This window comes from Neodiprion fabricii, chromosome 5 (genome assembly GCF_021155785.1).
Source record: "Neodiprion fabricii isolate iyNeoFabr1 chromosome 5, iyNeoFabr1.1, whole genome shotgun sequence".
Taxonomy (NCBI): domain Eukaryota; kingdom Metazoa; phylum Arthropoda; class Insecta; order Hymenoptera; family Diprionidae; genus Neodiprion; species Neodiprion fabricii.
In genome coordinates, this window is record NC_060243.1 from 17,376,867 (window position 1) to 17,649,856 (window position 272,990).

The following is a 272,990-nucleotide window of genomic DNA, read 5'->3' on the forward strand; positions in this document are numbered from 1 at the left end:
GTTCATGTTTACAATAAATTATTTCAATTCGTTTTTCGCGCAAGCTGAAATTCAGTAGCTGTCGGTGCGCTAATAAAATTTCTCGACTTCCAGGATAAGCGCTCCGTGGTTCCTGGTTCATGTTTACAATAAATTATTTCAATTCGTTTTTCGCGCAAGCTGAAATTCAGTAGCTGTCGGTGCGCTAATAAAATTTCTCGACTTCCAGGATAACCGCTCCGTGGTTCCTGGTTCATGTTTACAATAAATTATTTCAATTCGTTTTTCGCGCAAGCTGAAATTCAGTAGCTGTCGGTGCGCTAATAAAATTTCTCGACTTCCAGGATAACCGCTCCGTGATTCCTGGTTCATGTTTACAATAAATTATTTCAATTCGTTTTTCGCGCAACCTCAAATTCGGTAGCTGTCAGTCCGCTAATAAAATTTCTCGACTTCCAGGATAACCGCTCCGTGATTCCTGGTTCATGTTAACAATAAATTATTTCAATTCGTTTTTCGCGCAACCTCAAATTCGGTAGCTGTCAGTCCGCTAATAAAATTTCTCGACTTCCAAGATAAGCGCTCCGTGGTTCCTGGTTCATGTTTACAATAAATTATTTCAATTCGTTTTTCGCGCAAGCTGAAATTCAGTAGCTGTCAGTCCGCTAATAAAATTTCTCGACTTCCAGGATAACCGCTCCGTGATTCCTGGTTCATGTTAACAATAAATTATTTCAATTCGTTTTTCGCGCAACCTCAAATTCGGTAGCTGTCAGTCCGCTAATAAAATTTCTCGACTTCCAGGATAAGCGCTCCGTGGTTCCTGGTTCATGTTTACAATAAATTATTTCAATTCGTTTTTCGCGCAAGCTGAAATTCAGTAGCTGTCGGTGCGCTAATAAAATTTCTCGACTTCCAGGATAACCGCTCCGTGATTCCTGGTTCATGTTTACAATAAATTATTTCAATTCGTTTTTCGCGCACGCCCAAATTCAGTAGCTGTCGGTACGCTAATAAAATTTCTATAACTTTATAATCTTCTCATAATCTTTTTGGTAAAGTATGTCGATAAAAAAATTATATTAAACCTTACACATTATCTTTAATTTGTTCTCATGCTGAAAATGTTTATTAGTATTCGAGGTATAACTCGAGGTGGTTGGCGGTGGTCGTTGGGGGTGGTTAGGGGTGGTTGCGGGTAATCAAGGTTATTCCGGAGGAGGGAGACGAGGATTTGTGCTCGGTGAGTTTAACGTTTTTATAATATTCGATGGCAATTGTAATTATATTTCATCTAATCTTTTTCAAACTCGTCATCTTTACAATAAATTATTTCAATTCATTCTTTGCGCAAGCACAAATTCAGTAGCTATAAATGCGGTAGTTAAATTTATTCTACTATCAATTAATTAATTAATTATATTAATTTTTACACAATATTTTTGATGTGTTCTTATACTGAAAATCTTTATTATTATGGCAGGTATACCCGTGGTGGATATCGGTGGTTGTTGTAGGTGATTGGCGGTGGTTGAAGGTGTTCGGAGTTGGACGAGGAGGAGGATGAGGAGGACGAGGATTTGTGCTCGGTGAGTAAAACACTTTTATAATACATCATGGCAATTGTCATTATATTTTATCTGAAATTTTCCAAACTTCTCATGTTTACATTGAATTATTTTAATTTATTTTTCGCGCAAGCACACATTCAGTAGCTATGAATAAGCTTATACAATTTATTCTATTATTAATTAATTAATTGATATTCTTATAATATTTAACGGCAATTGTAATTATATTTCATCTGAAATATTACAAACTTTTCACGTTTACAATAAATTATTCTAATACATTTCTCGTGCAAGCACATATTCAGTAGCTATGATTAATCTTATACAATTTATTATATTATTAATTAATTGATTAATTATATTAATCCTTATACAATATTTTTGATGTGTTCTCATACTGAAAATATTCATTACTATTCCAGGTATAACCCGAGGTGGTTGGCGGTGGTTGGAGGTGGTCGGAGGTGGACGAGGAGGAGGACGAGGTGGACCAGGAGAAGGACGAGGAGGAGGCGGGGTGGGTCGTGGGAGAGGACCTCTCCTCTCCTCAGAGGAGGGGTGGGGGAGGGGCAGGGAAGTGGGAGAGGCGGGCGGGGAGGGGGAAGGGACGGGAAGGAAAGGGAAGGGGAGGGGCTGGGGAGGGTGGCGGGGCGGGGGGAGGAAGGGCGGGAAGGAGGTAGGGGGGGAGGGAGGGTGGGAGGGCGGGAGGGCTGGAGGGAGGGAGGGAGGGCGCGGGGGGGGGGTGTACTGCTCTATTGACTCTAACGGGCTCGCATCGATATCCGTTCTCCACTCTCTCCCTCCCTCCCGCCCTCCCTCCCCCCCGCCCCGCCACCCTCCCCCCCCCCCTTCCCTTCCCTTCCCTTCCCTTCCCTTCCCTTCCCTTCCCTTCCCGTCCCTTCCCCCTCCCCGCCCACCTCTCCCACTTCCCTGCCCCTCCCCCTCCCCTCCTCTGAGGAGAGGAGAGGTCCTCTCCTACGACCCACCCCGCCTCCTCCTCGTCCACCTCGTCCTCCTCCTCGTCCAGCTCGTCCTCCTCCTCGTCCACCTCCGACCACCTCGGGTGATACCTGAAATAGTAATGAATATTTTTAGTATAGGAACACATCAAAAATATTGTGTAAGGATTAATGTAATTAATCAATTAATTAATCAATTAATTAATAATATAATAAATTGTACAAGATTATTCATAGCTACTGAATATGTGCTTGCACGAAAAATGAATTGAAATAATTTATTGTAAACGTGACAAGTTTGTAATATTTCAGATGAAATATAATTACAATTGCCATCAAATATTATGAAAGTGTTTTACTCACCCAGCACAAATCCTCGCCCTCCTCGTCCTCCTCCTCGTCCACCACCGACCACCTTCAACCACCTTAGGTTATACCTTGAATAGTAATAAATATTTTCAGTATAAGAACACATCGAAAATTTTGTGTAAGGATTAATATAATTGAGTTATTGATTAAATAATTATTTAATAATATAATAAATTGTATAAGATTATTCATAGCTACTAAATATGTGCTTGCACGAAAAATGAATTGAAATAATTTATTGTAAACGTGACAAGTTTGTAATATTCCAGATGAAATATAATTACAATTGCCATTAAATATTATAGGAATATTGAACAATTAATTAATAATATAATAAATTGTATAAGCTTATTCATAGCTACTGAATGTGTGCTTGCGCGAAAAATGAATTGAAATAATTCAATGTAAACATAAGAAGTTTCAAAAATTTCAGATAAAATATAATTACAATTGCCATGAAATATTATAAAAGTGTTTTACTCACCGAGCACAAATCCTCGTTCCCCTCCTCCTCAATCACCGAGATTACCCGCAACCACCCCTAACTACCTCCAACGAAAACTGCCAACCACCTCGAGTTATACCTCGAATACTAATAAATATTTTCAGCGTGAGAACAAATCAAAAATAATGTGTAAGGTTTGATATAATTTTTTTATCGACATATTTTACCAAAAAGATTATGAGAAGATTGTAAAGTTAAAGAAATTTTATTAGCGCACCGACAGCTACTGAATTTCAGCTTGCGCGAAAAACGAATTGAAATAATTTATTGTAAACATGAACCAGGAACCACGGAGCGCTTATCCTGGAAGTCGAGAAATTTTATTAGCGGACTGACAGCTACCGAATTTGAGGTTGCGCGAAAAACGAATTGAAATAATTTATTGTAAACATGAACAAGGAACCACGGAGCGGTTATCCTGGAAGTCGAGAAATTTTATTAGCGCACCGACAGCTACTGAATTTCAGCTTGCGCGAAAAACGAATTGAAATAATTTATTGTAAACATGAACCAGGAACCACGGAGCGCTTATCCTGGAAGTCGAGAAATTTTATTAGCGGACTGACAGCTACCGAATTTGAGGTTGCGCGAAAAACGAATTGAAATAATTTATTGTAAACATGAACCAGGAACCACGGAGCGCTTATCCTGGAAGTCGAGAAATTTTATTAGCGGACTGACAGCTACTGAATTTCAGCTTGCGCGAAAAACGAATTGAAATAATTTATTGTAAACATGAACCAGGAACCACGGAGCGCTTATCTTGGAAGTCGAGAAATTTTATTAGCGGACTGACAGCTACCGAATTTGAGGTTGCGCGAAAAACGAATTGAAATAATTTATTGTAAACATGAACCAGGAATCACGGAGCGGTTATCCTGGAAGTCGAGAAATTTTATTAGCGGACTGACAGCTACCGAATTTGAGGTTGCGCGAAAAACGAATTGAAATAATTTATTGTAAACATGAACCAGGAACCACGGAGCGCTTATCCTGGAAGTCGAGAAATTTTATTAGCGGACTGACAGCTACCGAATTTGAGGTTGCGCGAAAAACGAATTGAAATAATTTATTGTAAACATGAACCAGGAATCACGGAGCGGTTATCCTGGAAGTCGAGAAATTTTATTAGCGCACCGACAGCTACTGAATTTCAGCTTGCGCGAAAAACGAATTGAAATAATTTATTGTAAACATGAACCAGGAACCACGGAGCGGTTATCCTGGAAGTCGAGAAATTTTATTAGCGCACCGACAGCTACTGAATTTCAGCTTGCGCGAAAAACGAATTGAAATAATTTATTGTAAACATGAACCAGGAACCACGGAGCGCTTATCCTGGAAGTCGAGAAATTTTATTAGCGCACCGACAGCTACTGAATTTCAGCTTGCGCGAAAAACGAATTGAAATAATTTATTGTAAACATGAACCAGGAACCACGGAGCGGTTATCCTGGAAGTCGAGAAATTTTATTAGCGCACCGACAGCTACTGAATTTCAGCTTGCGCGAAAAACGAATTGAAATAATTTATTGTAAACATGAACCAGGAACCACGGAGCGCTTATCCTGGAAGTCGAGAAATTTTATTAGCGGACTGACAGCTACCGAATTTGAGGTTGCGCGAAAAACGAATTGAAATAATTTATTGTAAACATGAACCAGGAACCACGGAGCGCTTATCCTGGAAGTCGAGAAATTTTATTAGCGGACTGACAGCTACCGAATTTGAGGTTGCGCGAAAAACGAATTGAAATAATTTATTGTGAACATGAACCAGGAACCACGGAGCGCTTATCCTGGAAGTCGAGAAATTTTATTAGCGGACTGACAGCTACTGAATTTCAGCTTGCGCGAAAAACGAATTGAAATAATTTATTGTAAACATGAACCAGGAACCACGGAGCGCTTATCCTGGAAGTCGAGAAATTTTATTAGCGGACTGACAGCTACCGAATTTGAGGTTGCGCGAAAAACGAATTGAAATAATTTATTGTTAACATGAACCAGGAATCACGGAGCGGTTATCCTGGAAGTCGAGAAATTTTATTAGCGGACTGACAGCTACTGAATTTCAGCTTGCGCGAAAAACGAATTGAAATAATTTATTGTAAACATGAACCAGGAACCACGGAGCGCTTATCTTGGAAGTCGAGAAATTTTATTAGCGGACTGACAGCTACCGAATTTGAGGTTGCGCGAAAAACGAATTGAAATAATTTATTGTAAACATGAACCAGGAACCACGGAGCGGTTATCCTGGAAGTCGAGAAATTTTATTAGCGCACCGACAGCTACTGAATTTCAGCTTGCGCGAAAAACGAATTGAAATAATTTATTGTAAACATGAACCAGGAACCACGGAGCGCTTATCCTGGAAGTCGAGAAATTTTATTAGCGCACCGACAGCTACTGAATTTCAGCTTGCGCGAAAAACGAATTGAAATAATTTATTGTAAACATGAACCAGGAACCACGGAGCGCTTATCCTGGAAGTCGAGAAATTTTATTAGCGCACCGACAGCTACTGAATTTCAGCTTGCGCGAAAAACGAATTGAAATAATTTATTGTAAACATGAACCAGGAACCACGGAGCGGTTATCCTGGAAGTCGAGAAATTTTATTAGCGCACCGACAGCTACTGAATTTCAGCTTGCGCGAAAAACGAATTGAAATAATTTATTGTAAACATGAACCAGGAACCACGGAGCGCTTATCCTGGAAGTCGAGAAATTTTATTAGCGGACTGACAGCTACCGAATTTGAGGTTGCGCGAAAAACGAATTGAAATAATTTATTGTAAACATGAACCAGGAACCACGGAGCGCTTATCCTGGAAGTCGAGAAATTTTATTAGCGGACTGACAGCTACCGAATTTGAGGTTGCGCGAAAAACGAATTGAAATAATTTATTGTGAACATGAACCAGGAACCACGGAGCGCTTATCCTGGAAGTCGAGAAATTTTATTAGCGGACTGACAGCTACTGAATTTCAGCTTGCGCGAAAAACGAATTGAAATAATTTATTGTAAACATGAACCAGGAACCACGGAGCGCTTATCCTGGAAGTCGAGTTTCACCGCGTAGCGGACCCGAAGCGCGGGATCCGGGAGGTTGAGAACCCGGTACTCGAAATACGTAGCGGACCCGAAGCGCGGGATCCGGGAGGTTGAGAACCCGGTACTCGAAGTTTGCGGAGCGCGACTCTCCAACGTCCGCTCTACTGCGCGGTTGTTACCAGACTGAGGAACTCGGCTAGCCGATTTTAGATTGATGACGTCACTTTCCGAACATCCGAAAATTCAAACTTTGGTTTCGAACTGTAATACTAGGTATGATGATGTATGATGTATGATGTATGATGTATGATGTACGATGTATGATGTATGATGTATGATGATATGATATGATGTATAATGATTCTAGTGTTCACATTTCATACAAGAAATACACACTTTATCTGTCCTGCCGATTCCAGACTTAAGCGGCCAGGCCCTTCGATGGTCAGCCGTTGACTGAAGATATATCCTTTACTTAACGGGTCAGCCGATAACGCTGCCGTTCTGCGACACTTGGATGATGAAAAATTTTGCTCGTATCTTTCAAATGTGTGTTAAAATACACTCGAAGTGTTAAGAAGCTTCGTTCTTTCTTTTCCTATCACCTTTTTAGGTCTTTAAATCACTACGCAGCGTTAAATACTATCTCATATACGAAGCATCCATTTCATCTCGTTCAAAATTAGCGCATCCGTGATGTATTACAGTTACTCTGAATTTTTTTCCATCCGAATACTTTTCGAAAAACAATTTTGCTTCTCTACCCAACGTAGATACTTCACTCTCGACTAGCTAGAACAGCGTTTTGGTTATATGCCTACGAAAATTCAAGATCGAGAGAGCAAATGAAAAGTTGTTGAAATAATTATGAATACTAATGTTATGGAATACATCGAGCGCGCGTCGAATAGAATCCCATTTCGAAGTGAATAATTCTTCTCTTTTCATATAATAGCTAATCTAGTAATATAGGTAAATAGGATGGTTGGAGGTGTTCGGAAATAGTAGGAGGTGGTAGGAGGTGGTTGGCGGCGATAGGATATGGTACGTGGTGGCAGGAGGTGGTAGGAGGTGGATGGAGATAATCGGAGGTGTTGGAGGTAGTAGGAGGTGATCGGAGGTGGTCGAGGAGGACGAGAACGTTGAGGATGCCGAGGAGGTTGAGGATGAGGCGAAGAATGATGAGGAGATGGAGGGGGACGAGGTGGACAAGTCGGATGAAGGTGGTCGGAGGTGGTCGGTGGTGGTTGACGGTGATTGGAGGTGCTCGGAGGTAGTTGGGCCTACTTGCCCACCGAAAACTGATCACAAAAATGTACCCAGGGGTATCAGTTTTTATGTTCTTCAGTCAACGCGCAATATCTTGCTGCCAGATTCTTGACCAATAGGAATGCCAATAAAATAAATAATACGCATGCACCGTGCACCAGTTAGCGCTCCTCGGCTTTATCGGAATTCCCACTGGTCAAAAACTCGGCAGCTAAGTACTGCGGCAGTGTTTTGCTGCCTGTGAAAATCTGCCCGGAGGTGTCTTTAAGGTTTCACAATTAATTATAATAATATTTACAAATACTCTTGAATTAGTACGGAGTACAATATAGGCATGTCAAAATTCTGTAGGAAGATCTCGTGACTTTTACGTAAATCTGTTTCACAATGAGTAATGTACAGTTAGATCTGAATAGTTAGACATTATTTAGCATTATCTTATGATTCATTCACAAGATTATTGTATTGAAGGTGGGTGGTGGTAACAACCATAAGTATATACTTATAATATCTGTAAAAAGATCGTAGCGGGATGGTCGAAAGTAACAATGCTCTTGGATTTTTATTCTTATGGTTTATTTTCGTAATCGGCTGTGAGTGAGTTTCTAAAGTTCACCGTAAAAATTAGCGCCACTGTAAAACTAGTCCAGTAGTCTTACTTTTCAGAGGTGTGTTGATTCACTATGTTAATTTAGTTTTTTTTTTGTTACAATTTACAAGATGGCTACCGACCATCTGTAGATCACATAAAATTAATCGTAAATACTATACAAATTGATAGGTGCGAAGTAATAGTTGTATTAAAGGAAAATTAAAAACAAATTCAGTTATGGGTGTACCGGCATTCTTTCGTTGGCTCACTCGAAAATATCCGTCAGTTATAGTGGAATGCATCGAGCAAAAGGTGAATAAAAAACCACGTATTTGGATTCGTTTTATGGCTTATACTTTCGAATTCGAAAGGACTACATGAAATATTCTTCAAGCATTATATGGATCGCTACTTCATCCAACTTTACCGTATTTTAAATTATTTCAGGCAACCACAACAAACGGGGTCCGTGTACCCGTCAATTCCGCCGATCCTAACCCCAACGGGGTAGAATTTGACAATTTATATCTTGATATGAATGGTATTATTCATCCATGCACGCATCCTGAGGATAAGTGAGTATCCTTTTTATACTACTGATTCGTTTTTGACCCCGCATGATGCCTATAAGAATTAATACTTTGCTGAAAACTTGATGTATTATGAGAGTAAAGTGTGCGACGTCAGTATAACGATGCATTTTCACATATTACCTTATACAGTTTGACGGAAGTGTTTTGTATAATTTACCCATAAGGACAATTTTTCTTATAACTCACAGTGATAGCCTTGTAAGATTTTAATAATCAATTGACTTTTTATCAGGCCAGCTCCAAAAAATGAAGACGAAATGATGGATGCTATTTTTGAATGCATAGATAGATTATTTGCTATTGTACGACCAAGGAAATTACTATACATGGCGATTGACGGTGTTGTAAGTTCAGCGTTAGATATTCATTTCTCAATATTTTTACTTCAGATCTGAACTGATATAACAGTTGATGGTAATTGCTCAATATTTTTCAAAGCGCGATCAAAGCTTACATTCAACATCTTAATGTTCAAATTTCTATTCTGTACCTTTGCATTTACAGGCACCGAGAGCAAAAATGAATCAGCAGAGGTCCAGGCGATTCCGAGCGTCTAAAGAAACAACTGAAAAAATTACTGAAATAAGTAGGATACGCTCAGAACTAGCTCTTAAGGGTGCATTTTTACCTCCCGAGAAACCCAAGGGGGACCACTTTGACAGTAATTGTATTACGCCTGTGAGTAACAAACTAACTGTAATAAAATATACGATGTTAAGCTTGATTGTTCGAACAGTTCTTCAACACAGATTGCAAAATATTCCAAAACTGTACATGAAAAATTGTTTAGGGTACACCTTTCATGGCGAGATTATCTGCTTGTCTACATTACTACATTCACGAACGATTAAACAATGATCCTGGATGGCGTGGCATCAAGGTTATTCTTAGTGACGCAAATGTTCCTGGAGAAGGAGAACATAAAATTATGGACTACATCCGGAAGCAACGGAGTAAGTGCATTTTGAAGTAATTTTTATTGCCAGATATGAAATTGGTGTCTAACGAAACAATTAAACAAGAATAATTGTTTTTGAACTTCAGAATTAGCATATTGTTCCAAATATAAGCTGAGCCAAAATCATTCTCATCTTATAAGTGATCCCATTTTATGTGCGGGTAATTCAGAAAAACACCCTGAAATATTTCTCACAATTGCAGGTCCGCTTATACTCGGAACAATATGGTAACTTCGAAGAAGTTAAGTTTACAATATATGCAATGATCATTTTTGAGATTCACGATGATCATATATCCCCAATAAATTGAACTAATTTCTCTCAGTTATTTTATAAACGTGAGTACAGTTCTTTGGACTGGTTCATTACTTGGCGGGTTTAATGACCACCTTTGTGTTTGCAGAATTAAATTGGATTTGAAAACGTCAATTTGTGTCTAATGAAATAAAATATTAATTATGGCTGTGTCATTATTCAATTAATCAATGGTTACAATTAATCGGAAAAGCGATATCATTTATCGATTAATCAACTTTTTCGATAAATCATTTTCTGAATGTACCGATTAATCGAGGCTAGCAATTAACTTTCTATCTATTATATGCTTATTATACCTTTCAATTAAACAATTTCCCAGGCCAACCAGATCACGATCCAAATACGCAGCACGTTTTGTGCGGAGCAGACGCGGACTTGATAATGTTGGGATTGGCGACACATGAACCGAACTTCACGATTATCAGAGAAGAGTTTAAACCGAATAAGCCAAGACCATGCGATATTTGTGGCCAATTGGGTCATGAAATGAAAGATTGCACAGGCTCGGAGCCAGTCGCGAAGGAGGAAGAGAATATGTTTGGATCCGAGTGCCAATTTATATTCGTCAGATTAAACGTACTTCGAGAGTATTTGGAACGAGAGTTACAAATGCCTAATTTGCCTTTTAAGTACGATTTTGAACGTGCGATTGACGATTGGGTCTTCATGTGCTTCTTTGTAGGAAATGATTTTCTGCCGCATCTTCCGTCGCTTGAAATCAGAGAAGGTGCCATAGATAGATTAGTCAATTTATACAAGAAGACTGTGTACAAAACAGGGGTGAGTTTAACAAATCATTTGACGTGCAAGTCGTTGGATACGTTGTGCATTATTCAATCAATGATTGATTGAAACTATATAACTGGCTGAAAACCTATCGAAATATTTGGAATTTGTTTTAGGGCTTTCTGACCGACAGCGGTGATGTGAATCTTGACAGAGTTCAAATGATAATGTCTGATCTTGGAAACGTTGAAGATGAGATTTTTAAAAAACGACAACAAAATGAATTGTCTTTCAAACAACGAGAGAAAAACAAGAAAAAAAGGCTGGAGGCTATCAGCAATTACAAACCCAATTGGGTTCCTGCTGGACAATTTGCTCCAACTGTAAGTTTGGATGAAAATTTTGCAAACTAGGCGAAATAAATGCACCAGTTTAAAATTTTTAATTCGGATGTCGGCATTTACCCATTGAATTGGTTGCGCAATTTCGTTGAACGATTATCAGGATTGAAGCGGTAATTTTTCTGGAAAACATTCAGCTCGCACTTTCAACTGAAGACATTTCTTTTCTATAAAGGATTATATTCACCTGAAAATCGGCCACGATTTTCAGATACATCTTTTTTTCTTTCCTAGTCAAATTTACATAAGTATTCCGTTAGAGTTTCATATTTTTTTCACAAGCAAGTCGTCTCTCTCTTCTTTAATTTGTTGATTCAAAGTCTTTATTAAAAATGCCTACATAAAAGAAGCATCGAACTTTTGAATAATACAAAAATCACCCGAGTTACCAATTTTTTAACCACATTTAAACATGTAACTTTTTTTCTGTTCATATTTAATTCATTTAATTTCAGCCCTTGGGTCAAGCGACGCAGCCCGTACAAAACGCTCGCCATGAAGCATTCCAAATGCGAATGCAGGGTAGAAATTACAACACGAGCGCTACAGAGAGAGCGTTGAAAGGAACGAACGCCACCAATGCTTTAGAGAGTATGCTTCTGCCAGAGGTGAGCCTATTCTTTTCCCGAATCAATTTAAACCATGTTAAAAGTTATTTCTCATGTCTCAGAAATGTAACTGAACCAGAGTTCTTCATGTGTGATTAATATGAACAAACGTAGGGATCGGGCAACAGAGGTCAGAAGCGAAAGACCGACAATGTAACAACGGAGGAAGCTGACGACGATCAAGCTCACGACGAAGTAAGACTATGGGAAGATGGATTCAAAGATCGATACTATGAGTCCAAATTCGACGTTTCCAAAGATAATCTGGCTTTCAGGTAAAATTATTTATTGTTGGACTTCACGATCAGTATTAGTGATAGTTTTTGTGTTTTTGATCAAAAACTTTATGCAGATACTATTTCATTAGCTATATTCAACAATTTCAAATGTAAAGTAAACTTTGATACATGTTTTTTTTTTTTCTTAGGAATAATGTCGCACTCCAATACGTACGCGGCCTTTGTTGGGTACTTCGCTATTATTACCAAGGTTGTGCATCTTGGAAATGGTATTTTCCTTACCATTACGCTCCATTTGCCAGTGACTTCATCAACATAGGTGGACTGTCGACAGAATTTGAAAAGGACACAGTTCCAGTGAGTATTTTTTAAAAAATTCAACGATTTGTGAAAGTAGCGAGTCAAAATGGTTTTCCTTAACTTTTCGTCAAATGTTAGTCACCGTTTTATTTTGTATAACAAGAAATAAGCTCTGCTTAAATTTCAAACCTGCTTTTAACATCCTGAATGGAACGTGTCACGTACAATTTCGTAGACAATTCTTGCTTATAACTTTATGACGCATCTAGACAGAATCTTGTGAAACCTTAGGGATATCGAATTGGCTGAAGTTACACATTCTTGATTTTAATCACTCAAATCATGAAAAACTTGCTGCTTACAAAATGAGTTACAACTTTATGAATACACACTCAATATTGTATTTTATTTGTATGTAATTTATTTGAATGAATCAATTTGTTTAATTTTCACAAACATTAACGAAAACAAGTCTTAGTGGATAAAAATAGATTTCTATACGTACTGTACAACACATATTGGCTTTCTCTAGATTGTTATCACACCATTTTTATCGGTCCTGTTGTACGCCATTCATAGTTGGGTGGAAGTATTAAAAGATCAAGGTTACTTCTTTATCTGTGTACTAAAAGGTCTGAAAGCGTCAAATATTTTTCCGTACGTTTTACGTTTTATACTTGAATTGTTTTATCAGTACAATCAAGAAACATATACTAAGATGTTTTGTTTTAAAACACTATTTTTTTTCTTGATTTCTGATAAAAAAAATTTATGTACAGAATAAAATTTTCTACACTCATAACTTGCGAACCCTAAAAAAACTTTAAACTAACATTCGAGCGCTTTATCATTTCCCAACGAATAATAAACGTACTTAAATATTCTAGACAAAATTGTATATCAAAAATTTTTTATTCACCTCTCACAGTTTCGACCACTGGAACAATTGATGGGAGTTTTTCCTGCTGCGAGTAGCTCCCATGTTCCTCCCCCATGGGCAAAATTGATGAGCGATCCGGTGAGTTTAGAATAAATTTGGCAGAATCGTTCTCCATCATGTGAAAAAGAGTTCAGTTCTGAATAAATTGAAAATCTATAACGTTATATAATATGAGTGAGCGCACAATGAAGGTTGAATTTTTGTTTACAGAAATCTCCAATCATAGATTTTTATCCTGAAGATTTTAAAATCGACTTGAATGGAAAGAAATTTGCCTGGCAAGGAGTTGCTCTATTGCCATTTGTCGACGAAAAGAGATTGTTCAAAGCTCTTGAGCCTTACTATTCGTGTCTTAGCGAAGCAGAAAGTGAGCCACGCCGATATGCCAAATTATTTAAATTATTACACTATTTGTAATTGTTGATAATTGACTCCCCGTAATTTGTTTTTTCTTTAGAAAAACGTAACGTCAGAGGTGACGATCGATTGTATGTCAGCCTCGACAATAAGAGCTACGATTTTATAACTGGACTGTATAAAAATAAAGTAGACTCTGATGTGGAAACTAACATATGCGTCGATGGCATGCGCGGAACAGTTTTACTGGCAGAGGATTGCATTGGAGATGGTGCTACGTTAAATTCCCCGATCGGAGGATTACCAGTACGAGACAATCGAGTTTACTGGTGAGAGAATTCGAGATAAAAGTTTATCACTATCAAACAGGTTTATTTTTGACAGATTTATACACAATCAGCTATCTTCAGTTAACAGTTGAAAGTCTCAATTTCTTTTCTTTTTCTTTTTTTTTTTATCTTACAATTATAGACCAAATTACTTTTCTGTAATCAGCGTAAAGTCTATGTTGTGGTTGCAATTGAAAGTTCAAGCAAAGTATGTATACCTTTTTTGTCTCTCTACACGTAAAGATAAAAAGAATACCGTTCGTAACTCAGGCACAAGAAAACATTTTAATTTGTTGACCCGTATCATATTTGGATTGAGTTATTTTTATACTTAATGTTTATAAATTTTCAGCGTGAGATTTCGAGATCCGAAGTATCAGAAGGATTTCATATTCCCAGCAAAGAAACTCAAAGGTGCCAAAGAGCCTCCTAAAGTTTTGAAACCTCAGGACTTTGAACAGATGAATCGAGCAAGTGGTGGTGGTGGTGGAAATCAGTGGCGTCCACAAATTGGATTCACACCTTCAACGCAGAGGGCTACTCTTGGAGACGCAGGTCATCGAATGCTAGGGTCAGTAGCTTGTCTTTCAGTTTTGTTTTATCAAAAAAAATTCTTATTCTTTTTTGTCTAGAAAAATCAGGGAAATTTCAGAGAATCTGTGAACAGTTCCTGGAATTTCCTGATTTCTTCTACCACTGAGGAAATTATTCTAGTCAATATGTAATACGTGCGTAGAAAACGAATAAGCAACTAATGTATGTACATAAATGAAAATTTTGCCAAGAACGCAGTACTAAAACCAATTTACACTATTCGACACAAATTACTGAATAGAACCGATGGCTGGGTATGATTTTCTCTCACGCAAATATATATATTGTGATGTATCTTCTTTAAATAAGAATAACGAATGTTCATTGGAATGTTGAGTAATTCAGATTGAGAAAAATTGAATGAAATTCGAGACAGGTTGACTATTTCAATTTACAATAAAGATATTGCGTTACATAATTCATTGAGTTTGGATTAACAAAAATTGAGTTTGTTCAGTAAGTTTTGTTAGGAAAATGGAAAATTTTGGGGGAATTTTTATATGTCACTGATAGTAGATAACCAGACAAAGAAGAGTGCTGTGTCACAATTCTGTCCATATTATCTATGATACCTATTATGACAAGGTATTCATTCAATCAACGAAATCAAATTGTAAGTCAAAGGAATGTAAAAAACTTGAATTTCCTTTCAAAAGACAAGAAGCCGATGAAGATGAATAAAGGTACTCAGGTAGAAGTCATAGAAATCTCGCGAAATCAATGTTAGTGGATTGAAATCATTGATTTGATTTCCAAGTGAATTGCCCCTCGGATTGTGACAAACTCCGAAAATCTTTAAACATCAAGGAAAAATGTTACAATTCTCAGATACAGATGAAATATCATATGACATTTGCGAATTTCAATTTTGTAGGTAAACGACACGTGAGGAATATAATTATTTCCATAACTTCTGTATGCAAAAAAGGCATGTGTTGTATTTTTCATGTGCGAGATTTCCGCGTACAATTTTGCCTATGCATTACTTACATCTCTTAAATTTATGTACCTTTTATAGTTTTGTGCGCCAGTATGACGTAAACCATTGATACTACCTTAATAACTTTCCCGAGTAAAAATCTTTTTGTCTTTCATGCAGGCATCACAGAAGCAACAATGGTCCTGGACAATACGCTTATGTTCCCCCTCCGCAGGTTGGATACCATCAAAATCGTGGTGAGTTTGATACAGATTAATTTATTTCTAAACTCAGCAGGGTGGCCGCTTTTCTGAAAATTTGAAAAATCGGGTAATGTCAAAGAATTTTGTGTATCAGTCAGGGAATTGTACCACATACTTGTAGATGTACTAGCTGTTCATAATTTTTAATACTCGTTGAATGTTTTTTATATTTTTATTTCACGTTTCGCTCTTGTTGAAATATCAATGTTTAATTTATAAAGACGACAATGATAATATTAATAACAATGTGAATGTGTATGCCAAAGATCTAAACTTCATATTTAGTCAGAATGAAGTTCCTAACGTTGATGTAACAATGCATTTTATGTTTAGGAAAAATCGTTATTTCGCAATTTTGGAACTGTCTAAGATTCAGCAAAGCGTATAAACAAAGCGGTTTATTGATCAAATTTTTACAGATTCAAATCAGTCATTCTAAGCTGCACAGTAGTAATTTTTTTGTTAATCCATCGTTAGACTAACGTTGCTAACCTCAATCTCATCATATTTACCAGTACACATTATCTTCTGTTTTTTGTCAATGAACTATTCGACCCCAACGTTTTTAAAAGTAGAGATAGAGAGCGTTGCGAAACCCGATATTTCAGAGTGCAAGAAGTCAGGGAAAAATCGTGATTCCGGTTTGCAGGGAAAGAATAAAATGTTAGGGAATTTTTTTAATTAAATTTAGTGGCCATCCTGTAATTATTCCTCGTCTTCTTATAATTTCCTAGCAACTAGTAAGAAAGTAATATTTCTATCGATGTGTGTAACAAAACATATAAGTTGTCAAATGCTGCCATACAAAGTTCCGTCCGTTATATAGAACAATTATTATCTCCTTCCAACCGCCAGAATTGGATTTCTTACGTGTTAATTGAATGGCGAATACAAAATCTTTAAATAAAATGAATATTATGTTAACAACTATGATTTTATAAAGTGGGAGATCGAAGAAAAATAAAGTTTTAATTTGAGGCAGTCTAGTATACATGTCAGTATGCATATGTATAACACACGGCACGGTTTGATTAGTCGTTAACGAGCCGTCGTCAGGTTTGATTGTTGTGAGTGGCTAAAGTCAAAAGGCTGGACGCACGATTGAACTTATTGATTAACTTGCAGCAGTAACTTAAAAATGAATGGTCGGGGACTTGCTAAATAAACGCGTGGCGTAGGCGCACGTATATTTGCACATGTGCGTATATGTATACACTTATACGTGCGCGTGTATACACATGATAAAATTGTGGGGTGGTTTTAATGGGGTTCCACCGACGCCCGATAACCGTTCTCCCCTAGACTTTCCTCTCTGCAGTCAGTCGTTCGTCGTCACTCCCATAAGGATTACAAAACTTGAATTAAAACGCACGCGTGCCCTTCTGACTTACGATACGCGTCGCGTTATATACCGGTTAGATTATATGCATATTTGCAGGGGAGTCGGCATTGTATTCAGGGCTGAGAAAAACTGAAGAAAAAAAAAATTCCATAGTATGATAATATACCTATACCTATACCTCGCGAAGTTACCATGTAAATAACGGATGGAGGTAGAAATGTGAATGAAAAGTTTGGCAAATAGAAGGGTAACTATATTTTTATATAATTTCCAAATCGATAAACAAAAATTCGTGTTTTCTATTGAATTTTGAAATATAGAAAGTCTTAGTATATAATCGTCACAATTTTGACGATTCTACAGATATTTGTGGTTTCTACACTTTATTTTTCTGCATTTAAATTTTTTGCGTATTTTAATATTGCGTAAATTACATTTGAATCTTTTTGTGTCATGATCATTTAGGGTTTAGAAAGTACGCTCTGGTCAGCTAGGACTAATAAATTATCATACCAATTAATAATTGAATAATTTATAAAATATAACCTCAAAGCCCATCTCGCAGCGAAATAGATATATTAAAAATTTGCACGTTACTTATTCAGCTCTGGCGCATCAGATCGCACTTTCCGACCATAGCATGATCATTTTACAAAAAAATGCAAATCGATTCGAAGTTTTGAGATAAGGTTATATCGATTTTGGTAAATACCGTCGGACCGGTCATGTGACCTCGTGTGTACATGAGGTCAAGATTTCTCATTGGGATCCAAAGTAGCGGCTAGCGCAATATGGCGTCGCAACTGGGTTAACATTTCATCAGTTTACTTAAAATATACGAACCTAAAGAGACAGCAAACTTCCTGTAAGTGATTCGATTTCTGTTCAGGTACACTGCGTTAATATTGCATGTAATATACAATGAAGAACGACTTTTTTTTTAACGAAATACGACCCGGTTAACGTAGTACATTTTTCGCCCACCAGATGGGATCCTTCGATATTTCGGATCCGAATACGGGCCCGTTGTACGAAGTGGTTTACCCGTTGTTGTCACCGGCACGAGTCTAATTGTCAGCCGAGGAGAAATCCGCTCGGGTCTGCAGACGGCAAAGCCGTGGCAACTTGATCCTTGCTGTGCTTTGCACGGTGCAGGAGGTACAGGGGAGTTTGCGAAATGAGTTCGAATGACGGATTGTCACGTACCGCGTGACTCGGGACGTCGACGTTCCGTCACGTCGAGCGGTCGGGCGGGCCGTGCGCTCCCAATTATAAAACAAGCACGCCGCATTCTGTAATTATCCAATTAGCGGATGTACATCGTGCCCTCGGTGTGGAAAGGGACGCGCCGCCGCCCTTCGCCAAAAGAATAGAAAAAGGGGCGCCCTCTGCCCACCCACACAAACATAACCCTCGACAAGGCCTTCGAGGACACCGAGTACAAACGAGCGTTTGTCCTCTCGCAGCAGGTTGTCTGCACCGTCTATGACAAATCGAGGTTAAGTCGTTTCGACGAGGTTTTGGCGACGAATTAATTGACGTGCTGAGAAAAAAATTCACTTGTTTTAGTCACTAGAAGATTCAATCTAGGGAAATTGGTATCTTTACACTTGTGGTTCAAATATTGTTGGAATTATGCAAGAAAATTTTGTATCAGTAACCATTTAGTGTGACTAAAGTTGCCAACAACTTACATTATCGAGTTATGCGATATTAAATATGTTTGTTATGTACATGTTATATAATTTAACTAACTTTAAATCAATTCATTCTTGCACAAACATCAAAATAATTGAGGACTTTAAATAGAACATATTAGAAGAAAACATAATCAAAAAGAATAGTAACTCGTATCAGATTTCCTGGTTTATATAGCTGCAACGCTAACTTTCATTTTGTACCCTGAACTATATTTTTGGGTCAAAAGTGAAAATCGTTAGAGACTCTATATCTAACTATATCTACTCTATATCATCATAGCTAATTATTATATAACGAACACGTTAAATTTGATTAATCCTAAACGTGCGATCATATCGTATATATATAAAATGAGCGACGCGGGTTACATAAACTGATTGCTGTCTTACGAACTAACGCGAAAGGTAAAAAAGTACGTGAACAAAAAAAAAAAAAAAAATCTTAAAAAATTCCATCCGATATCTCGCACGAAATATCTGCATAACACGATGTCTCTAATTTCGGATTATCCATAACTAAATTTCTGACGTTCTCTCTTTTTCTCTCTCTCTCTCTCTCTCTCTCTCTTACCTTGCATCCAAGAATTGGTAAACATACTCATACGTACAGAAACATACAACATTATACACATATGATGTATACGCATATCTGCTCGACGTACCATGTACCAGAGGCATTGCGAGTCAACTTGTATATAGGTACATAGGAGACACGTACATGCTACATTCATCCGTCCAACGATTGCGGAAAGGCCAGGGTGGTCGGCGGGCTCGAAGAGGGAGGAGGAGAACCGGGAGAACGGTAGCGCGCCTCCTCGAGTGTTTGCAGTCCACTCGAAGTTCATCCCGGGCGAACGCACCAGTCAGCAGGGCTTAATTTGTCTAACGAGGCCCCGCTACGGGGGCCCCGGGCCCCCGGGACACCGGGCCCGCCTTGACGCGGGGCCCACCTGTCATTTCGGAGGATAGACAACGCCGGATGAAAATAGAAATGTGCGCCTCCGAGCTCCTCCTCCACCTCCAACTTCGCCGCCACCCACGCCCGGCTCTTTTGCTTATACATATTTACTTGCCCTTCTACTTCTCATCCTCAGCCTCGTCTTCCAGCCACGACGCCGTATTGCGTTTGGGGAACGGATATTCGTTTCGTATATCCGCGAGTCGCACGCCCCAAAGTATGTTCTCTTTGTCAACTTCAGTAGTCGTGTATATATATATATGTATATATATATACATATTACAAGATCTTGATAGGCTGAGTGGTATCGAAAATTTCATACTGATTTTCTGCAAGAATATTTCAATCGGTACATTTGATATATCGAGATACCGTTATTTTGGTGAAAACCGCAATTTCAGCAAAAAGTAAGCTGAATAATCGGCAAACATTTTAATTCTCATACCTTATGAGTATAGTAATACTAATATATGTGTATCTGGAACACTACCGAACCATTATCTTGTCGCATATCAGCTATCAATCAAATCCACGTAAACAAAAACTCCATTAATTTTACGATCGGAAATATTGACGTCTTCGATTTTTCGGTATTTCGGTACAATGTAGTATATTTTGGTATCGGTGCTGCGAGTTTATACCCGTAGCATTATATTTTGCAAAGAAATTGCTAAAAAGTTTTCGGTTTACCGAAATACTGAACGCTTCTACTATATACAATCTTTGAGAATCTATGGGAGGTATGAGTCAAAAATGTGTCCAATAAGAAACATAACAAAACGAGAGTTAAACAGGGCAACTGAAGTTGATCAAGTTGAGCCCGATTCAAGAAAATCTCAGCATGATCCAGAAAATAATATTTCATAATTGAATTTCAATTGTAAACACTTTGTTATTAACAACGTCAGAGAAATCACATGGTGCCACTATTTTTTTATAGAAAAATTCTTACAGTTCGTCTGATTACAGTACAGATCCATAGAGATTGTCTGAGACAGATTCTTACTTGAGTTCATCAGTTGGCAAGAACAAAATCCCATATATAAAATCATAATAATTTACAGATGTTAAACTTGTGATTCAACAAGAAATACGTTATTATTAATGACAGTTAGAATTTGACGATCTGCGGAGATTTCGTTTAAAATAAAGTCAAGTGTTTTTCATTAGAATCAGACAAACAATAAGAATTTTTTTGGTGAAAAAATCTATAATAATGAGATTTCCATGATGTACTCAAATTAATGAAGTTTATATGGTTGAATTTCACAATCAGTGTTTTTAAGACGTAAGAAAAAATATCTGGTTCAGCTGCAATACCGTGCCATAATTTCTAATCGAGTGAAAATCTAGCTGCAAGTACTTCAGTGTTTTCGTCAATTTTCCGAACGTTTCTCAGACAACTCACAAGTACAATTATAAGCCCTAATCATTTCCCCAAGTTTGAAGAGATTCGTTACTTAGGAAAAGAAAGAATTGTAAAATACGATTCGGCGTATTCGCCCCTTCATTATTTTCACTTTTTACCGTAATTGGAAAATCATATTATTACAGAGTATATTTTACCTGGAAAAAACTTGAGCTCTCGAGAAAATTTTGTTTTCCTTAGGAAAATCTTAGGGAATTTCTTTTTTTTTCATGTAAAAACCTGGAAATCATAGTACTGGTGTTTTTGTACAGCTAATCGGGTTTCATTCATCCCTCCGAAACTTGTACTATAGAGACTAAATATTGATGGCAACTTGAATTTTCGATCAAAGTTGATCGATTGAAATTTCAGGTATACATTCTTCAACACTACTTGACGTCAATACAGGATTAAACGATTTATATGCCTCGAAACGGGTGGCATGTTCAACACTCGAACTAATTAAGCCCAGTCAATCCCTTGATGCCTTTAGGACTTAAAAAAATTTATATCTATGCCAAATTTCGTACAATTTAAGTGTGACAACTTCACACTCTGAAGTGTAGGTTATATAGTATTGAAAATATAATTAACAAGTGAACCGTCAGATTTGGATACGGTAGAAACTCTGCATGGAAGGTTTTTATTACTATCATCAAAACGGGATAAAAAATCAACGTTCCTAGATCATTACTGTGGTGAAGGATAAATGTAAGATTAAGCAGGAGTACTGTTTTATTGAAATTCATTAACAATTGTACCGAGGTAATTTCTGCCGATATTTTTATACGATCTCTTCTGTATTCCTATTCTTTTACTCCGACGGAACAATCCGTACATCTTCAATATCGCTAGGCTTGGACATTATTATATAAAATGTTAGTATATGTAAACAGGGCTGCTTTTACTCTGATCTAGTATTCAAACTTCAGCTTTTTGAGCGCTTTATCACGCAAAATTAATTTTTACATTCGACAGTCTTTTTTTAGTCATTTAATTTATTTTTCAACTGTCTCGATTTCGCTGACACCTTACTTGATTGTCACTTTCAAGGAAGATTCAAATCAGTCGAGGTGTTCCGCACCATGTTTTCATTCCCGTGATATGTTGTAGTGCATCAAAAAACATTAGACACGCATTTTTTAAGTACTAATTGGTCCATTCGAGGGGTGAAAACTACCCCTAAAGTTCATCCCAAAAACGAAGGCTGCAATCCTTGAGGTTAAGACTGCAACGGGCATGTAATCGTCTGTTGAGAGTGAATAATGTCCGATTAATTTCATGAAGAAATTTTACCTCATCGACAAGATATTGTTAGAAATCGATTTTTGGCGTAAAACTGAGTGTGGTTTTGACCCCTTAAATAACCGAGTTGGTATGTAAAGAAAATATGCGTCCAAGTTTTTTGATGCACTGCAATATCCTGTCACAGAATGAAGAAAATCGGTGACGTACACCTCGGTTACACAGATTGGCCAACTTTGTCCGGTTTTGCCTGTCTCAAAATACCAGTACACAAATATTTCGAGGTTGTGTTAACTTGCACGTGGACCAGACACAATTCCGGCTTTCTCGAATTCTCTACGAGATATAGCCTCGAGACGCCTGGAGAATTTCGGCAGCTGGCGTCCGCACTGGCCGCAACTCGGTTGGTCAACCTGCAACAAGCGGACGAAAAACTTGACGCGAATTAGCTGAATCTATCCAATGGACGTACGCGATTTCGCGCATGCGCATTCGGATTTTCAGTTTCGCGAGATTGTCACGGTGTAAATTCCGTGCATGAGTGTGTGAGAAGAGAAAAGCAAATCAAAGCAATAAGCGGCGGGAAACGAAGAGAAGAGAAGTTGACGGTGCGCTTCGTGTTTATGGGATGGGGATGACGGGCGTCACCAGCAGTACCGCGGCTAATTTCCTCGTCATTGAGCCGCATTGTGCTTCAAATCGGTCTCCCATCCTCCCGTCCACCCCTACGGAGCGACTCCCTTGCCCTACGCGCCTCGTATAATTGTGGACCTATTCACTGGTCTGTTACTATCCTCCACTCGTAGCTTAGGTGCTTGTATGCTGTGCGTATGTGGGCGCGTGTATTCGCATTTACATGCAAGCAAATCGCGCAAGGGCAACTTGCAGGGGTTTGTATTTATCGCCGTCGTTGCGATGCGGTTGTTTCGCTTCGGACGAAGCGCATGCTTCCGTGCTGCTATTAAATCGACACGCTATTTTAAACGGGTAAGCCAGATTCACGGTTCGGCACCTTTAGAAATCGGATATTCGATACCTCAGTTTCATGTTACTGCATCACAAAGAGAAATTTCTAGTTGTGGTTACTATAAAGTCCTTGGCTGTTTTAATTTTTTATCGTTAATTTTTTAACTGTAAACAGAGAATCTATTTAAGGTATGTTAATTGGTTTCTTTGATAATGGTCACTTGTACTGTATGTACCTTTATTGTAACTAGGGGTGTATGGGCATCCGAAATCTCGGGTTTAGGTCGAGTTTGCATCGGATCGGGTTTTTTGGCAATCGCGAAATATTCGGTTAGTCCAAAATCTTCGAGGAGCCGAAATTTACGGCTATTTGACTCGAAAGTAATCCATTTTACCCGACCCCACCCACAGAATTTCAGTACCCGCACACCCCTGGCCGATAATAAAATTATTTCACGTTGATGTGGTAATGAACTAGATATGAAAGAATTCGACGGTACATTTCTTGGTGAGGCTCTAGTCTGATTTTTTCAGAACAGAACCGCCAGAACTCATAATGCCAGACCGCTACGAAATTGTCCTTTAGATTATCCGGGATTTCGGATATGACATAAGTCTGAAATTTTTGGAAATCTCTGTTCACTTCAGAAATCACGCAATTTCTGGAAAAGCGAAAATAACCGTGACCAAAATTATTAAAAACCCCTCATTTTTCGGCAAACCCGAAATTTTCGAGGAACTCGGGATTTTTGGGTAACCCGAGATTTTCTGGTAACTTGAGATTTTTGGGTGCCCGAAACTAACCCATTTACCCGAACCGACCCCACCCGAAGAATTTTAGTACCCGCACAACCCTACTCGTAACTATTGCGATAATTTGATTTGGGTGAAACCATGAATTGATGTTGAGGTGTTGTTTAACTGAAAAAAAATGTAGTACACTGAACTATCAGATTCAATGCTATAATATCCAGAAAATGTACTATTGACAATTATAATTGTACTGAATACTTACTTGTTTCTCATTTTCCTGTAATTTCAACAATATGCAAACCGCGATTATCCTAAAGATATGAATTTCATGTAGAATTTTTTGATAACTGTAAAAAACGAAATTTTTGTCGATGTATTTGTAGTACATTATGTAACAAGAGAATAAATTCGACTTTTACTCCTGTGTTACATACAGGACTTTATTTCCGACTCAACTCTGGTCGCAATATTTATTTGAAATTTGGAACCATTAAATTGGGCTCATATTTCCAGCAAATTCGTTTTAGAGGAAAAAGTTAACTTTTAGGAATAAACAGTATTAATTTATATGTAAATGAAAACAGTTATAGACTGTATAGCAACCACAACTGTAAACGCTTCTCATTGATGACCGATCGAAAATCCAGTTGCTTCTTATATTTTATCTTTCTGGTTGTTTCGAAAACGGTGATGCGTCCTCATGCTTCTCGGTCGTTTTATATATCGAATACGTATCATCTTTGGCTCTGGGCGCAGATCAAGAGTTCATACGATGACGGGAATGCAGGGTTATTTTTCCGTGTGATGTCGCTGTTCGAGATGAGAATCAGAAGAGGGTGCAGAACTAGAGGTACAGGAAGGTGCTGCGAGACGAGTGGACAAGAGAAAGGAAGAAATGAGGAAAGACGAGGACGGTCCCCTCCTCACCTCTCGTTTCCAAGTGTGGGATTGCCCGTATTCTCGAGAACTCTTCGGAGAGCGCCCAGTAGGTAGACTGTATCACTAATTATGACGTGCCTCATTAGCGTCACCTCGGCGAGCTGCCGCGTTTCCATCCCTTTGCCACCTTCTTTTTTCTAAATTCTCTTCACATCCCCCCTCTGCAGAAGCTCCTCGTCGCGCTTTGTGCTTCATGATGTTTCGAGTGCGAGTCAAGCTTTGAGCTCACGGTATCCTGCACACGTCGTAAAAACATGGAACTCTGGATTTCCGACGTTGCAGCGGTTTTTGATCGGGTGTAATGGAAGACATTTTGAAAACGGTTTCGTTATCTTTTGGGGATTATTTACAGAGAGCATCGATTAGTACGCTTTAATGTTGAATGGAAAGTAAAGCCTGAATCAGATGCTAGGAAAAGAGGAAAAAACTGTTCACAAAATTCTCAACATCGTTATTTATTCTATTATTTACACCTATGATGGTGTACACAAATGAAACAACATATCCACTATCTGATGATAGAAATGGAATTCAGCAAATTTGCATAACACAAACTAAGATACATATCATGAATTTGAGCAAAGGTTCTGTAATTAGACCGTTCAAAATGATTAACCTTTCTCGTTTTTGATCCGATTCCAATGTTTTCAGATTCATCATCCATTATATTACCACCCACAGCAAAGGGCTTAAGTCTCGATCCAATTACTTTTACGGAGATATCGGGAATATATTATTATTTTTGAATAAGTCGAGGACAATGGTCGCAAGCCTCTTGTAATATGGCTGCGTAAGAAGCATTTACCTCGGAGGTTCACAATGAACCGTTTCGAAAACCGAATTCAAGTTCAGGTTTTATCGTCAATTGTGCGTTAGTATAATTGGGGTTCGGGGAGGGCTGTGAATAGAAGCCTAGAATGTAAGCGTCGAATTTTTTTATTTATTTATTTTTTTTTTTCTCGACGAAACTACGTCATCCATGTAATATAATTATAACGATACGGCTAACAAATACAATTTTTATACAACCGCATAAATTTCTCACTCCAATTTTGTTTATGCAATACCAATCTGAACAAATTATTTCTTCAAGACATCAGTTTTTGTAAAGGTAAAGGAATTTTACAAATTTTGAAATGATTTCATGACTCACGAGAGAGAAAAGAAAGTGTAAAATATAACGATTTGCTTACTCGGTCGGTATTTTGATATCCTCTTATAATTTGACACATTTCTTGCGTGCTTTTATGCATTTATTTTTTAATCATAATAATTGTAAACTTCTCGCACAAAATTAGCGGACTATTCAATTTAAGGTACCTGACCAAAACGTGTAATTTCAAAATTCCGTAACTTTTCGAAATTGCATGCGAAGAACTGATCGAAAAATTATTTTCAAGCTCGGAGCATCAGCTTTTAAGTTATTTTTCTCTCAGCTTTGGTGTACATAATTTAAAAACTATTACATATTTAATAAAAGTATTTTCAACATTTTTTAGGCCGAAGGTCAAGAGAAAAAAAACACGGCAAATTTATAGATAAGGATGTCGAGGAATACAGTTCACGTATGGTTTGAATTGGCGAATCAGATTGCTAAAAATTTTGTAAACGGTATTTTCTGGCGGGCCTCGTTTGATTTTGTGAACAGCACACCTACAATAACTGGAAAAACTCGGTTTACCTGGCTCCCTGTGTATTTATAACGTGCAGTCAGAATGTACCGCACCCATTTACTTGTGGATGGGGTTGGTCATCCTCCGAAACCCTTAGTGGAAGCGGGGAGTGGACTCGAAGGGTGACCAGAGAAGGTGGGCAGGGTTGATTATCAATTCCTCGCCTGACTGGTCCTCGGCCCCCTCAGAATCACTCAATTTTCGACTAAGAAACTCTATTATCGCGGTTTACTGATTCGTTTACTACGCTTCCCCGCGAGGGAACGATACGGGGTTCTCTAACGACTAATCGACCACCCGTGCTGAGCAATCATCCAACACTACCGAATAAACGGAAAATAGAATCACTCGTCGTTTATCCGTTTGGAGTGCCATTGGCGTCTACGTAGTTTACAAGTCATAAAATGGAGCTTCGTCGTTTAGTCGTCAGATGTATAACGGACCTGTGTCAGAGCGCCTAGACATGTTTGATAATAAGTGTAAAGGTACTTTTATTTAGAAAAGCAAAAGTCGGAAGGCAAATATGTTACTGAAACTAACTGAAAAAGTCAGGATGAATTGAAATTTTAACGATGATTAGCAGTCAGAGCTGTTTCAAGAAGACAACCTTTTAGTCTTTAATCGAAAACTCGGAAGACCGCATTGATAGATGTATAAAAATATCGTGGTTAAATCGCGATTCTCCAATTCACAAATCACAACTCCATAAATGTTTTTGTGAACCTTCGTTCATCCTATGCGAATTGGACTAAGTGGATTACTATTTTGATCTCTCGTTCTGAGAATATTAGTGGAATAAAAAATAGAACATCTTAAATTATCTTTCTATCTGATGATGAGGTAAACCTTGGTTTTTCGTATTTGCATGGTTACCATGCACTTGTAAAAGCAAGTATTCCCTTTGACGAGTATGTACTGAGATAAAAGTATGGTTTATCCATATGTGTGTACAATGTAGATTGTAAGGACCCAAAATATGATAGTTTTAACCATTTTTATGGTCTGCATCATGACATTTTTAACGGCTTATTTCGACTTTGAATGAAGGCTGAGGACTATTTTCACGATACTTTAATTTCAGTGTAGTTTGCACGTAAAACTGGAAACTTATCGTTTGTAAGTTTTCTTAAATTTTCTGGAAGTATAAGCTTCTGCAGACGTTGCTTTACGGTTGCCATTTCATGATTGCATAATTTTCGTAACGCGTGGAAGAAACAGACGTCTTTGTACCTAATCGGATTTGATCGGTTAATTTCGTGTCATCGTCCGACTGGCTCAGGTAAATAAAAAGTCCGTAGGGTGATCCGCAGGTCCCCAAGGGATGCACAGGTTGCCCGCTTAATACCTTCCATCACAACAGAACACCCTTACAGCTTTTTCAGTCCATGGATGGTGAGTAAGGGTTTTTGTTCCTTGGCTAGGATATGCGCTCCATTACCTGCGAGGGAATTGTATGAGGTATTTTACCAGTTGCTGACGTACCGACTGCCGACCGATGGACAGGCGGACGGACGGACAAAAGGGCGGGGCGTCCATTCATCCAGAGACGAGTGTCAAGTCTCTTTTGCCCCCTCGGGGCGGTTTTGTTTGCCTATGGATCACTTCCCGATAATTACAGACTCCTAGATTTCGTTTCTTACGAGTATGAAACAGCTCTACTCACCCAAAATATAGGTTACTGCAAATATAGTTGGCTAACCTTATATCGTAGATTGAGAACGGTTAATGGGAAACTGGACAGTATCTGTAAGTATCTGTAAGGAAATGAAAAGATTTGGCGACAAAGATCGGTAAAAAATCCGATTGTGTTTTTGACGTTACTGTAGGAACCACTCTATGATCTTCAAACTCCTCTGTCGACGACCTATTCATTATACGATAAAGAGCCACTTGTCAGAGGTAAATTGTATCTCTTTCCTGAAATTACAGACCGGCTTCTTTCAAAGTGGAGTATTTTTGTCATAGACACATCCTTTGTGGAAATAATTCATTCTGGTACGAGTTGGTTCGATGGTTTAGGGGCTGTAAGGAAATCAAGTCACAAAAGTTAAATTCTTCCAGCATCTGCTTGCGAAATTTTCATGTCAAAACAATCGTCTGTCTATTAGTTTCACACGCAAAGTTTAAAATACTCAAAGACTCCATAGGTTAATGATTTTCTATAGTATTATACGTTTAATATGTGATTCGTATTATTCAGGGGTTAGAAACGTCGATTGTGCAAATTTCAGGAATTTAGGAAAATCCGCTTCTTTCATTAAACTAGGTGTATGTAATCTCTTAACTATGTATTCGGATTAACCTCAAAGTCATAATTTATTGTCATGCACCACACCCTTTTGTTCAGTTCAAGTTTATGTTCATTCTGTTCAGTGACTGACCCAGATGACTCGTGTGCTACAAGTGTCCAACAGTTTCATAGCCTGGTTACAATAAATGTTTCATTAATTCGGTACAGTAATTCGTTAAGACTTGAGATCATAAAAAAAGGAACGATTATAGTGCAGGAGTGAGGAATAGTCGTACTATTTAAAGTTGTGCTAATAATAGCATGATAATACGCATGTCACTGGGTAGAAATTTCGTTGTTGAGCACGCGTAATGAAAGTGGATATTTGGCAGAAACAATTCCAGAAGTGGTGGAAGGAATAGGCGTTTTTAAACATGAAACAGAAGGAACAGCTCCAACAGATTTTATACAGCCCAGTTCGTGTGTGCACAAGTGAGCTCAGCCCTTTTAAAAATAACTTCATATTTCCCAGGATTTTTTATTCCAATTAATCTTGAAGGCGCGCTAAGCGGTCTACTGCTGCCGAGGTAAGAGGCTCGAGTATAAAGGGGGCAGTCGAATGAGATTAATTCAAAAATGACGTGGAGTTCTTTAGACTCGGGTGCGTATACGCCGGCGTAAACGCGGAGGGCCGAGAGCTGCTTCCCTTCTTTGCACCCCAGAAGCGGTCCACTAGTCTTCATGGCACAAATACTCTTCGTTGAGCACCAATGCAATGCCTCAGAGATTGGCCTCAATTTTCTCTTACCCTAGGTTACCGGGTATTCAAATTAACGTTTTTTTACCTGAATTTCCTAAATTTTGGAAACCCACACCGGAAGTGCTCGGAACATACATTGATTGGTTCACTGTCAGAAAAATATGCTATGGACTTCTACAGACTATAATTTGGCGCTTATAAAACACTATATGATGTGTATCCAACGCTACTTAATGTCAATCTAACACTATCCTAATGTCAATTTAATACTATCTGATGTTGAATTTTTCGAATTGATCAGAAAAATTGTTCTCCAGTAGTTGACACCGATCAATTTTGGACGAATTTATTGCTACTACTTTTACTTTGGTTTTGGTACTAGTGGGAAATACACACCGAGAGAAATTTTTAGCTCTGGTTAGTCCTTAACTATTTCGATTTTTTACCACAATCGAAAAATATAGTTCTAGGTACAAAATGAAAATCAGTTTTGTAATTGTTACCCGAAAGTCTGGTATCTGTTACTATTCTTTCTCATTATGATCACTGTTACTATATTTTCTTGCAACTGTTGCGAAAATTTAATGCTTGTGCAACAATAAATTGACGTTGAAGCCTTATTCAACTAAAAACGTAGAGTAAACCAAACAAACTGATTTTGCGTTGCAATTACCAAAAACGGATCGACAATAGCGTAAAATGGTTACGCTTACCTCGTTTTTCGTAATTCTAATAATATTCAAACAGTTTTTTGAACGGTACCTGTTTCACTGAATTTGTCTAGTTACTATAACAAATGAAAATCTTTCTCAGTGCACATATTTATACGGAATAATTTTCAGGGATTTTTATTCGGGAGGATAAAACAAGGTTAAATGCAATAATGATGACGACAGCGGTAAAGGTACATTGGGAAGAACCCTGCCGAGTATTTTCATTCCTTTTACTTGGTCTTCCAGGCCCGTTTGTCGACCCGTCGTGTCTTTTTTACACTGGATGTATGAACGCTCGAGTGCTCTGCACCCACAACGATTCTATACCTGAGCCTATAGTAATATCAAAACCACATCAAGAACAAATCTAACATATTGAAAAATAAGAATGAAAAAAAAAAAAAAAAACACATAAAAGGCAGACACTGCTTCGGGTCTACCGCTCGGCGGTGGTTGAATTCTCTTGTGGTTCTTCCGCCTCATTTCCGCGAGAAGAAGTGAACACGATTGTGGCCAACTTTTCACCGTGCTTTTATGATCCTTTGGTTGATTCGTTAAATCGAATTTTACAAAAGGACGTTACGCCGTGATCCGTCAAATTTTTTTCCTCTCCTTTTCAACTCTCCTCGTAAAACTGCTGGCGTATAATAACCACTGAACTCGAAAATTTATATATATGACTGAAAAATTCAACCATATCCACACAAAAATACCGAAACGAAGCATTTACGTTGTAAGCGGCACAATAATCACATTGAAGAAATTTTAATAATCTATCCTTTGCCAAATTGCTGTCAATATCTTTGGTATTGGATGATTGTTCTCTCTTCCAACCTCGTAGTAGTGTATCGAGTCTGCTAACAAGCCCTTTTTCTCAGGCGTGGCATCGGAGACCTTTTTCACACCGAGCCGAAGACAAGTATTGACAGTATGTATTGTCAGCGGGAACTGCTTCAGCTTTATATATTGACACACACGGTCTGATTCCTGCGGAAATGGATCGCGTTACCTCTTAGACGCGGGTATAGCTCGCCCTGTTTGACCAGACCGTCAGCCAAACGTCTCAGGTTTCATCGCTGCCGGGTTTGTGGCTGCAGGCTGATGCGCCAACATGACAGGTTAACTCTCTCTGTCAAAACAAACCTTCCGTTACACGCGGACCCCGTAGTTCTGAGTTCCCTTCAGTCACCCTGACTGACATTTGAGAGGAGCGGTTACACGTCGAGAGTGGAAATGTAACGCCAATTATTGGAGTCAAACCCGACCACATAGAGCTGAGAGAGTCTGGGCGAATTAGCATCAGGTGCGGAAGAGATGATGTTGGGGCCGGTAGCCTCGGGTGAATACTCATTCGGCAAGTTTGAAGGGTTTTAGAGGCTCCGTCGTCCGAGCACCTGGGCTTAAAGATGCCTGAAAGAGGTTTGGAGGACGCGTGGAGAACGAGTGCGCAAAGCCAGTGGCGGAGGGCGCTAACTACTCAAGAACTGGGAAAACTCTTGATTCCGCAATCCGTACAAAAGTCTCGCGGCAAACACCCGATATCCTTGTAGCATTTCAAGGAGATGATACTACCGGTGGTGGTGGTGGAGCTCGATGCTCGAGCCAGGGGAAGTGGAGAGCATATTTACAGCGAGATGAGTAGACGACGAAGGCGGTGGTTGGAGCCCGAAGCCTGCAAGCCTGGAAGCTACGGGGACCAGAAACAAGGGGCTACGGAGGGCCAGGAAGGTAGGGGGTCGTCGAAGCCTCCTCGACGGCTCTAGGATACTCCTTATCGAGATCCTCGTAGCCCTTGGTTCACAAGGACCATCCGCATCCTCTTCTCCCGCGTACTTTGCCTTCTCTCTCTCTCTCCCTCCCTCTCTCTCTCTCTCTCTCCCTCTCCCTCCCTCTCTCTCTCTCTCTCTCTCCCTCTCTCTCTCTCTCTATTTGCTCCTTCTCTACTTCGATGTTCAAGGGGCTGCGCGCGTGCGCGCGCATATGCCTACCTTCGCCTCCCCCCCACGAGACGCCCATATCCTGCGGTATTTTCAACCGTCGAGGAGGAAGTTCCTACCGTGGGTGTACCTACTACCTACCTGTCTGTATACCCACACCTACGTCGAGGGAAGTTTCATTCTCTTGTACTTACAAATAGGATATTATAATTGAATGTTTGTCGTTTACGACTCACGAGAACTTGGTAAAAGAGTATAAACGGTTTAGAAAATGTCCAGCGATGTTATTCCAGGTACTACGTTGTTAAAGAACAGAAGCATGTACTTAATTTTTTTGTTACAACTACGTAACTCGCTTTCATTTCGTACCCCGAACAATGTGTCTCAGTTACGATCAAAAATGGAAACATGATAATCTAGAAACGAAGATTTTTCTTGGTGTATTTACGTAGGTATTTAGTACCAATGTCACTTAATTATTCACTTTGTAAATCTTCATAAGCAAATAGAATTTTCTAATAATCATTATCGTTAATGAAGTTAACGTACCAGTATTGGTTACCACATAGCCACATTCATTGTCTCTAACTGAAGTTTACGGCTACGAATGGCATGAAGGTACTTTGACCTCCGTATACGCAAACTGTATTTTTTACGTACCAAAAATTTCTGTCATGTTCAGCGCAGCTATTCTGTTATAGTGGTGTGCTTGTTGGATCCATCTTCATCTAGCAATGCACCTGATAACAAGGCGATCCAATTAACGAGAAGTTGGGGAGTTATAACGTCCTGCGTACATCCCTACTCACTTTTCGACGGTAAAGCGAAAACTTCCAACTAGTGTGAACGTCGCACATGAAATTGCGAAATGCTGTCTTGAAGCATCTTAAAATCTTTAGTGGAAGTGGATGGTGGAAGCAAAATTGAATGACTGCAGTAGTGACCTTTGCCTCAGTAACTATCGACTCTGTTATACTTGTTATCAGATCTGAGTTCTGGAAATCGGATTCTGGTTATCAACTTCTACGGTTGTTAGGTACTTTTATAAGCTGTTCAAATTATGATAATTGTTGTTTCTAACTCGTATTTATGCGTTCCAATTATGTTCCCAGTACTCGAGTGCGAGCGTATAATATGTGTGGAATAATTCGAGCAAATAGAGAAAGAAAGAGATAAAAAGGGAAAAGAAAACTCCTGTCTGAAGAATTTATATTCGAGAGCGACTGCATGCGTGTGGAGTGTTATCCTCGTGAAGGTTCAGGGTGGCAGCCTCGCAGACCTTGCGGTAGAGAGGTGAGTCCGTGGTCCATAGGCACGGCTGCTGAGGGTCCTTGCTTTGGCTCTACGACGGAGTTCGGCTGAATGCCCCTCTATAGCCGAGTACGTGCTTCTAAGTGCATCCTGATTTTCAGAACCTCTTTGATTACATGCACTCAACCGACAGTATTCAGTTAAATACGCGTCATATCCTCTTATTGCTTTCGTATTCCGTTTCTTCTCGTAAATTTCACCCCTCTGTAAGGTTTGTAAGAAAATTTTATCACCTTATCGAAAATCTATCGGTTCATTCTTTATTCTCGGTCCAACACCTTTTTTTTTTTTTTTGTGAACATCAGTCACCCGATTTCTCCACTTTGCCGTTGTTTGACTGAAAAATTTTATCGATGGAACATTAGGCATAAACGTCTGGGCAAGATGAACAGTTTTGTTGTTTTGGAGAATGTTTGTTCAAAGTTGAAGATTATCATTATCGAAGTATTTGGATGTACGATACTCACTCAGTCTTCGTTGTGTCTTCACCAAGAACTCTCCGTATGGGTGATTGTCACTTTCGAAAATTTATTCGAAGAAAAATTTTTTCCTCAAAGCTCTTCGTGGTCCTGTAAACAAGAAAAGCTACACTGCATTTCCACTGATCTTTGATCATGCATTTCAAGTTATAATGAACTACCCCAAGTAGTTCAAAAATTGAAAGATGTATGGCTATAAGTGCAAAACAGTTCGTTATCCGTAGGGTCCGTAGGTCGTGAGGACCGTCGAATGACTAACAGCTTTTTGGCACAGTGTCCGATGCGATTTTATCGGTGTAACGTTAAGCGCTGCACCTCTTATCGCAGGTGTATAAGGAGGTGTGTTGATTTATTTGAAAAGTGAGTACTGGATGGGAATGTGGCTTGGGCATAAAAGGGGAAGTGAGGCGGGGTGAAATGGTGGAGGTAGGGAGCAGGGAAGAGAGCCCTCCACCGGAGAGTCCTACACCACCGACCAAGCGCCAGCCTAGTTTCAGAATTCACCGACGTTAAAACCAACGAAGCGAGTTTTACCCGTGATTCGCATGATGGCTTGATTGCTTGCTTTATTTCGTCCATATTTCTATACTCTCACCTAGTATTTTGCTTCGTTACTTTGGAGTAGTTATTTTCATTTCTGTTTTCGCATATTGACGCAAGATGTTTCATCTATTACCATTTTTCATCGATTCTCTTGAAGATCCATTTCCGCTTTGACAAGACTGAGAGGTGATAAAAAAACATGCCAATATCATCAACAGTTCCACTTTCAACGACGGAGTCAACTTGTTCTGATTTTTTGTTTAACCAGTTATCAATTCGAAGCTGTAAACTTCGATTATAAAAATTTTTTCGAGCACCAAAATCGTATTAGTTCCGAATTTCGATGGATCAGCGTTCAATTTGTTCGTGAACTTGAAACGTGGTATAAAAAAATCATTATAGGATGTGAGTCATAAATCTAACCACGCTGTTTTACAAAACATATTAACACTATTTGAAATTTATTTTAGGCGATATGTGTGCCAGTTCCCAGTTGCGAACAAAATGGGCAGCGATCTCTCAAAAATCGGATCCGAAATACTATGATTATGGTATTAAAAAAACTGAGCAATAATATTATTTTTTCGAAAGAAGTTTTTAATTTTATTTCACGTAGAGAAGAAATTCTCTTAATGTAATTTAAATTCAATTAACTGAAGATCAACTTTCTAAGCCTCGATTTCGTCACTTTCTTATTAAAAAAAAGATATTCTTAAATTTGAATTTATTTGATTAAACGTAACGTGGCCCACTTTCAACTGAATTTTATTTTAGTGAAAGACAAGTTGACTTGTAGATAAATATGAAATTGAGAACTACTTACAATTAGTCGGATTGAGAAAATTCCAGTCCATCTAATGAAATTATATCATTACGAGCTATCGATGAAATATTAACAGTTGGTTTGACCTTGTAACATACGTTAAACTCGCAAAGTATATTCATTTGGCTTTCATAAACGTTGATTGCTTCGTTCAATTTCTCTCCATTTGACTAAATTTACGATTTTTTTTCCTTCAATATTTTTTTGGTAACCCGAATAATCAATGTATTCATGTGGATGAAAGAAACTTTTCTTGATTCAACTACATAATTCGTTATTTCGTATAATCACTCGAAAATATTTCATGAAATCAAATAAATCGAAATTAATTACCGCTTCTTCAAATTTACCAAATTTTGTTCCTCAGTTTTATTTTAGTAATTTTTACCGTGGACTGTACCGTCTAAACATTCTTAATATCCGGCGGCTGCTCTCTCTGGCATATTGCAAGAACCGGGTTTTCATCCGATGAAGATGCTCCAGTCTATACATATAAGGTTTGATGTGAAATCGGTGAACCAGGGAGACGGAAGCTGGCAGCGTGGTGCGGTTCATGGATTGCAAACTCGTCGCGAAAGGCGGTGGCGTTGATTGGATCACCACAAGAATCGATACTTTCACGGCAGAATGAGCCGGTACCGTAGCCAACCCCGGAGTCCCGGCTCCTCTCCGCTTCCCCGTGACGGCCTCCTGGAGCATCGTCGAGTAGGTCCTCGAGAAAGCTCGTCCCCCATACCCTGCAGGGTCCTTGCGGAGCTACCCGCCCGCTCACTCGCCGGATCCTGTCCAGCAGGTCTCCATGCCAACGCGCGCTCGATAAATTGGTTCTCTATATCCAGGCACAAGGACGACGACTCCTGCAGGACGAATTCGCCTTCAAGAGTTAACGGGCGGGACGTTGTTATTCGACACCTGAGATAACGGAAACACCTTTGTCCTCAATTAGCATGGAAGTCGTATCACAGCGGCTACGATGTTCCCAGTATCCTCTCAGCAATCCTTCTTCGCCTTCTGCGCAGTCCTTAGGGATGAATTGACTGAATAGTCCGAGTCAAATGTCAGGAGAACAGAAAGAGAAAAAAAAAAACAGTTGGGAAAATCTCCAGCGGTGACGATGGTTGACATATATGAAACAAGAAGCCGTACTCTGTGATAACAATTGATTCGAGCAAATTCGAATTACACGAGATGAGATATCGACAATTTGAAAAATGGCTTTATAATTGCCTTAAGTCTTCAAAATTATTAACCTCGACGTTTTTAAATCCTGATATAATGTCTTGGGGTTGATGGGGTTATTGTTCAACATAAAGATCTTCAGAGATCGTGTAAGAAAATTTTTTCAAACTGTGATCTCAAAACTTGGATAAAAGTAGATTTTTCTAAATACGGTAAAATAGGTGATCGTCATAAATTACATTTGCGCGTTATGACTATACTGTAATGTGATACTTCTTGAATGTTTATCAGACACTTTTTGGAAATCTAATCAGCGATCAAAACGTACCAAAAAGTATAGAAATCGGATTCAAAACACCAGATTTCAAGCATTTAGCCCCCACGCTCAGGGAAAATTCAGTATTTGCAAAGAAATGTTATGGTTTAACGACCTTTTGACTGAAATGAATCACAGCTCGGAACTAACTTACAATAATTATTTGTTTTTCATTGAGAATTTAATAACACCGAGATGTAGAGAAAAATTTTGTCGGATAATCAGTCATCAATCATTATATCTGTTTAAAAAAACTTATTTTCCGGAAATAGATTTTGTAGTAATCTTGCCCCAAACTTTCGTTTCCAAAATGACAACATGCGACATCTCATATTTCGTTATATCTTCAAACCTTGATATGAAATTCTTGAAACCCAGCGTGGAAGATTGTAATCAGTCAAATTAACTAAATTATCCTAGAGAAAATTTCCACCGAAGGTTGTTCACTTCAATGTTTTTTTTTTCACTTAATCTTGTTTTGTTTATAACCATCCGGTGAAATCCCACCCACTTTTATGGCGCCTGGAAATCGTAAACACGCTATAATCTTCCCTTGAAGTCAATTTATGCCGCACACCAGCAATCTCCCTTAATAATCATCTACAATACCATTTCTGCAAATGTTGATACGGCGAGGTTTCGTCGTTTTCAAGTATAATTCAATTGGATGAGCGGAGCTCTCAAGTGCAACTTCCCAGAATTGTGGGCTATCGTCATCACAAGCATATAAGAGAGTTGCGCGAAACCTTCTTTCTCCATTTCTTTCGTAAAAGGTGAAGAACGGAAATCACGATTTTCATACCATTTAAACCACACATTCAGTTATTGTGAGTTACTTCACGACTTTTGAAGTCTATCGATTTTCCGTAATAGCGCGTGTCGATCTTAAATGCATTAATGACGATGTTGAAATGATTTTAAACCAACACTTCTTTAAGATATCTGAAATCGTCTCAACTTACCTCAGGTCATGTGAAATTGAGAAGAGTGATTCCTAGTAAAGTTGTTTGCCGTAACGTAAAGATGCATGTCGTCTTGTAGGTACCTGTACAACAGAAAGCTTTGTGAAATGAACTTTACTTCGAATCATTGTGTTCTGCATAATTATGACACAAGAATTTGAAAATACTCGTTATATTCACCGCAATTTTGACTGCAAAGCGAAAAGTTGTCGGTTTTCAGCTCGGGTTAGAAAAAAAATGGAAAATGAAACCCGCGGTATTGACATAAAAAGGTGGCCTTCCTACTTTGAGTACATTTATTAACCCGCGTTGGGTGCACCCGCGAACTCCCGGCAGGAGGGTCAAGTGGATGCCGCCCTGGCGAGGCCTCCACTCAAACATTCCCCGCCCCATAAGCACCACGAGGGTGGCTGGAGAAGCCCGTCAGCTCAACAGAGCACATAGTCATTAGATGCAGTGGGAATTAGTTACACTAGTACGTGTGTTGAGGGAAGCGTGCAGCGTTGGGCCTCTGCAGCTACAGTCGTCAATATTGTGATTTAATTGCAGCCCTCTGGGTACCTGTTCATATAACATTCTCGCGGGTATCATCTGGATCATTGATTTTCACCAAAAGAGCGAAAAACGTATCCCTACAACACCAATTTAATTGGGTGATACAAGAGACGAAACTAGTCTTTTCAAAGCTTTCATTGGACAAAGCAAAAAGCTATTCGTTCAAGGAAATGATGGATTAGCGATGCCAGTTGAAATCCAAATCGTGGATTAATGGAAGTCAAATGAGTCGGATATTCATTGAAGTGCTGGGGATTTGTTAGAGGTACCTGAAATCGTTTGAAATCACAACGTATCATTTTGAACATATCTTTGTATTTATATTTCTACCGCTAAGCCAAGGAAAAGCTGTTTCACTGTCTCTTCGTCTCAGCGTAACGTATCAAATTATGAGAATTGAGAACAATAGCGTCTCCGAGAATTTGCAGGGTCTGATGGGTGCAAGATACTGTCTGATTCGTCTAAATAATCTCGCGTGTTTGTTTGAAAGGATATTAAATCTGAGACGTTTTGAAAGAAAGCAACGTTGGCCAAAGCCACGAAAAGGTTTTCCTCTCGAGCAAATCATTGCGAGGGAGTGCTGTAAACATGCAATCTCCACAAGCCGAGAGAGAGTGGCGGAAGAGCCTCCATTACCGACGGCTGAGAATCTCGAGACCGCCCAGACTTGTGTTTTGTGATGCAAAGATGAAAATGAATGCCGAGATGAAGACGAACTTGAAAGAAGAGGAAAGCAAGTGAAAAAGAGAGAGCGACAAGGAAGCTCCAGAGGAGAGGAAGATACCTGCAGACTCTTGTCCGCAGATTTTAAATGCCTTTATATACAGCTGAGCACTTTATCCATCTTCACAACGCTTTTTTTCCACAATTGCTTTGATCAAATACTTCACTTTGCTAAGTGCAGCTGGTATCCACCCGATCCGCTCCCTTCCCAAATCATTTCATGCTTTGTCACCCAGAAGTATTTTAATCTGAGACGTCAATGACAAGTGTTACGGATGTACATCCATTGTCAGCCTCTCTAAACAGATCGTAAACTTATCCAATGCTGCCTTCACGGTTTCATCCATGCGTTGGCACTTGATATCGACAAAGTCAGAATATCACAGACATCATCAAGGATCCACTCGAACGTTGGTCCTGAATGATTTTGTGAAGATGAAAAATGTTTATCTTCAACCTGTAGGTGTTCGCACAAGAGGAATCAAGGACTCCATGATATTCGACACGTACAATTGTTGCAAATAAGCCAATTTACGTGAAGATCACTTCATACACGAGATGCGACTTCCACTGAAATCTACTATAATTTCGGCGGCAAATTATCGAATGCTGCTTTTACGATTTCATCCACGCACCGGTACTTGATGCTGTCAGAATCGGAATATCACAGGTTCTGCGTCTTTAGTCTACCATGATACATTACAATTAACCATAATAGATGAAAATTGTTCTTGAACGACTGACTGAAGATGGAACCATCAATCGTACGTCATGGGAATCCATGAATTCAGCCAATTCGAATGGAGCACTGAAAGACAGCTTGTTAGATGAAATTCTACCGGTACTAAAAAGTAATTGCTGCACTATAGGAAACGTTGAAGGGTATAATGTGGCGAGCCGAGGCGCGAGTGATGGCTGGTTGATATTGACTGATGAACGGAATCTGGCAGGGTGAAGGGGGGCGAGGGGATGACGAGAGAGGGCGAATGGGAAGCGGACGACCCACATCGGCACTTGAGTGTTCGTATTGCTGACGTGGCGAGCGAATCCAATACCACCATCCAGAGGTTGGCGAGTACTTGGGACCCGACAATACAATGCCGTCCTCTCTTGGCTTGGGGATTCACAGCGGCTAGCTGCGAGCCAAGTCCGACGCCTCTTGCTCTAAATGTTCTTTCGGTGAAGCACTGTTTTGCGTTCACGCACCGAAGTCACCACAAAGCTCTGAAAATCACTCGGCGACGTCGCCGCAGCATCACGAACCAAACAAAATAGAATTATCACCTCTGAATAACAGTTGTGGATCTTCAGCTTTATTCCACTCTATCGACTAACCATGAGTCTCCTCCCCATCGGGGTCCCTGAGGCTTATTAGAGCTCAACGAGTCGCGCTTGATCTAATCCAACCCAATGCTGGACTGCCGAAGTGTTCGCTCGAGAGACACTGGATCACGTTTATCACGATATCAGATCTGATACAGATGATTGGGCTATTTAACTAAAGGGGCATTTCACGTGAAGCGGATAGCGAAAAAAGTGCGAGGTTCTGAGTTTCGGTCATATTTGATCTAATTGTACTTCTAGAAGGTCTGAATGTGAATACTAATTTTTTTATTTCATTTTTTACGAAATTTACCTGTCAAGGTATGGGCTTCTAAAGAATTAACGTAATTAAAATAGGAATTTTTTGGAAGCAGTTTTTCGAATTGAACAAACTTACAATAAAGTATTAAACATATGAGTGTATTATCTCCATACTTTAAGATATTTTCGAGATTTTCTCAAAAAAGAAACAAAATTGTTCAAGTTATGATAATTCTAGTTTGGAATGTTTACTGCCGGTTTTTTACAAGAAAAAACAATCAAAATTTTGAAACTGATTTCATAATTGAAAAGCACAGTAAATTTTCCACCATTTTATTGTAAATTTGTTCAATTCGAGAAACTGTTTCCAAAAAATCCTTATATATTTCAATTACGTCGATTCTTTAGAAGCCCATAACTTGACAAGTAAACCTCATTAAAAAAAAACAAATAGGTCTATTCATACTTTCTAGAAATAAGATTAGTCCAAATATGGACGAATTTCAGAACCTCGAATTTTTTTCCTTGTCTGCTTCACGTGACATGCCCCTAAATAGTCATTTTTAAAACATGCTGAAACTGTTACGACGATACGATCGAACGTCTTTGTTTCTATCTACTTTTACAGTTGCAGATTCGTTTAAAGTCGCAGAGTAATGATGCTCCGGCAGTTTTATTGTGCATGAAAAATATATTGATCGTTAAAAAAAATTCTCCTCGGCGTAAATCTAGTGAAAATGAAGGGCAGACCGAGGAGTAGCTAATAACGAGTGAGCGAGCAGGCTTGATGCAGGTATTATGGATAGGGGGCGTTCATATAGTTGCGATTTCGGTGGCAGGAGTTGGTTGTCAGAGGTAACTATTATCCTAAACGCAACAATAACGAAGGATGATCCGGCATGTAAACGGTTAGGATCCTGGGCAGCCCCTTTCAGGGCAACGAGGGCGCGGATTATTCCCCGCTGGGAGGGCGGGAACCCCTGGATATCGGGCGAGAGGTTATTGTTTCCTCGGCGAGCGTTGTGCGTCGTTCGTGTCAGATATGCTCCGTCGCATACTAACCGGCTCTGTCCATCCTTGGTCCACGCTGAAAGTCGATCTGCATCGATTTATGCAGGATTTGCGCGAATCCTTCTGTTGGTCAACCTGCAACCATTATATAGTGCAGTACCTACACTGAGAGAAATTTTTGGTTCCGGTTACCGCTCAGTCCTTAGCTATTTTCATTTTTTACCACAATCGAAAAATATAGTTCTAGGTAGAAAATGAAAATTAGTTTTATAGCTGTTACCGGAAAGTCTGGTATCCGTTACCATTCTTTCTCATTACGATCACTGTTACTGTTAGTGACGGACCTCACAGCCGGGTACTACAAGTACCCAAATTACCTTTTGTACTAGCTGTAGGTCTCACAGTCACCCTTCTCGATAGACTTAAAACAGTAATAATGGGTTCGGGGTCGATTTAACGATTAATAATATGGCCACCAGATATAAAACTGTGCTTCAGGGTTCATTGGACAAGCTTTACATTCATTCAATCAGTAATTATTCAACGCTTGTGTCAACTTGGGTAACTTTCTAACGGTTATCCGTTCAACACGGATCTCGTCGCGAGCAGAACCGGAGTAGGCCTTAGGATGACGTGTACAGCTACCATCTCACCCGAAACCATCCGGTCACTACCTGTACTATTTTAACCGGGGGCTGCAAGCCGTTCCCGGTTACCCGACACGGAAACCACCCCAGGGTAGTTTAGATACCCCGACAAGGCTAGCCCACGCGGCTACACCAATTTTGTGTGATTTGTTATTTATTTTCAAGTATTCGTGATCCGCGGACTGTAATAACGACGTTGGTTTCCCAACGTGTCAACCACCCCGGGTCCAAACCTCAACCATGAGGCCCCGGGAAGGCCAGCGCGAGAGTCCCCAACCGGCTCTACCCGGTTCTGCTCTCGCATCTAATTACTCGGTCACAAGTACATTAGAAACACGATCCAACGTCATTTAATAATCAAATCGATCATTATGAGCCTCGATTCGTCGAGTTGATAGCCCCATGTTCACACTGTTCACCGTATCACTCTCGCACACGTAACGAGCTACTGTCAACAAGACTCACGTGTTTTCTCTTCCGGGTTTCGACTAATACTGATCCGGTTTTGGATTCTTCTTCGTATTATCCTCTCGCTTGCTCTCGCGGCGATTTTGAGAACTTTAGACTGTATTGTCTTGTTGACCACTCGCCGTAGTGTGCGTGAGATTAGCGCCGATAGCCGATTACGAAATTATAGGTCACAGAGCACTTGTTACGGCTTTTGTTTTTCTGTCTATGTATTGATATGCGTCGCCAACAGTTACTATATTTTCTTGTAACCGTTGCGAAAATTTAATGATTGTGCAACAATAAATTGATGTTAAAGCCTTATTTAACTAAAAAAGTACAGTAAACCGAAGAAACTGACTTTGCGTTGCAATTACCGCAATTACCAAAAAAGGATCGACAATAGCGCAAAATGGTTACACGTACCTCGTTTTTCGTAATTCCAACAATATTCAAACAGTTTATTTTAACGATACCTGTTTTACTGAATTTTTCTAGTTACTGCAACAAATGAAATTTTTCTCAGTGTACCATGTCCTGTGAAAGGTCAAATGCAAACCGCAAATGGTTATCTCTGTTCTTTTGTTTTGTAAAATTAATTATATAAAATAAAGTCTGCGAAGCGTCTTCGTATTAAAGGCAGAATCTTAAATTAACAAAACGCTTTGACGTTACTCCAAGATAATACACGCACGCACACACATACACACACACACAATTCAGTGGTCAAGAAATCTAGATAATTACACAGTATCGTACAAAGGTTTAGAATCACTTTTTTAATTTTCGTTTGGGACAAAAAACTCAATATTCTAAGCCAAAAAGAGGCGTAAATGAATGACTGGTATGCCATTTGAAATTCGACAGAACCAGCTTCATTATGCTTTTTTTTTAAATTTTCCGTGATTCTTTGCAATCACTGGGTAATGTTAAACGGTTATATGTTTTCTTTTTTTCAATAATTTCTTATTTTTGTGGAGTTTCATGCAGTTGTTTTGAAAAACAGAAAAAAATCTACATTTATCCACTGAAAACAAATTTGAACGAGATGTGTTTGGTACCCTTTTCTGGAAGTTCTCTCAAGTTTCCGAAAAATACGTACGTGTAATAAGTTCCACGCTTAAATAACAATTTTACAAACATTTGAAGAGGAGGCAACAAAATCCTCGAATCTACTGATCCCCAGCAACCATTCTATATTTTGAATACAACAAACAAAATTCATTCACAGCCTAGGAACGACTAACTCAAGCTTCAAAATTCTTAGGACTATTTGCTCGATTGTCGTTTAGATTAAGTGAATAATTATGATGGGATCGTTTTGTGCATCCCATGTAGGTACGTAAAATATATTCGATACGTCAATGGACCTTTAAAGAGAAAAAAGGGGCGGGGGAACGTTATTATTCGACTCCTGTGAAATCTGTTATTAGCTAGTATGTTGGCGTATATTAATATGACGTTTCGTGTGTTGGGCACACACGGAGCCACGCGCCGCCACGTTTCTACTCAACTAAACATTGTGCTGGTCGAACAAAGCGCCCAGTTAGCTGATGTCTGAGGACCTGCGCACGCTGTTTGTACGTAGTTAATAACCGAACGCGAAGCGTGTATATTCCCATATTGACCCACGTCTTCAGGAATATTTTTAAAAAACTTATTCATACAGTGATTTGAAAAATGGTCTTATTCGGCACAAACCGTTACCCGATAATCGCAATAGTTTAGGGCTACGCGATTGATTGTAATAGCATGTCGATTGTTAATGATTACCACTTATTTCAATTGATGTGCGTTAGAAGAATGGCAACCATTTTTTTTTTCATGGTAAAAAAAAAAAAAAAAAACAATCTCCACCGTCAATAAAGTGCAAAAATTATAAGAATTTTGAAAATCGTTGGGTTAATTTTTTTTTCTCTTATTTTCAATGACATCGTTAAAATATTTCGATCCACCGTTTTGGATCAGGGATTTTTGATTTTGACGTTACGTTATCAGATTTGAATTCAGCGCCTTCCAAAAACCCGTGGAACCTGCAGAGATTTGCGAAACTGTAATCAGGCAATTACAAATTACAATTAGACTTTGTAATTTTGTAGACGATTACAAATCTGATTTGTGTTTTGTAATTGAGGCGATATGGCGTACAAATGCCATTTGTAATTCGTCATTACGACTGCACAATATGATAGAAATTTGATTTGCAATTCAAGATATAATCGATTACAAATTGTAATTAGGCGGTGCCCAAAACTGCGTTTGCAATATTGATTTCTACAAAAATGCCAGTAGCATAAACTTTTTTTTGTGAAAAATGTGCATTTGGATAAATGTCCATTTACACACGGTTCGTGAGAATTTCCCCCACGCTAAAATGCAATATGTAACCGTGGAAAAGTTTCCCGTTGCAATTATCTGCTATTATTTTGCGTTGCATTCGCCAAATCGTTCGTTCTCGCAGCGGCTTTTTAATTTGAGGGGGAGAATTGTCGGAAACACACTTACGGCAGGAGTGAAAGGAGAAAAATAAGTAAAATTGCTTCTTTGTTTCAGGGTACCAGAGTGGGTACCATTCTGGTTCATCCAACAGTGGCAGCTCCGGCGGTTATGGCAGCGTAACTTCTGGCTCAGCTCGAGGCGGAAACGGCGGCGGTGGTCGTGGCAACTATAATCAGAATCCACAAGCCGGAGTTTGGGCCAGTGGCTACGTGGCTCACCAGTCGAACTATCATCAACGTAACCAACACCACAACCAACACTCTCATCAGCAACACAATCGGCCTCATCCTTATCAGAATAAATCACACAACAGTTACTCGAATCCTCAATGGGTAAGATTAATATGTTTTACTTATCGCACACAATAGAATCAGAATCACAATATCGAATATTCAACCCTTTATCGTCCTTTAGTACCTTGTTTGACGTGTTTTCTCGATATGTTCATCGATTTCGATATGGAAATTCTCGAAAATTTCGCGAGATTTTGATGGGCATCGCGATGAGATTTTTGGGACCAGCACTCTTTTCGGAAAATTAAAAAGCTCAATTTTTAAAAACTGATATTTTTCACGCATTGTGACTCGAGGAAAGTTTTTGCTCTTGACTTTTTCCCCTCTTTAACTGAATAGAATGTCAGACTTGAAGGGTTAAAGATGCGTAAACCTGATTCATGGAATTCATAAAGAATAAAACCTACGTACAGGTAGAATAAAGCAACCTCACGGAAGAAACACTCAACTTGGGTGTAAATTCACATAGCAAACTCAAAGATTATGCTAAGTTTCCATAAGAAAAAAATTGAGGGTGCAAATTTACACCAAAAGGTTTTTTCTGTAAGAGCATTATATAGAATCGTTAAAATTTCTACAATTATGCTCTGACAATTCTATATGTTAATTTTTAACATTTTATATAGCTTTTCTCGTTTCAACTTTTGAATATTCCAAATTTCCGCACTTTACATTTTATGAATTGGGTGTTCGTAGTTTCTAAAATTCGATACTGTAACCCTCATATTATATGGCAATTCTACTTTTTGACCTCACCTTTTTCATCACCTCTGCACGTCTATTCATCACCCTTTTTGTTACGTACCGGTGATCTGAAATTTTCTCCATAGCTATATATCTGTCTGTTACACGTATTTATCATAGATTTACACATTTTCCATTTTTTAGAGTTTGGATCCATTCGTACAATAAAGGGACTTATTTATTTACCCTTTCAATATCAGGAAACTTAACACTCAAGTGCGCATGCGCCAAGTTTTTCGTCTGCTTAGACAGGCTGACCAACTCTGTCTGATTTTTCCCCGGCGCAAACTGTAACTGCGTCATTCCACGTCAAACCGCACACTTTTAATGCCTAATTTCAGAACAGTTCGTGATTAGGTTGTCTTTTGCCTCGAGAAAACTCCTCTAATTTTGCCCGAAGTTGCACTGGGTCGAAAATGTAAAAGAAAAGGCAAAACAGTCAGACACGATGGTCTCTAAACGCTGATATCTCCTGATATATTATCAAACTACGATAATATTTTAAAACCTTACCGTTTCATGAGTGATCGGTTTGATGTGGAATAACTCGAATACGCGCAAGCGTTTTTAGGTTATGTTGAGTTGGATGCAGACTCGTCACATTTCGGCTGTGTAAAATTCTCAACCCTAAATAATCTCGATACATAAGCAAATTTTTATACTTAGCATCCGGCCGAAACTGAGTTGGTCAACCTGACAAGCGAATGAATCTAGCGATGGAATCGGTGATTTGGCGCATGCGCATTTGGGTGTTCGGTTTGCTGTAACTTTTTCGGCGTAGCATAAAGGTTGCCAGTTATCGAGCTTCAATTGTATTAATGAGAAACGAATGTTTTTTTTCTTTTTGCGTTTTTCTACAGAATCATTCGCAAAATCGTCGAGGAGGAGGAGGAGGAGGAGGAGGTGGAGGAGGAAGTGGTGGTGGTGGTGGTGGGTGGAGAGGCCGCTAAAAGTGGCTGAAACTTCAGGTCTCGCAATCCACTGATCCATAATTTAGGTTTTAATCAACCTGGATTGTATAATCGCGTTGTGAGAACTCACAACCGCAAATGATTATTATTTTACATTTATAAAATCGAAAGAGAAAATCGATATTTTGTACGCGATCAATTAGTCGAGGGCAATTTATTTTGAATCATATATATATAAAAAAAAAAAAAAAAAAGAAAATGATAATAATGGAAAGAAAAATACCTTATATTAATACAGTGCATTGTTTCATATCTGTATATAACATATATGTATAGACATATAAACATTATTATACTTATATGTGCACTATTATCTGCATATTATTTCATACGAATTATATCTAATTACTCTTACTCTGTAAAGTCATTAGACGACAACACCAAATGGTTGTAGAACACAAAGTAAACGAAAGTCAATAACACAAATCATGTTTGAAGTATGTTTTTATTGTGTGAATTGAATTTTTTAACCATTCGTACGATACGAGCTTCAACCTGTGATAAAAAAAAACGTCACCAACACAATTGACATTCGTTAAAGGTAGGTGGACATATTTCATAGAAATATATTCAGAACTTTTTACAGAATTTCTTTGAAGGAAGATAGCGGTTTACCGTCGGCATTTCGCAAGGAAATGAAAATATGCACGGACTTGGAATTTTGGAATGATTTTTAATCCGAGTTTAACTTTTTCAGCATACGAATCAATAGACGAGTTTAATCAAGATTAATTTCAACTCTGGCTATAATTTGAATAGGTCGAATGGCAAGTCTGCAACAAAAATACAAATTGTTGATCTAATTTTCCTGACCTGGTTTAAACCGAAAGCTACGAATATATTGTAAATTTAACGTCAATGCGTTGAATAAAACGTGGAAGATTTTTTGACGGTGGTCTTGAAAAACATTTTTTTTAGGAAAATAACCGAAGTTTTGACATCGATGAGTCGAATGTATTATTAATTCTTTTTGAAAATTGCATATCACTGCTACGTTGTTGGCATTCTTAAAATTCACCCTTAAGTCAGTGATTTTCGATCATCTGCTGAGAAAGAATTTCAATTGTTATAGTTAATAGAAAATTCTGGTATAATCGGTATCGTTGCAATATCGGTTTAAATATTGTTGGAATAACAAGAAAATCGATTACACGTAACTATTTAGTGTGAATATTGTGGTTGTCGATACTATATTTTCTATTTTTTTGCAAGATTAAATCAGAATAAAAAATTCATAATAACAACTAAACGTCAAATCACTGTTGCAACAACATCAATTTATCGCAATAGATACAAGAAAATATAGTACGAGTAATGAAAAAGTATAATAACGTACATACATTTTCTAGTTACAGATACAAAACCAATTTCCGTTTTGTACCTAGAACTACACTGAGAGAAATTTTTAGTTCCGGTTACCGCTCAGTCCTTAACTGTTTTCATTTTTTACCACAACCGAAAAATATAATTCTAGGTACAAAATGAAAATTAGTTTTCTAACTGTTACCGGAAAGTCTAGTATCCGTTACTATTCTTTCTCATTACGATCGCTGTTGCTATATTTTCTTGTAACTGTTGCAAAAATTTAAGGCTTTTGCAACAATAAATTGAGGTTAAAGCCTTGTTTAACTAAAAAAGTAGAGTAAACCTAACAAAGTGATTTTGCGTTTCAATTACCAAAAAAGGATCGACAATAGCGCAAAATGGTTACGCGTACCTCGTTTTTCGTAATTCCAACAATATTCAGACAGTTTTTTTTTAACGATACCTATTTTACTGAATTTTTCTAGTTACTATAACAAATGAAATTTTTCTCAGTGTACGTTTTCCGGTTATGTTAAAAGGTGCAAATAGTGATGGACTCCACGGCAACCGTGACTAGAAATTTGTCTTGGTGCCCAGATAATTGGTGGCGGTAGCCAAGCTGTACCGTAACTCAAAATTGATGATGGACGACGAACGTACGAAAGGTGAGTAAGAGATGGGCAACCACGGCGCCAGCTGGTAGCGGACGAAAGGACGAATGGGCGAACCAGCGAACGCGCGAGTACCACTCGAGAAAACAATAGCGAACAGCGTGCCTCTCTCCATCGTCACCCTGGTTCCTGGATCCCATAATCCTCATCCTCTTACGAAGCACAAGCCCTCTGTACGAAACAACTCACCTCGCCTCTTTTCATTCCGTCGTTTTATTCCGTAGGCAAGCCGTCGCGGCTTCCCCGCGTTTCACGTCGGGTCAATTCCGGGTGAAACGCATCGTTCGTTCTCTCGCGAAGACAACTTTCCCGTCTTTTTATTCGGATTTGCCTTACTCTGCCGGCATCGTCCCTTAGGTATATACGTGCATGGATTTTATCTGATTGTGAGCTTTTCTCCTTGATACCGCTGAGAATCGCTCATGTACCCGATAGTCGAATTGACACGTCGATGTACCGAACTTTTTTGAGAAATCAAGTTTTTATACCAATAGTGACAATGAGTCACGATAAAAATATTAAAAATTTATGTAGGTCAGTTCGATATTCAGTCTCAAGTCCAATTTCACGAACAGTTACAATCGCCGTGATTATTTCGAATCCCAGCAATCCGAATGACGAAAACTTCGAATGGTTTGAATTTCAAATGTGGTGAAAACTCTGAAGTATCGTCGTAACTTTGAATTGGCCAAATTTATAATAATTCTAATTATAGCAATGGGTAATTTCGTATTGAAATCGGAGCATCTTGAGCCTGAGAATCTTCGATAACCTCAAAAAATTTGAATCCCTCTCAATTGCGACCAACCGAAGTTTTGACTGTCTGGGAGTTCGAACTATTTGGAATTTCAAACTCTGAACTGATAAAATTCTTTACAACAATGAGTCCGAATTGCGATTATTAGAAATTCGAGTCACCAAGATTAATTTTATACTCATGCATCGTTCATTTATTATCAGAACAAAAATATCAACGATAAAACAGAGGTTTTCGATCAAGCTTGGTCTTGGCAACAAATGAGGAGGCTTTAAATCTTTAGTTGTCACAATCATGGACCTACTAAAAATGTGGCGACGGAGAGTAGACTTAATTTAATCCGAAGAAAATTCTCATTTCCATCGAATAAAGTTGGTTTAATTTTTGAATTAATCGCGTGAATCGTCGTTGGCCAGAATAAGTGTCACCAAACCCAATATTCAAACCAAAGTTACATTGAACGGAGTTTAAGACGCGGCGTAGAACGCATCCGATATATTGTTGAGAATTACAGAGACCCGCATGTAGTTCAATCCTTTTGAAACTATTTGAGCTGATACTTCCGATCGCCCGCATCTGGTATCCACGACAGCGTCGCCCGTGTCTTAGCGCTCTGGTTACCCGATCGTTGCTAAAACTTAAAACCTCCGATATATGCAGGAAGAGCATCTGGTCGTACCGATACAGGTGTTTAGGACACATTGGTTCACCTGCGAGTGAACCCAAATTTGAAGATAACCGAAAGTAGACGCATGTACCGATATAATGACCATGCTAAAAGTGTCATGGCCGACTGACAAGCGAATGATACTTGTTATTAGTGCAGTTGAAAAAAATTATCGGATAAGGAAGTCACTGTAGTCAAAAGACTTTTTTTGACAGATAAATAAATGGATTTCGTAAATAATTATAGTATACATGCTTTTCGAAACACTTGAAAAAAATTGTGATTATATATACAGCTTTTGTTCTGCTTCGAAAACGTGACTGATTTTCGATAGAAAAGTTCTTGCACAACCAGAGACATTGATTTTGAGCCAGAAGTGATAATTGGCACAGGTCGTTTCGTAAATTTCTATTCAATTTAAACGACTTGTCAAGTTTCACTGGCATTTTAGAAACAATTTCACTTGGTGTTCCTATACATACACATATGTTATCGTTCTAGACTTTACTTGAGTTTTAATCGTGCGTAGCGATCCTTGATGTACGAAATCTTTTAAAAAATTGCCCAGTTTTCAAGAAAAGGTTATCAAACTTTACGACCAAGTGGTAAGTTACTCTAGCTTTCTTGAAAATATTTAATTACTAGCCACAAAATAAACTTGTAATAAACATCCTATGAAAATCTCACGATGAGCGGACAATGATTTATCAAGGTGTGTCCGCCTAGTGAGAAAAACTCAGTTGAAAGGATAACACGTTATTTTTACAATTTAACAATAGATTATGCATGTATAGAAAGCAGACCATGAACCAACTTAGAAATCGTCTCTTCCCGGTTTACTTCTTTCCATTTCGTGGAAATTTTTTTTGGCATCCAGTCATAAAGGTACCAGGCTCATTTTTATTAGAATTTTCTTGTATGTCACATAACAATGAATATTTCAAAAAAAGGTTGCTGCAAGTTGAAAATATCCGCGCCAGAAACTTGCAAAAGATTTCTTGATTGTTGTTGTTCTTAAAAAGATTCTCGTAACCTTTCTATAAAATATTTTATTGAAAGTTTCTTAGAAAGATTTCGTGTTATGTGGGAAAGAATAGTAACGGATACCAGACTTTCCGGTAACAGCTATAAAACTAATTTTCATTTTCTACCTAGAATTATATTTTTCGATTGTGTTAAAAATGAAAATAGTTAAGGACTGAGCGGTAACCGAAACTAAGAATTTCTCGCAGTGTACCAACCAAATATGTCGCAAGAAATATGATACTTGATTCAACGAAATACCGGTAAGAACAAAAATTTGTGTATCATCAAGTGAAACTCGACAATTAACTTGAATCACGAAATAACATCTCTCGGCGTATTTGATCGCCATGCATGTGTTTGGTATAAGATTGTAAAAATTTTCCGTTGTGCGGTATACAATAGATATATGCACGTCCGTAGGCCGCACGCGGTATAATACATAAGGTCCATATGGGGTACATGGAGGGACCAGCGAAGTACCAAGCTAGGAACGCGGGCGAATAATGCGTCTGTGTTATCTCGGCTGGCTCCCTTTGACGAATAAAGCGATATCCGCGCGGGAAATCTCCCCCCGTCGGTTGCGGTGTCCTGGCACTCCGCTTCTGCCTCCTCCTCGGGACAATGGAGCTCCTACGTGCCGTTGAGTGCACCACGTATACGCCGCACACTTGGCGACTGGTTAATACATTTGCTGCCGCTGCTTATATCCGCGCCGTTCCGCTTCTCCACGTACCTATACGTGTAGTTCAGAGTCTACCGGTATGGGTATATTCTCGATTACGTCGCCAAGGGCTTGTATTTATTCACGTCCCATTTAATTCCGGCAAGGCAAACTAATTTGCAACGCCTACAGAGACTACCAAGCCCGGAGTATGTTCCTTTCGATCTGTAACTATGCGCAGTCGTCGAGCGTTAATTATTACAGCCACGTATATTATATATTATATATTATCCTAGGGTCTTGTTCTGAAAGTTTAACACTTGATCGTGTCACGGCGAAACGGCGGCATGAAAGGTAAAGCTCAATGTTTTTGGGTAAGGCAGTATATATGTCTCCGGCCGAGGTAACATAACCTCCATATTGATTATTGGCTGTTCCAATACCAAAAATTCGAGGGTCATTATTTTTAGAATTGTTTTATTGAAATAGTCTGCCAAACGTGAATAACCTTTTTTCGTGATATCTACAAGATATTCCATAGTTACCACGTGGAGCTTTTCACCCGACGGGTGCTTTATCGCAAAGCCTGTTGGAGCGTTATTCTCACATTTTATCATTTGGATCACGGTAAAACAGTGATACAACTCAATGTTTTTCGTTTGGGTAATACTTTTGCCCAGATTTTTCATGCGACATAACCTCAGTTATCGACGAGCCGAAGGAGCAATAATAGTGAAACGTGTGACAAACAGATTCGTCGGTCTATTCTGTAATGGCCTGATAAAAATCGTTCTTATATGATAATATGATTACTAAAATCTGACGTACTATAACATTCATTTATAGGGTGAAAAGTTCCAAGTGGTAACTGTGCAATATTGTATAGAGATCGGCTCCAAAAGTTTGTTCATGTTTACGCAAGTACTTTCATACTTTACCATCGGGTTATTTTGTCTTTGAAACAAAAACTAAAAGTTAATATCAAGGTTATGTTGCCTCAGCCAAAAAGAAGCTGTATAGGCAAGTAAAGATCCATCCCAAAAACATTGAGCCCTCTCACTTATACCGTCGTTTTATTGTATATAACACGTACAGGGGCGAATTTTGTTCGCCACAGTAGTCTTATAGATATTATTTGAAATGATACATATTGAAATATTAAAAGAAGTACTGTTTATTAATGCATTCAATTATCCTGGAAAATTTATTTCAAAATTATTTGATTGCTGCAAATCTTGCAACACTTCCAATTTCGAATTCCTAAGAAAAAATGTGACGAACAAAAATACGTTACCGCATATACGTAGGTTGACATTTCGTGATTCAATGTGATAAGATTAATGTGAAACACTTTGTCTGCGACTTAAGCGAATGTCTTACGAATCCAGAGGGTATAGTTTTCACGTCAGGAAACATGGTGAGCTTTAGATTGAAGCAATAGATAGAAACTAGTGTAAAATTTTGAATCTAACCGTGCACTTTCATCGTATCTTTCATACATTATTTCTTACTATCAAATTTTTAATAACATTCTTCTATGAATGAATAATTAGAAGTCTGTTTTTACCATTGATACGTTGTAATCGATAAAAAAAAAACCTATCGAAGAAAAGTGTGCAAGCGACGACGTTCGAAAAGTTTTTAAATACAAGCATTATCGAAATTATTAATATTATTATTATTATTATTTCATTCGCTGGAAATCGAATGTTTGGATTTTTTTCGCTGAGTGAAATGAAGCTTGAAGGAAGCGGAAGTCAAGGAAGAGAGGTGAGTAGTGAAAGGGCGTGAGAGAGAACGACACTTCAAATCCGTTGAGCCGCTAGAAGCAAAGAGAGTTTTTACGAGGCTCTTCAGAACTCTCAAAGGGAGTCCAGGTGTGGTTGCTGTAGGAACCATCAGAAAGAGGCACGTCTAGCCCGAAAATTTTGCGAAGCCAGCACCCTGCGAAGAAACAAATGATCCTCTCTTGTGAAAAGGGATCATATGTGTAATATGCCCGACATTATATACACGCGATTACAGAACGCAATGTACGACGAGGCACGAACGGTTTTCTCGTCATTCTTAACCTAGGATTTGTTTCAAGCGAAGAATATCAGAGTGAGAATGTCTTATGGTTTTTATTTTTTTACCTAAGGTGACAATTCAATGCAACTCATCAACAGCCCTTTAGTTTCTCTTTACAACCGCAAACTACAAAGAATCACGTTATACTTTTGCTAAATTCGAGTGTTGATGACGGACTTGATCCTTCGTCGTCAAACCATGAAACTTTCTTTTAAGTATGATTGGGCCTGAATCTATATTAGTAGAAGGGGAAAAAACCGTTTAAAAAATCTATAGCCGTGGAATTTGTTTCAATGTTGGTGAGTACAAATGAAACAACATTTCTACTATGTAAAAGAAACTGATTTGAATAAATTTGAATAACATAGGCTATGACGTTGACAAGTTTAGGAGGAGTTCTGTAACTAGAAGGTTCAAAATAATTAAGCCCTGGTTTCTTTAAAGCGATTCTGATGATTTAGGGCAAATTCTTATTACCATAGAGATCTCCAGAGAACGTATAAAAATGCTCTACCAACAATTACCTCCATGGTTTATAAAATGACATTGTATAAATACGGCAGAACAGATGTTCGTTAACAATTACATTTGCACGTTAAAGCTATTTCTTGAATGTTTTCCAGACAACTTACGGAGATCTGATCGGCGCGGCGGGCAGAATGAGCCCAAAAACATTAGAGTTTAAGTATTTTGAACATCTTTATTATGATTTTATATTTTATAATGCCTGCTCTCAAATTATTGATATACTACCTTGTGTCATTTACATTTGCTTAGAATCAGTCCAATTACGTAGTACCGATGTTATTTTATTCGCGTTCACCATAAGTGCTACGCATAACATAGCTGGAGTTTTTTGAGAAACAGTTTTCATTCTTTTCTCAACGACCCATCAATCCTCAAAAGCAGACAAAAAAATTTCCTGAAAAAGTATAGCGAGGTTAAGTGGTCAATATTTACCAAAGAGACTCGTGACTTGCTAACTTAAGTAACTGTAAAGTCGCATTCAAATCAATGCACAGACTTACCAAAAAAAAAAAAACTCTCAAATTGAACCGAGTGACGGATAACTGATTATATTTATGTTGAAGAAAAAAAAATCACTAATTTTTGTGAAAACTCCCCAAGATTTGAATTGAAAATTTGTTCGTCACAAACTACCGCCATTGCGAAAAATACGTCGACTCGTGTCCTTTGACGATTTCACGCGGTTCGCCGGCTTTGATTAACATCCTCAAGCCTCCTGTAGCTATGAGCTAGGGAGCTGAAAAATTCTTACTCAACGAGAGCCGACTGCTTGTGGGAGATGCTTTTTTACTCGCGGTGAGCTTTAGAAGCCCGACATGACGCAGCACCATTATACCTACCTCCTGGTTACCTTCCATTGTTTCCCCCGCATTTATTCTGAGCTCGTGCTCAAGTGCTGTAGTACCTATAAGGTATTTCAGTCCTGGAGGGACAGCCTGCACCCTTCAACATTTGATCTACCTTAACCCTCGCGAATATAACAATGTCATAGTTGAATTTTTCATCGCGCACTTTTTTTTAACAACGGCTAACTTTTCCGAGATCCTGAATAATACGGATGATCAAAAATAGAATTCATGTTTTCATTTTAATGAGACTCGAATAGTTTTGAATTCTTATACTGTTCTACGGGTATTAATTTCGTCATTGCGTCGTGCAAATGGTGAAAAAAATTGTGAGACGTTAATGCGAATTTCTCCAAACGTCAAGTCTTGTATCAATAGTGACAAAAGCGATGAGCGTTTGACTAGTCAGACTTTCTAATTAGTCAAAGTGATTTTTATTACGTTGGTCGTTATTCGAGGATGAAGATCGTCAGGCCCGACAAAAATTCGGATCTAAATCAAAGGAGCCATTTCAGGGATGAAAACCTTTTACGAGGGGTGATTTTCACACGGTATACGATATAAACGTCTTTACCTTTCACGCGGAAATATGCAAACACTGACACGTTTTCATCCGGTTTATATCTTTCCCTCGAAGTGCAAACATGCGATGGAGTCGAGCCTTTCATGGCTTTTTATGCGCAGTTGAGACGTGTAAAGTTACGCAGGAAACTACCCTCGTGGACCGATAGGAATACTCGATTTATAATCTCAATACAAAGTGGTCAGCACAAGAGCTGAGAAAATTCATTGGAAAATCCAACACCAGAAATTTCGCTCGCGATTCACAAGTTATCGGCGTTTTCGCATTTTACGTCATTTAGATTTCGTTGATTACACTTGTTGTAGTAATAAAAAATCTCTAGATATATACCTCAAAATATTTCTGTGACAAATAATTTCTTCACTGATGCTACAATTTTTTGCTATCTATTCATGCAAGCTCTCAACGCTCTCCGAGCTCTGAAAAAAGCAAAATTTTTCGAATTTTTCAGTAGAAATTCGGCCGGTTTTGGAAAATTGTTGAATTAATTCTATCAAGCACGATATCGACGTGGTTTTGAGTCCAGAACTAATGAGCCGATTTTGATTTTTTTTCTGGATAGCTACAACGTCTATCCAGACTTTAGGCTATATTTCGTTAAAACCGGATCAATAGTTTTGAAAGTACAACCGAATTTTCATTTCACCGTTCCGTTTGATCCAACCAGTCTATTTTCTGAATGTCCACGCAAGAACGCACGGACAGAGAGACTTGATCGTATTTACCGTGCATGCAAAGCTGGTGTTCTTCAGACTTGGAATGCTCATCTAGACAGACACGGAACCCGTTAACAACAAACGCAGAAAGTTGAACAAATAGAGAGGAATGTCACAGGTATATTTGGATTCATCGTATGTTGACTACTGATTTTCATTACATAGTCGTTTTACTTGCAGTGAAGAATAGAGACGGATATTCGTAAAGGTGAAAATGAAATGGTCAGAAAAATTATACAGTGAGATGTTGGTAAGTTAGATTGTGATCAAGATAAAACAAATCACACGAAAAATGTAGTAATTAGTTATTATATATTAACAAGATGATATTAGTGAAGATCCATTATCGATTCTAAGTATTCTGTTATCCACATCTGTTCATCAAGATTCCTCCACCGAATAAACAATTTTCACATGACTGGAAAGCTGTGATTTTACAATGTAATAAAAGAATGTTGCTTGGTCACGGTCGAAACGAAAAGAATTCGCGGATAAACAGTTCAGATTAAATTTTTCATAGAATTTGGACGTTCTTGTGGTGATCTCATTTCTCTATATAGACCTAAAAAGTCTCATGCGGTATGATAATACTATTCCTTTTGGTATGTTGACAGAAACTCGAAGCTGGAATGTCAATGTTTGCAGATGTTTTGCTTTTCGGATGTAAATATTTATTTGAAAAAGGGATTTAGCACGGTAAATTTGCACTTTGCTTAAAAAAACGTCTTGTCTTAGAGCATAAGTTTTCAAGTACGTCAACATTTCGGTGATTTTAAGCTTTTTTATTAAATATTGTGACTGCAGCACATTTCAGTGTAAGTAATGCGTATATGTTTTTTTATTCAAGTATTTTCCAAAATTTCCCATATTTATTATTGTTTCAGTTTGATAACACAATGAGAATGCGGCGGAGTATTATATTGTGCAACGAGTGTGCAAAAGTGACGATTCTGAGTGAGTGCGGATATCATACGAACTCAGATTCGTCATTACCCGCAAGTTGTACGCGATATTTCTCACAATAAAAATGTAAAATTAGAGCGATTTTTTCCGTCTGCTGAAAATGAATAAAAGGCGCTGTTTCTCAATGAATGAGCGCTAGTTGGGAAATTGTGAACCACTGCTCCCCCAGAGGCGAAATATTTTTCGAAATAATTTTTGTGGGCAGAAACAGTTTTTACCCACGAGTAGAGAAATGTTTCGCTATTTCCTAACCAACACTCATTCGTCGAGAAATAGCGTTATTTATTCATTTTCAGCACGGTCAAAATCGTTTTTTTTTTTTTTACATCAGAATTGTGAAAAAAATGATATGTTTGTCGTCGCGGTATAGCAGACATTTTGCAGTATAATACTTACGTAATATTTTCCTGTTCTAATAACATTGAAGTAATGTTTTGGCAAGTCAGTTAACGAATTTAGATTCTATGCAATAGTTTGTTGTTATTCTAGTAGAGTACGATGTGAGAGTTTACTGATTCAGTCAGGTTTGTTGAATGTCTTTCTTAGTTTAAAACGATACAGTCAAATATCAGGAATGAAGTAAAAGTTTGACATGGTATTAACAGGATATGTTACTCACACAATTTTTTTACACTACCTTCAGATAAAAATCCTCAACTTGGGCGTCAAATCGTACCCCCGACTCATAGATAATGCTAAATTCCCATAAGAATAAATTGACGGTACGGATTTACACCGAAGTTGAGGGTTTTTTCCGTGAGGGCACACCATCAAAATCAAAATACCAAATTTATTATTCCAATTTCCAAAATAATATCAGTTTAATATTCTAATTGGTGTGCATCGCAATTGTAGGTAATACAGTAGTCATAATATACCAGGTTCGTAGGCACAGGTAAAACCGGGAAAACTTGGGAAATTTCTTACACCAGGAAAAAGTCAGGAAATTTCGAAAATAAGACGGGAATCTTGAGCCTGTCGAAGAAATGATCTCGTTCTTATACAAACTACAATCGATGTTGATAAAAAAAAAAGCATTGCACTCAAAATATTGTTTCTTCGCAACACTTCACATATTTGGTGTATGTTACTTATTGTTAGTACCAAACCTTCTTTTGTTTCTTTTTTACGGAAAATCGCGGGATGTTGTTTGTAAATTGATAGTCAGACAGCAAGATATTTACTAGGTTATATTAGTATTAATGTGTAAAGAATCGTCATTAATCAGCGGCATATTTCGTGGAAGGTTATTGGAAAAAATCCTATTTTCAGGCTGGAATGCCTGGAAAAGCCGGGAAATTTCAGATTCCAAAAAAAGCATACGATCCTTGAATAACTTCGAAAAATGTAAATCTGTTTCATCGTATTTTTTTCTGTAACCGATGTATTCCAAAGTAGCTCCGTTTGAATAACCAAAGCATTTTCCCAAACCGTTGAGTTCAGAAACCCGAAACTAAGATGAATCGTTATATCACATTATCATTATCAAATGTATTATTATTCAGTTAAATGTATAAAATGATCAAAGTTCAAAAAAATTTACCTGCTCTGCTAGTAAGATCATGAAAAAAGCAACTGTTTGCCAGTTCTTACTCATAATGTATTACAACAAGCGCCATTCTACTACTTCTAAGTTGTTGAACGTTGAAAGGAAATTCTGTTTTACTTCCCTGATCAAGAGTATTACTTAATATTTCAACGTTTTTTCTCTCCTGATTATAAATGATAACAAGCATCCATATCTAAACTGTATTGTTTAGAATTCCAATATTTTCTGTTTCTGCATTTTTGCAAAGATCTTAGCGAATATGATTTAATAAATAATTGAGATACGGCTATCTCGAGTAATAAGATAAATAATAACTATCAAGTTTTATCAAAAAAAAAAACCTCCGTCTTAAACGGAGATTTCGGTAAAATTCAATAGTTTCGCATCTATGAACGAATATTTCCGAAATATAGACTATAATTTATCTCGAAACCTGAAATTAGAATTTGATCCAAATTTAAGCTAAAAAATTGTGAAGCGATTTGAAACAAGAACATCCTTGAAAAATTTCTTCAAAACGTTCCAATTGCTCATAATAAGCTTGAATCGTAGAAGGCTAAAACTTTTTGTCGACGCAACTATTACCATGAACTAAAGATTGTCTTGTAATAATTTTCAAACCGTAGTTGTTCCAAGTCATTCGGTTCATCAGTTGAACCGCTCAAGTGTACTATTTTTCCCTCGCCTCAAATCTCGCATTTGACGAAAAGTTAAACCGAGTCTCCCCTTGAGGTACGCATCGCTCCGAGTGCCTCGCAAAATCGTTTCTTAATCGGATGTATGGGTCAGGCATCAAGTCACGTTAAGCTCAGTGACGTTGAGGAGCCGCCGCGTCATGCGAGCGATCAAAGAACCGAAGTGGCCAAGACTCGGCAGTGGAAAGTTGACGAGTAGCGACCCCCCGTGCTGGGTTCCCGCGCGGGGCACCCGGGCGTCGCTAATGTATCGGCACCTCGACCTCCGTGCGACTAAAACCCCCCTGCGAAGTGACTCCTTGACTCCTTGGACTGAGAGTCTCCCCGAAACCCCGTAGCGCGGCTCCCGGAGGCGAGAGTAGCCAGTCTCGCGGAAATATCGATACGTTCGCCCGGAAGCCCGTGGTTCGTAGGGTGCCTGAGCCACCGCTGGTGGGCCTCTCGCTGCTCGGCCGATTCGCCGTGTGTGGGAACGGTAGTTACGCGTTCGACCACCGCGGCGCTGCGTGTCGCTCCGGCCGCCGCGGGCTTCGGTTCGCCACTCGAGGGAGCGTTCACCGCGATTCGCTCGCTCGCTGTCTCGCTTGCTCGGGAGCCGAGGAACGAGCGAACAAAGCCTGTTGCACTCGGCGTTAAACAATGTCCCATCGTTAACGCGTCACTAGGCCGATAAGTGGCAACGATACAATGCCTCGCGCGATCTTGTGGGACGCGCAAGCCCAGTTTTCGAGAGGACCAACCGTTATTACTTGTCTAGGTACGTTGCCCTGTCCGGTAACGGGGCAAACGCGGTGATGGCGGGAACCGCACGTTGAATCGAATTGTGCCCTTGCGGCTTATGCAATGCCAACGGCTAACGACATCGAGGACCCTGGATTTATATGCTTTTTTATTGAACCGAGACGACCGCCGATTCCTCCAGTGCACTGAGAAAAATTTCGCTTGTTACGGTTGTTTGAAAATTCTAGCGAAATTGGTTTATCGTTACGATAACGATGTAAATGTATTATATATATATGTATATATATACTGTTGGAATTGCAGAAAAACAAAATTTTTAAAAGTATATACTATTCGAATGTGATATTATATAATTGTCAATAATCAACTTTTTGCTCATCACGACATGGAGAATCTTTTTGTTAAGTTAACTAAATTCTATCAGTTCAACGAAGCCTTGATATCGGTAGAGACCTTAACACCAAGTAAATCGTACCACTCTACATATATATGAAATGATAGAGCAATCGATGTATTTTCTGAAGAGTGGTGAGATTCCGTTGGATACGATACAGCCTACTTCCTCCTAGTATAACCAATTATTCATTTACATAAAATGGCTTTGTGCAGTTTATAACATAAAATGAAAAAAATAATTTATGCGAATGATCGGGAATATGCAATTTAAGAAACATCAGCCTGTATGTGACTTTCGAGCTAATTCGTGCTAATTGAATGATCCTATATTCTAATACGGTCTCTTCAATTTCATATTTGCTCACACCGTGGAAGTCAGGTTATAAAAGTGGCTTTTCCCGTCTTCACTATTCGGTAGTAGTTTCGAAAAGAATGAGGAACTCAACAATGCTTGCATCTAGTGCAACGGATTGTATTCGAGGCTGGATTCGTTGCATGACAATTGTCAGAAGCGGGCACACGGAGGCTGCACAACAGCATAACGGACGAGTGCGATTTTTTGCCATGTAGTTTTGGCATGCAATCATATCTATTACCTTGTACGACTTGTGTATAATTATATTTGTTAAGTTACAATTTGAATAATTGTCATCTTGATTTATATGTTTCAACATGTTTTACGTGATCCAAACTATAGGGTGGCCCGTTTTAACCTTATATCGCTGGACGAGTCAGCTGCTAACTTTGCAATATTTTGGGAAAGCTATTTTCTGGGCTTTCGTGTGTTGAAATTTTTAGAAAATTGAAACATCCGGTTGATAATATGGTAATTACAGAATACTACCGGAAAACAAATTGATTTATTATCATTACAGTTGAAGTTACGAGTAATCACTCAGTAATTGTAGCCAGTTAAATATAATACTTTTTTCATTACGCGTCATTTAGTCATTTATACCTAAAGTAATTTTTTTCATCGTGTATAGTTATACAGCTGTAATCGGGACCAAAAGTAGATACGTGACTAGATCAATATGGCGCCGCAACTGAATTAACAGCTGATCGGTTTAGATAAAATATATCATACGAAGACTAAGAAAACTTCTTTAAAGTGATAAAATTTCTGTTTATAGATACGTTGAATTAACACCGTGTGAAATATACGCCGAGAAACGACTGTTACAATCAAATACGACCCGGTTAGCGTAGTATATTTTCCTGCCGCCAGATGGCGTCCTTCGATAATTTCGATCTGGATTTCGCAGGCAACGCGATCGGCGCAAAAAATATCCGGCAAGGTTATTTCGGCGGAGCTGATTGTGACAGAATCCAGCGCGCTCGCATTATCATCTCGCGAAAATCCAACTCTCGAGGCCTTCGATCGTTGCGTGGGCGGGGCGTCGCGACGCCGCGCCCTCGCCGAAAAACGGGGCGTGGTAGAAGCTCGTTCCCCACCCGAATCGACGCCGACGGACGACGCGTGGAGTCGGAACGATGGTGTGGGGACAACAGCGAGAATCGGTCTTCCCGCCGGCGGCAGAGCCGCCGTTTTAACCACGTCTCGACACCCCTGCTGGAAATTTCCTCGTACCTACGACTCGACAATTCCAATACGAACGATTTTTTCACACCGGTGAACGCGACGCGTATTCCTAACCTATTCGCGAGTTCCGTCGCGTTCAAGTGTTTCATCGCCGCTGTTAATCTGTACACACTTTTTGAATAATTCACAGTGATTCCGTGCGAAAATTTTTACTTTGCTTTATATGCATGTACACGTATTGCGTATTATACAAACGATATGTCAACCGTGCCTAGACACGCAGCAAGTTGGGTAATGCGAATCATTAAATACTGTTTGTATCGCACGATCGCACGAGACATTTAAGAGTATTCCCGAGATTCGATCGCATTCTTTTGTGAAATATCGATAATTCGATTTGAATTTGTTGTGATATGATTGATCAGGTGTTAAGAAGTGAGCTGCGCTCAGCTGTATGGAGCGAAAAATTATCATATGTATTGATAAAAGAATAATTTGCAAAATATAATCTCTAAATAAATGGATCGAAAATTTGGACGATGTTTGTTCACCCCTCGCTGAACAATGCGCAATTCCTGACGTTGGCACGATAATTTTACAAAAAATTGCAAATAATTCCAAGTTTGGAGAAAAAAATTATACCGATTCTCGTAAACATTCTTAAATTAGTCACGTCGACCCGTGCTTCTCAAAACGTCTCGACCTCAATCGACAAACGTATAATATACCAACTAAAGAAATATGTCGCGGGGGTCTAAAATATTTGTTACTCACAATACCCATTTGCAACATTGTGAACCGAGCTAAAATTTAAATTTGTTTTACTATATTTGATTTGGTTACATTTAGCCTAAAAATAGTTATTACAACTAGGAAATATATTTGAAGACCATCTGATGGCTGTAATAAATTGTGCACGGTAGACTGAACTTTATATTTTTTCAGTGTACAACTTGATAAGAAAGTTTCACACGAGAAAAAAAAATCGTATTTTTCATGATAATTGCATTACGTGGTGGAGTATTTTAAAATAATGCCATCGTATTTTTAAATTTTCGTTATATATAAACAATAATTGTAAAAGTTAAATGTATGTATATTGCGATTAAATTTCCCTATTTTATAAGGAAATCATACAATTTTCCAAATTATTATTTTTCCTTCATTTATCTACTAAAATACGAAGTATGAAAAAAAAAGAAACAGAAATCCATGAAACTTTGCCCTATTGCCTGCAGCACACGTTATTTATACTTGCTATCAGAATGGGGGACGAGTGTATTTTGTTATAAGTGCAAATAATCATCCTTAAGAAAACGTTACAGTTAGCGAAAATTGTAATTATAAGTATAACCTAACTCCGATTAACAAAAATGTGTCCACCCCCAACGCAACGGTAATATTTTTATGTAATACTTACATAATGCGGTAATTTTTTTTAACTTTTATTGTAAAAAAAAGAAACACTCTTACAGTTTGAAAACATGTTTTCCGAATTCGGTAAAACAGTAGCTACTTTGGACAATATTTACAATCTACTCAAGTGCAACTCCAATAAAATACTTATCTAGAGCGAAATGATTTTGCTGATAAACAATCAGCTTAATTGGTGAAATAATTCATTAACAAATATACGTTTTCTCTTCAGAGTTAACGATTGGTGGTAAATTTTACAAAGGATTTATTCCATTTTTCCACCATTTCGCTCTACAAACAGCAAATGTAATTTTGCGAAGGCTAATTGACCCCAGCAAACATTCGTACTTGAGTACACGTTTACCGTTAACTTTATCAGTATCTTATCTACAGTCGCACAAATAATTTGACAAACGTGCAAAGCGTCATTTTGAGAAGAAAAAGATTCGTTAATTTGGAACGACGTTTTATTGTTCACAAATCATTTTGAATAAGTTTTCTAACTTGTATGCTATATCAAAGTTTTCAATTTTAGATTATACCGGTCGGCATCGGATAGTGAAAAAACGGCTAATTATTTAGGAATAAATTGTTTTCAAAATGTGAAATGAATTCTCATAGAATTTGGTATTTTGGTTAATTTCTTTTGACCGTTAAAATCCTCGTACAGTTTTTATGATCTTTAATAATCGGCAGCATTCGGAATAACGTAACAAGTGACGGAAACAGATTTGCTTTTTTTTTTTTCTCGCAGCAGTCAATTCAACACTTCCATAATTTGTTCACCGTATAAATCCGAGTGCAAAACAATATCGGCGCGAAGTTATAAAAATTGATATATTTAACGATAGCAACATATTTATATATGATTAAAAAATTCGAGTTTCGTTGAATTTGTATAGTAAAGTAAACAGTAATCTTGCGCATAAGATAAGCCATTGTATGATAATAATAATCAAATAGAAAGAACCGACCAGATTTTTAACAATTTTAAATCGGTTTGAAATGAATCATTGATATCACTAATCTTGTTTTTCATAATTCCAGTGTATTCCATAATTGTTGGTAGTATTTAAACAAGCGATCTAATCCGTAGTCCACGGATACAATAATTTTACTAACAACGCTCACCTAACGACTACACCTCGTGACAAAATTAATAAAAAGCCTCGAATTTGGCCAAACAAACATTTGGCATAAAACATTGCAAAATGCTTTGCGGACGCGATGAATAATAAAGGGTACGCAGAGAGATTACAGAGGCCAACTTGAACCGAACCGAAATATTTTCCCGCATTGCCACGTCGCGTCACTTAATTGATCCTGCAGATCGCACACAATATTGCCGCGAAAGGTATCCTGTTATGTAATTAATTGCTGTAGGGTGAGAGAACCGGAAAGCGAACGGCGCACTGCGAAGGCTCGCAGGTATCGAGTAGCAATATCGGGAATGGAGAAGCACGCCGTTCGACTATCATGTGCGGAATGCTTTGAGGATTACTGAAACGTTCCCGCGGCACAGCCGAGGGTGCAGCTATCGTCGAGTGCTCGGAACAACGGCGTGCCGGGAAATTACATTTACGTATATACGTTGTGCACTCACACAACCGCGGATACCCAGGCGGCGAGTTTATTTTGTTACAATATTGAAAATTGCCTCGGATTCGTTTTATTTATGGAATTATGCGTATAGATGCGTCGCATTTCGTCCGAATTATATCACTGATTGTGAGAGAAGTTTTTAGTTCCGGTCCTTAACTATGTTGCATTTTTTACCACAATCGGGAAATATAGTTCTAGGTGGAAAATGAAAATCAGTTTTCTAGCTGTTACTGTAACAAATGAAATTTTTTTCACTGTATACAGTGCAGGAATGTGTTGTTCAGCGATTTGGAAATTTCAACCTGCATCGATGGTTTTGTTTTTTTTTTTTTTTTTTTTTGTTAGTCTAGTTGTCGATTAATCAATCAAATTTTTTATTCGTTAGTTATATTTGGTTTATCGGATATTTTGAGGATTCTTAATCAAAGAAAGAACTATTTTTATTACGCACCTATACGAGCTGCAGTATGGTTATGTAATACAAGTGAAGATCGTTTAGAAGAGTTCCAGGATTTTGAAACTGGTATACTGTTTTTTTTTTTTTTATATTTGCAGTACTATACAGTCGTCTTGGAGTGTTCTCAAATTTCTCGCGTTCTCGAGTTTTCTTTTATCGATTTGCAATTAAAAATTGTCACTTTTATACATTCGTTTCGCAACGCTAACAGAATTACGATTCAAAAAATCATTTGCGCATGAGTGATTGATTTTTTGTCGTTGTTGATAATGATTTGGTGATCGGTAGACATGTCGATTATTTTTTCCGATTACTTTTATACCTTATACTTGAATAAAATTATTAATCATACAGTTATAAACCAAAATTATTCCGATAACTTGTGACATTCCAAGTTCCTGCAGATTCGACGTTTCTCAATTGCTTCAAACTTTGTAGATTGTACAACAAATGGAACGGACCAAATAAAAAAGACAATCTTCTTAAATTATATAGTTATATATATTAATATTATACAATCCTGTATTGGAATGTTAATTTTTATACTAATTACACGTACCTAGTATTAAGAAATCAATTATTACATAATCTGCACAATATTTACAATATTAAAAAAAAGTCTGTCAGGCTGTCTTGTAATCGTGTAACAATTCGACTGTGACACAATAATCGCAGAGACTGTGTTTGAATAATCGATTTTCAATCTCTTGGGAAATTATAGCCTCACACGTATGTTGGCCACACATCGCGTGTCAGTAATTGAATTAGAACGTTAAAGTTGCCTGACGGTTGTTATAAACGGCAGCAGACGCAACATTCTTTCTCAGTTTACACAGTATATTTACAAGTACCAAGGGATTATTCACTGACGAATCAAGTGACGAACGACGTCGAACGGTTTCGAACTGATTTCAAAACGATTTAAAAATGATTCCAAGCTGTCTCAAACTAATTTTCAAAAGTTTCTAACTGATACGACAGCGGTTTCAAGCTGTGTTAAACTAGTTTAAGGACTTTCAAACGATTTTTAAATGGATTCAAATAGTTTTTGAGCAGTTTCAAATGATTTCGAACTAATTTCAGTCAGTCTGTTACGGTTTCAACGTCGTTTCAAGCGATATTCTCAAAGGTTTAAAACTGTTTGCAAATAATGTTTAAATAAATTTAAACGGATTCCAGCGATTGTGATCAAAACTGGTTTGTGATTTCAACGAGTAAATAGCCCTTTGATAAGCACCGTTTGATACGTAGCGAGAAAAATCCTCGACCATTGGGGAAATGGCCTGGAAATTTAAAAGACGAACTTATTTTTTAATTTTTTGTTTGCATGAACGAGCTTTAAAAGCTGCAGTATGAAATGGGATGCGATTGAACTGATGTAGAAACAGCCAAATCGCATCTGTAAAAAAATTTTCTTCGGAGAATCTCATAACATAACAGTTCAATTTGAATAAGAACAACAGCAACAAAAAAAAAAAAAAAAGGTTCCGGCTCTTCGATAAGGTAAAATGTAATGAATTTTCTCTTCTCTCCGTCACAAGTTTTTATAGTACATTTACATTATATATGTTCCAGGCGAATGCAGTTATTGCAGAATATATGAAGCGTTCCACGCTCTTTCATAATCCAACGTTATACTAATGCCTTCGATATTTATCTTTCTGATTTTTTTACCCCATACAGCTTATATGCTTGTACGTAAAAAATTGTCTCACACAGAGGGAAATATCTGTAGTTACGGTTCTTATATACACTTAATACTTTGATTTTTGACCTAATCGAAAAATATAACCCTGGCTAAGAAATAAAAATTCATTTTGTCGCCGAAATTATAAAATGTAGTACATGCCGCTATTCTTTTGGATTATAGTTACTCTTGGTATATTTTCATGTAATTATTGCAATAATTTGACATTGGTGTTGCGAGTAATTGACGGTAAAGGCATCGTTCGATTGAGAAAATGTAGTTCATTAAACAATCTGATTCGATGTAGCAACAACCAGAAAATGTACAGTGTCGGCAATTACAACAACACTAAATATTTATATTACCAAATTTTCATGCAAATTTCAACAAATATTTCAATTGTTCGGTATCGTCGCGATACCAATTTGATGAAAAATATTGTAGCAGGTAACCGAAAGCGAATGAAATACTCCTCCGTGCACGCAATGATATAAATGCAGTGAATTCGTCGGCGATCGTATTGATGGGCGTAATAGGGTTTGGATAATGCATAACCCCCATGAATGGTAAATGCAAACTTGGCTCCTCGAACGCAAACAAGACAACCCTTGCAATATATTACACAGGCATCGAAGAAGGGCTTCGCTCCACCCTTGCTGCTCAGCGTTTGCTTGGCTACGACGTATAGGAAAAGGACATTAGCATCCCCATGATGGGCCGGTGACTCGATCCTTACGCTCTGGAACGCGCCTTCTTAGAACTCTCAACGATCTCTCGCGCCTCAAAACAACCCCCTACACGACGTCGAGAAGCGGCGAGAATCAGTTCATGAATCTTCAATGAATGGAGGCGCCTTTATACACTCGGCCATGAATTTACAATCGCGAAAATTGACGGTTCAAATTTTGTTTTGTAATGTTTGTGCACGCAAAAGTACTCGTAACAGCCTCCTGGTTACAAAGGACGACGACAACTGTTTGACTAACTATTTCAATTATTTGGTTCGAGTCAATTTTTATTTTTAATTTTTTTTTGTATATTCATTTCCGTATCTCATGGCTCTGTGAAATCGGCAATTCTGTAATTGAATAGCTAGCATCAACTTTAATCCATTGATACATTCAGATTTTGTAAACGGAACGAATACGTTCCGATTAAAATTATAAGTAGGTTAGCTACCAAAAATCATTATTAGCAAACATTTATCAATAGTTCCGTATTTTTTATTGAAAGCAAGACGTAAAATGAAAACGCAAAATTGATCCTAATAAATCATTTATAATGGTCACAGACTGAAAATTCATTCTGACTTGTACGATCTGTGAGGAATGTATCGAACGCAATCGATTCAAAGTTCAACATAGCAAATGCTCGATATTTATGGAAATATCATCGACTAAAATAGTTCATTTTCGTAATAAATTTCGTGCGATGAGTTTTTCTCCGGTAACTGGAGTATTGTTCATTTTTCTTAAATACCCGAGAAGATGATCGCAAATTGTGGAAAGCATCCCCTGCAAGCTTCGAAGTGTTAGAGATTTGAAGGGATTGAGTAAAGTTAACGTGTGTCATCAAATTGAAATACTTCAAATAATTTCCCAAAATTCAGAAGACTTTGGCAAAACTTACAACGAACTTTCATGATTTTATGGTACTTATTTTCCGATGTATTCAAGATCTTTCACATCAAAAATTGATTAGGTTTACACACACACACACACACACATATATATATATATATATGTTACACATGCTTTAAAGCTGCAGGGTCAAAGTCTCGAATCTAGTTTCTTTCTGGACAAATCATTGAAGCACTGATAGCACGTGAATATTTGCTAAGAAAACTTCCTACGGCATAAAATTAACATACCCGCTTTATGGGATTTATTGTATAGAAAATAATTACAATACCATAATTTGTACAAAATTCTGGACAATTGAAAGAACTTTTAAGCGATCCCTTAGGACCTGATATAACATATATAACACTTGCAACAGCAACTTACTTGAACGGAGTTTTTGAAAAGAAGCCAAACAATGGTAGGTACACCGCATCAGTCGATACGTTACAAAGATGAACCGGATCAGTATTTTTAAAACTAGTAAGTCTCCTTACGAGTTGCGTCAGCTATTGTTTCTTTAGCAAAGTTTTTCACGTCAAACAAACTTCTGTTAAGAAAACAAATCGATTTCGGACCGTGTTAATTCACCGCAAGTGCTTTACGGCTCCCGTCAAAAAGAAATTGAAACTAAATAGACGCCTTCAGTTGCAAAACCGAAACCGATCTATCGCAGTGGCCTCGTAAAAATACCGTCGCACACTAGCGGAGGGTGAGTGTCGAGCTTGCGGGAGAAAAAGCCAGGGATTGTCGGGAGTTCCCGGGGCAGGACTGACACCTCGTTGAGAGCAAAGCTGGAATTTCGGAGCGGGGCGCTCGATGCGGTTGGCGGGTTGGGCGAGTGACATACGAGCCGGTCTGTTGGTGACAGGTCAGCCAGCTCTACCGGTCACTCTTATACACCCCTGCATCGTCCCGGGCCTATCGCTGTCGCAGCCTCTATTATCATATTTATTAACTGCCGCCGCACCGTAACGCGGTGCTTATACATATCCATCGTCCGTATAACTGCTAACACCTAGAACGTCCACCCACCGACACCAAGGGAGCACGTGCCTGATCTGGAAATATCAGCAAACCGTAACGCCGACGGGCGTGATGTTCAGTAGCGTACCAAGTTTTGCCGCGAGATAAATTCTTACGCCGAAATCGATTTCACCTCGACTGTTTTACGGCGCGTTTGTGTCGTTGCGGTTCGCTAAGAAAATCAATTTCTTAACGCACTAGTGCGGGAATTTGATGTTTTCCGCACTCGTTCGGGTGCGCAAAATCGAATTTTCCGCACTCGGTTAGGAAAAATGGCATGCGCATCGTACTTGCGGAAACCGTCCAACGCAGAGGGACGCACAATAATTCAGTCATGGACAGTTGTTCTTCTTAAGAAAAGATAATTGCGGGTGTTACTAGCGATTGAATTTCACTGATTTCGTAATGTACAGATGTACCTATTAGCATTGGGTGACGTCATATCGTTGCGGTTTAAAAACCTGCTGTATTTTCTTCAATTTTTGTTCGATCGGAAAAATTAAAAAGTATGACTTATAGTTACTTATGGTCTTTTTCCGCTTAATACGAACATAAAATGCTTTTCGTTCAAAGACCCAGTCTCGTCGTGTACTCGTTTGATCGCTCGGAGAAGGATTTATACTTGCGGTTATTATAATATTCGTGTCCGTGACTATTTTCATAACCACAACCATTTTACCATAACCTAAGAGAAATATAGTTTTGGATATAAAATGAAAACTGGTTTTGTAACAGTGTAAAACAGAAGATCTAATATTTGTTACTATTCTTTTTTGCTATAGTCATACATACTATACTTTCTCGCAACTATTGCGATAGTTTGATGTTAAGAACTTATGTAATTGAAAACACGTAACCAATTAAATAATAAACAAACTCATTGCTACGACAGCAAAACAATTTCCTATACTGGCAACTGTAATAATCCCATGAAATAGTTGTACTAATCTTACTACATTTTTTTTTTTTTTTTTGCAGTTTTAAAGCTACTTAAATCGTTGTAATTCTAACCATACCTACACTGAGAGAACCGATTTCGGGAACCCTACTATTCAAATATAGTAGATTCGACTATTCGCATAGTTGATTTAATCATTGAAGCTACTTACGTTCACCATTTTGCGTACAGGAAATATTGCGTGCTTTGCACCCATAAAGTGACGGTTACTATCGATATAGTTGACCAGACTTAGAGTTCAGATAGTTGTCACGAAATGTCACTAGTCGTCAGCTTTTTGGTCAGAACATGACAGTTATTTTCACTAGAGATCCTTCTCGCGGTGCGTATTATTGTAAAATTGTCCGGTGGTTCACCGAATCGAGAGTAGAATTTTTCTTGGTCACGAAAGCTGTTCTGTACTTACGCTACTGTATAAACGCGGGCGTGAATATGTGTGCTTAAATATATACGCGTGCAGATGTGTTCCCATGTAGAAACGTGGCAATGACAGCAGCACGTGGCCATCCCCGATTTGTTGTTTGATACGATTACGCCGTATCCTTAAGGCTGCACGAGTCTGCACGATGCATTTGCACGTCACCGCATTCTCACGCGATTATTTCATTATAGATTTCAACGCCTGTGCAGAAAATTTTATCGCTGTACTGAGAAAATCTTTACTTTTCGTAGTTACGAGAAAATTCCGTAGTAAAATGGTGTCGTTAGAATAACAGTTTAAATATAACAAGAAATTGTGTTACAAGTAAATATTCTGGGTGATTGTAGTTGCCGATATTTAGACATTTTCTCATTATCGCAACTTTGATCTGTTTGACAGACTGCATTTTTCACTCGAATGACAGTTTTACATCAATTCATTATTCCACCAATGTCGACTTATTGCCGATAGGAATAAAAAAATATAGTACGAGTGAATAGAATAGAAAACAGAATAGTAATCGCAGACTAGGTTTTTTGATTACAGCTATAAAACTCATTTTCGTTTTGTACTGGGAATCGTACTTTTTCGGTTCTGATAAAAAATGAAAATAATAGTCAAGTACTGTGTAGTAACCACAACTATAAATTTTTCTTACTGTATACCAATATCGATAAATAGAACAATCATTATCACTTAATCAATGAAACAAGCAGGAGAAATTCACTTGCCTGAAAAATTCAATCATAGAACTTCCCGCGATTCCAGAGTTACTTGAGAGTATGTAAATCTTTGATTTTACTGAAAATCTAACCCGGTCTAATTGGAAATATAAAATAAAATAAAGTTACCAGTAGATAAAATTACATACCAATAAAATATTCATACATGCATTACACCATACAACGGTTACGCGATAATGGAAATTATAATTATAGATACCAGTACATTGAAAGTTTTTGTGAGATTTCGCAAAGAGGTTGCACAAATTTCACCGTATATAAGGTAACAATTAATTTTCAACACCGCCGGTTGAGTAATCAAAAATGTGGGTACGCAAAATACTATGGAAACAGTTATTGTTGGTACGAAGAAAAAATTACTCACGTTTTTCCCCTCCGCGATGATTTCACCCCGTGAGCTTTCCTTCTAGGAACCCCATATTATACATCAAAATAGGAACATACGTATTAGAAAGGGATTAATCTCTTATTGTATGTGTACCAATAGAAGATTAGTTGCCCCCTTCCCTCAACAAGTTACCCTCCGAACGAAGGTTTAATTTCGTCGGCATTTTCATAACAACGAATTATTCCGATATATCCCGCAATCAATACTGCAATGCAGTTATACAAGCTCAGCAATTAGGAACATCGGTTAATAAATACCTTAGGATGTGTGGGACGTACAGTCAGGACGAAAATGCGTCGAAACAACAACGTGACGTGAAGAAAATCGACAATTTGAGAAAAGCTTTGATAATCGGAAAGTTTCAAATTCCTAAACTTTGGTGTTTTTGCGTTTATTCTGCTCATTGGCCAGATCCCAAAATAACTATCGGAAAAATATTCAAAGAATCTAACATAACAGTACGGTTATAATGCTGAAGTATAATTCTTGTTAAGCATCTGCTGTACCGTATTTACGAAAATCTATCTTTATGCACTCTAGAGATGACTGATGTGTAAAAAAAAATGTCAGACAATCTCTGGAGATCTCTACGGTTAGCAAAATGGATAAAAAAAAATGTGAACGATCTCAAAATAAACCATTTTCTTTAATTGCCGATATCTCAGCTTGTGTGATTAGAATTTTCTCAGAATTATTATTTCTGTCAGATCGTAGCATTGTTGTTTCATTTCTGTTCACCGTCATTGACGCAAGCAACATTGCTAAAAGTCTTTCAAACGGATTTTCCTCATTTCCTAACCTAATCTTTGATTCAGACGTCGATTCATCTTGAACATACAAGTAATAAGGGTTTTCCAATTAAAATTAACTAGTCCAAAAAAAAAATACCTATTACAGGAACTTTCTTAGTTAAATGTAACCAGACCAACTTGTTCAGTGAAACTTTTCAAACCTTTGTTTCAACACTTTCTTGAGCTGACTGTACGTCGAAGGATCCTTAATCCTATAACGACTACCCTCGCCTATCTCGCACGGTATAACACAGGTACATCGGGCCTACACAAAGGTCGAGCACATACAACACCGTATGAAGAAGCTGGCAATAAACAGGTGCCTGTAAAATCCGCACGCTGCAGGCGAATATATGTACGTAGAAACGGGAACGGGAACGTTCGCCGGGTATCCTGTGCCGAGTATTAAGCTCGCAGTGAAGATCGGCTTACCTTAATATTTGTTGGCATCGGGGTCTGCAGCCGAGTTGAGGGGAGATAGAGTCGTACGGCTCGCCAGTTTCGCTGCATTGAGCAGCGTGAGGCAGGGGTTGCCATGACAGTAAAACTTATTGGCTGAAGCAATGATCAAAATACGAGACATGTAATGAAACGTTCTTACACAGTTTTATTGGCATCGAGAGATACATCGGGCTGAGTGAGAGGCCCGAGTCCGTCCGTTCTGCACTACCTTTGAAGTCCCTGTGCGGGCTCAGGTGGTGAAATGTTCCACGGCTCTTTTAGCCCGCCACAATCACTTCGGAGGTATTTGGAGATAGAAATTTGAAGCGCGGATCGAACGTGTCGAGAGGAAACGGCGAAACTTACAATTAGCAGGCTGAGTTGCCGACTGCGCATGCGCGAAAAGATCGAACTGTACTGGTCGGTGAGATCGGGACGCGGTGATGTTTTTGTCTGCAGGGCAGGGGTGCCAACTCACTCAAAACGGGGCATGACACGCCAAACTCTCCCGTGTCGAATTGCGATTTGATATTAACAGTGATCAGTTTATGCATGAACAATTAGAACACTCTATAACCCGACAAAATTGGCCTCCCGTACATGCGTATAACCTCCGTAATTTGAGTTTCACAACCGAAGCTCAAATTGGCCAGCCTGCATGAAAATACGACATGAATCTGGTAAGTTCCACGGTTTCCTTTCGGTAGATTTACGGCGTTTCGAATGGCTTTTAGGTATTATTTTATTAATATCTCTTTATTATTTACAAAAAACTTTATAATAATATCTCTAGGTATTTTTTTCACCGTCACACACGTATATGCTACTATTACTATATTTATCATTATATTAACATTAATAATATCAATTCTCTAACGTTATGTATAATATATAATATATATATATAATATATAACATCGTTTCAATTATTACAAATTTCTTGGTACAAGGAGAGACCGATGCTTTCTATTTCTTAAATTTACTCGTTATTTACATTAGTACACGTGGTCCGTGTGACTTGATACCCCTGCAGGCGTTGCTGTATATGCAGTGCGGAATACGCAATACATGTATAATCATATATAAGGCTGGAGCAGACCCCTGACATTTTCACAAGAAAACAACTATTCATCAACAATCTTAATGCCTCTTCACAATTTTGGCACAATTGCCTGCGGTGTCTATTTCTCGACGACCTTCAAGGTGCAAAACTTGATGACAAAATAAAATGATTCTCGAGTTAAATTATGCGTGCTCTTTCGATAAACACCTCGTACTTATATTGCAAAATCAGTTAATTCTGCAACCGGTTCCTGAACATTGTATTCGTCACCAGATTTTTCGATTTTATTACTAGTGGAAAACAATTTTTGAACATTGGATTCACGCAAGAATAATTGAAACTTGAAAATCAACTGCGCATGCGCGAGTTTTATCGGCTGTTCCTGCAGGCTGGCCATCCCGAGTCTCGTTGTCAAACTGTTTCTGTCGGCGATGTAGGCAGTTGATACGAATTTTCGAGGTTAGAATCTTAAATAATTGAGGTGGTGACTCGGAAAGGTTTGGGAAGCATTTTTTATTGGGCCGGAGAGTTGATTCTTCAAAGAACGGTCGGAATTTAATGCTTATGCTCTTTCAAAATTCAAACGTACACATTAGACTGGGCCACAAAAATTGACTATTTTTTTTTTTTTGAAAAATATGTTGAGAATATCATTCAGTATGGCAAAAAAAAATTTCATAAAATTTTAAGCCCTTAATATTAACTTTAAGAGGTCTATCATCGCTATTTTTGATTTTTAGTAATAATTTGATGTTTTACGTCAGAACTGTCGAAATATTGAAGTGAAAAAATTTATGTTCACTTATCCCTTTATAAAATTAAATTCCCTACAAAAAAGGTCTGATTATAGATTTTTGTCAGACAAGCCGTTTCCGAGTAATTAAGCTTAATAAATTGAAATAATTTCTCGATTTGACTTTTTTAATTTGGAATTTTGTGACTAACGAATCAATGAATGTATAAAAAAGATCATGACAGATTCTTAAAGGAAATTTAATGTTCTACAAAAAAGATCTCTTAATATTTTTGCCTCAATTTAATTTTTCAAAAGTTATTCTCAATTAAAATTGAAGAAAAAAATTGAAATTTTTTTGGCCCAGTCTAGCACATATTTTGCGTACGTTGGCCAGCCTGCATAGCAGACAAGAATATCGCTGCGGGAAGATTTCGCCGACCAAATGACATTAAACTATTTGACGCATGCGCGATTGATTTTCAAATTTCAAGAAATTGTCCCGGTATATTTGTTCTTATGTTGTAACTTTCTCTCTGAAGAAAAAATGAATAGCAAAATGTGGAAATGAATACTGTAAGTTATTATATTACATATACTGAAAAACATGCTGATGACTGTCAGGACTCTGCGAGCTCTCTCATATTTTCGAAACGAAATAGTTAGTAACTATATATATAATGATAATTAAAGACATTATGTACATAATATCCAAGATAATCTTATATATTACTAAACACTATGTTATATGTGCACATAATATTATTTTAAATATATTTGTGTGCATCATACAAAACGAATTGACGTAGAAAAGAGTTTGTTTGTTTTCTCAAACAAATTTTTTTATTTACTTCAATCTACAGTGATCTAGATCCAGGATTTATAATCTTAGTTAAGATGCAATGCGACGTAACTTCTACAGCTGGTGAAAATTAATATCTACATTATGCTTTACGCTTTTCTCATTCCCTTTCAGGGAATTAATCATTGAATTTGTAAAGGATAAATTCTCTTGATTAGGAAAAAAACATGATCTAGTATACAAATTTGCAGGTTAGAACTTATGAGAAATCGTTTGACGGACATAAAAGTACCTCAAAATTCGGATTGTGTTTCGAAATTTCGGCAACATTTATAGCCGTATCTATAATACATTTTATTCCCGAATGAACCATAAAGTTAACTTTTTTGACCTCAAAAGCGGGACGAAAGTGGCATATTTTTCCTTAAAACGGATTTGCGGGAAATACGATCTCATATTTCAAATCAGCGTGAAATATGAGCCCAATTTAAAATTCCAAATTTTCGAACAAATATTGCGGACAGAGTTGAGTCGGAAATAAATTTCTATTCATAACACAGGAATAAAAGTCGACTTTATTCCCTGGTTACATAATATACTATTTTTCCAATGAAGAAGAAAAGATCGGCTGGATTTGACTTTATACACTCGAGAGTCTCCCCCTTGCATAATTTTTGTAATCTATATTCATGTAGTTTATGAATGTACTGGTCGTTGAAAACAATTGCGTAGGAGAAGTAAAAATGATCGATGACCATGCACAAAAATCTGACCAATTGAAAGTAACTTGCCGTATTATAATCGTATTGAAACGTTCAATTTCACCTACGGAATTATGCTGTGCCCAAAGCAAGTGCAGTAAAGTAATTGTAAAATCACTGCTTATCCCGATTTGTGTTCTGTTTCTACATATAATATTCAATTGGCCAGTTTTGCATGTGCATCATCGTGAAAACCTATTCGATGTTTGTTACTCATTTATTAATTAGGTACCTGAATCTAGCTACAAATCGACGACCTATTATTTATTTTAGTGGAATATTTGAAACTTTTTATCGAAACCTACGAGAACCTCGGGTTCCTGCGAGGCTGTACGATGCTATATTATATAAACTTGTACATATTCTAATTTCCCGTAATAATTATGTTCAGATTCAAATATGTATAGAATTATAAATGAAACAAAACGATCTTGTCTTCGCGTCGAAAAATCTTGTTGAACAAAATCTTGCGTCTTATACTATTGTTTATAATATATAATATGTACAAAGTCTTGGAGACTAATTACTTTGTTAAATTCAACTTACGTCGTTATATGTAATTAAATCGTCTAACGCGACTGTGTGGTCGATTATTATTTTCACGCTAAATATATAAGTCGATTCTGCACAACATTTCCGTAATAAACGTAACGTGTATGTTAATCATTGGTGTGACATGTTATTTTTTTCGGTACATAAAAAACTTCAACGAAATAAACCGCTTCTGCATTCTCTGCAAATATCCGAATCCGATGATAAAATCAGAATTGTTACTGGAAAAATCGTTCAAAATCAACGACACTACAGCTCTTGGAGTGCTATTTTCGACAGTCTGAATAGAACGCTACTCACTTCGTGTTCACTATATATATTTATGTTTATAAACCAGCCAATGTTTCTGCACGTTTTACGTTTCACGATATTTCCCCATTCTTCCTAATTAAGGTCCCCTTATAACTAAGCACACTTTAAAGCCTGGTTCGATTTTCGTCACTCTCGCGAGGATTAGGAATTTACGGGTACGATCGTCTGAGTTACACTTAAGAGTAATTCAATTTCACAACTGAAAATTGAGAGGCAACCGGTTTGTTTCGGACATTAATGCTGACTATTTAAGAAAAAAATTCTCCATTTATTCTCATCAATCAAAAATCATTTTTCAATAAATCCCACCACACGAACGTATTAGAAATTTGGGTATTGACTAGAGGTGAAATCGTTAGACTTCGCGGCCACTGAGTGTTCACGAGATTTAATCAGTGATCGCAGTACCAAAATAATACACCTAAAACTGGCGCGATTTCACTTTGTTTCTCCGCTTTTAGAAAAATTTGGTCAGTTTCTTCAAGACACTTGTGCTACGAAATAATGATTAAAACGTAATTTATGGGCTCGAAAGTTGATGAAATTTTTGTCAGCTAAAAAAAATGACAAATATTCTTACAATCGTCAAGGTAATCGTCGATAAGATTCGTTTTCAATTCTGGTTTTTACCTCACTGTCCGAAAATAAATTAAGGCTGTGTCAAATTCGTTTTCGTTCGTGGTGTGTGGTTTTGGACAGATTGTAATTGCATTATATTTTATCGAGGAAATATGATTTCAGAGAAAAATAAACGTTGAGAGTTGGTTTTAAAACAAGCGGTACTCTGTTTGACTTGGCTTATTAAGATAACCGTTATAAAGTTACCAAAATTGGTTACATATTTCCGAGGAATGAGAGCGGAGACCAGGAGTGGATTTCCTAACAAATTTACGATTGCGATCAGAGTAACGGCGTATCATCAACTATATAAATAATGGAAAGCACACCTCGCCACACGGTGATTTTATTTTACACTACAGATGGAAATTAACTTGAAGGAAAAAAAAGTAACTCGATTTTTTAAATTTCACACTTTATACCGAAAGGTCGTATATCGAAGCGTCCAACTTTATCACACAGTTAAAGACGCCAAACTAATTCCCCCTGCGCAAAACTGTAATGAAATATATTCCATTAGTCCGAAACTCACCAAACATTGACCCCGCACTTGTCAGACGCACACTGTAATCCAGCATCGACGTATAAATTCGTACCTATAATACCCCGAGGGGCCGTTCACTTAGGAAAGTCATACATTTTACAGTTGGAACTAAAAGTCAGAAGAAACGAATTCAAATCACTTAAATGTTGTTTGAAATGACGAGGAATCATTCGAGATGACTGAAATCATTCGAAATCACTGGGAATCACTTGAAATCACAAGACGATAAGGTCGCGATGAAATCACGCAGTAAGCGTTGGAAATCATGATACACAATTGTTGCAAGTCATGCGGTAAACGCTAAACGGTTTTAATTGACTCTTAACACTGATGTTAATTGTTTCTACTGATTTCCATTGACATTTTATGATTTGCCAGCTTTCTGGCCTTTTTCTAACGACTCTGTTTCTGTGTAGCAGGAAAATCACTGGAAACCGCTTACAGCACTAGGAAATCAATGAAAATCAGAGTTGACATTGGGAATCAATTGAAATCGATTGGTGTACCGAAAACAAACGAAAATCAGACCACGAGATAGAAGTCTCTAGAAATCACTTGAAATCAATGTCAACAGTGAACCGGAATAATTAATTTGATATCTGCAAGTGAATGGCTCCTCGGTATACTCATGCCGCGAGGAAACGGTAAAACTTATCGTGCCGAGTGACCGACTGCGCATGCGGACAATGATTGAACTCTACTAGACAGCGAGAATCGTACCGCAGCGATATTTACTTTTGCAAAGCAGGGTAGCCAACTTACTTGAAACGAGGCACGAGATGTGAAACTCTCCGGCGTCAAGTGGCGAATTGAAATTACGTTGTTACCACGACTTTTAGCAATAATAATCAGTGATCAGTGATCAATCAGTGACCTAGTCTATCTAAAAAAAAAAAAACGAAAGAAATTGGCATCACCTACATACGTCATCTTCACAATCCACATTTGACGCCTGAAGCTTGAGTTGGCCAGCCTGCGCGAAAAGACGACGACGCTCGCGCATGCGCGGTCGGACACTGAATTTGGTAAGTTTCACCCTTTTCTCCCGGCGTTACGCGACGCGAGATAAGCAGCTGCCGCAGGAGGCGAGCAAACTTTATTAAGGACTGTCGTCGGGAATGGCGTACCAAGTGGCTGGATCCGCGGCGAGGGCCCAAGGGCCAGCGACCTGGGGACTTGCGTAGGACGCAGCTCCCGCCGCGGATGGTGCGCACTACCAGGCTCTCCCCTGCAGCGGCAGGTAGGCACCGCACTGCGGCTGCTGTTGCTGCTGCATGCTCTGCTGGGCGTTCGTCCTCGTGTACGAACAGTGCTGCAGGCTCTGGCTCGAGGACATCACGTGACTCACGCCGACCACCGAGTGGTGCGAGACGACCGCGGCGTGGTGCGAGCCGTGGGGGCTCGACGCGGCCGTCATGTGGGGCGCAGGGCTCGCCAGAGCGGCGCTGGGACCGCCGCGGCTTCCCTCGTTCCCGCCCCCGCTTCCGCAGGGCTTTCCGTCCTTGACCAGAACCGGGACGGCCACCCTTCGAGGGGAACTCGCGCTCTGGAACGATAAAGACAAGTTCATTTTGATTAGTTACACCGAGGGAAATTTTTAGTTCCGGTTACCGCTCAGTCCTTAACTATTTTCATTTTTTACCACAATCGAAAAGTATAGCTTTGTTTTGTAGCTGTTTTTTTTTCTCAGTGTTGGTTCTGTCCACAGAACGGAGGCTTCGGAGAGGAAATGGTGAGAGATAGCAGGCTGAATGATTCGTCTTTTCGTGCAGGCTGACCAACCCAAAGTTTAGTTGTCAAACTCGGCTTATGGAGGTTATGTGGCAGATTCAAGTTTTTTTGGAGGTTAAACGGATCTTAAATGATTGATGTTAGTAAGTCAAGAAGGCTTCTACACCTTTTACTGTTGACTGATTGATTACCGACTGATAACTGCCACGAGTCATCGTTACAACATAACCTTAATTCGCTGCCTGATGCCGAAGTTTGACAGCTCATGCCTCGCTTCGAGTAAGTTGGCTACCCTGTCTTGCGGATGAAAATATTGTTGAGGCATAATTCTGTGGACCAACAGAGTTAGATTATTTTGCGCATGTACAATCTGTTGCTCACCCTGCTAACTTTCACCATTTTCTCTCAGTATAATGGACTGTGTAAACAATGGGCGAAATAGAAAACACCGATTCTGATATCTATCGGTGACGTGCGTAAGTTTATTATATGCGTGTTGTTATAAGCCTGCATGATGAATCGACTACTCTGAAAAGAATTAATTGAAAGCGTACGTTAATTGATTAATTAAAAGGACCCATCAAATGATTAGTCGGAAAAACGATTAATCGAAAAACATTTCTTTTGCCATGTTTACCAAAGTCAGCAAATCTTTCCGCGATGTGTTTTACATGCGTAAACACTTAGGGTATGATTACAGCTGTCATTACTTATATATAGGTATAAATTTTTTCAACGAAACAAGACCTCAACAGCACTTTATTGACGCGCCAACATAAAATTATCGCAACAGGCACAAAAAATGTAGGCACAATAATATACACGTAACTATACATATAGTTGGTCTGAAAAAAATCAAATTTATAAAGAAATAACTTCAACATTACATTTCGATACATTGATTGTATTCTGTTGTTATATGAATGGCGTAATTGGCTAGTTAATTATTGGTTTGCAAATTGAGTAAAAACTATCTTGTTCTCCAAGACACCGGAAATGATAGATGCGTGAAATGACTTCGACTTTTTAGGTACATACAATAGTTACGAGATAAGTCACGTGGTTCTAGAAGCCTTTTGAAGTCCACCACCTAACCGAGCCAATTTCTAAGAATATACCGTTGCCCATGATTCCAAAAACAGTAAAAAACTAAGTACCCGTCTCACAATAAAGCTTGGTACACAACCGGTTCAAATTAACCACGTGTAAGATCAAAAAGCTTGGATGCATGTATTCAGCGACGCGTTGGGCCGAGTTAAGCAATGATTAGAATAAAATGTCAAGTGTTAAGAGGGGTATCAAATTTTTCTCTGCACACGAAGAAGGGAGGCTTCAGGTTAGGTATGTATGTACATACAACGAACCTATATTATATATTTCTTGGTATAAAGATCACGGCCGTTGCCAACAAACCGTGCGCTGGTTGGGATTCATGGCAGAGCAGCGTCCCCGCAGCGAAGGAGTTTAATATGGATAAGCAACAAGGGTAAACAAGGCTTTTTTAGAAAATGCATTTCTCGGTCCAACTGGTGCTGGTATGTGTGTCCAGCAAACACGGCATCGCGACGTGACCACCTTCTCTGTCCACAGTTCCGCAAGCACGTCGACTCGCATGTGTGCATGCATATATATCTACATATTATATATATATATATATATATATATTACATATATATATAATATTTCTGTACGCAACCAGTCCGCGGCGAGCAAACTCCAAGCCGTGTTATCCGAGGCGAAGGAGCTGAGCCAAGGAGAGAAGAGAGCGAGAGAAGCGCTGATGCCCGGCTACCGTCGCGACGCCATCGTCCATTCACCGATCTCCGTTCATCGGTATGCCTTACAGAAGCTTCGGCTACCTGGCCAACCACTCAGCTGTATCAACATTCGGTACATGACATTCCTTTTCTATCTTTCTCAACATGCCTTGATTATTCCATACACTCTCGGCTTCGGACCCGCAGAAAGTAGGCTTACAATCGTCGCCGAAATTTTCTGCATACTAGTCTCGTTTAACCGAATCTTCTTTTACTCTTCACGTTTTTTTGGGGAAAACACTCGCGTCGGCCAGTCAATATCACCAATCTTACGATGCAGCTCTCGTCAATGTCGGTGCGTGACGTACGATACTCTTGGCTTCATCAATACACGTCGTAAGCATGATGCTTTTCGACTTTTGGGACAAAACAACCTTGCTGGCCAGTCAAATTCATGAATCATACGCTCCGGCTGTCGCCAATTTTTTGCGAAAACTGGCCGTATGTGTAGTCTTGCATATGTATACACCCTTTATTTTACCTACGTGATGGTTTGCGATATTATTTCGCTATAATCGGTGAAATTAAGATACTACATCATCATGGTGAATAGGAAAGTACTTTTAAGACCTCAGGATCTTTTATTGTGTTGGAACTCTTAGGGGTATTTTTTTGGTAAATGAACCTTCTTCGACTAAAAATTAATTTATCATACAATAAAACAGGTATAATCGAGAATTCGTAGTTACTTTGCTAATACTTTGAAATAATACATTCGTTGTACAATAATCGAATGCGCAAAATTCTATCGTTGAACCTTCCTCAGAGGTCAATGAAAACTGATAGTTACGGCAAAAGTATAGGACAAGTTTTCTGTTTCTCGGTATTTCACTCTTTAAACTGCAAATGCATGCCTAATGAATTGAAACATAAGTAAAAAGAGGCCCATTAGATATAAGCAAACATCAAATGATCTATATTTGAGACCAAGGAACTGACCCTAGAAAATTGAGTTGAGTCCTGACAAATATCCTTGTGAGTGATATTTCATATTGTGGAACAAACAGAAAAGTACAATAAAATGAATATCTTTTTATTGTAGTAACGTTCAAATATTGTTAGAATGAGAAAAAATTCCGTTGCAAGTAACTTATATTTAGCGTCACTGCATAGTCGATGCTTATACGTTATTTGGTGATTCCTACGCATTATAATCAGTCGAGTAAATCAGACATTCTGGAGATAAGTATTTGTAAAAATATGATCAGAGGGTCTTTGGAGATCTTGATGATGAGCAAAGTAAGCACGAAAACATTAGAATGGGATCGAAAATACCAGAGTAAAATCATTTCGAACTTTTTGATCCTACTACTTTCATCAAATTCTTGATATCTTGGTTAGCGTCACTCGAATTTCTTCAAATTCATTTCTCTTATATAGTCACAGTAAGGATGTTGTCTGATCAGCGTTCACTGTATCTTCGGTGCAAATATCGTTGTTGGATATTTTCGAAACCGGATTTTCTCTGTTCCCAATTTTTTATCGAGGCTTTACAGCCGATTCATAACGCTTTGAAATTCGGCTCGTATACTCCGCCTTTCCTCTTTTCGGCGAATAATCCGTACCGGAAACACATAACGGTGAAATGATCATGACGGCGTACGCGCGCGCACGGAATTATTACCGTGCAGCATATATCGCGTACTTATTGTATAATACTTGTAGTAAGTGGCAGCTGAGTGACGTGTATGCCAAGATAGACTTTCGTATTAAGTGGAGCAAATGCAATGCACTTCAGAACCGCGTTGCGCGATGATTGCAAGCCTACACGATGCAGGCAGCAAAAACGCTCGACGACATTCATGGAGCAATGCATTCACAATCAGCTCCAAGTCACGCGCGCTGCGTTATATTACAGCATCACACCACTACTTTGAACTAATTTCCGGCGAAAAAGAGGGACTAAGAAAGAAGAAAAAGAATAAAACAAACACCCAACGAACTTCACCCGATGATCCAGATAATTCGGCCCTGTAGTTTGATCAGTATAAACGAGCTCGAGAGCTACGAGTAATAAAAATTCAACAACGAAAGAAAAAAAGTGAAATAAAAATGAAATGCTGTAACGTAATTGTCTGACAATTTGTATTACACGCACGTAATGTGAATTATAGGTATAGGTAGGATATACGGAACCACGTCTCACTCGTCAATTAGGGCATATTAATTTCTTAAACCTTTTCTCGTAACGTGAATAATACTTAAGACTGTGGAGGGAGAAACATTTTTGTTACACACAAATTGAGCTAATTAATTCATTAAAGGGTCGTTTTATCCGAAGTGCAGGGGCTGCAGTTATATAGGCGTAACTGTTCGCAAGCTTACGTGATATATTATGCATATATGATACACGAAATAAAAGAGATTGTGAAGATATTAAAAAATTCTTTGCCGATTGACACGACGATTATACGCAGAGGCAGAAAAATTATCGGCTTCTTAAGTACTTTTGAATTGAATATTTATTGAAAATAAATACTAATTCGACGGCGATGTAAAGCATAATCAACGTTACTTTGAACAAAAATTGCGGATTTGATGCAGGCGAGAAATGTAGCTAAAATGATTTATTTCACAGGTAAAATAAATAATTCATAAAAAATTCCGAGTGATTGGTTTCATAGAAGTTGGACGTTCAGAATTTTAAATTGATCGTTTGATATTGATAAACACAAGAAATAATGCTATAACTGATAAAATCCAAAGTAAGGGTCAATTTCAATCAGGAGTTGAAAATCATAAATTGTAAAAATTCTGCACTGAATTATAACTCTGATTAGTTATGATTTCAATTTTAAAATGCTACGTCTTTATTCTACATTTGAGGGTGGGTATGATTATAATTTTCTGCTACATAACAATAACAAGTGTCAGGAGTTCATTTTTTTTCATATCTCTCTCAAGAGTTATTTGAAAAAAATCCTAATCGGTGTAAATGATCAATCGAAACCACTTGTCGTTTACCGCAAGATATTGAACAGCGATTTTCTAAATTTCCAACACTCGCCGCGCAATTTCAGCTCGATCGATTCTTCGCGTTTAAAGAAACATTCAAGTCGTTTGAGTTCCATTCATTTACAATTGGATTTTCAATCGTTAAATTCATGACTTTGGTGAGTAAACGCGGCATCGCGATATATTTAAGAAATTTAAAGAACCAAAAATCAACACTTTTATGAATTTTACTACAATTATCTTCTAGTCGTACGTTAATTGTGAAAAACTTTTTACTTAACATATCATCGCATCGTTCTACATTCAATTTTACAACATTGCAGCGATATTGATTTCACTTTAAAAAATGGCAATATGGGAATTGGCTGCTGAGAGAAAGGATTGCTCCAGTCTATAATTTGTAGAAAATAGTCTTCTAAATAAAATCTAGTATATTTTCAACCATTTCCAAGCAATTTCAAACAAAGCAACCAAGTCTGAGTTTCTCTTCACAATTCCATTTATGCACATTAATTCAATCTCGTAATAAAATTAATAAAAAGTATCGAACTTAGGCTCATCAACCTACTCAATGGTACCTAATCCGTCACGTGTGACGGTGAAGCCGGCAAATATAACACCGGTCTGTACTTTGGCGGGACCAGGTGCTGTGAATGACTGTACACTCCTAGCAAGATGGCGACTTGCCCTCTCCAGCTTCGTTTCTCCTGCAACAGCAGCAGCAGCAGCAGCCACCGAGGGGCGAAGCGGGCATCAGGGGAGAGAACGAGGAACGAACGTTCGTTCGTTCGTTCGTTCGTTTGCTCGCTACGCGCGCGGCACTTGAGATTTTTTACCGCCTGCACGAGGGGGAAATAAAATAAAGCGGTAAAGAGTAAAAAGTAAAAAGAAGAAAAAGAAAATGAAAGAAATAAAAGTAAAAATGTGAAAGAGAAAAAAAATAAATAAGAAACGAGGAGAATTCAAAAAAAAATAAATAAATAAATAAAAAAAAAACAACGAAAATACAATGAAAGAAAAACACACGCACACACACGTCCACGAGAGGAGGAATTGAAATAGAGAAAATCCGTGCACAGCCCACAAGTATAATATTCGGCTTTGCTGATACCGTTTATGAACATTCATAATATAGATTGTAGATAATCTCTTGAAAGTTGAAAATTAACTGCGCATGCGCCAAATAATTCAATCTCATTGGTCGGCGAAATATTCCCGCAGCGATATTCTTGTCCGCGATGCAGGCCGGCCAACGTACTCAAAATGTGTACGTTTGAATTTTCAAAGAGCATAAGCATTGAATTCCGGCCGTTCATTGAAGAATCAACTTTCCGACCCAATAACAAATGCTTCCCAAACCTTTCCGAGTCTCTACCTCAATTATTTGAGATTCTAACCTCAAAAATTCGTATCAACTACATCGCCACCAGAAACAGTTTGACAACGAGACTCGGGATGGTCAGCCTGCAGGAACAGCCGATAAAACTCGCTCATGCGCAGTTGATTTTCAAGTTTCAAGAGATCGTGTCGATATATCTAAGTCGCACATACGAATGTGGTGTAAAAACGTGTGAATCAGAGTTTGAACCATATTATTTATGACCATTTTGGTGTTTGTTTCAATTTGACGCTAAAAAAAAATGGCTAATTTTGTTGAGAAATCTTTTTTTTTTAGTCAAGAATTGTAGGTACAATACAGTGACTTAACCACAACTATAAATTTCTCTGGCAAGTAAAGTACCTCAGGGATTTTGTTCATTCTATGATATGTTGCAGTAAGGTCAAAAAATATTAGGCACGTATGTTTGTTGCCGTGCCAGTTTGGGCATTCGAGATGCGAAAACTACCCCTGATGTTTATCCCTAAACATCGATTTTTCGCAATTTTTCGATAACGGCGTAAAATTTGTCCAAGAAACCAATCGGACCATAAATTTACAACCAGTCGATAATATGCGCAGTGTTTTTACCCTCAGGAGTTGTATCCCTTATTATGTTCCGGGGGCAAATTTTAAACTTGGTTCTTACCCCTGAAATGGCCGAATTGGTGCGCTTAGAAATACGTGCCTAATGTTTTTTGACGTATTGTAACAAATCGCAGAATGAAGAAAATCGGCGAGGATCGCTCAGGAGGATCGGCAGAAAAGCTTCCTTCCCATAGTGAAAAGCACACGTTAACGGTTATCTCGACGATCCGTGAGCCCGAAACCCAAACCCTGAGATCCCTCGGGTACACATCATTGTAACAAAATAATTGTCCCATAAGTGGCGGACAATTTCCTCGATGTATATAACAACGATTTTGCAAGCTCTGCGCGGATGGATGTCGAGATTAAGGATAAGATCTAAACTCTCCGTGCAACAATGGAAGCACCCATAACAAACGGTGTTTGCGAACGACTAGCTCTCTCCTCGCGGTGGCGGTGGCAGTATAAACACCATGCATTCAATAATATCAACCCACCCGAAACGATCATCTACATCTCCATCGAGCCTTTCCATTCCCGCACGCTCCGGCGGGTGCACCAGTTCATAATTCCCTCGTTAGCCGACGGAGGAAGGAAGAAATTTCCCCCCCCACGATTCGAGAACGCACCCTCGCCTCGCTGCTTCCCCCAGTCGATTTCTCCTACGGAGTCCTCGCAACCCCAAATTAAAGCCCCGCCATAGCATCAATTCACTTTTTGGCCCCGATACCAACCCCCGAGTTACGATTTCTACCGCTTGTTTACCCTTCATCGTTTACCTTGATTTTTTTTAACACCGAACAATGAGAAAATTTCATTTCTTACAGTGAGTAGAAAAATTCGGTAAAACAGGTATCGTTGAAAAACACTGTTTGAATATTGTTGGTATTACGAAGAACGAGGTACGCGTAACCATTTTGAAAATGAAAATAGCTAACGACCGAGCGGAAACAATTGTAGTTGCGGCTTTTTTCATTATCATCTTGAACAGAATATCTGTAATAATCAACAACTTACGTTTGTACGAGATTTTCAACTATTTCCAAACACTAGTCGGCAACACACGGTTGCAGTTTATTTTATATTTTATTCTTTCATTTCTACAATGTCTCTACAATTTGTTTACAATCCATCTAACATACGTGCAACTAGTTCAAAAGAAAACCTGTCATTTAAACGATGCCAACGCAAAATGTCCGTATTACCGTACACATATGGCCATGGCGTAAACGCGTGTTTAGGACTAATGTCGAATGCATTTGCGAGAAGAGCGATTATACGTGACCCTGCATAGGAAGATCGTAATATTATCGACGGTATCTGTACAGACGCGTCTTTTACACAACTACCGATCCAAGCACTCATACGGGCTGCCAGAAACTTTTCAATTTCATCCAGATGTACGTATGTATTTGTCGATGCATACGCGAAGCGGTAGATCAAGATACGGCACGCTCTGAATTCTAATATCTCGCTTCACCCTCGTCCGCTCCGCTTTTTACGCCGCGTCTTCTTCTCCTCGTACAACATTTTCGAAATCCATTTCGCGTAACTGTACCTACGGTGCGGATGACGATCGTCACAGGCTGATGTGAAATACATCAAATTTTGTGACAGCGAATACGTGAATGTGAATTTCACGGAATGTACGCTGAGAGAAATTTTACTTTGATATATTACCGTCACTAGGAAATTACAGAAAAAGTTTTCCGCGTTTCCTGAAGAGTACGAGTAATGAAATATTCTGCAAATCGGTTGAGCAGTTTTCAAGATCATCGGTAATAAACACAGAAACGTTCGTTCTTCGTAATAACATTAAAGACTTTTTTCCGTTTTCTGAACAGTTGTTCAATAAAGTATACCCTGTTATTATTTGGGAGAAATACTTTTTCTAATGGTGAAAGAATCCTCGGAATCGGTTGGGCAGTTTTTGAGATCATCGATAATGAATTAATAAAGAAACGTTCGTTCTTTACAACAATACAACAGATTTTCTTGCGTTCTCTGAGCAATTAATTCTGTAAAAAATAGCTCAGAATCACCTAGAAGAAATAACATCTCCAACGGAGAAATAATCAACCAAATCGGTTGGACAGTTTTTGAGATCATCGATGACAAACAGACAAACGTTCACTTTTTATAATAACAGCATTTGAGAAGTTTGAATGCAGGGAAGAAACCTGTTTTTATTCTGTATCCAGAAGCATACTTTTCAGTTATGGAGAAAAATGATAATAGTCAAGAACTGTATCTTAACCAATACTGTAAATTTTTCTCGGACGTTTCTATCGATTCTTCTTACCTGATTTTGCGCATTCTGCTCTGCCATGGCTTTTTCTTTGGCCTGTCGTTTACATTTGTACCGGTGATTCTGAAACCAGATTTTGACCTGAAACACAAAAACGGTACTGTAATACATTTCAACAAAGTAAAATTTACTATAAACTTCAATTTGCGTATACTTCGGTTCATATATTCCTCTTTGCAAGTTTAATTTTTTTCTTTTTTTTTTTTTACAAAAATTGTACTGAACTTCACTTTCGATTAATTAAAAATGTTTCGTAACAGTTTGAAAAACGAGTTTTGGATCAAAGGATTTTATTTCTTCGACGCTTTGTTAAACATTTTTTAATACTTTTACAGATAGGTTGAAAATTAAGTTCAATGCGATTTCGGAAATAGAATTACAATTGATTGTAAGACGTAACAGAGAAAATGTGAGGGATGTCATTGAAATTTTGAAAGAAGATGTAACTCCGTATTGAAAAGTGAAGCCTCAAAAATGATTTTTCTCTAAAATTTTCAATGTATGGCTTCAAATGTTAAATTTTTTCGGTTCTACAGTGCTTGTATTATATCTGACAATGGTATTTGGCTACATAGTTAAAAAGCAACCAGGAATGAAGAGATATTAAACCTATAATACAACACTATTCTTAATGTTCCTGTGAATAAATTTTTTTTTTTTTTTGTTTTGCATACAAATTACTGACAACCTTAATTCTGATTAACTTAATACATACAACCGCATATTTATGATGAAATTCTTGAAGCTGCATTGAAGAAACAGACTTTAACCGATGTTTTCATCCCTCAGCAATTTTCAAACGTAGGAAGTCATTAATTTTGCAGTTGAAACGTATCGTGCATGGATCGAACCTGTGCTGCCAAAAGTTTTCTGAAGGCTGCTAAAATTTCGTCAAGTCGAGACGGTGTTTTCATAGGCGCGGTAATATTCAATTTTAATGATTGACAATTTTTGTAACGACTTAAGAGGGTCCAATCCCGTAATCCTTGCTAAAGGGTCCCTGCACCGGGCTTCACGACTATTCTTTATATTTTTCCAAGTGGCACTCTATAACGCCCAGGTTACAGGGCTGCACGCCTAAATAAAACCCTGAATAGTGGAGGCGTCGCTATTTCATCGTTTTATTTGGTCAGTTTGCTCAGTGTGCTCTTAATTTCAGCGAAAGTTGAGGCGATACGAGATTGCACGCATACACCGTTGGAACAAGAATAAAATGGAGTTCCAGTAATTAATTTCACGCAGTGTTGAAACAAGGGTTCAAAAGGTGTTACCGAACCTAATCTAGGTACATTTATAAACTGAAAAAATCCCCCGCCGGTACAGAAAAATATGTTTGAGCAATGAATTTAAACGGTAAATACGTATCTCATTAGGTATATTGACAATATTGCAGAAATCATATTTTCATAATAACGTTACAATCACCATTTTTTTTTCCTAACGACAAATTCATATTGCTTCGTCAATTGTGATGGAGAACAGCTCATTTTATTCGAAAATGAATTCCCCCCAAATTGTATAGCTAAAACAGATTTTGGATAGCAATAATGTATTTTTTACTGAATCACAAGTTAATTATTTATAAATTATAACGATTGTAAGTATCGAATTTTTTTTTTTTTTTTAGTGAAAAAGTAGTAGAATATCGTTATTTCCCGGACGGTGTTAATAAACAGATGCTTGAAGTTAAAATTTATTGTTTCATCATTCCATTCTAGATCACGGAGGACTTTTTTGCTAAGTTTAACACGTAGGTACTTGAAATTTTAATCGATGAAGCTTGATCGAAAACTCCAATGATAATGTCTTAGTTAGTAGCTGAAGCTTAGTAAATTATTCAAAGTCATGAAATGATGAAATTTAAACTATATATTCCTCTGCTTTAACATTCGTTCAGTTTCAGAACTTAAAATAATCATCAATATTGGTCGATGCGTAATTTAATTTGATTACTGGCATCCGTTCCACTTTTTAAACCTTTCCTGACGCCGATTATGGTTTAGTTCTTGAATTGAAATTGTGAAACTATCGACAAACTAATACCTCAGCTTATTGGTTGTTTTTTTTTCTATTTTAAGCACAAATTAGCGTACTTTATAAACCGATAATTTTTCACATTTTTATTCGTGGAAATTGTCACCTACCGATCTGACTTTTTTCGCTCAAATTTCACTACACGCACATAATTTCCCGCCATGATTTAACGTGCCGATAGTCAATTTGACGTCTATATTGTCTAACGCCATCTTGAATATCATACTTTTTGCATTGTGGAACCCGCCAATATCTTTTATATTTACCTGCGATCATCTCTATAGACGCGAACCGTTTATGGGATCAGGCTTTTCGGACAATTGAATACCGATGGTTGGATGCGTCGGGAGTTTCCGACTCGATTGGATCAGCATCTGCCTCTGACAGCCGCGTGTCGTAATCCCGGAATATATGAACTACAATAGACTACAGAGTGTCGAGTGCGCCGAGGGATATTGCGTCAAGGTTCAGGTATATGTGTATACAACTATGTCACACATACACGTATACCTGCGCACCGTTTATACGTATAAACCCGCGAGGAAGTTTTTTTTAGTACCTCATTGGTCCCTAAATGTGATGGGATAGACACCAGAAGCGTGCTCATCTTCTTTTATGTTATACCTTATACTCTGCGCGGCAGAGAAAAGTGAAGGGCAAGATTCCGGGGTGTCAATGATGAGGTGTAAAGATATCGTTAGGTGGAGCTAGTCGCAACTTTCGTGAAATTGTGGATGCCAGAAGTACCTATATGTAAAAAAATACAAATTTATTGCGTTCACCGAACACTGCAGAAAAAGAAAAAAATACATCGATGATTTAAATACATTTTGTTTCACTCGATAGTTATAAAAATTATTTTCTGATCACTTTCTTGTCCAATCTATTATTGGTATTTCTATATTTCACGAAAACAAAACATATTTCTTTCGCAATATTTGATAGCGATATTTGACAAATCCTACGCAAACTTTTTCCTTCTGTAACGATAAATCTGAACTTTCACAAGAATCATTTCTAACCGAACGATACACATTGTATTGGTAAATAAATATCCAATAGGTTTATACATAATGAGATAAAACAACGAAACTTAGAAAATTGATCGCCTGACTGCGGATGCGCGAACTTCGCTCGCTGTATTTTCATGCAGGCTGGCCAACTCAAGCTTTACCTGTCAAACATGACTTACGGAGGTTATGTAGGCGATGTGAATTTCTTTAGGTTAACCAGATTGCAAATAGTTGATGTGGTGGTTCGGAAAGGCTTGGCAAAGTTTTATTGCCAACTGACCGATGAATGATGACTGCTAATTATGAGTGGTCGTAAAAATATTATTCGAATTCGCCACTAGACGCGGGAGATTTTGACATCTAAGTTGGCTTCTCTGACTTGTAGGCGAAAAAACTGCGATAAAACTTGACCCCAGTTTTGAAGTAACTTAAGAAGAATTGTCTAAATGCGATTTGAGCGCTACTTACGGGAAAGAGTTAAATTTTCGCTATAAAATGTGAAAAAAGAAGAGCGGCGATCCTAACCTATAAACCTCCGTGCCATAAACATGCTCCGTAAATTCGTAAAGTACGCATTTGAAATGAGTGAAAACCGCAAGAGAAATTTGAATGAAATTTGAAATGAGAGGCTTACACCGCAAGAGGCGCTTAAATCGCACTTGGACCAACTTTTGTGCCGAACGCTGCTTCAATGTTGTCCTCGTCCTACTACTCCGTGGATCTCACCAACCAGTGAAGTTTAGTTGTTTTCCGCAAGCGCAATCGGTCACTCACGACTGACAAGTATCACAGTTTCCTTTCCGCATAAGACTGCATTCTTTGACCCTCACGAATGGAATTTATTGTTCCCTCAACATGTTACACACTGAGAGAAATTTTTAGTTCCGGTTACCGCTCAGTCCTTAACTATTTTCATTTTTTACTACGATCGAAAATTATAGTTCTAGGTAGAAAATGAAAATTAGTTTTCTAGCTGTTACCGGAAAGTCTGGTATCCGTTACTATTCTTTCTCGTTACGATCGCTGCTACTATATTTTCTTGCAACTGTTGCAAAAATTTAATGCTTGTGCAACGATAAATTGACGTTAAAGCCGTATTTAACTAAAAAAGTAGAGTAAATCGAACAAACTGATTTTGCGTTGCAATTACCAAAAAAGGATCGAAAATAGCGCAAAATGGTTACGCGTACCTAGTTTCTCGTAATTCCAACAATATTCAAACAGTTCTTTTAACGATACCTGTTTTACCGAATTTTACTAGTTACTGTAACAAATGAAATTTTTCTCAGTGCACCATTGTTCTGGACGAACTTGCCAGTACCCATCTTCGTCAATGGGTAACCCATATGTTTATCTGCGGTGTGCTGTACTACAATTACAACGCACAACTTGAACACAATAACGGAGAACGCATCAGTTTATAAAATGGTCAAGTGGCCACACATAAGCCGCCCAATTCCCACACACAGCACACCACAGTTCTCATCCTGCAACTAGTCGCTCGTTGCGTTGGGCTCAACTCAGAATCCCTGATGCAGAATGCCGACGATCCACTTCAGCCCGAAATTCAACTACGCATCAATCGTTCGCGTGTTGGGCATGCACGTTTGACGATGTGCAGAGGGTACAAGGCACGTAGCAACAGCTCGGGGCGCAGTTTATCGGTCCGTAAGACAAGTGAGCGGCTCTGAGCGTGTAATTCGCAGAATATTAACCCCGGGGTGAGATAACTTCCGCCTGGCGAGAACCACAATGGAAGCCCTAGACCCTCCCTTCAGCGATACGCAGCCGAGAACTTTCGCCCATATGTTGGTCGGAGTTTATTTAGCTACTTTGTAATCAACCTGGACCAAGAAAATAAATTGTCAACGTCATGTCTTGTCGGAGTCCAAAGTGTCCTTAGACCACAAACATTTCAAGTCCAAGAGTCTTACACTTTCAGTCAGTTTTACATTTATTTAGCCTTCATAACAAGTTCGATTGTATGTGAAAGTTTCTGACCATTCTGTAAGCCCAATGTAGTGTTCTGTGTAAATATCATTCCAATTCCGTAATGTATATAATTTGTGTCTTCATTTCATGAATTGAAAAATTCAATGTAATTAACATATTAGAATTGAAGAATATTTGTTTGTTCGATTTTACGTGGAAGTTTCTGGTTCCTCATTATGAAGATTAAATAAATGAGAAAATGACTGAAACAATTATTGAATCTACTGGGAAAGAATGATTCGTATAATTCATATACCCAAAATTCTAGTGCCGTATCATGCAATGAAAAATTTGAACGCGATCGAGATGTCACGTTATTTTAGGAAAATTTGAGATGTCTCCTTTTTTGGGACAATCTGAGACGTCACGTTCTTCTAGCACAATTTGAGATATCACGTTTTTCCATACCGTCGTCGACTTGTTCGTCCCAAAAAAATGGATTATCGATAGTCTATACACACTGTTCCAGAGCATCGGAAAGGCAGCATTGGTTATGGGGGGGGATGCGAAGGGCGAAAACTGCGAGAGCGTTAAATCAACATTGAAAACCATGAACATTTCAGACTCTCTCTTTCTCCACAGCATCAGCATCCCGTGTGTATGTATAGAAGAATTGAAAAGACTGGACAAGGCTCGGCACAATATTTGGGAGCAGAGCTGGGGTGAATACGCGTAGTCAAAGTGGGAGTCTGGGTCTGCAGGAGAGAAGATGACGAGGAGAGAAACGCCCGCCTGACTGCTTGCCGCGTGTTATTTCAAGCCAGGGACCATTCGTCCGTTCGTCCGTTTGTCCATCACTGCAGGAGCAGAGGAGCACCAACAGCAGCAGCAGCAGCAGCAGCAGCAGCCCAGCAATGCGGTGTGTAAATACGCGCCCGTTTCTGATCTCGATGAAAGCTCTGCAAGGAGAGTCGAACTACGCGGCTCGAGCTGCGGTGACAGCCGATCCGGAGACTCGGGGAATTTCATCCTCTACTAGTGCAGCCTGCTGCAGGTAGCTGACGCTGCACCGTCTCCGGGAGCCCAACTGTTTACCCTGGAGCATTGAGCCCGTGGAACCCGGAGGATGAGGGACGAGTCGGACTCCCGCGTTTACTCAACCGTAAGTCGAGGATTAGGTACTTCTGATAGGCGGAACGCTGGTAATTGACTTGCCATGACTCCTTTCGTTTCAGGTCGTTCTTCGCCGAAGTCAAGTGTCAAAGAACTGTCTCAGCTTCGAATGTGCGTAACTTGAACTGAGCAACTTTATATGACCATGTTCAGATTTTTATCTACAGGTCGATAAAGCTTTATGAGACCCCAGTCTATATCATTCGTTTACCAACGCCAATTTATCACAACAGTCATAATCGAATGATCAAGGAGCCATGAGCGTACCTAATATCATAATTATCGTATTGCCAACTCGCGTGAATAGATAAGTCATTAGTTTGGAGTTGTTCCTTTTTTTGGATGCTGTTATACAGCCATTCTAACCTCTATCTGTAGCTCTTAGATCTACGTAATATACCTACTCGGCGATGTAACGGTTTCTGGCCACTTTGTGTCATCGACGAATACAGTCGCGGTTTGTTCAGTTCAGGTAACTTAACCGAATTGATAATTATAAATGAGTGTTGCGCACAAGTTAGTTAAGTTATTTTCATTACCCTCAAATTGCAAAGATCATGAACGTCTTATAAATTATTACATGCAGGTATTTTCGAGGAATTGTAACACTCTTAATGAAATTTTTCATCCCGGTCCTTACATAATTTTATTATAGACTGAGAGAAATTTTTAGTTCCGGTTACCGCTCAGTCCTTAACTATTTTCATTTTTTACCACAATCGAAAAGTATAGCTTTGTTTTGTAGCTGTTACCTGACAGTCTAGTATCTGTTGCTATTCTTTCTCACTACAATCGCTGTTACCATATTTTCTTGTAACTGTTGCGAAAATTTAATACTTGTGGAAGAATAAATTGACGTTAAAGCCTTGTTTAACTAAAAAAGTAGAGTAAATCGAAAAAACTGATTTTGCCTTGCAATTACCAAAAACGAATCGACAATAGCGCAAAATGGTTAGGCGTACCTCGTTTTTCGTAATTCCAACAATATTCAAACAGTTTTAGTTTAAACGACATCTGTTTTACCAAATTTTTCTAGTTACCTACTGTAACAAATGAAATTTTTCTCAGTGTACCGTGAAACCTCCCCGTTAGTACAAAACTAAAAGTCGTCAAAATGACATCTTTACGTCCGAAAGATGAGGTCACAAGTCATCATTCAGCGATCGTTCCGGGGACGTCAAGTTCCGTGCTGTCTGTGCCTCTTCTATTATACCGCAGTCTTGAAAGGTGTTTGCGTGACTTGCGGTTTTCGATTGAACTTGGTATTCGAATGGTGATTATTATACGTCTCTCTATCAAAACGCAATGAATCTCTCGGATACCTATCTGTACCGCAGGGGTGAGGGATACTCCAGGCTCTAGTTCTGTGTCCGACAAGGGGTTCGTGCAAGGCGGTAGGGTGGAAGGGCGAGCAATTGATTGAGTTAGGCGGGAGCAATTGGTAGGGTGAATTTGGAACCGCTGATTGTCAGAAATTATAGAGTCTATCTATCTGTCTGATCGAGGCAATCCAGGCATTCGAAGTTAATCGTTTACCCTACGTTATAGCTGGCTCGAAATAACTTACTGTGTCGCAGGTTAAAATCTCGACTGCAACTATACAAACGCCTTATCTAATGCCAAAGAATCGATTGCCTTTAGATCATGAAAAAGTTGAATCGCGAACACCGTTCAACTTTTTTATATGCATGCAAAAAAAAAAATTTTAGAAGCCGTCAATCTCTACATTTCATTCAAGACAATTTCTGGTCAAAAAAATTGTGGAATCAATACTCAACAAGTGCAATTGCGGGGTTAATTGAGGTGAGTTAGATCAAAACAGTGTCGCGTCAGTATAGAGAATACAAAATAAATAGATAAATAAATAAAAAAAACATTAACGCTTCTGCACTAAAAGAGCTGAAATATTAATTGATATTACTACTGAGGAAAAAAGTACACTCAATTTTGATGATTCGTAGATTAATTTATTCGTAATTATTGAAATCATCTTAGACAAATCGCCTTAGCAATTTTTCTTAATGATTCTATGCAGCTACTGTACCAACTACATGGAATTATAGAATTATAAATTAAATCCAGACGCCCTTCAGTTGATTTTCAGGATGTAACCGAATTTTCATGTATAAATATTGTACATATGTATGTATAATATGAACGTCTGCGGCGTTACTCGGTGTTAGATCGCAGAATAATTACGTTGCGGTTGAAATATCAAATTATGATTAGGGGCTGTTAATTGGCGCGTGTTGACCCTGCTAAGTGGTACGCCAGAGGGGAAACCCCCAATGCCAAAGCCCCTCGTGTTATTTTAGCAGAACGTCACAGAGCCGATGATGACTTGCCGATTATGTGTGTGTGTGTGTGTGTGGCCACAAGCCGCGACTTGTATTATAAAGCCATGGCCGAAAGCGATACGCGCGCTCATTGCCTGATAACAATATCATCGAATGTTGATTTTCTCATCCTGTGCATTATTCGAGTTCGAAAAACGTTGACCTGCAGGTGTTCATGATAAAATCAAATACAGTCACGGTTTCTCTAATTTCATACCCCACGGAAACTTGGTAAAGAATGAGAAAATGATAAATAAATAAACCACTGTAACAAAAAGTTACACGGATCTCCAAACCAGCTTGAATTCTGAATTTATATTCTATGTAACGAACTTTTACGAAAAAATATTCAAGATCGAAACTCATACGCAAAAAATACAAATTTCGGAAAGATAGCTCTTGAAGCAGTGTAGTCTGATTGAAAAAATCTATATACGCTGAAAATTCAGCTACTCCTCCAAGACCATATTACACAGTAAGCTGTGAATGTTATACAAGGGAGGATTATCAAAGCCATCGTTTTTTTGGTGACGAAATAAATTTTTTCGTCATTCTTGACGCGATGAAGGATGTGTTTTTGAATGATTTCAGACAGCGGTCATATCCATTTCTTGCATAATCTTGTGATCATGTAAATTTTATTCTCTTTTGACAGAGTGATACTCATAAAAATTCTGTTTTTCTTCTTCATCAATAGATGAAGCGGAGAGAAACTTTCCAGTTGTCACTGATTGTAAGATCATTCAGAACTGGTTTCGTTTTTCTCAAGATTTATAAGTATCGGGAATGTCATAGTTTCTATTTGTAAGTACTTTTCGATCTTTTCTGCGTCAGGTTTAATACTGAAAGAATATAAAAATAGGGTCCAAGCAACTATACATACTATTGTTAAAGTTGACATTACTGAATTTTCTGGTCACTGCAACATTAAATCTATTTGATTATTAGTAGACTAATGTTTTTTAATCAAACAAGGCCTTGACATTACCTTAATCTTCCCCAACGTGAAATTATAGCAATAGTTAGTAGAAAAATATAGTACGAGTGACTATAATAAAAAAAACTACATTTTCTGTTTACAGTTCCAAAACTTACTTTCCCTATGTAAGGAACCATATTTTTTGGTTACGGTTAAAAAGTGTAAACAACCAAGGACTCTATTGTAGCAACAACAGCTAGAAACTTCTCTCGATGTGAGAAGTTTATTATCAAGTTCAGCACTTTACGGGAATACAAGTGATGAGAATATATACAGATGATTTGAGCATTCCTTGCAAATTTTTGGATATAACGTAAGAAGCTGTCGCTTTTATCGCGACTACTCAGGGCCGATACGGTGTGTTATTTTTGAGGGGCCATCCTTTGACTGTCAGGACCGATGGTCGTAATTATATGGACCCGCAGTTAGCCAAGACGTGCTGTTAGCGGTGTCCACAACCGGTCCCACTCACCTATTAGTTGGACGTAACTTTACTCGCCCCACTAATTCTTATACAGTGGACACCCTATGACAAACAATCCGGGCTGTAACTGGCCTGTGTTTGGCACTTTTATTGCTAGTGTACATAATATATTTACTCACAGTATGCAGTCAGTCACTCCGTTTTTCGGGTTTAAAATCCGATTGTATAATTTACCAAAATCTCGGTGATATCTTTATGCTTTTTTAATCAAAAACTCGATACATCGACATGTGCCATGCGAATAAATCTTTATTTCACTCAATGAGGCTTACTGAGGAAAATGTCATTTGTTATGGTAGCTAGAAAAATTCGGTAAAACAGGTATCGTTGAAAAAACTGTTTGAATATTGTTGGGATTACGAAAAACGAGGCACACGTAACCATTTTGCGCTATTGTCGATCCTTTTTTTGGTAATTGCAACGCAAAATCAGTTCGTTCGATTTACTCTACTTCTTTGGTTAAACGAGGCTTTAACGTCAATTTATTATTGCACAAGCATTAAATTTTCGCAACAGTAGCAAGAAAATATAGTAACAGCGATCGTAATGAGAAAGAATAGTAACGGATACTAGACTTTCCGGTAACAGCTAGAAAACTAATTTTCATTTTCTACTTAGAACTATATTTTTCGAATGTGGTGAAAAATGGAAACAGTTAAGGACTGAGCGGTAAATGGAACTAAAAATTTCTCTCAGTGTTCGACGCATTTATGAAGCACCGTTTTCACTCAGGTGCAAGTAAAATCAAGATACCCAAACGGTATCACCGTTGATACTGTTAATACTTTTGCTCGTTACGATTATTATCTAATCTTCTGTATTCTGTGCCAATTGATTGCGAAGTGACGGAATTGGCACTTGTACAACTGCCCATGCTGCTTATGAAGCCGTGCCATATTGTCAAATCTTTTAATCAACTGATCTTGTCTAAGATCTTTAATCATTACGTTTTTTAATGCACTAAAAAATTGTGAGCACTTTGAAGATTTACCCATCACCATTTTCAGTTTGACAATTTGATTCATCAATAATGAAAGCCAACGAAATCTAAAGATGATAAATTTGCCATGAATTAAGCCATGTTTGCTGATAGCTTGAACTGAACCTTCGTTTATTTCTCACACAGTTTAGCCGCTTTTGAATAAAGAATTTTCATTTTCTCAGGAATGTCTTAACCGATTCCGAAGAAATTTTCACGCGAGATGCCAAATTAGAAGGCTAAACTTTTAATACCACATATGCCTGTGAATATTCCAGACGTATGAATTTTTCGATGAGAGTCTGAAGGATTTTTATGGCTACAGAGGGTAATTTTCGCACCGAGCGACTCGCGCTGTTCAGAATGTTGCATATCTGCATACGCATAATAAGGTACGACACGACACGTAGATTGAAGAACGCGTGCGCAGTTTCGCCGGCATGTGGCCAGCGATAATTACATCCTCCAGAGGCTGGGGGCGTGTATATGCAGATTACAGGTGGCTGATGCACCGTTGAATTTCTCCTCTTCAGGGCTCTGCACACTTTTCAGAACCCAAGGGTGCATACATTGCTCAAGATGCAAAGAGGTTCCGGTATATGCATATTCGTCCGCTTCCCTTTTCACGCACGCTCATTGCATTTCCCCGTGCGGATCTAACCGCTGCCCGCTGCTTTTTTCCACTCCTGTATGCGACGAGCCTCGCCGGAAAGATTTTTCACACGGCAGACTTGGACCTTTTTTCAGTATTTTTGCAGCTTCGGATGAGAAATTGTAATTGTCAAGCCATGACGAAAAAACTATAATATGTATGTATTATCGTTTGGATCACTGTGTACATAAATTACGTAAAATAACGTAAAGTGCTTGGCTCGATTTGATGATTTCATGCAAGAACAGAGACTTTTGTACACCTAGCTGGTTGGTTTTTTCATTTTTGCAGCAAGACCGATAACTAAACTTTCCGATGAATTTCTGGTGTGAAAATTTTCCTCGAAATGCCCGAAAGCTAAGTGTCGATAATTCTTAGAGAACATTTTCCTCGAAATTGATGAACACGTTAAAAAAAAATTATCGGATAAATAAATAATCCTGCAGGTTGGTACTAAAGGACTTAAAGAAGACAAGATTTTCTTTCAGTCCTGAAATTTTTAACAAAAATATGCCCGTTTTCTCTGCAATGTATATGCACGTCTGTATAATGTACACATTGGACGATGAATCTGAGACGGCTTATTTTTTACACTAGACAGTTATGTTGGCAACACAGATCAACCTACAGCGCCACAGTCGGCCGAGCGCGAAACACACTCAATCTCAACAAACATAACATAATCCATGACCGTGGAATCTAACCTTAAAATACCGCGGCGATGGTGACTTGTTGGATTGACACGTATTCTAAGGTTAGATTCGACGTTCACGGGTTATGTTACGTTTGTTGAGATTGAGTTTGTTTCACGCACAGCCGACCGTGGCGCTGTAGGTTTCTCTGTGTTGCCAACCTAACTGCCTAGTGTAAGAAATTAGCCGTCTCAGATTCATTGTCACCAAGTATACATCAAAGTAATAATTTTTAATTCAATTTGGAGTTGATTAACTTGTTTTCATACGAACGAAAGCTTTTTGCGCAAGCCAATTATTGTGATTATTAGCGGAACTGGAGATGAAGACACCGCGATTCTGGAATTCAGTGGCGTTCCTCCACGACCAGCAGGAGTTGAACTCTCGAGACCGCGCCGCGTCGCATTTCATTTCTGGAAGTTGTATGCATCGTCCCTATATGGCGTACGAAATATGCGAAAGCAACGTGCCAAAATAACTTTGTGTACTCAGCCAGTCCCAGCACGCTGACGCGCTTACCCAAGCTCCTCCCTTCCTGCGCAAACATACCTTGGCTCACCCCGGCCTTTCTCTCTCTCTCTCTCTCTCTCTTTCACACAGTCTCTTTATACCATTCATTTCAAGTTTAGACGCGTGAACAAAGATTGAAGCTTTAATACTGTTTACCAATCACGACGCTTTGCCCGTTTCAATATACCGAATATCTTTTTCTTTTCGTGTTATGCAGTGTGTATTTTTCCTCATCCACCGCCGATGCATATTCATCGTTTATGCGTATAACATTATACGCGACGCACTTTAAAGGTCGAAACGAAACTATACACGTCAAGAGAAATTTCTTGTTATGTGCATTGATTGTTTTAATTTTTTTTTAACCGTAAACGAAAAATGTACGCACAATATTTAGTTTTAGATACGAAATGAAACGAAATGAGTTTTGTAACTGAAGTGAACAGAAAATCTGGTCTGTGAAACTGTTTTTCATTTTATTAATTATTATTATTTATACTATATTTTCTTTTATAACTAATCGATTTTTTGCAATAATAAATTGATGTTAGGGCCTTGTTCATTTGAGCAAAGTTAGTTAACTAAACAAACAGATTTAACGTTGTTATATCCAAAAAATGTAATTTTCATGTAATTCCAATACCATTCGAACCGATATCGTTTAGTTTAAAATTCGACGAAACAGATTTTCGCCTTTTTTAAATCTCTATGTTAGGACCGTTTATTTTCTAATCTTTCTACGTTCTTACCTCCACCCCCTTACGTACACGTATAACCTAACAGAAAAGTCCAGAGCGGCAGCTGGCTGCATGGCCTGGAGCAACAGTAACAGAAACAATAACACCAAGAACAATACCAACAAGGACAACAACATCAATGGCGATAACTGCAATGCCGAAGTGAACAGAACAGGTATTCACAATGGGTCGAGCTGCTGCACACTCAAAGTGACAATATGCGAACATAATGAAATGAAGGGTCGCATCTGCAGTGTCCCTTTTACGAATCGCGCGTGCGCTTTACTCTACGCGTTGTCAGATGCATCTATGTACGTAGTACGTACCTATTTTCAGATAATCTGTAAAATATGTAGATTATACGTACACATTGTGCATCACTTTTAAACTAGTATTGGAATTTATTGATTAACGAGGGATGTTCTTGTCCTTTTAACCTATGGATTGGGTGACATATTTTTTTAAACATACATTGAGGTTAGGTTCGAGATTGCCGAAAGTTGCGATTACCTGCAAATTAATGATACTTGCAAATATCACAGTTTATACAATACCTCAGAAATTGATCAAATGACAATGATTCGAAGTGGAAAGCAGGTTGTACGTACTTGAAGTTTTTTCAAGTCAACCAGAGTCTGTGATGAACGTTTAAAAAAAAATTTTAATTGTTGTGATGGTTGATTATTTTTACTACGCAGTTACAGCTTGAAAGATTTTTGATATGAGAAATATTCGGTTCTTCGAAATTATTCAACTTTTAAAAATCTTAATTCACATAGGCAAACAGCTTTGAGAATCTCTTTATTTCATCGTAAATCCCTGTTTGAAAAAACGGGATATCCAAATTCAGGTTGCAAAGGTAAAAACCGTTTTGTGTACAACAAGTTTCAAAAAATTCCGGAAAGTTAACGGACGAATGAGTTTTACTAGATTCACACGGAATACTTGATATCTATGACATACGATCGTTGCATCATGCATACCGAGAAAAAATGATGAAACTTATCAAACCGCGTGACCAACTACGGATGCTCAAAATAATTGAACGCTATTGGTCGGCAAGATCGTATCGCGGCAAAATTTTCGTCTGCTAGGCAGGACAGCCAACTTAATTGAAACAAGGCACGAGATGTCAAATTTTCCCGCGTCAAGTAAAGAATAAAGTTACGTTGTTACGATGATCAGTTATAAATTATCAGTCGGTAAATAATAAGAGTTTACCCAGCATTTCCGAATTACTAAATCAAAGATTTGAGATATGTTTAAATTGAAAAACTTCGCATTACTTACACGACCTCCGTAAGCCGCGTTTGATAGCTAAAGCTTGAGTTGGCCAGCCTGACTGAAAATTCAGCAATATTGCGCATGCGCAGCAGGAAGCCCGATCTGCAAAGTTTCGTCGTTTTCTCTCGGTGTAATACAGGAACCGAATGAAACAAGCACGTATAGTTTCGTCGCGAAGAGCTCGTTTGGGATTATTTGTCGTCAAGAGTTGGAGGCTTTTGTGGGCAGAAGTCCAGGGACGAATCGGTGAAACGCGAGTGCCGCATCCGACGAAACTCGTTATTCAAAATTAGAGAGACGCGCGCGCGACGCTGCAGTTGAGCTTTTGTTACCGTCGCGGAAGTCGTCGGTGCGGTTGATTGCAGTAATCAAACTCGCTTCTTCTTTCGAATAGACCAGCTTTGCAGCCGTACTGCAGAGAGCCTTCACTCCATACTGCAAAGACAATCCAGTAACCGCGCACTGCCTTACCGACGGAGCTGGGTAAACGTAAGACAGACGAACCCGCTCGATTTCCCGACGAAAAATCAATTGGGGCGGAAAAAGTTCGCCGATAAACCGTCTTTACTCGGTTCTTTATAAAATTTTCTATAATCATGAATTAGAGAGCGCAATCGGCGGTTTTAAATAGGTACAGGAGGAGTAGGTAGAGCGATAAAAACAAAAGCTGATCCTGAGAATGGGTTAGTGTAGTGACGGAAAATAGCGCATATCCTGTAATCGCGATGTGAAAAGTTGTGCAAGATCACGTTGATGGGAATTGCGGGGTTGGCAATACCAATGCGGGAGAAAAGTAGTTTCAACAATCACCGTATCTACCGTAGGAAGAAAATATGATTCGATAGTGGAAGGAAAATTGGTGTGAGGAGTTTTACAATGGTGCAAGTTATGTTTCAGGACTAGGGAAATGGGTTTTGACCAAATATTGAAATGTTATTCCGTCTTTAAGGCAACAACAATTACTGTAACCTCAAATAAGACGCATTTATAATTGACATATCAAAATTCACTTGAGAAGTTAGAATGTTTTGGTTTCGGATTTTGCAATAAAAGAAAGTGTTGAGTTTAAAAGTTTTTCAGAGTTAATGAATAAAATTATCTACCCGAATCACTTGTTCCAAAACAAAGGGTCACTATACGTCGCTTTTTAACGAAGAAAACGATTACTATACGACAGTTTTTTCAGACTATGAACAATAAAAAATATATGTAGCACCAATTATACGATGATTGCAAAGAGAGAAAGAGATAACGGGTAAAAGGGGAAGGAAGCACATGGGAATGTTGTGTGTCGAAACCACAGGCAGACAGGGGAGAAGGGAATGCCGGGAGTACAGGATGCCAGCAATGAAGGCGACAACAATTATTTATTGTTGTCAGACAACTGCGTTCATGTTGCCAGAGTATCCACCAAACTATACTGTCGTAGGTATCAAATACAATTGTGTAATTATTATACCTATACTTATTACTAATAAGATATAATATCTGAGCTTTTAAACTATTCCAGGATAATGACAATAATTGTTCTACACCTATAATGTGATGTCGTTATAGTGACAGTCATTATGTATTCAGCAATTGCACAACGTAGTATAAAACTTTATTGCCTGATGATTATAATATAAATAGAACATAATTTTACATGCTCTTACACTTGTCAAAATAATATCTAAACGATGTAAAAAGGAAATCTAGTTCCAAATTATCCGTCTTTCTTAAGAGAGAAGGTGATAAATTAAATGACTTAGAAAACTTCAATCCAAAAAATCTTTGCGGCAACTTTTGATCTCTGGTAGTAAATGCGATGGCAAAAAGCCTTCGATGGTTGAATTTATAAATGCGCAATTATAGCTGGAACGTTAAGAAGAAATCTCATAAAAATATTCATAGCTTTCCGATCACTTAACTCATTGAGTTAATATTTGTATCCAATTCTAATTTCAGGATTTTAAACGAATGATCAAAATTTCGAAAAAACATTCGTTCCAAGACGCTTAACTTTTGATCATCATGATCGACAGTCTCCCCTCAATCAGGCTGCATAATTGTTTCCTCCGCCCAGTCCGAATTTAATCACGCGGCGGACTGTGATTCGTAAAATGAATTTTTCCAATCAGAGCTCGTTCCTGATTAATTGTTCCAATGAAAGGCTCGTCCCTGACGCATCACATGGGAACACGTTACGCGCCATATGACCAGGGTCATTGGACGAGAGGTGGATCACTTGTATTGTAACAACAACTATTTTAGTCACCTTATTTTAGTTAACGTATCCGTTACCAGTAAAATCAAATCTCGAATGGGTTGTAGATTTGTTATTTCAATCAACATAAATTCTATCGTTTGGTCACATTCCGTCGCATTCGATGCAAAGACCGCTGAATATGAGATTAAACTACATTTATTACTAAAGCTAGACGATTTGCATGGAAATAATTAGTTGTACAGCAAAAAAAAAAATTGTTCACTCAACCGAATATGGCAAACGAAATGGTCATGTCAGATTCGACAAAAAAGCTAGGATTATATACCTGAGTAATGATTTGGGATATTAAGTGAAACCGAGATTAATAAAATGACATTGTTGTATGATTTGAATTGACATATTTGGCAAATTCATCACATCTTTTTTGTATTTATTTTGAATCTGAATCTGAATCTGGACAAACATGTTAGTATAAGCAATTGATGTGCACAATTGAACACCCCGAAATGAAACCGATATGAGTATCGATTTTAGTTTTAGGAATTCATACAATCGTGTATGAATAACGTGCAACAAAAAGAAATAAAAAACGAATTTACAAAATACGGCGATCAAATACAACGAAAGAAATGTTTTCTCAATTGAAATGAATTTAGCTTTGCGTAACAACATAAAAATTATTGTTTTGAACACTTTTTTGTTAAATCAAATAATTCATTTCATTGAATCGAAAGAACATTTCTTCCGATACATTTGGTAAATTCAACAAAGTCTTCCTCTGCGCGGTATTATATGTAGAGCATATGTTGAACTTACCTGGGTTGGGGTGAGATGAATTAGCGAGGCGAGATGTTCCCTTTCAGGTGCGCTGAGGTATTTTTGTTGCTTAAATCTTCTCTCAAGCTCGTATACTTGAGCCTGGGTAAAAAGTACGCGGCGTTTTCGTCGCTGCGCAAGAGGAAACTGCATCGCACCGACGCCCATGCCGACGCCGACGCCGACGCCCATCCCCGAAGACTTGCCCATGTCACCCATGGACTGCCCGACGGAACAGCCCGCCATGTTAGAACCGGCACCCGCTGCCGCAGCTCCCATCAAACGTGAAACTGCGATGAAATAAAAACATGTCAGTTTAACCCGAAATGAAATTTTGAAAACAAACTGCAAGGTTTATCCTAGATAAAAAATTTTGATTTATAGAAATAATGGAATTCAATGGAGATCCCGCGATAATATTGAAGACTGCATGTTTCGTATATTTTCCCGCAAGAAGATTTTCATGAGAATTTCTGTAGCAGAGCGATGGAATACAGAAAAATTATTTTCTGTAATCTTAAATCCTGAACATCAAAATTGAAAATACATGCATTTTCTGCATTACAGCAGTAATCCTAATATTGGCCGAGATGCTTCGTTTCAAATCGATTCAAAATTGTTAAAAATCTGTTAAAAAGATTTTATAAGCAGTCGCTGAAGCAAATTTTCTTTTTTTTTCAGTAATTAGTCATTTCAACGTTGCCATTTACCGATGCCATTATATTGGAAAGCTGAAATACTCAACGATGCGAATACGATAAAGAAAAGTGTTTCAGTGAATTTATGGAAAACAGTTTTCCGGACAAAATGAGTCATCGTAGAGTGAAACCGAACAAATCTATAACTGAAGTTTTAAGAATTTTGAAGTGATCGGAAATAAGGCATGGATTCCATTTTCGTACTTTTAGAGAGATCTTCGCAGCTTACGAATACAACAGCTTGCTAAATACTCAATTAATATTCAATAAAATTGACCGAAAAAAATCGATTTTCGTCCAGCCAACCACCTTGAGCTACCGGATCTAAGGCGTTGCGGTGTTTAAGTGCGGTTTAAAAGTGCCGACGGGTGAGTCCCGGGAGCCTCTTGCCCCCGATAGACCTGAGAGAATCGAGATTTAACTGAGAGACAGGCGGACAAAGGGTTCATTTAGGGATGCTGGATGGATTGAGAAGGGACGCTGCGTCACGACCGGCGCTGCCCGGGAGGTCTGCAGCCCGTTAACGGTTTCAAAATAAAAATTAAAAAACCTCGACGGTCAGGATGGACACGAATAATAAGGCGTTCCATTCTCTGAGGTTCATGGAATTCGGAACGGCTGCATCATGGCGGTAAATTTTTACGCAGATCGGATATAACGTTATTATATTATAGGTACTAATCGGATTCAACTCACAATAAACTTTATTTAAGTTGTATGATAAATCTTCGCTTCTTATAATTCTATTTTCATATTTTGTCTTCGGCTAGATCGCGAAACGTCTGTTTTACCAACAGGGTAAATGTTTTTTCTTTTTTTTTTTTCTTCAAACGCAACATATATTTTTCTCTGTTATATGATATAAACTATAGGTAGAAATAATATTGTACATCTACAGGGTTCTGTCAGTAATTGAAAAGCTTCTCAGTAAAATTTGACTTGTTTTAATAGATCAAAAATATCCTTCGAATATAATTCTTAGCAAGGATATTTCTAATTGATCGAATATTCCAATTTTCTCCGATATCGATACCTATGAGTTATAGTTTGAAATACAATCGCAAGGAGCGTTGAACACTTTCACGGGGATATATATATATATATATATATATATATATATACCTAAATTAATTACGTCATCGTCTGTATTTTACATATTATATACATGTACATAATACAACAGACACTCGGAGGTGGTGCTTGATTGACATTTGTATGGGATCGAGTTATGACGTAACAATCGCTAACACGATACAATCCGGTGAAATTCCTGTCAGAATGTGTAGGTAGGGTCGAGCTCGTTAACCGTGAGCTTCGCTACTGCGCGCTCTTCAGTCTCGTTCTGACTCTCTTCGTCGAGAGAGAGAGAGAGAGACAGAGAAAAAGAGAGAAGGGAAGATAGAGATGCGATGTTACGTGATTTTTTATCATCCCCTAGCAATGCTATGGGGTAAATGGTAAAATAACAATAGTAGAAACAATACAAATTTTCCAACATTTGTGCGTAACTACACTGATATTATAGTAAGCAATGGGATAAAATAACAAGCGGATTGAGTGTGATCGATCTAGAATTATGCACTTAGATGATCTGGGAGTCAACTGACAAGAAGTGGGCATCTATTAGGTACGTCATGTTGACTGACTAACAACCGAGGATCAAGTCACACCGAAACATAAATATAAGATTATGTAAACAAATAATAAAGTATAAAGTATAAGGTAAAGATATAAAATGAGAAGTAAAAGATGAAAATTTTAAATTATAAAGTGTCTTTTAGTTTTAGTTGACACTGGCCTCCAAACCCAAGACAATGATCAGAAGTTCAGAGAAATGGGAGTAGAGCCGAGCATTAAAAAGTTGAACAGAGGAAGCTGACACTACTGTCAGGGGGAAAGAGTGACCTAGAAGTACATTGCTAATAAATGGTAAGAGCTGCGATAAGTTTGCGTTCTAAAAACAGGATGTGAAATGTATCAGGAGTAGAACGTGAAGATTCCCCGAAGCATCTTGTATGAAAGAGAGAGACAGGTAGGTAGATAGATATATTTGGTATGCCTTAGTAAGCTTGAAGGCAAGTACAGGATGATGCAGATCAAATACAGATCGTAAAGCAGCTTAAAAATAAAAGTAAAAATACGCATAAAGTAAATAAAGAATAATCAAGTAGAAGAAAAAAGAGAGGAGAGAGAGAGAGAGATTGATTGATTGATTGATTTATACGTGATTAAATCAGGTGAAGAGAGAGAGAGAGACAAAATAGCGTACGAATGTACCCAAATTTGTTACCTCAATCAGAATTATAAGAACGTATAATAACTTAGTTTAATTTTGAGATCACAGATCACTTCAGATCGTCGCACAAGACTTCATAGGATTTCAGGAATTTCATGATGCAATTTCAATTGATTTCATAGGATTTCATAAGATTTCATAACATTTCACATGCTTTATTGCTTTCAAAGTATTGCAAACAATTTAAAGGATTTCAAAATATTTCATACGATTCCAGGAATTTTATGTTTTACATATTCAATTTCAAATTTTCTGATTCAATGTGAAATTTGTGTCAATTTTCAAAAAACCAAATCTTCGAATCACACAAAATGTAAAGGAAAATTTTCAGCAGTAATACACGGGTTCTCCTGTTGTCCCGGATACCCGCCTAAGCCGACGGCTCTTGAGGACGAGGGTGAGAATATTATATCCTGGAGACGTGAGGATGTGACGACGCGTGGGACTGGACATCGGGATGGATTTTAGTCAAGCAAATAAAAACTCGAGCGACTTTCTTGTGTCGTAGACGAAGAGCGGTGGAAAAAAGATGAGGGGCGAGAAGCGGAATAATGCGCGGATACCGTGTCCGAGGCACATCTTGAAAATTCAATCGTAAACAACTCTCGCCCTATATTTTCTCTCCGCATACTATATATATATATATGTATATATACACATATATATATATATAATCTGCACCGCCGACTAGCTGCGCGTTCGACTCACTGCAGTCGCGTCACGTCCTTAGGTAATCTAAAACCTGGAGTCGTTCGTAATTTTAGAAAGACAAAGGATTAAAGCCTACAGGAAACAACCAGCTTATGTGACCTTGAAAATACAGTGAACACACATCCTGTCTCTTACTTTTATATTTGGAGATACGGAATCCGGATTTAAACATGCCCGACATTTAAACGGAACATGTTCGTCGGTCCAACTTTCTTAGATTAATATATTCGACGAGTTGATTCGATCACGGGAACGGCTTTTCAGCTCCCGCCACCTGGCGGATAATTCCGGACTGACGCGCGCCAGACACAGAACGCCTTCAATTATTCTTACGCCGTTGAAAGTTAGTCCCATGTCTTTTTACTCGGCTCCTTAATTAGATAACTTTGATCTATAGCTCCTATGTCACTTAAGTGATAGTCGGTGATCTTGTTTTTAATATAATCGATAGCAACTTAACAAACTCTCTCTACCGCATTCGAAACTTGTTAAATGAACTTGTAAAAAGTGGTACTTGAAATTCTTAAATCGTTGATTTCCCAGTTTGTGCCGTTCGAATTAGCCAAGAGTCATTTATAAATTCTATCTTACGTAAAGTAGAGGTAAGTACTGCTGTTTTACGCTTCTTCACAATCATTGGTTCACAACACTGGTGGTTTTTTTTTGAACGCGGTTCTCCCAACTTTTATCTCAAACGGTACGGCGCGTACATGCATTCTCATTAAATGAAACGTCTCTCGCATGGATAAGAGAAGGTAAATCACATGTTGTGGCATACATAGTAAGAAGACTGACGTCAAGACATGACATACTTGAGATTGTTTTCTGTTTGAAGTTCGTAATGGAATATATCAAGGCACTGTATAAGTTATGCATCTGTCTAATTCGACCGTACATTAGCGGCTGGCATGTAGGGAACCCGACATCTAGTTTTGACGTCATTCAAATCATCAGCCTCGACGTGTTTGTAGAATTTTGAATAACCACTCTGCGGCACGGCGGTAGCAGCTGATTCAGTAGCAGTGAAGTGACGTAACATTCGTTGCGGTAAGTTTACAAATGAAGTTTGACATTTACAAGACGTTGCGTGCACATTATTTCAATCCATTGCAAACAAAGAAATAAATATATAAATATAAATAGCATAAACAAAAATTGTCAAATAAGTATAACTTATTAAACATACTGCCTGGATTACAAAACAGTTTTTATTTGTAGAAAGCAGGTTTTGAATCTGTAATTTACGTCAACGGCCTCTTCAAGGCTTAGGTATAGGATGTTTATAGTAACATAATGATATTGAGGAATAAATCGCAATATCGTTTAGATTATAAAAATATTGCATCAGCTGCGGATCTTTGATGATTTTAATAAATTGGGATTTTGATTCATCACTTTTTCACCGGGGATTTAATAACATAAATATTCAATATCGCTGCAATATATTCAATATAGATGCTCGTACAATTTATTTCAGATTGTCAACTGAATTAATGACCGAGTAAATTTAATTTTTTTACTGCGTTCGATGGATTCAAAACAACCAGACTTATCGTATTACTTTGCTGACGAGAGAGTATTTATACACATAGGTATGTATATAAACTTGAAAGACCCTACTCGGTGGGAAACCGACGCTTGCTTGGAATTTAGCTAGAATTCCAAGAACTTTTGGAGTTCCATGTAAGGAATTCTAAACTTAGGTCTGTGGCTGAAGTCTGATCTTATACTTTTGCGAGACGGAACGTAAGTGTCACGTGGTTTCTCCGTACCATACACTTGTTTGGAATACTTTTTTCCCATAATTATACATCAAACTTTCTCCACTATCTTATTCAAAAATTATGATCGTTTTAAACGAAATTTTCCTTTTAATCAACAAACGCAATTGATACATAAAATGTGAAGGTCACTAAAATTATTCATCTTACAAATGAAACACATGAAAAAATAAATGTTCTGACGTCATTAGGTATTCGATATCGTAATTTCTTTGACTATTTTGAAACTGACACAATCATGGAGACGTTCAAAATTTGAAAAGATTTCACAACTATATGATAAGGTAAACAATTATACAGAGAATCATATTTGGCTTCATCGCTTGCAATTTTCGAGCCACTTTCTACTCGTTTATACGGATTGAGATCTCATAAATATAACTAATGAGAGTAATTCGACTATCATTTAAATCATTTTGAAAAGTAGGTTTTCAGGTTAACGAAATAACCGCCGTTCACTTTGAATATAATTTTCTAAGCAAGTTAATGAGGTCTCATGACTTACAGTCTCTAATTTTTACTAAAAATCAGAGCTATATTTGCAAGCGGAAACCGATGGTTATATTTACCGATATCAATATAATATATCATCACTTAGTCGTATTCAGATAGCGCTATAAGAAAAGTAAGACGTGATGATCTAGAAAAAAATTGTAATATATGGGACTTTGGTAAATATATAAAGATTCCGTGAAAGCTCATGTGTGTCACGTAAATGCAGAGAAATCATCAAGCAAGTATTATATACTATAAAGCAAAAAGCACGAACGGTGTTTCTCTGGTGAAAAGTAACCCAAGTACCCACGATACATAATGAACGATTCAACAAAAATTCACATCCATGCATTCTACGAATATCGGGCAATTACATTATCAAATCGGGCGCGAAAAATCCACTTCCGAAGAATTATCATATCATTGTCCGCAATCGTTCTTTATTATAGTGCTGTCACATTTTTTATACTCAAAAATATTGCGGTTATTCAACTTTTACAATGTATCATGATTAGTTAAACTATTAACAACGAATAGAGTGAATAATTTGCAATAACACGTATATTTTTATTTGCAATAGTAGGTATGTATGTTTTGGTGGAAGCACAGAAAAGATGGGAAACTTTTCATATTTTGCATTGCATTCAGTCACCCGTAGCTGCATGGATATTCGTATATTATACTCCATGTATTATGTGTAAAAATTATAAACTTCTGATTCTTTGATGATTGGAAAGTTCGAAACACCTTGCAAGAACTCAACACTATTAGACAGAAAACCGCTATAAAGCAATAAATCATTTTATTTTACTCAATAAGATGTGGGAAATTCTATACAGTTTCACCTTATAGTGTCGGATGGTCACCATTCCCAATTTTGTTGTAACTTCATCTATTGTCAAATATGTTGTACAGAAAACTACCTGCAGTTTTCTGGTTCTTTATATCATTCGATGTTCCGAAATCAGGAGCCGTTAACTTCTGAATTTTCGTGCCACTTTGAAAATCTGATATAATTACAGAGAATTTTAAGTAATAATACAGATATTTTAAAGCCCCGCAGAAGTGGTAATAATTACCTATTTCATTGGTTGAAAAGTTATAAATTGTTCAACGTTATGTGAATTTAAAAATACGTTTAACCAATATCAACTAGGATTAACGCATGTATTTATATTAAAAAGTCAATAAAATTAGCTTCGCTTGCTTAATACTATAGTAAAGTTTAGAATTTGTTTTCATAGTTTTTGTAGTAATCCGAAAAATCTGCAACAAGATAAATCGAGTCCTTAGAACAGAAAATAACTCACAACTTCCAAGCCCATAAAATTACCGCTATGTCTAAGGTCCCAATTTTTTTTACTTTTGCGTAGAAAGAAGTATCATGACCGAAAAAAAACTGTTAGTATTTGAGAGTACCAACTCTAGATCATACCAAAGTCACAATAAAATAGGTTAACATTGACTGTCCGACGGTTCTGGTGAAACCGTACATGGAATTCCTCGTACAAGCTGAAAAATAAATGCAGTTTGATGTTGAACTTTCGAATTGACGTGAAAAATTATTCTGGTGTAGTAATCCACACTCCGTGCAGAAATTGAACCAGTCTTCTTGACTTCTAGACAAAGTTCGATGAGTATCGATTGGCCGGATTGAAATCGGCAAAGACGGACCTGGTGCTGGTCAAATTTCTTCCGGGTAAAGTAGCCAAATCTCGTCGAAGTTCGTCAAAGTCTCGAGTTCGTCAAATGTCAACTTGGCACTGGTCAGGTTTTATTTAGAACTTCTGATTAGGGCGAACTAGGGAAAGCCTGACTTGTCACAAGCCAAATTTCTCTTGAATCTACTTACCAAAGTAAACTAGACAAAGCCTGACTTTTGGCATCGGCCATGTTTATCTGATTTTGACTAACATGACACATTACAAGTACCAAGAGCAGTTACCAAAAGTCATTGAAGTCGTTGGCGTTCTTGTGATAAAAGCATCAGATGATTTCTGATAAGGTGAGATCATCCAGTTCTAAACTCGTACGAAATATTATTTCACAGTATATTATTTCTATGGATATCTGGCTACAGATTTAAGTTACTCATTTGTAGTAGCATTCCCTTTCCACCTGCATCAAACCTGAGAAATTTGTTACGTAATTTAAAAATCTAATCCGATGATTCGTTTTCAAAAGTCTGATTAGGTGGGGCTTCACCAGCCCTACTGGTAAACGCCCGATCAGGACTTATTCAAAGATTTTGATCACTGCCGGGTCAGGTTCATGTTAGAACGTTACGTTACATTCGTCATTCGAGCTCGATAGTTTTCGTGTCCATTATCTGGCTCGAAACAAGGAAAATTTGACAGGTTCTGGCCAGTGCCTATTTAAAATTTCTACACGAGACTTGTTTTCTCACAACGAAAAGGGTGTGCTAAGATTCACGTAAGGTGTACCTAAAAGATGAACCTGCCGTCGCGGCAAAAGGATTAGTGAACAGTTCATATCTCCGTTTATTGGAGTGCTATATGACTGTAATCAGAGCATAAGGATTGTTTCAGACAATTGGAATAGTAATGGGCATATTTCTGCGATAAATCTATGATCTGCTTACCATACCATAGATATACCTATGTATGCGGAACTTTTGTAGAACAACATCTACCCATTTTTTCCTTGGTCGCTTTTGTAGCCAATGGAATTAGTACGAAGGTTACGAGATCACGAGGATCACTCAACAAAACCGAATCCATACGGCAGCATTATATGGGGTACGAGTTGGGGGCAATTAGATAGATTACAGATAAGAAATCTATTATCGGTACTCACTGGCAAATCGGGGGTCGTTAGTGGCCGGTGGCGCGGGCGCGTACCATGGATGATGATGAGAAGACCTCATGGGGTCGGAGGCGGTGGCGCCTCCGCCGACGCCGCCGGGTCCGGCGTGATGATAGGGTGATAATTCTGCGGCACAGTACTGATATTGCGAAGTGAGCTGCATGGTCGCGTAAGGATTGCCCATTGCTCCCATACCACCGTTACCACCAGCACCCCCCAACGGAGGACCGGGCGTCGATCCGCCGGGAGTGGATCCGCCGTGGAGCGGCGGACTTCCGCTGCTAGCGCTGGAGCTTCCGGCGTTTCCGGCGACGCGGCCGCCGCAGGCGTTTGTGTAGGGTGAACTCTGAGGGTGGGTGACGACCCCGACGCCGACTGCCGCTGCCGCCGCAGCAAGTTCCAGCTTCCTGTAGGACTCCTCGATCGGGCTGAGAATGTCGGTTACGCTGAATGGTGTCGTGTGCGCGCCACCGCCTGTCTGAACGTGGGACTGGTGCTGTTTTGGGGACAAACTCATAGCCAGGTCGACACCGTTCAGGTCCGGCAGCAGGCCGGCCTGCTCCAGCTGCGTCTGCTGCTGATGGTGCTGGTGGTAAGAAGCCGCGTTGTTGTTCCCTTGGCCACCGCCACCACCACCTCCACTACCGCTCATTTCCGAGACTCGTTCCGCTCGTTCAACTGTTTACCAGCGGCCCCGCAAATCCGAGCTCACACCTCACAATTCCAAAACACGAATAAGTACGGACACTGGCTCCGGCTAAATACTCAATTCCCGACGCATCGCCCAAGCTGCACGCCTGGCTTTCGACCTATCTCACGTTCGTATCACCGAGTCGTGATCAACTTTCCACATTTCTAACACTGTGACGGTTTGGCAGAACCTTCGGGAATTCACGTCAAATACCGCGCACTAGTACTTATACAAGTTAATTTATATAATTTGATGACAGTAGGTTACAGACACTTCGAGATCACTTTGTTCACAGCTGCTGAAGTCGAAACCGCGCACTTAAACTCCACTCCAGCGTGTACGTTGATCTTCGGTTAATCCCGGAATTCACTGCAGTTTCGAAGTAGATCGAGTCTCGCGTTCGAGGAGGACCGACATCCGGAATTAAGCGACGACATGATCGGAGAAGGTCAACGAAAGTAAAAACAATTGCAGGTATAGACAACGGTCAGACGGGGTTAATTGGTGGAGGTGATGAGGAGTGGCCGGCGGCCGGCCGGCGGCCGACTGAAAACTCCTGTGGAGTCTTTTAGTCCTTGGACTCGCGGTTCGGGGGCCGTGCAGTGGTAGAGATGTAGTAGACCCAACTTTGCTCTCAGCGGAGGATATACACGTTGGCCAGAGAAGCTGAGGGCTATGGATGGATGGTCCTATGGTCGGATGGATAGATGAATGGAGGACTGTTGGGCTTACACTCTCCGCGGTGGAGAGGTCCTCACGACTCCTCTCACAACCGCTTATAGAAACCACTCGACCGTCTCGTATAAGGTCGTCGTCGCTCGGCGGCCCGGCCCAGGCGCTTCGGGAACCAGTAGATGATGCGATGAGTACCCACTACCGAGAAGTGCCCCTGGTACCAAGAGTCGAGTTCTTCCCCCTTCCGCGCGACGCCGGGACTCGGGAGAGGTCCTTCTCGTTCGAGAGGTGCCCCCGGGATTCCCACCATTCCCACCACCGCCAATCCCGCCCGTCGGCCGATGGCATTGGCTGGTGGTGAGTGACGCCACGCTCCGCTTCTCGGCTCGCCGCTCTCCATAGGCGGACGGAACTCCCTGCGGCCGGGTGGCAGCCAATGGGCGAGAAGCTCCGCCCTTAGGGGGCGGGGTTTGCAGCCGATCGCCATGGCCACCCACGGCTCTGCTTGGCCCGGACGCCGGAGTGCAGCCCACTGCAAAATTACTGGCTGCGCGGAACGAGGCGCGTCGAAATCGACTCTCTCCCGCCGCTGGATCCCCCTGCCGATACCCTCGAGGTTTGACTGCTGCAGCGATGCTTGACTCGCGCAGCGCGCTCCCGGGGATTATGGGAAATTTACGGGTGGACGCTTCGCGACGCGGTGGTGCCGGAGTCTTTGGCCAGACTGTACCCACCCTTCGCCGATTATACCGCGAGCCTCGTAACGGTGCTAGGAGTCCTATGCAGGCGTTCTGACCCTGACCCACGCACCTACATGCCCGTAACTTGAGGTTGTGTGGTAATACGTTTTGGAATTCGGATGCGTAATGACAATGTGCACAGTCTGCGGCAGAGAATCAGGATTATGGATTTCAGGGAGGAGAGACGGGAAATTACCTGTGTGGCTTAAGGACGAATGTGCTCCACTGTGCGAATCAAAAGTTATGAAAATAGGGCAATCCGTTTGCAGAATTTCCGGTAACGCGAATTGCTACAATGATTGTGAACATGAATGAAACAGCATCTTCATATCATGTAACTGAAATGAATGTTAGTATGAGAAAATTCTATTAAACCAGGCCAAGACATTATCCACAATTAAAGAAAAAGGTTTTATAATTAGATCGTTCAAAGTGATTAAACTCTAGTATTTTTATCTGATTTTAATGGTAATCTCTGGAGGCTTCTATGCCATATACCTACCTAGAGTCTATGGTGAACTAAATAAATTCATAAACATCATGCAATCGAATCAAAAATACCAAAGTTGAATCATTTTTAATATTTTATTTGTGAAACAGTTTTTTAAAATGTTGTTACCTTCAGCTGGTCTTATACGACCTTATTCAGAATCCTTATTCGAATAACAAGTGGGATATTGTTTTATCCAAGTTGTCTATCATTGCATGGCACTTATAACATAATGATGGAAGTTTTTTAAACGGTTTATTTTGATTTTCGAACTTTTGATTCAGACTTCGTGGCCCATTCATCTTAACGATTCAGAAGATGTTTTCAAAACATTCTCCATTTCGCAAACAAAGAGAGAGATATTTTATGCACACCATTTCGAATTCTGCGTATATAATATGTATTAATACCTATGTGCAAAGTAATATAGGTACACCAATGAGGGTGAATTCATAACGACCAAAAATCGTATGATGTACATTGCGTATTTTCAAACTTTGTTTGCAGCGTTGTACCTAAGAAGCACTGCATGACCTGATTTAGTACTATAAAACTGTACAAAGGAAAAATTTAGAATTTCAGAAAAAGAATTCACGTGGAAAAATATTCGACATTCCATATTTAATGAATTTAGTTATAATGTGAAACATATTAGCAGCCTGTACAATCCAATTTCCATCAAATATATTGTTATTATCCATAGAAAATCTATTACTACACAAGTCACAATATCATTGTATGGTGTGTACAAAACAAGAATTTCGAATGTTATTTACTAGAAATTCGGGTCAAGCTGAAATTAAGTATTTAGGGATTAAAAGCGTCCTAGTTCGAACTATTTTTTCTCCTCTTTAATGTAATAGAATATTCAAATATCTAGTAGATGCAGAATTGCTCTTATTGAAACGATGTAAATATGAACTTGTATAGACGTAATGGCTCACGCAAAGGCGGATTGAACGAAAGGTTTGCCGGGCGACGTTTCGGTATACATATAATATAAGTAAACGTACTTTCATTTCCAATATTTGTCCTTCGTGCGGACTCCCTGATTTCTTTTTATCTTTTTTTGGCAATATCGTCAACCTATTTGTTCGATTTGCCAAATCGAAGCAATTCGAAGTGATATATAGTTCACAACAGTGACTCTCATTTGAAAATAAACCCCATGACCGTGGCATTAAAATTTTGCTTCAAAACAAACAACTGCTCGAGTCATTTCAGGTTGTCGAGTCTACCATGTCAAAGTAATAGGGAAGCTTTGAACATAAATAAAACACATTATTTTTACAATTTAAATATTGTATTAATTAGATATGTTATCTTTGGCAATCAGTCCTACAATTGGCATTCAAGGTTAGATCAATATTCATTATAAAAATTAAAAAATCGAAAAAGGACATATACATGGTTTAACCCGACTAGACTGGCTCTGTAGGGCCATATGGGAAACGCTAGTGGGGATAGTTTCTCACCATCCTAAAACAAGAGGTATTCAATATTTAGTATAATATTTAGTTTACAGTGGCATACAGACAAATGGATACAAATTCACGGTATCTCTGTATTTGGTCTACGAATATGGCATGGTTCAAGATGGGGTATCGGTTATAGCATTGTCCCGACTTGCCACAGCAGCTAAGTTAAAATAAAAACAAGAATTGTGACAGAAATATACGCGGTAATTGAAAAATCATGTTCTCACTTGCTGATGCACTAATTTCTGCTGATATTATCACCTATATTCAAATTATTATGTTAAAATATTACATCAATGTTACATAAACTATTTAGAGGGAACATTATAGGAAAAACGATAAATTCTAGTATTTTTGTGCAACGGCGAGAGCGTGTCCATGATTTATAATGCGACTCGGCGATTTGTGGCGGCCGGTGAAAGACACTAAACGTTGCTTACTTTTTCGTGATTGATGCATTGTCTTACGTGATTTGACGTCTGTCCTGTTTTGCCCCCGCCCCCGTATTACCCCGCCCACCGCTATCTGTATCCTGAAAATACAGTTAGTGTGTATGTTGTATATTATTTACCGTAAAGTAATTTTGCATGTTTACTTACTTTTCAATCTCAAAAATAAGCAGCTCCATTTATTTGGGTTCATTTTATAATCTCTTGGCTACAGTCACAATATTCTTCTCAATTACGTCAATCCATCTGCATGATATACTATCAGAAACAGATTCAAGACAAAACTCGATTTATTGATATTTGAAAAAAGATCCAATTTAAAGCGGATCAATAAGTTCAATTATACCGGACTTAAGCTCTGTGAGTATAAATCAATAGAAATTTGTTGGTATCATCAGCGAATTCTCATTGATTTGCGCAGATGAATACCATTGGAAGGCTGGAAATATTAGTGGCAAGTAATAGTGAGTTCCATGTACCTTATGGGATCTTGTCGGACGAGGAGTTACCTACAGTTATTAGTTCGTTTGATACGGTACGACTTTTTGTAGGGATTAATTGGTAATTGCGGGAAACTTTCATATCCCCAGATCAACGGAAGGTATAAAAATATCCCCAGAAGTAAGCCGCGTTACCATTCCTCCATTCCTAGTGCTGCGTCAAATCACTAGACAGATGTTAGTAATATCTAGTAAGTTACTAAACTGCTCTTGCTTTTTGCTATGCATGAAATCCCACCTTAAATCTGTGGTTTCCCTGTCTCGCCGCTTCGGTCGGATTTGGATAATTTCGGATACTGTCAGTGTTCTTACCCATTCTTACCCATCTACTTACTCCGTGTAAACGAGGCAGGTGCCGGTGTGATGCACCGATCGTTACAGTGCATAGAAAAACAATTGATTTGAACTTGTGGATTATTCCAGACATGCTCCGAAGACTTCTTTTCAGCTGAAATTGAAGCAAACTAGTTTCGTTGAAAAAAGTTGTGCCAATACGTTGTCATTACTTGTCGAAAGTTGGGCGCGCTATTTGAAACACGGTTGGAGATGACGTATAGTAATTAACACACTTCAGTCAACGACGCATATAACAATTAATATGCATTATATGAAATAAAACTTTTCTTATAATACTAGATTTTCAATTTCCCCGAATGTAAGCATAAACAGAATGTATTGATTCGACGTGTGTTGATGCGCAACATTCTGCTCTCGCATTGATGTGCATTTTCACGGGCGACAAATTGTTGCTGCTGTGTTTCGGTGTCTATAAAAATCCAGCCTTATTAAAGGTACTGTAAATCATCCCAATCAATGGAGTTCAATCGATTTGCATATGCGTAGTCAGTCAATCAGCCTGTCTATATTTGCCAAGTGAGCCATATTTAGTTTCAAAAGACCTCTTTTATCTTCGTAATACGTCAATTCTACATAATGAAACCAAAGTCTCGTAACTTGCACTGGATCGTCTACACCTTTATATTTTTAATTAACGGGCCTCAACAAAGGACATAAGACACATTCTTATTGTGCAATGAAACTTTTCAACAGCCTGCCATTAGAAGCTAAGGAAGCATTACTGAGCGAAGACATGAAAATTAATAAGAAACTATTGAGATACTACATTTTTGTATATTTCTAAGATGAAACGTATATATCTTCAAGAAAATTATTGTACCGTTACTGCTTCTGAAACATTTAATTTCGATAAAATTTATAAATTTATAAGTGTACAATTTTATTAATACGTATTTCTAGGCCTGTTCACAGACAAATGTCTCAACAGGACATATGGATATCTCATATTTATATGTATTTGTATTTTACTCCTAGAATAAACTATCTACCTATATTTGCATAATTTAATGGAAACTTACTGCTGACTGCCAAACTCTTAGCATCATATTGCTTATCCATGATACTTATTTCGTTTCCAGTAAAACCATTGGACGAAATGACTCAGTATAGGAAACTAACTTAAACTAAAACTTCAAACCTTTTGATTGAAACAGATAAGTCACCGTTTTTCATTGGCCGAACCGGAGAAAATTATCCAGGATATGAAAAACCATTACGCATCGTTTTGTTCATTTATCGTTACTATCATTATTATTATTATTATTCCTTCGAATTCTCTTTAATTTTACATGTTATTTTATATACACATCTTACACGATTCAGTTCGAATACTTAAATACCTGGTGTAACACGACCCTTGCGACAGACAAATATGAAACTTAAGAATAAAAGATGGGACTAGCCCTGAGCTATAGAAATATTTTTAAAAGTTAGACCTTTCCAAGCAACTGCGATACAGTAATGCTGCAACAATTGAACGAGGAGCTCTTGTTCATCCAACATTTCTATTCGCTCTATCCGTGTTCGCTCCGAAGATAGCAGAGAATCATAAACTTCAACCATCGTCCAGGCGTCGGAACCGTCCCAACCGTTTATTGTAAATCTGTAATCAAGCATTTCGTCTGTTATTTGGAGTATATCATATTTTGATAATTCGAAACTGCCAATGAATGGCAAAATTTATTTTAGGGAATAGTATCGAAATTGCACAATGAAATTGATATTGGATTACTCAACTATAGATGGGAGATAATAGGTACACACACCAAGAGCGAGTCACTAAAAGGGCACAACTCTGCCATCAAGTCAAGAATGTGTCAACAAATTCAATACAGGAGCTCCATAAGGACGGAAAATTGGAAAGCATTCGATCAGAAAATAAGTAGCATAGTATGAGCCGGTTCATATTTAAAATGAACGTTCAAAACTTCAAGCATACGTCGCATCTTTCTTCACTTCTCGCATAAATTATACTCGCCAATAATCACAGGATCTTTTGCTTCATCTTGAGAAGCCATTAGGTTGCGTATCTCTTTCCATTGTATCGCGCAGCTGCTTTCGTTACTGGCTATCACCATTCTAGACAGCCTAGATCCATCATCGCTTCATCATCCATTATTTCTTACTCAACTCAGTCATTCAGTATGGCAATAATTCATCTGTGACAATTACTTGCACTTGCACTAAATTTCGCCACACTACTTTACTATTTGTGCATCACTTATTTGTGTTTTTGATTCCTATTTTATGGTATTCCTTAATATCTCATCATTGTGTTTTTTTTATATTAAATCACACATTTCAAGCGTGATATGTCATCAGTTCATCATTAATGAATGAGCATACACTCGTAATGTGTAAAGTGTATAAAGCAAAGTTGATGCAAATTTAGATTTAAGGGAGCGAATTATGGTTGTTGGAGTTCAAGTCAGCATTGAACATGAATAATAATAGTTGGGTTTCCAAGAAATAGTATTAATGTTGACTTACGAATGGTACAAACAAAAAATTCGGGTTTCAACAAAGAATACCTCATATATGCAGTAGTTCAGCTATTTCGATGTACATTAATAGTTTCATTATGTTTTGGCCAACTATAAGTACAACATCCATCTTCGGAGGTCTTTTGCAAAATAATTCAGAACTGAATTTTACAATATTTATGTTTTGGTGCTAGTCAATATGCTCGAATAGATTGTTACTGATATCTCTCCCCATTCTGTAGTTAGTTTTTGGCACTCGTTAGTGTTCCTTGTTTCTACTTTCGCCAAACGTGTCGTGTTTTCATTTCATTCAAATTTTCATGAATTACTATCCCTAATCGAATGACAGGGTTAAGAGTAAACTTTTATTGCTCTGCTACTTACAAATTGTTGTCCAATTCAAAAATCACCGGTTAGCATTTATGTTGACGACACATTATCACCGTTTTCGGCCGCCAAAATATCCAAATTAGTCACTTCTCCACAAGAAACCCAACTGTAATCATCTTAAATGCGAGAAGAAATGATTATTTGTGAGTAGAAATAATACATAACTCGACTAAACCATGTAATAGGAATAGTAGGAGCATTTTTCATTTAAAAAAAAAACACTTTGAAATAATAATATTTAACGAGTTTGAATTATGCAAAATAAGGATAATCAACATTGATTGATACAAAAATAAAAAAAAAAAATTGATTTTAGTGAAGAACACAGTGAACACACTCCTAGAAAATGTTATTAAAAATCAAAGCTAACACTGCAGAACAATAAAGTTATGAGATTTATTTGCGGAATTGCTTTGCAATTGATCTGAAGATGGCCATAGTTATTAGCTGAAATTTTTTAACTTTGACGCATTACTATTTATTGATTGCATAGACCTTTATTCGCATATCGATTAGTTGAGGAATTAGTGGCTGATTATACAAATTATCCCGCCGTTATAGTTGTCACAATTTTCATTTTCACAGCATACTACATCAGTTTCGTTTTGCAGTACACGTACACACCCACATATATGCGTGACTAAATTCTCGGTTATTACAATTTGGTTGAAGATGAGGAGTTTATATTTCAGCAGCTTTTGCAATCATTTTGTTCGGCCTGGAATGACATTGAATATCCAACGACCTCTGAAAGTCTGTCTAGAGACGAAACGAAATTTCAAGTGTGTCTACCAGAGGCTATTTTGATTTTCCACCCAAGTTCGAGGCCGCTTCAGGAATATCGTAAAAATCAATATTTTCCTCGATAATGCAAACTAACATTGTCGGACGTTATTTCACGCCAAACATATTTGCCGTGAAAATAATGTTTTTTATCTATCAATGATACATACAAAAAGAACCGACCAAGTGTAAGGGAGAGACCTGACCGATTGATCAGATTTCTCCAGCTGAAAAAATTAAAGCTAACAAATGGAGATTGCACAGTCGGACTATGGGGAATACGAATTTGCCCAAAACCTAATACTAATCGCAGTGAAGAAAAATGTACGAAAAGTTGAAGAATTTGTTCGAAAACAGCCTTCTCAGATTACATCGAAAAAAATGCATTCAAAAAGAATCTCCTGATATGGATTTCTTTGGGTTAAATATACAAAAAACTATGTTTCTTGTGTCAATCATTATTTCACCTTCTAACTAAAATGTGCTTATTACAAAGTAACGAGGAACGGAATTTTTTAGATAGACAATGTTAAACTTGCTGTCTACCCTTGGAATTCATCTTTATTTTTATAATAAGAAAGAATTGAAATGGACTGCAACAAAATCCTGAAGATCGTTTATGACAGTATTTTTAGATTACGCTTTAGTTTTGATTACGATGATTTCTGTGATGGTGATATTTTTTATCACAGATATTCCATATCAATGTGGTTCCACTACCATTTGCTGATTTCTGACAGTCAAAATATAATTTTGGGGTATCTAGCGTTAATGGCATACCAAATTCCCTGACATTTTCCAGTGTTCCTGACAAAAATTTTGATTCCATCCAAGGCACATGTTATCAGTTTCATAGAAATTTCATGACGCTGGATACTCTGAATTATTAAGACATATTATTTCGGCAAAGTCGCGACAATTCATGTCACAGTATTGTCTTGTACCCATTACATTCTCATTTCAATCGCTATTTAGAATCGTCCTCCATATTTATACACACTAGCGTGCACTGTTTACCTGCTCTTCTCTACCTCAGAGCTAGCAGCTTGCCTGTGTTACACCTTGCAACAGCTCAGCTACATATTTCAGGTATATTGTATCATCTATGTATTCTTTCGATTATGTAAAGCCTCAGTTGTTGTACTGATCTCTCATGATACAGATCGTATCGCTTTCTTGATTAAAGTACATTGTATCACTGTTTTATCAATCATGAGGACTCTTTAATTATCCTCTTGCTCACTGATTCCAGTCTTTTCTCCACTATTAACATCTAGCTCTCCAAACAAATATCGACTGAACATTTAATAAAGACATCAACCTTTTCACCTTTCAGCTACGCTAGAATCTTTTATTCACCTTTTTTGCTGACTTTCTAAGCTTTCACAGTCCTCGACTCCAGCCAGAAGACAACCGCGACCTCGTAGATTTGAGAGCATAACTTCTCCAAATTTATCCTTCATATTGACTTGTTCATAATTGATGAACAGTGCATCGTAAAACTTTTTTCCTATCCATTGGAGCAGAGTAGATGTTGCGTTTTTGTCAACATAAACGAGCACACACTCAGCGAGAAACAACGTCGGCAAACTGAAGTCCACTTCGGCTTGAGCAAGCTTGTTTGCCAGCTCCGATATGTTTCTCAAATCGATACCCATCAGGTGATAATTAGCTGCATGCAAATCTGTTGCTGAGAAACTTATTTCACCATCTGAAAAGATAAACAAGTAAATTATTATTAGCACTTTAGTGTTAGTAACTTATGAACTTGTTGCTGAACAAGTTTTTTATTACATACCTTCAGTATTGAGTCTATCTATGAGCTGCTTATGTCTCTTGATGTGGTAACATTTTCTCGATGTGACGCTCGGAAAATCAAGTTCTATAAAATTCTGCGGACTATTTCCGGCGTCTCTCAGTTTCCAGTAGAGCGTATCAAATCCAGAACCCAAATTAATTATTTGACTCTTCTCTCCAGACATCTGTCCAACAATTGTAAAAATTTATGGTTGCATTTTCATTATTGCTAATTTTATAGTGTACTGTGATATTCTTCGACCAAATATTCAACGATTAATTAGTTCTTTTTTCTAATTATAAGTTTGATAAATTATCTGGAATTAAAGTAGGTACATAAAAACAACGAAGTTCAAGTTAGCAACTCTAGAATTACTTTGAAAGAGATAACTTTGCAAAATATGATTATGTGTTCCTCTATTATTGTTCACAGAATTTAAAACAATTCCAAAGCACTGAAAGAAAGACTTTTTGAAAAATGCATCGTTACATCAGCGTTACGAACTTCAACGCCAACAAAGATATAAAGAAATATTATTCGTACAGTGAAATACTTGTTATTCAGATAAATTGAGTGACATGAGTATTTGGATACTTAAAATGAACGTTCAACAAACAACTTTTATAATAGGAAATTCGAAACACTGTCTGGTAATAGAACCGGATATGGGAACTGCAATATAATGTAGTTGCAAAAGATAACTATCAAACAATTATTGAATGGACATTTTGCGTGATGCTTTGATCAAAGAGCATCTGTAACAATTGCCCATTTTGAGCTCTGCGCCAAATTTTCTGGAACAACGGCCAAATGATACCTTATAATACTCTAATACTCAGGAAAAATTTTTAAACAGGAAGACGTGGGGGCGCTAAGTTTGTGAAATCTCCATATATTTGGTAAGACAGCTACACAAAAAAAAAGTCAGATTCGGAAGAGCAACTATGATATTCTGATGTATTTTTCGATGTTGAATCCTAATTTCACGCCAAACATATCCGTATACCCACAAAATACTTCAATAAAGCCAAAAACATCGCCTAAAATAAAATTGAATCATTTTAGGAGTATATGGATATTTTTTACATCAGATTAGAATTCAGCATTAAAAAATACATGAGAATATCAAGGTCGCTTTTCCAATCTGAATTTTTTTGTTATGACTGCTTTGCCGAATACATGGAAATTTAACAACTTTGCTCCCCCATACCTACGGAAGCATTTGTATAATCAGACTGAAATTTGTTCCTGAACATAAGGATATCATAAGGTATTATTTGGCCCTTGTTTTGTAAACATTCGCTCGAACCTGAAAATGGGCAATAAGTGCCTTAATCTTGCGGAGGCTCTTTATTGGAATCTTTTTGAAATGAATTTGTTTCTACTGCTGTATATATTGAAAAATTGATGTCCATCATAAAGTGTATATAGTGGAGATCGCTTTTGGAATGGAATAAAAGAAATAAACTTCTTCTAATAACAGTCAGGAAAAACTTTGTGAGTGCTGACGAAGAAAATACTAACAAAATGAAAACAGTGTTTGAAATTGAAGAATAACCAACATGAGCGATGTAAGCAACTCTTATTAAGATGCTTGAAAAAAGATGAGCATAACACAAACCAATTTCCATTCTCATCGGTAGTTTATGACTTGAATATAAATGAAATAAACAATTGTTTTCCATCCTGTTTCTTGCAAAACATTACTCGTTATAGATTCTAGGAATAAAAATTTATGTGACATAATGAGAACAATTGAATTGCTAATGTGACTTTTTATGTGATTTAGCAATTATATAAGTTGTTTAAAATTCGCATTTTCATTGAGATTCAAGTCAATGCGTGATGGATTCTTCACAGTATTACTAAAATTTGTTCAATTTCTAGATCCTGAACAATTATCAGTGAAAGCAATGTTACCAACAAACATGGTTCAGATATGGAATGATCAGTGTCAGACATTAGTCAGGTGATTTAGGTTTGTGGAAATTTGATGTTTCAGGAATGGCGTTTCAAGTGAAAAAGAAAAAAAAGTTAGGAGTTCTTGACAAATTTCCAAATTGATTCGGTTGTCAAGCGTTTTTTTTTTCTCCGCGTTATAGAATAATTATCTATAATTGGTTTAAGATTTTTATCATTTTATTTTATCCAACTTGTTCTACACAAAAGAGGATCCATATACTTTAGGAACACTTGTTCAGTTGTTTGCAACGGAAACTGCAGAAAACAGTTTTTATTTTCTAAGAGTATAGCATTTACTGAAAATCGCAATGGTTTCTGAGTATTCTTTCGGTGGAATTTACGGAATAATGTGAAACAAAAGATCCTGGGTGATAATTTGATGCGGTCGCGAGGGGGAAGAAATTGGCAACGAATTCTGCCAAGGCCAAGCCAAGGGTAAAGTTTGTTTACTTTAATTCTGACTGTCCCATATATTCCCACGAAAGTGGCGCAGCGTGAAATTGGGACAGACGTGACAAACGCTGCGCGGTGAATATTCGAATTGCGCAGCACCGACGATCAGCTGTATGTGCAATATATACCTCTATAAGTTTCTAGGTTATAATGGATACAGTATTGACATGTCAACTGACGAACTGTCAAAAATGGGTGACGGTTGGGTGAAATTATTGGACAGTGATTGTTTTTTTACCGACCTTGAGAAACTTATTGATGAATACTTCGATCCCCTTGACCCTTGCAAAGTAGCCACGATTTATTTCAGGCGCTTTGCGGTTAGTCTGCTTAACGAAAAGCGAAATGAATGGATCCGTCCAGTAGCCGAGCTGTACGGCGCACCTTTTGCACTCACTCGCGTCGTCGTTTGTCGCTTGGACAGCATCTTCGTCTGTTATTTCGTTTATCATCACTGCTGGGGTTGTTCAAAACTTCTAATCAACGACACATTATATGGCACTCTTTCTCAGTGGCAAGAGCAAACGCTTATGACCAACTGCAACCGACCGCAGAATCAGCCATATTAGTGAATATTGATACCTGCCGGTACCGTTTTTCCCCTGGCGCTTGAGTGCACATTTCTTACGTCCTTGGGCACGCAACTCGCCCCAGAAACGCGATGTCGTCTAGTGGTTGTCTGTCAGGTGGCGTTCGTAGACAAAAGTTGTCTTTCTGGCCAAACCATTAATACGAGTTTAGACAACAAACTATCAATATAATATAATATAATTAATGAAATCGTTTGCAATTGGTCTGTAGATGATTATAGTGCAGTTATAATTTTTCGAGAAAATGAAAAGTTCTACATGTATCTAATCGATAATCATAACATAAGGTTCAATATTTTTAATAAATTCCCTTACATATCGATAAAGCAACGCTTGTGGCGCAATAATTTATTTTTGCAATTGTTTGATAGTTGACCTCTTCATCTGATTCATTAAAATTATAAAATTGCATTAAAATTGGGATTATAACGTCATTGGGCGAGAGCCACCTTCCGCGATTTTCATACGGGATTGTACGTGTGGTTTCGGTTATGCTCCTGTCATGCGTAGACCGAATTTATTCTAACCTTTGGGTTGTGACAGCCCACCTTCCGCGTTACGGACATGCCGTGTCCGTTATTATACACAGCTCAAAAGTTAAAATAAGTTCGGCCCCAGGGGCATGATCGAAACAATACATCATCGCGTACGAAAAACGCGGTAGGTAGCTGTCGTCCAATGATGACGTCATAACCTCAACTTTAATGCAATTTTATAATTTTAATTAATCAGAATAAGCGGTTAACTATCGAATAATTGCAACAAGAAATTATTGCCCTACAAATGATTCTCTATCAATATGTGACGGAATTTATTGGAAATATTGAACTTTGTATACGATTCTCGGCTAAATACATGTACAATTTTTTGTTATTTTCTTTAAAAACATCGGTTCATTATCAAACAGTTCTAATTGCACTACAATCATCTACAGACGAACTGCAAACGATTTCATTAATCGTATTATATTATATTCATGGTTTGTCGGCTGAACTCATTTATTAGCCAAACCGCCAACTTTAATAGGCAATGTGCAGTCAACGAATACCCATCTATATGTTGCCTTTTTCTTGCCTGTAGGATGGTTCCGAGCAGTTCTTGTTTCAATGGCTTGCGCATCCACTGCCGCTTCGGCCATTGAGAATATGCCCCTATATGACGTAATTTACATTTAAAGGCTGAAGCACATAAAACTTCAGAAGCCATATGCAGAATGCAGAACCATTGAAAATCAACTGCGCATACGCGAGTTTTGTCGGCTTTTCGTGCAGGCCAAATGGTGCAGGCTAGCCATCCCGAATTTCAGCTCTCAAACTGCTTCTGGCAGCGATGGGTGCTTTCCATTTACTGACTCAAATCGACTTGTATCGACTGTATTCCTTTGCCCAGATTGGCCGGTTACACCAGAAATAGCGACACAAGTCGACTTGAGTCAGTAAATGGAAAGCACCCGATGTAGTTGATACGAATTTTCAATGTTAGAATCTTAAATAATTGAGGTAGTGACTCCGAAAAGTTTGGGAAGCGTTTGTTATTGGGTTGGAAAATTCATTCTTTAAATAGCGGTCGGAATTTAATACTTATGTTCTTTAAAAATTCAAACGTACACATTTTTTGTAGGCTAGCCTCCTGCATCGCAGACAAAAATATCACTACAAATATCGCTGCGGGAAGATTTCGCTAACCAATGAGATTGAATTATTTGGCGCATGCGCAATTGATTTTCAAGTTTCAGGAGATTGACCCGGTATACCACTGATCTCTACTAGTGATCTGTTAGGACGTCACATAGGGGAAAACCTGATCGAAAAACTGTTGCTGGTGCTGCTACATCGGCGATCACGACAAACACTACAATGATATGCCAAATCGAGATACGAAGAATTGTATTATTTGGTCAAGATTTGTCAGTCGGGTGCTGAGAGAAAGACCAATTGTGGATCAGAGCAGTTTAATTTTTCGATATCCTTTATAATCCGGCAGTGTGCTTTGACAATGATTTGTCAGAAGTTATTATTGACGGTTTTCCTTGTACACAATGTGTACGCCTTTATTAATCCGTATCCAAAACTGGCCAGTTACCCGTTGAAAGAAGGAGATGATGCCGGCGAACCGTTGTTTCTAACGCCTCTAATAGAAGCCGGGAAAATTGACGAGGCCAGAAAATTAGCAACAGTTCGGCATGATGAAATGCTCGACGTTCCGAGCTACTCCGGGTATTTTACTGTCAATAAGGAGTACCAATCAAATACCTTCTTTTGGTTCTTCCCGTCGCAGGTAAAATTTTGACTGTGTACAGTCGACTTGTTTTTTTTTTGACCAAACCGTACGAATTCGAGAATGAATGATCCTTCAGAATGCGCCCACTATCTGAAACAAAACGTAAAGAAGCCAAAAAAAACTATACAAAAAAATCTTCCGAAAAGTTATTTTGCGACAATGGTAGCAAATACAATTGAAACAATTCTGGTGTTTTTGGATCTGAGATTGCCTGAAAAAATTGGAATTAAAATTTTGTTAGTACGGTGTCACAGATATTCTTCAAGTTATTTTTGTACATCATAAATGTGCTATTATGTAAGATATCTTGAATTTCTGTCACAAAATTTATGGGTGCTTGGAAGCCAGCAAAATGAACCCAAAACTTTAGAAATAGATCGAAAATACCAAATTTTAATCATTTCGAATGTTGTAATTCTAAAATTCTGAAATCTGTTCTCAAATTGTTAATACACCAGCTAGTGTTACTCGAATTTGTTCTGTAGATTTATCTTTATCACATAGCAGGGATGTCCTTTCATCTGCTTCTTATCAATTCATCCATAAAATTGTTACAAGGTCAAAATTAGGAATGTTTAGACAAGGACGTAGTTTTGAAAAAAATTATTATTTCGCTACTTCAAAATTGTTTGAAATTCAGTAAACTGTAATATAGCAAAAGAAAGATATTTCTTAAATTCAAATCCGGCAAAGTAATTCTTCCATTAAGTGCAAAATGCAAAACCAAAAAATCAAATTATCTCAGTATCACTCCAGCCTCATATATTATTAGATGTATTTTCCATCTCTTCAACCTGCTTTATTAGACTTCGTAATTCCGTTACATGTTTTCATACAGTGATGACAAAATTGTTATTTCATGTTTTGATATATTTATCTGTGCTTTCTTATCACAATCCCTTATCACATACTGGGTGTATTTTAAGTCATAATTATACTTCGACCCATTTCTGATACGCAAGGGTAATTCTATCAAGTATCGGACAGTATCTCAGAGTAAAAGTTCTGATGCGTTTGGAATTGAATGTATATTATAGGATGTATCAGACTCGAAATATATAAAGTTACAGACTTTGAGTAATTTTACTGTTGAGCAACACATTGCACTAAACTAGATATTCTGTGGTTGGAGATACTCACATCAATGTAACCGAACATTAAGAATAATCATCTTTTGCTATTTTAGAACGTCTGATGGAACTGAGCCCTCAAAATATGAATATGTTTTGCTTCATCATGGCTTTACCGAATTCCAGACAATCATAAAGTTGCGAAACAACGATTTTTTTCGCACATGCATCAGTATAATAACATCACCAACTTCAATCTTATCTGTTTTCTAATAAGGGACCAATCCTCTTGAATTTTTGTTGATATAAATGGCTTGTAAAGATGTTTCATGTCATTATCAATGTAATTTGAGGCAATTGTGATAGATTTAATATTATAAACTGATTGCTCTACAAAATATTACTTGTTTGACTACGGAAAAATTTCCTTTAGGCTCCGAGAAATGTGGAATTTTCTAATAAAGATTTTGGATTACTCAGCCAACAATTTGCTTATTCAAAATTCAGTCTGAATGAAAAGTGAATTTAAAACTCAGGAAAGTGTGAATCTTAACAACAGTAGAACTTCACCTTATCATTCTTCTCGAAGTAACAATTGCTGATCAAGCTCTCTATTATAGATCAACCCAAAATCTGCTCCAGTAGTGTTATGGCTGCAGGGTGGTCCAGGAGCAACATCACTGTTTGGTTTGTTCACGGAAAACGGTCCGTTCCGAGTGACGAGTAACAAGACTTTGGAGCTACGCAAATATTCGTGGACTAAAGCGCACAGTGTATTGTACATCGACAATCCTGTTGGGACAGGTTACAGTTTCACGAAGAATGACAAAGGATACGCGACAAATGAGACCCACGTTGGCAGAGATGTTCACACAGCGCTGGTCCAGTTTTTCACCTTATTCCCCGAGTTGCAGGAGAATGATTTCTTCGTTACGGGAGAATCCTATGGAGGAAAATACGTCCCAGCAGTATCGCATGCGATAAAAGACTTCAATATCAAGGCAAAACTGAAGATAAACCTGAAGGGATTGGCCATCGGGAACGGCCTCACTGATCCAGAGAACCAGCTAGTCTACGGAGATTACTTGTACCAGATTGGACTGATTGATTCGCACGGCAGGGATTTGTTCCACCAGCTTGAGGACAAAGGGCGCAAATTGATTCAGGCCAAGAAGTTCGACGAAGCTTTCGACGTATTTGATCAGCTGCTGAACGGTGACCTGCATGGCGGTTCCTTGTTTCACAATCTGACCGGCTTCGACTTCTATTTCAACTACTTGCACATCGCAGATAGCAAGGAATCCGACTGGATGTCGGAATGGGTGCAACGAGTCGACGTTCGTCGAGCCATTCATGTGGGGAACAATTCTTTTCACACGGAGGATAAGACAGTCGAAATACACTTGAAAAACGATGTAATGCAGTCATTAGCAGTACTCATAGCAGACTTGACACAACACTATCGCGTTTTGCTCTACAATGGGCAATTGGATATCATAGTTGCTTATCCGACGACCGAAAATTACCTCAAGAATCTTAATTGGCCCGGTGCTGAGGTATACAAAAAGGCTGTCAGGAAGCAGTGGTGGGTGGGCAAGGAACTTGCTGGCTATTCAAAAACTGCTGGGAGTTTAACTGAAGTTTTGGTTCGTAATGCCGGTCATATGGTTCCATCCGATCAGCCTCGTTGGGCCCTTGATTTGATCACTAGATTTATCAGAAACAAATCATTCTAAATCTTAAATATCTGAGCATCCTAATATATAGTGGAGCGGCAATATAAGCCTTATCATTAGAAGCCCCTGACATTTCCTCACCATGTGCATCACCGGTCTTCTTTCACCGACGTGGTTGAAACAGCTAGTGTAACTGCTGTAGCATTGCCGTGGTGGGAGCTCACTCGAGACCGCACTAGCCGTGCAACAGCAAGGAGTAGGGATGACTATTACAGTCCTGTTACAGCCCCAACAGCAAGACTGTAATGATGCTCCACCAGACTCTAAGATTTTGGATGGGGGACAGGATTGATAGCGATCAATTGTTGTGAGCAAACATTGACAAAATGATTCTACTCGCTTTTGTAGAGTCATTTTTTCAGTGTGTAGAAGCCGAAGGATATTTTTTTTTTTTTTTATATAAGCATTTGAAACCCATATAAGAGTTTACATCTGCATACATTGATTCAGTTTACAATAGTTTTACAATGGTTGGTGTAGTTGTTTTACATATTTGTACCGAGGTATGCCAGTTCATACTTTTAGGTTGCATTTACTTAGAAAGCACTGGATATAGCTTCAAGCTCTTAAGTTTGGTTCAGAAATTAACGATTCAATATTCAATGGCGGGCGTAAGTTACACTTCGATAGATTGCTCTAAAATTATGTTTTTTGTTGGTCAAGCAATACGCATTGCCATAGTACACGATTAGCGTTTTGTTCAAATTCGCCACAATCGCGTGTCGGGTTTTCCATAACATTTATGTGAAAAAGAGAGGCGCCTAGGTGGTAGTGATGCGCTCTGCAATGATTTATCGTGACTACACATTCTCTTTAAAGGTCTTTGTTGTGGAACCAAGGTTTACAATTTTCACGAAAGTAGTGTGTGAAGTATTGTGTGTCTAGTTTGACCTTGTTTTTTTATAACTTTATTTGTTTGTGTATAAGCATTTTTATTTGAAGGGTTCAAAGAGGTAGGTGTGGGAAATTTGTGAGAAATTTACAAGTGTTTTGTTTGTTGCAGTTTTAGCTAGTGTGTCAACGTTTTAATTTCCTTCGCTTCCGTTGTGAGAAGGAATCCAAAAAAATTTAACGTTTTGTGGGCGTTTTGAGAAACAAATAAGTTGTATTTATACTTGATTTTGAACATTAGAGGGTGTGTTGAAGTAGAAGGTTTGGAACTTGCAATACTTTTAAGAGCACTGAGGGAATCACAGGAACTGAAAGCGTTATCATCTGTGCAAGAGAGTGGTATATCCATTGCTTAGTTTAGGGCAGGGCATTCGGCGGTGTAAGCTAAGGCATGTTTAATCAAACTTTTTTGTATTTCTACGTTTTCATCGGGCAGGAGCAGGCAGCGCCTACGAGTACATTGTCGTTTCGCTGCCATCGGTAAAGATTGACCAGACTTTATTTTCGTTTAGGAATTCCTGGAAGATGGCGTTAGAATTAACACTTTTTTTTAACTGCGTGCCTAATTCAATGTTGACTGGAATTGACTGAGTGACAATGTCGTATTCGTACTTGTACATGTTGAGGTTGCTCGAGACTTCAATGCAGTCTAAGAATTCGTTAACTATTTCGATGCATTCAGTAAAGATTCTTTTGCGTTTTCTCTTACTTAGATTGTGATAGGTCATTCAACGCAAATAGGGATATTTTACCTGTGATATTTGTACAGAGATTGCTACGTATCGTTACGATGTGACTGAAATGAAATTTTTTGATTTCGATAGTTCTTTGGTGTATATTTTTCTACATTCGTACATTTGAGTGGTATTCAACACAGGCATTAAATGGGAATCTTGAAATTTTTATTCAGATTCTTCTGTACTTGTTTGATTTAATGAAATTTTATTATTCCACCTACTGAATCAGCATAATAATATTTTTCATTACAAAACCTGAGAGAACGACATTGTGCTGCTGTTCTCGTATCATATGACCTGAGCACAAAGATAGATTTCGCTCTCTCTCTTGCTCACTTTCATAGCTTGCCAAGTGAAAGGTCAGATTGAAGATAGGTGCGGTCACGTTCATGTTATGTTTATCATTAATCTCTATTAGTGTATGTTAATATGTGTTTTTGTTGTTATTCGTATACAGACTGAATTATTAACGACTGCATGGATGGACCCTCGTCTGCAACCTGCACGCGTTAAAATTCGAGAGCAGTTGTTTGCCAGGGCAACCAACCGTCCGCGATGTACGTAACCTCAAAAATTTTAACAATTTTGAGTTGAAGATACGCCCGTTTCCTCCGACACGGTTTAAACGGTGTTTAATTTTTTCCGCATAGTTTAGAAATAGGCTGAACTTGGTTTAAACTTCGATTAACGTTGAATTTATCGGGCTGTAGCTGCCACTACTGTCACCAACAGACGTTCAAATTTTTGAGGTTACGCACACCGTGTGGAACTGTTTAAATTTATGACGATTATGCCGCCCTGGCAAACAACTGCTCCCAGATTGTAGGGCATACACATTAGATGTTCGCAGACGAGGGTCTATGCAATTGTTAGCAATTCATTCTGTATAATCTGTATATCGAGGGTTTCTGGTGAAAGTGCCGACTCCGAGCCACGCGGTCACCGCCAGCGTCAACACACGCACAACTTTTACGTGAACCGAGCGTAGCGGACAAATGCTGCGAACGAAGACTTTTACATGTGTTAGTGCTGGTGGTGACCGCGTGGCTCGGAGTCGGCAGTTTCACCAGAGACTCCCGATATGTTTGATGATGAGATTTTACCTTTGAATTGAGGATTGTAATAAAACCAATATGGCTGCCGTTGGAACACTTGGAATATCGTTTTAGCTCAACGATTGTTTTTGGCACTCGGTAGACGCCAAGCGGTCTGTTACGTCTAAGAAAATTACGATAAGAGTAAGTGGATTATGGTTTTACAATCAAGTAACTCCTAAACATGGAAAATTAACATTTGATAATTTTTACGGTTTTTTTTCTGTTTTCGTGACAAAACAGTGCTTGGTTCACATGTTGTATTCATTTTTCGTATTTTTATTCGATCGATTCACTTATATGAGAATAAACAATTATTTGTTTACATATTTTGGTGTTATACTTAATAATTACGCTATAATTATTGTACATAAATGTTTGATGTTATAATTCATAACAATGAGCAACTGTGTATGAACTCTTATAAGCCTCAACAATATCAGAATTGTATAATTTGGATACATTTCATACATTCGCTAAACTCACGTGTGAGATTGTTACTTTACACTTTTATAACAGCAGCATTATGTACAATGCTAGTGAGTGTTTCAAGATTCTAAATTCAGTTGATCATGTATTACAGGACACATGCCTATATCAATAAAAACTCTGAAACCTCGCAGTACGTCGTTTAAAAAAACTACTACAAAAATGCGATAAAAGACATTCTGCAATCCAACCCATGCGAATAGCCACCATATTGAATTGTGAACACAGGCTATTCCGCAAACACTCGGAACCACGTGATTATGCTGATATTAGATATTACGGCAATTCGTTAAAAACTATGAGAGTTATTGATACCCGTTCATTACTAAAAAAATAGATTTTTATTTACGTACCAGTTTCCACGTCCTTCGATATTTCTAGATAAATCTATTTAACCCTGTTCACGTTGAAAGAGTATTTCCTTACATAATAACATTTTTTAATCGAAAGTATTCCATTAAATTTCTAATTGAGCTATTATTTCAACGAGTTTAATCAAGGTACGGTAATATATAATCATCTACAATGGACGTGTTTTTATGCCATTCAAAGTGCGAAATTCCGGGCACTACGTGTGTCTTCAACTTCCCGTGTTTATCGAGAGTCTTTAATCCTATCATATCCTTTACGTAAATATCCCTATCTCTCATTTCAACCACGGTTTCATTGGCATTATAATATCCGAACTGGCTGCTCTGCCAAGGAGTGATAACCCCATCATTAGGTCCCCCGATTAAAATCATCTTGCGTAACTTTGTGATGCCAACTTTGAAATCGTCAGTCAATGAAGTGGTTTTTTCATTGTTCACGTACGGCAAAAATCTGCTGTAGTTATAGTACAATCCCTGCGAAATTGAAAACATTTGGGATGAAAGCCAACTATAATCGTCTGTTTATTTAATTGAAATTTATTTTTTTCTAATTAATGAATAACTTAGAACAGTTTAATTACCTGATGATGAGGGTCGTTCCAATAGTTGCCAACACTAGTCCGCTGTCCTACTTTTGAATAGAAGAGTTCGTAGGCAGTTTCGCATACCAAATCTGGGAAGAACAGGTGCAGAAATCGTGCTGTTGGATAACATGAAAGTTTTTAGTTTTGTTTCAATATAAGATAATAAACTTGACGAACTTCAACTTTGTATGTACATTTGAACTGTACGTCTACGTAATGAGTACATATTAAAAAAATTACAGTTGTTACACGCACGCATCAGTATTGGACACTGCCTACTTACAATTTTTAATTATCTACACTTTAATTACAAATTTCATTTGTGTTTTGCAATTAGGTTGAACAAATCATAAATCACATTTGTATTTTGTAATGGGGCAGGAAAAGATGGAAGTTACATTTGAATCTTGTGATTGGAAAAAATGGAGTGATTAGGGTGAAATAGAATGTAAATTATGTTTGTATTTTGCAATTAGGGTGAAATGAGATACAAATTAAATTTAGATTTAGTAATAGAATGAAATGAAATGCAAATTGCATTTGTAATTAGTGGTTAATTTCAATTTCATTACAAATTTCGCAAGTAATTAGTATCTATTTAGCTTCAATTACAAAACATAATTGTGATTTGTATTTGATTTCGTTCGAATTACAAATTAACAAATGCAATTTATAATTCATTCTTTTTAAATACAAATCTCAAATGTATAATTTGTATTTTTTTTATCGTCTCGTATCTTTCGTCAATTGCATTGGTAATTTTTGTGTTTGGAAATTCCTGTACTTGTCATACCTATAAAGAGAGAACTATAGTTTCTATGGTGCATTGCTCGATAATTGTGAAGGAGTGTAAAGCCAAGGTTGCGGGTTGTAAAGGTTTTCAGTGAAATGAGAGCTCACTTCCAAACTGCCCAGCTTGCGGAGAGCTTAACGAAATGAAATTTCTGACATTGTGGTCCGGAAATTTCTGCAGGATGGCCCTGGCCAAGAGACCGCCCTGACTGTATCCGAGCAGATTTATTCCTTCGGGGAACGCGGCGCCAATTGCAATGATATCACCTCCGATCTCTTCCACTTGACGCCACATAGGCTCCAGGCTACTCCATCCAGCGTACCTTACGGTATTAAATATCTGAGTGCCAGGGTGCATCTGAAATTACAGGAACCCTTGGGAAAAACCCTAGAATTTCGATTCCTTTTTTGTATGAGTGAGTGAAAATGGCGATGTGAAAATTTTCATTATACTCTGTCGAAAGTATACAGACGAAAATCCCAAATCGTATAATTTTTGTAGATCACGAATTGTTCTACATATTTAGCGTCCTCCATTATCACGAAATATAATAGATACCGCAAGTCCGTGGAGTTTCAAAATAATGAGCTTTAATTTTAAGCATGAATTTTATACGTCATTTCATACGAATGAATATATTGTTACAACAAAATCTTTCTGCGTTACAGGAAAGTCAAAAAGCCGTACGAACGAAAATTGTTGAAGTTTACAGTAAATCGATGAATCCTTGGAATGATGTCGAATTTATGAAACTGATTCAGTAAAATACGAATATGAAGCCTAATACTTTAACTGTGTATGGTGCAAGGAAATGGCGAAAAACTTAAACGGCTACTATGGTATAGGTATTTAGGTACTTTATTTACGTTAAGTGCACGGAGAGAATAAAACAGCTAATTTTACTCAAAATCGCAAGAAGAGAGGGACACATGAAGGTTTTTGATAAAAAAAAAAATACAAATGTCGACTGTATTTTTTATTATAAATGTAGCAGATTTTAGTCTGCACACAGTAGTTTTTACTGTTTTTAAAGTAAATTCAGCATTTTACGAAGTATATTTAACGGAACAACCTGATGTGACCCTCTGTTGATGCAACTTCGAGTAGAATCTATTTTTATTTTCTCCATATGTAAGAGTGATATGAAGCAGTTATACACTTATACAGTACTGCACTTATCTGTCTTATGCGAGTTATGAGAGTTATGAAATTTATTATATTTATGAAAAAGTAGACATTCGAAAATGTCATCATATAATTTATCTCTCGGAGGAGTTACGGGAGGTTTCTACTTTGTTGGGCCGAAAACTAGTCGATTTTTTATCAATATTTTGTTCAAAAAAACATGAAATATAGAATGTTGATATTTGGGATGTTTACTAAGCGGTCTTTATTGAACGTGATAATATTTTTTCTTCACTTGCGGAAGTGCTTCTGCACGCCCTAGATGAGCAATCGTTGTGAAATTTGGCAGGCACGTGTACAACAAACGTCTTCATTAGTTGAACCAGAATTATCCAAAAGTATTCAAAAATTTTTATTTTATGAACAAAAAACTGCACAAATTTTGACATAAAACTAATCTCCCCTTCGATAGCTCTCTATTTTTTTATTTTTCAATATTTCTTATTCATTCTGGGTCAAGTGATGAAGACTATTGTACACGTGCTTGCCAAATTTCATGACGATTGCTTATTAGGATGTGTAGGAGCACTTCCGCAAGCAAAGAATATCCATGTTTTGTCAAACTTTAAAAAGTATTATCATGTTCAATAAAGATCGCTTATTAAACATACCAAATATCAACATTCGATATTTCATAATTTTTGCATAGAAGATTGATAAAAAATCGAACGTTTTCGGACCAACAAAGTAGAAACCTCCTTTAGTATTGCCCACCAGCATTGAACGCACGCTCTACTGGGAAATTTTTACGCAAATAAAGTACCTACCTCACATTGTACCTATAAAAAGATATAGGTAATTCTAAAATGTACCTGGGTACCACCACAAGATATTTGCTGAGGAAAGTACCTAGATACTTTACAACATTGACTTTAACGTAATGGATAATATCAAGACAAGCATTATGTTGTAACTTTAGAATGACATTTTCAAGGAGTTGAATGCTTCGAATATGAGAGTATTTTGCTCTATTGTCGTTTGCTGAATTTCAGACTGTTCTAAAGTAGCGAAATGATGGTTTTTGAGAATGCATCATTGTAATAACGTTGCGAACGTCAGTCATCAATTTTTTAAATTCTCCCAATTTTAAGAGAGAAAGTTATTATAATCACCTCGGTAATGTAAAAACTTAATTTTTGCTAGATTTCTACGATTTGGGATGTCGAGAATCATCTCTGACCATTTTCTCAAATTAGAACTGATGAAATTTTTGATTCGCTTGGTCTACTAGTGTCGAAGTTATTCGAATAATGAATTACAAAAAAAATTTAACGATACTCATCTGGAAAATAGGTCAACGGATTCTGATAATTTTCATTTGAATAGACGCAGCTGTTTTCAATTTATAACTGAGTAAATTCTCAATCTGATCAGTCCAGTATTTTTCGAGTTATTCAAGTAACAAAATTAGGAAAATAATTCAAATGACATCTCGAGAACGGATGAACGGATTTTAATGATTATGGCCTCAATCGACGCGACTCTTTTCAACTTAGAACTAATGAAATTCTACGTTTGATCGGGTCAGTATTGTTCGATTTATTTGAATAACAAAATAGTAAAGAATTTTTTTTTTATATATATATATATATAACGTCGTTTTCTCAACTTTAAACGTATCCGAACGTGGAATTTGTAGGCTGGTCAGTCATGATGAGCGAAATCAACCACTTGATTCGTAAATATTTGTTTAACGCGACAATCGTCGACCTCGTGTCCTTGACACGTGAAAGATAACATACCTCTTGTATTCGTTTGCTTATCAACTCCATGCTTTCACTTCCAGTGAGGACTCCATGAATGAGTACAACAGCTCTGTACTTTTTGGCCGCATAATTAGGAGCGGCTAACAGAGTAGCAAAAATGAGAACGGAGCAAATGCTGCGGTAGCACATCGTGTTCCTTCGCGCTTTGGAACTTGAATGAATATGCAGCATTCTGCGATTGCGTCAGGGAAATGTGCAGGATGTTGTTGCCAATATCAGGCTCTGCTACACAAGTCTAATACATTGTCAGCTGTCTTTGGATATGATAAATAAACACACAACTGCCATTAAACATCCGTCAGCAGTGCTTTCATATTTGCCAGAGCACTTCTGTGCGATACAATAAACTGAAACTGACCGTTCTTTGTTCTCACAATCAGTTCAAGTTCAATTACCGGGCCTTGTACGTATATATGTATAAAAAATACACCACTATCGAATACTGATTCAGTATAAATGAACAAAGACTGTTTCGGAGAACACTATCTTTTACTATCATTCAAATCGTACGGAAAATTGATAAATTATCTAGTACTAGCTTCTTTTCCGAGTTGTTTACATCACACTGATCTTTGATTATAACCCACCTTTGTCACGGTTTTACTCGGAATGTCATCTAGTTTATCTAACCTAACCCGACCTCATCTTACTGCTTATTTTATATTACACCTTTCGTGTTGTCAGTTGTTGATAAGGGTTGCTCTGTCGGTAAGCTAGGAGCTACTCCAAGAACAGTTCGTTACCCAGTGTAGAAGCTGGAGATTATCCGCCAACGGATGACTTGTTACCGACGGTCAATAGTCGGTAAAAAAGGTTTTCTCTGGAATACTGACTGAGAGTACACTAAGGTTACCAATCCTGGGTTAAATCGTGTGATGAATTTTGGTGGCTCCCGAGGATAATCTTAGGTTTCTGCATTGCTGAAATGCATATAGGATTTATGTTAATGATGGTCATTTATAGTAAATCACATAGGAATACGCAATTTTCCTTAGTTCCTTGAAAATCTGTGGTCTTTATGAACAGAAGTCGGAAGCTTTTTGATTAAGAGTACATGGTCAAAGTCAATCACGATCATGGTCATGAATCGTACATAGTTGAGCATTCGTAAGCGTTCGGAATCTGTTACTTTTCTCTATATATCTATAGCTGTTTACGGTGGGTTACTGCACAAATATGTTTTCCAAATTTCCAGACTTTAGTATGGACTGCGATTTGAACTTGGTATAACGCGTTTGGCTGGTCCAATATATAATTAGCAGTATTTATTTCATCGTATAAGTTATCCATCATTCAATTCGATGCAAAGAACATCACGACAAAGTGTTATCAGATCTGTACGAGGTGTGAAAATTATGTAAGTTACTAATTGTAGACTCCTGAAATTTAGCGTAATCGTCAAATCTACAGATAGTTCCATTTCTAATAATCTCTTCCAACGTCTTCAAAAGTGATATGGAGATAAAATAAAATATTTTAGATAAAAATGGCCTTTTGAAAGCGTGTGTTTCGTGGATAACTTCGGATCGATCTGGAATTTCTTGTATGTAAAATGGTCGTGCTATTTTCAGGAAGTGCGCTCTGGTGCGAGACAGGCGTCGAGGTTATATTTTGGAAATTATTCGATTATTAATTCATCATTTCATATGATAATTTATCGTTCACAGCTGACCAGAGTGCAGTTCTTAACATCTGAATGATCATGTCACAAAAGATTTTAAATCGAAATGAAGTTTTACAAAAAAAATGTGATTGAATCCCGTAAATAACCTTAAATCAGTCAATAAGGTTAAGCACCTTAAGGGGGTGCCCTGGTTGATTCGACGGTGACGTATACATCTTTGGATGTGTAGTCCACGTGTCGCAAATGCGAAAAAGAGCTCAACAGCCTCAATCTGTATACAGTTCTCAACAAAAACACTTCAACTCATTTTCATTTGACGACGAAATAAAGAAATGGCAGCGATCTACGAAATCGCAACAGTAAATACGTAGAATCCATGCCATTTCTTTATTTCTGCGTCAAATGAAAATACGTTGAAGTGTTTGTTTGAGAATTCCGTATTGAATGGGGCCGTTAATCGTTTTTCGCGTTTGAGATACTTGGACTTCGATATTTGGAGATATAAACGTCAACGTCGAAATCGACCAGAGCGCCCTCTTAACCAATGAAGTTAATGTTACATAAATACAATTTTTATTGTACTATAGACTCTCTCGCTTAGATAATCTCACTGTGTACGATCATCGTAAATATATGGGTCATGAAAAGTTTCCAATTAAAACCATTTCATAACCTACAAAAAAAAAACAGAAAGATATCGCTATCTAGGGGCGGACAATTACGTACTCGTAACTCGAGTAAACGCAAGATCTGTAGGGGAAAATGAAAGATGGTCAATGATCTTGGAGGCAAGTTTAATTGCTGAGTAAGGAATCGCGGTAGAGAATGGGGCGATAATCGGTATATCGAGCCGCAGAGTTGTCGGCGAAACGGAAAGGCGGCAGGCAGTTGTCATCCGGGAAACCGTCACCGCGCACCCCAAACTCTCGGGCTCTGCTGCAGGAGAGGAAGGCACGTGGCATTTCCCGTGCGCCGGGCGCCATACATCACGGGGGTCTGACATCGAAACCCCCAGCGCCAAGGCTCTCCTCGCGCCTTTACGCATGCACGCCCCAGCCGAGCGAATACCTAGCGCATTGTTTCGGGCGCCGTCATCCCCGATTATCACGGTCTCTCCCCGTCCCCCGTGCATTGGGGCCGCCCGCGTATTATTGCCGCTTGTTTATTCGAACAATGGTACGGATGACACGTCTTAATCCAACCTCCTTAATCTTTTCAACTTTACTTTTTATTTTCACTCGTAAATTACCTATACACACATTATTCCCCTAGAGCCAAACTGGCCGCAGTGATCGTGAGAGAAATTTCCCCAGTTTTAAACAACATTGCAAGCGAAATCCTACGGGAAAGACGCGGCGCTCGGTCTGCCTAGTTAAAAACGCGGATGAAAAGTTGGCACACCTGCAACGATAAAAGGTTTAGTAGTGGTCACTATGCAGTCCTTGTAAACATGTTACATACCATTTTAATTTTTCACCATAAGCAAAACAAGTTGTTCGTACTGGGTCAAATTTATAGTTTAAGTAACTAAGAAATATTACAATAACTAAACGACACCTATCAATCTTTGATTGTCAAGGTTAAAATTGACTATAATATAATCAAGTTTTTTATAATTGCAGTTACATTCGTTATTATTGTAACAATAAAAGAGTCAAGGTCCGTTTGCTTATCTCTTACATGGTGTTTCTGGGTAAATATCGAAAATGAGTTTGGTAGGTGTAAACAGAAAATCGATCTTTCAATGACACCATTCTTTTTGGACATATAGTCGTTTGGACTACATTTAATATATTTTCTTCTAACTATGAGTGCAATTATTTGATGTTGGTGCAAGAATGAAATTATGTCGATCAGACCTGATATAACTGAAAAAATGTGACAAACTGAGCAAACAGATTACAACTAGAATCATGTTAAACAGTTACCATTTCTAGGTATGTAAGTTCTTTGTATACAAAATAATATTAGTGATTATTTCAATATTTCTACCTTAATCCATTCTCACCTTGAAAATCCGCAAAAAAGTATGAAGTTTAAGCCATTCGAATGTCTTGAGAGAAAAAGACCCAAAATTCTGGAGCTAAGATCAAAAATTTTGAGCTCTGTCCAATGATGCAACTTCGATCAGCAGGTACAGACGAAATTTCTAAAAAAACAGTAATCGAGTAGGTTCAAAACGCAAAAACCATCGTTTCGCAAATACTTTGTTATTTCGAGTACGTGGTCTGTGGGAAGAATTCATTACGGTGTTACACCGACTCGTGATTAAACATCGTCTTGCGGTCTTTTTTCTTTTTTACTTTTGCTCCCCGCATCTCAGCCGAGCACGAAAGGTAATTTAATTTCTCTGTGCGACAGAGTTGGAGCCGTCGCAAAAAAAGAGGCTAGAAAAACGTGCTGTAGCTTTTAGGTATATAATATACGTATACCACGATGCCGCTCACGAGTACAAGCCATACACCACATAGATATACAATTTACCTAGGGCATATGGGCCGGAGAAACTCGCCTTGCTGTTTTTGCGTTTAATCAAGGGTATTCGTGCGGTCGGGTGGCTTGGCAGTCGTATTCTAGCCAACCGAAGTAAGTAAGGCAACTAAGGCAGTGGCCATCCGCAAGAGACGGAAAAGGGGGGGACGGGAGGCGGGCGCAAGACGGCAAAGGTAACATCCACTGTTTAACGGTATGTAGTTGGAGGTATATATGTATATAGCTATACAAGGTGTCCGGTAACTCGCGAATAGTAAGTCGGTAGCAGCGTTGTTTTCCACGGGAAATAAGCACAGTTGCCAAGTTTATGAGGAAAATTTTCCTACCCCGGCTGCACAGTGACATATTAATGATGCCAAATAGCTGTGGTATCTGCCCATTTTGAGCTGCGTTTCTTCTCACCTCTGAACGAGTTGAAGTTTGAGAATCCAGGTTTTTTTTTTCAAGTCGTTGAATACGTGTTGGAACTAGAAATTGGAATGATCGAAATAGAGGATTCAAAGAGTCAGTCATTTTTAATTGCTCAATTTTGACTTCAGATTCGCAATCAGTGATTTTAGAAATCCTCGGGTACTAAGTTTCATACAAATCAACTGACCACTTCCGTTTTTGTCCGTCATAATGGATTCGTTTTCTTTTCTTTTTTTTTTTTTGAATTCATAAATTTTATGTTCAGATTCGTATTGAGCGACTTCAAAATCCCTCACGTACCAAATTTCATCCGAATAAATCGACTTGTTCCATTATTGTCCACTGCAATGGATCCCCCATTTTAAATTCTAGAATTTTGAGGTTAAATTCTTTATTCGTAATCCTCGAGGACTCGGCATTTTCAAATTTTTCGTCAGTCTGTTCAGATAAAGTAAATAACCAGCGTTTTTGCATCGTCATACAAGCTTTGCCAATATGCGCGCTAAAAAAATTTCACTCGTACTTAACTGCCCTCAAATTTCATGCATAATACGGTTGTGTATAAACTTATTATTCGCGAGTTACTGAACACCCTGTACACGTCTATTATAAGATACAGAAGACGAGAGACCGAAAACAACACTGGATCTGTTGCTCATCTGTCTAATGGGGACGGAAACCCGCAGCTACTAAAATGAGCGCAGCTTCCTTGCTTATATATTAGGAGTTAGGCCCGAAGATAAAATTCAATGTCGCGTGAACTTGCGCTTACAGGGAAAATTGGTGAAATGAGTAGTCGAGTGGTTGCGAACCTGCGTTTTTCTTGTCGTTGCTTTCTCACATTTTCCTCCCGCTGTACGAAGCATTGAGCGCAAAAAATTGAAGGATTAATTTTTTACCAGAAGTACAGTATCAATTTATTTCACGCGCAAGCGTACTTTTCTATTCACTCGATCTTACAAAAACATTCCTCGCGAGTATAAGAATAAAATAATCAGTCTTTTGTCCACCCAGGAAATACGAATCTGATCCAAAAAAAAAAATTCCGTCCTACACAATTAGACAACTTTCAACTATAAGTAGGTTTTCTTCAACAATACTAAAGCATAATTTTTCAGTGTGCAGGAGCTGTCTTTGCGGGGGATGGAGGCGAGACGGAGAAGGGTGAAAAGAAGAAGACAAAGCGGAAGCGAAAGGGTGAGCCAGAGACTCTGTGGAGGAGGCGGAGGAAGAGGCTGGAGAGGTGTCGGAGAACACGCCGGAGATTAGTGTTAATTACAGAGTTGAGTCGGGGTTGGGATGAAGTGAGGTATTTGTCACTCGGCGAGGCTCAAGTCGCGCGCCCGCTTCTGAATATTAATAACCCTCCCAGCGTCCAATGAATTGCGAGGTAGACAAGCTGCTCGGTATCCCCGCAGCTTGATTTCATCAGGCTGACAAGACGATGAAGAAAAATTAATCAACCGGATCGGTATATTAATACCTGACTGTGAATGTGCAGCCTTGTTTATGCATAGGTGTAATTGTACTTTAGAGACACATTTGCGGAGTTTTGCTATACACTTAATTTGGTGAATCGTGTCAATTGTCAACGCAACTCCCGGCCACCATTGGAAACCGATTTTCGAACTTCGAATCAAGTTTTACATTACTTTTTATCGTCTTTCCAAAAGATGTTATTGAGAACTGCAATTTCAGCTTCTACTTAATCTTCAAACTTATTCGTTATTGCAGAGTCAAAAAGGACTTGGGGATATGTTTATCATTTTTGATACGCAAAATTTTCTCAGTGCTGCAAAAAATGGGGATAAAATGTCTCTGTTATATATATATATAGGACCTGTATTGAGATGATTGAAACTGTAGATGAAATTTTTTTTAATTCTGAGAAAGGTGGAACTATATTGAAAAGTTTGAATATTTCGAACCTCGGAAAGTGTTGTCTCGATTTTTTTTTTAAAAACAAGAGTTTGGGGTTTTGAAAGTATAACATTTTCACATTTGCCTTTCATAACTCCTGAAACAATTGCTTAAATTTCATTCAAACTGCATTAAGACATGTAACCCATACATTTAAAATGTCTCATTTCTGTGAGACTGAAACTTTCTGAATGCTGAAAAAAAATACCAATAAGATGACTATATTATTTGAGACGCGTCTTGAAATAATCGTAACAATAACTGCAATTTCTCAGAAATTTGAAAAAGGTGGAATTATATAAAGGTTTGAATACTCTTAACCCAAGGAAGACGTAGAAAGAATAAGAAAATCTTACGGTTTTCAAGGTGTGAGATTGAAAAAAAAAATTTTCAATTATTTCGCAATCATTTTTCCGATTTTTGTTCGAATTGAAAAAAAAATACAGCATGTGTCATGTATACCTATAATAAGCAGATGGGATGAACTTAGATTTTATATGTATACGTATAATTATATTAAAGAGGAAATATTGAGAATACGAACTTAAACAGCGAGACTTTTCATCGGCAGGGGGAAAAAATTGACGGTAAGTTGGGGGTCGGGAGGAAATGGATGAGAATATCTCTCCCCGATCAATCATTTCGTATTCGGTTGTATGTGGCACTTTCCCCGTTATAGAAGTGCGGCGGGTGCCGCGTGGCGAACGAAAGCGATCGCATATTCAAAGTCGGCAATAGTTTATTCATGGACGGTTAGAACTTAGAAAGATATTGGAACCGGCCAGGAAAGGCGATATTGGTCGGGCGGAAGTGTCCCCACGGGATCCGGGGAAACGTCTTCCGATCCGATAAAGTGGAAAGGTCTGTCCCCTCCTCGCGTGACAACTCACTCCCCAATAAAATTCAAATAAACTCAACCCTGCATACTAAATTTTTACCATTTTCAATTACCACTTCGACAGTGCCCCAATAGCGCGCATTATTATTTATTTTTATTTATCCTAATCCCTCTAATGTATACGATATCCCGGGAAGTGTAATTTTGTATTTACATCAACGTGAAATCATATGGACTAAGATATACACGAGTACCTGTTATTGATAACCATCAATTATCGAATCCATCTAAGACACGTTATAGTCAACCGAACCTGTAGCTGTGAAGTGTAACGGAAAAGCTGAATATTGGACTACGATATTCTAATTTTCAAAAAAATAAAATAAAAAATCAGATGTAGCTCCACCGAGTTCGTTTAATATCTGATCAGTTTCAAACTAAACGAAACGGAACAAATGGACCAAATTGTGATTAAATTATTCCACCCAGTTTTGAGTTATTGTTAGTCAAAGAAAAATAGTTAGTCAAACACACAGCGTGATCCAACACGCTTATAGCAAATTTTTGTTGTGGGTTGGGAAGAAATTGAACCGATGCAATTGAGAATCCATAAAACATGCTCAGAATACTGCAAACTTAAACTGGGAGTTGTGTATTAGTTTAAATATCTTTAAAAAATAAAAATCAAACTTCAAACTGTTGAAGGACCGCACAGTGACCACAACTGGAAATTTTTGTTGGTGTAAGTATTTACATGTCTACATCCATCGATATGCTGTATACTATGTCAGAAAAATTCATCTACGTAGTCGGAAATTGTCTTGTTGAATACGGTAAAATTTTGTTTGGATAAATCGAAAAAAATATTACCTCATGTGTTTTGGACGTAAAAAAGTATGGTCTTTTCAAATGTGATATTGATTCTAACGGTAATAACAACTTTGGAACTGCTCAAAAAATTGTTCCTATACTTCTTGTGCGAAAAATATAGACATTTTTGAGTACATCTCGAAATTTGCAGAATGGAACTCGAATTTTTTAAATAGATTTTTTATCTTTGAAATATTTATATTGATTCAATTATGACGCCATTTTGATTCCACTCTCGAATACTTCAAGCGTCCCGAAAATGAGAGGGTTTTCGCATTTGAATGTGCACAATGTAATAAATCCAAATTGCAGCCAGATCGAAATTCCGAACGTTAAAACAAGTCAAAAACTGGTGGCTATAGACTGCAAAAATCGTTTCTGCTTGGACTTTTATACACATACAATTTAGTGTTAATTAACTACTATGTGGTGTTAAATTTCCGAATCTACCCCAAAAATTGTTTCTCAGTAGTTCACACCGGCCAATTTGAACACAAAATTTTTTACACTATACGAACCTGTTATTCTATATAATATGAGTATTGGTACCAATTAATCAATTAAACTTTACGTACATTTTTATCTTTTTGTTACAAGACCCGTTTTCCTTTTTGCGACGAGTTATAGTGTGAGCGGCGCTGTGGTATACCTATAGTAAAATAAAAAGAACTAGATCGAACTGAAAGGAACTAGATTCTGGCGCCAAATTTGAATTACAATTGATGTGCGTATATCATGTATACCTTAACAGAGCCGTACAGAATGTATCGCAGCCGAATAGCAGCCGAGAAATGACATTTGCAGTGGTAATTATTATTATGCCCGTTGTATCGGCCCTGCGGATCTACGAGCCTCCGGGGTTAAAGGGGGCGGAGGTGGAGGCGGAGGTGGAGGTCAGCTGCCCGTTCCCAGGCTCGCCCCAGATTTCAACATTACTCAACACGGATCAACCTGCCAAGGCAAACGCCATTGTTCACTCCTACGCTCCTGTGTATCCCAGCGTCCAGCTCTCGCCGAGTTTATTCCACATCATCGACGTCGCACCGCAAACGTTGATCCATCCGCTTCCGCCCGGGCAGTTCTGTTTTTTTATTCAAACTGTTTTCGGCCTCTCATTTATTGCTCCTCGCATCTTCTGTCTTCGTTCACTCATTCTTTTTTTCCGGGATTCTCACCACGAGTCGCGATCAAGATCGGACGGTTATAACATTCGGGGAAATTTCATTGGACGTTTAGACTGCGCTAGAAAGTTGTAGTAATATTTGTATCGCATGGATAACGGCTTACGTATCGCTTGGATTACAGAAAAAAATTTACTTGACGTTACTGCTTATTGTTATTATAATATTCAATGATACGTTTTCTCATCATTCAGCAACATTCGGTCAGTTCGTTCAGTTTCCGACAATTTTTTTTTCAGACAAATAGAGCCTTAGCGTTGTTTATTGCACGAATCAACAATCGTAATAGTTACATGAAAATGTAAGACTAATGACCATGATAATCAAGTAACATATCGTATTAAATTTTCCGCTTACAACTGTAAACTTATTTTCATTTTGTTCACAGAATTGAACTTGTCGGTTTAGTAAAATGATAAAGCAATTAAGGATTGTGTATTAACCAAAACTATAGAAATTTTTTTTCGTGTCTGTTTCAGATCTATATTTTTACAATTCCTCCAATTTTCTTTTTTGAAAGCACCTATCGAGAAATGAACTCTTAATTTCGAACCATATTTTATAACTTATACCATCTTAGATACGTGATGAAATTAGCCCTTTCGAATGTGGCAATTTTTTCAGCTCCCAGATTAAGAAAAAAAAAACAGTAAAATATTGAAGAACATTTTTCACCTCTAGTAGAAAGCTGCAGATTTTATTTATAATAGCGCATTTTACATAAAAATATATATGTTTATCAAAAATCTATAGTATAACTAATCCATCTTGTCATAGCACTTGAAAATTTTGTAAGTAACTATTTAGAGCAGTGAATAATAACCAGTTTCGATTCAATATGATTTCTGTTTTCTGCCAAGTTTCCGACGATAGATTAGCCGAAAGACTTGTGTTCACAGATTTGTACGAAAACAAAAAACATTAATTTTCATTAATTATAGGCATTCCGAGAATTTGAACATTATTTATTCGCCTTACTCCATAATAATGTTGGAACTTTGAAAATTTACTTACCTATATATTTAGAAAAAAGCGAGAGCACTAAGGATGAAGAGAAAAACTTATTTTTCGTACAAATTGTGGTTGGAAATGTTTCAACATCAAAATAGTTTTTCTTATTCAATCATGAATTTTGTAGAATATTGAAGTAGAATGATAATATATAAATTTCTAGTTTTCATTAAATAAAAACCGATTGAACAAAGTATTAATAAACTTACTCCAGTTACAATCGCTGATATTATTCACTCTCGCTCGAGGCTCAAGCATGGCTAAATAACTTTTGATTTGAACCCCGCAAAGTTTTAAACATGTATCTAACTATTTCACGGTAAATTGTAATAACGCTTTGAGTACATGCAACTACAAAACGAGATAAAAACTTCAAGTTCCGAACCGAATTCACCAAATCTGATGAAACTAATATTGTTTATAATCCCAATAATTGTTTAAAAAATATAATAAACTTGAAATTGCTGTTTTGATCGCTTTTTAGTTGAATCTATCGATACTGGTTCCGCTGTGTTTAATTAAATTGAAAAATCCTTTTCCGGGGTTTATTTTTATATAACTATAATTGCGCCTGTCTATTTCACGTGGGTACGTAGATATAGTACACTATATTATATAATGTGGACACATTTGATTGCCCCCCCCCACCACAATTAGCTGGTCTCTTAATACTCATGTTCAACATACACGGAACAAAAATAAAAATTCAAGAATAACTTGTGCGAAAACGTAACTAGCCAGATAAAAATTCTCTGATTAATAAAAATGAATAAAGCTACGATTCGTTATCAGAATTTGAAAACGGTGAACATTTTTCTTGACATTGTGTAAGTGACGCGTCTACATTTTGTTTCTACGTCATAAATATCGTACAAAATTTTTGTCAGTAGATGATCTCGCTTGAATGTAAGTTTTCACAATTGAAAACGAATAGTTACACACACGATTGTAAAAAATGTTAATTCTGTACGGTGCTGAAAATTGAGAGATTGATTTTTTCCTGTTTCTTTTTTTTTTGGTTACTATTTCAATGAGGTTTTTTTCATTTATATTTTATATTGAGGATTCATTTAATTCAATACATTCTTGATCCCTGCAAAGATTTTTCTACCATTGTAGGAACAAGTGAAATACTAAAATTATAAACTAAAGCTTACAGATATCGATTTTTAATTTCCAATCGCTTTAAGAAAGATTTAAAATCCCTCAACCTTACAGTGATATTGATTTCGTTTACAGAAACAAATACATCAAACTTCTTATCGCGGGAAAAAATCTACTCCAGTAAACTTGTGAAAACTACTATTTCAAACAAAATAATATCTCACCGTTGGGTGAACTTTTAAGAATCTTCGAGAATTACAATCATTCAAGAGCTGTTCGTAGAGAAAAATCGATACCTAAGCTCTTTTTACAATCGTAGTGTCTGTATATCTTTAATTGTCAGAAAACCATCTCAACCTATGAATACACAAATTTGCCAAATCTTGAATGATTAACTATTTCTCGTAATATGCAGAAGTCAACGAAAACTTATCGAATTTCGAATGACCAGCCTGCTTGATTGATTTATTATATTCAGCGAAAAACAAAACAAAAAAAAATTCAAAAAGAATTCTTACAATGTAAGAATTTAGCTCGAAGAATATATACTCTGAAATTTCATGCGAGTTAAACAAAGTACAAAATAGGATGAAGTTAGGGGAGAGGAAAGGGATGGAACTCGTGACTTGGCAAGAATTAAACCGAATTGCCGGAGGTTGAAGGGAGTGAGCATCGCAAGGCTACCAACCCCAAGCGATTATACTAATAGTCGGGGCGTGGACAAGTTGATAGGGGACCCGACTGCAGCAGTGCTGCCAGTTTTCTAATTGTTTTCCGCTTCTATGCGAGGCGATAAACTTGCAATAATACAACGCAATAAACTGACAAATCGAGATGCATTTTTGTTTAACTGCAGTACATTGATTCATTTATACTTTTTTATGCTATTTCATGAATTTTTTGACGATGGAAACAATGCACAGATCCACATTCTTCTATGTACACCAATGTATAGAAGATAATTAAACATTTTTTTTTTTGCGGTACCAAATTTTTGTAACTTTGATGCTACGCTGGAATTCTGTTTTCAGAAGAAATGTAAACAAAAAAGGTGTCGTAAAGTCAAATCGGTTAGGTAGCAATAAATGATAAATAGGAAGAGACGTTACGTATATGATCAAATTTTAAACACTCAACTGCTTTAAAGTTTGCATTGTAAAAATAAAAGACGATAATTTTTCTATCAATTTTTTGCTACATATTAACGTTATGCTGTAACTATAACTCAACCTCGTCTTTATTTCGGATGTTATTTATTGTTCTATCGTTATCGGGATCAAAGTATTTAATTTTCTGATTTCTATCGGATTATATCGCTAGTCCTTGTACACAAATATTTTATCAACATGATTTGATTCGATAGATAATGTTAATTCCGATTAATTTTATATTGGTATTATGCAAACTAAAAACTCCATGTATGGCTCTGTAAGTATAATCAATTGTTGACTCAATTTTTTTCATTTCATTGTCACTCCGAATCAGCTTTGATCATCGTTTTGGGTTCGTTAAACAAGAATTAAATTTTTTCAAATTTTATCTTCTTTACGTAATTAATGATGCAAGATTTCGGAATTCTTTTTTAGACGGCTTCCAAAATTTTTCGTCAATATCTCGGCTAGCTAAACGTGAAGGATTCTCCTTTTGAGACAATGACTTGATCTTTGGAATACTAAGTAACTAAAAAAATATAATCAGAAGAAATTTGAAAAAATAACTGTCGAACAGCAGTGAAATCGGCATCTGACCATACGCGGCGAAACATAAGTATATAGTAAATCGGATATATTGTTTTACAATTCGGTACATAATCTTCCGAGCTTTCGAGCTCAAGGAAATTACTTAGTTCGTGTTGCAACATTTATGACGCTTAGCATTGACCAATATCAATCAGAGTGATGGACTGTAATTTATACTTATCGTCACTCTATACGTGCAGAACATTTCGCAATTGGATAAGAAAAGCCGTGTCGAGAATAATCGTTTTATCGGTGGTATGCCACAAATTATTGCTCATATGTACGATACACTATAAGACAGCTGACGTCACTGTAAGACAATCAAAATAACCTTAGAATAGATTGAGTTTATTGGAATAGATACTATTGTTCTACAATTGTTGTACAATTAATAAAACAGTGATAATCGGTTGAATTATTGATCAAATCATTAATCGTTGGATATTGTTGCCCGCAAAAACATTCATTGATCTATATTTCACGAGAATCAAATCGATGATTTGATTTTCCTCTAGTTATAGGATTTTTTTTTCTTGCAATTAACAGTATAGGAAAATAATTTGCAGTCAGTTCTTCATAGAACTTTCCCGTAATTCGTTTCGGAAATGTATTGTTTGTTCCTCTACAGATCGGCATTGAAAGAAATTTCAATTATTATTTCTAATTATTTCGAGTACAGTCATGACTTAATGCATTAAAATTCAAAACGGTAATCCTGCAGAAGTTGGCAATCAACTAACTCATCAAATCGGCTCTGATGTTATTCAGGTAGTCAAATTCAAAACATCTTTCAATTGAAAATTTATTCGAATTTTATGTCAGTTATGTATTGCGTAAAGAAGAACGGTTGGCAAAAAGATCTTCCTAATCAAGACAATTACTATGGACACTAAAAAAAAAAAAATGCCCTTTGAATTTAAGAAAATATGGTTTCATTCGATGACGTAAATTTCTATTTTGACTGTTCTTTCATTGAATCAAAGAAAAAAAAATGGCAAGTTTTTTTTGCTATATTATCTTTCACTCAGTGATAGCAATCATATGTCGTACAATTACAGAGAAAGAACTTTCTTTCCCCGTGCGTTGTGCCGTGGCGAACGAATCGTCCGCATGATACGTCAGTTCTGTTGAAAAAAAAAAAAAAAAACAATTTTCACGGATGTAAAGTGTAAACTGATACCCTTTATGCGAAAAAAAGAAAAATATATACGCGTGTACAACTAACTGCAAGCACAGCGATTAAACCGTATCCGACAGAGGGTTTTTCAGTATATATCCTGCATGTCGGCACACCCGGGATTTTGTCATGCATATGCGTATCGCTCTATTTTCCTCGCCCTCCGCTGTAGCCCCTGTTGCGAATGCACCTGATTTCACACTTGTTCTTTTCAGCTCTCCATTAACGTTGCGAGCCGCACGCTGGCAATCCATTTTCCGACACGGCATTGTCCCTATGCGCCCCAATATGTTCTAACCACCCTCCAATTCACGCTTAATAAATCTTTACTCGTTACCACATTGCAGCCTTGCACCTAGAAAAAAGATACGTTCGAATACGAACCTTTCGCCAAATTTCCTTGTTAAAAGCTAAAATTTTTTTTATCGACTTGTAGGTGTATAAAGTGAAACAATGAAACTATTGAAAGAATTACAGTTGAAAATTCCAACCAATATATCGTTGGCCGCAGTTATTCTGAGACGGCCAGTTTATTCAACGAGTCGAAGTTACGTTGGCAATGCAGAATCAGCCTGCAGCGCCGCCGTCGGCTGTCCGTGAAACAATCTCAATCTTTGTAAATATTATGGGTTTTCAACTGAATAATTGGCGATTTAAAAGCAACAAATAGTGATTTTACAATATTCACCAGAATGGCGCTAATAATTAATCAGTGTTCAATCCGATCGGCGCTTTCTTTTAAATGTGGAACTTTTGCTAAAGCAACGCCATCTTAATTGTACTCTATTTTATCGACACTTTCTATACATGGAGATAGTCTTCCTTGCCTCAACCGTCCATAGTAAACATAACTTAACGCATGATCGTCGAATCTAACCAAAAAATACAAAATTCTACGGTCATGAGACATGTTATATTTACAAAACTTGAGTTTGTTTCGCAGCCAGTCGGTGTGGTGACGCTGCGGTCTGATTCAGCGTCGCCAACTTAACCGACTTGTCCAAAACATCAACCTTCTCAGAATCACTACGGACAAGTGTACATTTGGGGACAATGAATCTGAGACGGCTAATTTTTTACACTAGACAGTTATGTTGGCAACACAGAGAAACCTACAGCACCACGGTCGGCCGAGCGCGAAACAAACTCAATCGCAATAAACGTCACATAAAACCATGACCGTCGAATCTAACCTTAGAATACCGCGGGGATAATGACTCGTTGGATTGACACATATTCTAAGGTTAGATTCTACGGTCATGGGTTACGTTACGTTTATTGAGATTGAGTTTGTTTCGCGCTCGGCCGACTGTGGCGCTGTAGGTTTCTCTGTGTTGCCAACTGTCTAGTGTAAAAAACTAGCGTCTCAGATTCATTGTCCCCAAGTGTACATTACATTAATCGTAGCTTAGATCTAAAATTCAACGATTCATTACCGTAGGTATGCAAGATGCAAGTTTGTTCCATCAGTCTCTCGGACCCGAACAAATCAGTTGAATGAATCACTCTCTGCGGTGTGACAGGAACATCGGCGACACTTAAAAATTTAAATCCTGCACCCCTTGGCGGCTTGACAAAGGGGAAAATACCGGCAACACACGCGCCGATCGAACATTCGCGAAGAGGCTTGGACGAGGAGCGTGTTCGCCGGAGCAGGTTCCGTCCAACGGATGTCCGAAATTGGCCGTGTAATACGGACGTAATCCGGGCCACGTGCCGGAGGCTGCAACCGCATCAGTTACTCCTCCCCCTTTCCGGGAGCAATCTGCTCCCGCCTTTGCTGGTCCACTCGTTAATTCGTTATATTCTCTATTCAATTCAATACCAATTTGTACGGTTAGTAAGATTAGAAAGCGACTTGAAAGCAATGCTAATTCTTCACCCCTGCTGCAGCCCCGACGATTTATATACGTGTATATGATTTTAACGGTACCCTTGCGTGACGTAATTTACATACTTTGATACGAAGGGTTATTTACTCGATGAAATTGCAAACCATTTTTGATTGACGATACTCAAAACTCGCATGAAATCACTTGAACTCGTTCGAAATTACATAGAAATCGCATGAAACCACTTTGAAAAACGAATGCACGTTCAAATTAATTTCGAACAGTTTGTAATAATTTCAAACCCAGTTGAAATGGCTTCAAACCACTTTCGAATTAATTCAAACCGTTCATAATTATTTCGAAACTGCTTGAAATCACTTTATCAGTTTTAACCTATTCCAAATCGGTTCTCACGTGATTTGTGAGTGAATAAAACCTCGTTTCAATGCACATCTTGTGGTTATGAAACTGGACAAGAAGGCTTGATTTTTATCAGATACAACCATGATCAGTGGATGGAGTTTTCTGTCCAACGGTTCATAGAATAATCACAAACATATTACTTTATTTTAGAAAAACCATAGCCATTTTTGGCTTCCGATATCAGAAATTACGCTTTGTTATATTCTTCACGTAAAGAAGAAATTTAATTTATGCCAATGATCATGAACACGAATGATTTTGAACAAATTCGAATAACACAATCTAAAAAATTTTCAATTGTCAAAAGGACGAAAATCAATTTGCTGAAGTTTTTAAATGTAGAAACTTGACATACAGAACCGGTTTCCTGCACTTCACCATTCTTAAATTCTCATATTTCCGTACTTTGACTTTCTACAGTTTAAAATTCTTCAAACCAGATATTCGCGGTTTTGGAAGTTCGTTACTGTAACCCTTCTATTTTTTAATCTTTCTACATTTTCACCACCATCTTTTCAAAACCTTTCGCCATTACACAGAATTCTGATGATTCTATATTTTAATTTTCCACATCTTACTCTTATTCACATTTTGGCGTTCTTGCGAGCGAACTCTGACGATTCTATACTTTGACTTTTGCATACTTCGGTTTTCTACATTTCAAAACTCCACGTCACTATTCAAGACTCGACCAATTTCCGACCTTCCTATCATTTTCACCCCCTCCATCGCCGGTTCCGAAAGTTAGCAGCGAGAAAAGAACATCGCTGAATCGCGCTCTCCGCACATATGGCAAATGAAATTGGCTGTCGCAGTGTTGGGGTGGTAGTAACAATATTTACAGAAGGTCTGTATCGCCCTCCCCGCCGTTTTGTCAAGACTCCTGCACCGCGGGCTTCCGTTGGTGGCTTGGGTCCCACTTAACGGGGGTTAATCCTGTCTAATACTCTTTAGAGATCCATCGCACTGAGCTTCCCCCCCTCCGCCCCCTTCCGTCACCCCTTACATCCAATTTCTATGGACTTACACCTTGTTGCAGGGTATTAGCATTTTGATTGCGGCACTGCGAGAACTTTGCCAGCTCCAATTAACGAGCTTTCGCAAGAATTTGGCATTACCAGTTCTGGATATTCCGATCGCTGATGCAATTGAAGTCGAGAAATTTGAGAAAAAGAGAATGAGGAAATAGGGAAACTAGTCGGGATTAATCGTTTCCTGTTGGACTTGATTTTTTTTTTCCACATCAATGATTGCAACTTTTATTATAATTTCTTCATCTTTTTCGATCTATTGTTGTTGAATTACATTATAATTAAAGGGAACACATCACAACTCCAACATGTAATTTAATAATTTTATTTTACGACTATCGAGCGAGTTTTATGAAACAAGTATTCTCTTAACTGTTTGAATTTATTGTGTTCGCTATGTTGGTATACAGATATTCGTTCGAATAACGTTGAAAATATCGTGATCTTCGAAAAGCTTTTTGGGTCACGATATTCCTGATATTATAAGTAAGAATTTGAAATATAATTCTAAAGTTATCTTAGTACACAGGACGAAAAAAAAAGTTATTATCCAATTTGTAATCCGATGATCACCATTATAATTTGAATTATTTGATCTATCAGCAAAAAAATTTGAAATAAAAACGGAAGTACAATAAATTAATAAAAATATGTCGAGGTTGAATGTCAAAATTGTTTCTGAAATCAGATGGTTGACACTTTATTCAGTGCAAAATTTGTGACAATGCTTTCATTTGGAACTATAATTGGTTATACAATTTCATGGTTATGATCATCAAATTGCCAATTTGATAGTAACTTTTATTTTCCACACTGTAAATAAAATTATTTCAAATATCTGCATGCAAAAAATTGCGTCGAAAGGGGCTTTTTGGTGAACACCAAACAAATATCCTGCAACGTATTGAATACAATCAGCCCACAGAGGCAGAGAAATAATTCTTTCAATGTACTTTATTCATAATTAAAATTTGACATAAATGCAAAAAGTTTGGAGCTTCAGTGACAAGTGATTCCTTATTGAATTTTCAATATCTATTGTATCAAGTGCCGCTGAAAAAAAATCAGGTAACTTATAAACAAAGAGATTTTGCGATTCAATATAACTATATAGAAAATGTATTCTCAAGGTAGCAACTGAATGACTCCGATATGTATCCGTTTCTGCAACCATATGTGTAAATGTTCGCTCGGCATTCGGCTCCGTGTGTTTGTTATTTGCAGAAGAGCTGAACGTCGGCGGTCGCCCTCGATGCGTAGTGAATCCGACTTGTTAGATTAGCGAGAGATCATAATCAGCCAATCAAGAATGGGGTGAAAATACCCCACGGCATTCGCAAGGTGTCGAATGTCAGCTCCTGAGGGAATCCTGATCCAATTTTACCGCCGGGAACTCGAAGCCTGTGCTGCAGTATTTCAATCGGCAAAATAAAGCCCCAGGATTGCGGTGATATCCTGAGCCCGTGACGCGATTCGCATGCGAGATATGGACAATGGATTTATATAAATATATCGTGGAAGTATACGAGATCAACGATTTTACGTCGAGTCCAATTTCGGCTCGGTAACGTTCGGATTTCAAGTTCACCGGTTATCGGCAGATACTGATTTTACTTCCCTGTACTACATTATAATAAACTATATCTTCTTTCCTCACTGGCAAAATAATGTTTACAATACCGTCAAAAACCCGTGCTTGACAAAATTGTTTACTTATTCCAGAGGTGCGTGGATATTTCGACACGAATTGAACAGTAAAATTCAATTCGATTTACTAATCATTGATAGTGGTGTATAATTTTGCTGTACTTACTTAAATTTGGTTTATTTACACAAGTGCAGTCAACGTTCATAGTTATTTTAAAATGTCAACATCGCAAACTTCTTAAAATTTCTGTGAGATACAAATATAACATCCAAATACGCACACCTTACTTTTAATAAATTGAAGTCACTCGTACCTTGAGACGCATGAGCATCTTTCTCCACCAGATGGCGCGCTGCAAAGTGACAATCCCGATACGTAAAGTGACCGAGGTTATTGCTAGGTGTATCCTCGGAGTCTTCGCCGCGAAGGGTTGGCCCCGGAGAAGGATGGTCGTGCAGGGAAGAGGGCGTGGGAACGGCGTGGCGTTACTGTGTAGTGTAGTAAAGGCCGGTGATAGCGGTGACTTGCGACCGCTGCGGTAATTGCCGTAATTGTGTCGAGTGATTCACACGTCGAGTCGTTGTGCAGCCGCGCGCTGCTGACGGCAACTGCGTGAGTAGTTGCATACGTGTATCTTATTCGCGTTACAGGCGTACGTACGTACGTACGACTTACGTACACGTACGCAACGTACGTAACGTACGTGTAACGCCGCATTACCGCGCATGCCACGATGCTATAGAGCTGGCGGAGCTCTCTTCTCGCGACTGTTAGGGATTTCGGAAACAATTGCCGACAATTCCCGCCACTTGACTCGCGGCTACCAATTGTCGTGAGAATCCGTTTAGTGCGCGTATATAACTTCGAGATAACGAAGCCTCGCTGCTGACTCTGAGCCACAAAAACACACGCCTCTCCCCCCCCCTCCCCTTCCCCTATATACCTCATCCATCGTCTGCCATCCCTGGTCCAAGACTCGCGTGAGGTCATCCTCGTTAAATCGCTCACTGCTTAATCACCGCGATCCGTTCTTCACTTTTTCGCGTGTCCAGCCCGCGGTCAGCGGTTGTGCATTTCTCAACCTCTCGTCATTCTGACATTTACAAAAGTAAAAAGGTCACGAGATCACCTACTCGAGCACTCCGACTCCCGTTCTCTGCTTGCTTCGGTCAAATTCTATGAGCGCACTTTGACTCCTATCTTCCTATTCGTTTTTAGTCTCATTTGTTCTTCTTACTTCTGGTGTAACTGTGCAAGCTGTGCAAGCTGTGCAAGTGAGGCTTACTACTTTACTACCCTTTTTCAGTTGTTGCACCTTTTCTATACCTGTATTTTAGAGATGTTACTTTTTTTCGTATTCCGGAAAGAGCGTCACCAAGGTCCTTAGAATCACCCTACAAATGATAATTCGACTTACATGTTCTCATTGAAGACCGAAGATTTTTTTCTAATTGTCGTTCGATATTATTGTGGATCGCCCATTTTAAATTCCGGAAATCTGACTTTGGATTCCGATACAGTGACCTCGAAAATCACGAAGTACCCACGTTAGTCGAAATTGAACTATTTTTCGAATTTCAGTCTGATACGCTACCTACTTAATTCTGAATGTCTCGATTCAGATTCGGAATCAGTTGCCTCAAAAATTGCAAAATACCTTGCATTTTTCATGAAATCCAACTATTTTCCGAATTTTGATCAAATCTGCGATTCCGGATCCGCCACAAGAAAATGTGATAAAAGTAACTATATTTGTTGCAATTATAATTGTCACGTTACACTACTTTCTAGTTATTGCCGCACAAAATTTGTCCAGTTCATTTATTTATTTATTTTATTTTTTTTTCTACCGATTAAAGCCGTGAAATCAATTCATCGTTGCGCCAGCGTCAAATTATTTCAATAATTAGAAAAAAATATAGTACGAGTGACCATATTTGCAAAAAAATAGGAACTCATAATATATTTCCCGGTTAAAGCTACAAATTCTATTTTTCTTTTTTTTTTTTATCCAGAACTAGGTAGATTTTTTAACTATGGGCAAAAAAATAAAAACAGCTAAGAACCATGCAGTAACCACAACTAGAATTTTCCTCTGAGTGTATGACGACAATGCACGACGCGAAAGGAATATTTCGAAGACTTTTTGATTTCTAAGTTGCCATCAATTGCCAAGAAGGAAAAAAATTATCGAGTCAAAAGTGACACGAACGAAAAACTATTGCCACTAAAGTGAGAGACCTCTACCGTATACAGTCATCAAAAACTTTATCATTTGTTTCTTCTTCCACGCGGTCTGCACGTGGATGTTTAAGTTTCTGACGAGAAAAGTACCCGAAGTGTATCTCTGCACCAATTCTCTTCATTCTGCAATATGTTGTATTAAATCAAAACACGTTAGATACATATTTTTTATTACGTGACGATACGGCAGTTAAAGGTATAAAATCTACCCTTCAAGTTAACGCCCAATAATCAATTTTCATAGGACTTCTTTATAATGACGTAAGATTTTTTGATAGTTTCCGCAGTATTTTTATCCTCACGGGCTGCATCCGCGTTTCGGGGGTAAGCTGCGAGTCTAGTTTTCACCTCTCAAACGACTGGATTTCCGGGTGAGAATAATTCGTGTCTCATTTTTATTTATTTTTTTTTTTATGTACTACTACATATTACAGATTCAAGAAAATCGGAGAGTTACGCCACGGTTACTTTTGTCACGAGTCTCTCTCGAAGAAGCGACGAAGGGATTGCAAATGATGAAAAAAAGTGAAACAAAAAAGTCCGGAGGGTTTAATTATAGGGAAAGCTGAATCGAAACAAACCAAATCATGTCTTGGCCAGCAAGAGAAACTCGTAAAAGCTGACCGCGGCGAGTTCCGTGGAAGGGCAGATCCTTTCCCGGCACCGTGGAATTCTCTGACCGTTAATACCGTGCGCAACGTAGTGGAAATTTCGAGTCCCGCGTGTCTCGTTCGTCCTGGTTGGTTAATAACGTCGACCGGAGCTCCGGATATACATGCGGTCGAGTATGGAAACATGGTGTTATACTCGGCTACCAAATACCGCAGGGCCATGGCTCCGCTGGCCACCCCGGTAAGGGTTTCTCGTTTTAATTAAGCTCGGCACAAGGATACCGAGATAGATGACCGCTTGACCAGTGTACCGACGATGCTACGCGTTACACGGGATGCTCTGCAGCGACTCTCGAAACTCCGAATATCCCCCGCAATTTTCATCGCGCGGTTAAAAGCGTCGGGCGAAATATACCCCGAGAAATTTCGAAGCATTTTTTTCTCGCAACTAAGTTTCCCACAGATCGGATACGAAAAATCCTTGTACAATGTGAGAACAAGTTCGGTTTAGACTTCTAGAGAAGATACCTAACACCATCTGATGGTAAGGAAACACTATCGGAAGTCAGTCAAACTCGATTTGATGGAATGAGAACACAGATCATCGTCTGTTCACGGTTGATTAGCGTACTGGTATTGGAATGATCTGGAGGATTCATGTTGAGGAATGTTATTAACAGGTCAGGACGTGACAGTGAAAGTTCAAACATTTCATAATGACATCACACTTTCAATATCAAAGTAGTTTAAGGCATTAGAATTATTTTCCTTTTTTGTTTTTGATGAATTGGGTTCAGTACATTCCTGCAGATAGTGGTTTGAATAACTTCAAATATTGGTATTCTCCGAAAAGCTCCTCGAACGTTGAACTTCAAAGCTTCCAGTGAAATATTCTCTTTTCAAGAGTGGCGAGATAGTGACAAGTCTTCACGTTCAAATAGAACGTGGAAAGTTTGGTATTAGCTTTTCACTGGTTCTTTCCTTGGGGTTGTGAAATATTGCAAAGATCTTCCATTATCACAATGGTTACACATAACTATGTGATATCCTGATACTGACATGGCTATATGTATAATAACATTTCTCTACAGATAGCACTACATTCCGAGACCAAAGACATTGATGTATATTGGAACAGTTTACATATAGCAGAGAGTTTCATGCAGTGTAGAGTTTCAATGATGTGACTGGAATTTTACACGTGAACGGTTAACCTCACTTCAACTCTAAGCATTGTAGAAACGTAATTGTAGCCATAAAACCTGAAAGAGCTGATTTCCGTAATAGACACTGATTTATGATTACGTTGTTACATTTGTTTGTTTTCCCAAGCCTTGAATGATCCATGAGCGGTGGATATTTTCCCAATTTAGTTATTCGTTTTAGGAATCTACCTGTGAGAAGATGTTCAGTCGTGTGTCGTACATTTCAACCTACGATGAAAAGGTCCTCTGCTTTGCATTTCTTTTTTTTTGGGAATAAATGATTTGAATGAAATCACTGTTTGATGATTTCCTCTCGGAAGGACACTGGCTGACAAAATATTTTGATAATACGACCAAAAACCAGGATAAAGTTGAACCCTTTACTTGATTCAAGGTACAATTTGTTCTGTTCCTGAATCAAACAATTTGTGTACGGGTAAATACAAATTTACCAGGTTCGTATGAAACGCCTAAATTTTTTCTCTCCCGGGAGTGAAAGCTTAATCCCTCGAAGATGTATAAGGGAGAGGCGGACAAAATGGGTACCTCAAGGGAGGAATAACGTTAGACCAATTTCGGCAACGTAATTTTTTGTCTTTGCCTTGAAAATACATTTCAAGCGTTATCGACATTTTTTGAAATCCCATTAGATTGTACAGGAGGCTCCCATTTTGCCCAGCTCTTACCCATTGCTAAACTTGATCTATACCCCGAATATGTAGGTAATCAGGTGCCTCTTATCCCTGTGCAGTACTTCGAAAGCTTAAAACCAATGATAGAAAATACCGACTCTTCCGATGTGCATACGTATATATATGTACACGTAACACATATATAATATATATATATATATATATGTTACATAGATAAGTTAGTATACATATATATGCAAGTATTATGGGAGGTTATATCACATCCGTTGAAATTTAGCATACATTTAAATAATGGGGGAATGGTAGGTAATCCCTTAAACGAGCCTTTATTTCGTATAACTAGGTGCGGCTATCCTTTCATCTCCGGTTGCCCGATCCTCGCCCCCGCGTTTAAAGATATTTCGTTAAAATAACAGTCCCGACTCAGCGGCGGAGTTGAAGGCCCCCCTTCCCGCGCGCTTACACCACTACGTGGGGGTGGCATTTGCAATGCAGAGGTTAAATGGCTCGGCGAGGGGCTGGGATACCCTGGGGGGCGCATGCACGGACCCGATTGGTTTTTTACTCTCCAAGGCAGCTTACTCTCCCTCCCTGTCCCCTCTTTTCCCCATTTTCCCCTTCCACTCTCTCTCTCTCTCTCTCTCTCTCTCTTACTCTCTCGGAGAAGTCGATGGATGTATATAAACACACACACACACACACACACACACATGCATACGTATCGCACAGCGGGCTGCGGAGGATGAGATTAAACATTTATTTAAATGGCAGCCTTCCACTCGGCGGCTCCTTGCTGTACGTTCGTTTTGCAACGTCGAGGATTCCTCTATGCTCGCGCCTTATACGCGAAAACACGCAACGCGCACGGCGTATGAGAAGATGAGCGAGTGAGTGGGAAAGAGAGAGAGAAAAAAAAGGGAGCGAGATGCGCACGCTGCAGGTGCGCGCAGCGCTGCGGTGGTTCGTCGAAACGATCCGGGGTAAGCCAGTGTTGCCAACTTGATAGTTTTTTCCATGGAGACTAATGTAAAGGAGTGGATACAGCATAGGAGAATAAGTCGTAAAGGCGTCCTCAAAAACCCGTCCTTCAATTAGTTCTTCGCTCTGCCACTAGCATCGCATGGGTCGAAAAGATCGTAAATATAGTAATAAAATTAGTCCACACGATGAAAGTGACCGATCCGCGGTAGAATGAAAAGTGACGCACCTATATTGGAGGTTAAGGAGACTATTTTTGTGTGTTCGTATGTTCTTTTCGTTTGTTGTCTGGGAGCGTTACATCGATGTTTATCCTAATGTTTCGGCTTATTTTTATTCAACGAAATTTGATACACCCGTTTTAATAAACATAATAAATTAATTAAAACCGCACATTAATAACAAACAGTTTTACATATGTAAACATAAACACTGCACGAATTTTGCCACATTGAGGTTAGGAAATAAGTAGTAACAGTGTGTCTGATCTATATGACTACGATATGACTACGATCTTTTTGATCGTAGCACCGCCGTTTTAGGCCGGGATTTCGTGTACATTTCTGAAGCACGCTGTGTCCACTCCTTTACTCTAGTCTCCATGGTTTTTTCACTGAATTTAGTGAATTTGGATTGTTGTTGGCGGGGGAGATTCATTTGTTCAGCGATCAGCGAGAAATCTAGTGATCCTAAGGTATAAATCGGTATTTTCAGCAGGAAATATACCAATGATCTGAAGGAAATAGGTCCGATCACACAAATATTATATTTTATATGGTACTATGCGACAGGATGTTATTCACACGGATTCACATTATATACACGGATCTTAATCGATACAGACTTTATTTGACAGAAACGTATTCTGCAAAGGTTTTGTTTGACACGAATTTATAACTAATATGATGTGACGTGCATTTATTTTACACGCGTGATACTTGACATCGCGTTACTTCACTAGCTCATTATCACGTAAGTTCTGTTTATATCGCATGTCCAAATAACACAAGTTATTCAAACCTAGAGTGCAATTATGTCCCAGTAGAATAACGTCATGTCAAGTATCACCCATGTAGAATATGTCCGTATCGACTAAAATTCGCATAGAATAAATCTGTGTCGAATAATACTTGGCACAACAAAATTTGTCGCGTCGAATAGTGACTTATAATATAGTATTCGTGTGAGAGAAAAATCGTGTAAAACACATTTGGGTCGAATAATATCCGTGTGGAAAAAAATGCGTGTCGAATAATATTGTGCGCGACAAGGTCGTGTGCAATGTGTTTGTCACAAAGTGGACTGAAGAAAATCGAAATGAGGCGAAAAGGTACTTTCTCGATTTGAAAACGACAACTTGTCGTTTGTGGTGGAAAATTTAGTGATTTTAAAATAATTCCGTGTTTTTAGCGAGAAGTTTTCTGACTTTGTTTATTTAACATTTTTACTAATATTAAATTACGTGCGTGGCTCATACTGAGAACATCGATTACTGGCAATCGTTTGGTTGTGAAAAATAATTCAAGAACCGTTGTTTTTACGACTTAATACTTTTCAACAAATATAGGTGCATGAAGAATATATATGAAAGAGTCTACGTAAGCGGCCTTTTGCGGGGTGTATGAAATCCTCCAGTCAGATAGTGAAAATAGAAATTGGCAACACTGGAGGCTGAACACACCCTTTAAAGCTTCTTCAGTCTCATGGAGTGCGTCGAGTGTACCAGAGATTAAGTCTGGCGGTTTTCAATCCCATTTTCATCGCCGCTTCCGCTTCTATCCGTTCCCGGCTGATTCCCCTGGTTCCCCACTTCTGTCTCTATATCATATACGGATGGCAGCCGCCCCCACCGTTTGCAGTGAAATTTCATTCCGAGCTACAAGACTTCGCATCTGCAGGTAATAAAGAAGTAAATCATCGACGACGTCCCACTACTAGGTGTGTGTATAACATACTTCAACTTTGGAGAGCAGAAATCACAAGTAAGAAAACAAACAAGCGGAAACAAAAATGGGAACAAGAAAATCCGATATTTCGGTTATTTATGAAAGTATGGTTTTTCAACCGAAAAGTTTTTGATTTCTTAAATAACTGGCAGGTGGTTCGACCAATTCCGGTTAACATCTGAGCTGTTGGAAGCTGAATAAATGCAATCCAATGGACCAAGTTTTATCTAAGGTAAGTCGGTAAAACGGTTTTTGATTTATGGTCGAATAAGAAAATACAAATTTTTGAAACGATCTCGAGATAAAATTAACCGATTTTGCTCAAAGTCTTATCAGCAGTAAGTCAGAAAAAACATCATTGATCGAGTCATCAATTATTAAAATATGTAAATTTGTTTTCGAAATGATCTTCGAGTGTTTAAAATTTAGCGGAAAAAATTTTAGACGGATGAGTTTTGGTGAAAATAAATAGCCTGTGTGCGTAAGAAATAAAATTATAAGAACTCTTGTATTAGAGTGATTCGTTTTTCGTAATCTTATGTTTTATAGTTAATTTTTATTGCATACTTTTACAAAATATTGATTTCCGATGAAACTAGAAGTTGACCACCCTTGAAATCTGGTCAACATTACTCACGCTTTCCTGTGAAATCACTTCTAACCCTTGAAATCTACCGAAATGTGTTGAAATCATTTGAAATCTTCTGAAATCATGAAAATGTCACTTGGAATCTTTAAAACCATCCGATCCCTGGAACGCTATAAAAATTTTTGAAATTTTTTGAAATCAATCGATACCTTGTAAATTCCCCAAATCCTTTAAAATCTCTATGGAATGATTTGGATTCTGTGAAATATTTGAAATTACGTAAAATCTTTTGAAATCGTGTAATCTTGAAATCTGATGTATACATAAACTGACGGATTGTTACTCTGGTGGAAATAATTTTTACGCCTGACTACAAATTTGATTTAACGCTCTTGTAGTTTTGGCATAGGATTTTTGTAAATTATCGTACTTTTTTGGATATATTTTACTCCTGCGTAGTTATCGACGTATTATCGACGTTTTTAATATACAAGTGTAGAGTGACTTGTATTATGAGATTATTTTTTTGTATATCAAATGTTGAAACGGATATCATTTTTGGAATGGACAGTATTTTGTCTTGTTTTGGGGACTTTAATTTCAGCTATTTCGAAAATAGAAAGTGTCTCGATTCAAGTCTATCCCATTGTATAATTATGGCCACTGTATAGCACTTGTGACCTTTGTTATAAAATTCTGTAATTCTTAATTTGACTTTCAAACTCTTCAACTACTCAATTCATGACTACAATTGGGGTATAATTCCTGCCGGAAAAGTTTGTTAGCACATTCTGATAGAATATTATATTTCGGAATTCTGGAACTCGATGGAATTATCATTTTGTATCATATATTTTTAAATCCTATCCCATCACGATCTATCAAATGCCATCGGAAATCTTATGCTTTGTTTTTAACAATGAGTGTTAACGTACAGATGGTAGCTCAAAGCACCTCTGTACCTATACCATTTGTGATCATAACCCGCCACGATTACCTAAACGAAGTAAGAATATGGCAATAACCGGACATCAAACGACGTCCAAAACTGGTATACAGTTGACCTGACAAAAACCGCTGAACATCCATTCTATACTTCGTTCTCTTACGACTTACACCGCATCGTTTGACCGTGAACCTAATTCGTTGATGGAGGAAGAGGACAACAAAGAGGAAAAGGAGGAGAGGAGGAGAGGAGGTCCCTGGACGATAGTGGCGCGTAAATCAGACAGTCCGCGTTCCGAATAACGCTATCAGTTAATTAGTGACCGCGCGTCGTGGTCAGATTTTAAACAATTACGAAGGTGGGTGTGCGGCTCCCAAGGGGTGGATGGGCGCGCCGCCCGGGATTCCCCGGAGACGAGCGTGAGCTCGGAAATACGGACGGACGGCTTCTCGAGCCCCGGGTTACTAGCCGGCTCTAGTGGCCCTCGACGGGCCTCCCGTCAGCGGATGCTCGACGAACTGCCGGCACGCACGCCATCGCCGTGCGTCTTTGATGGCGTGCGTCTTTCGATCCCACGAGAAGCTCATTCGGAGGTACCAGCAGTCCTGGCCTTCCACGTGGCGGTACATTCGTGGAGGTAACAGCCTCTCCGAGATCGTCGAGCCGCCGGTCGCAGCGACGAGAGGGTACATTAGGGTCTTTCGTTTCGAAGAGGCATTTCTTTCTCTCCCTTACATGTAAGGAACTTGTTGTATACGGTAGAGAAGAAGAAAAGAACGATGTCCCTTGAATTCGAGATGGAACTAGAAAAGGTCCGCTTTAACAGGGAAGGAGTGTCATTTTTGCCCACCTTAGTAGGTACCGTGTACAGTACCGTCAGTCGTACCATTTCAAAAGTTTCCAGTCACAAGTGGCACAATGGTGTTTGGCTGGCTCTCAGCGTTGTAAAATTGATTTCTTAACAATTGAGTAGTCGACAGCTGCACTGATATTTACTGTAGAATATAGTCTTGTCGTCCAATCGCTTAGCGAGTAGATTTTTAGTACCAGAAACAATGGAACTCTTTACAAGATTATCCAAAAATGGCGCAATGGTCACAAACGGCATATCTACCCTGACATAAGGAGGTTGTAACTTTTTTCAAAAAATTCCTACCAGTCGAACAAAGTACACGATATGAACTTAACCTCTTCCCGGCCATCGTTCCATATTTGGAACGGATACGTGAAAACTTCGGCCGAAAAGAGGTTAATCTTGAAAGCAATTTGTAGAAATTGAGTTCTCTAAAAATTTTGTCATTCCAATTTTTGCTGTCGTTAATAGCTCAGCTGCTAAAAACGTTTTTCGAAGCGATGTTGATGGCACTTTCCCCATTTTTACCAGTGCGGTTTTATATCAGTAAACTGTTAAACTTGAACGGTTTTAAAGATACAGACAAAGTGTTGCGAATTGCGATGGCGAGTTGATGTAGGGTGCAGAATTCTCATTTACTTTGCTTTGCTCGTTGTTCGATCATCACATCAATCGAGTAAATCAGCGAGTCGTAGCAGATGAAAGGATTGCAAAATGAACTTTCAGCGTGAAAATTATTCAATCTGACAAAGTTTATTTTAACGAATGAATAGTTTCATTTTAAAAGGTTAAACTTATTATTTTCCGTATGCGTCCTGTGCTTACGATCGATTTCAGTAACCTGAATCATAGCCCTTGCAAAGTAGGAAATCCCAGACGTTGGAGTTGGTATAACGGAAATGAATAAGATTCACTCATACTTTCTTCGCGGTGATAAATTACTGGTCATGAACGCTTCGTTTACATTGGGTATGTTCCCGAAGAAAACCCTGAGTAAGAATTCTTCTTCTTCATTGGTACTGAGTTCGTATTCCTCACCTTCGAGGTTGTAAATACAGGGAATAATGCAATAAGTTCCGGGTTTCAATTTAAACAAATTGTAGACTTCACGGAGTGGTGCTCCTGCTCCGGATCCTGAAATCGGCTGGTTTTTCTTGAAGAAATCGGCAGTCAATGGCTCCGGTAATTTATTCGGATACCCCAGCTGTTCGAAAATATTTCACAGTGCTTAGTTTTCACTTGTCGGATTTTTTAGATTCTATTTTTTCGGGTTTCTTCATAGTAATTGAAATTGCAAACATACGTGATAAATTTCCAGTCCAACTGTGAGATCAGTAGCTCGTTTTATTCTTCGATTCTTCTGCATCAGTGCAACTATGACTGCGCATTTACCGTCCTCCGTGTCCGGATTTTTCAAGGTAATACGATACTGCGTGTTTTGGCTCAATATCTTTGACGCTGCGTCTGAATATGGTAAAGCAAACCACAAGATTCAATAACGATGAATTATGTCTTAGACGATTCAAGCGGGTTGGAAAACAAAATTTACAATCGTACGAATGCTTCGAGATACCGTACCCAAATAATTAGTGCTTTCGAGTGTCTGTGTGCGACGTATCCATTTTCCTTCAAACACCTTTGACTTACGATTCTCGTTACCTTCGCCAAGAAAGGGCAAGTGGCAAATCTCGATTCTGGCGAAATATTGAGGAACCATTTCGTAAGGTATGAAAAATTCACCGTCAGCGTCAGGCTTAAAATCAAGTGCCTTTCTCATATCAGCATCAACAGTCCAAACTGCGTCCCTGTCGAAAAATTGATTTATCCAACGATTTACTCATCAGCTGTGGATTGGCCGTACAGAACAACCGTTAAGAGGAATTTCAATGGTTCAGGTGATATCCTTTAAGATTCAAACCTTCGTGTTAATGTCTTAAGAATCGGAATCATGAAAGAAAATCTTCAATCATAATTGCTTCACTACCACGTATTGTCACAATTGGGTGTGGGAAATATTTCTGAAATATGCCTACTTGTCCCCAAATGGTCCACTCCATTCCCGGTGATCACCCCACGGGTTTCTCATCCGCAGCAACTGTTGTCCCTTGTAATTCACGACTCCGGTGATACTGTAACCGTGTTGCGGCCAAATGCTCTTGTAGAAGCCTCCGCATGACTTTTTCTTCCGTTCGAAGCACTGCAAGAATTATCACACTCAGGTACGGTACTACTTCGTTATAAGAGAATTTCCTCTTCGTTCCTGAGGTCTCCCAACCTTGTCGCGGACTTCTCTTCGTAAACGAACGAGCGATTGCGTTGAATCTTACGTGCTGAGACACCGAATTAGTTTACACAACTGTCATTCTCTTACAACGAGAAGTGGTGATGATCATCGACACACACACACACATATATTCCAGGCAGTAACGAAGGAACGCTTCGGCGACTAATTTCTTGGAATCTTATTCCTCTGACCGCTCTCATATTCTCTTATAACGAGGTAGTACTATGCTCTGTATGTGCCGATGATGTTTAGTGGTCAAGAAATTAAAGGGGTTATGACGATTGGATTTTTCTTGCGATGTACGGACAAATCGTTCGGAAGCAAAAGCTTACAGGGAAACTTGAATTACTCAATTTACTTTGACAATGGTGTGAAAGACGAGTAAGGTGAAGAAAAACAACATCGGACAGGCTTACGATTACTCACCTTTGAGCCGCACACCATGAGGGCATGATTCTCATGAGCTTTCAGCAAAGTGTCGAAAGGAAGCTGGCTGGTTTCATCCAAAGCGTAGAACAACGCTAGTCCTCCGGTAAAATCTTCCAAGGCTTCGGAAGCTCGACCATCTTCCAAGGCCTCCCAGGATCCATAGAGTTTCGCGTAAGCTTTGACAACCAGGGAAATCCAGAATTCGTTAGTTTCCGGTGAGCGTGAACATAACAAGCCTCTCGAATCAGTCGGCAAAAAATCGTCAATCACAATCTCCACCCATTTTCCGTAATGCCAAAATCTGTTTATACACAAAAAAAAAAAAAAAATCACAATCAGGCGATTCGAACAGCCAGATTGAATTATTACCCGGTATTTCCTCGCTAATAAATTCTTTATGCGTTGAGTACCTGAAGTGAAATATTCCGGCATAGTTCTCCTGGAAGCTTTGATCCTCCGGTACAACTTGATAGAATAATTTGGGGTTTGTTGTTAAAATTGGCAAACTAGCGATTACCCAACAATTATCGAACGCACGTTGCTGAGCGTCGAATCGTGAAATTCCGTCGACAAAGAATTGCGGGTTTTTTACTATTTGCTACGAGAAAAACGTATTCAAATTCACATACGTGGCAGGGAATAAATTTTGTGTAGTTCTTTACGCGCATTAAAAAGTGCGACTTACCCACGGACGTTTCCATACGATCTTCTCAGGGAATTTCTTTTTGTCATGTGGAATCCCATTTGGATATAAGGAAGAATCCCGCGCCGGGAATGATAAGTCGACAAACAAATTTGTCGTATCATTTTCGTCTCTTTTCTTTGCCAACCATTCTTTTCTGAGTTTATAAAAATCTTGACCGGCTTCATTCTATTTCGGAATCAATTCCAGTTTTTTAAAGACAGAGAAAAATGGCAAGAAAAAAAAGACGCCGCTGAAGAATAAGCTAATTAAACGAGGGAACGTACCTTCGGAATTTTTTCAGTTGATTTGCGATCAGTGTTCATTTTTCCAGACTTAAAAATTGACCGAAATTCGTCGATTCGGGTAACTTGATGCTTCTGTAAAGAAAGAACGAAATATTTATAATTTACGAACGTGAAGTGCAAGAAATTACACATCGTTAGATTTTGCGGCCTATTTTTCATACACGAATCTCAGTAAACAGCGATTCGGGCTACGACTCGAATCATCATTTTAAACTCACCTAGATTTTCGGGTCCGCTTCACTGTAATTCAGCGAAAATATTTCTTCCGTGTAGTCAAATTCGCAATGTTCAATTATTATTTCATTTTATAGTTTTATCTTTGCTTTTGTCGAATAAACACCCAGAATGACTTCCAGCAAATTTAAACAAACAAGTATGGACGAGTCTATTGGACTGCAAGGTAAAACCGAACTGTAGAAACTCGGTGGCGAGCAATGTTTATAAAGGATTTACAACCGGAAACTCGACCGATAACTAAGAAATTCGGGAAATCAAGAACCGCAATCTTTGGATAAGTAGGGGATTCGATACGGCCACTTTTTGGCCTCTAATTATAATAATTATACTCACTTCGACTCTTTTAAATACACGGAGAGACTTTAAGTACGAATATTTGTTTTATTGCGTATGCAAAATTGACATAAAACGTATGAATTTAGGGATAATAGAGATACTGTTACAAAAATTCGCATATATAGTGACTATGAAACTCCAGAGTTGATTTATCTTTTTAGAATAATTTATAAAATTATTAGAATCTTACGTTAAAAGAATTACAGCGTATGTAAATTTTCATATTAAAATCTGTAATGGACTCGAATAACAAAAATTAGTACAGAGCTTTGCAAAGAGCGAAATTAAATTTTGTACATTTCGGCATAAACGCGTTGCGATCTTTCCAAATCACAATACGGAAAATGGAGGTCACGTGATGTAAATATATATACACACACGCGCTCATATAATATAAATAAAGTGCGTAAGGACACCAGGCGAATGAAAAAAACAAACAGCTTTCAAATGATTTCATAACTTTTATTTTATCCGTATTGCACTTATTACACTTGTAATTATAAAAATAAAAGATCACATCCAATTTTTATTTATTACAGTACTTTCCATCGGTCAGTTTATTCACGTACGAAGGGAAAGTATTTTTTTTTATGTCTTCTCTTGTGAGGATTTCCCAAATCAAACTCTGAGTATAGTATATTTTATACAACCTAGTATGTTCGTGATAATAAAAATTGCTGGAAAAATTTTTTATGCACCTTTTTTTGTACATAAAAAAAACAAAATATGGAAAACTGAAATTTGTAAAAAAACTTCACCGACGATCGCCCTTCAAATTACAGTATTTGAATTTGTTTTAGATTTTAAAAAGCCGGTACTTGGTGTGACGTTCCTAATCTAAAAAATTACACGTGTATAGTAGGAGCATATGTGCTTTCGAATCGCATACTTTCGCAATCCGTTAATACTTACACTTCTTTCATCAGAATAATTGCGACGAAACCCAGTTAGCCAACCACCACAAATATCTTCACAAAGTAATCAGGTGTCGAAATTTCGATTTAGTTACAATTTTGATACGTCATTGCGTGCATTCAAGTATCAGAATTCCCATCAATCACTGACCTCTAGTCCTTGCGATTAACGTTCACGATTACGGAACTTTCCAGCAATGTTCATTTCTTTATTAGATTAAATTTTCCGCCGTCGATTAGATTAGATTGGCAATAAATTTCTGCGTATGCTGCGGTTTCTCGTTGTAATAAAATTATTATTGGCCGGGTAATTAGGCTTTGTATCACGCGCTATAATCATTGTTCGCTGTTCTGATTGCGGCTTATTATAGCATTCGGATAACCGCAGAGAAACAACGCGAGTTCTGGAAATTTGTTTCTTGGTCTGAAATGGTCGAATCAAGGTTCGAGGCTTAACTTTATAGTTGATATCAAAATAAAACTGGCGACTTTCATACTTTTGACAGCCTAATTGGCATTTGTGAATTCTTATATTGTTAAAAAAATGCACTGCACAGTAATCAACTGCTCTCTCAGGAGAATCGTGATCATTAATACTTCTTTATTCCCAGTAAAAGTGTTCGTCTATTTTACGTTTGAACAAATAGCTGATCCATTGTCTCAAATTTTTCAAACATTTTTCAGATTATACGAATTTTTAACAATTGATAAAATTTCGTGTAACGAGTCTCCGATTCTAGTGGGTTTGAATTCATTGTTATAAACAAGTTCCTGGATTTCGCGCTTCCGATTTTTTAATCGTTTCTTCCTTCAATTTTTCCTTTGTTTGCAGCAATGCCACAATTATTTTACACTTTTGATCCCCTTGATCTGAATTCTCCTGTATTACGCGATATTGGAGACTTTCAGACAAGGTTTCTGCGAATATGAAAAAAATTATTCCCGAGTACTTTGCACACAATCAGTTTGTACTTTACATTCATCTGTATTCTACTTGAATTTGCGATTTTTAATGATTCAGAAGATGTCAGATCGACTTAAAAGATGTTATAATTGTAACACAAGAATATTAACATGGCAAAATGTCAACATTTGCGAAAGTCATTTCTAATATTTATCGATCAATCGTGCCTCGAAAATATTTATGTATTCATGTATAGATATTTTCTGACTGTAATCTTGACCCATCGTCAGAAGATGATACAAGCAGCTGGGAATTCTTGTAATAAAAGATCGCAAAATTATTATCCGGTGAACACGATTTTGCTAAAAAAGTACTGCTCATTTGTTTATTCCATTTGTCTTGTATAGTTTCGAAAATTCATATTTGACTGTACCTGATATTTGCATTCCCAAAATACGTGGCAAGGTTCTGCTGAAAGATTTAACCGAGAACAGGAGGCTTTAGACTGGCTGTGAGCCAACCTTCGAGCTTCCAATTTTCACCGTGCAGATTCGAATTTCCGAGAAAAAATAAAATATTAGTATTCAATTATAATTTCGAAACGCAAATTCAGATTTGTGATTAACAATTTAAAAGCCCTTAGGCATCATATTATATTAAAATATGAACATTTTTTTAATTTAAACTATTATATTAGATCCATCATTACAAATTTTGGAACTCTGACCTTGAATTCGTTATCGGTAACTCAAAAAACCTCCGCATACTAATTTCTGACAAGATTCGAATATTTTTGTATTTCTTCCCACCATATTGGACTCGCCCTTTCGAATTTCGCAAATCTGACCTCAGATTCGTGATCTGTCACCCAACAACAAACCCTCAAGTACCAATTTTTATAAAAACTGAAATCTTCTTATTTTTTTTTTTTTTTTTAGCCCATTGAATACGCCAAATTTAAATTTTGCAATCTGACTTCAGATTCGTAATCAGCGATTCAAAAAATGATACGGTACTAATTTTCATTCAAATCCGTTCATTCATTCTCAAAATATCATTCTTATTTTATGATTTGGAATTTTGTTATATAAATTGAAAGAGTAATATACCAATCGAAGCCAAAATCTAATCAATTTTAAGTTTGGAAAAGCCACCAAAAGACACCAAAACGTATCTCAACAAATTCGTTACAGAAAGATGCGCATTTATTATGAAAAACAAAAGACTGTGAAATTTTTGTCACTGATTATCTGACGCATCAAGATTTTAATCCCACAATCAATACCCTGAAATTTTTTCAGTATATTTCAGTGAACAAGACTCCTCTGTTAAATTGGTAAACGTAATTGTTACCCTTGTACATGAAGTCTTGTGACGGATGATTTGAGTTTCCCCGGAGGGAACGAAATTTTCTGCAATTCCTGACTCGATTTACGTGCAAGAAGTTCTAACTAATCGAGTCTGTATAATTGTCGAAGACGAAATATCTCCTTGGTTTGCATAAACTATTCACGATCAAATTTAAACCTATCGCCAAGTCCGCGATGACACTGACGCGATGAAAAAATAAATGCAATTAACATAAATGTTGGGGATCGTCAAGTAAGAATTGCAAAGCGGGATAGAAGAAAGAACCACAAGATTTTAGGTCTGATGGAATATCGACCAGGCCGGTAATTAATTGAAACATCATTACAACCATGAATAAAAATACAGTTCAACTACTTGATTTAATTCGTCATATCTCCTGGGATATTTTTCATCGGACAGCTCGGCAAGTAAGATCAGTTAAAATTTTTTTGTATCCCATAAGCAAAACGTATATTAATTCAGATGTTTACGGTGAGCCCGTTTAAACATTCTCCAGATGAAACGTGAGGACACTGCTGTTCCTTATTGACGGGTCAAGTGTTATTGGTGACTCATTCCTGCACTCTAATGTGAAATCAAAATACAGTGTGGCAGTGACGCTGTAAAGTTACAGAGCGCAGGAATTTGGTTTAAACAATTATTTAGTCGCATTTATTTTAGCTCCGAAAGCTTCGAGTGATCAAATATGCCGAGGAAAAAAATTAGCATGATTGTCATAATATATCAAATGCGTCAATTTACTCTTCTTGTATGGTAATAGTCATATGTTCATCTGAAATCCGGAATGATATGTGTTATAAATTATACACGCAATGCCTCGTCGAATCAATTAGATTTCGAAGCTTTTTAACCTCGTATTTTTTGAATCGATAAAAACTTTCTTCATTCAAGCAAGACGTGAAAAGGGAAGACGCATATTTTGGATACGTAATCCATTGAAATTTCATCCTAAAAAAATATCCATATCCGACAGAATTCAGTGACGATTTCAATAAATATTCTGTGTTCATTTTTCTAAAATGCATAGTTGGTGAAGAAGTGTTGAAACGTTTCAATTGTTCATAATAATTCGAAATCTTTACTATTTCAGTGATTTGTATTTCTTTTTTCTACGATCATCGTTTCCCTTTGCCTCGAAATGCGATTTCGGAACCGAAGATATTGACTGTTAAATCAGACAGTACGTTGACTTTTCCCAAAATTGCATATTTTGTGATTGTCGGAAACGAAATATCTTAGACGAAGGAACAAACGCGTAACTTTTTACGTACATCCTGTGGCAGAAAAAAAAAAAACTTTAAATCGATTCGAAAAATACGAAGTCAGTTCCTGTCCGATCTGAAATAGAATTGTCCACATGAGTGACGAATATTGAAACAATTGGATGAAAACCACACAGGTATAATTTCCAAAATTCTGCTTCCGCATAAACTATACCAGCACCGTGTGTTTGTGATTTTATTTATCACTGGTTTTGGTTGATAATTACTAAAACAGTTTAAAAGATTGCTCATTTATTTTTCGAGCCACACATTTTCAATTACCACACGATGAATCAAACGTTGAGGAAAAGCTCCGGCGCAAGTTTGTAACATTTTTGTTCGCCCGTTTACGGCACAGGAAAACATCTGCGAACAACGGGATGCACGCAATTCAGTTCATTTTGCCAATTCCGTGCTAATTAGCCGAGCTCGGGTTTTCGCGTTCACACGTTCAAAGCCGTTAACGGTCCGGGCGGCTATTAAAGCGTGCAGTCAAAATATAAGGCTACGGAGTTGAATGCGTAGTGTATCACATATGTGCGATGAACGAACCGTGCAGTTGGGCTCGACTATTATAACATTATGTAATATGCTTTAGCAAGGCCTCCGAAGACTGTAACCAATCCGGTTTTTGTTTCTTTACACAAAACCCAGAGGCTATTCACTTGGAAATCAAATGCGATATTTCGATTCATGAACATTGATTTCGAGTGATTACCATCGTTTTTTACCATATCATGTGCTTATTGTTATTTTATACCGATTTGACAAAGGTTACCTCTGTCTAGTAATTATTACTTACAACCGTTATGGGCAATTTTTAGCGATTGTCGGAACGACATGAAATTACAACAAATTATTGGAAGTTATTGGAAATCGCCCATAGCGCTGGAAAATCATTACAAGTCAATGGAAATCATTTGGTAAACTAGAAATCAACGACAAAAGATAGAAAATGAAGTGTAAAGAAAAACCCTTGACATCGAATCGAATGAAAACCGTTCCTTGGTCAAATTACGCGATTGCAAGTGACTTCGCAATAACATAAGTGATCTCAATTGATATCTCGTGACGTCAAAGAAAATTCAAGCCATTTGAGTTCCCCCAATTCATAAAATTCAATTCCCATATCCGGTGAACTTATGACTTTCTTAACTGAAGTACCATATACCCTTGTACCAGATCGTCTGGTTAGGCAGAGTTACAATACTGATTTAAATTTTTTATCCAGCACTGTAAAATGTCTATCGGTTACAAAAACAAACGTCAAGGACCGTGCAACGGTAACCAAAGTCATAAATTTACCTCCGCGATACTTCGCGCTTTACCGAATTCGACAAACAAACCGCGAAGCATCTTTCCAAACAGAGTAAAAATTGAAACGCAAAGGTCGAAAGTTCGCCTTTCGCTCGACCACCGGAGCCAACTGCGCCCCTGTTTGCCACTCACTACCCCTGATTAGCTCGACTTCCTGTCCACGAGTCGACCCAGTGTGGTTGCCCAGGTCACACAGGGCTGGTGCCACGGAGCGCGTTTCGTGTGTGCACAGTAGTCGAGCCACGCGGTGGCGTTCAGGGGGTTAATGATTGGGCTTGATTGTTCCACAAACATGGGCGAGCCGAGCCACTCGGCCGCGGAGACTCTTCTTTGTCGGACGAGGCTGCTCGTCGACGGTACGTCGGAAGGCCTAAGAACCCAAGGCACTGATCACGCGGTGAGTCACGCCGAGTCGAGATTGAGCGTGGCCGTGGGTCAACTCGAGGAGGAAGTCGTCTTAACCGGGTCAACTTGACCTCGATGGCCCTGCAAGTGGCCAGCGGCAGCAGCCCATTGATCCTTCATTAATACAATTCATCATACTCGTTATGCCCATCACGGATTTAACGCTGAACCTGAACACGCGCACTTTCAATTCTGTCGTATCAAAATCACTGCACGCTGATGTCACCCGTCATCCGTATTCCATTCCGAAGGACGTTAAGTTCGTCCTAACGCAGTTCCTTCATTCGGGTCAGTCATACCCCGAATCATAGAAAGTTATGGCACAGAGTAGACGTGTCAGTTTCGTTCACCTTATTACCAATTGTTCACGGTCATGTTCATTCTTCTTCTTCCTCTCCATTTTTCTTCGTTGATGACTGTTATCTTCGGCTCGAAGATAAGTGCCAGTAGACCATATTCATTATACGTTTCATGTCAAGTTATATAGTTGAAAATGGCACAGAGGTGCTTTTATCTACGTGCATGAACGCTAATTCTTAAACTAGAAAGTCTACCGAGTATCGGCAAACTTCTGGCCAAAACTTCATCGCGAGTCATTGTAAGAATTGACATCTTGAAAAATTGGATTTTCTACTTACCTGACCATGAGTGCATCAAGAATCAAGTTCAATGTTTTCCGAATAGACGAACTGTACTTCCAATTTATCATGATCCGATTGATGAACTGTAAAAACCCTTTATACCATGTGCTTCATACTTACAAATTCTTACCATTTCTGAATTACACATCACATAAATCGAAGACTGTTTCGTTTTTATTCAATCTCACAAGCCTATCACACAAGGCTTACATACAATTGCCAAGCAATTACACAGTTGGCAAGCATTACTGAATTTTGTTGATCATCTAGAAAGTTCAAAATTCAGGAGTGAAATATACTCAAAGCAGCTCAATTTTGGCAAACTTTTGTCAGAACGGTGAAACTAACGATGTCATCGGCGATCTTTTACATTCAAGAATTGGCGAGAAAGAGTTCAATATATGAGAAGAATCACCGCATCATTCGTATTGTACGTTTCTGAACGCGGTACTTATACGGGTACTCTGAATCGAAAATGTCAATCCTTAGTTGCTGGTACAACAAGTATCAGGTCATCGTTAGTTGCTTCATAGTGTACGTACGTCGGCATGGACTCTTAAGGGTCCATCAGCTCTAAATCTTGCCCTTCCTCTTTACGCTTCGTGTACGTATGTGTGAGAGTGTGAGTGGGTAGAGAGAAGCGCTCTATGTCGTGTGAGCTTTTAGCGTCTCAGGTGGCATTGTCCCGTTTAAAGGGTTATGCTCGGCATTATCGCGCACAAGCGATATGTCGCAATATCCAGCCGAGTAAAAGACCGCACTGATTGGCACCGGATTTCTCGAGTATTCGGGTATGCACAGTGATCCTGTGCTTTCGTGAATTTTCATTACTTGAAAGCACTTCGGTTATTGCCAGTATCAGCGAGTTGTAGAATTCTAATCTGAGCCACCGAATTCTTGGACTTTTTGAACCACGCGTAGTTACGTTTCTCTCATTTTCTCAGCTGCTGCTGTGCTGTGGTATGAGTTCAAAATTATATCCTGCGAAAACAGCAATCTTCCGATTAATTAACAACGCGTGTTGATAAATATTGTAAGTGTAAATACCTGTAATTTAATTGAACAAAGCCTGTATAATTTTTTATATACATATATATATATATACATATATATATATAGTTGCCAACTACGCTGAGCTACAAAATTCAGAATGAAACTAAAACTGTTTTCGCGTATTGATCGAATGGAAAATGAAAAATAGCGTTCAGGGAGCACTAAATGTCAACATTAAGGGATCAAATTTTCACAGGCGTCTTATTCACTCTTCCTACAACTATTAAACGCATGACTTTGAAAAAAAAATAGTCGATTCTCTTGGGTTGGTCTAATATGATAAATTTGATTGTTAAAACGATATTTTATAACGGTGTCTACACTGATCACAAGTGTGATTGTTCAAGGTTTCGAAGACTTTCTCCATATCTGTTTCAATCAAAGGCCCACTTTTCGGACATTTAACACTGTTGAAAGTGCTGAAACGGTATTCGTTATTTTCTTTTCTCGACGTTGACTTGTTCTGGTATAAAATGCAACTTTTTCAGTGCCGACTGATAGAGGCAATGGCACATAATGTAGTAAAACGAATTGTTATCACCAAAGAACGCAACTCCTAGCAGATTGATTCACCGCAGTTGTCGACGGTAGTGAATCAATCGAAGTGATGATAGATCGATCCAAGGTGTTTTCGTAATTGAAGACAGATTTGTTAGGTCAGGTTAATTTTTGATATTAACACTCTTTTCTCTTCCTCTCCGTACATTTTTATTTTTCGCGTCACGGATTCACCGTAGTTATGATCCTGAATGGAAATATGATCTCCGATAGGGATAATCTGTGAGAGAGATATATCAATCAGGTGTGTGATTGTCGAAATCCCCCAGGCTTACTCCGGGTACTTAATACCCTAATTTACAACACTTTGAGCTGGAGAAACCGTTAAATAATTAGGTTTGATTAAAAAGTAGAATGCCAACTCGTCAAATCGTGACTCAAAGCGGAATTGAAACCAATGCTTTATTGTTACACAAGTCAAATGCTCAAAGTATTGTAAGAACTGTTCTACTGTACTATTCAAAAACTAAAACAAACGTAAATATACGAGTTGACGTTTAAAAAAGTGGATGAATTTTGCCTATTTATATTTCTACAAACAATTGCTCAATTCTTTTGGGGTTTATTTTATTTAAAAGTGTACGAATCGTTGAAATATTTTTTTTTTATCAGAATCAATTAATAGGAAACATTGTTATTGATAATAACGTCAACCATTTCGCTCGCGGACATATCTTGCGGTGCCTACGATAACTCCCAAACCGCTCAACCTACTTACTTCAAACTTGGAGACAATATTCTTCGATAGTTGATTTTCCATTTCTTTATTCATCAAATTTTTCTGACGATTAAATAAGGCGGCGTAAATATTTAACGAAAAATTGAATTTCAACTTGAAAAGATCGTCATTTTGTTCCAGAAATAAAAATAAACAACGATTACAATGGCGGCAAAGAGGATAAACTATCCAAGAGTAGGGTTTCTAAGTTTGAAGTAAACCAGTTAAGCAGTTTTCAAAACATGTCACTGGACGAAATGGTTTACGTTTTTGTTATTAACAATGCTTGATGTTAATTTATTCTGATAAAAAAAATATGCAGTTGAAATTGGATCTACGTACTTTTGAGTAAAGCAAACTTCACTTGAGTTGAGAAATCGGCTGTCGAGATATAAATTCCGAAAACGAAACCAGTTCTTTTGGACCGCGTTAAGAAGTTTACTTTAAAGAACTGGCACATTTGAAAAACAGTAAACATACGTGCGATGCCCAATTGTTTTTCAGCGGTCCATTCGCCCACCGAATCTGGGTATCCATAGTGGCTGTAAATTTCACGGTTGAATAACGCAGGTTTTTTTTTTTTTCTCTCAACCGACCGCGGACTCGCAAGCTCGCAAGTCAAAGGCAAAGTTAAATATGTACCGTCATCTCGAGAGTTCGATACTGTCCTAGGAACCAGCGTGACGTTTCTCACGAGTTCGAAATGTGTGGGTGAGCGGTTGTATCAACGTGAGTCAAAAGCAGCCTTGGAATCTGAAGACTTCGGTGTGCAAAGTTGATATGGTAGGTACCTACGGTGGAAGCAAGAGGAAGGAAGGGAGGGAAATGGGTTCAGCACAAGAGTCTTTGATATGCTGACGGGGAAATTATCAATTCAGATGAGACCGCGGCGCGCAGTCGGTTGGTAAAACTACTTTGATCTGCGCTTTGCTCCGTGCAACCTACGCCGCAGGCGCCCCCGCGTGGGCTCGTCATCATGCCGCCGATGATACACCGCGGCCTGGAATTGTTACAATTCGAGGAATCTGCTACCCGCTCCGTTTAAAGAGGAACGGAATTGCGGGCTTATCAAGATTTCGCTTAACCAATTCGCCTGTCCGTTTTTCACCCATTTCTCAGCGATAACGGGACAAATTAACAACACACAAACCTTCCGTATATTTCACGCGTGTACTCGCTCACTGGCAAAGTTCGTTCGCGGCCAAGATTTGGTGAATGACTTGGAATAGTTCTTTTCTTTTCAATTACTCATACAAGACGGTTGCATTTTTACATGTGGTTCAGAAAATTTATAGAATTCAGGAATTATTACCGAGACGTTACGGAGGTTTTAGACCTCGTATATAAATTATTGATTCCGTTTGGCCTTGGATATGTTGACCATATGTACGCAAAAGTCTTTGACAATGTCAAGATCAAGATAAAACTAGACCAATAAATAAACGTTGGGTAGTAGTTGTCTGTTGCTATAGTGCGTATTACAAAACGAACAAATTCTTGTTATCATCAAAGTCTAAAAGTTCATTTTAACTATAACTATTTGACGAGGGAAAGTCAATTCACATCTCAACTTTGACAGATTGATTATGTATCGATAGAATGGTTCATCATCTGATATGGTTTAATGCGCATGCGATACAATCCGAAAGCAATTGTTTGCCAGGGCGACCAACCTTCATGAACGTAACCTCAAAAACTGCAACTGTTGTTATCATTTGTGAGGTTACATCCATCGTGACAATCTGTCATCTGAATTTATGACGGTTGTCCGTCATTTTTTTCATTTGTCAATAGATAATCACTCTGTATACTATCGACTGCGAATCGTCAATCTAGAAGACATTCATAAACTTAGACGATTAGCATGAGATGTCAACTATTGACTTCGAACATGTCTTTTTTTATGACAATTATTGCACTCTATTACTTGGAAAGAAAATATAAGAGACTGATTTTGGAGTTAAGTACGTCGGCCTGTTACCGACGTCTTTTTACTTCTTCTTTCGAACTACCTTTGCAGATACTGTAAACAGTAAAAATAATGAAGTTGGCTTTGGCTGTACCAACCATCAGCTTGCAAATACTTTTTAAAATTTAAAATCAACACAAAATTGAATCGAAAAATAAATATCGAATAGTACGAGTTGTTATGGTGCCTGCTATAGGATGCACAAATACTGTTATAATCAAAGTTCTTCCCGACTACGATTTGATGAGGACAAGTCAAATGACAATAAAATTTCATATTATCGGCTATAAATCGAGGATCTAGAAGACTTTCGCGAACTTATACATGGCATGCGGTGTCGGCTGTTGACGTTGAACACGTTTTTTCTATGTAAAATAACGTGTCGTAGGTCAGTTGACTTCAAATGTTACTGACACTATAAGTCAGATATAAATTGCACTCTGTGTTCTCCTCAGAAAGTATATGTCAAGGAGTCCTTTCAAAGCGAAGCGTGTCCCCTTCTTAGCATCTTCATGGAACTTCCTCTTTCCAACCTTCTTCGCCGGTACCGTAAAGAGTAAAAATGCATCCTCGTTAGATACCAAACCGATGAATAACGTTTTGAGGAAGAGGTTCAGCCGGAGCTCCTCGATTGCGTCACCACGGTCTGCAGTCACAATGGGACAAAGCAGTCGGTGGCAGGGCATATCCGGTTGACGGGATGCGCTAGATTGACTTGGCGCCAAGCACAGGGGCGTCCGAGGTCCGGAATTAAACGATTATTACGTTAGATGGGTTAACGCTCTGCGAGCCTTGATGGTAGCTTGTATAGTGGCGTGCGTTGAGTGCGTGGAGTGCGTGGCGGATCAGTTAGCTCAGCCCGCATCTGAGCGGCTGCCACCCAGAGCCATGAGCTAACAGACCCTGATGCATACAAACTAATTTTACGACCGCTTGTTAAGCAGAAATTAGGAAACTGGGCAAAACGATTAATTTTTATATAATCCAGCCCAGCTACCCTTCATCGACATTCCCTTTGCGCGACATCCTTTCCGTTGGCCAACCGCACGTTACTCACCTAATCAAGTGCCCAGATCGGAAGATCAATTCGGCTCTTGAGTTTTCACGGTGTCGCATGTCGGGGCGTCTTTTCTTATGGATACACCGTTTTGAAATCATAACAGTACTAGAATAGTTAGACAGACTCTTCTTCACAACGCTTCGAACTTTGAATTTATATTTTGTGGCGGATAATTGTACTGGTATACCGATGTCAAGCAGTCCGTTCATCCTCGGTTCTCAGACCAATGATCAATTCGGCTCTTGACTACACTTGAACTCGAAGTGTTGCTTCTTGATGATAAATTACTTTAAGATCATGAAAATGCTGTAGTAATGGAATTGACTCTTCTTCACAACGCTTCGAACTTTGAATTTATATTTTGTGGCGGATAATTGTACTGGTATACCGATGGCAAGCAGTCCGTTCATCCTCGGTTCTCAGACCAATGATCAATTCGGCTCTTGACTAGACTTGAACTCGAAGTGTTGCTTCTTGATGATAAATTACTTTAAAATCATGACAATGCTGCGATACTGGAACAGATTCTTCTTCATAACGCTTCCAACTTTGAGTTTATTGCTGCGGTGGTTGACTTTACTGCTGTCCTGATGTCTCCGGGAGTCTCTTCAATCTCGGTTCGTGTTACGTCTCAACAACTTAAGCTTACAGTAGCAAGATTTCAAGTATGTTATAAATATTGCAAAGTGTAATCCTTATCCTCTGAAGCCTTGAACGACGAAGCACGCGATTGCCAAATAAGCTTTTCTACCTCCACAGCGTTTTTCTCCCGACTCAATACTGAGTGAGAATGAAGCGTCAACAGCTAATTATACATATAATAACTGTTCAAAAACAGCTTTACAGCAGGTAATTAAGCTTAAAATCGATCCCACATCGGTAGTTGCTTCACAATACTGGGTTATGTCAAGTATCCAATTCAACTATGTTTCTAATATTCTTCTACGGTGAAACTTCCGCTTAGAAATGAAATTTCTTCAGACCGTAACAATTCCTTAATTAGTCTCTGCCAATCCGTTTAAGAGTGGATAAATTGTCTCAGCTTGAGTTCGAAATTTCTTAAGGTATTGAAATATACTTGCTAGTCGTAAAATCCCTATCTCCAAATATGTAACACAAAGGCAAGTTCTAACCGTGTTTTGTATTTGGCTCAAGCTTTCTTCTGTTTATTACGGCGTTATACCTTCGTAAGAATGGTTTGACATAAATTTGACAACATTATGCGGGCTAACGAGTACAAAATAACAAATAAAGACACTGGAACAGTTTTTAATATACCGAAAGCATGCAATATTGCTTTTGAGAAATCGTTATCAGAATAGAAATGATGATTTTTCATCAAGCTAATTAGTGAACTTTGACATGACAGTACGGATCGAATCGTGCGAGAGTAAATTGTTATCTAAATTACGAATCAATACACCAGATATTGACTGGACAAATTTTTGAAAATAATCTGGAGATAAGTGTTGCAATCCTGGGAAAAAAAAATGTAATAATTAACACGTCTTTTACTGCAGTGAGGTTTGAAGCTGGGTAGATATTTCGAAAGGGTAACCCTGGATTAGATTGCATTGAACGAAGGGTAAGAAACGCGAGCGGCTCGTTGAACGGTCGATTGACCGTTGACCACCCTCGGCGAAGCTGCTAATGAATATCAGCCCTAAATATCAGTCCTCAGGGAGTCAGCGGGGTGCATATGTCGGCGCGTTACGACGGATTACACACTGCTGCTTCCCCTAGGCAGTTAGAAGGTGGGTATACATGGGGCATTCCCTGCCAAATCACTCAGCCTGCGACCCTAACCGTTTGGATTTTCCTTTTCTTTTTCACATGCCAGTTCTCGTTCCAAAAACTGCACAAATAGGTAAGGAGAGAATATTTTTACAACCATTAGGTATTAGGGTACCCCAAAATTTGAATGATTTCGTTTTGGAATAAATTTACTCAAATTTTATGAGGTGAAATGGTGATTCTAAGTACTGAACGGGACTGAGACTCTGTTTTTCTCTTGTCTTTTTTCTTCACGCGAGGGTTTTAAATTTTTCGTATCAATAATTTACGTCGTAATTGCATATAACAGATTTGTTTCTCTTCTTGTTTTGTGGTGCAAGATTATTAAATTTTCAAAAATCCCCATTATCGAGTCGAAATTCTGGTGATGTGAAATTTGGATCCATCGGGTAAACAAGAAAAAAGAAAAAAAAGATGAAAGAAACTACAATTTCACTTCCGTTCTTGGCCAGCTCGAGATTACCCATTTTTCGTTGCAAAAATAGTGTAAATTTTCTAAAAAATTGTATCCATCTTTTTTTCGTACAGATTACTCAGATCATTTCAGAAACGATCATGACGTCGTTTTTGAAAAAATTTACATAAACGTTATGCCATGAATATTTGCTATTATTTTCAGCGGGTTTTGAATTTTACATCTCAATAATAATTTTGACATAATAAATTATAATAAACCGATTTCTTTTTTGTGGTATATTATTATTCAATTTTGCGAAATCCTGAGAAAAATGATCGCAAAAAAAATAAAAACAAAAAAAAAAATTCCTGACTTATGATTACTGAGCCCACCATTGTGGAGATGATAAAAGTTGAATCATTGAAGAAAGAAAGAATAGGCAAACAATAGAATTTGATTTTCATTTTTTACCTTAAAAATCATCGATGTTCCCATGATAAAGTGAGTGTAACTTAAATCTTGTAAATTGGATCACTACCGTCGTTTTTAGACAGCTTGAATAAGTTGAAAAAAAAAAATATGACAGAAACAATTTCTTGCCATTTTCAAAATGCCCTCGTGCAGTTTTTGAAGTAAAAACTTTCCGGTAGCAATTTAAACAAAAAAACAAATATTATATAAAAACAGAATCCCACATTCGTTTTTGATCGTAAAACCCGCGTCGTTTCGCTTGATAAAATTTGTGTGAATTGTCTCAAATATTTGAATCGTTGTAGGGTTTTTGAAATGGTTGAGATGATTGGAAGAGAATAAAAAAAAAACCGCACTGAGAGAAATTTTTAGTTCCGGTTACCGCTCGGTCCTTAACATTTTTCATTTTTTACCACAATCGAAAAATATAGTTCTAGGTACAAAATGAAAATTAGTTTTGTACCTGTTACGGGAAAGTCTAGTATCCGTTACTATTCTTTCTCATTACGATCACTGTTACTATATTTTCTTGTAACCGTTGCGAAAATTTAATGCTTGCGCAACGATAAATTGACGTTAAAGCCTTGTTTAGATACAAAAAAGTACAGTAAGCCTCACAAAATGATTTTGCGTTGCAATTACCAAAACGAGATCGCCAACAGCGCAAAATGGTTACGCTTACCTCGTTTTTGGTAATTCCAACGACAATCAAACAGTTTTTTCAACGACACCTATTTTACTGAATTTTTCTAGTCACTGTGACAAATGAATTTTTTCTCATTGCGGTGCGTACTTTTTGAAGTCAGGACTGTCGTATGAGAAACATGAACAAAAAATAAATCGTGACGGTGAGGATTGCAGGCTGAGCGATTTGGCACGGAATGTCCCATGCACATGTGCCCTGAATGAACTCTGACGAAATCCCCCACCTCATCTTCAGTGGCGGAGAGACGAACAGTGAGTGACCTGCCGCTTGGCCGACAGTCACGCTCTAATTTTCGCCCGACGGAAAGGAGCAAGGGCTGCGAGACCTGAGGGCTGCAGAGCCATATGTCAGCTCCCAGAGGTCGCGAAAATATTTGCGTCGATTTCGCCCGGCCGCCTTCGAATCGCCATGTGTCAAGTTGCAGGCCGCCCTTTCTCGCAACCCGGAAGGGCGCGCCCTTCGCGATTTACACCAATAATGAAAAACATTTTGTCGACTACATCGTCCGCTCCGGAGAACAGAAAATCAATTTTCCACCGAGCTTTTTAACGATCTTATTCGCGGGGCCAATGGATCCGCACACACTGACGACAATTATTTTTCATTCCAATCTTGCAGGCTTTGACGGGTTCGACGTTGTGTAGAAAATGTTCGGCAATGAGAGTCGTTCGGCGGTATTTGGTTTTGAAGAAAAAATAAAAAAAATAAAAAATACTGATTCGATTCGTATAATTCGTGAAATAAATTATTTGTTGCATGGTCCAAAACATCCAATTGTTGAGGAAATCTGGAGAAATGCGGTCAAATTTCAGTTGGAAAAAACTTGCGCACAGTGCGAAATGGATTAATCGTAAGAACTAGTTTTTTTTTTATTTTTTTATTTTTGACAATAAAAAATTGTAACATGAGAAAGACATTCATTGTATTGTACCGTTTTCAATCCATTCGTTATAAATCCAACATTGTAATATTAAATATTCAACGATGCCAACATAATAATAATAATAGTAATAAAACAACGACAACGACAACGACAAGGACAAGGACAAGGACAAGGACAATGACAATGACAATGACAATGACAATGAAAATAACAACAACAACAACAATAACAATAATAATAATCACCGTAGAAATATATTGAAGAAAAATTTGTTTCTGTTCATGTGTACAAAATAATCGGTCGTAGATGAAATCGAACAGATCTACGAGAGTTTCGGCAATATATGAGTGATTCGAAACAAAGCACGGATATGTCAGATTTTATTTTTAATTTCGGTATTTTTCATGTTTTTGTTTTTAGAAAGATTCTTGGAGCTTCCAAACGCAACGATCTGACGAATACTCAACGTGCGACTGTCTCGTAATAAAATGAATAAGAAGCATCGATTTTCGGTCAGCGAACCTCCTCAATGTTGTCTCTGGACCCGCAGGGGTCCATCCGCAGCTCACTTCCCGGGCTTACACTGCGTTTAGAAACGTAAAATACACACCGTTTAACGCACCGTATGAGCTTATCGAGCCTGAATGAATATACTTGCAGCGTGCATTGGTATACCGGGTGTAAAATTCCAAACTAATTCCTACAAATTTCAACCGCCTGAGGTAACACAAAATTCAAACCCATTTCCGACACGGTGTCATTTACCCCATTAATAAGTCCAAGTGAAAATGCAGGGATGTAGAACGATCAGAAAGTAGAAAGGTGACAATATAGTATTTTTAAAGAGGCGTAAATCTATTTCATAGAATTTGAAAATTTAACCAGTTGAAATACGAGAAAGTCAAAATAATAGCATAAAGTAACTTGCTACATTTAAAAATTGTCGTAAGAAAAAAAAATTCCTTTCTTTGAAAATTTGATACCGCGATACTTCTATTTTCTAACACTTTGAGATTTTTTTTTCACTCCCATCCACGAAGTCCGCAGACTTGTCAAATAGTTCAGAAATTATTCTGCTTCTGAAACGTCTCGATTCTGAGGTCTTAGAATTGGCTAACGAAAGAGAAACAGAAAAAAAAAAAAAAAAAAAAAAACCTCCGGTTCTTTTATGGATTTATTCGCTCTTTCGAATCACCCAGTGTGCCTGTGTTTACAGGGGCGAAGCGGCCGTATCATATCCCCGTTTCCTACGCAATAATTCCATCACCCACATGACAATTGGTAAAGAGACAATCACTAATAAGTTGCTTCTTGATTGAGAGTGACTCACTCCCGGTCTCCCGGACGGCCCACTCTCTCTCTTCTCCGTTGCAGACGTTCATCGCCACCGAGGGACAAGTTTATTAAATTTCTGGCGCCACAACAATGAGCCTTAAACCTCAAACAACTAACCTCGAGCATCCGGCATCGAACGATTCCCCTCCCGTCAATTTCTAGGGTCGCGCAAGTATCGAGGGTCACCTGTTTTCGACTACACGATTCGGTTCTTCCATGCGTGTTTTCCGTGCACAAAGTACCCGTTTCTATTACGGTCGAGTAACTCCGGGAATGCGCATGCGCGGAGTACCGAAAAGGCCACTTTCCAGTCCTAGGAGTTAAAAGTAGTCTTTTCTATACGGCGCGCATGCGCTGTCGCGACAAATCTGATATTACGCGATCCTAACCTCAATTTTGTGCTTCGTGAAAAACGCGTAATATGCTCTTGACGTAGGTACAAAGAATCGTGTGAAACATGGAGCCGACGTTTTTATCACCTCGCATATTTGCAATATTCGTCTTCGTACAACTCATATTGCAAGCTTAGGCTCGCCCCGAAAAGAACAAGTTTGCCTCTTTGTTATGCGATATACAGTTGCAGGAGGTGTTTTCAGTCTTCCAAAAATTATGCCACGATTGTTCCACTAACAGTTCAACTTTTTTCTTACGAATTAAACATGTGTAATTACGCGGTGAAACCGTCAGAGAAATGTTTGTAAAAAAAATGTATTTTATTTGATTCGGATGAGAGAAAAAGCAACAACAACAAACGAATTCCAACGATAAAAATGTATTTTAACGACTCTTCTCCATTCACTCTTCAATTGAGATCTCATTTGATTTCCTACCATCAAAATATGACAGCAACTAATTGTCATAAATCAGAATTAGATATATTCAATAATTCCAAATAAGACACTTGCTTGAAGAAATGTACTTTTCAGTAGACATGAAATTACAAGAATAAATTAGAGATAAAGGTGAACACCTTGGCAATGGCATAACAAATGAAAAATTGAAAATCCAAGAAATGCAAGTATATTAAAATAAGAAATTGATACAATTAATAATCGACACGTTTTTGAATGATTAATAATCGCTTGTTTTAATCCTGACATTTCAATTACAGAAATTTTAAAGACATGCGGATATGTGATAGAAAAAAAAAAAGGAAATCTTATTCATAGCGAAGTGTTCGATAACGGAATGTCGTTCGCTTGTGTGCATAAAGGGAAGGGTGAAACCGTGTAGCCATATATGTGTACATATACCATACATGTAGGTACTATGGTCGATATAATCGAAACCGGTAGAGGAGATAATATCGTTTATAGCCGTGACAGCGAACACTCACATTTAAGCACACACGAGAAACGAAGATGGATTTCACCGTTTCGTTTTTGATTAGTACCCTAATCCCGGATAGACTATTTGATAATTTAATCTATTGCTGGCTCACGATCCGGCCGTTTTATCCTTTTGTTTTCATCGCGTATAATGTGATGAATAAACAAAAATCGTGTTCGAAAATTTGTCGTTTATTTTGGTGTCTCTCGTTGTCGCGGTGAAAAAAAATACATCATCGCGATACGTGTTATGTTGTACTGTAAGGTCAGGGGGAAATCATAAGTAGGCCGTTGTTAATTACAAACAAATTGTTGTTTAATTTCATAACCTTGATTCCATTTATTCGTGAACGGTTGATGCTGTTTCAGATCTGCTCCGAACTACGCAATATTTTATTTCATTTTTTATTCACATTATTCCACGATTAGTGAACGGAAAAAGATAAATTCCGAAGGTAATTGAAATCGTTAAATCATTATTGGCATAAATTTGAAAATACAATAACGAACGAAAGAAAGCTCCTAGTAATATGCAAAGACGGAAAAAAGCGTGTTCCACGAATTACGGGATATAATCGTATATTTTGATATGAACTGATTTTGGATCTGTCGATCTCAATTTCGATGAATTTTACCGATATATATCCCGAATCAAGATTGGCATCGGGTGAAAACATTCCAAATAAAATGCATCGAAATATATTCATATATTCTTAAAATGAAATTTTTCGACTCGGCTTATCAGGATTTTATTTTGTTCATATGTATATGTATATACATAAAAATTCGTTCCAGTCCAATATTTATCTTTCGATTTTCATCGAAATTTCCAGTCGACGTTACTATACATTTCTCAACTGCTTTCATTTTTACCGTAACCGAAAAATGTATTACCGCAGGTACGATTACCATTGATCGTGGTAATTGTGACTATATTTTCTTTATAACAATTGCGATAATTTGGTGTCGGTACAGTAATAAACCGATCCGGACGGTTGGATTAGACTGAAAAAACGTAATCAACCAAACGTACGGATCTCAATTTGTATTTTGCAGAATTTTCTAGTAACTTTATCGGATGTTCTTGTAATTCCCCGTAACAAGTATGAAAGAGCAAACAAAAAAAAAAAAAAAAATAACAACACAAAACAAAATATTTCCTTCCTGACACGTTTGATACCGAAGCGCGATACGCGGGTCTGGATTGCGTGAGAGGGAATCGGAAAGCTCGGATATCACAGACCGTTATCGGTACATATTTGAGAGCCCCGATTTATGGCGCAAGGCTGGCTGCGAGGGAGCGAGCGGGGGATGCGGTTCCTAACCAAGCCGACGATACAGCCGCTCAGCTCTCACCCATTTACACAGGCGAGAATTCCTCCTCGTCAGAACGATAGAGAGGCGCGGAGATTCTGCCCGAATGCTGCTCGTGTGAGGTGCAGGGCTATCGCAATACGTCCGCTCACCTCTCGCGTATAAGCGACGAGGGATTAGGCTATCTCACAGCCTGTAAATCACGTCTGCCGCATTGTCATGCAAACAAATATTACCAGGCCCGTACTCTGCGTCCAGTTTTTTTTAAACTCGCGAATAAAAACGGCCGACGGATAGCGGATGGGTGAAAAAAAAAAAACAACAACAACAACGATACCGAGATTTTAAAAAAGATGTATAACGTTCTTTGAAACGAAGATTGATCTTTCTTTTTATTTATTGCACGTATGAGCAGGTGAGTTTTATTTGTCGCAACGGAAACATGCTTGTTTTGTTTGTATATAGGGAAATTTTTGTAATATTAGATTCGTGTTCAAGTAGATCGTTTCCCCGGGTAGAGCTTGAATGAAATTTTTCGAATCAATTTATTCGTTTAAGTAATAGACGGATTTACAAGATTTACAATTACTACTTGATCGTTTATTGTCGATGATCTTAAAAACTGCTGGATCAATTTTTGAGAAACTTCTGTACCATCTCTACATTAGTGTCACCCGAGGTATAAACTAAAGTTGTTTAATCGTTTAGGTGCCGATAAAAAAGTGATTGAAGAGATTGCAGGCCTTATGCAGCTGGCACGTCTTAGTTCGGGATTCTCCGCCAGGTGGCGAAGGCTCGAAAGTCGTTCCCGCTAGCTAATTGACTCCTCGAGTATACAAAGCCAAGGAACCAATACGTTCAAATTAATTTTCAAACAATTTTGGACACGCATAATTTCGAGTTCCTTATCCGAATATAAGGGGATGCAAGTCAGTTACGCGTTTATGTCGTTTGTCGCTGTAGATCGAAAATGTGGGGTTGTATAAAAGTATGCCGAGATGGAGTTCCGGCGCTGATTGTGGGAGGAAAATGGAAAGCGAGTGACGCGGGCCTGGGTAAAATTTTGGTGTCCGCATTAAGTCAGCTTGTGTGCAGCGTGAGTCAGTGACTATGATTGATGTGGTTTGTACTCCCCATCTGACGGGTACCGTCTCAAGCACGCTACGATCGTGGCCAGTTAAGAATCGTTTTAAAGACATCTCCCGGCCCCCTAAATCCTCTCCGTGTCAAGTACATTGAAGTGAACGCGCACAAGTTATTCACAAATGTGGAAAACCGTGCATTTACAAACACGGGGAAAGAATTAGATGAAGATAAATCAAAGTTTACACGATGCTAATCGTCTGAGGTGTAACTCCCAAATCATCTGCAATGAAACTTGTTCGTGGGTATTTTTTGTTGTTGTTTTTTTATTTTACTTATTTTTTATGCTACAGCATGTAAACTTAATGTTGCGCCCAGGATTTCAAGCATGAGAAGATCGACGAGTAGAATGACGACAAAACGGTAGACGCGTCACTTTGTCAAATTATTGAGGAAGCAAAGATTTATATACGTTTATGGAGTTTTAAAACGTAGAAATAAAGTATAGACGAGTCAATGTGTTGAAAGGTGAAAATATAATCTGTATTGAAGAATGAGAAAGAAAAATGTGGATATCCAAAATATTGTAGAATCATCAGAACTAATGAAAATATGAAAAGGAAATAAAATGACGGAATTATTAAAAATATAAAAAGCTAGAATATATAAGAATCGTCGTAAAATCGTAAAGCCATATTTTCATACCTTCCCATATTTTGAGTGTTCTATTTTTGACCTCTTATATTTCGAAATTACGTACATAATTCATAGTTTCACGTTTTCGAAAATTCTGCGTTACGATTTTTTTACTACGTTGGTCAGTAAAAATAGAGTGAAACGCATGCACGAAAACAAAGTAGAGTTAGAAGACACTGTTAAAACTTGATACTACACTTTGAACCCAAATATGCGTGAACCCGAATCAAGTTATGTGGAATCTACGGTACTTGTGAAAAATATTCAATTCCGAACATGAATTTACGGATCTAAAAATTCGTTAGAAAGTCTTGAAAAAATATATTGAAATATACGTTTCAACAGCTTGAATGAATTTGAATGACATGACGGGTAGATTAAGACAAAACTGTGTTTGAAAAAAAATCTAAATAGTTGAACGAAGAAACACACACTCATTCTGTGAAACTTATATTTGTTCCTATCGTTCAAAAGAAAAAGGAAAAAGAAACAACAATTTAGATTCAGTATCTCGTATATACAGTGTGTGTGTGCATACAATAGCTAGGTATAATAGGCATAAATTGTTGTGTACGTTTGAAAATCGTCGGAATTACCCAGCATGGAATGTATAGGTATAAAGAAAAGGTGCCGCGGGTATTTGCAAAACGTATTTTTTTTTTCTAGGGTTATCGCAAGATAGTGAGATTGCAGGTATGTGTGTATATATATATATATATATATATGTACACCTTCAATCTCACTATATATATATATATACCCACCCATACCTGCAATCTCACTGTATTTATATATAATACGGCGATATCGAGCCGACGGACAATCGCTGCGTTCCTATCTATGCCGGATTAGGATCTGATCTGTACGATTTTAACCCCCGTGATTAGCTGCAGAGTTTTGGCAAATAAACTAATCGCTTCAAGTGATCGGAATGCCGCGTCGGAATTAGCTGAAAATACAATGTAAATTTGCACATATGTTATAATATGTTATATATACATATATACCGTGGTATAGGCTCAGGAAAGTAAACAACCAAATGCACATGCGCCTGTAATATAATCGTATGATTCGTGACGAGTTTTTCATCTGCTTGTTGCGGGTCGATCAACTCGGTCAATTAAATCAGACGGTTACTGTCGGAAAAAAAAAACAGAGTTGGTCAGCCTGTCAAAACAAATGGAAAACTCGGGTCATGCGCACTTTAGTATTCAAACCCAACAAGTTGAACGCATCGATTGTAACTTTGTGGATTTGTTGAAATATGTATAATTATATGGATTTTTATCTAACAGTTTTGGGATATTCTTTATCGTCCCTCTTGTCTTGTTTCTAGATTCCATTCTCAATTATTTTATATAAGATGTGCAGCTGATGTAGGTGAATAGGCAAAATCGCCAATTTCAATTCCGTGAATGTCTGATTTAAAGTGAACGTTTTTCGGCTAACTTGAAACCAACTGCGTAGACAAAGAACAACCGTCAAGTTGACTAATATTGTTAAATGATAAAAAATGGTAAATCCAATCTTGAAGAAATTCATAAAACGAATGCTAGATAGGTTGATCTAAAATTTGATTGATATTATTTATGCATAATACTGCAATTTATAGTAAATCAGAAAAACCCCCAATTCAAATATATTATGCGTTACGTGCACTGAGAAAAATTTCATTTGTTACAGTAACTAGAAAAATTCGTTAAAACAGATATCGTTAATAAAAAACTGTATGAATATTGCTGGAATTGCGAAAAACGAGCTACGCGTAACCATCTTGCGCTATTGTCGATCCTTTTTTTGGTAATTGCAACGCAAAATTAGTTCGTTCGGTTTACTGTACTTTTTTAGTTAAACAAGGCTTCAACGTCAATTTATTGTCGCACAAGCATTAGATTTTCGCAACAGTTGCAAGAAAATATATCAACAGTGATCGTAATGATAAAGAATAGTAACGGATACCAGACTTTCCGGTAACAGCTAGAAAACTAATTTTTATTTTGTATCTAGAACTATATTTTTCGATTGTGGTAAAAAATTAAATTAGTTAAGGACTGAGCGGTAACCGGAAATAAAAATTTCTCTCAGTTTGTTACTAGATTTGAGGAATGAACTTGACAAAAAAAAAACATAAAAGGAAATCGAAAATCGCCGGTGTGTTGAAACGATTCGAATATGGATAGTGAAGAATCTTGCGAAGTTGGTGTGTGGTGGAATTGCGTGGGCAGGGTGTTGGGGAGTCACGAGGAGTGGATTATCAGCAGTAACGTGGACAGATTGTAGATCCATCAAAGGTGGAGAACTCCGAAGTCTTGATTACGATTTCGGCGGCTTACGCTCTGTTCTTTGCTTACGACACCTAATCTCTGGGTATTAGTAGCTCAATACGTCGTCATTAAGACGTACTCAATAAAAATAAATTGTGTTCACCTCAGAGCTGACACAGTTATATATTACATATGTATGTACGCGATACGCCTAATTCTGTCCGCAAAATTCATCGGCTAACCTCGTTCGGCAAAAAATGGTAGAGCTGACTTTGAATAAAAACTGCCATGAAAGTAACGAATCCACATCCAAACTCACATATCACTTTTTTGTACCCTAAATGAATAATTGATGGAACTATTAGCTTTTATCAGTTAACATTTATACCGTTTAATGTGATGGGACGGTTAATAATGTACAATAAAATACGGGCTGGGTGTAATCAGAAAATTAATTGGCCCGACCTAACATACGGTGTTATATGGGCCAAGGATAGGATCGATAACGAATATATTCCGTATTCAATGAGGGAAGACCTTTTATGAATATAATCTGACAAATTTGAAAAACAGTTCTGGCATTTTGTAACACACTTCATTCTATTTATTTATGTACAACTTGTCAACGATTAGTAATTAACTATTTTGAGAGTTGAGACAAAATTCTCCCAAAAATGTACAGCACATTAAATTTCAGTGTTATTAGATCGCTGTTCAGATTTTGACGAATTCAAGAAACTTGTCTTGAATCCAGAAACTTTAAAAATATTGTCCCATGTGTTTTTATATTGCAGAGAAGGACCTAATTCTGTAACTGTTCCATATCGAGTTTTCGATTTGATTCATCTGGAATCAAAATTCCTGTATAGGTAAGTCCCAATATTTGATCTTAAAATTATTCACTATAGCTCGTCAATTAAAGCTTGAGACATTTAATGACTTTGAATATCTTTACCTAATTTCTATAATGACTAGAAAATATTTTAAGTTGCTGCACACAAGGATTGACGAAGTCAGTTTACGTAACTTGAGATGAATTGATGGATTACAGTATATATTACAGAAAGTTGAAATGGCATCGATTAATCTTAAACAATTTAAGTATACCGTCCACTGAATCCTCAAGCGGCTGCGTAGCTTGCAAAATATTCATGTGACTTGATAAGCGTTGTCAAATGATATAAAGATACTTTTTTCCAACAACCTCATTCAAATTCATGAAAGCCCTTAAATACTGCAAAATGACTTCTAATCACAGTGTCTTTTAACATACTCTCACCGGCTCAACGTATACTTATTATACAAAATTATTACAAAAGTATTTAGTTCAACAGTCTAACAGCATGCATGATTTTTGATGTAATAATTTTTCCATTATTTTCTATGCTTCTAACATGTATGACGATTTAAAAATAGTGCATATGGAAATATTAAAAACAGAAAAAATAGAATGATTTAAAAAGACTGAAGTTGCATGTTTTCAATATGCAAGATGACTTTAAGTACAAGCTTTGCATTGCTTGATTTATACATATAATACGTTCGTTTCCGGTTCCCAAATGATTTCAGACCAGATTTAAACTACCCAACTCTAAATCATTTTGACAATTTTCGGCATGCTGACTGTACATCTACTCTTATTGACTCATCTAATATCTATCTATATATCTGATCCCTTGAACAGGGAAAATAAGCAATAATCCATCACGTTGAACACGTAAAATAAAGTTTTGACAAGTGAACAAAATGATGTAACCAGACGAACAGCTAAAAGTAAAATTTTATCATCGGTACATGCGTCGTTTAAATTAAGTTCCTAAAACCCTGGCAAAATACGTTCCTGAGTATGGTCAAAGCGAGACCATAAAAAATACAGTCACTGCATCGGGTTGTAAAATCGCGTTGCGACACACCAAGGCGCAATCAGATTTTCACCCTCGGCCAAAGTTCTGCAGGAGCTACACGGTGAAGAGACCCGCACAGTGGCCGAGAAGATGCAGGTTTGCGGCTGCCGAAGAGCTTGCGGTCGTCATCCAGAGCTTAAGGATCAGTCGGTTAACTGCGGAGTCGCCGAGCGCGAGCATTGGGCGAGGGGGGCGGCACCTCGGTGTCGGATGAAAGGGCGAAGGTGGGGAGTCGGTAGCGTCAATCGGAGTTTAGGAGGCCGGGATTGGCGGTACTGGCGGGGGGCGTTCCCGGGGGCGTGTCCGGGGGCGGGGCCTCCGATTCGGGTCCGCAGTGCCCGATGAGCTCCCACCGAAACGGCCGGGCTTCGTCCGTCACTGTCGGGGCCACGGCTGGCTATCTGCGGATCTGTTAACAGCAGTTGCTCCTCAAGCCCCGTAACCACGGCATCATCGGCTAGCGAAGCTCCCGGCGCCGCGGCCCTTAACGGAAACCCTTCAGTGATTTCCTTCGTGACATCCAGGCGCGACGTGATATATCCGGGGTGTCGGGATTGTTTTTCGATCGATTAGAAGGTGACCATGGATGGCCTGCCGGCCGGACGTGAGAGGATAGTCGGAGTGGTTAGCTGCCGTTGATGGGACACAGTGTGCACTGTTTCATGTTGGACCCCGCGGTTTTGCAGTGATGTATGTAAAGGGGAAAGGGTGAGGGTGCCACAGGAAGCAAGGGATACTCGAGACTAGGTGAACGGTTCCTGAGTCCTTTTGTATATGACAACGCGTCACCGACGATCATGGATTCGATGGAACGTTGTCTGTAGTCGTCCTTTGAACGGCAGATTGTGAATTTACTGAGAGTATTGGAACGCGAACTCTGCGTTCGCCGGGGCCTCGAAGATGATGGAGGTTCAGCAACAGCACTCGCCGGTCGGGGTTGGACCCTTGGATTTCTCGAGACGCGGCGTCGCCGAGGCCTCGGCCTTCAGGATCGTCAAACCCAAACAGCCACCCTCCGCGATGCCTCATCAGCAGTCCCTCCCAACGGAAACAAACAACAATAATAACGAAAACGCACAGGATAATCCCCAAGTTCCACCAGCAAACGAAGGTAATGTCTGAACACTCTAACGATGTGACGTTAAGATTTCCGATTGTGGCGGACTACCCACAGAACAAGTTTTTCGATCAATTCGGTAATTCATAATCAGGTACAGTCTTGTTTCAACATCAGATAATGCTAGATTGACATGAGATATAATTTTAGATTGACACCAAGTTATGCTAAAAATTTTCGTACATTGGATAACTGTATCACATGCGTACAAGCGCAATTTTCTGACATTTAAAACAGCTTGAAATTTTCGAAGATATCACCTAGGTACGTCATTTCATTCAGTAAAGCGTAAAATTTTATTTCGTCCATTCAACTGTTGTTAAATTAACCGATATCCGAACTTGGCACTTTTTCGAAATTAACGGGGCCTCCTCGTACGTTTAAATGGTAGATAGAATTTTGTTACGGCCAAATCATAACTATTTGGTTGAGTCAATGGCCGCCATTTTGGAGTTAGTATATGGGAGTCCCGGCAATCACATTTACAAAAGTATTACGCAGATATTAGTTGAATCATTCAGTGAAAAGAATCAATGGATTCCGTGTTTTCAAAGGTTATCCTGTTAACTTGCGCCTGACAAGAAGCTCGTGCAGCCTTAGATTTTATGGGCTTGTACAATAATAAACTTGAACTCTTCGGGTTTGATCTCCTTCCGCATTTCACTGGTAACTTATAACGTCCGACAATTATTATATTGCTGGGAATTACGGTTTGTAGATTTTAATCAACCTGCGGGCGTGATGAAATATAGTATTGGAATCTTGAAAAGAATCCAGTCCAAGTTATGTGGCAAATACCGACAAATGTTTTACCAGTAAATAGACGCGAGCTGAAGTCAGCTGCAGAAGGATTTTCGGTAAGGTTTTGAGAACTACTTTCAAGTTCGTAACTGTCAACTTAATCGAATAGTGTCTCATGCTAGCCGTGAAGTGGCTTATACCAATAAGTAGATACGATATTCAGTATCGTTGGGTGAAAATTTGGTATCCAAAATTGTGCAGAAGTCAAGGAATTTTTTTTTTTTTGTTTTACCAACATATAGTATAAGCTTAGGTGACCCTTTGCTGCGTTAAGAGTCGAGTTCAAATGTAGCCAGCCAGTTTCTGCGACGTCGCGTCGTCGTTGTGAAGCTCGATGAATCGTTTAACTAAGATTTGGAAGCAATATCTGTGGTAATTTTGTGCATCGAAACGGTGTGATGGCTTAGGCGTTTCTCTCAAAAGCGGCTGCAACAGGTGCGACGGATCGCATTAGACGAATAGGTATCAACATTAATACCTGCCCTAGTGGGGCTGAAATGTGGGGCGATGTAAATGTAATGATATCATCGTCCCCCGACTTGGCCTTGTCAAACGTGGGGCGAGTGATTAGCGCGTTAATTGCCAGGTGACAGGCAGGTCGGTGGGACTGGAACCGTAGCGACAAGCTTGGCTCCCCATCAGAGAAACTTCGCATTTACCTTCGACAGAGCGATTTTGAAAAAGCAGAGTGTACCCGAAAAATTTGATTGATCGAACTTTATCGAAACCTCGAGTTGTTACCAACGGTAAACTGATTGCGAGTTCTTGTTAAGTAATCGATAGGGCAGTGCAATAGTAACTCACCAATACGCGTTCATCCCTCAAGAAATCATTATCGGATACCTATATTACCGACAACTTGAATTTCCGATCAAACCTTGAGACTATCCTTCGATCGAATTATATTTCAGATCAAGTAGATCATGACGATGAGTATATATTTCGCTCAGGTGCCAGTGCAATGGTCGGAATAAATTTAGAAGACTGCTCTCTGCACGGATTTATAATAAATTTTCAGCTAACATCCCTTGTTTTCGACATTTCTATAAAGACTTAACTAGCAGCCTGTCACGATATAGGACAAAATATGACAATCCAACAATGTTGGATGAGTAGTTGAATCGAAATACATGTTATGAATTTATAGTTGTTCAGTGCTGAATGCTTCTCGTGGTGTCGACGACATTGAATCATAGCCTCATACGAGTAACGTTACATACGGGTTACTTCTAGAAACATTGTTATAATTACCTTCTTGTGCTGGACAATTGAATATCTTCAATGTTGTGATTCACCGTCTCCTAGTCTTTTCGTGTGCCTCACAATTGTCAAAGTTCCAACAATTGGAATACCTTGATATTCTCTTGAAGTGTCTTTTTTAACGAATGTGGATGAGAACCATAAAAACCATACTTCATAGTTGATTATAGTAGATGCTGTAGAAAATACTTTAACAATATTTTTGATTATTGTGAAATCATTCGATTTTTATGTCAGACGTCATGAAGATATGAAGATTTTTTCAACAGCGGCCAATAATTTTTTTCGCTCAATATTCATATACATCCACGTCGTCTTCAACTTTATTCTACATAAAATATAGCATCTTTCATGCTTTGTTCTCACTATAGATAAATCAAGACTATGAGAGCCGTGCTGTTTTCTCATTGTCAGTTAACGGCTACAAAAAATGAGTTTATGTTTTAATTTTGGAACTTTTTATTTCCAATAGTAGCAAAGAGTGGAATTGATCACCGCACGATGTTCAGTCGAATCCACAGTATCAGCCCGAGCTTGAAATTGTACAAATTCGTCGGACCGCCAGGTGAAAATTTTCCGTGTCTCTATCTCGTGCTGTCATTCTCTGGTTTGAGCTTGCGGCGCAAATCACGATGGATTTCTCATTTATAGATTTACGACGTTTGATAGGAAAGACGCGAGAGCTAGGCAGCATTGCACAACGATAGCACGATGCCGCCGACAAACACACAATACCTACAAGCATCGGTCGATCGTGCGCGTTCAGAGCCATTCGTTTAGTCACGTTATCTACGACGGGGCTCGAGGTAGTGACTGAAGTTAGCCTGTAGCCACAGGGAAATATGATTTATTTGTGATAATCCTGTAGGCGAGATAGCTTTGCGGCGAGGAGAAACGTAATCTCCTAGCGGTCTGTGCCTATCTCAGATTACCCGTCGGTTTCTATTGCCCCGATTACGCATTTTACGCGTCTCTCTTCTTCTGCACCTATACCAAATAGCAGCAGGCCGCAGGACCCGGAAAACGAAACCCTGACAGCACAGGACTGAAGTCCGTCCGAATGGTGTCTAATAAGCCATTTATTGACGTCTAAAAGTCTCGAATCGACAAGTCTTTCCAGCATGAAAATGTTGTACCCAGACATCACAAAACTTAAAACCGTGAAAAATAGATCCGAGAGATGTGTTATGATCCGTTTTTTGACATCGAAACGATACCTTTGTACCCGAAAGATCTCTTTCGAAAATCTTAGACGTCAATAACGGGTTATAAGATATATCATAAACGTCTTTCTGGCCACTTTGAGTTTTCTGCTGTTCGGGTACCTTTCGGAGGTCAAAAGAGGGCTGTAACATTTCTTAGACGGCTTTTCAACGACTTTCAGTCTTGTGCAATCTTGAGAGTCTTTGTTACCGCTGCAGTGGAATCCCCCTTTCTCTTTTTCAAAGACAGTGATAGCGAGAGAGTGAGAGAGAGAGAGAGACAGAGAGAGAGAGAGAGGAAAAACGTTCGAAAAATACACCCTGCCCATTTCTCTTTTCTAATAAAGACGCTTCCTCGTTCCTCGAACCCCTGCCGAAGGAAGGAGATGAGGATGCGCACTTCTTGATCCCGGGTCTACGAATGGCGAATACTAAATCTCGAGTTCGAACGGTTTCCCGGCCCTCAGGAATAGTTCCCTTCCCCTACCCCTTCACCTCTGCATTTTGTACCGGACGTTTTTTAGCCGTCCTTCTACCCCGCCTCTTGTATGTATATATATATATATATATATATATATCGTCCCGAATAACTCACCCTGCGGAGAATCCACTCTGTCATTCTGGTCTTCGAATTATTGTTACAGGAGGATGCAGCGTTCGGCTCGTATTCCCCAGACTCTGGGCGCCCTTTGCTAACGCCAACGAGGTCACCAGTCTCCCACCACTTCCCCGAAGCCACTCCGGTAAGGATCATCATTTATCTTTACGGACTTAATATTATAGATTCCTGCATTACCCTTTCTTAGCCCAACAACACAACGTGACGTCAGAAGGACGCCTCGAATTCCGGAAATACGTCCTGTCGATTTTTATCGACCATAGCCTAAAAGTCGAAGAATGGCACAATTTTTCGTATTTCCGATTGGGTGTCAGATCAAAGACGTCTTGTACGAGTCTTGTATGTTTTATAAAAGACGCGTTTATAAAGGGTTGACTGTGATGCAAAATTTCTCGGTGTTATTGATTAGACGTATCGAAAATGACGATTCGGGAAAGACGGCTTTCAGTTTCGACTCACAGATGACGAAAAGATGTCAAAAAGACGCCTGAACGTCATAACTATAATGCTTTCTGGTGTCTCTAATCAGACTTGTCAGAGACGTTTTAGATTCTGGAAAGACGTCCTTCAGTTTAGTTTCGCAGACGCCTAAAAGTCGACGAACGCAACATTCTTCGGTATATTAAATGACACGTCAAGTAAAAGACGTCTTAAAGATGTTCTACATTCACGAACGACGTTATATCTTAACAAAAACATGGAGTAAAATTTTATTAACTTCAAAGGATGCAATTATTATAGCAATTATTATGTGTTTTCAAGTGGAGATAGATTTCTAAGATCGCGACGTTCCAGTGAATGCACTGAGAAAAACTCGCGCTGAATATTTCTTACACCACATTATATAAACGTAATTCTTTAATTCTACGAAACAGTTTCGTATGATTCAACTTGAAACAAATTTACTTGACTTGAGGAAATTCCTCATTACTTCTACGAAGCAGTAAATAATTTCATCGAATTAAAGAGAGTATTACTGATTTTATGAAATTAGTTCATACAATGGTGCACAGAGGAATAACGTTGTGTATACAGACACCATACACTGAGAGAAATTTTTAGTTTCGGTTACCGCTCAGTTCTTAACTATTTTCATTTTTTACCACAATCGAAAAATATAGTTCCAGGTACAAAACGAAAATTAGTTTTCTAGCCGTTACCGGAAAGTCTGGTATCCGTTACTATTCTTTCTCATTACGATCACTGTTACTTGATTTTCTTGCAACTGTTGCGAAAATTTAATGATTGTGCAACAATAAATTGACGTTAAAGCCTTATTTAACTAAAAAAGTACGTTATTAACACAAACTGGTTACGTGTACCTCGTTTTATGTACTGTCAACAATATTTAAACAGTTTTTTCTAACGATACCTGTTTTACTGAATTTTTCTAGTTACTGTAACAAATGAAATTTTTCTCAGTGCAGTCTCTGAGTCATACCCATAAGATTCTCGTAACGCTATTGCAATATTTTCAGTTATCGTTACCATCAGTAGTCGAAAAGATTCGAGTTGTCAATTCGAGAAATGTTTCAAAAACCAGAAGGACATGAAAAAAAACCGCAGGTAGTTTAATATTCGTCGATCGAATCTAAAAGTAATATTCACAATTCTGTGCAACTGTCCTCCGTTCCGTAAAACAAACATCCGGCGAAAGCGGATTCACCACGACCGAATGGTCGCGGTTTTTCTAAGATCAGCCAGTCGCGAGGCGAGTTCCTGAGCCGGCTAATCCATCCTGATAGTTCTAATTCAGCGCGCGTCTGCACCTATATAAAACTAAAATACCGCCAGCATAAGAGCACAAAGAGGCCGCCAATGCTCGGCCCGAATCCCTGTGTCGACTCTGTAATCTCCTCCAATTGGGTGGCATTGGGGCCCCATGCATATAAGGCACGGGGGCGGCGGGGTGAGGGAGACGGGTTACGGCGTGACGCGTGCTACCATTTATCCCAATCATGCGGCCCGAGTCTTCGAGTTAACGATTGATAAATAAGAAAAAAGACCGCGTCATCCGGGCACAGAGGAAACAGCCGTGCATTATCCCCAAGATACGGCCCTCGCCCCTTTAATTACCCCCATTCCGAACCGTCTTCGGAGCCGCTCTCGTCGTTCCACCGTCGGATATAACCTCTCGATAATCGGTAGTTGAGTTGGGGAATTTTAAGGAATTCTGAACTGACTATTAAGACGGAGGACTTTACACTCGGTTACAGTGATACGCTTATTCTGCGGAACGATTTTTTTTTTACTTGACTTGAAAAATGTTTAGGAACTTCGTTACTTCTACGCGGTGGCGAATAGTTATCCGCGTATCAAATCGTTACCAGAGTCTTTATTTTCGGACCTCACAAAACTTGAGGAGGTGCCCTGGTCGGTTTCGACGTTGACTTATATATCTTCAAATATCGAAGTCCACGTACCTCACACGTGAAAATGGGCTTAACAGTCCTATTCAATACTCAATTCGGTACATAAACACTCCGATACATTTTCATTTCGGGGAGAAATAAAGAAATTGCATTAATGATACGAAGTTACTATCGCGATTTCGTAGAATTTGTTTATTTAGTGTTTTTGTTCAGAATTATGTATAGACTGGCCTTGTTAAGCCTGTTTTTGCGTGTGAGATACGCTGATTTTGATATTTGGAGATATACACGTTAACGTCAAAATGATATTCGAGTATCGTCTTTCCGACCCGTTTTGTTCATTTCTAAAAGTTACGAAAAACATCTTTTGAATGTAAAGATGCCCCTTATTTTTCTTCAAAGTCAAAAAACGAGTCTTAAAATATATTTTAAACACCTTCCTGGCGATTTTCAGTTGCGTGCTGGTTAGGCTCTCATTTCACCGTCAAACATAACCTCACGATTGGTCAGTTGTGGATTTTTGCAAAATTCTAGACCGAGAAGAAATATCAATCCGTTCACCAAGATTCTTCCGTTCTACGAACTAAATTTTTTCATTTCACTCGGGTAAACTTTGTTCCATTTCGTTAAGTATTTCTACACGATGTAAATCATTGCCCTCATTCCGATCCTTGGGCCGAGTCTTTCCTGCCATTTCACCGTCAAACACAACCTCATGATTATCGGTCTAAAATTAGATGTTATTAGAATTCCGGGACCGACAAAACGTGTTTGTAGAATTGTTTAGGAATAATATAAGACAGTAAAAAAATAACAAAAATAGATCTTAAATATCCTGTGTAGTGAAAAAAAAAATTAAAATACATACAGTAATTAGATATAGGAAATTAGCGGAAACCGCTGATGAAACTGATAACTTCAGAATTGGATTTTCGAATTCGGTCGTTTGTTCAAGAAAATTGTGCCAAAGAAAGTAATAACTGTGCGTGTAAAAACAATTATAGAATTCGATTTTTAAAGTTCGTTGTTTCGACTACAAAGTGCTTTGTTTCAACAAGCAATTTGAAGACTGCAAAATAAAAGTAAAAAAAGTAGAATGTCAAAGAAATCTATACCAAAAAGTTTTCCAAACGATTTTATAATTCAATTTTGAAAATACATTGTTGTTGAAAAAACATTGTATTCCTGAAATTTTCGAAAACAATTTGAAAAAATGCCAAGCAAATCAACGAGAGATTATTTAATTTCGGAAAGTAGTGTATATAACGCGTTTCGTGTCCCTCGCATTATTTCGCTCATTGCATAATGGGCCTTAGCCTAAACCTAAACTATGGAATGAGAAGAGTGGGAGTTCCCGAGAGGATGCAATTAACCTACAGAGTTCACTCTTGCACACACCTACAATTACCGATAGAGGAAGAAGCGTTTGCCTGCAACTTTCGCCTCGCAAACTCGCCGATATTGTTGCCGAAACTGGAAAGTTTTGCGCGTCTCGTTCGCAAAAGCGTCCCGTGCATGTTACGTGAAGGGTGAAATTGGGGTGTCGACGTGCGGGAAAAATCCTCGCTTCTTCTTCTTCCTCTTTTTCTTCTTCTTCTTCTTCTTCTTCTTGCTTGTTCAGACGCAGACGTGAATTTAGACGCACAGGCGGGAAATCCGGTGTTGCGCAAGCACTGCACAGCAGCAACAGAACCCGGACGAAGAAGAGAGCAAGCGATGACAACATGTGCCTGCCCCCCGATACTCGTTCCTCGCCTTCATGTCATTCCGGCAAGAAACGCTTTCCCGGTTCTCTCAACTGCGCCCTTTTTGCCGCATTTCTCCACCGCCAGACGCAACATTTGCGTAAGCAGTTCTTCTTTCCTCGGCTTCCAGCTTTACCTAACATCTGTCACATTTCTTGCTCTGCCCTCATCTCACTCTTTCTCTCGTCCCGTATTTCTTCCGATTTCTATCACTCGCTTTCCAATCCGCAACTCAATCTCCCGTTCAACCCTAAATATCGCGTGAAAAAAGTCACCATGGAAATTAAATTCCGAGAGCAACAGCGGTTCTTGTGCATATACAATCCTGCGGGATAAGCTCATTGAAGAACTTATTTAAATTCGTCGTATTTATATCGCGTCGGGTGCAATTAAACGTTCAACTTTTCTTGTACAATATTGAAAAAACAAAATGAAGTGTTTGACAACTTCTAGAAATGTATGAAACTTGACTTTGACTTGATCACGTTTTGTTTACCTATTCTTCAATGATTATTATCGTCGTGTTAGACTTTTATTCCGGCCTGTATGAAATTTTTCTTACAAACAATTTGATTCTGGAGTAAAAATTAGAAGTTAAATCTTTTTAACTTGAACACTCAAAACTTTGTAACCCAAGATCAAGGTCGTATGGAATACTTAATTGTAAATGGAAAAGAAACTTGACGAAAATGACTAATTTTTTTATTCTGCCAATTCGTTTACTGCGAATTAACATATTCGCCTATAATTTGACACTATCAATCGCCTAAAAAATACGTTATGTATACATATCTTCATGCTTTATAGGTCAGGCGGTCCACCATTTTCAGGGTCGAACGTTTGGCAATAAATTTGAACCCTATGACCTGGCAAAAAACTACAAAATGTATGAATGTCCATTCATAAATATCAAAGTACGTTTATAGTAAAATTGGATTATGTTATCCGGCCTTTGCTTGTGTATTCGAATTTTCTTGGAATCATTTCTGTCACATAGTAGAGATGTTGTTTCTTTCATGTCCATAACCATTGTATGATGGCGCTGCCCATATTTTGTCTGTTCGACATTTCCCGAGCAAACCGCCTTTCTAATTTCTTCATTCGCTTCAGGAAGCCCGTTTAATTCGATTAGGTAGCGAGATGCGGGGTAAACCAGAGACGTATCATATTTTTATTTGATTGCAAACCCTCGACATGACGGCGAGGGGAAAGCGAGGAGGCTGTTGGCTCCGGGTTTGAACACGATTAGCTGTAGAAGCGGGTGCGTAGAACATGAGGCAGGGTGTCCAGAGACACGTGCCTCGCGGCAGGCCCTTCGGATTATAAATATGGCGGGTCGCGCCACTTCAATAACCCCAGTTTATTAGAATTCGAGGAAGAGAAACAGAGCGCCACGCAGTCGAGCTGAGCAGCCCGCTTCTTATCATGATTTAAAACCGGATTTACACTCTAAATGGTCGAAGCGACGGTTTCCGGCCCGCCGATTGGTTCGAAAAATTTGACTGCCAGAGGGGGAGAAGGAATTATATCTCACGGTCGTATATCACCAGATATCACCGACACCTTTATGAATCCTCCTGATTAAACTTGCCTGTTTTCCAACTCCGTGTTGCTCACTGGAAACGCGGATGCCAGCTCGCATCGGAACGGAGAGACAAATGAGAGTCAAGATAATCCACATTTTCATTTTAATGGTTCTTTGAAATTGGTCGATTGTGAATAGTGGATACGTGTGGATTTTCCAACGATTAGAGTATTCAATTTGCAATAAATAAATACTTTTTCAGTACCCAATCGACGTTATACATATAAAATACAACATGAAAAGATACGTTCGTCCGGATTCTAATGATACAGAAGTTGGTCTGAAACATCCGCCATTATAATTTACGCATGTTCAACGACGAATGGAAACATAACCTCAAATACAATTGTTCTAACGACTGGCAGCACGAATAGGGAAAATGATTACACGAAAATGATCCAGTAAAGAAGTTACAATGATCATTATTTTTTGATTCTTCTCTTCAAACATTGCGATTTTTTTTTTCTCTTGTAAACAGAACGTTTATATAAATATTTCCATGCTCACGAATGCCGTTTATTAGCACTCAAGATCCAGTGGTCTAAAATTTACTTCCAGCAAAGTTGAGGTTCCATCCACATATTATTAAATTTGTTACTTTCCGAATGAGAATAGCAGCAAAAAAGCAATAATATGACCTCATCAAGTACAGCTCAAACATACCGCAAAATCTCACAACTGAATGGCAGCAATTGACCGACCTTCATCTTTTGGGGACTTGAATATCGAGACGAGGCGAGGCGTGAACCTCTTTGATTCCGACGTTCCCTAGCGGGGAAACCCGCGCCTCGTTAGCGCTGCGCAACCCCTGTGCGTTCCTAAATACGAACCACCCTTCCCACCCGAAATACGTGACTCAAATCCCATTTCTTACCGTGATCCCCGCGTGGAAATACAGACAGGCACACGGGAGTCGACCGGCGCCTCGAATGAATCTTTTTCTCCGATTGACTCGTCTTCTTCTGCGACGGTACTTGCGAAGTAGAAAGTGAACCGTCAAGTATTACGTCGATTGGGGTTGACTTTGCGATTGACATCAAACGAATATCCTGGATTTTTAAGAATTCTAAATCGGTTTACAACGAAGCATCGATGTATCTAAACTGATGTTTGTATAAATTTCAGTATTTCGCAATTACATGTAATATTTTAAACAAATCTCTCTACCTTACGAATACAATGACTCGTTGAATACGTACGACTGTGTCGTCAAAATATTACTAACAAGTATCAATTTTTTGCCGACAGTTTTTTTTTTTTTTTGTTATACAGTAAAACGGTCATATCGGTAATAGAGCTTAATGTTTTCAGGTTAGGTAGTATCTGTCTGCTTGCGGCATCTTTTCGACCGAGGTTACATAACCTCAAAATCAATTGTCAACCGTTTCGAAGACAAAAACTCGACGATCATTATTCTTCAAGTATCAGAATTTAGACGACTTTTTATCAGCTTGTAAAGTATACTAATAAATCAGTTCATCGCACGTTTCGCATTATTTCATTCGCACCGCGGTGAAATGACAGACCAAAATATTACCCAGCCCAAAAAGATTGAACCATATTACTTGTATTACCGTTTCCCCGTGAACACACGTGATTATAAAACTTCAGAATTACGCTTCAGCCTCCGGAATCGTTTTCTACACAACGCGATTCACCTATCGTAACAATCATACCAAGAGAAAACTGTGAAAATTAACAGGTTGAGCGGCCGAATCCGCATGCGCAAGATAACCGGATTCCATTGGTCGACCGGATCGCATTGAGGCAATATTTCTGTATGCAAGTCAGGAGAGCCAACTTACTCGAAATCGCGCACGAGAGTCAATCCTTCTGCGTCAAGTAGCGATCAATTCAGGTTATGTCATTACTATGATTCGTAGCATCCATCGGTCATGAGTCGGTTAACAATGAAAATTTGCCAAGCCTTCTCGAATTGCAACATTAATCATTCGTCATCCGTTCTCCCTAGAAAACTCAAAATCGCGTACATAACCTCCACAAGCCCAGTTTGACATCTAAATCTTGTTGCGGCAAGGCTGCGTGAAAAGACGATGAATCTCGCGCATGCGCAATCAGTTCAATTCAGTTTCACCGTATCCTCCAAGCGTATCAACGTTGCTACAGAAATTCCTCTTATAAACATTGTTACAGAGCGCCTCTCCTTCGGCGTGGGAAGGCTGGTGGGTTCCCCGTCGACTAGGAGTCCGTCTCCGGTTCACTCCCTGTCGCCCGAGTCCCCCGGGGACGTGCGGAGCGGCGAGGGTGCGGAAGACGAGGAAGAGGAAGTCGACGTGGACGTGGAGGAAGTCGGCGACGAGGACGAGCGCGAGGCGACCTCCAGCCCGCCGTCGTCGCCGCAGAGCGTGACGAGGAACCCGGTGACGACCCACCCGCCGAAACGGTCAGGTGATAGCTTCAGCGTCTCGGCGCTGCTGAGGCCAGACCCGCCGACGGCTCACCCGCGGAACGATTCCCCCCTGAGGAACGGGGCGCCCCCCACGTCTGGCGCCCCCCCGCCGATCCTCTACCCGCCCCTGCACCTCCAGGGTGCCTCTCTCCTGCCCCCGCACCCCCACCCTCACCCACTATCCTACCTCCACCCCCACCTCCTACCCCATCACCTCCTGCCCCCGCACCTCCACCCCCTGCTTCGCGGAGTTCATCCTGGACACCCTGGGCTGCATTCGGCACATGCTGCACATGGGCTTCACCATCCTCATCCCCTAGGCGATGTTTACAGTTGCGTGAAATGCGACAAAATGTTCAGCACCCCTCATGGGCTTGAGGTAAGTTTTACTTTTTTCTTTTTTCATTTCTCACGATATTGTAATTTCATTTAAACTATTTTTTTTTTCACACATGGTGCCCAGAATATACACCTGAAAAAAATTTAGCCGAATACGAACATATTTGAACGAGTTTTCTATACTAGAGAAAAAAATCTGGCGGGTTTGAAACAAGTTTTAATCGAATCAAATCAAATTTTTTTCTCTACGTGTATACGCACCTGATGAATTATTTTAATATACTTGATATTGGAATAAAATTTTTATGTTTCACACACGTCTGGAAGAATTTTTTTTTTCGATTACTCTAAAATCGATATTCAAACTCTGAGGATCATCTGTAAATTACATATGGTTTCTAATAAAATAATGAGGGAGTGGGGATAACATTATTTGGGAACTTTGGATAGGAAAATGGGGGGCTGGAAACATTCCTGCAAAAGTACGATTTCTGTAGTTTTGAAGAACGCTTTTATTTACAGCCCATCTATTTTAAATTTCAACAATATATACTGCATGAGTAAAGTATACGTTGTTTCACAAAGTTTGAGATGAATTTGTTGCTTAGTCACGGAAAAAATACGATTTACTGAATTTTTCGGTACGCGCTGAAGGTTCGTCTGGTATTTGAAATAAAAATATTGTAATTTTGATGAACTATCGGTCACTGATCTTCAAACGGATTTCAGAATTTTATTAAGCACATTGAGCTCTCAAAGTTGTCAGGAAAGTTATCATTTCTCTGTGCAGTCCCTTCTTTACAGCTGAGGGTATAATCGATTAATTCTATCTCGCCATAAAGGTAGAATTTTCGAAGTTGCTGACAGAGTGTAGTTGAAAAATTCAAGTAACCTTTGTTTTTCTTTAAAATCAAGTTGTTATGGTGGCAAAGTGAGGTTTGACGCAACAGAACGCCTCATTGTCGATATTTACGTCCACCCATGTGTAACCCTCCTTCACTGTCACACTTTGACATGGGAAAAGATTATTTTAGACGTAGGGCGGTTCGGAAATTATAAACTTCATCTCGAACTTTGGCTACAAATGCGGGTATCCGCGAAGCTCCGATCTCCGCGAGTAAAAAACTTTTTCCCTCCAAAGTTTCGATCATTCACAAACGTTGTCACAAAAGCAGAGCAACTTTATACTCTGTATTATTTCTAATCCATGGTCATGCCGTTATATTTGTTCTGATTGGTCAATCAAATATCCTACAAACTTCATGATAAAAAATCTCTTATTTCCTGTTTTCAGTCAGTTTTATTCAGGTACAACAGGTACTACTTTCGTAAAAATGAGCTCCGATTTTAGACGTGAGAGCTTTCAGTCTCAGTCGCGTATATTTAAAGGTGCAACTTGTTTTAACTTTTTGGGTTGTTGATCAGTGACCAGAAATTACGTGAAAAAATAGCTACATACAAGTGTTTTTAATCCTAAATCATGACTTGGTCATCGTCGACGAAGAGTGATCGGTTTTGAGAACAGAGTAGCGATAATTCGTTCAAATTTGATTTGCTTGATCCGTTTAAGGTGCACGCGAGACGATCGCATAACGGCAAGAGGCCGTTTGCCTGTGAACTGTGCAACAAGACGTTTGGTCACGAAATTAGTTTGACCCAGCACCGAGCCGTTCACTCTGCAGAGAAGGTGTTCGAATGTAAGCAGTGCGGCAAGGCGTTCAAAAGGTCAAGCACCCTGAGCACGCACCTTCTGATACACTCGGACACGAGACCATACCCATGCCAATTCTGTGGCAAGCGTTTCCATCAGAAGAGCGACATGAAGAAGCATACCTACATCCACACTGGTGAGTAAATAAACTACTTTAAGGTTACTCGGGACGAATTTGGCAGTGCGCCTTTGCCCAATGGTTGTAATGTGGAAAGAAGTAATTCAGTATCTGATGTTTGTTTGTGAACATCCGCTTGGTTTTATAATTAAGCTCTTCGTATAAGAGTTGATTATTATACTTGTGGTATGTTTTACTGGACAAGAAAGTAATCGTATTCCCACAGTGTATAAGTTGCGATCATCGACATTCAATCGAGTAAATGAGAAATGAAAGTATCAGGGAGTGAGAAATATCTTTTCGACTATAGCTCTATAGCTATAAAATTAAATGATTTCGGTTCATTGGCATTGATTTATAGTGATTCCGTAGTAATTTCTGCCTCCGCATGTGACTTCTGTTGGTTTCCAGAGTGCAAACTCACTTCCTTATATATTGATTATCAATAATTTAGTAGCATTGTAAACGATTTCCAGTGATTTTGGGTTAGCTAAAATCACGGTACATCGCAACAAGTTACTAGAAATATTGTGAAACGCTGAGAAAATATTGGAAATGAATGGAAATCACCTGGTAAACTGAACATCAGCAAACTCGTAAAATAAAATAGAAAACAATGGACACTGATGCTAAAGATCAATTCAAATCAACGATTTCCACGATTTCGAACGCTTGCCGGGTGATTTCTTCGGCGCTATCATCATTTGAGTCCAAGAGATGTGCAAATCGGTTCAGTTGCCGCAATTGATGCTTTGTGATTCGAAAAAACATCCAAGTCATTCGAGTTCCTTTGATGTAAAATGCGATTTCCATTTGTTAAATGTACGAGTTCCTTGAGTGAAATGCCCCTCACTCTTATCTCAGTATCTCTACACCGTGGTCCCATCGAATGTCACACCAGTCAATCGTCACTCTGCGTGAATGACAACGATTATCGCGTGGTTGTTAACTGCCCCGTATGGATTTCCGCTAAATAATGTAAGCAATCATCTGGACAAAGTCACTCGAGTTCGCATTGTCCGGCTTATACGGAAAGCGCAAGCCCTAAAAGTCTGAGCCAGCTGGGGTGGCACGGTTTGGAGCCGTGCGTTTCACCACGCCAGTAATAATCGTAATGTCTTTCGGGGCGCAGGCTGGAGGGCAACGAGCCCTAGGGATGCTCGGCCCTAATCTTCAAATAGAATTTCACTGCGACCAAATTGTCTGTGGGAAAACTGACGTTATTTATTACGCCCGACTCTCGAACAGTACCAGACCCAGAAAATCAAGGAGATCCTCGTTTAGTTTTTCATACGCAATAATATTCCCCTCGGCAATTAACACAGCCTGCAGGCATTCTGCGCGAGTCCAGATCTGAATTCCCGTAATATCCGCATTGCTGTCATACCCTCAACCATACAATCAAGATATCATTCGCACTGAAACCTGCATGCAAGATTGGTAACTTACTATCAGAAGTGAATTGGTTCATTTGAGTATTAACCAATATCGAGTTTAGTATACAGTTGAGTTACCAGTTACTGTTGAGGACACTACTGGAACCTGTTATTACAGCGAATCCAATTACTGAGGTTACGATTCAACCTTGTAATTACCCTTGGTAACATTAGTGAGTCACATTGTGAAAAGAAAACTGTCACTGAACTGAGTAATTAGTGATCAACGAAACTACATGTACATTGGAATCGACCAATTCATCGAGAGGTTTATGAGTATATTAGAAATTGGATTCTGTCGATTAGTACAGCTCCGGTTTTCTGACATCGAAACGAACAGTTGAATCAAGACTTTCGAACGTGGAATATTCGAATTTAGTGTTAGATCAGCATCGACCTAATAAGCAAATTGTATTTTACACTTTTTTCTCTCTCCTAAGAGTAATAAATCCGGGAAACGATAGAGTTTACAATTATGCTTGTACGGTTAATGAGAAAAGCTACAAAATTTTATGCAAATGTTATACATACACTTATAGTTGATTATAGCTTGCTCTGAGGTTATAAAAAAACCCGACTACACTGCTGAACTCCATAATTCACACAATCGTGATCACAAACCAGGTAATTTTTCGAAACTGAAAAATGTTTTTATCGCTTTATAGGAGAGGAAAATATTGATCTGTTTAAAACGATACATATTTTAGCTCAATCAAACCATAAATCGAGGTTTGTGTAAGATTTTTTTCTGTCAGTGTAGTTTTGCCAATTGTTGTATTACTAAAAATAAGTGGACTTTGACATGTTCAATAGACTATTTCACATTTGGAAAACAGTTGTTTTTTTTTTCCAAGGAAAAAGATTCAAACGCTAGTTTTGAACATACTAAAAATATTCGTGCAGATGTAGAATTTTCAACTCAAGTCCAAGAGTTTTCTTATATAATGATACTGTTTCTCATGATCCCAAAGCAACGAGTAAAAATTGTACACTAGTTTCAGTTTCTTAGCGGAATTGTTCGAAATAATTGTTTGGTACGGTTTCATTGTTCGGCTGACTCTGTTTTGATGTAAATGATAATTCGATTCCGTAGACCTCGAAAAGTTCAGTCCACAATTTGCAAGAAAACGTAGAAAAAGTCCTGATTTTTAATAATATCCGGTTTCTGGTTGCTTGAACGTTAAATAAAACTTATCAATTTTGAAGATAATTTAATTATCTGCACTTTTATACCCGAATGAGACTGTGCTCACGATTGTTTAGGAAAACTTGAAAAAAGAACTGCAATAATAATGTTTTTCACACGTTATTCCAATGTAAAAAAGTGACATAATATGCAAAGTAAATATCCGAAGTGTACTTCACGTTTTTTTTCCTATGTGATACATTGTAGTATATCAAAAAACTTTAAATACGACTTCATTTCTGCATATTAATTGGCTGTTTAAGGGATAAAAACCAGGCCTAAGGTTTATCCCCAAAAAATAAGGGATGTAAAATTTTGAGAACAAAAACATTGCCTACATCATCAACTATCGATAATGAACAAAGTTCAATTGATTTTATAATAACAAAATTTCACGTCATTATGGAGCAATCCTAAAAAAAATGATTTTCGAGTGTTGAATTTCAGGAGCAGTCCTCAGCCCTTTTTCATTTCCACGTATGAAAAAGTACTTTTCCAGTTTGTTTTTTTTTTTTTTTTTTTTTTTATATACCCTAGAACATATCACAGAACGAAGAGCATCGGCGATACATACTTCGGGTTCTTTTCTTGTTAGATTCCTTGTAGAATATTTTCGCACGTAAAAAACTAATGTTCCGACCTTGGCCAAGCAAAAAATGTAGGTAAATTTGGAAAAATCTGAGGTCCAAGGATCACGATCGCAAAATTTGCATAAAGAGACCGTGCAAAGGGTCTCGGAAGTAAGCGGAGAGTAAATTTTGCGCCAGTCCAACCGCCGGATGTTTGTCTTTGATACCGCGTCCCCAGACGACGTTGAACCTTGCCGCTAAGGACGAAGAGTCCCGGCTGCAATGGTTCAGGATACGACGCAGCCACGGATGAACTGGGCAAGAAGAGGAGAGGAGAGGAGAGGGAAAAAGCTGTGGGTGGGGCGTCGGAACACTTGACACTCCGGTGTCTTAGGTTGATGGAGCAGCGGCGAGGGGATAAAGGAACGCGACGACGCCGGCAGGACGAAGGGACGAAGGGTCTCTGGGCCTGGTATCGCGTCTCCATGGCAACGCTCCCGATGTCTTATCAAATTATCACCTTGTCCTCTACCCGCCCCGCCGCGCCCGCCTCCCTTCCTCTCTTCGTTCATCCCTCTTTCGGTGAACTCTAGGCGAGGTCGGCGAGGAAGTGGAAGAAGAACCGGGTCGGCGAGTGAGGGCGAGGAGGAGGACAAAGGAGGATACAAAGCTAAACCGATGGTCACTTCGCCGCGACTAACAACCTATGGGACCTCGGTGCCTCTTCCCGGCCTTTTCCCATGCCTCGAGGACTCTCGCTCGAGAACATTTAATTCATTATTCAGGGGTATGAAAAATTCAACCAACCGACAAACCCACCTCTAATTCTCTAGTCCCGACGAATTACCCTCAAAAACTACAACTGCGATAGTCGCCCAGGTTAGAATACGGAAACAAGACGGATGAACGGAAAAGCTCAGCTTTTTTTTTTGGAACCGGAACGATCGGATTATCGCTTTTTTAGTTAGTAATAGATCTTCGAGTAAGGGAGATCGGGGTAAATATTTTTAACTCGACACATTTCGAGGTGGTGCAACGATGTCGAGGATAAAACGGAAACACAATGCAAAAAAAAAAGCACTTTGGACAAGCAAGAAAAACGTTTTGGAATGAATTATATCCAAACAAGTAACACTGAATAATAATCATAATAAATTCAAAACGAAAGGTCGCGACTGCCAAATTGTAGAAAAATTCTTGAAAAATTATAAGATTATAACGTTCGGTGTATCAAGTTTTACAAATTTCTTTACAAATTTTAATGAAATAAATTTGACCGTTGGTTCGGAATTTCAGACATACCTGACCGGAAGTAGTATCAAAATTTCAAAAGTTTCGGGATACGTCTCTTACCAGATACTTAATGTTAGGCTAAAATATCGTCCGAATTCGAAGAACAGTTCCACTGTAATTTAGCATACGCGAAATAATTTTTAAAAAGTAAAACACCGGAAGTGGCAAAAGCTTCGAAAATTCCACGAATCGTTTCTATTAACAGCGCGATTTTCTCACCCAAATATCATCCAAGTCAATGAAGCCGTTTTCTGGAAACTGACGATACAACATTTTTTGCGGACACAAAAGCTGGAAAATGAAACTTTTTTTGTGACGACAAATGCAAATTCAGGTATTCCACTTTACGATGATCTGGTCATGGGTTTTTATTTCACCCGGCACTTGGTCAGCCGTTTGTTGCGCTAAGGTTCAATGTGTTTCAACCCCCGAATTTACCCCTCCATTTTGGTGCAGCAGCAGCAATTGCAGTGTCGAGTTATACAGAATTACAGGGTAAAGCCGATATTGACACTATGGTAAATTGTAGCAGTCGAATGGCTGATTTGTGGCCAGGTTAACAATAGTTTCAAACCCTTGTTATTTTATTTTCTCACATTTTCATTATTCTTTTTCACCTTTGCCTGTGCCCGTCATTTTGCTCTTTCTTATTTGCCATCTCGAAAAACGGAGGATTAACTCTTAATCTGCACCGTGCAGTTAGGCCGGCAGAGGGAAGAATTTCACGGTTGTTTCTCCCTGTCGCGACTCTGGTCTCTGGATTCTATCTAATTCTCTTTTCTCTCTTCTCTGCGTCAGTCAAGCTCCATAAAACTGCGTGAGTAATGCGGGCAATAAATTCTTCATCAAAACTATATCTATCTACTCCACCGAGTATCCTCTAATCTTTTTCGCCTACCGCCATGACGGACTATCTGGCTAAAAATTATTATAATGCGGTGATAAAGATCAAGTGAAGAAACAAAATTAATTGTTTTAAATATTTAACCCACAGTGAATAGGTGTTCGGAAGTTTGTGCGACGTATTTTTCAGAGGCTGTTTTTTCTTTAATTTTTTCACATTATTACTATTATTATCAGTTTTCGATGTTGTGAGCTTTTTTATTTTCGATCTTCCGTAACTTTAACCCTCTATCCTTCGGAATACAGAAAGTTAAAGTACAGAAAATTCATAGTGAAGAATGGTTAAATTGTATAAAGAGCCAAAATATAAAATCGTCAGAATAATAATATAAGAATGTAAGCAATGCAAAACATAGAATCGGAAGAAAAGTCAAAATTCTGGCGATTCTATGTTTTTGATTCTACACTTCAACTTTTCCACATTTCGATATTTTATGAAACAAATTTCTGGGTCTTTGAAATTCTGTGAAACAGATTCTTAAATTACGTCTCGGAACATTCGATACTGTGACCATTCAATTTTCCGGTCTTACTAGACTTTAATCCCCACGCCCTCCAAAATGTAGAAAGGCGAAGTAGAGATAAAGGTGAAAGTGTACAAAGCCAAAATACAGAATCGCCAGGATGATCAGTAGGAAGAGAAAAAGCCAAAACATAGAATCGATAGAACTGATCTATTCGTTTCCTGATTTTTCGACATTTTGACATTTCTCTACTTGAACTTAACCCAATGTCAAGTTGCATGGAACGGATTCCCGCATCTTTATTAAGACTCGATACCGCGACCCTTCTACCCTGTGACCATTTCGCATTTCGTCAACGTTCCGCATTAAATTTTCAACCAAACGACAGGGGTAGCGTTTTCCTTTTCCACCATTCGGTCAATGCCTACCACGGAGAATAAGCAGTAGCCAGTAACAGGAGTAGCAGAAGCAGGAAACCCACGAGAGAGAGAGAGAGAGAGAGAGAATTTATCGGGAAGCGTCCAAGGCGAGGTGGATGTAGAAGCGAGTTTTTTCCTCTCGGCGAGGGCAGAGGAAACGAAGCGAAGCCAAGCCAAGGGAAGGGTAGGAGGGTGGGCAGGGCGAAAGCTCGCACACCACTTCCACCGTTCCATTGCCGAGCGGTGGGAGTCGGTGGCTAATGATAATCATTTCACCGGCCCCGAGAGTCTCCCAGTCATGTGCAATAAGGGCGCGGCGACGGCGGCGTCGCAACCTCCCGGGGGATCTCGGCGTAACGTAAAATCATTATTAGCGAGGCGGGTGCCTGCCTCCCTCTATCCCTCTCCACCACCAGAGATCCCGACGTCGACCTGCGGTGCACGCAGGGATAAGAGCACTGCAAATATTGTTCGTGCACAAGACCAGCTGGAATAGACAGAGATACATGACCTCGTGTACGGGATACACTGGGTGTCCCGTTTGTTCCCTCCTTCCTTTAATTCCCTTGTCCTGCGCCCTGACGATAGGGTTGAAGGACCGAAAATTCGTACCTTTTTTGATTTTTTATTGCAGGAAATATTGGCCGTGACATTGACTGTTGATCGAATTGTTAGATTCGTCGGCTACGGATGATTGCTTGATGATATTCAACGATAGAAAATATCACGTGGTTTTTAACAAAAGGATTCGTTTCAAAACGCTTGAAAATTGTTGAAAATCTAGTAAATGTTAGATTTCATTCGTAATTTCAATTATTCAGAAGACTATTGGGTGTTGAAATTGATTCGTAGCGTTTTACGCGTCTGTTTTCACGAGAAAAATAAAAACGCTACGAATTAATTCCCATATTTAATATATTCCAAAAGTTCATTCGAACACTTTTTTTTACATCCTTTTGGCTTCGTTAAATATTCAATTTTACAACATTGCGCTGATGTTGGGTATATCATCGGTAAATTGAATTATTTACTGAAAAACCGAAAGTCTGTATTCACCAACTCTGTACTAAATAGTCATCTAAATGAAACGAACTACTGTAAAATGAAATCGAACAAATATACAGGATTTTAAGCCATTTTGAAGAGATTTGAAATGGAGCATCGATATCTATAAGTTTTTACTGATAATCTCAGTATTTTCTGTTCTAACGTTCTCAGAGAAATGTCTGTACCTTACGTGTACAATAATTCGATAAATATTCAATGATTGACTATATATCTCGTAAAAAAAATTAACAAAAATTATCAATTTTTGGCCAATCAACGATTTTAACATGAAAGTTCGATTTAAAGAGTGACAGGACCGAAACAACGCTTTCAATCGATTTCACATTAAGAAAAACTTCATCCGTTACAGTTATCAAAAAATGCTATTAAAATTAGTATAGTTACAGCAACGTTTCAAATAATGTTGAAATCACAAGAAAATAGTTTAAAAGTAACTATTGAGTATAATCACATGAATCAATACTGCACTTTCTAGTTACTCAAAAATCATAACTGTTTATCTGGTTCATTACAATTTTTCATCTAAACAAGACCTTAACCTCAAACCTTTGTCGCAGCGATGTCAAACTATAACAATAACCACAAAAAAATACAGTAAGAGTGAACATACTTGAAAAAAATAATAAATCATACTAGATTTCTTGATTAATGCAGATAAGAAACTAATTTTCATTTTGCATTCCGAACTACATTTTTTGAAGTAGTCACGACCACATGGTTGCCTATACCGAGAGGTTTTCTTGAAAGAACCTGCTCGCAGTGCGCGCGATTCAACTTGCTTAATTTTCATTGACCGCCATCCATTCTCGCAGCCTGCTGCCAACCTTCGCTAACGAGAACGAAATTCCCTAGAATCGACCGGTTGACAAGTGACAGTTAACCATAACCTCTCGACTACCAAAAAGGTTCGACTCGCGACGCCGTCGCGATCCACTTCGCATCGGTCACTCTGCCTACCATGCTAGTAACATTTTTACTGAGGTGCACTGAGAAAAATTCTTAGTTCCGGTTACCGCTCAGTCTTTAACTATTTTCATTTTTTACTACAACCGAAAAATATAGTTTTAGGTACAAAATGAAAATTAATTTTTTAGCTGTTACCAGAAAGTCTAGTATCCGTTACTATTCTTTCTCATTACGATCACTGTTACTATATTTTCTTGCAACTGTTGCGAAAATTTAATGCTTGTGCAACAATAAATTGATGTCAAAGCCTTATTTAACTAAAAAAGTAGAGTGAACCTAACAGACTGATTTTGCGTTGCAATTACCAAAAAAGGATCGACAATAGCGCAAAATGGTTAGGTGTACCTCGTTTTTTGTATTGCCAACAATATTTAAACAGTTTTTTTTAACGATACCTGTCTTACTGAATTTTTCCCGTTACTATAACAAATGAAATTTTTCTTAATGTGGCTACGGATATAAACTAGATGAAACCTATAGATACGTGAAAACTAGAAACCTCTCGGTACGTGATGACCACGACTAGAAGTACACTTGGGTACAATGAATCTGAGACGGCTAATTTTTTACACTTTACAGTTACGTTGGCAACACAGAAACCTGCAGCGCCACAGTCGGCCGAGCGCGAAACAAACTCAATCTCAATAAACGTAACGTAACCCATGACCGTCGGATCTAACCTTAGAATACCGCGGGGATAATGACTTGTTGGACTGACACGTCAACGACGGTTATGGGTTATGTTACGTTTATCGAGATTGAGTTTGTTTCGCGCTCGGCCGACTGTGGCGCTGCAGGTTTCTGTGTTGCCAACATAACTGTCTAGTGTAAAAAATTAGCCGTCTCAGATCCATTGTCCCCAAGTGTACCTCATTTCGATCCACCTCATTGTCAGACATTTTCTTACGCGAAATAAAACGGGACACCCCGTGCATTTTGGCACACGCAGCCGTGGTGCTGGTGCAGGGGTTGTAAGTCGGTAGTTCGAAGGCCGAGGAAGTCAAGTGCGACACTGGATGGTGGTGCAGAGTGGAAGGCGACAGACTGACAAGTGGCCAGCGTTCAAATTCCCTGCACTGCACCGGTCTGCAGCCCGCTGGGATGTACTAGAAACAAAAATAAGGGTGAACTCTCCGCCGGATCGCCCACTCCGCTAATAAAAACATTCACCGGAATCTATTGTCCTACGCGAATTCATTCGAAGCTGTTGCCTCGGTACTCGGGAATCGCGAGAGAAAATTAACTGCATTACTGAAGATCGAATTGAAAAAATAAAACGAGATAACGGTTACAAAAACAATTTCCTCTGTTCTTTTAATCGGTCTTTTGCCACACGCTAAAAGAAATTTACATTTCTTATTACTGTACAATTCGTAAATATTTTCGTTTTTTTCGGCCTAACCGAGAAATATTATTCTTGGTACAAAATGAATACCAGAAAATCAAGCTCGTTCAATCCGATTCGGTGTTTCAGTACAGTTTCAAAATAGTCCTTCTTCCCGCTCTATTCTGTTAATAATGATCGTAAAATTATCAAGTTGTAACATCTTTTTCATGTTTCGCTGACTACAAAACATTTCAACAGCCCAAATGCATCTTCAAATCGACTTTGGCAACGACTTCAACAATAGCAGCATTTCATAAATTCTACAGACTTCATCACTGCTGATAAAAATGCTTCATCATTTTTTTTTTCTCGTTAAGTTTTTTCTGACTACATCCCAGAGCATTTTTTCTTCACTGTCATTGATTGGCATTGATTGAAGCATGTCGCAGAACTGGTTAAATTCGAAATTTGAAAATTTCACAGAGACCTTTACTGGTTGGGTTTCGATTTTTTCACACTTACTGTATCGATATTGTGGCAATGAAGATAGAAATAAAGTATGTCAAAAATGTCGGCGTACATCGAATTATCTTGTGAACTGATATTATGGAGAAAATTCATTCGATTGTTTGTTATCGATGACCTCGAAAACTAGCGAACCGGTTTTCACGAAATTTTAACAGAACCTTCTTTCCCATCTCTAAAAAGTCTTACTACGTACAAACTAAAGTGCCTTCCCAAAACAGAGCCATGTTTGCCTATTTTGGGGTCCACCGTTTGTCTTATCAAGTAGTCGATAATAAAAGAAACGGGCTTAATTTTCGTCCAAAGTACTATTACATGCAAAAAGAAAGTGTTTGTTTATTCGTTATCGATAATCTGAAAAACTACTAAGCCGATTTATATGAAATTGGAACGGAAGCTTAGGACGACCTGTCTCTGAAATCCAATAGGAACTATTACCAATATTCATCTCGTCAAGGATTCGAATTACAAGATGTTAGCCTGTCATGTCATATATTACGTATGTGAGTTGAAGTAGACGCAACTTTAATCGTAACACTTGTGTTCATTCAGCGATCGTTTGCTCGTCGAGAAAGGCGTCCGCTTGCGCTTACACGATCCTCCCCGCGCTGACCTCGAGGGCTATTTGAGGTTTCCGAGTGACTTGACACCCTAAATTCAGGGTGCCGCAGCATCCCACTAAGCTGTTTAAACTTCTCAACGGTGTGACCGCCCTCAGCCCTCAACTCTCCCATCCTTCTCTGTCTGTCTCATTCTCCTCCCCCAGCTCTTGTTCCTCCCCATCTCTGCAGCTTGTTACCAACGACACGTCTGTCACAATACTTTTTGAGTACCTTCAGCATGCAACGTCTTCAGATTCATTCGGAAGATAGTTAAGAGCGCATGTTTGAGTAATGGCGATTAAAATAGTGGATGAATTTAGAGAACTTGTATACCAAGGGGTTGGTTTTATTGAAAAGTACGTAAATTGAGCTTCGTTTGAGTTTTTTTTTTTTTTTTCTTCTCATTAGAATCATTTGACAAAGGGCATTGTTACTGACAATAATGTTGACGGTATCACTTGCAATTAGTTTCGATGTTCTTTTGCAATACTCACGACATCTCGAAAATGGCTCGACCGGTTTACTTCAAATTTGGAGATAGGATTCTTGAATAGTTTACCCCTTTTATAACGATCTACAAATTTTATTTACTATTTTCTCACAAAAATTATGACAGAATGAAGTTGAAATATGGTTTTCTTGTCCCAAATTTACTACGTTTTTATTTAATTAGCAGAACAATGTGATGACTACAGAAAAAATTTGGACCGTTGAAAATTTTTGAAAATTTTTGCTTAAATTTTTCCAGTCGACGAGATGTTCTGGCCTCTTTTGTTGCTTTCATAGCCTTGATTCGTGCGTGTTTTAGCCGGTTCGAATTTTCTCCGAGACAATAGTGGTACCCCTCATATCCAATTGTTATTCCAAGTAATCTTTCCATTCTTAATAAACTCTCTGCTCCGCCATTAAAAGTAGATACAGCAACATTGGTAGCTATTTCAACTACTCTCCGACTACCTGGACACCCTTAAGTGCAATCTTCCAAATCTTCGAATTAAGACTCTCATTAACATTCTGTGTGAATCCACCTAAGCACTTTTCAAGTAATTGTTCGTCACTTAATGATTCATAGATGGGTTTTATTGCCTGCAGTACAATTTCGGGTAAAGGGGCTTTGTGCTTGTATTCATCAATCGTACCTTCGGCTTTTGCTCTCTGCCAATCACACCAACTTTCTTCTCCAGGTGGACAATGAAAATGCTGAGGTTTTTCGTCCGTTGATGATTTATGGTAGAATGTCGCCCATATAGCATTTTTCATATTTTGCAGTGAGTCAATATTATTTCTAATTGCGAAACCGTAGTAAATAGTTAGCTCGTCTATTAGTTTGCCAGTTAATTTTCCTTTTCCTCCCAAACTAACTTGTTTGACCTGATTCGATGTATTTGACTTTTTCTTTGAAGTCTTTGGCTTCTCTTCTTTCGTGATTGACGTTGATTTTTTACCGTCACTGACGACTTTGCGAAGACGCGTACCCATACGTTTTTGGACACGACCCACGCATTCTTTCTTCTTTACTTCAAGATCTTGATACGGCTGAGCATTCGTGATACTAGAAAAAGTTTTTGTATCACCGTCACCTATGTAATATTCATATTTAACCCCATAGTTTTCTAATGACCTCCGAAACATTTCCACAACACTATCTGGCTCCATTTTCCCAGAGCTACCCTTGTGATTTGCTGCACAATTTTCGTGATGATTTTCTAACCACGATTCATACTCAGCCGTACCTTTGAACTTATCGTGAATTTCGCACTCTTTGCAATATCTGCTTTTTACCAAACAGTCGACAACTTTTCCCGAGAAATAACCAATTAATGTTGTGACTCCGAAAAACGAAGAACATCCTCTCTTCGTCCAAGTGCCATCTCCGGATACAATAATTCCATCCTTAGATAATTGTAATTTATCTTGATTGGCAGATTCTTTAACTTCTTCTTCCGCAGCAACTTTCATAGATGCTTTAGCGACGGTTGCTGAAGCTTCTTCAATAATATTTGTAATTGAATCAAAAGTTGTCTGCGCGATACGTGATGCTAAATCCATGACACCACAAAAAAGCTGCATTGCCTTCAACCCTTTTCCTAAAAGTCGGAAAGCGAATGTGAAGCGTCGATTTATCTCGTATGCAGTGTTTATCAATGGCGATGAAAAAACACTATTAATATTAGCGTCACACGCTGTACAAAAAATATTTAATTTGAATCCAAGTCCACGTGGACTTGCTTTTAAAAATTTAACATCGCCACCACACGTACGACAGACTACACACCCCGAAATAGCTGCAAAAACCGCAGTGAACTGTAAAATACAGTATGAGAACGCTGGATCGAATGAAACCTCATGTAATTGTCCTGATAATTTTTTTGCAGCCGAGCTAGTGTATTTTCTTTCACTCTCCATCTGATCTGGCCTCTGAGGAGGCTTCTTTTTTCCAGGACCTGAACATCGTTCACTTTTACTGCCTTTACGATCTATACTACGACGATTTAACATTTTCGAAAATCACAAATAAGACACACAACTGTTCGCTTCGAATAATCAAAAACAACCAACCTTTAGTTTCATGAACCTTAGCATATCGACCCTACTTTCATAATACTTTCATAGATGTCCCTATAAATGCTTAAAGAATAACAAAAGAACCGACAGGCTTAAAGGCTCCGAAAGTAACGGCCAGCTACCTGTGTGCATTAAACTCTCGTCGGGCGGTCTGATTTTCTACCGTAACTTTGTATCTATGGGGAATTTTTACAATCGACTTTCACAGAAATACGCCTAAAACTATAATGAATAATAACCTATAAAAAAAAAATCGATTTTCTGAAAATTCTGGACGTATGTAACCCCTTGAGAAACGAACTGATAATGAAATAAACTAAAAGTATCGTTTGACAATTGCAGCGATACGGATTATCTCGACGAATTAATGATTAAATATGTAACTTGTACAATATATATATGTACATACATACATATATGTCATATATGTACATATATATATATATATATCAGTTGAAATTCAACCTCTGTGAGAAATGAAATTTCAACCGATGAAAACGATTAGCACACCCTTTGTCAAATCACTCGTAATTGTGACAACTCCCGGCTGAAAGTTTCCTCTTTGAACTCTCTCTCTCTCTCTCTCTCTCTCTCTCTCTCTCTCTCTCTCTCTCTCTCTCTCTCTGTGCACTTGTTCCCAAGCTTACACTGCACCCTTTCCCCGATTTCGCACCCCTGCTGCGGCAATATGTGTTTCTCCCCGTGTCGTTTATCACCATCGATACTCCTGCACGGTGTCAGCTTCACATTCATCGTATAAACCAGCCCCGCAACTACCGCTGTGTGTTATTAGATATGCAAATTGACCGGTGCAACATTACACGGGGTGCATCGCGCCGCTGCAACGCTTCGATCACATTTTCGTGTGAGTTGGCGAGCGAGTGAATCCGCCACCGTGCAACCATATATTTATAATACAAACCCCTTGTGTGATCACCGCGCATCGGTGAACGTGTCGGTTCATACGAACTAGGCACGAATGATTAAATTTCAGGCAAATATTGCCATCATGCGGAGGCACATCCAATTCTCTCGTAGATGACTGATCCAAACACGCTATGCGGGGGGGTGAAATTAACTGCACCATGAACCCGGCGTGCGCGAGAAAGAATTCTTATTCAATCGTTAGACTCGGCTGTTGGTGTGTTATTTTCAAAAGCGTGCTCGTTGTTGGATGGATCATTATAAAAAACTTCCTGGATTTTTGTAGAGCGTTTTTATTCGCGGCAATGAATTCGCTCAAAGAAGTCGTTCGTGTGACAGTTCGAAATGAAATTCTGGATCGAAGGAACTTGACTGACTCAAATGTTGTTTGAGATCGCGAGGAATCGATTTAGGTAACTTGAGTCGTTGAAAATCGTTGCGAATCACTTGAAATTGCACGGTGAGCTTTGGATACGATGGAAATCGTTGTTAGTCTTGCGGTAAACGGGAAATGGTTTCAATTGATCGTTAGCATCGACGAAGTGTTTTCTATTGGTTTCTATCTTATCGTGTCGTTTCGTTGATTTTCATTGATTTTTAGTGGGTTATTGTAACCTCCCGTGATCCTATCTGATCGAAAAATCAGTGGAAAACGCCAGAATGGTAATAAATCATTAAAAATCAATGCTGAAATCACTTGGTACACTGGAAGCCAATGAAAATCGTATGTTCTAGTAAAACAAGTTTTCGAGTGTCTGCACAATTTACAACCAACCGCTGAAAATAAGACGGCTCTGCACTTGAATGATATTCATCGCAGTGCTGTCATTTGTTTGTGAAATATTTCTTGGGTATAAATTAAATCATCCTTATTTACTTACAATTAGAGTTGAATTCGAGTCGATTCGAGTTTCACTCTATCAATTAAGCGACCAAATATATCAGAAAATCACATTTTGTAACGTTTTTGAGAAATGCTAGTTAACCTGACAATGTAACAATAACTTGTCGTTAGGATTGGATGAATACGTGAATCCTAATTATACAATCTGTTCCAGTCTTCACCCTCGTTAGAAAACGTTTCACGTGTCTAATGGCGTAAGGTCGTAAGTGCAATTTTACAACTTTTTGCTGTTGAAGAAGGCAAAATGGCGCATGTTTTTTTTTCACGCCGTATCTAGGCTTAAAACATGAAAATATGGTCAGAAACGTTGGAATTGAATAACAATTTAAAGGTGCGACCTTTTTTGGTGTTGATAAGAATCGAAAAAATAATTTATCGCGGTAAGTGCCTCAGGGCGTAATTTCCAAAAATTATTATTGCCATTTTTATCATTCGGATAAATGACCATCTGGATAATCGACATTCAGAAAATCGGACATCCAAACTGTGTACAACTTTGTTAGTTTCGATTTTTGTGCATTGCGGTAGTCTATGAAACGTAATGAAAAAAAATAAATAAAATAAAAATGTTGTGGTTACGACTTTCTGTTTCAATAATATTTTTCACGTATACTTGTTAATGGAAAAAGGTTGTATGTGCCTAAGATACGACTTTTTGCCTTTGTATATTTTCAAACGCTCCATTTCAATTCAATTACGCGTTTTGACTATTTTCACAGCAAACGGTAAGGAAAAAAAAAAATTATACGCCCCTTTGCAACTAAAATCGCATTTTTATTTGTTACAAACTTACGCCGATAGACACGCGATTTAATTCTGGTTCTATCCAAAATTGATTTGCAATTCACAGTGAACAGTCAAAATGCCACGTGCGACTATTGATTTATCGTTTTTCAAATTCGCCGTTTATACACTATATCTGTCTGCTCATAAAGTCATTTTTCAACACTTCACGATGAATCGGTGAAACTTGTCGACAGATCGAAGTCAATTTGCCCCGTCTGCTAACATCCGCAACAAACGTCACGGTCATAACTTGTAACCTCTCCTCAGGATGACTTGAGGATATCTTTTTACCCTGTTACAAAACACCCCCGTGTCTAGAACAAGGACGAGAATTTCACACAGAGGAAAAATTCCGTACTTGTGTTGACTGTTATACAGCCCTTAATTATTTTCTTTTTTTACCATACCTCCAGGCCATTTTTTAATATACTCACCGATACTGTATTTTCTTCTAACCATTGCGATAATTTCGAGTTTTGTGAAACAGTAACTTGATGTCAACATGACGCGTCTGTGAAACTCTATAACTTTATGATTTGCTTGAAATTTAAACTCGTAATAAAACGTTGTGAATGTCCAGATATTATTCAAAATAACATCAAAAAGTAGCGTTTTTTGAAAAAAAGCTTCTTGCAGTACTTACTGAGGTAAAATTAAAAAAAATCTACAACCGTATACATATACATATAAAATTTGGACGACTATAATAATCACACTGAATGGTTAACGGTAACAAATTTTCTTTAAAAAAAAAATAAAAGAGTTTATACGGACGTACCGCAGAATTTTCTATCGACAATGAAAAACGAGATTCCTTCCCTTGCGGAGAGGGTGGAGAAGGGAAGGAGGTGGATTATCCGGGATGTAAGCGATATTCACTCCTTCTTAATTTTCCCCTCCTCTGATATCGCTGCAACGGAATACACAGATCCGATTTGTCACGATTCCTAATACCATCGGCGTCGTAATAATTAAATAATAGCCGTCCGGGTGGCGACCTCGACTCTTCTATTATCTTCGAAGCATCTCCCTCTCGATGGTCGCACTGCGAACAGAACCATCACTCGTCCCTCGAGGCGAAACGGAAGCACTAAGGAGCTAACCGACTTACGGTTACCCGTCGGCTCGAGTTTCATCCTTCGCATGTCATACGATCATCGTACGTGTGCACCCGCCGAACCACTTTGCACGATCTTGGATTATGTGCCTATCCGCATATACACATACATATATGTATATGTAGGTGTGCGCTCTGTATTTTATGAAAAATAAAAAAAAGGCTGGCGCACTGAGAAAAATTTCATTTGTTACAGTAACTAGAAGAATTCGGTAAAACAGGTATGGTTAAAAAAAACTGTTTAAATATTGTTGGCAATACAAAAAACGAGGTACACCTAACCATTTTGCGCTATTGTCGATCCTTTTTTGGTAATTGCAACGCAAAATCGGTCTGTTAGGTTTACTCTATTTTTTTAGTTAAATAAGGCTTTGACATTAATTTATTCTTGTACGAGCATTAAATTTTCGCAACAGTTGCAAGAAAATATAGCAACAGTGATCGTAATGAGAAAGTATAGTAGCGGATACCAGACTTTCCGGTAACGGCTAGAAAACTAATTTTCATTTTGTACCTAGAACTATATTTTTTGATTGTTGTAAAAAATTAAAATAGCCAAGGACTGAGCGGTAACCGGAACTACAAAATTTCTCTCAGTGCGTGAACATCTTAGAAAGATTAGCAATTGGAAGGGTAACGATATCGAATTTTCAAAGCCACGAAAATCTGCTTCATAGAATTTCGAAATGTAGAGAGTCGAAATACAGAAAAGTCAATACGTAAAAAGTTGAATTATAGAAACGTCAAAGTGTGGAATGGTCAAAGTATAGTACCTGTAGTAAACTATATGACTTTTTCAACGAAAGAGAAACTTTTTTGATCTACAGATTTAACTTGATGAGCTTCAGTTGCAATTTTCGTATCTTTTCGTTCGGCACATTTCTGACCTAATGTGTCCATTTCCGACTCATCGTCGAGTGAAAAAAATATATTTCGCGTACAAGCAAACATGCAGATATTGAAAAATGACGGGAAACGATCGTTAAATTACGAAATAACAAGGGTTAATTTCTTTCCCCTATGAACATAAAATGTAAAGAACCGGATCATCAGCTTGATTCATTTTTCGATGGTCGATTTCATTTCATTCCACGTAAAGTATGATTTTAATACGTTCTACTGATTTTGCATAATTTTGTGCGCCGACTAAAGAATTCTTTCCGCGGAATCCGGAATATTTTCAGTCTTTCTAAATTAGGTATCTAATTTCATACAAACTGCAAAAGAAAATTCTTTTTAACCGTACAAATGTATATAATTAATAAAATTGATGTAACATTTTACGGGTGAACAATGATTGGTTCTTTTTTTCATAACTAATATGAACATACTAACTTCTCTAGATCGAGGCATAAGAAAGCTGGAAATATGATGAGTCCCACCTTGAAAAGCAAATTATTCGATGAGAAGCGCGGTTAAAGCTTGCCATTTATTCCGAGAATATAAATCAGGATTACAATAAATAAATCCATCAACTGTACTTATAAAGCTGAAGCGTGTTGACGATGATATACGTAGAAAAACAAAATACCATAATTTGCATTTGTTTCGTTCAACGCAGTTAACGGCTTACTTTCAACTGAAATTTGATTTCGACGAAAGAAATGTTCACTAACGTCTATGAAATGAAGAACAGAATTCGAAACAAAGTGAAAATGTTGGTGATTTCGCGGAAATAATTCTTTAGTCTGCACACAAAATTATGCAAAATCAGTAGAACGTATTGAAATCATACTTTACTTCGACTGAAATGAAATCGACCATAGAAAAACGAATCAAGCTTATCGTCCGATTCTTTACCAATCTGCAAGTAATGTAAAATGAGAATAAAACTTTTTTCGAATTGGAAAAATATCAACGGTTCACAGTGATTGATTTGGCAAGAGTAATCAAAGGTTATATAAAGCTTTGTTTACAGAATACAAATCATCAGTTTCCTTTTTGATAAAAAAAAAAAGAAAAAAAAACACAGTCGTTGTTCATATAAGACTGTTGGAAGCAAAATTTCGTTTCTATTCAAAAGAACCCGGCTAATTGCTATAAATGGTTTATTAATTTCTGATAATCCAAATAAATAAATAAAGCGTCGCTCAGCCTATCATCGCAACAAAAGACCAGGGATTATTTTCATTCCTCGATCGTAATCTCGAGACAATGTAACGATTTTGAACGGTGCGATTTGCAAATGAGAGAAAATCCGAAAGAAGCTTTAAATTTGTTGCTATTATGCTTTACACTCGTATCACTTGGCCTGCATTTTTTATTACTCCTCGAGCGACGTGGGAATCGGTTTATCGGTCTGGAGCGAATCGTTCTCTTACCGCACTGCACCGGGCAAACGGACTTTGCTAACGAGGGAATAATGGGCAGCCGAAGACAAGCGTCAAGGTGTAAACCCACGGGACTCCCAGGAGTCTGGTTCGACAACGAGAAACGGCGATTCGGTGCCAAACGCACACATTCGCGAGAATCGAGCTCACCGCAAACTCCCATGACAGCGTTTTGCCCGTTATCTGCGGAACAACGAGAACAACGAGCTGTCGTCACGTTGCAGGGAAAGTCCGTTTTAGTTTTCGCAGAATAATTTTTACGTTGCATTTTAACGATCCTTGCGTCATATATTCGATTGGAAACAAAATGCGCACACATTATGACAAACGATCGGTTTATTGTTTTTTAATTTTTTTTTTTCACCCAGTTTCTCGGTCACTTTTCATCGACGTTTATAAAAAAAATTTAATCCAAATTTACCGCCGATGTTTTAGATGCTTACTGTGTTATTATGAAAAATTGAAGTGATTTTTTGACACCGAACTTCAGTGAAAAAAAAGGAAAAAAACGTCATTGCTTATCAATCGGATGAAATCAATGATGTAATTAAATTCCTTGAAACAGTTCGCAACAATAAGGGAATTTGCATTTTTCAACATCGTCGAGTCTTCAGCTGAATTAATTACAGCTGCGATATTCGTATCTTGACAAAATACGTTCTTTCGCGATTTTTGCGAGAATTTGTCGTTACAGTGACCTTAAACAAATTCGTTCGACAAACTTGATCAAAAAAACTGCGCATTCTTTATTCCTATAAAGAGAAGGTTTTTTCCTGAAATTTAAAGTTTCAAAAACAAAAAAAAATAATTTTTTTTGCTTTTTTTTTTCCAAACAGTTGTCTGGCGGTGAATATTATTGTTCCAATATAATTATACTAAACAGCCGAAGATCATATAAATCATAAAATCGAAGCTTGTCACTCGAAATTATCGAAATTTAGCAAGATTCGAACATAGTGACAAAAAATGGTGTCTTAAATTCAGAAACCATTGATCTCGGTAACGTTCAAAAACTTGAGTTCTTTCATTTCAACCGTTCGAAATTTTAACTGTTCAGAAATTTGAATCCCTTTCAACTTTAGTGATTCTAAATTGATCATTTGAATCCCTCGAAATTTCGACTCTTAGGACTGATCGAAAATTCTCCATAACATTCGATCTGTGATTTGATAATTCTAAAGTTCGGAAAAAACAAAGTTTAGTAGTGAGATTATGACGGAAAATAATTATCTTTTTCATTAATACGCACGAATGTCATCAAATGAACACCATGCAACTTTCGTCATCCAACATTGGTACACTGAGAGAAATTTTTAGTTCCAGTTACCGCTCAGTCCTTAACTAATTTCATTTTTTCCTCACAATCGAAAAATATAGTTATAGATAAAAAATAAAAATTATTTTTCTAGCCGTTACCGGAAAGTCTGGTATCCATTACTATTCTTTCTCATTACGATCACTGTTACTAGATTTTCTTGCAACTGTTGCGAAAATTGAACGCTTGCGGAAGAATAAATTGACGTTAAAGCCTTGTTTAACTAAAAAAGTAGAGTAAACCTCACAAACTGATTTTGCGTTGCAATTACGAAAAAAGGATCGACAATAACGCAAAATGGTTACGCGTACCTCGTTTTTCGTAATACCAAAAATATTCAAACAATTTTTTCAAAGATACCTGTCTCACTCAATTTTTCTAGTTACCGTAACAAATGAAATATTTCTCAGTGTATAATTTGTCCGTTATCAGTTTTCCTCGTATCGAGGATTAACTCTCGAAATACCGACTAGAATTTTTCTTTTCGATGAGATCATCGGCAGTTTCGAGCTGCGAGGCTGCGGGTCACGTGATTGATATAATCCCGGTGCGGAACTCGAGGAATATGGGTTGAAATCCGCGCTGTCCTTACAGGCGGTGAATTATGAGGAACGGGCAAAACGATGCTACGTTTCTTCCTCCGAATGCCTCCCTCTTGCTATCTCAGGCTCTACGAGTGGCGTCGAGGGCAGCGAGGAAGAGAGAGAGAGAGAGAGAGAGAGAGTGGGAGAAGAGAGGAGAGGAAAACGCGAAGGTCGATGAAGACGAGCGGAAATCAATGCGCCACCACCCGAGTCCGGCTCTTCTTTCTTTACCCTCCAGAGGCTTCCTCCTCTACCGTCGGACTCTCGTTCAACTTGACAGAAATTCTGAAATCCGGGTCCGATTTCGGAATTGGGATGGGAGTGAAAGTGTAGGAGGATCGGAAAAGGCAGAGTTGCAACGACGAATTTTTAAAGACGCGAAAATATGTTCTGCGAAATTTTATAAAGTGGAAATTATAAAGATGTAGAAAGATAAGGTGCAGAGAACCAAAACACAGTATTCTGCATTTTGGCGGGCTTGAAAATCTTGAAAGATTAGGAAATGGATGTCACTGTATAGAATTTTCAAGGACGTAAAAATATATGTTTTATGGAATTTTTGTATTGTAGGTAGTAATTAGTCAAAGTGTAGAAAAGTTATGAGGATGTAGAAAGGCGATATACAGAAATCAAAATATATATTTCTGTATCTTGAATAAAAATTCGGGTGCGCTGAGAAAAATTTCGTTTGTTAGAGTAACTAGAAAAATTCAGTAATACAGGTATCGTTAAAATAAACTGTTTGAATGTTTTTGGAATTACGAAAAACGAGATACGCGTAACCATTTTGCGCCATTGTCGATACTTTTTTGGTAATTGCAACGCAAAATCAGTTTGTGAGGTTCACTCTACTTTTTCAGTTAAATAAGGCTTTAACATCAGATTATTGTTGCACGAGCATTAAATGTTCGCAACAGTTGCAAGAAACGATAGTAACAGTGATCTTAATGAGAAAGAATAGTATCAGATTCTAGACTTTCTGGTAACAGCTAGAAAACTAATTTTCATCTTGTACCTAGAACTATATTTTTTGATTGTTGTAAAAAATTAAAATAGCTAAGGACTGAGCGGTAACCGGAACTAAAAATTTCTCTCAGTGCGTGAACATCTTAGAAAGATTAGCAATTGGAAGGGTAACGATATCGAATTTTCAAAGCCACGAAAATCTGCTTCATAGAATTTCGAAATGTAGAGAGTCGAAATACAGAAAAGTCAATACGAAAAAAGTTGAATTATAGAAACGTCAAAGTGTGGAATGGTCAAAGTATAGTACCTATAGTAAACTGTACGACTTTTTCAACGAAAGAGAAACTTTTTTGATCTACAGATTTAACTCGATGAGCTTTAGTTGCAATTTTCGTATCTCTTCGTTCGGCACATTTCTGACCTAATGTGTCCATTTCCGACTCATCGTCGAGTGAAAAAAATATATTTCGCGTACAAGCAAACATGCAGATATTGAAAAATGACGGAAAACGATCGTTAAATTACGAAATAACAAGGGTTAATTTCTTTCCCCTATGAACATAAAACGTAACTTAATTTTCTCTCGGAGTGGATCGATAAATAACGTTTTCAAGCGATCTCGCGAAGACTGGTGTATTATATTACACTCCAGACGACACGAAGATAAGTTGTTAACTGACTCGAGTATGTTATATAACTATATAACTATATATAATATATATATATATATATATATATAGAAGTTGAAGAAAGAAGTTCGAAGCTCTCCTGACCAACCCGCCTGTACATCCGATTTCAAGAGTAGTTAATCCCCCGTGTTGAGTGCATTTGTAGGGGTAACCGCGGTGTAACCTACAACAACATCGCAAGGGATGGTGGAAGAGTCTTGAGGGTACCGAGGGTGTAAAACTTTTTGCAAGTGTCCGTGTTGCGCGCCTCGAGATCCTTAAAACGTCGTAGAAGGTTACAATCTCGTTACCGGTATAAGGAAAGTTGCGCCCGCGTTACTTTTGCCTCGGTATCACGAGGGGGATGGGCAAAGTTTCGAGATACTTGTTGGGGAAGTGATCAAAGTACACTTTTGGGTTTCGCCGGTTCGCGCCGAGCGGCAGACGTCGCGAGGATCATGAGGCGAGGATCGCGTCCGGAGGACCCTCAAGATTTCTCCGAGTTTAATATAGTTTTAGGGGCTTTACGGGGCTTTCGGGCCGAGGGGCGGTGGCCTCGGAGCCGGGTGTAATGGCGTCTTAAGCCCAAGGGGCGCCTCGCTATCATCCAGGCCCGGCCCAGCATCACCTTCATCCCCTGGCCCTCGAGATTCTCATCGCACACAGCCGGGGGGAAAAAGCGAGAAACGAAAGACGAGGAAACCCCGAAACGAAAGCAGCCGGGAGCCTCGGAGTTGCCTCTGAAAAATTTAACTCCGAATCTCAACTTTCTACCGCAGTGTGCAAATCTATAAATCTTTGACCAGGCATCGCGCGTGCATGCACCGTATATGCGATGCACACTTGAGCAGCCGACACCCCGGTGCATTATACACGATGCCGTGAGCGTTCTAACCGAGGTTGAAAATATATACTCGGGCAAACGTGATTTTGTTTATAATACGGAATTTTTTTCATTTCCAAATCACTTCCTCCGATCTGAAACGAAATTGTGTTCGAAGTGAGCAAAATTTTGTCTGACTTCGCTGAGTGAAAAATATGAACAGCAGATTCTGTCGTTTACAAATAAAATTTTTATTGAAAGAAATTTTTAGTTCCGGTTATCCCATTTTTTACCACAATCGAAAAATATCGTTCTAGGTACAAAATGAGAGTTAGTTTTGTAGCTGTTACCGGAAAGTCTGGTATCCGTTACTACTCTTTCTCATTACGATCACTGTTGCTATATTTTCTTGTAACCGTTGCGAAAATTTAATGCTTGTGCAACAATGAATTGACGTTAAAGCCTTGTTTAACTAAAAAAGTAGAGTAAACCGAACAAATTGATTTTGCGTTGCAATTACCAAAAAAGAATCGACGATAGCTCGTTTTTCGTAATTCCAACAATATTCAAACAGTTTTTTTAACGATACCTGTTTCACTGAATTTTTCCACTTGCTGTAACAAATGAAATTTTTGTCAATGTTAATTTAAGCAACCTGTTTGATTTGGAAAAATATTCTCAATGCGTATACAGATTTAATGAGTCGGATTGGTGCAACGAAAATCGAAATTCATTCGTGGTAAATGAAGAAAAATGAACAAAATATTATTGCGACTCTTGTAAGAATTTGGTCACTGCGTGGTAATGCAAAAATTTGTTAGAATCTAAGAAATTTTACGGAATTCGACTAAACTTTTCTTTCGGTGTAAGGTTTGAAAATATACCTAGGTCTGAAATCCAGATCAGGTTAGCACCAGTAATGAAAAATCATATTCTGTATACGTATCTTTTTGGTAAAATATAAATCAAACTCCACCGAGTTATAATTTATTTATTCTTCCCAACTTAACTTGGTAAAATCAAGAATCGGTTCTATGATTCACAATGCTAAGAACGTAAAAGGTTTCTTACGATTCCGCCTCGAAAGCATGAAAATTCAGTATCAGGAACGAAAGTTTTTGAGACCGTTGAACGCGAGAGGTTGAATCAGAACAAACCATAATTATACCACGTGTAATGAAAAATTTTCAAATCGAAGGCGATATTGAAAAGAAAAGCTCGTATAGTGAGATCAGGATCACAGAGGCAAGGGTTAAGAAAGAGCGTTTAAACCGCCCTTTAAGAGTGTATGCAAGAAAACCTCGGAGAAAACGCGGGTCGTCGTTCTTGATTTTTACGAGGCAGTAAATTCTTGAGGAGGGCTTGCAGCTTCGGCGTTAAGATTCCTGAAGCTACATAAAGACGGGGAGCAGAATTGTTGTGTCTGTACGGTTCACAAAGAGTATAATTTCGATTTTGTCTCCCCAAAGCTCGTTCGCGTTTCAAATGACGCTAGAAAAAAGTTTAACGATACCTACGATATTTTATCACGCTTTATCGTTAGATTTAACGTACTGAGAAACACGCGAGCAAAAAACAAATTTTTTCAATTCACCAATTATGTCAAGAGAAATTTTTTTTGGTTCCGATAAATATTGTTTCAGTCAATACAGGTACTATTAAACTAACTCAAATTTCTGTTGGATCGAAAACTCAAGATGGTAAATACTAAAACTAAAAACAAGCGCTTGGGTATCGATCTTTTATTTCAAATCGGTTCGAAATAGAGAAACAAGTCTAGCAGAAGTGTTTGGTATCACTTTAAGATATAGTTTATTTTGTCGAGGAAACAATTTTTTACAGATTGGTTATATTAATATGTAACACATTTTTTTCCAATATTCAATTCAAGATTATTACTATTTATAATTGAACATCGATATTAGTGTAAGTTTAGAAATCTAAAATTGATCATCATAAAATATGTATTTAAAAAAAAGTGTAAGAAAATTCTAGAAAATAGTCTCCCAAATAAAATTAATCAATGCAACAAGCCGAAATATGCCAACGTCAAAATGCAAAGAGGTGAAGTTTGGAAAACTAAAACATAGAATCTTCAAAATTCTGCCACATTCTTATTCATTCTGACGGTTCTACATTTTGACTTTCTATGCTTTGACCCTTCTACTTCTTGAATTTTTTATATTCTGGTATCGTGCATTTGAAAAATTTATAAATCGTGATATTATCATCTTCGAAAAATGTCTGTATAAGGAATATTGAAATTCGAAATACAGTACATATTGTCAGACTCTGGGGATTCTGTGCACATTGGGTTCCTACATTCTTATCCATTCCAACGAAACTCTACGTTGCTTATTTCTATCTTTCCCCTCACTGAGATAAATTTTTAATTGCGGTTACCGCTCAGTTCTTAACTATTTTCACTTTTTACCACAATAGAAAAATGTAGTACAAGGTAGAAAAGGAAAATTACTTTTCTAGCTGTTACCGGAAAGTCTAGTATCCGTTACTGTTCTTTCTCATTACGATCACTGTTACAAATATGTTACAAAAAAAAAAAAAATTGCAACAAATGAAATTGTTCTCAGTGCTTGTCCGAATTGCAAAAAACCATGTATATCAGATCCCAGCGTTATGCTTTTTTTTTCAAAATTCGATATCACGCCCCTTCCATAACAATCTTCGATCCTTGTGTACACGTTCACCGCAACCCGTAACCCGCTGTGTCTTACAGCATTATATAAAATCAACTCCAACAACCCTTCGTAGCGAAAATCGCAACGATTCGAAATGAACAGGTACGAGTCCCTTGCGCCTGAACGCATGCAGCCTCGCCAAGCGTCAAACGGCGGTTCCGCTTTTCCCCGAGCCTCAGTCAGAGCGTAGCGGCATCATCAGGATTCGAGGCACGCCCGGGTCAAGATTTCCTCCCGAGCGGGAATCTCAGCTCCGAGCCCCCCTCTAGCGGCTAGCCGCTCCTCACCCTCCCCCCCTCCCTTTCGCGAGCCCTGATTGGCGGGCAGGGGCGGCTCCTTCCCCCCGTCGCCATGACGACAGCGCCACCCTGCAGGCCGCGGGAGAGATTCAGCTATGCGGACTATGCCCCTCAGCGCGACGCGGAGGCTGTTAATGGACTCCCTCTACGTCCCGTTTCGGTCTGAATTCTCCCTCCGAGGTAGCGCACGTCACCGGCCAGAGATAGGGCGATCCTCGAGGGTCTCGGCGAGGGGGAGAGGAAAATAGGGCGGCGGGGGGGGATCCATAAACAACTCGTTAGCAGAGCCTTCAATCTCTTCGATCGCATCGCCGAGAGTCACTCGGAGGTTTCTTTTCCGACGCCAGCTCACCCCCGACGCTTCTCGATCTGGAGGGTCAGGAGGGGGGGAGGAGGGAGGTCGTTTTTTTTTTTTTTATCATACTTGGATTGGGAAAAAAACCCTTCATCTTTGTTGTTATTCGTTGATCTGATCGGATTTATCAACGATTTATTATTGTTATAATTTGCGTTATTGTATGTATAATAGGTACTCGTGTAGATGAGGAATCTGATTTTCACTAAGCAAGTGATAAATCTACGGTAGTATAATAACAATTATTCTCATTCTCAGTGAAAAGCCCGAATTAAGGATTATTTTATTTGTTATATAGTTGTCAACAGATTCTATTTAAATGGTTATGCATAAAAAAAATATACCGATGAATTTAGTGAATATGGCGAAAGAAATGTTTTGTTAAATAAATTAAATGTGGTTCCATTCAATAACACGAAATATTGCATGGAAAACTTTTTTAATCAATCAAATGATATTTCTTCGTTACTTGATCGTTTGTTTCCAATTTTCGGTTCTTGCGTGAACCATAGGTATGCTTCAAAATCATTCAACTGATCTTTGACGGGAGCAGGTGGAAAACATTAGTATACTTTTCGCCCCTTTGATTATTGTTACGTTCTTACTAAAATTACAGACTTACCGTGTAAAAACTATAGATACCCTATTCATTTCCTAAGAACAATTATTAAATTCTTACTAATTTTATATTTGTTTCCAAAAGAGCAACATCAATTTTTGACCGCTATTTTACCGGGAAAAAGAATCTTATAGATAGTTTTCATTCGTTTCGAATAGTACTGCAGTAGGTGTAACATATTACACTCATGATACCGAATGACAAATATTCAATGTCCAGTAGGTTCTACTTTTTCTTAGACTTGAGTGCTCAAAAAAAGCTGTTGGCAGATAATGGAAAGCGAATTTTTTCTCTTAATTATGAATAAACGGAAGTAGAAAAATGTGACTGAAACAACGACAATATATTTTTTTTCTTGTAGTGTGTACTTTTCCAGCCATTAAAAATCGTTTTTTTCTAATTTTTTGATTCCAGGTGAAAAACCACACAAATGCCAAGTATGCGGCAAGGCGTTCTCCCAAAGCAGCAACCTGATAACTCATTCCAGGAAGCACACCGGCTTCAAACCCTTCGCGTGCGAGCTTTGCGGAAGAGCGTTTCAGCGGAAGGTTGACCTCAGGCGACACCGAGAGACCCAGCACGCCGACCTTGGCGCCCCGACCCACAGGCCTTCGGTAGGCTCCATATCCCAAAACAGCCTTGCATCTGGAAATCCGTCGATGATGCAGTAATCGAGGGCCCAGCGTGGACGAGTTTTCAATTTTAGTCTGTATAAACGCTAGCAATTTATTCCGCGAGGGCGAATTTATTTCTCTTCAATTCCAAGGAGCAGTAAGTCGAAGAGAAAGAGATACGTGTAACATATAGCAAGACAAAGGAATCCCATTCCCGGTTTGTTTTACTCGAGAGAGAAATACCGAGAGTGTACGGTGAAACTGAACAGATTTAGCGTTACCGACTGCGCATGCGCAAGCTTCGTCGGATTTTCACACAAGCTGGCCGCGCCTCAAGCTTCAACTGTCAAACGTGACTTACGGAGGTTATGTGGACGATACTGATGTTTTTAGGTTAAGCAGATCTCACATAGTTTATATAGTCATTCGGAAAGGCTTGGAAAACTTTCATCGTCAACTGAATGATGACTGATTAACTAATACGATTCACCGTAACGACATAATATTTCAATTTGCAACTTGACGCGGCAGAGTCTCACATCTCATGCACTGTTTCGAGTTGGTTGGCTCACTTGCCTTGCAGACTAAAATATACCTGCGGTCCGATCTTACAACCGGCCGATAGAATTCAATTCTTTTACGCATGCGCAGCTGATCACTCAGTCTGCTATTAATTTCTCCGCTTTCTCTTGGTATGTTCCTTTCCTGCCATATCGATTTGTTCCCCGTTTTACATACATTTTTACTCCAGCAATACGCGCGGGCAAGAAGAGTAAACAATTATAACTGGGATTATTCAACTGATTACGGTCTGATAATCCTTTAATCCGATCTTTTATGGATTGTGCGTATGAATTTAATTATTCTCCTAATACGTTAATCCCGCCTTAACAACGTCTAGATAATTCACTCGCCATACACCTGCAACAAAATCGCTGCTGTCGCATGTATGAATTACGTCAAGAACTCCTGTTCCGAAGCAAACATCGCAGTATAATTAATCACCTAAAAACTTTGCCTTATAGATTGAAGTACCGGTCGGTAATACAGAGCGTGCGATCATCAACGATCAGCCTTGTTGACATAATTATACGATCTATATTCAAACTGAAATCGATAAAGTGTGGAAATGTAACTGTTTTCTACAAACCGTATGATCCTTGTCATATCAAAATGCACAAAAAACTCACTGCAAACAGATTCGAAAAAGTAAAGAGTTCTCCGATACTTGAAGTACCGAGAAGGTAAAAAAAAAAAAAATAAAAATAGTACAATGTTCTATCATACTGATTGTTTCAGTTCGGCAACTTACATTAAATACTCACAGTGGAACCTGAAAGTCTAGAATCAAGACAAGCGAAGTAAGAAACACAACAATACAGAAGTGTTATTTGCCAATTTTCGAAACATGCATTCAGCTTGTATCACGTATAACACTGAGTTGTGAGAAGTCCACTGCAGACTTTCGACAGACAATTGGAAAACGTTCACGAATTTTAGTGTCTCAAAAATCCCGCTGCATTGAACAGTCAAGTTCGCAACGGCCATGTTTGAAATTGGATCATTCCGAGACAGCCAACTTTCTTATTTTTGACTCCTTGTTACGCGCATGATCAAAAAAACAAAGTACATCGATTCGGAGGATAATATTTCAGAATTAACGTCACCCAGCGGCAGCCGAGCAATTGAGAAAATGGAAGGAGGAAGAAACAAAAGAGAAAATAAAATAGAGAGCCCGTATGATACAGAGTTTAATTATTTATAAATGTAAACGCGCGCTCGCGTCTACCGCGTGTGAATTTTGCATATCTCAAACAGATGTTGTTTGTATAAGAAGGGCATTGCCGCCCAGTTGCACCTGTGACCAACATTGTAAATATTCTATATAACTGTATAATCTATCCCTATATAGAGACGAAATATTATTATGTATTAGGTAGACTCTCCTGAACCTGCACACTACACTTTTCTTCCCGGTGCGGGTGTACGAAAAGAAAAAAAAGAACGTCTTGCCAAAAATCTCTCGCCAAAATAATATTCTACCAACTTTCTCTAACGCTATCAACTTTTTATTGTTGTACTATTAATTATTATGTAATTATTGTAATTAGACACTATTATTATTATTATTATTATTATTATTATTATTATTATTATTATTATTATTATTATTATTATTATAATATATTAATAAAAACAACGCTGTTACTATTTGTAAAAACAAAAAACGTAAAAGAAAAGAAAAGATTTAACGCATCTTTAAATTTATTCCTCCTCTACCAAAAACCACTTACCTATGTTAATCATTTTTAGCACACCGTGTGTATAAAAATGAGTAAAATTTTTCGTTGAGGTCGGTGGATCAGAAACAACGTGATAGAAACATATAGCTTCCTGCTATACTGTAGAAGCGGTGGCCTTAGAGATAAAGATCCAATTACGTTAAATCATTGTATCAGCTTAATGAATTAATTAATGCATCCTGTTTTTGGTTGTTGGAAAAGTTTCTAATTGCATCGAGCCATCTTCTTCGCCTGCCTGTATTTATCGCTATTAGCAAAGTGGGTGAGCCAGGAAGAGAGAACGTTGAAGGAGGGGGGAAATTCATACCAAATTTATACTGCAGGTCGTGAGTTATTGATAATATGGAGATCATTGTCGTGCAGGGGATCATGAAGTACAAGACTCGACGCCATTGTCACACCTTTACTCAATTTTGGTTTGAAATATCTAGAATATTGGATGAATATTTGGATGGATTGTTGATAGTTGAAAAAACAAATGCAATATGCGTGAGTCTTTTTGTCAAATAAGTAATCGTTTATTCAACCAGAAGGTACAAACGAAATTACAGAAATTTTCATTACGATCTCGGATTCACAAAGTAGAAAAGATAAATTTATCGTATGTCGATTCTATCTTGAATTATCAGTTATCTTAACAATTTTTAGTAATTGAGTCACTTTCTCGAGTAAAAATTTGTGTCTCATGTACAAAAACGTTGGATTCGGAATACTTTGATTTTTTGAGGTTTTTCAGACCAGGTACAGATTTATTTCTTTGTATCCGGAAATCCAGTCAAATCTTGATATTTCTTATTTTTCAATCAATGCTGAATTCTGTAGATTGTTTCTATTTTCAATAAGAGAAAAACACAGTTTCAGTGTTACTATGCAAATATTTCTATCTAACAATGATTTCAAGTGTAATTATTTTATCCACAAAAATCTTTAATTTATATGGTTTTTTAAATCACCTACTATTCCTCTTGGATTCCGAAATTTTGTTTTCCAGGATACAATTCGAATATCTCAATGAACATTTGCAGTTATACAATTAACAAAGTTTCTCTTCAATTTGGGTAGGTAAATACTATTTGAATGCAACATATTTTCAAAGTTAGATTCAGAGAAAATGGATTCTGTCTCAAATCAAACAGCGTCCGGTAGTGAATTTTTTAGCATTTAATTCAAGTTCATCGAAATCCCTCGTCGTAGCGATGGTTATTGATTATTTCCGAATTTCATTTGGAGTACGAATTTGTGTATTTTTTTTTTTTCTTTTGTTACGGCTTCCAAATATCTCGGTTGGAATTTTTTTTTAATAGCAAAATTTTCATACAATCGCATTAAACTGTAAATTTCCAACTGGTAAAACTAGTCTTGAATGAACGATCATGGTAGTATAAGATTTGGTCTCTGATTTTCGGCTGTCAGAATTAATTTTCCGAATTGAAAATTGTAGATCCAAAAGTGTTAGGAGTGGCAGAGAAGTGACATTGTGAAAAAATCGTGCATCATGGGTAGGTACAAGCAAAATTTGAAACGCAACGAAAGACGAATTTCGCAGACGATACATCACGGTCTGATTTTCGTATCCCGCGTGAAACGACGGAGAGGACAAGTAGAACAAATTAAAGGGGCTGACAATTATCAGCGAGTAGTTATGCCGGATCATTGACTCCCCTCGGAATTACAGGCACTCATCCCAATTCCAGCAAGTAGTTTGAGATTTCGTCGGTGGGAGGGAGGAGGTAACGAGAACGGTAACGGCACAGTTTGGTATAACTCCGAGCACCGCGAGCATCTAACGCGTGCATGTCGGATAATATCTGGTGGGGCTGAGGGGGGATAATTTTCGGATGGATTTCGGGCGCTGTGGCAAAGGCGAACTGCGAAGGACATAACGACACTGACTGCGCGCGAGCTGAGCTGCACGGCGATGGGCGAAGGCAGATTGGACAGTTATTGCATTCTGGGTAAGATTAATTGACGCAGGGCGGCTGGAGGGGAGCCCGGACACTCCGGATTCCATGCCGCCCTGCAGCGCAGCGCCACCATGCGGGAGATTCGTGTGCGTGCGTCATGCGTGCGCGAGCGCGTGTGCGCAGTGGTGAGATACGGTTATTAACCGATTGCCCCGAAACCAATCCACCCTCCGCTAATAGTCGCTGGGTAATTGAGAGCGTCGTTATTAAACGGCATATAAGCTTTGCTATTCGTGACTCCTAAGCGTTGCACATATATTCTCACGGCCCTGACAAAGTTGGGCTTATACGCATGATACATTTATAGTATAAGTATACCTGTATCGTGCTAAATTCTGTTCACCTTCTTTTTCTTCTCGATGTTTAAACGCAGCTGCATTCCTATTTTCTAAATACATCAATCACGTGGTAATGTGGCACAATTTGTGTATGAGATTGTCTCAGAGTATTGAAAATTATTTATTTGTTCATTTATTTGTTGAGGTAATTTAATGCCACTGGTGGTAAAGAATTGTTCGTATACTTTTCTTCACTGCTCTACAAATTTTTCTTCCCATCTTTTCGTACATTTGCATACGGGCTTTTCCCCTGTCCGATTATTGTAGGTATCGATAGAGAATGGAAAAGTCGTTTTATATTTACATCATTCAATGATTAGATCTGTAAGCACTTGTATGAATAATCATACTGTCAGCGATGGCATTGAAATAACAAACATGACATTGCATTACATTTATCATTGAGTGATAAATTTACAATGAAGTTAGTGAATTGCATTTGTCACTGATTACTGATAAATTGTCAACCCCTAACGTATTGAAATCTTGTCTGAAGATCAAATATGTCTGAATAAAAGTCTAAATTGGAATCAATATTACAAAATTTAACGGACAGTGTTGTCTTTAGATTTTGACGTAGACAATTATTTGAGTGCGATTATTTTCAAGATATTTTATCCAAACTATTTTTGAGTCAACTATTATCAGATAAAATTTTCAGAGACAAAGCTGCAACTCGGGTGAAAAATGTGTCAAAATAAGAATATGACAAGACCAGACGAGTAGCTGAAGCTACTCAAGTTAAATATAATTAACTGTGATCTACAAAAAATACTGAATTTCAACTGTAAATACCTTGGACTTGTTAACAATGTTAGAAAAATGTACACATTACGTACATATATTTCACCAGTTCTTCCATCAAAGAATTTGCACATTTGGTCCAATTCTAATGAAAATTAGGTAATTCGGCTGATAAATGATTTCTCAACAAATAATCTGGAATTCGTTTCTTTTTTAGCCTTTATAATATGAATTAGACTGAGATACAGTGGAACTTTAAAAATCTTCGTTTCATCATGTTTTTGTTTTAACACTTTTACAAGTGGTCGCATACGCATTATACATTCTTTTCTGGGTTTTCCCAACTCTTCTTTAATCAGATGTCTAATCTAAGACCCAAAAAAAAAATAAATAAAATTACAGAACAAGAACATTTGCCTATAAAGTAATAATGTCACGTTATTTTGCAAAAACCTATTGGGAGAATTTTTCTCTACAGTCGTATAAGTTATTCGTCTGGTTTTAGAATCCTTGTACGCATTTAAAAAATATGAAAATAACATTGTTCGTGAAAGCAAAAGAGATGCAATTTCATCTGGCCGCAGCAGTTGTTTGCGTGAGAAATTCGGCATCCCGTTTTGATCCGCAAATCACTTGTAAATTTTGGAGTTTTTGGAAGATTGGTAGTCCAACTGCAACGAGTTCGGGGTTGACTCCTGCAGGCGAAGGTGAACCTGGTAGGTAAAAAAAAGTTATTACCGAGTCTACGGAGGAGTGGTTGTAAATAATATTCCAACATGATGTCGTAGGTATGCCACGTAGGCCATCCGCCAACCGGTGGCAGCCGAGACTCGAGTAGCAGGACATATTTCAGACGGGGGTGACCGTGCAACCCTCCCAGGGTCGTGAATATCTTAATAGGCATAACGCTGCTTGTATCTAAGCGCCCGGCGAGCATGGACCACTACCAATCTCCCCCCTCCCCTCACCCGTTGCATATTTTTTGCTCTCTTCAGTCTGAATCGAATTTTGTGCGGGAGCTTATTTCTCGTTGCTTGATGAGGAGGTTGTACGGATGAAAATCAATACTTTTTTGTTCATTTTGTTACAAGACCGACGCACCTCGCATGATTATCAAATTGTTACATTCGTAAGGTACGGTCTTTCTCCTCGAAATATAAAAAAAAAGAGACTCGAATCCCGAACAAGAGCTTCGATGTCGATTTTTTCAATTTCCAAACGCTTTGAAACGATTAAAAGTTTAGTTTTAGACTCGTTTGATTTCACTATGCGACCGGTCAATTCACGGAAGATAATTTTCTACACTGAGTAAAATTTCATTTGTTATAGTAACTAGAAAAATTCAGTGAAACAGGTATCGTTAAAACAACTGTTCGAATATTGTTGGAATTACGAAAAACGAGGTACGCCTAACCATTTTGCGCTATTGTCGATCGTTTTTTGGTAATTGCAACGCAAAATCAATTTGTTCGGTTTACTGTACTTTTTTAGTTTAATAAGGCTTTAACATCAATTTATTGTTGCACAAGCATTAAATTTTCGCAACGGTTACAAGAAAATATAGTAACAGCGATCGTAATGAGAAAGAATAGTAACGGATACTAGACTTTCCGGTAACAGCTAGAAAACTAATTTTTATTTTTTACCTAGAACTATATTTTTCGATTGTAGTAAAAAATGAAAATAGTTAAGGACTGAGCGATAACCGGAACTAAAAATTTTTCTCAAAGTTCTATTCCACCATCATAATTTTTTGTTCTCACATTGCTATCGTTAAATATATTATTTTTCTATGACTGCACTATTATTAATGTTCATCAACAAATAGCAATACCGAATTGAATATTGAGCCGTAAAAAATCTGTTCCCGTGAATTAGTAGGAAATAGGTTTTCAAGCGAAATAAACTATGATACAGGTGTGAAATTGTACAAGTCTATTGAATTTTGAACTGTTCAAAGCAGTTTGAGGTAAAGAAATTCGAGTCCGAAAGTCTTGATCATATTTTGAGTTTCGTTTTTGTCGTTTCTAAGGGAAGCACCGGAGCTTGCGAATGTCATAACTTACGAAAGCTGGACGTGTGACTATTTTCTAATAAAATTACCAAACAAGTATTGATTTTTAACGCTACCTGTTTATTAAGGAATCTAATTCCAGTGTATCGAGTCGAAAAATAACTGATTTTTGCGATATTTTTTGTATGGTTAAAATACGATAATCAATTTGATTTTTTTATATCAAATCAAAGCACCCATGAAGAACAGATAATAAATTTTTTAAACCTTTATTTTTATTTAATGGAAATTTTTGTAAACGGTTTTCTCGAAACGTGATTTTTCAAAACGGTGCATACTTTCAAAGGAGATTTTCCAAGTTCTCTGTCTGGAATTTGGACACAACATTCTTCATGCCATTCCTTATCTTGCTATGGAAGCTTTTTTGTTTTAATCTTCATATTGTCTTTAACGAAAAAGCATCGAAGAAATAGGCTGAATTCGATAATTTTTTTCAAACCGCCACCATTTTGTCAACTTTGATAAATAATCTTTTTACAAATTTTGTTTAACATAATATTGACGGTCACCACCGTTTCCACTCAAGACTCCTTTTTTTTCACAGTAATATTTAACATTATAAAATAAATTTAAAAAACATCAAAATAAATGTTTAAGAATTTATATTCTGTTCTTCATGAGTGCTTTGATTTGACGTAAAAAAAAAAATCAGATCGATTAGCGTATTTGAACCATCGAAAAAAAAATATATATTTTCCGACCCGCTACACTAGGATGATGTATTATTAGAAAAAAAAGAAATCAGAGATTGACGCAACGAGAGTTTGTGTGATTCGTCATGGAATGCTCCATACACAAATTTTTCCGGCTGCACGTTCAACGGAAGATCATTCCAAAATTCGGTGGGGTCCTGAAGTTATATACAAGGGCGACTAACGGACACGCAGGAGATTCGTTTGGTTCGACTAGCGACTGTCTCTTCGGCTCGGCTCGATCAGTCTTTACTCTTCAGACATTATTACCCTGGTCCAGTTCCACGGCAAAGATGCCGTCTGACTGATAGCCGGGGCGCGTGCCGCGGCTGCGTTCTCATCCTCCGAAGTTCCAGCCTCCTCGGAATGCCATTCATTTCCCTCTTCTTCGACTCTTCTCTTGTACCAAGGTCCGTCCCTCTCCTTGTATAGGTATAATACAACCCAGTACATCCAGCTGCCTTCTCGCCCTTCTTTCTTACCACCGTTTCTTTTCTTCTCGTTTTATCTTCTTCACTTCGAATTCGCCGCACGACGCTATTTATACAACTCAACCATCCGAGATCGTGACGACAACTTTTGCATTTTATTAAAAGCTTACTGACAAATCGACACCCCATCCACACCGCTTTCCGCTGCAGGACTTGTCACCTCGTTATACGCATACCGAGAGGGACGGTGAAACTTACCGTCAACAGGCCGAGTGACCGACTGCGCGTGTGCGTAATGATCGGCCTCTATTGGTCGGTGAGATTTTATCGCGGCAATATATTCGTACGCGAGCCAGGTGAGCCAACCTATTCACAACGGGAGAAGAAACGTCAAACTCTTCCGCATCAAGTTCCGAATTGAAATCATTGCATAACGACTCGTAGTAGTAATCAGTCGTCAGCCAGTTGATAGTAGAAGTCGCCACTCATTTCCGAATCACTACATCAACTATTCAAATTGAAGCTTGAGGTGGTCAGCGTGCATGAAAATCCGTGAAAGCCCGCGCATGCGCAGTCAGAATACCAATCTGTCAAGTTCCACTGCTTTATGATTTCCGCACCATTAACAGTTATTCTATATCATTTGATGAGCAGATAACTTGTAAAACCATTGAGGTTACCGCGTTAATAATTAAACCAATTGTCGAACAATTATTGAGTTACTCGGAAAATCGCTCACGCATGAATTGGTGAATTATTGGATTTCGAAAATAGATTGCGGTGAATATAACTTATTGTTAAACGATCCAAGACCAACGAAGACGAACGAAAGATTTGAAAATCTTGTATCTTTTCAGGAACGGTTGCAAGTTTCCATTCAGCGGGAAAATACTTCCAGTAATCGATTCGAGAAGAAAAACAAATTCTACGTAGATATGATCAAGTTTATTTAAAAATCAAAAACCGTTGTCAATAATTGAATCCAGACTCTTCGGAAATTCTCAGAATCTACAATTGTGTAGGTACTATTGTAATTTTTTTCTGAATCATAATATTGATTGAAATAGACTGCTCCGCATATACTTAGCGAAATTATGCAGAAAAATTGAAGGTGTAAAAGTTTAATTACAGAGTTTATGGATTCTTATACTTCAATAGTTTCATATAATTAGTGTCGTATTAGAGCATTTTCAAAGGTAGTCTTTATTTATAGATATTGATTAGAACAGTTGTCTGCAAATTACCGATAAATTATTTTCCAACCTTGAATATGAACCGGAAGATAAAGATAAAAACTGGCAGAGAAGATGGAAATTTGACGGTCAGACTTTCCGTACATCGTTTCGCAGCGAATTTTTCCGAGTCCAGTGGGAACATCAAACAGTTAATATTACGCAAATAGATGTTTAAAATTATTGCACCAAATTTCGACGAGCCTCGGCCGACGTTTCGAGGTGAATAGCTGCCGCTCTATTCCCACCTTACCCTAATTAATAACCGTAGCGATAAAAACACGTACTTACAGAAGCCCCGGTTACTTTCACATGGCTTGTTCTACCTGCTCAGAAACTACGGTAACAAACCTCACCTCCGTTCTTGAACATCGCCAAATGCGCAAATTTTGCATACCTAGTGTAAGCGGATGTGCCTAACTCGGCTTCGTGTGTGTGCGAAAACATAAAACGGGAGTGAAACTTGGCCGTCCAACTGGCTGCGCTAACGGGATAATTATGAAAATGAAAAGGCGTTAAGCATTCGCTTGCCTACGAATTGCTGCACTAGCTATATATTTATCATCATTATACGAGTATTTGGTCCAACTGTTACGCGTGACTGTTATTATTTTTCGTTACGATTATTGTGTTGAACTACGATCATTCTTATGACCATTATTGATATTATTATTGTTACAGTAGACTGTTGATATCGTATTTTAACCATGCATCGGGTGTACAGTCCGGTCAAAACAATGTCCGACCAAAATAATTACGAAACCGAGACTCAATAACCATTTTTTCGTGAAAAATTACAATAACAGATTAATTAGAATAACAGCTCGTTTGATTTTGAATTGGATTATTTATGCAGTCCCTTAACTCTGTTTTTTCGTAAGCTCGTCAATTGATCGAAGAAACATAACTTAATATGTTATAAAATCAATACAGCATATAAACAAGTAATCCTTTATTTCAAAATGTAATCAAGTTTCAACCAAAAATGTCTATCCAGTGACGTAGGGTTCGTTCCGGGACAAACTATACGAATAACTGAAATTGAAAAAGGTACTTAGTAACGGAACCCAACTGATATCACTAATTACTAAACTATTTCCATAAAAATGCACGCTTTTTTGATAAAACTTGACATAATGTAATTCAAATATTGATTCGCAACCACCGTTTTTTGTTATTTTCGTGTTCACGCTTTTTACGAGACTGTACACCCGATACATCGTTAATTAGTTTATTTTATATCACCCGATCGTTGGGCAAAACGAAGAGTTTCACAGAGTTTATTACAAACATCATAGGTGTCAAAATTCTTGGTTATATAACGTGAGGTAATCCCTTTATCAAGAATTCCATTAACTCGATGCTCGTGATAATGAAAAATTGACTTTTTGAATCCTTGACCGTTGGCGAGAACCCGACACGCAATAGCTATGCGAATGCCATGTTGTTCGGACGAGGAAATTCCCGATCAACTCCACCCCAAATGAGATTTATGAGCCCCCGAATTACGTGAAAAATTTATTACACGGACACAACGGAATTGGAGAATTTTTATTCACTTTGTCTGTCTATATACGCGACGTTTCATTTGCAGATCTGTTATAGCGATCTGCAACGCGTTATTTCTTCTTTGTACGGGAAAACAATATCATACACCAAAATTACGAAGTAATAAACACTAAATATTGTAGCAATTGTTCTTCCATGAATTACAGGAAAACTGACGATTGGAAGTATCAGCGGTTTCAAAGTTATAGTTCAAAGACATAAATATACTGATAAAGTATACATCGGTTTATGTAATAATTTGTCATTAAAAAGACATACCACGAAGGATCTCCAAAGTTGAAATTCTATCAGCTTGTAGTTTTGAAATAAATATTCTAGAGTCGTTTTTAGGAAGTGTACAAGTGCAAAATGAAAAGCTTATTCTGATTTAGGGTCGTTTTTAAGTACCATATTTGACGATCGACGATATTCAAAGCGCACCAAAAACTACCTAAAAATCTATTCTTAGTAACGAGGTTATTTGATTTCCAAAAAACTAGATTTTGCGAAGTTTTTGGTTCTCTGATTACGAATTTGAGGTCTTAAAATTCAAAACGGCGAAATAAATGATTCAAAATTGATAAGACTTTTAAAAGTTGTTATAGGTTTTCATAAAACGTGGTTACTCAAAGTTATTTTTGGTCACTGAAAACGAACGAAAAAAAGGATCATCACGGTGTATCGAAAGACGAGATATTTCTTTGACTTTTATGCAATTCTGCGACGACTTAGGCGTAACGGCAAATTGCTGCGATCGTTGTCCTCGTGTGAACACGCGCAAGGTGACGACTAGTGAATTCCCTCGAGAGGCGATTCATTACCCGTCATGAATAACTGAGCCGGTGATCGGCTCCGAGTGATTATTTGTCGGGTGATGCTGTTGGCTCCACTATCGAAGACCCGGTTGGACGAAGGCGTCCTGCCGGGTCTCAGGTCTTGAGTCTCGGGTTTGGCCCCCACGTCTGTCGGTCCGGTTCGCGAAATCGAACCCTGGAGACAAGATCCGGGGAGGAGAAGAAGATGCCCAGCGGCGAAGTCTCGACTCTTCTCAATGTATCTCCTTTAGCTGCATCATTGATGGCGACCCCACCCACCCGACTTACAAAGTCTCTCGAGTATATTTCCTTATCGGAACTAAATTCTATTCCGATTCCATTAATTCCTGAGCTACTCCAGGGACCCTGTATTTATAAACCGTCGGGTATTCTCCTAGTCTCTCCATCCCCTCCGATCTAATGCCTCGGAGGACAATCGTGTCCTCCGAATTAAGATTTCTCGCTTCTGATGTCAGTCAAACGCTCAGCTAAAAGGTATATTCGACATTTGAAGCCCCTTTTACTGTCAACGTGAATTTTGATCTATTCGGTTACTGATACGGAAATATACTCGGGAGACTCCGTAGTTTTGGCTGCCCAGGTCTTTTACCTTGTGAATTTCGACCTCCAGGACTGGCGCTCCGTAGTTACGTTTTGTTGAAATTGTTGCTGTACATTCAATGTCTACTAACAACGTTATCGACCGGACGTCGAGATTCACTATGTAAATTATTGTGTATGTATTGTAGCGTTTTGGCGAATGTCACGAAATAAATACGGGTTTGTTAGCTTAATTAGCGAAGCAATCGAAGGCGGAAATTAAATATTGAGAAAATGCTTTAATGGCAAGTAAGTGTTTTCAGTTTAACGTCCGAAATGAGGCTATTCTTACAATACTATCGGTTGACGCAACAACCTTGTTCATTTTATGACATATGAAGTCTTACATGTCTTTTATCTGTGATGACTACTAGATCAGTTGAAAGGGAGGTAAAACGGGTGATTTCACCCTTTGTAACAGTATATTACGATACATACGAGCAGAATTATCAGGTAGTGAATTATGTTTTAACGTTCTACCAATGTACGCTAAACTAATGACAGTAAGGCTTTAACCAAACGAGCACAAAAATTAGCTGTACTAGGCATCCCAACCTTAAAGCAGCTTACTCAACTGAGTTGATGATAGTAGTGAGCGCATAAGCGCATCTTGAATTGTGTATTTGCAAATATGTGTGATGATTTATTGATCAACACTTATTACCCATTGAACAATCCTCGAGCAGCTAGGGCGTGAGGTATCTGGTAAATCTCTTATCATCTGGTAAAACATTGACAACGAGTAAGCGAGCACAAAACTAGCTACACCAGGCATCCGACCCCGAGCGAGATTTAGCGAGCGAGGGTTTTAAAGCAGTTGATACTAATCGTAAGTTGATCAAAATTGGTGCGTCTGCCCGAAATAGCAATACAATATTCATATATATTTAGACGTCAAACGGTAGTATGTTAACATACTACACGTTAAAGGTTGACAAAAATGTAGTGATCGTGAAAAAATTTCAAAACTCCTCTTCACTTTTATTTTATGCCTACAAGTCAATTCATCGTCAACTTTTATACTATCAACTGCAGAAAACCGTGAATCTGGAAGACATTTACGAACTTACGGTTGGCATGCGATTAACTATTGGCTTGGAATATGTCATTTTTGTGTTACCAAAGTCAGCTGACTTTTTTTTCCGTTAATAAGTCAGATATAAGTTTCATCATCGGTGCTACTTGGGAATCAGAACTGCAAGGCATTGTAGTTTTATCCTGACAACATTTCAGTTTTTCTTACTTATTGAAAGAGATCTGTGACAAAAAGTATCACCTCGTGCGAACACCAGATTCTTGCATGGTGGTAACTGGTCAGGGAAAACTGGGAAATCATGAAAAAGTCGAAGGATTCAGAAAATGATCAGAGTACTTGTCTAAACGTAAATGAAACTCTCAATTAGGCAGGTAATATTGTGGCGATGATTCAACACAACAAGAAATAAAGCTTCCCTGATGAAGAAGCAAAAACCTAAGAATCATTTATCATTCGCGTACTCAATTCCAAGATCATTAAATAATAATAATCATTCAAATGGGTCTCGTTAGATCAAATTTTAATCAGGAAAAAATTATAAGCTGATCAGGGAAAACCCGGGAATGTGTTAACTATTGTTTAGTGGGCACTATGTCTTGGATAGTAATCACACAATAAAATCTTATTTTCACACAAAAATGCCGGTTTCTCACGACGATGTTCTTCTACGTAGCTCCATGCGTCCAATTACTAATAGTGTAGGTATGTCTTTGACAATGTCTTTAGCAATGTCATCAGCTTACTCTCTTCATGACGATCTTGTCCCACGTAGTTTCATATTCTTTGCCAATGGTGTGTGTGCTTATTGTCGAGAAACGTCATCAACTTACTACGTTCATGACAATGTCCTTCCACGTAACTTTATATTCTTCGACAATAGCGCGTGTCTCTAAATTGTCCAAAAGTGTTATCAACTCACTATCTTCATGAGGCCGTTTTCTTGCGTATAACTTAAGATTCTTTCCCAATAGCCGTGCGTTTGCCAGTTGTCGTGGAAAAGTGTTACCAGCCTACAGTCTACCATCACGGTCCATCCGGATACGAAATGACGTTCAAGAAGCTGGACGTGCATCGCAGGACCTCGTCAGTAATACAGTTGCAGACTTCCGGCCAACGGGGCGTCACCTTCGGCACGTACCTACATTTCAGGAGTGTGATATACAGTCAGGTAATTCGATTTAAAATGTCGCGTGCGAAGCGGGAAAATGGTAATACGGCTCACCGCCCGGATCCCGGTTCCCGGTTCGTGCAACGGAACCAGTCGACATTCGCATGGGTGTAAGTAAGCGTTCGGATACGGTGATACAGGAGTGACGCGATGGTTTAAGTATTCCATGCGTCGACGTCGAGTGTCGAGTGAGTTTCCACCGGGCCGATATCGCGGGACCCCGTAGGACCAATACGCGGGACAAGTCGATGGGTAATCATATAAAGCGAAGAGCTGCGCGGCATCAACTTTTGATCCGCCATGTCTCGCGAGGGGTACGGGACCCGCTCACCGATACCACCCTCGTTGTAGGTATTCAAACGACGAGTCTAACTTGATCTAGTAAGCGTCGCTCCCTTGGGCTCCCAGGGGCGTCCTTTTCCATCCTCCGCTCGACAACGCTTCGTCTGGTTGTACAGGGTGACCCGCGTCACGTGACGATCATGGAGCAAACTGGGCTGTGTCGGAAATTTTATGACAAGTTCGATTGTACGCGTTTTTTTCGAGATGACAAACTCTGCCACCCAAAAAAGAGAGAATTAATCTGACACGTTGGCAGCTCGCAAAGTGTAAAACTATTACTTACCATCGATAACGGGATTGGAACGGATAGAAAATAATCTGAATTCCTCGATCTTGGATTGAAAAAAATCGAGAAGAATCCTAATCGTTATCGTAAACTAAATCATTCGAATAGGGTAATTCCGGGTGAAATGGTCATGGGTAAGAGTTTTACTGTTTTTAGATGTAAAATTGGATCCCAATTCTTTTGACTCCGATTTGGTTAACTGGGGTAAAGTTTTATCTTACTTTACACTTTTTTATTTCGTCTACGAGTGATAAAAGTGGGACAAATTTTTACAAATGATCATGTCTGTGCGATTTTGCTTACGTGTATGATCATTAATGAAAAATCATCGGAAAATTTATCAGACTACCATAAATATGTATACTTGTGATTAATTTTCACTTGCTTTGAGGTCTTGACACGCTACTGGTATTGCACGTAACCCATGTTTCCCGTATTTTTCATCAATGACTCAGACCTCCCTAGTGTTTTTCAAAGTTTTAGAACACGGTAAAGTGGAATATATAAAAAATTTGTTCCTGCTATAATTCTGATTTTGACAGCTTGGAAATTGAAATATTTCCGTTAAGAATAAAAGGAACCACGTACCATCTAAATCGAATTTTAAACAGAAAAAAACCATTTGAAAAATCTTCGGCATTTATTTTTTAAGCCGATCGTAACGACATCCTTATTAACATGTGATAGAGATGAATTAGCGAAAATTTGAACACCACAAGCTGACATATGAAAGATTTAAGAAAAGGTTTTGTAATTTGAACATTTAAGATTCTTGAACTCTGGTGATTTGGGTTCTATTCTAATCTTCCTTGGTTTTGAATTGTATTTATTAGTTTGACTAGTTTTATTTGAATAAAATATGTTCGTACTAATACGTACTAAAATATTTCTGGAAATCCGAATATTTTTTTCTCGTACGGTTTTCCTACGAATTTTCAACTATTCCGTAGAACTGAGCGAGAAGTAGAAACCGAAGTTAATTGATTCGGACTCGGCAAGCTATTCATCATCGTGCCAGTGCACGGAACCTTCCGTAACGTAAAATAGTTGTGGGTTTCCCTTCTCTAGTCCGTTTTCCCTGCAAATCCAAAACACGAGTCGTTGAAATTCGCGTGAATTTTTACGTCAACTTTCGGCTACTCCTCAACCTGCAAGCTATGAATAAAAAGAAATTAGAAAAAAATTGATCTTTGTTCATTTCGTATTGAAATAGTCAACAATCTAGGATATCCATTCGATTTCAATTCCTACAAATAGTTGTATTGAATTGACTTTTTATAGAAAAAAAACAAAAACAAAAAAAAAAAATTCGTTTGGGTGAAGTTTTTTATAAAAAAATTTATTTTAATATAACAAGCAATCGTGGAGTGAAATCAAACGGATTTTTGTACCTACTAGAATTTGAATTTCCCGCCCCTCGGTTTCAAGGGATATTTGTGCTAATTACTCCGAAAATTAAAACTTGAGCTTTCACTGAATTACCAGGCACGGATATTTTGGGCGCTAAAGAATCATCTTTGACCATTTTCATATATCCATCTGGTTGTGTATGTGATCAATTTTTTGTGCGCTGATATCTCAAAATTGAATAAACTAGATTTTCATGGTTTGTGTATCCTTAGTCACGGCTCTTTCTAATTTAGAATTGATTCGATTTTGAATTCAATCTCTTGACATGTTTACGAGTTATTCATATAACAAAATTTAGAATAAGAAACATTTTAATTGTTAATTTTATCCAAACAAGAAATGCATTCGAGCGTGATATTGATTACTTGTTTTCACAACCAGAGAAATGCAGTACCAGAAGCAATTAAATTTGAACTGTATAAAAAGTTTGTCCGCGACACATCTCTAAAACTTTACTTTAATAAACGAAGTTTTTCATCTCATAAAAATAACGTTTAGTCGACAAAACTTGGATTCATTTGTCCGAAGAGTAAAATTTCATCAAACTGAAAAATATCTCCTGCGATTAAATTTTTTGCGGGAATTCACACACTAGAACTAAAATTATAATTGCCTCGATTGCGGGAGTCAATATTTCTACGTGCGATGAATATTTTCAAAAGCTTTGAAATCAAAGATCATTATCTTACAGGTGCAAGCTCTTGTCCGAAATTCAAATATTTACTTATCGTTGGTTTCAAATTTTCAGAAAAAAAAAAAAAAAATCACACGTCGCAGGCTGCGAATAAATTGGTCAGACAATTACAACGAATTCGTGATCACTGACTACGTTTCGCAATAAAACGGTAAAAATGTATTGATTGCCGATTGACCAGCCTTCTTGTAAAGGCAGGGCCATGAAAATTGCACACCGTGTACACCGGAGTCGCGAGGATCGCGGGTCGGCGGGAAAGGGAGAAAGGGGAAAAGGGGGAACGGCGAAGATACGGAGGGAGATTTCCTCCGCGCCCTGTACTCACGAGTCGCGCACCTTCCTCCTCGCCGCCCTCCAATTCCAATTGAATTTGCATCGCGTCTCCGTTCCGCGGCAGGGAAAGCTTTGGTATAGAAATGGTTACCGAGCGGCGCCAGGTTCCGGTTCGACCTGGTGGGGTTGGGCGGGTTTCATGGCTCCCGCGAGGACGACAATAACGTATCAAATGCCGCCTCCGATATTACACCGAGAAGACTTCTTGAGGCCGCATACGGTTTACCCTGACCGTCCTCCTCTTGGAGCGACGACGAAATGCTTCTCACAAATACATGTTCAGATGTTGTAGGAGCCTGAAACACTGTGACGCGTTGGGTACAATGTTCGAAAGTGTGTAAAGACAAGAATATTTTTGTTATTACAACTGCGGATGCGAAAAGTAGGTAGCCTAGATGTATCTCGCCGATTACTTCACTCACTGAGAGAAATTTTTAGTTCCGGTTAACGCTCGGTCCTCAACTATTTTCATTTTTTACCGCGATCGAAAAATATAGTCATAGGTAGAAAATGATAATTAGTTTTCTAGCTGTTACCGGAAAGTCTGGTATCCGTTACTATTCTTTCTCATTACGATCGCTGTTGCTATATTTTCTTGTAACCGTTGCGAAAATTTAATGCTCGTGCAAGAATAAATTGACGTTAAAGCCTTGTTTAACTAAAAAAGTAGAATAAACCTCAGAAACTGATTTTGCGTTGCAATTACGAAAAAAGGATCGACAATAGCGCAAAATGTTTACGTGTACCTCGTTTTTCGTAACATCAAAAATATTCGAACAGTTTTTTTTGACGATACATGTTTTACTGAATTCTTCTAGTTATTACAACAAATGTTTGTCTCAGTGCTCTGTGATATGCTGTACGACGTTAAAAAACCTCAGCCACGTATTTTTTCTTATAATGTGCCAATTCGTCCATTTGAGGGACATCAACCACCCTTAAAGTTTGATCCCGAATAATCGAATTTTTAGAATTTCTCACTACTGACGTAAATTTTTTTTTATTAAACCAATCGGACATTATGTTCACTATCAACATACGAATATATGCGCAGTGTTTCTACTCCCAGGGGTTGCATCCCTCATTTTTTGGGATCATATTTCAGGGGCGGTTTTCTGCCTTTAATAAAACAAATTCGCGTCTAATGTTTTTTGATGCATTGCAACCTATCACAGAATAAAATAAATCGGTGAGGCGCATTTCGGGTACTTTCCTAATTGTGAGAAAGAGAATTGTTCGGATTTACAACGGCTTCTATTTGCGAGTGGTGAGGAAAAACGAAACGTTTCAACTGATGTAGCCAAATTTTTCGCAAGTTAAAAAAATATTTGCTCAACACTCAATTATATTGATATTTTCGCCAGCCGCAAAAAGCCGTTCAGATTTAAGCGATCAGTTTCTTCGGTGATGTACCATTGTCCAAATGATTATGCAACAGCAAATACACTTGTGTGTGCATATTTTTTTCGCATGATTCTGAAATTTTTATCCATTTAAGTACGTACATTGCTGACTTCTTTTAATATACGTGTACACCGAATAAATCACTAGCCAAAACTGACGAATTTTATCGTAAAAATAATGTGAACCTAATAATATAAATTATGTACACTTGTCCACCGCGTAACAATAGAATGGCTTATATCTTCTCAAATTGATATTCGAAACTGAAATGAAAACGACTTACATAACTCGTTTTTTATAAAAATTTCTCAGTCAGTTTTTTCGTATGTTTATCAATTTTTTTACACAAGTATGTACGATAGAATGTTAAGATGAGCTCAAAATGATGTTTTCAAAATTGATGCACTAAATGAAGATATGTTTTTTTCTTAATTTCCTTCGTTATTTCATTGACTTTGATTCGAGAAAAAGAAAACGATGTCGTACGCTTGCGTCAGTGATTACTCGCAGGCCAGGATTCTGAGGTGAAAATCCGGACAGTTTTATTATTAAAGATAGACAAATTAAGCCGAAAAAGTAATTTTGGCAATTTGTTTTCGTATAAAATGTTTAATAACTTTTGTTTGACAATAAAAATCACGAATTGGCTCGAAAACATCATTAAAAAATACTCAAGAATCCTGTTTTGAATCATAGAATTTTAATAATTTTGCTGGAAAAGAAAACTGTACACAGTGGAGTGTAAGAAAATTTCATTGACAAATTCATTTAGAACAACAGAAAAAAATCAAATTAAAGTAGTTCAAGATTTAAGAATATATCTTCGTGTAAAATAAACTTGAGCGTTAGACGAAATGAACCAAACAATACTGTCAAAAAATGTGGAAGATCTATTTTTTAACTGGCTGCTGGATATTTATTGAGTACATAATTAACATATTCCTAAGAATTAGATACACTCGAAAAATGGGATGACATTGTATGCGTCATATGTGTTCTTCTAAATCTCGTTATAAATTTTATAACAAAGTATTAACGGTACTATAATTGGATTAAAAAAAAATGTTTATTATAAAGCTAAAAAGTAAGGTCTGTAAAAATTGAGGGAATTACAAGATTTGAGGAAAATTTATTTCAATCGGCCAACGTTAATTTTCTTCAGTGTCGAGAATAATAGTGAAGCGTCATCTGTGGATCGTACGGATCCAGTTTTCCTACAATTTAAATTCCTTCTCGTTTTCGACTTTTCCAAATGTCGGTAAGAATTTCGTAGTCGGTATTGAATACCGCGCCCGAGAAATGAAAAGATATCTGGTCTGGAACGTTTGATTCTGATGAAATAGCTGATTTTGTTCGTGAATGAATCCTCCGCCAATCGTCCAAGTTAGATTTCGTGTAAAAATAATCTATCTTGCTGAATTGTAAGTTTATCATCTATAAATTATAACAATTGTGCTTGTCGATTTTTGTTTACTAAGAAAAAATCCATCTAAAAGATTCGCTAGGAAATTCATTAGAATACACATTTTATGAGATAATCATTCAACTGTGTGATTCATCTGATAGTATTGACAGCGAGGTATTTATCATTGAAATTCAGTGTTCTTAACTGAATTATTGCAACTTGATGCGCTTCAGTAGAATTTTTTAATTTCTGTTCTGTTATGTTTTTGTTTTCAAACATTGTTTACTTTTGGATCTCGCTCGGTAAGAGCAGCAACATTACACGAAAACTAATCGGTAACAGAATTTCGTACAGATTTCCCCAGACGGTAACACCCCATGACAACGTGTTACCGACGGCAAGACCGTGGTAACTTCTCGCGATAGAATCACCAACATTCAAACCTAACGTATCTTGAGGCGGTGCGATTTCCTACCTTACCGTCCAAATGTCAATTGTTTTAGAACGTTTCGGGGTCTAACAGTCAGATTTTTTCGAACAATCGAATCGCTTGAACAGCTTAGTAAACGTCAAAATTTAAGCATCCATAATACCCCTGGGTCTTTTGAGGGACAAACCAAATTTTATCCTCAAGTATCTCCGAAATGCAAGAAGGGCTGGACCTGGCTCCACTCCCCAAAACAAGTTATTGGTGGTAGGGGCTCAAGAGCCAAGATACGACGAAGTTCGGCAGTTTATCGATAAATAGTTAAGAGTTCAAATTGATTGTGTGTCGTGAAAAACCCAGGAGTTCCCTGACGTTACTGTTTTGTAACAGTAAGTAAATTTTATTTATTTCGTTTTTTCGACTATTTTCAAGTGTTTAACAATAACATGAAGTTTTCTAGAGTTACTTATATAAATACGGTGTCATTTATGAAAATATACATCGAAATATAAAGTATGGCAAAAAAGAGCGCTAAGGAAGTACGTTATTATTTACGCGAACGAGAGCCTCAAAATTTTTATGAGGTTTCTGAGGATGAAAAGGACGGAGAGGAAGTTGAATAGCATATTACCGACAGTCAGGATGCCGGTGAAGTTTACCCCATTTTTGAAAGTTTGATTTTAAAATTCATAAGTATACAATTTTTTCAATCGTGGCACATGAAACTATATTTTTCTGAAACGTCATTGTCTGAGCTTTAAAACCCTACAGTATTTCTTCTAGATATTTATTTACTGCAGACATACAATTTTTTAACGAATTTCAGATTTTGCAAATTGTAGTGCGAATTCCGATTATTATTGCAAAAGTCTTGATACATTTCATTCTAAAAACGATCGGAGCGTGCAGTAGAGACCCTGGGGAGTATCCATGAACTTTTTTTATATTTTTAAAAAGCCTCTAACATAAATAAAAACAGGACAGGCCATGAAAAACCCAGGGGTTCCACGGAAACAGTAAAAAAAAATAAAATAAACGTGTTCCGTGGAGTGTTAATTTTGCATTACATTCTATTAGGATCACTAAGATATCAAATAATGGGAATTAGACATAAATTCCAGTTTTCGTTTATAAGATAAGATAAACAAGTGTTAAACCCGATTTGATTTTCGGTTACTTTTCAATTTCCAGTGTTTATAAAGGTTGTTGTGCCAAATAAATATCATTGAAAATCGTGACTTATACAGGCACTCCATGAATTCTTCTTTACATAAATTCTCCGCACTTTCCACAAAAAGTGTTCGAAAATTCACTCGAGAACCGGCAACCAAACATTGTATCACGAAATATGGACGAAACTGTTCTGAATAAAATTAACATAGTAACGGATTTAAGAACTGCTGGCGTGGATTCACAGTAAACTGAATTTGTGCGGATTCAAAGTATTTCGCTTGTCCCGTGATTTGCATGCTGCAATACCGACTGAGGAGACTATTTGTACAACTATACGAATCATCGATCAGTCGATTACAAGCAGAGAGCAAATCGCAAAAAAATGCTTAATTGTCGTTGCATCGCGTGTATAGAACATTAAATAAGAATTGAGCAATATTTTCAACCAGCAGAATTTGTCACGTGAAATCCACGCAATTAAGAGTCAATTTCTGTATTGTGAGCAGCTTGATTGAACCGCTTACTGGTACAACGATTTATTAATAAGACGATGACAAACGTAAGATTTCATCTTGTTTATCGTTGGTACAAATTGGCTATTGACGTATGAACTTCAGTTTATAACTGTTTAACCGCATGTCGTCATCGACCGAAGCAGTAAAATCTGTTATACTCACGATCGAACGTGCAGCCATTCTAGCCTTGAATCCACGGAGAACTTACGGAGAAATCGGTGCGATTATACGTTATGGAAATAGTATAATTGCTGTTGAATAGGTTGCAAGTTACTCGTAAATTACCGGTATTCCTTGAACTATCAAGGGCAAAGTTTAATTCGTAACTGCTCAAACAAATAGTCGCTGAAAACTGTATGAGATTAGTCATAAAAGAGATTGTAGAAGATTTTACCTTCGTCGAACGAAAAGTATAAAATATGTAAGTGAGCCAGGTGACTGAATATAAAGTCAAGAACGATTTGGATTGAAATTTTATAATTCATTTTGCTGTCTCAAATTATCAAAGATTATATCGTTATTATTTGTGATATATTAAATGCGGTGTTTCGTTGCTTTACAAACTAAAGGAATAACAAATACAACAGTCATAAGGCGAAACAAAAATTGTATTGTTTGCAATAAATAGTAACCTCAGCAAATAACCGTGAAGTAATCTATTACCGTATTGCTCTGAATACAAAATGCCAATATTAACTGTAGTTTATTTCACCCTGTTTACAAAATAAAAATCTAATCTTATTTCATTTCACCTTATTTATACAAAATATAAGTTTCACTTCTACTTTACTTCGTACCACAAGTACAAATATACAACTGCGATTTACATTTCACTCGAACCTAATAAGTATGAAAAAAAAAAAATGTAATTTGTATTTTGTAATTAATTTACTTGTTATTACAAATTACACACGTATTGAAATATAATTCAATCGCACTTTGATTACAAATTCTATATAGTCAGTGGTGAATACTGTTATAAAATATTTCTCTCAGGAGAAATCGAATGTCATTTTAATTAATGCTCGCGTTTTCTTGCCCCCTGGATAACTGCGAAGTAATTTGATTACCCTGCGACAGCGGGTGTTCGGTTGAATATTTCTAGGTAATGATTAACCTGCGATTACCGAGCAACCCCCTTTGGAAGGTATATTATCACACGAATTGTACGGGTATACGAGTGTCCGACTATATTAGCACATCGTAATGCATAATACATTTCGCCACGTAACCGGAGCGTGTATTATATTATAAATATTTTAGCACACGGCACATTTCGCTGATTAAGCTGCACACTCTGACTTCTTGTAGGTGACTCCTGGCTCCGGTTCCAGATGACATCAGAGCACGCCGTCTCTGCACCGGATTGTTGGCTATTCCATGCCTACGTTCAACGCACGCATCATCCTTGCATATGGGCGATTCCAGTAAAGGCAGACGAGCGAAACGTCGGATGCTGTGATTTCGATTTCGTTGGGATCTTAATATTTTATCGCGCGTGCCGAGATACAACATTCCCAAAAATTTTAAACCTCTAGACCTTTTCATTGATGAGAAACTCGTCGATCAATTTTTCTGTGGAATGTTTGCCAAAGAATTAATTTTACCGCTGTTTGTCGTCGATAAAAAATTATGAGCCAATGTGTTTTCGTTCGAACAAAGTCTCGTCTTTTCGAAACTGAAATATATTTTTTTATGAATCTTCAGGAATAGTGGGAAAAAAAAACACGTTATTTCCGAATGAAAGGATATTCCTCAGGGTTCCGTAAACAAAAATATTATCTTGATCATTCCATCGATAAGCTGGGAATTTCGTTTGTCAGGCCAACAAAGTCCAATAACCGACTGATTGTGAGATCACGTCTGAGTTGCATTTCTGCAGAACGCGTTGGCTGAAATGACTTTGTTTGCGCAACCTTGAAAAAAACCGTTCCTCTTTGTATTTTTTTTTTCCAGGGTTTCATATCCGGAATCATCAGGCTTATTTACTCAAGGAAAAAAATATGGCTACATTTTCTTCCACCGAAGAAACGTTGCTAAA

The 272,990-nt window shown here is 38.2% G+C and overlaps 7 protein-coding genes and 1 long non-coding RNA gene across 11 annotated transcripts; 3 read left to right on the forward strand and 5 right to left on the reverse strand.

The window, feature by feature from the left end:
- Positions 1-8,418: 8,418 nt before the first annotated feature.
- On the forward strand, positions 8,419-47,987 carry LOC124182689 (5'-3' exoribonuclease 2 homolog). 2 transcript variants are annotated; one of them, XM_046570259.1, is made up of 17 exons: positions 8,419-8,616; positions 8,752-8,879; positions 9,130-9,241; positions 9,402-9,575; positions 9,688-9,850; positions 10,494-10,954; positions 11,077-11,283; positions 11,757-11,909; positions 12,024-12,184; positions 12,337-12,505; positions 13,377-13,466; positions 13,599-13,755; positions 13,846-14,074; positions 14,427-14,645; positions 15,768-15,844; positions 45,608-45,885; positions 47,451-47,987. In XM_046570259.1, the coding sequence occupies exons 1-17, from the start codon at positions 8,542-8,544 to the stop codon at positions 47,538-47,540; spliced, it is 2,943 nt and encodes a 980-aa protein (XP_046426215.1). In that variant the 5' UTR covers positions 8,419-8,541; the 3' UTR covers positions 47,541-47,987. The 2 variants fall into 2 exon arrangements, with proteins under 2 accessions (XP_046426215.1, XP_046426216.1); XM_046570260.1 differs by lacking the exons at positions 45,608-45,885; positions 47,451-47,987 and adding an exon at positions 18,180-18,388.
- A 28,827-nt stretch (positions 47,988-76,814) lies between these two features.
- LOC124182702 (homeobox protein Nkx-2.4-like) lies at positions 76,815-119,184 on the reverse strand. The gene is made up of 4 exons (XM_046570288.1): positions 117,617-119,184; positions 108,819-109,108; positions 90,983-91,069; positions 76,815-81,757 (listed from the first exon to the last, which is right to left on the reverse strand). The coding sequence occupies exons 1-4, from the start codon at positions 118,275-118,277 to the stop codon at positions 81,425-81,427; spliced, it is 1,371 nt and encodes a 456-aa protein (XP_046426244.1). The 5' UTR covers positions 118,278-119,184; the 3' UTR covers positions 76,815-81,424.
- A 2,303-nt stretch (positions 119,185-121,487) lies between these two features.
- LOC124182717 lies at positions 121,488-122,803 on the reverse strand. Its single transcript, XR_006870840.1, has 3 exons — positions 122,628-122,803; positions 122,299-122,406; positions 121,488-122,231 (listed from the first exon to the last, which is right to left on the reverse strand). It is a non-coding gene; the product is annotated as an uncharacterized LOC124182717 (long non-coding RNA).
- A 1,425-nt stretch (positions 122,804-124,228) lies between these two features.
- LOC124182709 (leucine carboxyl methyltransferase 1) lies at positions 124,229-131,451 on the reverse strand. Its single transcript, XM_046570298.1, has 4 exons — positions 131,117-131,451; positions 128,460-128,643; positions 128,021-128,372; positions 124,229-124,608 (listed from the first exon to the last, which is right to left on the reverse strand). Exons 1-4 carry the CDS (start codon positions 131,324-131,326, stop codon positions 124,404-124,406), a joined length of 951 nt encoding a protein of 316 aa, XP_046426254.1. The 5' UTR covers positions 131,327-131,451; the 3' UTR covers positions 124,229-124,403.
- Positions 131,452-133,260: 1,809 nt separating this feature from the next.
- LOC124182701 (venom serine carboxypeptidase) lies at positions 133,261-139,897 on the forward strand. The gene is made up of 2 exons (XM_046570287.1): positions 133,261-133,741; positions 135,435-139,897. Exons 1-2 carry the CDS (start codon positions 133,460-133,462, stop codon positions 136,548-136,550), a joined length of 1,398 nt encoding a protein of 465 aa, XP_046426243.1. The 5' UTR covers positions 133,261-133,459; the 3' UTR covers positions 136,551-139,897.
- LOC124182710 (lysosomal thioesterase PPT2 homolog) lies at positions 137,495-164,108 on the reverse strand. Of its 2 annotated transcripts, none has more exons than XM_046570300.1 (4): positions 164,076-164,108; positions 141,617-141,866; positions 140,714-140,832; positions 137,495-140,606 (listed from the first exon to the last, which is right to left on the reverse strand). In XM_046570300.1, exons 1-4 carry the CDS (start codon positions 164,091-164,093, stop codon positions 140,253-140,255), a joined length of 741 nt encoding a protein of 246 aa, XP_046426256.1. In that variant the 5' UTR covers positions 164,094-164,108; the 3' UTR covers positions 137,495-140,252. The 2 variants fall into 2 exon arrangements, with proteins under 2 accessions (XP_046426256.1, XP_046426255.1); XM_046570299.1 differs by lacking the exon at positions 164,076-164,108 and adding an exon at positions 144,437-145,080.
- A 10,407-nt stretch (positions 164,109-174,515) lies between these two features.
- On the reverse strand, positions 174,516-177,888 carry LOC124182698 (calpain-B-like). The gene is made up of 9 exons (XM_046570280.1): positions 177,709-177,888; positions 177,470-177,562; positions 177,186-177,371; positions 176,911-177,098; positions 176,498-176,801; positions 175,821-175,984; positions 175,366-175,592; positions 175,091-175,251; positions 174,516-174,991 (listed from the first exon to the last, which is right to left on the reverse strand). Exons 2-9 carry the CDS (start codon positions 177,506-177,508, stop codon positions 174,698-174,700), a joined length of 1,563 nt encoding a protein of 520 aa, XP_046426236.1. The 5' UTR covers positions 177,509-177,562; positions 177,709-177,888; the 3' UTR covers positions 174,516-174,697.
- A 26,900-nt stretch (positions 177,889-204,788) lies between these two features.
- LOC124182699 (fez family zinc finger protein 2) lies at positions 204,789-250,092 on the forward strand. 2 transcript variants are annotated; one of them, XM_046570281.1, is made up of 5 exons: positions 204,789-205,521; positions 209,435-209,533; positions 217,266-217,900; positions 219,431-219,707; positions 247,816-250,092. In XM_046570281.1, exons 1-5 carry the CDS (start codon positions 205,311-205,313, stop codon positions 248,070-248,072), a joined length of 1,479 nt encoding a protein of 492 aa, XP_046426237.1. In that variant the 5' UTR covers positions 204,789-205,310; the 3' UTR covers positions 248,073-250,092. The 2 variants fall into 2 exon arrangements, with proteins under 2 accessions (XP_046426237.1, XP_046426238.1); XM_046570282.1 differs by lacking the exons at positions 204,789-205,521; positions 209,435-209,533 and adding an exon at positions 213,406-213,626.
- Positions 250,093-272,990: the final 22,898 nt, after the last annotated feature.

Bases quoted from the DNA above. Each gene is read 5' to 3' on its own strand.
- LOC124182699 (XM_046570281.1), top strand. From the start codon at position 205,311: ATGATGGAGGTTCAGCAACAGCACTCGCCGGTCGGGGTTGGACCCTTG. The intron at 209,534-217,265 runs GTAAGGATCATC...ACATTGTTACAG, and splicing joins ACTTCCCCGAAGCCACTCCG to AGCGCCTCTCCTTCGGCGTG. The intron at 219,708-247,815 runs GTGAGTAAATAA...TTTTGATTCCAG, and splicing joins GCATACCTACATCCACACTG to GTGAAAAACCACACAAATGC.
- LOC124182710 (XM_046570299.1), bottom strand. From the start codon at position 144,631: ATGCTGCATATTCATTCAAGTTCCAAAGCGCGAAGGAACACGATGTGC. The intron at 141,867-144,436 runs GTATGTTATCTT...CTGTAATTTCAG, and splicing joins TAAGCAAACGAATACAAGAG to ATGCACCCTGGCACTCAGAT. The intron at 140,833-141,616 runs GTGAGCTCTCAT...GTTATCCAACAG, and splicing joins GCAAGCTGGGCAGTTTGGAA to CACGATTTCTGCACCTGTTC.
- LOC124182701 (XM_046570287.1), top strand. From the start codon at position 133,460: ATGATTTGTCAGAAGTTATTATTGACGGTTTTCCTTGTACACAATGTG. The intron at 133,742-135,434 runs GTAAAATTTTGA...TCTCTATTATAG, and splicing joins TTTGGTTCTTCCCGTCGCAG to ATCAACCCAAAATCTGCTCC.
- LOC124182709 (XM_046570298.1), bottom strand. From the start codon at position 131,326: ATGATAAACGAAATAACAGACGAAGATGCTGTCCAAGCGACAAACGAC. The intron at 128,644-131,116 runs GTCGGTAAAAAA...ATTGTTGGACAG, and splicing joins TCATCAATAAGTTTCTCAAG to ATGTCTGGAGAGAAGAGTCA. The intron at 124,609-128,020 runs GTGAATAAAAGA...GCTTGATTACAG, and splicing joins TTAGAAAGTCAGCAAAAAAG to ATTTACAATAAACGGTTGGG.
- LOC124182698 (XM_046570280.1), bottom strand. From the start codon at position 177,508: ATGAACACTGATCGCAAATCAACTGAAAAAATTCCGAAG. The intron at 175,985-176,497 runs GTGAGTAATCGT...TAATTCTTGCAG, and splicing joins TCATGGTGTGCGGCTCAAAG to TGCTTCGAACGGAAGAAAAA. The intron at 175,252-175,365 runs GTACGGTATCTC...TACCATATTCAG, and splicing joins CGAAAGCACTAATTATTTGG to ACGCAGCGTCAAAGATATTG.
- LOC124182689 (XM_046570259.1), top strand. From the start codon at position 8,542: ATGGGTGTACCGGCATTCTTTCGTTGGCTCACTCGAAAATATCCGTCA. The intron at 13,467-13,598 runs GTGAGTTTAGAA...TTTTGTTTACAG, and splicing joins CAAAATTGATGAGCGATCCG to AAATCTCCAATCATAGATTT. The intron at 15,845-45,607 runs GTGAGTTTGATA...TCTTTGTTTCAG, and splicing joins TGGATACCATCAAAATCGTG to GGTACCAGAGTGGGTACCAT.
- LOC124182702 (XM_046570288.1), bottom strand. From the start codon at position 118,277: ATGAGCGGTAGTGGAGGTGGTGGTGGCGGTGGCCAAGGGAACAACAAC. The intron at 109,109-117,616 runs GTGAGTACCGAT...ATTTCATCGCAG, and splicing joins TAACGACCCCCGATTTGCCA to TTTCACGTTTGATGGGAGCT. The intron at 91,070-108,818 runs GTAAGTTCAACA...TTTGTGTTTCAG, and splicing joins TTCATCTCACCCCAACCCAG to GTCAAAATCTGGTTTCAGAA.